Below are 243,793 nucleotides of genomic sequence, written 5' to 3'. Positions count from 1 at the left end.
GAGATGTCATTTCTCTCCATATCAACATGGCTAGATCTATTAACGCTTATATCTATACGGAAGATTAGCCGTTTCTGTATGTTTTTTGTAATACTTACAACTACTATGGTAATTGAAGTTCCACTGTTAAGAGCTGTAACCTCCGGTTCCTAGATAGATACTGCCAGTTTTACCTTGTTTCTTACAATATTGACATGACAATAGCTATTTTGACATTTTTTTTATCTACTTTAATGATTACTATCATGACGCAGCCTTGCAGGAGCAACGTCTTCCGGATGTGTTCTGCATATTTTTTTATTTTTTTTCCTTTTATTTGTCAGGTACGTATGGTGCGTGTGTGTGAATGTGCTCCTGCTAAGTCAGTTAGACTTATTACAAATCATGAAAGATATAGATAGCAACTTCTCCTGCGGTTCCTTCAACTGTAGAGGTCTTGGTAATTTAGCCAAAAGAAGAGATGTTTTCAACTTTCTGCGTTCCAAGAACTTTTGTCTTTACTTCATCCAAGACACACATTTTACCTCTCAAGAGGAAAAACTTATTAGATCCATCTGGGGTCATGATATTATTCTTAATTGTCATTCAAGCCAGTCTAGAGGTGTGGCCTTTCTCTTGAATAAAAATACTGAATATAAGATCCATCAAGTTTATAAACATGAATCCGGTAACTTTCTTTTGATCGATATCACCCTTGATGGCTGCCGAATGTCTGCAGGTAACATCTATGGTCCAAATTCTGATTCACCAGATTTTTACAAAATGATCTTAACAAAATTAAAAGAATTTGGTAATGAATCCTGCATCCTTGGAGGTGACTTTAACCTTGTTCTCAACCAAGATAAAGACACTAATAACTACAAGAATGTTAATAATCCAAAGGCTAGAGAACAACTATTAGAACTTATAGGAGAACTGAACCTTATAGATATAGGGCGTGATAGTAACCCTGAATTAAAGCAGTACACCTGGCGGCGTACAAAACCTGTAAAACAAGCCAGATTAGACTTTTTTCTTATGTCAGAAAATCTTTATAGAGATGTATCCCAAACCAAAATAGAATCAGGCTATAGAACAGACCACTCACTTCCTAGCTTCCATTTGAATATCGAAAATACAATAAAACGAAAGACATACTGGAAGTTCAACAATTCCTTGTTGCAGGACAAGGAATATATTGAGGAAATTAAAAATACTATACATTCACTAAAAAGGGACTACGCTGTTCCAATATATAATTTTGATAACCTTCAACATGTTCCTAATCTTGATCTTGAACTCTCAATCAATGACCATCTTTTCTTGGAAACACTTCTAATGACCATTAGAGGAAAATCAATCTCGTATGCTTCATTCAAAAAGAAAGAGTTAAACAAAAAAGAAGAAAAACTAAAAATAGATATTGAAAACTTAGAGAACAAATTTGGAGAAACTATTATAGAAGAACTAGAAACTAAAAAACAAGAATTGCAACTGTTACGACAAAAAAAATTAGATGGAATCTTGGTAAGATCCAAAGCCAAATGGATTGATGAAGGGGAATGCATCAGCAAATATTTTTGTAATTTAGAGACAAAAAATTTTATAAATAAAAATATGAAGCAAATAGAAACAGCTAATGGTAAAGTATTGAATAGCGGGATGAAATCATAAATGAAGCTACAAATTTCTATCAAGCCTTGTATTCATCCAGAGAACACCTAGTGAAAGATATAAACCTCAGTAATTTACTTAGGGACCAAGATGTATGTAAAATTGAGAATCCAAATAGCATCGAAGGCCCTATTACTAAGGATGAACTTTTAACAGCATTAAAAAAATCTAAAAACAATAAGAGTCCAGGCTCAGATGGTTTTACTTATGAGTTCTTCAAATTTTTTTGGCTTTACCTTGGTGACTTTCTGCTGAGATCCCAAACTATAGTCTTGAAATTGGTCATCTGTCTATAACTCAGAAACAAGGAATAATAACATGCATCCCAAAAGGAGATAAACCGAAACAATTTCTTAAAAACTGGCGTCCAGTTACCCTACTGTATTCTACTTATAAACTGCTATCGTCTGTCATTGCAGACAGATTTAAAAAAGTCCTCCCCAACATCAGTAATGAAGATCAAACAGGATTTATGTCCGAGAGATATATTGGAGATAATATTCGTATGATTTATGACCTTCTTTTACATACAGAATCGAAGCAATTACCAGGAATGCTGTTACTCGTAGACTTTGAAAAGGCATTCGATTCAGTATCTTGGTCCTTTATTTTTAAAACATTGAAATTTTTGGGTTTTGGTGATGGTATTATTAAATGGGTTTCTATACTGTATGAAGATACTAAATCAAGTTTAGTCATAAATGGTAAAATGTCTCCGTGGATACCTATTGTAGACAAGGCGACCCTTTGTCACCATATATCTTCCTACTATGTGCTGAAATACTATCAGCTCTTATTAAAAAAAATGAAAATATAGAGGGTATAGTGGTAAATAACTTAGAATACTTGATTGCTCAATATGCAGATGACACAGAATTTATCCTGGATGGCTCAAGGAAATCGTTCGAAGGGGTCATTGACACACTAGATCTGTATGCACAAATCTCTGGACTTAATATTAACTATGATAAATCAGAAGTGATTTGGATAGGAAGTTGTAGAAATAGTAATGCTAAATTCAGACCAGACCTGAACCTACGTTGGAACCAAGAAAACTTTAAGATCTTGGGGATAATTTTCTCGACTGATATTAACAAGATGATTAAGCTAAATTATGAAAGTAAGCTATATGAAATTGAAGAGATTATTAAACGATGGATGAAGAGAACTATAACCCCTCTAGGTAAAATTGCTATTATCAAGTCACTGCTCATTTCCAAATTAAATTTCCTTTTCCTTACTCTGCCCAATCCACCTAGTGTTTTCTTTAAAAAGTTAAATAGTATGTTATTTAGTTTTCTCTGGGATAACAAACCTGACAAAATTAAACGAACAGTAGTTTGTAGACCAATTGCAGACGGTGAGCTTGCTTTCTCAGTGGATTGAACAAAACTGCTCACACACAGGTATTATTAATTTCCAGGTTGATCTGATCCTTTTTGGTTGTTCATCCACTTTTCAAACTGATGATATTTTTCATCTCATTTTGCTACTTGCCAAGTATCATATATATAGATGCAAGCTGCAAAAGAAATCACCAACCCTATCCCATTTTAAGAAAGAATTAAGATACTATTATTTGATAGAAAAAGCTAGACATTGTAAAAAAACTATGCTTAATGACTTTGAAAGGAAATGGGCCATTTATCGAAACTTAATTAATGAAGAAATATCTATTCAATAATTGAGTATGTATGTTGTGGTGTGAATGTGTGAATGAATGAAGTATTATTATTAAGCTAGGCACTCTTTTATTTAGTTATTCATTACATATGTTGTTTTTTATTATTTATTTATTAATTATTATTATTTTTTATTTTATTATTTGATTTATTTAATTTTTTTAAATTAAATTATTTATTTACTTATTTTTTTCATACCTATTCATTAAAAAAATAAAAATAAAATATATAAATATATATATCATGCTACCATGGTAACCATGCAACTATCCTTGAAGGTCCTTCTTTGCTCAGTGTGTGTTCATTGAGGTGATCATGGGTATCTCGAACCCATCACAGCTTGTGTACCAATATATCTCATACTGTTGTACAGTTTTTGAGTTCATGTATTCAACAGCAAATAAAAAAAAAAAAAAAAAACCATGGGCCAACCAAACCGGTGATTATTGGCCAACTGTGGGCCAACATATCAATGCTATATGGGTGCCACTGTAGCAGTGATCTCTTCTGCGTCATAGCTAGAGGTATGAGTTAATTCGACGAACTACCACTGAATGTAACCCAAATGATCGTTCAGCCGATTTCATTTCTCATGCTATATCCAGGGAGTACATGCACGATGGGATTGTACTAACAGGTTCATTGGAAGGGTGGATGCCCAGTCGATTGTCTAACCAGCCCGACCCTGGGATACTGATGGAGCCACGAAGGTAGAAGGATCGGCGTATGGGGATCGTGGAGCTTCAGAAACGGAACCCTTCCATAGAAGTTGATTCAATGAGCCACCACCGAAAGCACTGAAGAAATGACAAAGGTGGTAGGATCTGCGCATGGATCGCTTTCTCGCTAGAACACAGTCTGGCTTGCACTTCACTGCTCTCTTCATAATTGCAAAGAATGCAGTAGCCCCTGTTGTCATAAATCCGGTGTGCAGGCATTGCATTCTTTCCAATATGTAGTTGAAACTTCACACACAACAAATTCTCATGTGATAATGCAGTGGAACAGAACAATAACAAACGTAGTCGTCTATTGAGTTCCGAAAAACGATCTATTTACTCTAGTCAACTCCCTGTATGACGTCACTGGTCTACTATCAGGTTGATCCCAATAATAAATGGATCAATGGACAGTTAACTGAGAGTGAGCGAAATAAGTTGGAAACAGCTGACTTCATGATGTCGAGAATCTACTCTAGCTGGTAGTGAAATGGAGATGTAAGAGGAATTGTAAACCAAAAGTGACAGTGTTCTTTAATCTGATTGGTTGAAAAAAGTGAATTCATTTGGAACCTGCGGTGTTAGCTGGAGGTTTCAAATGAAATATTCCTGTGCTTCAAATACTCAATAACACACCCAGAAATTGGCCAACACATGATGTTTATCTCCTAAGTGTAGACCACCCCCCAAAAATGAAAATGACAAAACATGAAGCACTCGGTCATTCAATATCTTGTGTACCCTCCTCGTACGTCCAAGACACAGGTGCACCTTGTTCTCATGCTCCTTATCAAGTTCATAAAGGAAGCTTGCAGGATTGCATTCCATTCCTCAACTAGAACTCTGCTGAGTCCTGGGACATCTGCTGGTGCTGTGTCACGTGTGTCCACACGCGGAACGAGTTCATCTCATTCTAGCACAAGCATGCAACAAGCAACACAGTACAGCTATATCATGTGGACCATATTCTCATGGAACACGGTCACACAGGAATCAGGCTGCCTCCATACCATGCAGATCTGAACCCAATCGAACTTATATGGGGCGAATGTGAATTTTTTTTAAGCTGCCAAAAATGTGAAGTGTACTATTACTGATGCTAAGAAATTCGCAGAGGAGCGGTTTCTTGAAATTGGTGTATCGAGTAATTGCTGTGCCCATGTTGAAAAATTGGAAAGAGACTACTGGGACAGAAATATTGCAGTTGAACATGACTGAAATTGAAAAAGTGATAACTGAACTGGGTGTAGAGAGTGATACCGAGAATGAATGGATTGTGAAAGTAACTGACGTCTGTACGTTGTAAAGTTGGTAGTGAGTGAGTGAGTTCAGTTTTACGCCACACTCAGCAATATTCCAGCTATATGGCAGCGGTCTGTACCATAATCGAGTCTGGAGCAGACAATCCAGTGATCAACAGCATGAGCATCGATCTGCACAATTGGGAACCAATGACATGTGTCAAACAAGTCAGCGAGTCTGACCACCCGATCCCGTTAGTTGTTACTGAAGGCACATTCTAACCCCGGACCTTCATGGGTTGTAAAGTTAGTAAACCAAATCTAGATAGCATATGACTGTATAAACAATTCAATTAAAACATGAAATGATTGTTTTTTCAGAAGTGTTGTGCTCCGGGATAAGTTCTGTAACAAATTCATGTATGCATGAAAGCAACATTATTAACATTCTCTGCTCCCATATTTAATTAAGCTAACTCGGCCTGCCGTTTGTGCCATTTGACCTCCCGGGTCATGCACATGTAGAGTAGCTCAGGTCAAGCTGAACAAGCTGTACTCAACCAAGTATTGGATTAAAAACCAACAAACAGGACAAACATATTTATTGAAAATTCAAAGATCTGATGGTGATGTATTTCATAAACAGGGAACATAAATTATCATTTTGAAGTCTTTTTCAGGGGTATCGCCTCATGTTTTTGCTTTATACACATCTAAAAACATACATGTAAGCAGTGTTGTAAAAAGTTGTAGTTATCTTGACAGCAGCAGCACTGTGAACTACTGTAATCGTATATATTTTCACGGGGTGCAATTTTCGCGGAAAGTTCACAAAAGACCTACTAGCGCAGTAGTTTTTTCGCACATTTTAAACGCCTGAGTGGTGGTGTCCATAACAAAGTTTTCACAACCCATAGACATGCAATGATCAAAGCTAGCCGCCATAATTGAATCATATTTACTAAAATAATCAGAGAGAAGTGGGATTATACTTGTGTCAACATTGTGATTTGTGACTGATGTGAGTTTCGTTCATTTTGTGATTACGAGTAATCAGCTATCAATTAACTGACAAACTGATAACAAACAGTTGCTGATTGTGATCGCTATTACACGTAGACTAGTATATGCCTCTATTCCTTTGTATATTGTTTTGATGTTGTTATCTGAGAGAATAAACAAATTGCATGTTGTTCCTACTTGAGTATTTGTCATGACCTGACCATGAATATTTTGCTTGGTATGATTATTGACGCACAATCATTTTGCGCTAAAAGCGCGAAAATTAATCCCCACGCGAAAATAACTACGATTACAGTATGTCTTAAGCACAGAAAGAGTTTACTTCATGTGGAGTCTACAGATGTTGAACACATGTCCTCATGACAACCAGCCTAAAAGAACGATTTGAGTCCTGAACCCTGATGTGGTCATACTGTTGACTCCACAATTCTCTCCTGACTTCACCAGGTTGTGAAACAATAACATGGTGAGATGCACTGAACACATCTTTGAACACTATGTTAAGCTGCATCATGGTTTGTCAGCTTCATGTAGTTCCTGGCCATGTAGACCTTCTTGATTCATTTGACCAAGTGACAGGTTGAAAACAATGTAAATAGAAGAGATTTTGGACAGATGACTGAAGAGCAGCCTGATCAATCAGCAGTCACCAACGATCATTTGTGCAGTAACTGATGCATTAATATAATTAGCACCCACAATGTATGTCTGCATGTATAACCAACTACTGTAAGCAGGATTCTTCTATGCAAAGCTAAAAAACATCAAAACAAAAAATACAGCTGTCTAGTGAGGTTAAAACAGTAGGTGCATCAGTGAAGCAATTGCGTTATTACATCACATCCTTAACAGACAAACAGCACCTCTGCTTTTAAGAAAACTCTCACATAGTGTGTTCATGGACGTGGACTTTCCTGTCAAGGATGAGAAGCTTGCATGCAAAAGAACATTGTCTGAAGTACTTACATCTTCCTTTAGAAGGAGGACCAATTTCTGGTGTTCTCAGGTTCTTGCTTAAGATTAATGAACTTGAGAGAATACACAGCCTCTCAGAAGATGAGGTCTTTGCACAACAAAACAAGGCAAGAGTGAAACTACAACAGATTCAGTTTTTGAACATCATATAGACATAACTAGCCTACTGCACCACCCACCTGGTGTTAACGCTACAGATCATTGTAGGTCAGCAGTAAACTTAACATTCATACAAGTGAGGAGATGTGGGTGACATGTGACAAATGTTGAGCAAGGCAGAAATGTTGGCACATGAGGGAATCATGGTCTTTTCCTGAAGTATCATTCTTCAATGTCTAGATCTTTCGTTCACTTGACCGACTACTATCTGATGACTCCCACAATTCACCCCAGTGTAACCCAAGTTAACCATCGGCTCTCAACTGGCAGACTAGGAGTCAAATGTCTCTGATGACTGACTGAAATGTCTTAACTGCTGAACAATATGATTACAATGGTACACACTATTTACATTTGAGTGAGTACTATTTTACACTACTTTTTGCAATATTCCTGCAATATCACGGCCTGGGAATGGGTTTTATGAACAATGCACATGAAGTGACCAAAGAGTATTTGTCCATTTGTATTTACACCCATATGTACTGAATATTATATATTAATAGACTCACCAATTAAACATGTGTCTCCGTACCAACAGTTTTCACATGAGAGAAAAAGGTACTGTCATGGCACCATATTCTAATTTCTACATGCATTTTTATTTCTCTAGATGCACTACATTATCAGTTATCAGTTTCAGTTACGTATAGATTGGCTATCCTGCTATTAAACTTTTCCATGTTGTGAAAGATTATCACGGTTATTTGGACCCAGGTAGTGGCCAAAATGGTTTTCAAACCAAGTTTATTTAAAATTAAGCTCCATTGGTCCAGTGGTATTCTGAGGAAGGTTTACAGGCAATGCCAACATCAGACATGCAGTCCAGAACGTTAAGAGCACTTGACTTTCACTCAGGTGAGCTTACAATATTTTGAAGCCTTCAAGCAAAAAATTGAATAAGTAAGATTCTTTAAAAACATACATTTCAGAACCAATCTTCTACATTTAATGTCACACGCACGCACGCACACACACCTCTGAAATTCAACATTGGACCCATATCTAATCGTTTTATTCATCACTATTACTGCTGTCAATGTTGTTGTCACTGTTGTCACCACCACCACCAGTCTTATTGCTGCTGATTTGAGGCTGCTTTTCTTTTTTCAGCACAGGCTCTGAAACTAGAAGAAGAAGAAGGGTTTATTTTTGTATAAAGGCCATATGACCGATCGTACACTGTGGTACAATAGTGGTTTTAGTTACCATTGGCACACAACAACGCTAACAGGAGCAGAATAAACATGTTCTAAGAACTCGACAAAATTATTTATGATGTTAATGTACATATGCTGTGGAGAAAATAGTAATATCCATGGTCCGTTTTTGGAATGTAACGCCTACGCATATCCTTATAGTGTTTACAAATATAAACAATATGGATTTCATCCTCTATACTTTTACAGTGTTTACATAACACAATATCATCTTTACAAAAGGCAATACCTCTTCTAATATATTTGATGCCTAGTGTATTACATCCTGATCTAAATGATGTGAACAGATGCTTGCACTTATTACTTATGTTCAATGATATTTTTCATAGGTCAACAGAGATTTATGGGTACTATAGAAAGACAATGAAGGAACATCTAGGGAAAAATGCCACTCTTGCATAGAACAGTTGTTAATTCTTTCAGTAAACATACATAAAAGCATTTCTGTTTCACCTACATCTTGTGAAACCCAAGCAGTACCAAACACAAAATAAAATAACAAATGACTGACATGCCGAGCCCATGTGGGACGTTTCCTGAATTCAACAGATAATAAAAATAGATAACATTGAAACGGGTATCTACTTTGATGCATTCTTAATAGTCTTAGCCAGTATTTAATACATTTCACATAATAAACATTACTTAAAGGTCCCCTCCCGCATTCCCCATATGTAACAGCATTAGAATATTTGTAACTAATCTGTAGCAAAAATTTGCACAATTTTCGATGAACAATTTAAATACTTTCTCTCTTTTTAAACCCCCATATCTCAGCACATGTTAGAATTGGAACAATCTTTTTATAAAAATATGAAAACCTTCAGAGAATGACATATCATATCGTCTTATAAATGACTTAATCGGCCACAGTGCCTTATTAGCTTGTTAGATAATGTTTTACATGTCCTAGTCCAAATCAGTTTGTGAGTTATCATAAGTCCTAGATATTTATAAATATTGACAGTTTCCATTCATATGCTATTATAAAACCATGTTCCGTGTTTGGACAAGGGTCCATCCATTTTAAACACAATTATCTTACTTTTATTAATATTAACCCATTCAACACCGTAGGCCGGAAAACCGGCCAAGATGTCATGAGTCCCCAGATCAAAATGATCTATAATTTTAGGAACCTAACTAACATATGATTCGTTTATCAAATCTATCACTTTTCACAATGTCTGAAAACACTTATTAAATTTCAAATGACCATATATTATCGACAGGATTAGAACTATAAACTATTTTTTGTAATGTTATTTAAAAAAAACCCCAATTCTCGGACAATGCTTCGGCAAGGGTGCACGGCAAAGTTGTCAAAGAGCAAAGTAACGATGTTTCGAGAAAAATAATAAACAACCTGAATCAACTGAAGAATAAAATCAACAACAGTACTCATAAAAGTTGTCAAAAGTACATTATACCTTACTATTTCCATCTTTTTGAGCGATCGTGTAATGTTATTCAAGTGACATCTCGGTTTTCGTCGCCTCGAACTTCATGCTCGCACACGATGTTTAATGCTAAAATATATGCATGAAGCATTTTTGTCACAGGTCATAACCTAGCACGATATGTCCACTAAGTTCCATAATATATGTATAGGTGGTGATTTATTGCATAACACGTTCAGAATGGTGTGATTTTACCCAAAAGTTTCGTCTGAATCATTAGTTTTCGTTTACGAGGACGGTATCCATTGCTGTAATATGATTGGCTGCCTTAGGTCACGTGTACGATTTTGACCAATTACGATCCTTATATCAGACTGTGGCGTAAAAGCGTCATTAGAAACCAATTTTTATCCAATAAAATCGCTTCTTACAACTGTGAAATACACTTGGCAAGGGTAAAGTGATATTGTCGATGTTCAGAGCTTTCGAATGATACCGCCATCAAATAAATCGCCTCACATGTTATTCATACAAAGCTTTGAAAACCGAGGTATTTCCCCGTTGTATCACGTTACTGAGTGGAAAGTCACTGATATCGGGAAATAGACGTTCATACATATTATTTGAGAAATCTTTTTAAAAATAATTTTCCGATTACGTAAAAATGAAAATATAGAATAAAAAGGTAAAGGGATATTATGACATGTTACAAATGGAAAAAATGCCGCATTTTTTGCTCCCTTGGAGGTTTATCTAGACATTATAAATTGTTAAGCTTGCATTTTCATTAAAAATTAAATTAATTACGTAGTAGTTGGATTATTTGAATAATATGATCAAAAATAAATTTCACATTAATAAACAGTAGGATTAGACCTTTCAAATGGTGTATGATATGTAGTAGCAATCATGTTTTACAAGTATGTAATTTTCTGAATAAAATTGATATTTTATACTTATCCTGACTCATGCTCTTTTGCTTGTCTCCTTCCTCTTGCGAACGTTATAGGAACACTTGTATCTCCTATTGAAGCTCCCTTCAATAAAGAACAGACGTAAAATCACTACTCACCACGAGTTATCTGTGCGGCCGTTTTGGCGGGAAAGCGGCGCCACCGTACTCCCATGCTTCACTCTCTCCGAATTATGAGCCTGACACTTTAATTTACAGGGAAATCCAAAGTGTCAAGCGGGGAGGTTGGGAGGGCTTACCTCATGAGTCAGGTTAAGTATAAAATATCAATTTTATTCAGAAAATTACATATTTTTCCTTATCCTGACTCATGCTCTTTTGCCTGTAGAATCTGACGGAGTTGGTGGTGGGTCAAGCTACTTTTGGATTTCATATAGTGATTTACGTCTTGCATACCCCCCTATGGGAACTTCTGTTACTGCTAGGCTCTGCTGCTGCTGTAACCCTTCACTTCCAGTTTTTCTGATGGGGGGACCACAGTTGTTAACTTTTGGTCCTTGCTTCTGTTAACATTTCATGTGGATTTTGCAACTCCATCTCTTGATGCGAGCATCAAGTGGAGAAGCGACCCTTTCCTGTACGAGTATGTCTTTACAAGTACTGGGTCATATCACTTATGCTAGTCTGTCCTAGACTTGCATATAGACTCCAAAGCTGAACTCTCCTGAGTGTAGGCTTTTGCAAGTCATGTGGTAAAAGGGCGAGACTCCGTCTCAGCGCCTTTGTGGGACTGTCAATTGTTGTGCTACAACAAGTCTGCCGAAATGGTGAATGCCAGAGCCGTCCTCATTGGCGATGTCCCTCAGGTAGTGGTTGGCAAACACCATGTCCCATTTCCAGAAGCATCCCTCCCTTATCGTGCCGATAGAGCGATTCCCATGTAGAGCGAGCGTTGACGCCAGAGCTCTAACTTCATGTGGGTTGGAGGCTCTTTGAGGATCAAATCCTGCTGCTTTGCAGGCCCGTAGTATGACAGTTCTGATCCAGCTTGATATCTTAGTGCGGAAGACCTCCGTCTGTGTCGCTGTCGATATCGAGACGAAAAGACACTTGAATTTCCGTCTCCTGGACCTGGATCTTTGTAGATAGACTTTCAATGCTCTCACTGGGCACAAGGATAGGTCCTGCGTATCCTGTGGTCCAAGGACTGATGATAGTGTTGGGACGTGGAACTGTCTGGCTGGATGACCTGGCAGTTGATTCTTTGCTATGAAGTCCCATCTCAGTCCCATATGCACGATGTTTTGATTTTCATCAAATCGTGTTCTCTCGAAGTCCAGAGCATGTATTATCGACACCCTTGCTGCTGTTGCTATGGTTATCAGGAACAGCGTCTTCTGCGTCAAGAACTCGAATGATGTTCTCTATAATGGTTCGTAGATGTCGTAGAACTACGTTGAGGTCCCACACTGGAGCTTTAAATCTCTGTTGTTGGTCCTCCAATTAAAAAGGGCGTAGTAAGGCCAGTAACTCTGGTACTTTCGTCAGTTGCACTCGTCCTCATGGCCATAACTGACCTCAATGCCGCTAGGTATGTTGAGAGTGTTGACCCTTTTAACCGCTTTGTTTGTCTAGGTGACAAAGGTAGTCTGCCACTTGATGATGTGTCGCTTTCATGGCTGTGAAGCCGGCCCTCGAAGCGTATGTCTCGAAGCGTCGCCACTTGTCATCGTACAAGTTGCGTGTAGACTTGCGTAAAGCTAGTGTGACTGCTTTCGCTGCCCTGGCAGAATATCCTCTCTTGTTCAAGCATGCCTTGATACAGTCCACATGTGTAGCCGGAACACCTCTGGGTTGCCATGCGCCTGCTTTGTGTGAGGATGTACTAGTAGATTCGTCCACTCTGGTAGTTGCAGTTGCGGCAGTCCTAGATCTTGTATGAGAATAGGGAACCATATTCTCTCTGGCCAGTAAGGCCAAGTAGTTGTAGGACTCTCGTGTGACTGGTTTTCTGCAACACCCTTGGTATTAGAGCTGGTGGTGGAAACGCGTAAGCGTTTTAGTCCTTGCCAGGAGATGCTTAGCGTGTCCGTTGCCCATGCCCGTGGATCTGGTATTGGTGAGACGAATGTTATCAGTTGACCCATGTGGCGAAGAGGTCTATTAATGGTGCTCCCATCCTTGAAGATCTCTGGATGTAGCATCCAGTCTGTTGAGAATGGCTGCGTTGGACAGGATAGTGCATCTGCTATCACATTCTTGGCTCTTGGAATGTGGCATGCTCTGATGTGGACATTCAGGTTGACTGTTATGCTGGCCAGTTGAAAGCATAGGTCCAGAAGGTTTGCCGACCTTGTTGATCCTTCTGTGGATGTAGAACGCCACTATGGAGGTGACTGTATGTACCGTCAGATGAGCATTCAACAAAATGCTGGTCCTGTGGAGTATGGCGTTTATCACTGCTTTCATTTCCAGCATGTGGAAGTGCAGATCTTCTCTGCTATGGTCCATATCCCAGCTGACACATCGATGTCGATGTGTGCTCCCCAATCTTGGAGAGATGCGGTGTCATGTCTTGTGCTGATGTGAAAAGAACCAACAGACTCTGCCACTTCGTAGTAATAACGGAGAGAGTAGTGCTTAAGATACAAGGACTTGTATCTATATCCTACGATCTTGAAACCCTTGCCGTGTCCGTAAGGGAAATGAAGCGAAGTCCGACTCTGTGACTGCCATCGTTGTGAAGTCTATATAAAGTCGTCTGGCTGCCGCCACCTAAAGTCCGGGCCAACGTATGTTGCTGCAAGTTGTCTGAAGAATCGTCTTCAATGATGACAGGGAAGGTCTCTAACCTCATGAAGGCAGCCAAATCACATAGGTCCCGTCTAACTGGACTGTAATTGAGGCCTTCCTCGCTCGCTGACATGTTGTTGTCACTTGTAACCCATTTCTTGACCTGTCAACTACGTCCGACCTCTGCGCAGGGCGTTGTCTCTCGTGGTCCAATCAAAATAAAGCATTTTGATTCCTTTGGCTTGCCGCGCTGTGACGTCACCGGTGTAGCAGGAAAAAGGTCCTTGTAGAATCTAGTGCCGCCGTTGATATCTGATCAACTGTCGGTCTTGTCCGTAGCCTTCCGAAATTACACGAGTGACCACGTGTATCGAGGGTTGAATGGTAAACGCGCGAAATATTTCGGCGCGTAATACCGATGTGGGTAGGCTGTTTTCCTGGCTGCTGTGACTGTTACTTCAGTCCTGAAGATAATGCCGTCGCCCTTTATACAGATGATCAGCTGAAATCCTCACGTCGTCAGCTTGTAGACTGCATACATCAATGAAGCGTCGTAATTGTAGAATTAATGCTGAACTTTGTTGTAAATTCTACTCAGGGAATCGTTGACGAGTATGTATTTTCCCAGCCGTAGCAAGGCTGCTGTTGAACCACGCCATTGAGAATATCTGCAGATCTGTACGGAAGTGAAGATCTCTATATGGCCATGAGTCTTCTAATGTAGATATATCAATCTATGTGAATCCCGTCCTGGATTCAGTCTGAAGATCCGCGCCGGTGATGAATTCGGACAAGAGTACCCCTCTTGAACTCTATTACATGTCCTTCAGTCTGTGTACCGACGAAGATCTTTCCCTTCTAGGGTGACGCTATCCTGGTTGAATACCCTTGAACATCTGCGTAGCGATCTGCGTGGTGGTCAGCGTGGTGTGGCTGTATGGCGCCTTGCGTGTAGGTAATCGTCTCGTAGTCCGGGATTGCCTTCCTGGCAATATATTCCGAAATGGTGATTCCCGTGATCATCTGCGAGGCGTCGTTGATGCCCTTGATGTAGGTAGTCGGCCTGAAGATCATTTATTAGGCTCATCATCTGTTGATAGTCGCTGAAGATAGCGGCGTCCTTCGCGCAAGTTGTAGACGACATGTAGCGTTCTGTTAAGAAGCTAAGTACTGCGGCGTCTCTGCGTTGTAGATGGCCTGCGCGAATGCCTTCACGCAGGCTTGTTGACGGCATGTAGCGTTCAGTTGAGAGACTAAGTACTGCGATGTCTCTGCTTCGCTGGGGATCTGTGTGGAGACCTGCATGAGGACCTGCGTGAAGACCTGCGTGAAGACCGGCGTGGAGATCGGCCTCGCGAGTGGCCCGGCGAACTGCGTCTGTAGGGTGACCGGCGCGGAGATGAGCGACTGTGGGTTCGTGAATGTCTCGGCGAATCCCTCGACGATCTGCATCATGCGGAAGATGTCTTGGATACTGTATCTGAAGTCCTTTGCGAATGCCTTCGCGAATGCTGATCATCTGATTCCGCATCTGGGGAATGGCGACTGGTCCTTCGCAAACGCTGGTCGCCGATTCTGTATCCGGGGATGGGCGATTCCTCCTTTGCGAATGCCTCGCGAATGCTGATCATCTGATTCCGCATCTGGGAATGGCGACTGGTCCTTCGCGAACACTGGTCGTCCGATTCTGTATCCGGGGATGGGTGATTCTTCCTTCGCGGATGCTGATCGTCCGAGTCCGCCACAGGGGATGGTTGAGTCGACCTTCGCGCATGCTGGTCCTGCAGTGTAGATCTGCTGCCAGATGTCACGTTGATGAAGGGTCCCTCAGAGACGACGTCTGCATTGGAGCCTTCGCGAAGGCTCGGGACCTCTTTGTGGGCTGTGACTTCTTCTCCAGGCCGTAACGCTGCTCCATCATCTCCTGCATAAAGTCCCCCGGGTTGAAGGTCTGCGGTGGTAGTAGCGCTGCTATTTCTGCGGTGATAGCGACGTGGCCCACAGGACGCTCATCTGTTGTCAGTGTAGATACCTCGGGTACCGTGGAGATCGGCGCTGAAGTCACCATAGCTGAGACTGGTCTTTCCTTGGGATGAACCTCTGGGATGATGATCGGTTGATCATCGTAGAGTCCCTGTCATCGGGACAATCTCGGCAGAAAAGTCCTTGTAGTCTGCGCAGACGTCCCCGTAGAGTTGGTCGTCATCTGAGGGGTGTGTAGCCTTCTCTGGGTAGAGGATGGCTTCTATTCATCGTCTGCGATGATTGTAGAGCTGCCCTCTCTGCGTTGATAGCAATATGGTCCAGGGATCGCTCATCTGCCGCCCTCGGACTGCGTGCTGTATCTCTGGGATGATCAGCAGCGGCTCATCATAAATTTATCTCACTGCCATCGGGACGATGTCTGTGAGGCTTCATTCTGCGTAGAGGATGGCTTCTTCTTCTACGTCTGCGTTGAGGTGTTGTCCGATGTAAAAGCCAACGTCTTCGAAGTAATGGCGGACAACATCCCACGCCCATCCTCCGAGGACACCTCCGGCAGGTCACTTGATGGTAGTAAGTCGTCTAACAGCAGTAGCCAGCTCGTGAGCGACTCAGCCAGTTTATCCATGACTTGGAAAGTCAACTGGATTTGTTGGTAGTACGTCTAAGTACAGAGACAAATTATTTATTAAATTGAATTTCTATTAATGCTGATAAAGATTACAGCTATAGCTGAAAGTACATGTTGTTGTGCAGCTAGGGCACAGTCAATGCGGGTTAGCAGCAGCGAACCTAAACCTACAACGAAAATAGGTTTTCATGAAATGTAAACAACTGAACAAACACGGACAATTCCGTGAATAAACAGTGCTAAATACGATTAAATATCAACCATATTGTTGAAGAATACTAACTAAACCTCTATAAAAGTAGAATAGAGGAGAATAACTAAGTAATTAAAGGATATAGTGCCGTATAGGAGACACAGGCGCTCTCACAACCTGCCCACAAGGCGAAGAAGGAGAGAGTGAAGCATGGGAGTACGGTGGCACCGCTTTCCTGCCAAAACGGCCACACAGATAACTCGTGGTGAGTAGGGATTTTACGTCTGATCTTTATTGAAGGGAGCTTCAATAGGTGATACAAGTGTTCCACTAACGTTCGCAAGAGGAAGGAGAAAAGCAAAAGAGCATGAGTCAGGATAAGGAAAAATTGATATTTTCCTTGATAAACATAGGCTCCATCGATGACCTCAGAGTCTCTGGGAACTCGGTGTGATGGCAGTAAAAGCTTCTGGTTGACTGGTGTTGAAAGAGTTAGTATCCATGCCCTATTTATGGGAATACATACGCAGGGCGTCAAGGTGACGCTGTAATCTCACAACAGTATCAGCTATCAAAACCAAATCATCTGCAAATAACAGAGCAATAATATTCAACATCTTTTCGGAGATAACTATACCATCGTCAAACTTATTTTCTAAGGTCAATACAAGCTCATTAATAAAAAAGGAAAATAATACCGGACTAAGGACACAGCCTTGCTGAACCCCGCAGGCGCTATCAAAATATTCAGTTAATTTCTTACCATACTCATAGGTTACAGTGGCTTTGACATTAGTATACATATTCTTAATCAACTTGAAAAAATTACCATGGATCCCATTTTGCAAAAGAACATACAGTAATTTAAACCTATTCACCATGTCAAAGGCCTTACGAAAATCTATGAATGCAACATATATTTTCCCATTTTTACGCGTTAAATACTTCTGAATAATTGTCTGGAGAATGAAAATACTGTCCACAGTCGAATGGTCTTTCTTAAATCCGCCCTGATATTCTCCAATTATCTCACGAAGTTCCAAAAAATACCCCAATCATTTGCTCAGAAGCGAAACAAAATTTTGCTCTTTACCTTCAGGAGAGAAATCCCCCTATAATTTTTTGGGTCACATCTTTCTCATGTAGTGGGATAATAATGCCAGGAGATCATGAGCTTGGCCAACAGCCGGATGAGAGTATCTTGTTGAACAGTAATAATAAATAAGGAACTATTATACGTTCAGAAACTTTGAAGTGTGAGTGAGTTTAGTTTTACGCCGCACTCAGCAATATTCCAGCTATATGGCGGCGGTCTGTAAATAATCGAGTCTGGACCAAACAATCCAGTGATCAACAGCATGAGCATCGATCTGCACAATTGGGAACTGATGACATGTGTCAACCAAGTCAGCGAGCCTGACCACCCGATCCCGTTAAGTTGCCTCTTACGACAAGCATGAGATACTGAAGGCCAATTCTAACCCGGACCATCCTGGGTCTCAGAAACTTTGAAAAACTGCGGGAATACCATCATTGCCTGGGAATTTGTTACATTTAAGATGCCTGATTGCATTTATTACATCCTGATGTGTAAAGTCACATGATAAAATATCATCGTCATTACAACAATCAACATTAACTCATTAATGCCGAGAGACGCATATATGGGGCAAATTAATCAGCTCCTCACAGCAATGACGTGTTTATGGGGCAGGTAATTGGCAGTTTCTCACAGCGAGAGCCACATATATCCGTCAACAGAAAGCACCTCTTATTCAGCGAGAGACGGACATGTGTGTCGTACTTTCAAAAATCTCACTGTACCTATTATTTCAACCAATTTAGTAGGGCTGAGCAAATATTAGCTTTTCTTACGAGATGCTACCTTTAGTGTCAATCAGAAGAAGTATTTAAAGTGTTTTGATAGCAATTGCTAATCATTATCATAGGCTCATACAGCGTTTGGCAAATGAACACATGTCGGCGAGAAAGGGGATTATGATGTTTTTACAGAGGTAAGTGTCTGGTACTCTTCATTGGGAATGGATAATAAAATACTTCTTATGCACATTGATTGAATTAGATGTAATGGTTTCGAGGTTACTGAAGATTATATTTTCTTCAACTTCTTAATAAATAGGAAACAATATACGAAATTTCAAGGACATACAAAGAATTCAAACACAATAGAATAGTTTGAATTTACTTTTTAGGTATTATTACGTTGTCATGTTTCATATAATGAAACATAATGTATAAACACAAATAATTATACATCCAAGCTCGAATAGATGAGACATAATTGAACTTACTAATTTAAAGCTTACTGAATTGTAACTAGTTATTTTCCATACTCTAAAGTTGATAATGTTACCAGCGCCTTGAGCAAGCACTAGTTGCCTGGATATGTGCGCTATAGAAATATCGTATAACATAATACCTAATCGAATTTAAGTCGCGCCTTTGCATCGAATATAATACATGTCAGTGTTATTACAACAATGAAATCTTTTACTACGTTTGTCACAAAACACAGTAAGTTTGTAATTCAAAAACTTCTTAGATATAGACAGAAGTAATATCATAAGTTATTACATGTAAACCATACAAAGGTATTTCAAGTATTTTTGTTCAAGCTGTTAAAAGTTTCATGTTGATTTGAATTTGTCAGTTTTCTGTGCAATTTACATGAGCATTGCGTAAAAATTTCTATTTGATCTCTGTAATTATCAAATCCGGTTTAATTATCACGTGTATCAATGAACTCAGTCTCTATTGATCAATCGTCAATAAAAGCTGGATAGTATATCAGTTACGGTATCGATACACATGCGTATACAGTGATAAATCTACAAATTCAACTGCCCGAGTCCCGGGACTCACTGAGCTGAATAACTATGAGTCCCTCAGAACTTTAATGAGTCCCTAACAAAAATTAATGCCACAAATATCATTTAAGCTGGTTTATTGTTACTATAGGTTGTACAGGTGAGTCTGACAAGTCTGGGATATTTCACAGAACAGAGCTGGTAGTACCTAAATCGTAACAAATGGAGACTCTTCCATTTTAACTTGTAGTTCATACCCTATCAAATCAGACACAGATGTTAACAGATCACTGGCAGTGGTTGGAGAATGAGAGTTGATTTTACCTTCCTTGAGAATTTCAATGTCTTCGTTTTCAAATTCATATAAAAAGTCAACAAACGTTTAAACTTTGTCAGTGGGAGGTTTTCACAAGCTAACCAATGAACAGATTTCATCGAGGCGACAGCTGCTTTGTCTTGTTTTTCATACATACGTGCAGTTGCAACCTGGAAATCATCACAAAGTTTTGGAGCCTGAACGGACAGTTTATTATCATTATGATGAGATGTTTGGTCAAAGTTATACTTTAAAACTTTCTGCATTTAGCATCTTGTGTCATACCATTTTCAATACATAGTTTACAAAATATTAAATCACCTTCCCTGTCATAAGTCAGCCATAACCGATGAGTATTCGGCCAACCTGACTGAAATGTCCTAACTTTGTGTTTTCTGACAGTATCTATCTGGGCGGCATGTCGACGGCTATATTATAAAAATAACAGTAGGGCTCTACATGACCTTTGACAAGCAAATGTTTTCTTTTACTAGAAAAATAAAAAAGTTACTAGCCAGACCCATGAAATTTCACTGTAATATTTTGTGAATAAAGTTCTACAATTCCAAACAAAGTTTTGTTTTATTTCTTCACTCTGTTCAGTGATTCAAAAACAAATTACCGTATATGACCGTCTATAAGACGACCCCATGGATAAGACGATAAAATCAGTGTCAAAATGGTATGTTTCGTGCATAAGTCGATCCCCCGCGATGGGGTCCTAATCGCGGCAAACACAGACCACAGACAACTGGCAGTTACCAATAATAACTTTGGTCCACATTATTCAAAGAATTCACAATCATATATATTGTGTCTACTCACGGATCGAAACGAAGTGTAGTTGACAGAAAATGCATAATATATTTTGCTTCTCTAAATATCATATTTATTGTAGCAACAAACTGGCTTGCTTATTTTACCCCATTCAACAATCACGAACTGATTACCGCTTCGTTTTCCATTGACTGCTAGTTTACAGTAACATCGGTAAAAATGTGTGAATTTAAACGGCTTCCATATTTTACCCCATTCCATGTGTGCACAACTTCTGCTTACCACATTCATGAGGGTCCGTATAACCTTAGTGTTGATTACATATATTTTACATAAAAAACTATAGTTAAAATTACTCAATGCTAGGATATATTTCTTTGGGTTAAATAATAGTATTCTGTATTATATTTTACTGACGACTGCGTCAAAATTCATCCTGTTATATTTTTGTGCATGTTTGAACTTGTTCGCCGGGAAACGTGTCCACAGCTGATTGCTATTTCCGACTCAGATACACACGGTAATCTTAATCCCTGCAAATAAAACAATGCCCAGCAAAAACAACTTATAACTTAAAAGGTAAATAATCATGTCTAGTGATGTTTAATTGCAAATTTGACGTCTCTACTGACAAAGTCGTCTTCTGTTGTTTGTTCACGCGAAGTGATACGATGTTGTTTTCTTACCCCTGGAAAAAAGTTTGACGAAAGTGTAACCCATGGATAAGACGACCCCCTTCTACAGACTGCTTTTTTTGGTCCTCAAAATTCGGCTTATAGACGGTCATATACGGTACATCAAAAGAAATATGCCAACTGGAAGCCACTTTAACAAGCATGAACACAAATAGTAACTGTCTTACTATAACTTTTAACATTGAACGAATTATATCATAAATGTCATGATAATTATAAATGAAATGATTCATTTATATGATTACTTTCCCAGGACTTGAGATTCAGAACCTTAAACAACAGAATGACATTCTTTTTAAGCAGAACCTTAACCCTGTCAAATGTCACTTTCAAATTACATGCAGATAGATATAACAGTTGTTCAGCTACTGACTAAAGCTTCCTGCTTTTCTCTAACTGGTACTGAGAGCTCAGATTTTGTCTTCACACTGTGGATTCAGCGTCACAATGTTCATTGACCAATCAGTTTGTCTTGAAAAAACCTCATTTGCATATCGCTTACCTCCCTTAGTGTGTTTGTGTCTATTAATAGAGTATAAAACTTGGTTAGTAGTTTTGCACATGCTCGAGCAATAAATCTTGGGATCTCATTTGCATACCGCTTACCTCCCTTGGTGTGACCTAGATATCTATTTTTGGAAATGCGGAAAGGAACTTATGACGAATGAAAGCTGCGATCGTTTTAAAAATAATGTGTACTTATTAGCTCACGTCAATTATTTGAGAATGGAAGTTAATCTACGAAGATTTAGCCATGTATACTTTGATATTGCCTCTCCACAAAAATAAACATTAGTGTTTCATCAAAAGCTTGTTAAAAAATTACGAGTCCTGTCAGAATTTTTTGCGTCAGAGACGCGGGACGCGGGGGTACATTTATCCCTGAGTATAATCATATTACAGTAATGAGATAATTGAAGACCTCTTTCGACCTTGAAATAACAGCCTCCGTTAGAATGCATGTGTAGTTAACGCCCTTGTTGAAAGGTTTGTCCCATGACAAGTGTAAAATAAACAGATGCGATGTCATATCATTGGATAACCTGCTTTATGTCACGGCCCTCTTTGTAATGTTTATGCATGCATGCACATCTGTAATCTTATGAACCTCGTTTACATTCAGTATAAATGTAGGCACGCCCATCTTCATAAATATTTGGGGGGATTAAACTGCAAGTTTATACATTATAATAATTCAGTATCGTGTCACTTTTTGAATTCTATAATACATGTACCTTAATTTGGATATTCGTTCATATCAAGGTGAAGATTATATTTACATGTACAGAAAACCATTATGTTTTATGTACTGGCTGTGTGCGCAAAATGTGTATGAAAAAAAATACTATCTCTACTCAATGGTTGGATTTCAATCACTTTGTTTTACTTATCGAAAAGCACTAAAATGTGTTTTCGATCTCTGAGATCTATCTACTCCTATTTGTCTTATGTGTATATTTCATAGATCGTTACGATTATGTATGTTTACAATACACAAACTGTTACATGATAGCTTGAGTGGTTAAAGCCGAAACCCAGCATATCGACTGGTCAACGGTATAGCCAATAATCAATCTCTATCCAGCTGTTGAGTGACCAAACGTGGTCTTCAGAAATTTCGCCCACGCCCCATCACCTGTCCCTTCCTCTGTGACAGGTATCTCATGATACGATTGGTCCTAGACAATAAATGATCAGCCACTATATTGAGCGATTGAAATACCGCATGTTCTATTGGGGAAATTTGATGACACCCTATCACGTGACTCTTCGTTTCATGTCTATACAAGGAATCTGTATTATACAATTTTTATATGTATGTTCGTATGATAACGTATGTTTTTGCATTAAATCGAGATGGAACAAAGTTATGAATGTGCTCTTTGTTAGTCACAGACTAGCGTAATAGTACTTTCCTTGAAATATTCAGTATACAGTAGAAATCTATTGGCAAAAACGCTAATATCGTAGAAGATTATAAAGCATGTATGTAAATTACAGTATGTCATTGTCATAGATATTTTGTAAAATTAAACCTCACACAATGATATAAGAGAAAGAATTTGTTTATGTATGTTTCATCTCTTACATACAAAGAATACATACATATGTTGATAAAACATATATGTACAAGCCGCCAAAGGGCTACAGGAGAAACTTGCAATAAAATTACATAAAACGTTGCCATACATGATATGTATTCACACCTGCTTTCTTTAACTTGTATCTTTACGACACAATTAAACAGTCAGGGCTTGTTTGTCGACTAGGCACTTTCCTGTCATCCCCCAAACCTGCCAGGGAAATCAGGTGTGAATAGCACTAATTAGTTCGCAACAGCAAGCCGGGCAATCAGCGGTTGAGTCCCAATTCGCCTACATCCCATTTCGCCTACAGTAAACATGTAGGCAAATAGGGAATAGAAAATGCACACCTATTGAGAGAATGGACTTGACTTAGTGGAATTAAGGAAGGTCAGTTTCACAGTGTATGAGTAAAAAGATAAGTATATCATTGTCTTTAAATGGAGTCAGCTTATAATCTCTGTTTATATAAGCAATTGGCTTAAGGATTACGGCTATGAAGATCAAACAGTGAAATACTTACAACAGTATGTGATTATAAACAAATATTAATCATTTTGTTGCTACACACTGGAAGTGTGTGATCCAGGGATGTAAAGGAAGATGCAGCACCATAATGGTCTGAAAAAACTTGTGGGAAAGCACCATCCGAACATTTATGAATTCATAACAGCTATCAAGAACATTGAATCCACCAACAAGATCACTCGCCTTCAGATTGACCATGGTGCAACAACTCGGCTACGCTCACGAGCTTACAGAGATCTTGACCAGTGTCTCAACCGACTGAGACAACTTGAAAGTGGAAGAAGATCACCTATTCAGCTCCAGGACGCAGCAGGTCACTTATTGAAGCTTCAATAAACTCAGACATCCATGAACTCAAGTACAGTGTACTAGTTAACAGCCAGTGTTTTTTTGATTATTGTATTATATTGTACTATGATTTGCTGTGAATAAAAAACATGAAAGAAGAACAATTTTTTTATTTTAATGCAAAAAGCCATGTTGTCTACATGTGCTATTAATCAAATAAAGGAAAACTAGGGGAGATTCCATTTATATCTGAAGGGGTAAACTTATTACTCATGCATGAAATAACAGTCACCAGACCATGAATTGTTGTTTTAAGACTGTAGGCGAAATGGGATGTAGGCGAAATGGGAACATGCCCAATCAGCGAGGGGGTTGAGTAGTGAAGTGTCTCTCGGGCTTTATGAATTAAGTCATGTTTATGAATATATGATTTGGCATCTTTTGAAAAGTTGCCGTCTTCTGGCGCTCTGAAACTAGATCACAGTCATATAATTCACACAAAAGAATGGAAAATCCAATATAAACTTCGTAAGTTCCTATGTTTTGATGAGATTTAGTCAATATGATGTTGCTAAGTTTTGCAATGAAAGACATACTCTACTCTCAGACTCTGTTAATGCTACAGGTTGAACGAAAATTCATTTATACTGAAATCCCATAGAAATGCATGATCCTACTATCATTGATCACAGAATATGCAAAAATGAAAATTGAATCCAAACTGTGCTTGAAGTAATAAGACTATGACAGACAAACATGATGCACACTGATAAGCATCCTTGTGTGATCATGTGACCTACTATTTGCTAAAATTTTCACCTGCAAATCATGAGAAAATGCATAAAAGTTCCATAACACATTGACAGCTGTACCAAAATCACATCTAATTTTGAACAGCACTAAATTGTTGACTCTACTACATAACGCCAGCTGTTGAGAGAGAAAGAGCTGTTTGGTTTCTTGAGACTGGTTTGTCTACAAGTTTTGTGGCTAGAAGGTTCAATAGTCACAATTAAAAAATTGTCAGGTCATCACAGAGCCTATGAGAAACTGGCATAACGTGTGATCGAGCACACCCAGGGCAATGACTGTCATGACTCCGGGCCTGAGATTGTCACATAATCTTCACTCATTTGAGGAACAGGTTCAAGCCAGCGTTCAGAATAGCTACTAACAGTCATGGATGAAGGTGTATCATCAGTCCCCAGATGGTACAATGGTACAGTCTGAGCCTACAGTCTGAGGCTGACTCAGAGACACCCACAACAACATGTACTGAGGTGCAGGACATATCAGAGTTGGCTCCTTAGATGGTGGGGAGGTGTTTTCTTTACCGATGAGTCCAGATTTCATCTCAGTCATCATGAGGATGGAAGGATCAGTCTGGCATCAACTTTGAGCACGTAATGCTGATTGTTGCGTTCAGCAAATGAGACGCTGTGGAACTGGCAACATTATGATTTGGGTAGGGATAAGAAGTCATTGCAGGACACCTCTACACATCTGTTGTGGTCGTGTTACAGCTCAGACATTTAATGTGTAGGTATTGAGAACAACTGTTGTTACCTACATGGTGACAGATCAACATCTTCACATTTTGCTTCAAGATAATGCACGACCTCATACATCTGGGCATAACTTGAACTTTCAGCAAAACAACATTCCAGTCCTGCAGTGGCAAAACAACATTCCTGTCAGATCTAGAGCCAATGTGTGGGATGGGATTGGGAGAGAACTCTCAGCTAGGGCTCAACCAACTAATATCCATGACTTGGAAGTCACTGTGCACTGAATATGGCTTCAGATACCTTTTGCATTCATGAAGAGAGTGTTATCGATGAGATGAAGATGTATATCTGTGTTCTACGCCAATGATGACCATACTTATTACTGACAATGACTGTGAGGCAGTTGTGAGTGCATGTGAAATTAATGTTATCATTTTATCATTAATTTATGGTTGCACTAAAAGATGAATAAATGCTTTTGCTTTTTCTTGTGTTTCATCTTGATTGACAATTTGAATGGCAGCAGGGACAAGTTGTTTTCTTCATTTACCATGGAAAAAAATCATTTTATCATGGCGATGTGTTTCTAATGGATTTCAGTTTATTTGTTGCAGTTAACATTCAGAAGCCAGTTCCAGGCTATGTTAGTTCATAAAATTTCTTCTCATGTTTTCATTTTCTGTCAAAATAATCTGACCAGAAACCAGAATCGTTAACTGTCTGTCCAACCTTTATTGCCATTGTTCATATTGGTGTACGAACAGCATATCTTTAGAATTAGAATTCTATTAGAATTAGAATTTTTCTTAGACTACTACTTTTAACACTTGTTTCTGAATCCACAGGTTTAGCTTGAACAAAAAAAACCAAAAACTTCTTTGAGAAGAAGTTGACTATACATTGAACTTGGTTTTCCTTTAAAGAAAAAATTAAAGTCATGGTCTAGTTTCTTCTTTCTTCATAGTGGTCCCGCATGTGCTATCCACACACCATCCCCAATGGAAGGGCAGGAAACCTCATACTTTGTCCTCGAGTACATTAAGGAAGATACTCTGAGATTTCTGTGGGATGACTGGTTGGGCCTTCACTTCAAGTGTTAGAGGTAGCATTCTAAGAATTATTACCTTTGTTGATAATGTTTCCAAATTCTTGCGTAAATGTTCCTCTAACACTTGACTGCCGAAATCCCACATTGGCTTCATGGACCCTTAGCATCCCTGGTATAAATTAGGAAGACAACATTGTAACTTACAAATGTAAATGTTTATTGATAAGACAAATAGATCTGTGTTTGGTTGTTGTGAATGTTTCTTGATGGGGTATTTAATCTTATGGCAGATAATGACACCATTTTCTGTAAACGATATTTCTGATGATGTCCCAATCCATTTATACCCCCATTTCACTCCTGATTCCATTTAAAAAAAAAGCCGATTAAAAAAAGTTGTAAGTTATGTGTGACTGATCGGGATAGTCACCAGTGTGTCAGGAGTTAATCGGGAATGCATCGGCAAGCATCATGAGCAATCAGCTAGGTGAAGCGTGAACGAGTCGTACCATTATTGAGAGGGAGAAACGGCCACATGTCATCCCCATAATGCCACGCTTCACATCCGATCAACCACGATTAACTCCCGACAAAGCCACGCATCAGCACGATTCCACCCAAATAAGACACGATCCACTTACGTAATGTTCACGCTTTACTCACAATTTGCACGATTCACATCAGATTGGCAGAAAAGGTATAAAAGCACTGGCGATCGTAGTCGACATCACTCAATTTCAACTGCTGTAATGGAAACATTGAAACATGGCAAGAACAAAGAGAACAGCCAACAGGAAGAGGGTTCTCCTTGTCCACCATGTTTTCTTGCAACCCAGTGTACCTCATTCGCATTATGTTATGGAGACACACGGCAGCTTCAACCATAATCATAACCACATCTGGACCCTCCGTGTTAAGAAGAAATTGCCATCAGTTTGCAAGAATACCAAAGGCATTCTCCACGACTCTCCTTGCTCTGGAGATCCTGTAGTTGGCAATCAGTTCAGCTTCTGATAGACCTCTTCTTGAGTAAGATTTCATTAGATATTGACGAAGGGCAAATGCATCATCTACAAGTATGAAGTAAAGCATATCCAGATCATCATTTGGCAATGGTTCAGGTTCGGGCAAGCATATGCTGCCATCTTCTATACACTCCTTCAGCTGTGAGGCATTGAAGATTTGTGCATCTGACATATGACCTAGGCCTCCGACGCCCACCTATAGAAATCTGTAATTAGCATCTACAAGGGCCAACAGGACAATGGAGAAGAAACCCTTGTAGTTGTGGTAGAGGCTTCCACTACCAGGTGGCTTACGAATCGCGACGTGTTTTCCATCGAGGGCACCAACAGCATGAGGGAGAAATCCATCTCTGCTTGAATTCCAGACTGATGGTCTTCCAGTCCCCTTGACTGACAGGACATGAATCATTGAATCCTTCGAGTGGTCTTGGCACTCTTGGTGTGTCTTGACACTCTAAAGTGGTAGGGGAGGGAGGAATACTTGTCTCCAGAGGCTAGATGCCTTATGGTAAATACTAACTTCAGACCAGGGTGCAGAGCTTTCCTGAAGTTGGTGTCTTTTTTGGTAAGTCTGGGAGACAGGGAATTAAGCAGTTCATCAAACATATCAGGAGGCATTCACAGATAGTTGAAGAAAGACGACGTGTCTTTGAATCTGAGTTCAGATAGGAGATTGTCATAGTTTCCAAAGTTCAATCTTCTTTCCAACCTCAACCACGGACATACCCCAAACCGTTTGTTTTCTTCTTCTTTTTGGTGCCTGGGTCCTTCCGTATTGATAGATATCTATCTCCAATCCCATATGTTGTTGCAGCAGAAGAAGTAATGTGCAGCTGTGAGCATGTTCCTGGATAATAAGAACCGACTGTCATCGTCAGCTTTTATAGCCCAGAATCAGGACCATTTTGTGGTTTGGAGGCCGATTTTACCTGTCTTACTCGGCAATTATACGTACTTTACTCAGCGTCGATCAGAAATCTGCGTGTGTAGTTGGCAATTATGGCAATGAGTCTTCGATATTGTAAGCCTTACATCACTGTGTCGGCGAGCTTCATCAGGAATTGGGAGTGAATCGTAGATATATCGCCACAGAAATGTGATGTTAACGTAGTCAATCGGCCAATACTTGGTGAAATTGTATCAACAACAGGTGCTCAATCGCAGTGTTATCGGCCATTACGTAGTTTTCTTCAGTCAGTCTCTTCATCGTCCATTACGTAGGTTTACCGTAGATACTGCGTAGAAAAGGAAAATATAAACAAAAACTGTCCGATTGAGAACGATAACATCGTAGGTGACGAATCGGGACTAGTCGGGGTAGTCTTGATTGGTCGTAGCCCAGTGAAATGGGGGTATTAATAGTGAAGACTGAATCATGTCCCTGACTGGATATAACCCGCTTCTGATTTTAGTTGTAGCCTACCATTTGGGGCGTAAGTCTCGGTAAAGGCAGCAAGAAACGTTTCCAGGTTCACAACCAACCAATCTCAGGTAGGAGTTGAATAATCAACTCATTCTCCGTTGTGATCGTTTTCCCAGTACTTGTCCGATCATTGGATGACACTCTATGTTTTAACGTCAAAATTACTGTAAACGTACTTATTTTGCGTGGTGCAATTTTCGCGGAATTGACAGTTTAGACTACTTCGAGCGGTCAATTATTCGCGCAATCAGTAATTGCCGGAACTGCCAGCTGTCTCTTTGGCCGCCACTAATAGCAGTGAAAACAAACAGAGTGGCTTAACCTGTCAGGCGGCGTTTATTGCTTACTCACAGGAAATCCCAATCTGTGCGATATACTAGTACACAGTAACCCGTTTACTCCCGGAAGAGATGAAAAACACATCAGTCTTATGTTCCGAATTCTGACGATCTGACGAATTAACTTATACTGTATATGAAGCTTTTTGTGATTTCAAACAAGCCGGGTTGTTGTGAATGAGATGATTGAGTGTTAAGTGACTATTCGCTTCATGATGATACGTTTGTATCTAAATGAATAAATAAAATACTGCTGTATTATTTCTTTCCGAGTCGTTTCATGGTAATCCCGTAGATTTCTGTCTTCATGTGTTATGGTTTATTCGCGGTGTATAAATTTTCGCGCTAAAATGTTTTGCGCGAAAAGCGCGAAAATAAAACCTGCGCGAAATATACTACGTTTACAGTAATCGTATCTCTATTGGGAAACTATACTAGCCCCCTCCCTCCCCAAGAAATATAGACTGGGCGAAAACCAGAGACCCTTGATCATGGAGTCCTTGACTAACCTGGGTGACATTCCTCAGATAAAATGATATAAAAGTGTTCTGGCAAGCTGACATTCTTTCTTGTGAGACGGTCTTCCATAATCCTAAGGACAGAGCAATTACTCTGATTTTGTATGACCCAATGATCCATAAGAAGATTCCTGATCTTGTGCCATAGCGGAAGTCAGCTTTATAGTTTTCTTAATCTATGATGCCATTGAGTTCCCAGCGATGTCTTTATCTCACTGTTCTTGACAAGATGTCCACAGTTAAATGCATGAAAGCTATGCAAGTACCATCTTAGAGATAGTGAATGCTCACTGGGACTGAGAGGTTCCATTGATGACTTTTGATTCTTTTTGAGAAACTCCAGCTGGACAGGTGAACTGTTTGAACAAATGCAACAGAAAGACAGAGTGCCAAAACCCACCAAAAGACGTTGAATGTTGAATTTCATGTGCACAAAAAATGGTACATATGATTAGTTTTCAGTTAGTTGTATGTTGTCATCAGGTATCAACATGTGCTCATTTTTTCTCCCTATATGGGAATTAAAAAAACCCTGTGATGAAGCAACTTGAACTTGTTTCAATAGTGTTGTTTTAATATATGGGGTTATATTCACCTTATTGCAGTGCTCTAATTGCCCTCAAGAATGATCTTTCAAAAATTTAGCATATGGCTAAGGCATGCACTTCTGAAGCCATAGCTAATGGCCACAGCTATAGCTATAAGGCAAGCATGCTTCCTTGATATGTGGGACAAGGACGCTTTCTCCAAATGTCCAAAAGGATGAAGTAATATTCCTGATAATACTATGGATAACTACCAATTTATAGTTGTGAGTTGCTTTGTGATATCCTCCAGTTTAACAGAGAGTAACATACTGAAAAAACTGCATTCTTCCTAATATAAATCTCTTGCTTAGTGATGACAGATGCCAAAACGAATGATACCATTTTATGGTGAGTGTAAAAGATGGAGTAGAGAGTCTGCAATATTCGGCACTGTTATGGGATCATTGACTGTTCCAGATATGACTTTTCATTGCTGGAATTGTTTCCACTTAAAAGTTATGTAAGGCACATGTTGAAATTCAAACTGACTGCGAAACAGCTGAAGACTGACTGACTGACTGAGTTTGGTTTTACGCCGCTTTTAGCAATATTCCAGCAACATCACGGCAGGGGACACCAGAAATGGACTTCACAAATTGTACCCATGTGGGGATTCGAACCCGGGGTCTTCGGCGTGCCGAGCCAACGCTTTAATCATTAGGCTACCCCACCGCCCCGAAACAGCTGAAGAAACGCCTTGTGAAAATCATGCAGATGCAAGGTGTCGCTGGATAGTTCCAGGTTGTTATGGAATCTTTCTGATTTTGATTGCCTGAGTAGAGTTGGCCAAAGGGGGGGGATTAAAAGGATGATCCATCTTAATGACATTTAGCAATATTTAGCTAAATGGTGTTATGGGCTGCGTTACCGTTTCGTTCCAATTTCTAACCTCTCCATTGTTTTGATTTAGTCCACCATCTAATTCCCGCGCTTGAATTCACTTCCGCTTACGTCACCAACTTGCCTCACGTGCAGCTAAGCTTAGAGACACGTAATATCCGCCGGCATTACGTCACGCTTTTTAATAGCACTTTACATGCTCCGGCTACCTTCTGTATAAAAAGTCCGTTTTTCACCGCTCTACTCAAGTTCGACCCTCCCGACGCTCGCTTGAGCGCGTCCCGGGATCTGCGAAGTGACAACACCCCCAGGGTGCCGCTGACGGTTAACACAGCGCCAGCTCCAGGGACCAGCCGGGAAGACACGGTGACAGGTAGGTCGCTTGCTAATGCTGCGCATAGTATAATTATTCAGCTGGGTGTGTTACTCCCTGATGTTTCACCTCCCTCCTCGCGCGCTCCATATCCCGCACATGCACGTGTTCACTCTCTTAGTCCTAACCTAGATCTACAGCCAACTGTCCAGCCCACTGGCTACCCCGATACACTCCAGCAGCGTTTCTTCTCCCCCAACGCCGGCTACCAACAGCTTCATGTGCAAACCGAGCACCTTCGCTCCCATGTTAGAGCGTCTATACGGGAAAAAATTCATAAGGGGGAATTCGTAGACCTGCGCCAATTGCTGCCACCCCAAAAAGATGTGTCACAGGAAGCCGTTAATTTTTCTATGGAGCTGGACAGCTCCGGACAGGTGGTATTTAGGCCTAAGCAGCAACCCTCACGGCCACTGACCATAGGCCAGTGGACGTCAGCTTTCAATACCTTTATAAGTATTTATATTGAAAAGCACCAGGATACGAACATTGTGCAGCATTTGCTTGCATACATGGAGACAGTGCGTGGGGCAGCGGCACGCTTCGGGGGGGATTGTTGGGCACAGTACGACATTCAGACAACGTATGAAGCGTAACCCTACACGGCCTTGGGGCACCATTGACGGTCAGCTGTGGCTTGAGTTAATGCTCCCCAACCAGCGTCAACCCCTGCAATCTGCCAACACCCCCCCTAGCAATAACCATAACCATAACCAGCGTGCCTACACTGCTGCACCCGTATGTTGGGATTTCAACAAGCAGGGTTGCAGAAGGCAGAACTGCAACTATGTGCATAAGTGCCAGTCATGCAACAGCAGGGGGCACGGGGCCAGTAGCTGCTTTCAGCATAAAGGCTTTAGGCCCAAACATGGCACATTTCCAGCGCATGTTAACAATAACCCCATCAGCAACACACGCCAATCTTGAACTAGCACCGTCACCAATCAAAGTCTGCAACCTCACCCCATGGCTAATTTCTTATCAACACATTAATTCAAATGACAGTACTATACTTCAGGAAGGTTTTAACCAAGGCTTCAGTTTACAATATACAGGCCCACCCGGTCCACGGGATGCAAGAAATTTATCATCTGCTAACGCTAATCCTCATATCATCTTGCATAAGCTGACAAAGGAAATAGAAGCAGGTCGTATTGCTGGACCATTCTCGTCACCCCCTCTACAGACCCTTATAGTTTTCCCACTTGGCCTGGTTCCCAAGAAAACACAATCCACATCAAACACAGAGGCTGCAATCCGCCTCATTCATCACCTATCTTATCCATCAGGCCAGTCAGTCAATGATTTCATTCCACAAGAATTCTGCACAGTACAGTATAACAGCTTCGACCAGGCAGTCGCCATGGTACAATCCTTAGGGAACAAGAAAAAATTGTGTCCAGGGACACGGATGCCCCCGCTGACATTCATAAGACATATAAAGATCAATAATTGAAAAAAATTCACGAACAAGTTCAATAAACATCTATGCAACTATGACATGCACACCTTTCGAGTCTCAATGAAACACATGTATAAGCTTAATCAATTCTGTTGAGCAGTTTTTGTGGAGAAGTTGATAGACAAAAACAAAATTCAACTAAGTTCAAACATCTGTAGAAGTTACAAAATTAAGAAATTGGATGAACAAGGTATGAGATGCACACCTTAAGAGTTCCAGTGAAACACACGTAGAAGCTAAATCAATTCTGTTGAGCAGCTTTTGTGGAGAAGTGGATAGACTTCACCCCCTATAACACTATATTCAGAGAGAAATTCAACAAAATTTATGCAAGTTTAAACGGCATTAAAGTTGGAAAAATAAATAAAATACAAAATCAAAATATGAGATGCACACCTTTAGAGTCCCTATAAAGCACGTGTAATCTAAATGAATTCCATAAAGTAGTTTTTGAGGAGAAGTGGATAACGTACACCCCCTGTTGTATGGGACAAACTGGATGAATAGAACAAAATTCAACTAAGTTCAAACATCTGTAGAAGTTACAAAATTAAGAAATTGGATGAACAAGGTATGAGATGCACACCTTAAGAGTTCCAGTGAAACACACGTAGAAGCTAAATCAATTCTGTTGAGCAGCTTTTGTGGAGAAGTGGATAGACTTCACCCCCTACAACACTATATTCAGAGAGAAATTCAACAAAATTGATCTAAGTTCAAACGGCATTAAAATTGGAAAAATAAATAAAATACAAAATCAAAATATGAGATGCACGCCTTTAGTGTCCCTATAAAGCACATGTGTAATCTAAAAGAATTCCATAGAGTAGTTTTTGAGGAGAAGTGGATAACGTACACCCCCTGTTGGATGGAACGAACACTGGCTGAATAGAACAAAATTCAACTAAGTTCAAACATCTGTAAAAGTGACAAAAGTAAGAAATTGCATAAAAAATTATGAAATGCACACCTTTAGAGTCCCTACAAAAGACATGTAGAAGTTCATTCAATTCTGTTGAGCAGTTTTTGTGGAGAAGTGGATAGACTTCATCCCGTATTACACTATCATCATAGAGAAAGTCAGCAAAATGTCCCTAAGTTCAAATGTCTCTAAACTTACAAAAAAAAAAACCAATTAAATAAAAAAACAAAATATGAGATGCACACCATTAGAGTCCCAAGAAAGCCCATGTATAAGTTCATTGAATTCCACAGAGCGGTTATGGTGGAGAAGTGGATAGAATACATTCCCTGTTTCGTACGGACGGACGGACGGACGGACTGACACCGAGGGTAACCCTATATGCCCCTGCCATATTTATGGCGGGGGCATAAAAATGCATACATGGCCAAATTTGACATAAAATCAGCCTTTCGGCTTCTACCTGTATCACCTAGTCAATTCTTTCTCCTTGGCATGCACTTTCAACACTAATTCTACATTGACAAATGCCTCCCTTTTGGTTGTGCAATTTCTTGTGCTCTTTTCGAAAAATTTAGTACCTTTTTTGGAATGGGCTATTAGGAAAGATACCAGCAGCAACAATGTTAGCCACTACCTTGACGATTTCATCCTGGCTGACCAAACCAGCCAAAGTTGTGAGCATTTACTCACATCATCATTGCAGCTATTCAATCACTTTTCATGCTCCAGTGGCCCCGGATCTAAACAGTTCACCCTTCAACATGCTTAACATATTTGGGCTTAACCATTGATACAGTTAAAGGCGAAATCAGGCTGCCACAGGATAAGGTAGAACAACTGACACAACAGCTCAATCACATATTGACAGCACACAACAAAAAAGTGACATTGCGCAATTTACAATCAATTGTCGGTAAACTCAACTTTGTTTGTAAGGCTATACCCATGGGACGACCATTTATTCGGCGCCTCATCGATGCTCAAAAAGGGTGTTCTCAGCCGCACCATCAGAATTACACAGGGTATCCGTGCAGACTTAAAAGTATGGCTTCAATTTCTTGCTAGTCATAATGGCACCACTTTATTCTTGCACCCTCGATGGTCAAACTCGCAGGAGGCACAACTCTTTACAGATGCAGCCAGCAGCCAGGGATTCGGTGATTACTTTCAGGGCCATTGGACTAATGGTCGCTGGCCAGCACAGTGGCATGAATAGGGATGGTTGAAGGATTTAACCATGCTTGAACTTTTCCCTATCGTTCTTGCAATCAAGTTGTGGGGCTCTGTTCTCTCAAACAGCTGGATAATGTTCTTTTGTGATAATCAGGCTGTGGTCCACATAATAAACCGTCAGACAGGAAGCCTCCACGGGTCATGTCACTTCTTAGATGCTTGGTGCTTTTATGTCTCAGACACAACATTCTGTTCAAAGCGAAATATATTGACACCCACGCTAACATTATAGCAGATTCTCTTTCGAGATTTCAGTGGGCACGATTCAGGTCAGCAGCGCCTCATGCGGACAAGCTACCAACCCCCACTCCCGACGACATGTGGGACATCTGATGTCTGAGGTTAACCGACTCATCACTTCATCATTGGCACCAAGTACATGGCGCACTTATCAGGCGGGCAAAACAGCGTTTGAACAATTCCGCGCTGCATTTGGTTTACCGTCTCTTTGGCCTATACCGCTGGACCAATGGCTACAGTTTATTGCTTATTTATCTGTGTCAGGTAGGTCGCCTGCCACAGCCAGGTCATACGTATCGGGGCTGGCAGCACTCCACAAATTGCATAATATGTGTGATGTGTCACACCACTTCCTTGTTCAGAAAGCTCTTTCAGGTATGTCTAGATTGTCTCATCGACAGGACACCCGACAAACCATAACAACTCACCTGCTTGCAGAGATCATTCGTGCCTTGCCTTTGGTCTGCAGCCAGTCCTACGAGGTAGCGCTGTTTGCTGCCGCATATTTGTTGACTTTCTTTGGATTTTTCAGAGTCGGTGAGCTGGTAGCAGCCTCAGCAAAGGACATCACTAACAGAGCTTGCCTGTTTTCAGATATAACTGTCGCAGGTGACTTATCAGCCACACAGGTACATTTGCGGAGCTCCAAAACAGATCAGGATGGTCTGGGAGCATACATCACCATTCAGGCATTGCCGAACTCCCCATTATGTCCTGTTGCAGCAGTGCAGCGTTTCCGCTGCATCAGACCTACCGGTACGGGGTATTTTTTCACTCATTTTGACAGCTCCCCACTAACAAAATTTCAGTTTCAGGCGGTGCTCAAAAAGGCATTGGCGTCAATCCCGGAGCCCATTAACCCTAGTTTGTACTCGCCACATTCATTTTCGCGATAGGGCGCCACCACAGCAGCATTACAGGGCGTCAGTTCACAACAGATCCAGGAACTGGGGCGTTGGAAGTCGGCTGCTTACCAGACATACATCCGCATACCATCCATCCTATGATCTTTACATGTGTTAGGGCCAAATGTTATGCAAATCCCAACTATCTCCATGAGTTTCAGATGCAGCCTGGTTCATCGGGTCCAGCTACTTGGCCCGGCTGCTTCATCATACGGAGACAGTTCAGCAATTTCCAATCAGCGGCAAGTGGCTGGTCAAAGGGGGGATGTGATGGGCCCAGTTCCGTACCTATATCGATAGGCTTATCGAACAGGAGGCACAACCAAAAGTCGTGGTCATCCATTCGGATCACGGGATTGTCTGGCCCAGACTCGATTGCTTACAGGCCGCCACCATATAGCTGGAATATCGCTGAGTGAGGCGTAAGACTCAACCCACTCATTATTTGCTGATAGCCGCCACATAGCTGGAAGCTGTCTGACTGTGGCGTAGAACCTGTCTCATTCCGAAATGTCATTAGCAATTGTTGGTAATGCGCATTGTCTCTCTTCCTTTGTCTCTTCCCAACACCACCCCTCCTTCCCTCTCGCCCCCTGCACACACACACTATGCATATGCTAAGCACATTACGCAGTGTGGATGGCAGCCACGCGCCTCTGCAGCCCTCACCCATCCGTGGCGCGGGGCTGTTTGGCATGGTACCGGCAGGACTCCGCACCTCTACATTACAGCTTGCTTGCTTGCTCTACCTGGATACTCGGTACCCGCTGTTACAGCGGGAGCCCAAAGCTTCCGCAGGGGGAGTGTTGAGTTTTCCCAGCAGTTGGGCTGCCATGCCACGGCGGACCAACTTGTGCACACCCGTGCGGGTCTGCAAATGCTTCGCTAGCCCGTGTGGGCTTTCCATGCTTCGGTGCGGTTTCCCGTTCTCGCTGCGCCCATTTGAATTCCACACTGGCTTTCTGTCTTCATTTATTGTGTTGGCGCTCTCAGGCTTCCTTAACAGTCAGCTCATAAAAATCTGGAGAGCAAGTTGGTGCCATGAGATACAGTGCCATCTGATGATTCCTGACCTGGGGTTGGACTTGTAGGATAAGCGCTGTCCTAGGAAATCTGTATGCTTTCATCCCTTCTCATGAAGTCATAATGGCAGCCACGGTGTAAGCTGAAAGATCTGGAACTCTTTCCGACATTATTTGTAGAGAGACTTCCCTGTTGTTGAGAGTCTGTGAGAATGTTGATCCGTTAGATCGTGAAGTTTTCTCATAAGCTCCATGAGGACTTGAGAGTGGGTTTCCCCGAGTTCTTAAGAGATCTACCCCCATCTCCAGAATGTTGATGTGGATTTGTGAGTGATGCATCTGTGAAAGGTGGTGATCTGGTTAAGGTATTCTGACTGGAGTCCGTGGATGTCATTGTCGGTAATATTCAACCAAGAGAGATCCTTGAACACTAGATCTGTGGGCACAAACACAGTCTATATATGTCCCTTGATGTTGGTTGATAAAGCAATAGAAGTGAGAGCTGCTAGTAGCAGCATCCATTGACAAGAGTGACAAGGAGATAGCTGAAACTTGGGTATTTGGAAATGACATCTTGATAATGATCTTCTGAAAGACCTGTGTCGAATATTGCTACTATGTATTTCTGCACTTTCTTGTCCAGATGTTGGAGGAAATCCCAAATTCCAGGAGAATGTCAGCAGATATTGAAAACTTTCTAAACTGGCATCCATGTTGATGTTTAGAGACAGCAAATTGTCTACTTAACAGTGAATTCTTATACATTGTAGATTTAAATACGGTAGTACTGGAGGTGTGATAATCAGGAATACCCATGGAACAACTTATATTCAGAATGGTTGTACCCTGAACTGGGAAAGCCTTCTGTTGACAGCAAAGGTAGCTATCTCTGATGGTTTGGATGGATTGGAACATATTGATATCCATCATGTAGGCCTCTGGATATCATTGAGTCTGCTATAGAGATGATCTGTTTGAGGTTCCATATAGAATCCATCTGAAACTTGGGAGGTCATTCAGGTATTCGTGGTTGAGGATCTTCAGACTGATGATGGTAGTGAGGTCTATTGAATTCTTCTTTTGGACCAGGAATACTGGCCTGGGCTATAAAGGATCCAAATCGATGACAGCCTTCTTGTCCAAAAGCCTGTATATGGCTGTGATTGCTGCTGAAAGCTTTGGTTCCTGGAGCTGATACTGCAGTCCTTCCAGGCATTTCATCTTGGCGAATTGCAATAGTCAGTCGTTTTGATTTTAATCAGGCACCCACTAGACCCTGAAATACATTTGAAGGAAATACAGGCATTTTCAAGGCATGATCATTGTTTAAAGTCAAGGCCAAGGTCTTTGTTACTAAGGTCTGAGAAATCAAAAGTAAGTTTTGTAAATTTGGGCCTGAGGTTTGCCATCATTCTTGATCTGAAACCCATTTCTGTTTCCCTTGGAATACGACTTGGGCCTGTTCTGCCTGAGATCCGGTCACAAGAACTTCTTCTTGGATAGTATCCCCAGTGATCTCCATCTTGATAGACTGCTTCACTAGTTGATTGCATCATATTTCTAATCCACACAAACAAATAATTCAGACCTTGAAAATTGTTAATCATTCGTACTCTCTCATCAAAATCCCTGATTCCCGCATGCTTAAAGGAGAAGTATACAAGAAAAAAAATCATGCTAACTCTCAGTTCAGTTAATTAATATCAATGTTTGAAAACATACTCATATTTCTTGCAATGAAAGTATAACCCTCAACATAAGTGATGAAATGGTATGCCATTATGAGGCCTTTGTTTGCCGAGCTAGGCAGGCCAGAGTTACCGCCCATTGATTATGACATAATTGGTGTCAACTGAATTAGACTGGTCTCCAGTCTACAGTCCATTTGAGTCAGAAATGGACCGATGAATTGCTAATTTTATCATTGTACAAAATTGCCACATAAACATAAATAGTACACGTTTATCATTTACTAATACCCAACAGCTTTCTTATATTTGAAACTTTTCCGGACTCCACCAAAAAAGTTCTTTAAGAAACTATCATCATTGAAAACGCAAAAGTTTTTATCTGTCGCGGCAGGGTGAAACCCCAGAAACGGAACAGCCACTATCTCGTTGTGCACGGGATACACATGCCTGATGAAAAATGAAGTTGAATGCTGACGTGAAACAGTTGATGATTAAAGTGTACGATTTTTTCCGTGCTGAAGCTGAAAGGGGCAAACCATTTTATGCCATTAATAAATTCGTAAGCGGGCAGTAAAAGCTTTAGGAGTATCAGCAAGGGTACTGACAAATGTTCTGGAACACAAACATTGTGAGGGTGATGTGAAGCAGGTAGGGTCGTGGTCAAAATCACACAAATTAAAACATTTGGACAACTTTCAAAAGAACCTTGTAAGGCAGTCTATCAACAAGCTCTATTCTGAAAACAAATACATGTCGCTGAAACTTTTAAAAAGCATTTGAAGCAAGAACACAACCTCAGAGTATCAAAGTACACACTCTGGCTTACTCTTACACTCTTTCAGGTATCGCTATAAGAAAATTTTCGGGGAGCATAGGTCAGTACTCTGTGAACGCCCTGATATCATTTGCTAGAGAAATAATTTTCTCAGGGTTATAAAGAAGAAGCGCGAGGAAGGGTTCGAGCCAGTGTACTTGGACGAGACCTGGGTCAATGCCTTGCACACTGCCAGCAGTCAGTGGGTACCCGATGGGGCTGATAAGGGGTCACGTAGAAAGCTGCCTCTAGGGAAAGGCGAGAGACTAATCATTCTCCATGCTGGTTGCTCCAGCAAAGGCTTTCTCCCAGGCTGCGACTTGGTATTCAGGGCAAAGTCCACAGATAACAGAGACTACCATTCCGAGATGAATGGTGTGGTTTTCCTCGATTGGGTTAAAAACAAGTTGGTACCAGCTCTACCAGAGAAGTCTTTTATCGTAATGGACAATGCCCCATACCACAGCGTGCAGGACCCCGACATCGAACAGTCGTAAAGGTGATATGATATCATGGCTCGACAAATTTCAGATCGCAGGGCCTTCAAAGGCAACGAAGCCTCAGCTATATGAGATCATAAAAACCCACAAAGGTGAACCTTTCTACAAAGTTGACAGACTTCCACCCTATCACTGTGACCTTGAAATGATATGGGGTATTGTCAAAGGAGATGTTGCCAGATCAAACACAACTATTCGATCACGCGATGGAGAGGTTTTGGTTAAGGAATCCCTTGACAAAATCACAACTGAAACTTTGCAAAACTGTGTCAACAAGGTAGCTAACGTCATTGAACAAGGTGACTGGTCTCGGGATGGCTTACAACAGGCAACTGTAAGTATTCTGAAACATTCTGTCAATCTGCTGTTTATTTTCTTTTTGCTTTCATTGTGACCATGGGAAATAGTCAGAAATTAGGAAGAGTACCGTCATCTTTGTGCATGAGTTTGTGTCAGTCATGGTGTCACACTTCGCTTACGGAAACTATGATATATTATGTTGAATCTAGGAAATCATTGGAATATGCCTTTTATTATTTAACTATCTCTTGTTGTGCTACTCATCCCATGCATGTTCTAAAACTTATGAGCAAGTGTATGCAACAAGTAGGCGAACAGATCTCTCACAGTATGAGAAAATGATAAACAGCGTAAAATCTGAGATGGACTTTGTTTACATTACAAACAAGTGGTCCTTTCCCAGTGCGGCATCTGATATATTCAGCTAGATTTCACAGAAACACTTGGTATTGGTGACAAAGATCATTTGTCAATTTATTTTGAACTGTATGAGGAATTCAGGGATTCATGGAAGCAAGATGGTTTTGAATTATAATTGTGATGTAATGGGCTAAACATAACCGACATATGTGTGATGTGATTTGATAAACAATCTGCAATATGGCTATCACTTTGACGTTTCAGTTTGCTAATTTTCCAAAACATTCTCAGCGATTCTCAGTTCATCAACGATGTTTCAGAATGAGCAATGGTGATTCGATCAAACAACAACAAAAATACTGGTGATCACAGTATTTTTTTTTTTTTTAAATTCAATTTTCCCAGTAAAATTTGACGTATAAATTAAGACATACCATAAATTATTCAAAACACAATGAATGGTGACTAAGTAAGGGGTACAAACTGGCGAGATTGGCCGATGGCTATATGTACATACAGTGGAAACCTGATAAGTAAAATCTCAAGAGACTCGCCAAAATTGTTTACTTATCAGGTATTTTACTTATCCAAACTTATAAAAACCTGCAAATGACAACCATATGCATGTATATGTATGCATATGTAACAATGATGAACTTATCAGGGCTGGCCTCCAGTTGTCAGTGTATTGTCAACTGCTTGACGCCAGCAAGCTGTAAGTAGGATGTTTGTTTGACTAGAGACTAACACGACTGCCCCTCATGTCGTATTATGTGGTAATCGCTAATTTAGTTATCCAGTCTCATGTGTTAAGTAATTTACCTCTAGGGACCGTGAGAAGACGTTTAGTTAAGCGGTATTGTTTACTTATACGAGTTTAGTTAACCAGACTCTAATAATGATAATTAATGAAGAAATTTGCCGGGACCAAAGAAAAGTGTTTACTTATCAGGTCTGTTTAGTTAAGCGGTCTTTACTTAGCGGTTTCCACTGTATGTATAGTGCATAGATTTTAGTTTTGGTGAAAAAAGATACTGTTGGAAAGATGACAATTTGCTTACGGGCAACACTTTTACGTACAATGTATTCATTTTTTTCAAACTGCAACATCATCACAGTGTGGATGTGATACTTTAACTTCTTTACACAGCAAAGGATGTTGAATTTCAAATATTTTAAAGAGTTACAGAATTTTCATTAGGTGTGCTCTCATCCGCATAATGTGGATTATCTTCTAACAACTCTTTGATCTTTCATTGTCCTCGTAATCCTTTATTAATTGGCAAAATGAATCTAGTCTCAGGACACCAATATTTTGTTTTCACTCATCCGTGAAGTTTGGTCGAAAGGTCAGCGTTATGAGCCTGAACCAGAATTATAGCCGAGTTACAAAAACAAACATCAATAAAGGATTGACCGATAACATGCTGATTGATTAAATACTTTTATCTTGCACAGTGGATTTGTCAAAAGCTATTGTTTATGTATGTAGATTTTCTAATCTATACTGAATACAATCTGTAGTAAAGTGTCTGTGTAAAAACAACATCCTTCTTTCAAAGGATTAACCGCCAATACATTCATTGACTGCTCATTATTGGCTAACTAAATTACTTTTTTTTAAAGAATGGCGGACATTATGCAATTAGTTGCCAGGTGTGCTATCTTGGGTGACCAATGAGACTGTACACCAATGTGAAAAACCTGAAACGACATATCACTTTTTTGCATATTAGACTGTAAAAAGACACATCACTTGGAACAACTGCACATGAATGGCATATCACTCGTTTTTGTGGATATTGATGGATACATTCCTCGAACAAGGTAATAGCCAGACATTGTTCCTATAACTTTAATCTGTTTTAATTTTAAAGTTTGCATTTTGTTTTTATTCATTTGTTGTAGCATTCAACAGAATCATTTTTTTCGCCATGAAGTGTAATGAGACAGACAACATACACTAGGTCGTGTATGAGAATTACGATTCACATTGGCATACTATAAAATGTCCGGATATTTCAGTTCTGTTATAACTTCACTATAAGTATCAGCAGATCGCCTGCTTTTTATTAAGTTTCAAAATGGATACAAGTATGATAATAAACTAATTAGGATTATATACCAAATATAAAGACGTACATTGATTAGTATCTACATACTGGTGAGTGGACGTTAACCACATGAATGTAGCAAGAAATCGATCGCACAGTATTGTCACTTCAACCCCCATCTCGCTTCTGAGGAAGAAATCGTTATGTTACAAGTTGTGTCATGCAAAATCCTTTTGGTCATGATTCAAATACATATTTAACTACGAGTAGAAAGTAGTTTTGATTTTCTATCTTTATGAAACAAACCATAATCTCATTAATTCTTAAACAGACTTCAGCCTGTGACGTCACGATTTTCAAAAATGGCGGCGCCCTGTCGCTAACATCCCCCAGTCTGAGAATAATGAAATTTTCTGAATAAAATTGATATTTTATACTTATCCTGACTCATGCTTATTGCTTGTCTCCTTCCTTTTGCGAACGTTAGTGGAACACTTGTATCTTCTATTGAAGCTCCCTTCAATAAAAACAGACGTAAAATCACTACTCACCATGAGTTATCTCTCTGGCCGTTTTGGAGGGAAAAGTGGCGCCACCGCTCCCACATGCTTCACTCTCTCCGAATTATGAGCCCGACACTTTAATTTGCAGGGAAATCCAAAGTGTCTAGTGGGGAGGTTGGGAGGGCTTACCTCATGAGTCAGGATAAGTATAAAATATCAATTTTATTCAGAAAATTACATATTTTCCCTTAACCCTTATGCTTATTGCTTGTAGAATCCGTCGGATTTGGTGGTGGGTCAAGCTACTTCTGGATTTCATTTAGGGATTTACGTCTTATATACCCCCCTATAGGAACTTCTTGTTGGCACTGCTATTTTACTGCTAGTCTCTGCTGCTGCTGTAACCCGGTACTTCCAGCTGTCTCTGACCGGGGGACCACAATTGTTAACTTTTGGTCCTGGCTTCTGTTAACATCTTATGTGGATTTTGCAACTCCATTTCTTGATGTAAGCATCAAGTGGAGAAGCGACCCTTTCTGTACGAGTATCCTTACAAGTACTGGGTCATATCACTTATGCTAGTCTGTCCTTAGACGTGCATATAGACTCTAAAGCTGAACTCTTCCGAGAGTAGGCTTTTTCAAGTCATGTGATAAAAGGGCTAGACTTCGTCTCAGCACCTTTGAGGGACTGTCAACTGTTGTGCAACAACCAGCGGGCGAAATGGTGAATGCCGGAGACGTCCTCGTTGGCGATGTCCCTCAGGTAATGGTTGGCAAACACCATGTCTGATTTCCAGAAGCAGCCCTCCATTATCGTCCTGTTAGAGCAATTCCCATGTAGAGCGAGTGTTGACGCCAGAGCTCTAACTTCGTGTGGGTTGGAGGCTCGTGGAGGATCCAGTCCTGCTGCTTTGTAGGCCAGTAGGATGACAGTTCTGATCCAGATTGATATCGTAGTGCGGGAGACCTCCATCTGTGTCGCTGTTGATATCGGGATGAAAAGACGCTGAATTTCCGTCTCCTGGTCCTGGATCTTTGAAGGGAGACTTTCAATGCTCTTACTGGGCACAAGGATAGGTCCTGCGTATCCTGTGATCCAAGGACTGATGATAGTGCTGGGACGTGGAATTGTCTGTCCAGTTGACCTGGCAGTTGATTCTTTGCGATGAAGTCCAATCGCAGTCCCATATGCACGGTGTTTTGATTTTCATCAAATCGTGTTCTCAAGTCCAGAGCATGTATTTCCGACATCCTTGCTGCTGTTGCTAAGGCGATCAGGAAGAGCGTCTTCTGTGTCAAGAACTCAAGGATGTCCTCTTTAATGGTTCGTAGACGTCACTGGTGAGATGTCGTAGAACTACGTTGATGTCCCACGCCGGAGCTTTAAATCTCTGTAGTTGGTTCTCCAATTTAAAAGAGCGTAGTAAGGCCAGTAACTCTGGTACTTTCGTCAGTTTTGCACTTGTCCTCATGGTGATGACTGAGCTCAATGCCGCTAGGTATGTTGAGAGGGTTGACCCTTTTAACCGCTTTGTTTGTCGTAGGTGACAAAGGTAGTCCGCCACTTGAGGGTGTGTCGCCTTTATGGCTGTAAAGCCGGTCCTCGCAGCGTATGTCTCGAAGCTTCGCCACTTGTCGTCGTACAAGGTGCTGGAGACTTGCGTAGAGCTAGTGTGACCGCTTTCGCTGCCCTGGCGGAATATCCTCTCTTGTTGAAGCACGCCTTGATACAGTCCACATGTGAAGCCGGAACACCTCTGGGTTGCCGTTCGCCTGCTTTGTGTGAGGATGTACTAGTAGATTCGTCCACTCTGGTAGTTGCAGTTGAGGTTGTCCTAATTCTTGTGTGAGAATGGGGAACCATATTTTCGCTGGCCAGTAAGGCGCGACCAAAATCATGTAGGTCCTTCGTCTGGCTGATTTTCAGCAACACCCTCGGTATGAGAGCTGGTGGTGGAAACGTGTAAGCGTTTAGTCCTTCCCAGGAGATGCTTAGAGCGTCCGTTGCCCATGCTCGAGGATCTGGTATTGGTGAGACGAATGTTATCAGTTGATTGTTGAATCTTGTGGCGAAGAGGTCTATTAGTGGTGCTCCCATCTCTTGTATGATCTGCTTGAAGATCTCTGGATGTAGCATCCATTCTGTTGGGGATGGCTGCGTTGGACGGGATAGTGCGTCTGCTATCACATTCTTGGCTCCTGGAATGTGGCATGCTCTTATGTGGATGTTCAGGTTGTCTGTTATGCTGAACAGTTGAAAGTTGAGGTCCAGGAGGTTCGCCGACCTTGTTGATCCTTGCCTGTTTATGTACGCCACTGTGGAGTTGTCCGTATGCACCATCAGATGAGCATTCTCCCGAATGTTTGTCCAGTGGAGTATGGCGTTTAGTACTGCTTTCATTTCCAGCATGTTGATGTGCAGATCTTTCTCCTCGTTGGTCCACGTCCCAGCTGACACTCCGTTGTCGAGATGTGCTCCCCAACCTTGGAGCGATGCGTCCACGTAGAGATGCGTCTTGCACTCCGGCTCTGCTAAGTAGGTGCCTCCGCAAACATTTGATCTCTGGGTCCACCACAGTAGATATGGGCGTAGTGCGTCCGGGAGTCCGAAGGGTTCCGGGTCGTCTAGATGAACATTGACGAAGACCTGTAGTGGGCGTAGTTGTAGTCTCCCTCTGGCTGTCATGTCTTGCGCTGACGTGAGGAGACCCAACAGACTCTGCCATTGTCGTAGTGGCCACGGAGAGAGTAGAGCTTGCGAGATCGTCTGTTGTATCTTGAGCCATCGGTCCTCTGGTACCACTATGCAGTTCTGTGTTGTGATGAACCAGATTCCTAGGAACTGCAGGTCCTGTGTAGGTTCTAGGTCCGACTTGAGGAGATTCACTAGCTACCCCAGTTGTGTAAGCAGTCTGATGGTGAAGTCCAGTTGTAGTCTGAGATGCTTGGGATCTTGATGTACTTGAATCCCGTCGTCTAGGTAGAATGCACTGCGTAGACCTCGATGATGTAGGTATGTGACTATGGGCTTCGTCACCCTTGTAAACAACCAGGGGGCCGATGATATTCCAAATGGCAGGACCTTCCATTGGTAGTGTCGTCCGTCCAGTATAAACCTCAGGTACTTCCTTGAGTCCGGATGTACAGGAATATGCAGGTAGGCGTCCTGTAGATCTATGCTGGCCATGTAGTCCATCGGACGGACGAGGTGTAGGTGTTGTGGGAGATGTATCATGCTGAACTTTGGTGGTCTGCGTAGATAATCTGTGTTGAAGGCCCTCATGTTGTAGATGAGTCGGAACTTTTCTTTGGAGTTTTTCTTTGGCACTAGGAAAACTGGGGAGTAGAATCCTGGTGAGAGCTGGTCCTGGTCCACCACTTCTATGGCTTCCTTCTCTAGTAGAGATGTGACCGCTTCTCGTAGCCTCTCTGTCCGATGGGTCTTGAAGTTGAACTTGTGAGGTTCGTCTGTCTACGGGGGAGTTGCTTGTAGTTGTATGCGATATCCGTCTCTAAGGATGCTGGATACAAATGGATCTTGAAGAATTCCCCAGTTCTCCCAGTAGTTTTGTAGACGTCCACCCACTTGTGAAGGTTGTAGAGGAACAGCTGGGGGTGGATGACTCCAGTCGTTCCGAACCCCTCCTTCATCGTCTCTGAACCTTGGCGCCTCTCGGTGCCCTGCCTCGTCCGGGGTCGTCCTCTATAGTTGCCGGCTGGGCGACGAAAAGAGTCCTTCCCTCCTCTGAAGGTGCTCATTTTCTTGTCTCTTGCTTTCTGGATGCCTGCGAACTTCGACTTGCCCGAGTAGCGCTGGGACGTCTGCCTGATGACACTGGCTAGTGTATCGATGGACTTTATCATGAGGACTTCTCTGGAGTCTTTGGCAACTTCCTTGGCGACGTCGTCAATCTCCCCTGCGAAGATGGATGATGTCGACCATGGGGCTCTGTACAGCGACTTTGTGAAGCGTTCGCTCCAGGTGCAGGATGCCAGTAGTCCTTGTCGTCAACGTCAACGCTGCTGAGATGGATGATAGATGGTCCGTCATAAACTGCTGGTCCTTCTGCATGAGTAGAGCAGAGTAGATCATCCGGTCCTCCTCTGCGGTAGAGTCCCTGAACTTGGCGATGAGCATCTCATTCACTGCCCTGGATCTGTTCAGGCCGAAGAACATCCTTCTGGACATCGTCTCTATCTGCGCCAGCTTTTTGTCGTCAATCTTATAAGACTTGGTCCGGGCGTCGTTGATGACCTTGTAGTTGTCATCGATCTCTTGTGCCTTCATGAAGGGGTCCATATTGTGTAGGGAGAACTTCTTAGCGTTGAACTGTGGTATATTCGGCGCTTGGGATCTCGTTGCCTTCCGGAAGGCTGCGTCCAAGTTCTCTGGAACTTCCGAGATGGGATCAATTGGCGGTAGAGTGATCGTGTCGACATCATCAGGTACATGAGTGCTGCATTCTCTTCCTTAGAGGGTGACGCTAACTCCAGTCCGTTGGCCATCCAATATCTTATCTCTGCGTCCGAGAAGATAATACCGCCATCGTCCTCTGTTTCAGGGGCGCTGATCTGGGATCGTTGATCCTCCTCCGCTGGGGATGTGTGTGGAGACCTGCGCGGAGACCTGCACGGAGACTTGCGTGGAGACATGTGCGGACACCTGCGTGGCGATCTGCGTGGAGATGAGCCTGTAGAGCTGCGTCTGTAGCGCGATCTGCGTGGGGAACTGCGTGTAGGCGAGCGTCTCTTGGTTCCCGACTGCCTCGGCGAATCCCTTGACGATCTGCGCGATGTTGATGACGTCCTTGAGGCTGTCTCCGAAGACCTTCGCGAAGGCTGTTCATCTGCGTTGTCAATGGAAGGCCTCTCCGATGTGTCGTCGACGGTGGGTCCTTTGTGCAGGTCCGGGTCCTCTCTGCGGGTGGTGTCCAGGGCTGGTCGATCCCCTTCCTGCGCGCAGCGCCTCTCCATCATCTCCATTATCTGCTGTGAGAACAGCTGCATGAAGGCCCCTGGGTCGAATGTCTGCGGTGATAGATGAGCTGCCCTCTCTGCGTTGGTAGCGATATGGTCCAGGGATCGCTTATCTGCGGTCAGTGTAGATACCTCGGACTGTGTAGATAACTGCGCTGAAGTTACCGTTGCTGAGGCCTGCTTCTTCTTGGGGCGATGTATCTCCGGGATGATGAGCGGCTGCTCATCATAGAGACCTCTTTCCTCCATCGGGACAATCTCGGCCGAGAAAGTCCTAGTTGTCTGCACAGACGTCCCCTTAGAGCTGCTCACCGTCTTAGGTAGTGGATTTTGCTTTCCGTAAAAACGAGGGGAGAGCTGAGCGCGATGTTAATGATCCAGTCAATTCGAGAGGGCACGAGGCCCATTTATTGTCGTCGGTGAACATGAAAGTGTATGGCGTGTTTTGAGCAAAGACCGTGGTCTTGACATCGTTCAGATCGAACTGTTTGCCGTCGAAGGCCCTGGATATCGTCCACTCGTCTTCTTCGTTGCGGACGAGGTTGTACCGCTCGTTGTTGACCGCTCCTTCGGTGTCGATGAAATCGCTAAGGGCGCTGATGCGGTTGCCGGATCCGCTGCTGCCTTTGGCAGCGGGCACTTCAGCGCGTTTGTAAATGTTGTTTTTCAGTTGCAATGCATACAGGTTGCCCTCAATTCCGGGCTCGTCGAATCCGCATGTGTCTCCAGGGTCGGAGAGCGCGATGGTATGACATTTTCTCAGTCGCATGGTTGTTCCCGGACCCGAAGCTTTGGTCATTGTCACGCTCAGGTATCCTATATTGACTGGATTATGTTTAATATCTAAAACCAATATTTTTAATTCCGTGATGGTGCCTTGCCTTAATTTCTTGTACTGCCGACGACAAAAACGAGGATGGCCTCTTCTTCTTCGTCTGCAATGAAGGGATGTCCGAAGGGGCAGCCCTCTTCTGCGAGTGGCGAACAACGTCCCACGCCCATCCTCCGAGGACATCTCCGGCAGATCACAGGGAGGAAGAGGGTCGTCTGACAGCAGCTGACACGCGAGGGACTCAGCCGGCTTATCCATAACTTGAAAAAGACGCCTGGGCTTGTCTTTAGCATGCCTAAGTACGCAGAAAATATATTTATTAAATTCAATATTGGTTAAATGCTGACAAAGGTTGCAGCGAGAGCTGAAAGTACATGGTGTTGTGCAGCTAGGGCACAATAAATGCGGGTCTGCAGCAGAGAATCGGAACCTACAACGAAAACAGGTTTTCATGAAATGTAAACACTGAACAATCACGGACGAAACCGTGAATAAACAGTGAAAAATACGAATAAATTTCAAACCATAATGTTGAAGGATACTCCCTATACCCCTATAAAGGTAATGTATAGGGTAATAACTAATAAAATAAAAGGATATAGTGCCATATAGAAGACACAGGCGCTCTCTCAACCGTCCACTAGGGCGAAGAAGGAGAGAGTGAAGCATGTGGGAGCGGTGGCGCCACTTTTCCCGCCAAAACGGCCAGAGAGATAACTCACGGTGAGAAGTGATTTTACGTCTGTTTTTATTGAAGGGAGCTTCAATAGAAGATACAAGTGTTCCACTAACGTTCGCAAAAGGAAGGAGACAAGCAATAAGCATGAGTCAGGATAAGGAAAAATAATGCTATTTAGGTTTGTTTTCACCAAGTAACAAAATCAGAACTACTTTCTACTGGCAGTAAAATATGTATTAGCCAATAGGATTTTGCATGACATAGCTCATAACATAACAATTTCTCTCTTGGAAGTGAGGTGGGTTTAAATATAATACTACTTACAATATTATTGCCACTTAATTCGACCACAACCTCGCTTCCGAGGAAGAAATCGTTTTGTTACAAGTAGTGTCATGCAAAATCTTTTTGGTCATCAAACATATACATATTTTACTACAACTAGTAAGTAGTTTTGATTCTTTAACTTCCGTGAAGTGATCTGAACATAAGTAAGATATCGTTCCAGGCACTCACAAAAATAACCCATTTAGCACGAACTACAGGGTCTGGTGGAAATCCGTGCATGGTGACACCATCACCCGACCCTTGGAGCAGTTGATGGCTACGCAATGATTCGGCATGTCTTTGTTGACGTCAAGAAATCAGCAAAATGACGAGCTTGTTACACACTTTATATACAACTAACTGTAAATCCTTCCTCACATAATGTCACTTCCGGTTCGCTGCAGTGCTCTGGCGACAAAGTTATGTAACCTCTCTGTGGTTTCGTTGGCGGGCGAGAGTGAAGCAGGCAACTTTTTGGCCATTTTTAATCGCTCTGTATTAATTAACCACAAGTTTTAAGAACAAATTTGGTGTTTCGCTTAAGACTAACCACACGTCTTTCATATGTAATGGTTAAAAGAGTGCAAAAGACAAAAGTTTATTTGTTCTTTAATGTGGAAAATAGGAATCAATATAAAGAAAAAAACATATTTGTTACTTTTGACTACTTGACAAACACTTTTTATGCTGAAAAAAGTGCAAGACAAAAAGGATAATTTTTGTGCAAACATACCCATTCATAGAGCGATGCTCAGGAACTTTAATGGCAAAACCTTGAAATCAAGAGATGGCAACTTGACAGGTAAGGTGTTACCCTGGAGTGAAGAACAGCCCAGGCGGTCTAGGTACTTGAATGATAATTCCTCCTGATCAGGTGCAGGCAGCATTGAATCCAAGAAGAGAACTTGGGTTGAAGAGAAAGATATACCGGGTTGAACTGTGCTCGGAGAAGTCTGTTGTAAAATCCACATCAGTAAAACCTGGTTTCTCTAAATTGCTGCGTATGGTTGCAAGAAGAGCACCTATTAATACCTGTATCTTGCAATGTAGGGCTTGCAGTAACTTGGCACATACAGTGTGTGGTCAGTGTAGCTCTTCTCCTGATTGTTAGTGGTCCTGCTTTGATAACCGTCTCTGTGGTCCGTGCAGCTCATGCTTGAACAGCTTCCCAAGCATGTGCTGTTAGCATCGATCCGGTTATCTCAGTTTTCTCTCCGGTATTCCTTAACAAGATCAGTGGGCCTGTCTAACTGTTGAACTCAAGCAGAACTCCCAGTGCTTGTGTAGTCCTTAACACTAGAGTCATGGTCCGTGACTTGCACATCTTGTAAACTTCAACTGAGGTGACAGTAGCTGTGTCTTTTGTGTGGAGGATTAAGATCATGCTTGCTGATATTGTCTTGAGATAATGATGAAATCAGATGTGAAAGACCCTTGATAAGATCCCCAAAAGGCCACCAATAAATCCTCCTCTGTTACAACCTTACAGCCAGTGGTGTTGACAGATGGGGTGTGTCCAGATCAGATAGAACTGGAGTGACGAGCTCTACCAAGTCCGATTGAATGTTTGATATTATCTGGGTATCTGCAGGCACCTTAGCTGGGGTTCTGGACAGCAGCTTTTTAGTCATCTTCTTTTCCAGGCCTTATTTACGACTAGGTCATAATTTTAAAAAGCTGCCATGACAGGGGTTGATATGCTTCGCAGCAGAAGAAGGTTCATGGAGTTTCAAACACACCCAACAATCAACGTGAGGATCCCAAGTGGACACCAAATTTCCAGATGCACAGCAATTCTTAATGGCCTAGGGGGAGGAAGATATCTACTTAGTGTCCTTAGATTTACATACGTTTACAAGAGAAGAGATAGCCAAAAATTAGAATCTTTTCAGAAATTGTTTCCGAGAACAAGTCAACATATATGTGCAAGTGAACCACAGGAAAAATTAAGAAGCTTCTTGGAGGAGATAACTCCTTCAGATAGTGACTCCTTTGGAAGACCACTAGGTAAACAGACAACACAAAACCTTGGATTCAACATTTTATTCAAACTAAACTTGTGGATTCAGAAATAAAATTCAGGAAAAAGGGCAATTAAGTGTTAGAGGGTCATATTCGTAAGAATTGTAATATGACAGGACAATGTTTGATTTCATTGTTACATGCCACTAGTTGTCGCAGGGCACATTGAGTTTTGAACCAGACTGAATGGAAAAGTTGAACACTCCCTTATTAAAAAGAGAGTTATTGCCTTTCGGAACAAAGAGATCACCCATTAGACCTCTAGTAGCCTGGACCTCAGACCAAGGTTGCACAAATGCAGCTGATACACTACAGGTACATAGGACTTACCTTAGGAATTACATCTGTCACATGAAACACATATATTTGCCTGCAATATTATAAAGCACTGTATGTTTTAATGGTAAAACCCTGAATCATCCCCATAATCCTGGTTAACTAAAAGAAATTTTTGCAAGAGACGAATGGCAAAAAACAAACTTTAATGATTTCATATCTGCAACAGATCTTTACACATGTAGCAAGCAAAAAAAAAAAGTTTTCAATGTGATGCCAGGTTGATTATTGAATTCAAACATCTAAGTAACATCTTTCTTAGTTAAGCCAAGCTAGACATTAATTATGATTGATTTGTCTCACGATTGTTACTGCAAAACACTTTACTTAACTAAAAAAAAATAATTGTAAAATTCTTTACGGAAAATATAGAAATTTGCCAAGTTTTGATGCTTTGTGTTTCACAATTTTTGTTTAGCTTGCATGTCAAAAATATCATGGGATGGTTTCCATGTTGGATTCAATAGTGCTTTTCACTTACCGGTAGTAGAACCCAACCCTAAACTCAACGACAAATTTTCTAACTTTACTAAGAATTGTCTCCATAGTGAATACCTAGAAGAATGTTCACCTTAACGGATGTTAACCTTAACACTAGTACTGATATCTTTTTGTTTTATCATTCCAGCTGCACAAAAAATGGACCGATCTCTTGGAGAGTTTTGTAACTTTGCAAAGTTAGTGAATGAGTATGTTTTCACACCAAATATAGCCAGGAATGGGCTTCACAAACTGTACCAATGTAGTGATTCAAACTGGGGTCCTTGGTGTGATAAGCGAATGCTTTACCCACTGGGCTAAACCACCGTCCCTTCTATTTGAAGAAGAATACCATTGCAAATTAAATTAAATGAATTCCACAAACCATCGCCTCTCCTGTCTGCTTTCCTCTTCAATGCAACCATCTCCTTCTTCTTGTTAGCATATACCACTTTGATAAGATGTCCTCCAATCTTCATACCCATTGTCTTGGCTAAGCTTGACTTTGCATCTTTTTCACTGAGAAATGTCACAAATCCGTACCTGAAACAACTTTTATACATTATTTTGAAAACTACAAGCAGTGGTATGCTGCTGACAATACTTAGAACATAACCGGGGGGGGGCAAAGGTTGGTGAGCTGTTTAAGGCGCCAGGTTAGTGATCAAGCGAGCTTGGAGGTGCAGGGATCGAGCCCACCTGTGACCGGGCGTAAAAACCTTGGAGTCAACTTTCAGCGTTGTCACAACCCCTAGTGTACAAGAATCCATGAATCCTTTCGTATATGACCAGATGGTGGCCACATGAATAGTGCAAACACCTAGATGCGGGTACAGCAACATGCAGTCAACTTGGACAAAGTGTGAATGGGTACCTCGAAAGGATTAGAAAGTTACATTAACTCGGTGCACCTAGTGGCAACAAGAGTTGTATGCTCCCCAGAGAGTTGAGATAATATGATGTGCCGCTGAGGTTGACATCAAATGATCGAGGGAAAAACAAAAAACACTTTGAGCATGCATGTGGGATGGACTATAGCGCGCTACATAAATACCCATATAATAACCAGGCACAGCAAAAATAAGTATCCAGATTTCCGGAAACCTACATGAAACTGGGTAATGTCAGAATCATGTAGGTTTCCACTCACGGAAACTATGATTGTTGGTTTCCGGCAGATTCCTGTTGCTGAAACTAACAAGGTTAGGTGAGGTGAGGTGAAATTGAGTTTAACGTCATGCTTGAGAATATTTCGCTCATATGACGACGTGCATGCTTGTGTATGTGGCTGTGCGGCTGCTTGTACTAGCACAGGCTTAAGCTGGTTTTATAGTGCTAGCCCACTGAGATACCATGCCGCAGTGAAGCATGAATACCCCACTCAGACACATTATACTGACTCCAAGCCGACCAGTCCTTGTTGTACCCATAATGACAAGCGCCAGGCAGGTACCAACAAGTACCATATTTTAACGTCTTTTGGTACGACGCGGCCGGGGATCGAACCCGCGACCTTCCGTTCTCAGGGCGGACGCTCTAACCACTACACCACAGAGGCGGTCAACAAGGTTAGGAAGGAAGGTCACATGACAGAATGTGGGCGTATTCAGTGGTGTCTTACCTGGAAATAGACATTTGTTATTACAGTGAAAATCCTTTGATGTTGGGGGGGCTGATGGTGCATGTTGTTTTAAGGGATTAACTTTCTGGGTTATACTAAATTCTGAACTACCTAACGAAATATGTGACATGAACTCACCCTTTCTTCATTTACATAATTAAAATCAATAAATTTGAACTCACTTAGTTTGTTTTGACAATCATTGATTGACATTGATTGATATGAGTAAGCACCAACTCAACAATTTGGGTACATAATATGCCCTTCCATACTTTCAAATTGATCACTTTCATTATGACAAACCAGCAGTTAGAGTAAAAGTTCATTCCGACTTCACGAGGTGGCAGATATCTATGTATCGATGGGTACACCTTAGAGAAATGTTGCATCATGGACGTCCTTGGGATATGTAGAGAATTTAGTGCTACCCGCATGCTTATCATCACAGATTATGTCCATTGTTCTCCAAGTGCGGTCAACCTGAAAATCCTTGCGTGCAGCCCTTATTGTTGTTACCAACATCACAAATGTCTACTTCACGGTAATAAACCTCTTCAGTATATGTTAGCAACTCTACAAACATATACCCTACCTTTTGACGGGACCCTTTTGAGAAATCTGTTGTGCAAGATAAAAGTAATAAATCAGTGACCATGTTAGTGGTTAATCCTTTCATCTGTGTTTCGTGTTTTTAACTCAGCTGATAATTCCTTTTGCTGCACCTCCATGCATATATTACACAACATGTAATACATAAGACCTTCATTTATAATGTTGAATATTTAGGGCAGACATGAGAAATGGTAAATGGGAATCTTTGTCGGGTAATCTGAGTGGTGTTACCACTAATCAGTAATCACTGTATTGCATGCACTTTTAATTGCCTGAAAAATCATAGGGGTCGACGCTGTTTGAGGATATGAATAGAACTTCATTGTTGCATAAGAAATACAGCATTTGTTGTGTACTAAATTTAAAAAAGTGTATATCAAATCATGTGACGTAATGTACGAAATGTGATTGGTCAATGCTTCGTCAGTCATTCTGAATAATTTGTGTGTTCTTTGTATCTCGTCCCATTATAATAATATGTAGGCTTAGGAATTGTCGCGAAAATGTACAATCGTATCAGATTGTTAAAAGCACATGGTGACTGTCAAATGTGAAAATGGCCAGTAAAAAGCAGACAATGCTTTCTACTTTCTTCGGTGGTAAAAGAAAGGTTTGTGAATCGGAAGACGATCAAAATGAACTGAGAACAGATGTACAAACCAGTAAGCGACACAAAAAAAGGGGAAAGCCTCTGTTCAAGTGGGAACTCTAAAGCTAAAACTTGCAATACTAAAATACGCAAATTTCATTCTGAGTGGCTGACAGAGTTCAAATGGCTTCGTTACGAGGATGACAGTGGAAGTGTTTTAATGTTCTGTAAAATATGCGAACATGCAGCAAAAGTGAATGGATTCACCAAAGGATGTATAAATTTGAAAAAGTCTGCATTAAAAGAACATCGTGACAGTGCATCCCATCATCAACCTGTAACAACAAGTTTTCATCAAAATGCAATGACTACGCATCTAAACGCTGCAACTGAGAAATCTGATGCAAAGTTAACAGCTATGATGAGAACTGTATTATACATGGCACAAGAAAATTTGGCGACTGTTAAATTTTCTGGATTGATCGAGTTACAGAAAAACAATGGCTGTTCAAGTTTGACTGGTGATGTCTACACACATTCCGATAGCATTGGAGAAATGGAAGATGTGTTGCTAAAAAGTATGGTGAATGGAATGAAAGACAAAATTTCTAAAAGTGAGTTCGTGGGAATCATCATTGATGAGATTGTAAATGTGACAGTTGAAAAAAAACTTATAATATTTGTGAAAATTTTGAACGCAAATGGGCCGCCAACAGAAATAACAGTGCAGCTGTTAATATTCAGAAGAAGATCCAAACGTATTCGTTCATTGGCACCACTTACATGCTCTCGGATGTCTTGTACTACATGGACAAGTTGATAAAGATATTTCAGAAAGAAAATCTCAACATTGGCATGGTTATGCCAATAGTAAATTCGACTTGCACTTCACTGATGGAGTTGATAACAACTCCAGGCGGAAGTATTTCACAGAAAATCTCCAGAAAGGATATTTCAGGGGCATGAAACTCAGGTACGCAGATGCTGGTTCTATTCGTGCATTTCAAAACATGAGAAAAGTATTTATTGAAGAACTATGCAGTAATCTACACGCTAGATATTCCGCTGGGTATTTTTTTTTACTGGCCACAGTGTCCGGTGATCATTTCATTATCCGGTCCTGTACGCAATCTGGCGGTCACAATTTATATAAGAGTTATGCAATGATACTTTAATTCAATAAAGATAATAAAACCATACCTTTTAGAGTTTTCTGTTTTTATTTCGGAAAATGACTCTTGCCTATTCGATGTTCTTTTCTCCTGCGTCCATGTTTAATGTCATGAGAGTATTCAACCGATCCTGTGATAGTCCATTTCATCAGGCATTGTGAACCAGACTTTGGAGGCTGAACCCCCCTCTCTGCAGCCACGCTGCTCACTGGGATTGTCATGGCAATCTTTGCCCACACAGCAAAGTCTGGGTAAATGTCAACAAACTCCATAATAATGGCACGACAATTTGTTTCCAGTGAAGTGGTGCCGAGACCACGGACAGTTGTTTTGTAATGGCTGAAGTCTTTCCCAGCACGGTCGCCATTGACAACGCCTGTGACATCATTTTCCTCTTGTCCATTCACAGGGCTGAACTGAGTTATCAACACATCAAGGGAATCCCGAGCGCATGCGACAATGTCGTCTTGTGATTCAGGAAAACGAATGGGGTTCAGAACCTTATCAAGGCATGTCAAATCATGTAAACTCTCCTCTGGAAATCTAGCGTGTAGATTACTGCATAGTTCTTCAATAAATACTTTTCTCATATTTTGAAATGCAAGAATAGAACCAGCATCTGCGTACTTGAGTTTCACGGCCCTGAAATCTCCTTTCTGGAGATTTTCTGTGAAATACTTCTCACTTTCGCCTGGAGTTGTTATCAACTCCATCAGTGAAGTGCAAGTCGAATTTACTATTGGCATAACCATGCCAATGTTGAGATTTTCTTTCTGAAATATCTTTATCAACTTGTCCATGTAGTACAAGACATCCGAGAGCATGTAAGTGGTGCCAATGAACGAATACGTTTGGATCTTCTTCTGAATATTAACAGCTGCACTGTTATTTCTGTTGGCGGCCTCCTCTTCAATTTCCATAACGAGGGCTGGCCAATTGTTTTTTGCACTTTTGACGGCGTTTCCCACAGACAACCATCTGACACTGTATGGTTGTTTTAAACTTGAAAAGTCTGAATCCTCCAAAACTTGCGATGATTCGCGTAACTGGTTATACCGAGTTGCTGAATATTCGTAGAGTTTATAAATGTCATTCAGTGTCCGTCGATATTCTGCTACTGTTTTAGATACTTTTGCAGCGTCTGCAGACGCCAGTGCCACCCTATGTGAAATACAATGCACGTGGATCATGTAAGGGGAACCCCCCTTCATTCATTCTAAGACCAACACCGCTTCTCTCCCCCGTCATAACGGCTGCACCGTCTGAACCCAGTCCAATAACCTTTTCAAGAGGAATATTCCATTCTGCAAGTACTTCGTGCACTTTATTTGTCACGCATTCTGCTGTACCACTGTGAACGGAGTAGTTTCCAATAAATAGTGTTTCTGGCAGCCCATTTGCGTTCAAAATTTTCACAAATATTATAAGTTTTTTTTCAACTGTCACATTTAGTCTCATCAATGATGATTCCCACGAACTCACTTTTAGAAATTTTGTCTTTCATTCCATTCACCATACTTTTTAGCAACACATCTTCCATTTCTCCAATGCTATCGGAATGTGTGTAGACATCACCAGTCAAACTTGAACAGCCATTGTTTTTCTGTAACTCGATCAATCCAGAAAATTTAACAGTCGCCAAATTTTCTTGTGCCATGTATAATACAGTTCTCATCATAGCTGTTAACTTTGCATCAGATTTCTCAGTTGCAGCGTTTAGATGCGTAGTCATTGCATTTTGATGAAAACTTATTGTTACAGGTTGATGATGGGATGCACTGTCACGATGTTCTCTTAATGCAGACTTTTTCAAATTTATACATCCTTTGGTGAATCCATTCACTTTTGCTGCATGTTCGCATATTTTACAGAACATTAAAACACTTCCACTGTCATCCTCGTAACGAAGCCATTTGAACTCTGTCAGCCACTCAGAATGAAATTTGCGTATTTTAGTATTGCAAGTTTTAGCTTTAGAGTTCCCACTTGAACAGAGGCTTTCCCCTTTTTTGTGTCACTTACTGGTTTGTACATCTGTTCTCAGTTCATTTTGATCGTCTTCCGATTCACAAACCTTTCTTTTACCACCGAAGAAAGTAGAAAGCATTGTCTGCTTTTTACTGGCCATTTTCACGTTTGACAGTCACCATGTGCTTTTAACAATCTGATACGATCATACATTTTCCCGACAATTCATAAGCCTACATATTATTATAATGGGACGAGATACAAAGAACACACAAATTATTCAGAATGACTGACGAAACATTGACCAATCACATTTCGTACATTACGTCACGTGATTTGGTTTGTTTACGAGACGAAATCGTAAGTTCTCGAAACTATATTTAGATAGAAGTTATTCTTGAACGACTTGACTTCTCGTTGACATTGATATACATGGCATGACTTGTATTATACATTTTATGATTTTATGTTTACCGGACATGAGGACTGGCAGCATTTGAATTTATCGGAATCACTATCTTATAGGTTTTCCCTTCAAACAGAATTGTTTCACTATCTTTTTTATGGGGTGTGTGTGTGTGCGAGTTCCTTACCCATTCTACCCATCTTTTGCGATTGTCGATAATGCGAATTCAAAGTTGCGAGGCGATTCCCCGATAAAATGAAATTGCCATTTTTCCGAATACTTTTTGCACGACTCTGTATCTGTGTTCTTCCTACTTCAAAGGCCATATTGACTGGCAGGGCCTTAGTTTTGCAGTGAACCATGCATTTTTTCTGATCTGTAGAAATGTGACAGGAGCATTTGTGAGGGTATTGCTGTAAGAATACATACGATGGTCTGTCCGTCTTGGAGCTGATGACATCCACATTCACTGATTTTGGGAAGGCCTCCTCTATATCAGCTCGACTCACTTTGGGTCCTAAACCAGACAAATACAGCTTCTTCATGTCCAAGTCAGGTCCTGTAAATGATCAGATTACATATTGGCAACATATTTACTAGATATTGATTACATACTGACTACATGTGTTTGTAGTTCGTTGAATCCATTATCACTGTTCCTCCGCCTTTGTCAGCTTCTTTTATTATGATGTTCGGATCATTGGCCAAAGAGTTTAAAGAATCTCTCTGTTTGCTGGTTATATTAGAGTGTTTCTTGCTTGCGTTAGGAATTATTGGATAACTGTTTATTTGAACTACAAACACATGGCAATGGACTTACTCCTGGACAAAGGTACTTATGTCCCATGCAGTGAAAAAGAGTCAGACAGTGTACTTCGGAAATTAAAGAACCTAACCAGTCAGTACTCAGAAGAGCTGACATCCAAGGAATTAAATTATATAACACATTTTGACTGCAAATCGAGCAATTTCTATGGCTTACCCAAAATTCATAAAAGTAAGGAGATCATAAGACAATGTAAAAATCCTAAAAGCAGCTATGTTGAGATGGAACACCCGGGAGATTTGAAACTCCGACCTATAATTGCAGGCCCAGCGTGTGCTACACATAGACTAAGTAATTTCATTGATATTTTATTGAAACCAATCTCATCAAATGTTAAAAGTTTTACTCGTGACACCATGCATTTCCTTTCCTCTTTACCACAAAACGTTAATGAAACAAGCAAACTTGTAACTTTTGATGTAAAAAATTTGTATTCAAATATCCCACATAGCCTAGGAATTAAAGCGTTGGATTATTGGTTAAACCGTTGTGAAGAACACATACCTGAGCAAATTTCAAAATCATTTGAATTCATCTTAAAAAACAATATTTTCCTTTTTGACGATAAGTACTATAAACAGATTAAAGGAACAGCCATGGGAACCAAAATGGCGCCGACTTATGCGACGCTTGTCTTAGGATATCTGGAGGAAAAGTTCAAGCATAAAATCAGTCAAATTCTTGGAGAGGATGTTGCCCATTATTTCATGGAAAATTGGAAAAGATTTCTAGACGACTGCTTCATAATTTGGCCATTTTCTGAGGAGAAACTAAATACATTTTACCAACTATTAAATAGCATGGACGAAAATCTTGTTTTCACTATGGAGGCAGATGAAACTAAAACAGCTTTCTTAGACACAATGGTCATCAAATCGGGCGGAAATTGGACACAGATATCTTCTACAAACCTACAGATACTGAAACAATATTTTAACTTCAAATCTTGTCATCCGAGCCACACCAAAAGAAGTCTTCCATATAACCTGGCACGAAGAATATGTACAATAGTTTCAAACCAAGACACCCGCAATCAAAGACTGAATGAACTATGACGTTTTTACTATTACGGGAATATCCAAAATCTCTTGTTGAAGACGGAATATATAAAGCTTTACAGCTTAATAGAGACGATCTTTTGACAGGAACGATGAAACAAACCAATGAGGAAAAAGTAATTGCTTTTGTATCTACTTATAATCCGTTGAACCCAAATGTGTTCCAGAACATAAAAACAAATATGTGCATCTTAGAACAAGATGAAAAACTGAAATCAATGCTGAAATCTAGAAAAATAATAAATAGCAAAAGACAAAATCAGAATCTTAAAAAGATACTAACAAAAGCCAAATTTATTTCAAAGAAACAGAATTTACCAAATCCTACTGTGTCTAGATGCAACAGAGGTAACTGTGGAACGCGGTGTCGACATATTGTTGAAGGACACTCTGTAACTTTCACGAGACACGGAGAATTCTATGTAAAACAGAATTTTGACTGCTCTTGCAAAAACATAATATATGTCATAACATGCACAGGCTGTAATGAACAGTATATTGGTCAATCAGAAAATTTAAGAGCCTGGGTTCGTGTCCACAAACAACAAATGAAGTGCCCTGAAACCCGATGTATCCCACTGAGTGAACATCTAGATGTCTGTGCGAAAGGAAACGATGTTAAATTTACAATATTTCCTTTTTATCAAGTTCAAAATTCGGACAAAGTAAAACGAATTTTAAAAGAACACTACTTCATAGACAAGTACAAACCAATGTTAAACCATTGCAAGCTGTGACCTTGTCGCTCTAGAATGTTGTCCCTATTATGACGTCACAATATATATGTAATGACGTCATACTGTAACCGCTACAATCTCCCTGAAGAGTAAAGAACGAAACATGTTGGAGAAAACGGCATTCTGTTTTTATTTATCTATGCAATATTTATGACTGAACACCTGTATTACTTTGGACATTTTGTGCGTATATATATATATATATATATATACATATATATATACACAGTCTTTGACAACAATGGACAGTCAATGACTCTACAATGGACAGATAGAGAAACAATAACACTTCTTTCACCAGTTGATGTGATGGCAGGCACGGCCAAGGTGGATGACGGATTAACACTATAAATGTCATATACAGTGATTAATTGGCTGACAAGTCAATGTACAATGCAGTAGTGACAAGGATTTACAGTAGTGATTAAGAATACAGATTAACGTGTTAAAAATTATTACAATAAAGTCTCATATGTCTTGACTACATAGTTTTTGGACTTTTTAAATATTTGGACAATGGCTGTCCTGAATTACTCTAAAACGAGAAATGTTCCCGCCTTTAAAATTTTGCGACCTTGATACCTCATCTGGTTTTGCGACGTGTTATTTTTACGAGAGGCACCCATCTATGCAAAAATAACAACTCAAACTGCCACTACGCCAGAAATCATTCGTCATCTTTGATGTTTTCGCTGAGCACCGATGCGAGTCATTCCTCAACTTGTTAAAACTATCATCAAACACCATCACTACAACAGTACTACAAAAACGAAAGAGAAGGGTAATACCTACACTCTCAGAAGAACAAATGAAAATACACAAAAGTCAGTTTATTATCAATAATAACAAACTCATGGGATACAAAACAGTCGAGCTGGCAAACCACACGTCTTGTGAGGCGTGCGAAAAGCGATAATCTGAGTCATAAGCAATAAGTGCAGGAAGTAAGTAGTGCAGGATTAGTTAAAAATTATATTTTTTAGTGGGTGACTGTTAATCATTTAAATTGTTGAAAACTGGGGAAAGCAGTAATTTTGACATGTTCATCCTTACATCCACATCAGAATTATTGTACAGTGATAATGCTGTTTTAATCTAAGAATTTACACCATTACAAACAGGTGAAGATCATATGCTGTGGACAATGACTGCTCCTAGCAATACATCTATAGCACTGTTAAGCCACCATCTGATGAATCAACATAACATAACTTGTTGTGTTTTGATGAAATCAAGGCATACATAGATGACATGATGCAGAACACCAACATGCTGATCAAAATGTTAACCATGCTTAACACTGGTTTATAATATTACATATTTAGGCTAGTCAAACTACAGTTTGACCTCAAACTAATTGCAACAGAAACAAATCCAACTGATTCGTAATCTTTATGCGTCTATTAACCATCCACAAAAAATCGGACAACCAAAAAATTCGGGAACATATTGAATTTTGTGATGAAAAATAGAAAATCCTATCGTAGATACTAGAGCAAATATGGCACACCGTAGACCAGAAGCATTACAAAGGGAGATAATACAGTTGAAGAATGTTGTTTTCATAATCTTTGTACATGCGAGTTTTCTGTTTGTTTGTGACCAAAAACACCCATTGTCCTTACATCAAAAGGTCACACTCTATTAATTTCAACATTAAGCCATCTAAAACAGGAGTACATTTATCCCAACTACAACATGCCGACTCATTCATTCACGCGAGGTAGTTTGCATTCACTTCGCTATGCACACTTATAACAAACTTATCACTACAACTCTGTAGCAATGAACTGTGTGTAGTAAATAGCAGCATATGTGATTTTGATGATAATTTTCAATAAATGATTGGAAGTTTCAGTCAACAATAACATTATTTCAACTGTAAACTTGGGTACCATCTGTCAAAATGAAAAAAGTATGGAACCCCTTTTTAGCCAAAATGTTATTGTTGCATTAGCGTAATATAGGCATATAAAAGTTCACACTGAAACTATTCTGACCTTTTTAATAAAGTTTCTGGTTAATTTTTTCATATAAATTTGTGTTTACATTTGTCTGTTTGTTTTCATTTTAATTGTTTTGAATTATATCAGTTTGGAGCTAATGTGAGGAGACATGGATTTGTGGTGAGTTTTTGTTTGTTTTGTTTTTTAAATTGAAATCTTTAGTTCAAATTAATTTCCCAATCACATTTTCTCCTTTATTTTCAGTTTCAATTATCAATTTCTTTATGGAAATTTTTAAAGTACTGAAGTTTACTAAGTTATTAAGTTACTTCCAAATGCTCAAATTGTGTTTTTTATTTCCACAGATGTCAATGGAGACCTGCACAATATGTGGAGATTCACTCAGAGATGGAAGACCTGTTACACAGTTGAGAGAGGACAATTAACAGATTTAGTCAGTTAAGGAATGACACAATTACCACTCTACCTGGCCAAAAACTACATCAATGCTTCCACCAAAATTTTGTGAATGTAAAAACTTTGCAACCAGCTGGTAAATTATCTTCTCATGAAAACATGCCAACTTTACACTCACATACTGGTGGCTTCAATTGTAAGGAAAACTGTTTGTTTTTTGGAAAGTTTGCAAAAGTTAATAAGAGGAAACGAGGAAATGATGTACATGTATATCCAGTTTCTACAACAGATTTTGAAAAATCAGTAGTTACTGTCTGCGAAAGAAGAAATGATGACTGGTCCAAACATGTTATGAACAGCCTTGAGACTCTATTGGTAGACTTACCAGCAGTTGATGCTGTGTACCATCAAAAATGCAGTGTTAATTTTCGCAAAGGAAGACAAATGCCAAATGAGACTGACACAACATGCCATGGGAAATCAACACCTGGCCGTACGAAGAAAAAGAAAGGAATTGATTCAGGGCGCCCAAAAAGTTCTAAATGTGAAGATGCCTTCTTATTAGCAATGAAACACTTGAAGATGACAACGTGGAACAAGTATACATCTCGGATCTGGTTAAAAAAGATGGAGACTCTATGTCGAGAAGACGTTTTTAGTCCAGTTCACATGAAAAACAAGGTTCTCCATCACTTTGGAGCAAATGTTACAGTCACAGATGTGAACGGCAAAAGCAGTATTCTCACTTTCGCCAGATAAGTCACAACCCTTCTACAAGAGTTTTATGAAAGACCAAGACAGAATGCTGAACAAGAAAAACTGTCTATTGTTAGAATGGCAGCCAAACTCATCAAGTTGAAATACGATCACTGCCTGTAGAAAAAACAACCTATCCAATGCCAGAGGACATCTCGCTGACAGCATCGCTGAAGTTATTTCTGAGTGAAGTGTTCAATATCGCAGATGCTGATAACAAAATTGCCGCAATAGGTCAAGCTATTGTGCAGGCAGCACGCCCACAGATCCTCATGGCGCCTCTTCAACTTGCCCTTGGTGTCCAGCTACACCATCATTTCAGGTCAAGGTTTCTTCTTGATATCCTCAACAACTTGGGCTTTTCCGCATCTTACTCAGAGGTTAAGATATTTGAGCTTAACGCTGCAGCCGTGCAAGAGAATGGGACATGTCTTCAGTTAGTAGCTGACAACGTTGACCACAACATTGGCACTATTGATGGCCATGGAACCTTTCATGTCATGGGGATCATATCAGCAACTACACCAGGGTACATCAGCAAGAGAACTGTTCTTAGGAAAAATCCAACTCCACAGGAAATAGCTGACATAGCTAAAATCAATATTGTTGATTATGTAGGGGTTCCTGGTTCCTTGGTCTTTGACATTCTGCAGGAAATGGAAATCCAAGATAAAACCTGGAAAATGGGAGTTACTTTCAGCAGATACTTGGCCTTTGAGATGTACAAGCCCAATTTGGTCGGCGTTTATGCACAAATCTATGAAAGGGTTCTATCCTGGAAAGTTGTCCACAGATTTTTTGCCAGTCTTAGATAAACATTTGAGGACATTTGTACACCATATTCAAGCTATGAACGCTACGCTACAAAGAAGCTGTGGTTGTCTTTGATGGGTACAATTCAGGACCTGACACAAAGGACGCTATGCATCTTCGGGGATCAAAGGGAATTGTTGGTACGAAAGCATCCTTTAAAGGCAACACTCCTTACCGTACCAAGAATGATGCATTTCTAGCAAACAATGAAAACAAACAAAACTTTATAACAATGCTCAGCTCCAAACTTCATGAAGATGGCACTGAAACAAAACATGCTATTTTGATTTCACGGACAGCTATTGAATCAGCCAGAATGAAAACAACCATCTTGCTTGGAGAGGATACTGACCTGTTGGTGCTTCTTTTGCATCTCTATGTACCGGAAGGCAACAAAATCTTTTTCATGTCGGACAAGCAGGGAGGCAGTAAACTCAAAGTATGGGACATATGAAAAGCCCAGAGTGTATTAGGTACAGATACCTGTCAAGTCTTGCCTGTCATCCATGCAATCATTGGATGTGACACAACCTCTCATTTGTTTGGAATTGGGAAAGGAGCCGCAATGAAATCGATCTCCAGATGTGACCACCTAATATCTTCAGCCACAGTCTTCCTTCGTGAAACAAGCACCACAGAAGATGTCACCAAGGCTGAGGAACATCTTGTTTCAGCCTTGTATGGTAGAAGTGATCAAAAGAAACTGAACACATTAAGATCAGAAAAGTTCTCAAGCCGCTGCCACCAAGTTCCATAGTTTGAGAACATATCTGCAAGTTCAGGCGTGGACCACAAAAAGTGATACCAAATTAGACCCATGTAGTTGGGGTTGGGTGCTGTCACAAGGCAGACTTATGCCAAATAAAACTGACATTGCTCCTGCTCCGGAAACACTGATGAAGATCATACGGTTCAAGTGCAAAACAAACTGTGATACCAGAAAGTGCACGTGTTGAAAACATGGTTTAGATTGTTCCATTGTGTGCAGTGAGTGCAAAGGAAACAGTTGCTCTAACTCATGTCAAGCCACTGATGATTCGAATTAAGTAATGAACAGTATTAATATCCACAAATTCAACTAACAGTTCCAAAACAATTACAAACATTAGGAAGCATCTTAATGAACAAAAACATCTATGGCCAAGTTTCTTTTAAAGATATTGAACGGTTTTAGAGTTGTACTCCAGAAATGGAGCGCAGCCCTCCCTTTTGAGGCAAAGTCCATGATAATCGAATGCCAGATATCCACAAAGAGCAAAAGGCACCACTTTGGGATCTGTCTCATATATATGCCAAGTTTTGTTGATAGATATTGATTGTTTTTTGTGTGATGCTCTGGAAACAAAATCCACACCTTTTTGAGACTAAGTCCAAACTGTTTCCATGGAGAAAAATAAAAAGCTAAATATCTGTAAATAGCAAAAGTCACCACTTCTGGTTTTGTTTGAAGTACCATATATTACCGTAGATACGCCGACCCCATAGATAAGCCGACACCAAAACTTGACCTTTAAAATCAGTGTCAAAATGGTATGTTTCATACATAAGCCGATTCCCTGTGATGGGGTCCTAATCGCTGCAAACACAGACCACAGACAACTGGCAGTTACCAATAATTATAACTTTGGTCCACATTATTCAAAGAATTCACAATCATATTGCGTCTACTCACGCATCGAAATGAAGTGTTTTTGAAAGAAAATGGATAATATATTTTGTTTCGCTAAATATCATACTTAAAGGTCACATGCAACGTAAAACACAACTTTGCAGATTCTGATACCTTTCGGTATGGACTTACCGAAACAAATCATCAAAAATGCAAATTCAACATATAAAGTTGAAAAAAAACGCAATGTAAAAAACGTGTGAAATCGGAGTTCAAACGATTCACTAATTTTCAACAGCTGGTTTCAACAGCTGGGCTGCGCTCATAGCGGTACCCTCATAGCACATGCACAGTGAAATATGTTCGCTCAGCTTGGAAGCGGGTTGTCTGGTGAATACTCGGTGAAGGTTATGACAGTAGATGACCGATTTAACAGTTTATATAATTTCATTTGTCTATTTCACCACACGTTCTTCTTACCGAGTCACTTTCTCAGTACGATACTTAAAAACAATGTCATTATTTAGCGTTGACAGAATTTCTAACTGTGATATAGATATGTTGTTGTCACAGACAAAACTCAATGTCTGTTTTATTGACACCTATGTGTCTGCCTGCCTGTCTGCTAATGACTATATTCAATACACAACTTCGATCACTGACCACATGCAATTTGAACTTAACACCTATCAGGCTATACCCCATAAACAAAACGCACTGATTTATGGCCCGAGTTCGGCCTCTGTCACATTATGTAATTACACAGACAGGCAGGTGTGATACTTGTACACATGACATGTTATGATGTCTGTTGATTGCAAAATGTTATACACATGAGCATGTATTTACAAAACCCAACACCTCTCTATATACACACACAATGAGCCATGAGGGCATCTGCAAATGAACCAGCCGTTACACTTGAGTGCACGGCTGCTTCGTTTCTTGGGAAGTAAACCCAAGTACAAAATATTGCACTTTTGATTTGCGATTGTACGCTTATAATTTTGTTTATATGTATTTTCATAATCAGCAATGTATATTATATGTCATGAATAAGTGATAATTGTGTTTTAATTATGTTAGATTTTTTGGTTGCATGTTACCTTTAATGTTGCTGGACGATCACATGTCAACAAACTGGCTTGCTTATTTTACCCCATTCAATAATCACAAACTGATTTACCGGCTCTATCAAAATTTAAGAACAACGGTGTATTTTTCTATTCAAGGATACGATGTGAAAACTACCTTATACGGTAACGGCGCATTGGATAACTCAACAAATTGTGACATTCTAAACTCATTACACCAGTTCATTTCTAAAAGTAAGCGCCCTCTACATATACATGTATATTCAATGCAAGACAAGATTTATATAACTTGATTTTTTTGCGGCAGCTCTTTTCGTTGCTAGGCACAACCAACACCATAACCAAATATTTATTATTCAATCATTTTTCTGAGTGTAATTTTGTTTCAGTAGTATTCTTTTCTTGTCGGACTATTTCAAATATGTATCCAGCTATATTGGAACCGTGTACTGGAGCGGCGTTTATATAAGCCACTTGGCTTGTTCGCCTATCCAGGTTTCTGTATTGACGGAATAAAAATATGTTTAAACCATTTACCGGCTCGTTTTCCATGGACTGCAAGTTTACAGTAACATCGGTAAAAATGTGTGAATTTAAATAGCTTGCTTATTTTACCCCATTCCATGTGCGTACAACTTCCACTTACCACATTCATGAGGTACTGTATAACCTTAGTGTTGATTATACATATTTTACATTTATAGAGCAAAAACTGTTATTAAAATCACACAATGCTAGGATATATTTCTTTGGGTTAAATAATAGTATTCTGTATTATATTTTACTGATGGCTTCGTCAGAATTCATCCTGTTATATTATTGTGCATGTTTGAACTTGATCGCCGGGGAACATGTGCACAGCTGATTGCTATTTCTGGCTCAAATACACACGGTCATCTTAATCTTAATTAATTTATAGAGCAAAAACTGTAAATCCTCTGTAATTGAAATTACACAATGCTAGGATATATTTCTTTGGGTTAAATAATAGTATTCTGTATTATATTTTACTGATGACTGTGTCAGAATTCATCCCATTTATATTATTGTGCATGTTTGAACTTGATCGCCGGGAAACGTGTGCACAGCTGATTGCTATTTCCAGCTCAAATACACACGGTAATCTTAATCCCTGCAAATAATACAATGCCCAGAAAAACAACTTAGAACTTAAGGTAAATAATCTTGTCTATAGTCCGAAATCGACACACCAACTCTGATGATTTGTCTCATAATTTTGGACACCCAAATATAAAAGTTGTTTAACAAACGATCATTATTTTGCTGTCATTTTCACTATTTTTTACAAGGGGTGACCATTTGCTGGTAGAACAGCCAGGTAATCAACAAGCGTGTGCAATGAAATTGCAATTTCACACTTACACGACGCACACCTGGCTGTTCTAACAGCAAGTGGTCCTCCCTCGTAAGAAATAGCGAAAAGTGACAACAAAATAATGATCGTTTGTTAAACAACTTTTTTTATTCGGGTGTCCAAAATTATGAAGCAAATCATCGGAGTTGGTCTGTTGATTTCATGTGACTGTGCAAACTTTGGTTGTGTTGCAATTATTAGATTTTGTGTTAGTGAGCAATTCATCGGTCTCAAATGAAGTCAAACAGACTATAGTGATGTTTAATTGTAAATTTGACGTTGTTACTGACAAAGTCATCGTCTGTTGTTTGTTCACGCGAAGTGACACAATGTTGTTTTCTTACCCCTGGAAAAGAGTTTGACGAAAGTGTAACCTATAGATAAGCCGACCCCCTTCTACAGAATGCTTTATTTGGTCCTCAAAATTCGGCTTATCTACGGTAATATACGGTATCTTCCAATTTTGGTTGAAAACATTTGAACAGTTTTTGAGTTATGCTCAGGAAATAAAATGATTACGGATAGACAGACGAATTATACGTTGACTATCCCCCCGGATAATAATACAAATACAAGAGATGTTGACAACTCAAGATTATTACATGCAATAGATACCTGATATCTCTTGTAGGTTTCTTCTCTTTTCATTTGAATCTTTCTCTTTCATCTTTGCATATGTGGCAAGAATCATCTGTTCCTTGAAAACTTTACCACTTTTGTATTTGATGAGATTCTTCTGTGTAACCTGTTCATTGTCAAATGACACAAAACCATACCTGAAATATGACAGAAATACACAAATCAGTAATTGAAGGCAGTAAGTCATCTATTTCTGTTAACTATTTTAGAGGTATGTGTCTCATCTTTTATGAAAATGAGTGCTCCAGATGATTTTTAACCCTTAGGAGTATGTACGCCTGAAATAAGTTGAAGATTGAGTACAAGGGTAGAATTCTGTTTTTGTTGGAGTACAGCATCGCTATGTCTCAAAATTAATTGCAATATCCTTGGTCTGCCAGCACAAACACTAATATCTTCATTTGTGGGTGCAGACACTGTTCAATATAGCAATTTTACCTGAAATTTGTATCAAAAGGATTAGGGGTAGTGGTGCACATTATACACTGAGGTATTGTTTCATGCATCTTTTGTCACCTTCATATTTATCTCTCTATGTCTTGCTCTAGCAGGACCAGCTACAAACTCTGAAAACAACAGTCAAACCAGATTTCTTGTAGTCATCTGGACTATTCTTAAAATATATTCTCAAATTTCTAAGGCTGTATCAGCATATTTATCCCTAAATGATTTCCCGTCAATCAAAACTACAGATGAGAGACCAACAATTCAAAGCTGTATCCTCCTTCCACTTTATGGTGGGCATAAAAACAATTGGTGAAATTTTATCAACAATGATTCAATCCTCAACATTATCATTCATATTTTTTTTAATAATACCTCTAACACTTAACTTCTTTGAGTGGCATTTTAGAAGTTGGGAAGTACAATATAGAACAAACTTTATGGATAACAACTTCTTTTTATTCGTGAGTGCGACGTTTCGATACAGATTCTTGTACCGTTGTCAAGCATAACACTTGATTGCCTTTTTCCTGAATCCACAAGTTTACCTTGAATATAATTTCTAATGGGTGATCTCTCCTAATGGAACCATGGGAACCATCATAACCTTTCCTTAACCCTTTGGTTCCCAAGGTATTTTGTCGGACACACATTTTCATAACGTCTGTAAATTCAAATGCAAATATAAAATAGTTTGAAAAATAGTCATTGCTAAGAATTGGAAATTTTAACCATAAATTGTATATGTGACAGGTTCAATTGTTCATACAATGTATTGCACAGCACCCCCTGGCACATTTCACAATTTTTGTCCCTAACAGCTTGCCATAACAGATGAGCTGGCTGCCAGCTGGAACATCCTGGGCTCTGGCACATGCTGCTCCTGCAATCTGTGCACTCAGGTGATATAAAAGCTGCATGTGCCACGTGCCCGGAACACACCATGCTGGCAGTGACAGCCCTCTATGTAATTTCCCTAATTACAGGTACGCAAGTTTGTTTGAATTGTTCATATTAAAACAATTTCTCATAATTAAGTCAGGTGTAATCCTGTATTCAAATAATTATATTTAATAATGGTTTAGTAACCATTAACTTTCATAATTATTTATATCTAATAATTATGTAAAATGTCACAATAGTTTTACTTGTCATATTAATTTATAAAGACACACCATGCTGGCAGTGGCAGACCTCTATGTAATTTCCATAATTACTGGTTTATGGCACGCTCGTGTTTGACAAACCCCAAATGGAAAAGGCAAATGGCATAATAAAGAGACTGAACACCAGCCCAGTGGTCGTGTTTTAAAACACTGCGACATATATTAATATATACTTATCCTATCTCACGGTATGCACCTCTCTCTTCTTCGACCCAAATATGGAAATGTGCTGTAGGCTAAGTTGAATCAAATCTTTTGGCCTCTGTCCCACCTGACCTCTGCCCCCACTCTAATAGCATGACCTGTCAATCATCTCTATAAGCATTGCTCAGATGATCATGTGATGTCATTCTCGTCTTGGAGCTTGCAGTACTCTGTGATGAGGGGCAGGTCGGGTGGGAATCCATTGAGGGAGATAGGATAAGTATATAAATATACAATTTATGGATAAAATTTCCAAATTTTTAAACTTATCCTATCTTACGGTGTGCATTATCCCATGGTTGGATGGTGGGCCGCAGATTACCCTGTGTCAACTCTTCAACCGTGAGGTCGCATAACACAAGGAGGCCTGGAGAAAGCACCAACTCCCGATATGCTAACTCCGAACTTGTGATGGGTTGTTTCTGATAAACCCTTTTCTTAAACAGCACAAAAACTCTAGGGTGTGGACGGTCCCGAATTAATGTGGTTTCCAGACGCAACTTTCGACAAGCAAAAGGACACAGTTTTGCAAGTAGGCAGTGCCTCTCTGCGATTTATCAGGTGACCCCAGTGAACTTAAGTCGAAGACCTTAAGCTGGACAGCCCCTGCTTCGAAACTATCTCCTCCAGACACACACTGGAAGGCGGTGAAAGGGAGAACAGTCTGGTTGCTCAACTCGTTTAACAGTTAGTACTAATCAAACTTATCAAAGGTGAGAAAGGACTTAGGAGCGGAACGCTTCGAAAACCATGTAGGGAATTGGAAATCAACTCTTCGCTGACGTGATTGCTCAGAGAGTATACAAGTGGAGTGTCGACCACTTCTGCATAAAGTACAAGACTGGCCTCACAGTCTATCGAGTCATGGGTATGACAGTACTAACACGCCCTAGTTCCAGCTAGGTGAGGTGATCTATGCCCAAATATAATCCATACCAACAAGAAATATAGGATCGATATCTTTCATTGATATAGAGAATGCAAGACTGACAAGAAGGTAGGAACTGCATCTTATCTGCGTTTGTGAGCTGACGACAACTGCTGCGGCAGAACCAACAGACCCAGTTGGTGAAGACCTTCCACATCAGTGACAGACAGATCCCGGAGGTAGTGTGAGGCGAAGACCGTGTCCAATCTCCAAAAACTACCCTCTATGATGGCGTGAAGGGAACAGTTTCTGTGTAGCGCCATCATAGAGGTCAAGGCTCTCGTCTCATAAGGGTTGGCCGTAGTAGGGGGAGGAAGGTCAGCATGGCCATAGGCACAGGATGGTGGATCGCATCCAGTGACCAAGAAAATTCCTTTAAAAATTGTGTGCATATAGATAAAACATTTAATTTTCTTAAATATCTATTGTCAGTTTTTTAGTAACATCAAATTGAATAGCTTTTCATTAACCAGGATATACGAAATTACAATACAGCATATTGGAACTGTTGCCGTTATGTTGACATTTCATCCTCTAACACTTGTGTTAAGGTTATAGATTGGTGTACTATGTTAAATGTGTCATTTTCCAATGTAAATATTGCTGTAAAAAAAACTTTCAAAGGAAAAAAAATGTACAGCCTATGTATGTTCTAAAAGATACACATAATAATATTGAAACTGTAAACAGCAGGATAGGAGGTCTACCCCCATTTGTGAGAACTCCCAATTGTGAGGCTCCCAGTTATGAGACAGTGGAGTAGGTAATTTACAAAGAAAACACACCATACTGATTTGCTATGTAACTGAATCTTGTGGAAGTCTTAATGAAACTGTATAAGATAAATTGATTAACATACACTTTGTGTAGGTAACTTTTCGTGATCATTTGAAAGAGAAATTAATTTACCTACTCAGATTTACATCAGTCTCCGAAACTACAAGATATAGTTTAAGAAATAACTCTGAAATACAAGTTTACAGTCGAACTGCCTCTTATGCCAAATCCTTTTTACGTTATAACCTGAATACCATTTTGAACAGAAACAAAGAATTTACTCCTTGTGTAAACCAGAAAATAGATGAATCTGTCCACGATTATATCAAGACACACTGCTTCAAATTGTCTCAGGAAAATACTTAAATTAACTCAACAACCTTCTCATGATTGATTTATATTCCTACAATAGCTTGTTAGACACACACAACTGTAACTCTCTAATTATGACTATTTAGAGAATAGTTGTATTTGATGTATACTTAAAAATATATTTATGCAATAGTCAATATCGATGACGTCACATCCTCCATTTCATTTTGTATTTTATGTTGCATGGGAGCGGTGTTAACATAAGCAGTAATGCTTGCTCACCAATCCCAATTCATTTTCATAAATAATAATAAAATATGTTTAAACCAAAATGACTTTCAGTAGTAGTACAATGGGGGTTCTGCATCACATGCGGCTTAGAGGCGTATTTATGGGACTCAAGCCCCTCAGCCCCCCTTAAAAACGGTGAGGGTGTAGCGCAAGGCATCCTCCGATGTGCCTCCAGCCTAGACCCAAAGTTCCGAAAATTAACTTATTGGGAGTCCTGGTGGTGTGATGGTAGAGCGTAGGACTTGTAATCCAGCGACGTGAGTTAGAGACGTGGTATTCACTTCAAAAATACGTTGGTTTCCGAAAAAACTGAAACTGAGAAGAAACGACATGGAAACCACCATTTCCAGTTGGTTTCCATGTAGTTTCCTATAGTTTCATTGTGGTTTCCATGAAAACTGAAACTGAATTTTGCACCATTTCCGGCTGGTTTCCAGTGCGATTCATTACCCACTCCTCCAAGCAGGATCCATCTGGTTTCCGTGTTCTCGTTTATTGTAGGTTTCAACCTGGTTTCCGTTTTTTCGTTTATTGTAGGTTTCAACCTGGTTTCCATGTTTCCGTTTATTGTAGGTTTCAACCTGGTTTCCGTTTATTGTAGGTTTCAACCTGGTTTTCATGTTTTAGTTTGATGTAGGTTTCAACCTGTTTACATGTTTTAGTTTGTTGTAGGTTTCAACCTGGTTTCCATGTTTTGGTTTGTTGTAGGTTTCAACCTGGTTTCCAAGTTATAACCTAGTTACCATTAAAACTGAAACTACATTTTGCACCAGCATCTGGATGGTATCCATGTCGGGACTGTACCCACTCGTCCATGGAGGCTCCTGCTGGTGCTTAGTTTATTGTTGTTTCCAACCTAGTTCCCAGCTTATAACCTGGTTTCCATGAACTGAATCTGTTGTGCCGGCCCCTTACCCGCTCCTCCGGAAAAGAGGTTATGTTTCAAGCCACACACATACCAAATCAGGTATTTTATACAATTGCACAATGGTAAAACCGTCAGGATGACAAATAACAGAATAAAACACAAAGTCATGATAGGTTTATTTACATTCAACAATTTGCTGATAAAGAAATGATATTTGTTATGGTCACATTAATAAAAACTGAATTTTCAAAATGCATAAATAATTAAAAGCAATAAGGGAATAAATAGCAGTGAGTATGGAATGTATTCCTAAACTCATCAATGTAGATGAATCCATATTATTTGGTTTTCCAATTTGAGAAATGTTAACTCTTTCCCCAAGAGAGGAAGAACTTTCTGCTTCTTCTTCTCCGGACAGTCAATCGTTGTCAGGACCTTCTTCCTGCAGCTTTCCAGCTTCTGAAAGTTAGAAAACAATAAACAATCAGTACAAACAAGCATTCGTCAACAATATAGCTAGCTTGAGAAAGGAAGACTGTCCAATGTTCCTTAAGCTTGAGGAAAAATAAACTGTAACCACTGTCCAATAAGCACGAAGTTCAATAAATCAAAACTGATCATTTGACCTGAAAAGTGATAAAAGTTTCAATCGCAGAAGAACTTAGTGAAATTTGTAAGAGTAGAGAGACAAGTGAGAGAAGGACATATTTCCTTAGCTTGGGTTGGACATTTGATGACTGACAAAAAAAGATTTTCTTTCACTAAAAAACAGTTGTGACTTATAGAAAACAATGACATTGAAATAATAACATCTCTTAGGAATGCACAATAAATTCATACTATCATTTAGGGCTGTAACGATTCACTCACATATTCGCTGAATCGAACCGTAGCCCTTCATGAATTCAATTCGTTATTCGTGGTCACCAGAACCGAATATTAACGAATATTTACGATTTTGTTAAGGGAGCATGTTTTACTTGAACCCTTATGTCCTTTCCAAAGTGAGATATGCAAAAATGGAACATGTACTAGCATTGCAGTAGTGCAAGTCATATTAGTTTGCCAAGACTGCACATGGTACTGTCGACTATAACTATTACCGTATATGACCGTCTATAAGCCGACCCCATGGATAAGCCGACCCCCAAACTTGACCCTCAAAATCAGTGTCAAAATCATATCTCTCATGGATAGGCCGCCCCCCTGCGATGGGTCGCGGCCAACAGAGACCAGAGTACCCGGTAAGTATGTTCCATCAACGACGAGACACCATTACGAGAATATTACATAATGAAGATTACCGGTGTTTGTTTACCTTTTTTTAACGATCACTGCTTGCATCAACAACGAGACGCCATTTGGAAAGTGGATATACAGCTTAAGTGTTGGTGAGAATATTACATAATAAAGATTACCGGTGTATTGTGGCAACATGTGTTTGTGTTCCTTTTTATATCCCGACGATCACTGCTTGCATCAACAACGAGACGCCATTTTGTGAAATCGGTGAGTATGGAAATGTGAACCCAAGAGAAAAAGTACCATCGGTAAATAAAAACTGAAGTCAACTTTTGTTTCAAAATATATTATTTAAGTGTCCATATTTCATCTATATATATATGACAATAAGAAAAATAGTCCACTAACAATAAACACGCGACAAACTCATCCCACAGACAACTGGCAGTTACCAATAATTATAACTTTGGTCCACATTATTCAAAGAATTCACTGTCATGTATATTGTGTCTACTCATGGATCGAAACGAAGTGTAGTTGACAGAAAATGCATAATATATTTTGCTTCTCTAAATATCATATTTATTGTAGCAACAAACTGGCTTGCTTATTTTACCCCATTCAACAATCACAAACTGATTACCGCCTCGTTCCATGTCACGTGCTTACCACGTTCATGATGGTCCGTACAACCTTAGTGTTGATTATATATTTTTTACATAAAAACTATTACATAATGCTAGGATATATTTCTTTTGGTTAAATAATAGTATTCAATCAATAGAATTCATCCCGTTATATTATTGTGCATGTTTGAACTTGTTCACGGGGAAACGTGTGCACAGCTGATTGCTATTTCCGCTTTGTGTAAACGGAGACAAATACGCACGGTAATCTTAATTAATTTATAGAGCAAAAACTGTAACTAAAATTACACAATGCTAGGATATATTTCTTTGGGTTAAATAACGGTATTCTGTATTATATTTTACTGATGACTGCGTCAGAATTCGTCCCGTTATATTATTGTGCATGTTTGAACTTGTTCGCCGGGAAACGTGTGCACAGCTGATTGCTATTTCCGGCTTTGTGTACGAGACAAATACGCACGGTAATCTTGATCCCTGCAAATAAAACAATGCCAGCAAAATGTAATTTTTAGAGTAAAATTGATATTTTATACTTATCCTGACTTATGCTCTTTTTGCTTGTCGTCTTCTTCTTCTTGCGAACATAGTGGAACACTTGTATCTCCCTAATTGAAGCTTCCTTCAATGTAAAATCACTAATTAGTACACCACGAGTTACCTCCCTTCCACAAGCGCGTGAACGAGGGCGCCACCTCCACCCATGTGCCTCACTCTCTCCTCATATACTGAGCCCAACATTTGAATTTACAGGGAAATCCAAAGTGTTATGTGGGGAGGATGGGAGGGCTTACCTCATGAGTCAGGATAAGTATAAAATATCAATTTTACTCTAAAAATTACATATTTTCCTTATCCTGACTCATGCTCTTTTGTTTGTAGAACTCTAACGGAAAAGGAGGTGGGTATATATAATATTTTGGATTTTAATAATTAGTGATTTGAACTGTGATGATTGTAATAACCCTATGGGAACTTCATAAAGGCACTGAACTGATGAATTCCTGCTGCTAACTTATCAGCTGCCATATAAAGGTTATTACAATGTACTTATTATGATAAAGTATATATAACATTAATACAATGCTTAAGACTAATAGACTTAAGCTTGTTAATATGCTAGTATAAACTCCTTAGAGTTTGTTAGCTAAAATACTTTAAGATATAACATAGTACTAAGCTTAAGATATGATTAAACTTAAGCTAATTATATAATAGCAAAACTCTTTAGAGTTTGTAAGCTAATATACTTATATGATATAGACATAGTGCTGAGCTTAAGATATGAATAAGCTTTAGCTACATATATAATAGCAAACTCTATAGAGTTTGTTAGCTAATATATTTTTACAATATGAGTATAGTAGTGTGCTTAAGATATAAGTAACTTAAGCTACATATACAATAGCCAAAACTCTGTAGAGTTTATTAGCTAATAGACTTATAATGTAACCATAGTACTAAGCTTAAGATATGATTAGACTTAAGCTAAATGTATATAGCAAAAAACTCCTTAGAGTTTATTAACTAATATACTTTTTATGTTATAAACATAGTACTGAGCTTAAGATATGATTAAACTTAAGCTATATATATAAAAGCAAAACTCCGTAGAGTTTGTTAGCTAATACATTTTATAATGTAACCATAATGCTTAAGATATGATGAACTTAAGCTAATTATATAATAGCAAAAAACCCTTTAGAGTTTGTTAGCTAGAATACTTATATGATATACACCTAGTATTGAGCTTAAAGATCACATGCAACGTAAAACACAACTTTGCAGATTCTGATACCTTTCGGTATGGACTTACCGAAACAAAGCGTCAAAATTGCAAATTCAACTTATAAAGTTGAAAAATAACGTGATGAAAAAAAACGCGCGAAATCGGAGTTCAAACGTTTCACTAATTTTCCACAGACTTTTCTGGGGAATACGGGTTTCAACAGCTGGGCTGCGCTCATAGCACGTGCGCAGTGAAATAGGTTCGGAAGCGGGCTGTCTGGTGAATACACGGTGAAGGCTTTGGTGTGAGCTATTTTCATAATGTTTTGTTGATATTTCACAGGCGCGAGCTTTTTATATGTTATGACAGTAAATAAACTGTTTATATAATTTCATTTGTCTATTTCACCACACGTTCTTCTTACCGAGTCACTTTCTCAGTTCGATACTTAAAAGCAATGTCATTATTTAGCGTTGACACAATTTCTAACTGTGATATAGATATGTCGTTGTCACAGACAAAACTCAATGTCTTGTTTTATTGACACCTGTGTGTCTGCCTGCCTGTCTGCTAATGACTATATTCAATACACAACTTCGATCACTGACCACATGCAATTTGAACTTAACACCAATCAGGCTATACACCATAAACAAAACGCATTGATTTATGGCCCGAAGTTCGGGTCTCTGTCACATTATGTAATTACACAGACAGGCAGGTGTGTGATACTTGAACACATGACATGTTATGATGTCTGTTGATTGCAAAATGTTATACACAAAAATGAGCATGTATTTACAAAACCCAACATCTCTATATATACACACACAATGAGCCGTGAAGGCGGCATCTGCTAATGAACCAGCCGTTACACTTGAGTGCACACCCACCCGCTCTGACTGGGTTCGGTATCCCGGCTGCTTCGTTTCGAGGGAGGTAAACCCAAGTACAAAATATTGCACTTTTGATTTGCGATTATACGCTTATAATTTTGTTTATTTGTTTTTTCATAATCAGCAATGCATATTATATGTCATGAAGAAGTGATAATTGTGTTTTAATTATGTTTGATTTTTTGGTTGCATGTGACCTTTAAGATATGAAGGAAAACCATAAGCTAAATATATAATAGCAAAAAACCTTTTAGAGTTTTGTTAGCTAATATACTTATATGATATAAACATAGTATTGAGCTTAAGATATGAAGGAAACCTTAAGCTACATATATAATAGCAAAAAACTCCGTAGAGTTTGTTAGCTAATACATGTTATAATGTAACCATAAAGCTTAAAATATGATGAAACTTAAGCCAAATATATAATAGCAAAACTCTTTTAGAGTTTGATAGCTAATATACCTATATGATATAAACATAGTACTGCGCTTAAGATATGAATAAGCTGAAGTTACATAAATAATAGCAAAAACTCCGTAGAATTTGGTAGCTAATACATGTTATAATGTAACCATAATGCTTAAGATATGATGAAACTTAAGCCAACTAGCAAAAAACTCTTTAGAGTTTGTTAGCTAATATACTTATATGATATAAACATAGTACTGAGCTTAAGATATGAATAAGCTTAAGCTACCTATATAATAGCAAAAACTCCGTAGAGTTTGTAAGCTAATATATTTTTACAATATGAGTATAGTACTATGCTTAAGATATAATTAACTTAAGCTACGTATATAATAGCCCCAAACTCTGTAGAGTTTTTTAGCTAATGCATTTATAATGTAACCATAGTACTACGCTTAAGATATGATTAACTTAAGGTAAATATATAATAACAAACTCTGTAGAGTTGTTAACTTATATATTGTATGATATAATAACCATAGTACTGAGCTTAAGATAATAAAAGAACTTAAGCAAATTATATATAGCATGTAGCTATTTAGTACTGTTATAAGATAAGTAGAAATCTGTAAGATTGACTTATCTTCTCCGAGGAACTGTCAACTGTTGTGCAAGGACCATGGGACCGAATTGGTGGATACCTGAGATGTCCTCGGCGGTGATATCTCTCAGATAATGGTTGGCAACCACCATATCGGATCTCCAGAATTAACCCCTCCATAATTTCAAATAACATTTGTGTAGATCAATTGTAGAAGTTAGTGCTCTAATATCATGAGTATTAGAAGCTCATGGAGGGTCGGATCGGGTCCATCAGTCTTGAAGGCACGTAGTATGACAGTTCTGATCCAAAAGGAGATGGTAGTACATGAGACTTAGTATGTCATCCAGGCGTGTTCATAAACCTCACTTGTGAGGTGTTGGAGCACTATATACAGATCCCCAAGTTGGAGCGTGAAACTTCCGTTTTAATCCTCCAATCAGAAAGCTTAAGTAGGTTTACTAACCATCTAGTTGTGTTAGTAGCTTGATGATGAAATTCAGCTGTAGTCTGAGACGCTGTGGATTTAGATCCACTTGTATCCCGTCGTCTAGGTAAATTCGCTGTGAAATCCTTGACGATGTAGGTGCACAACCAGGTGTGTCTGTCCTCGTTGAACTTTATGTAAAATCGCCTGACTGCCTTGCCCTCGTCCTAACTTGACAGGGGAGGTCTCTAACCTGAAGAAAGCAGCCCAATCATGAAGGTTCAGATTAACTGGACTGTAAGGAGGCTTGCTCGTTCACTGATATATAGTTGTCACTTGTAACGTAAGTCTTGAACTGTGAACTAAGATCGACCTCTGTGTAGGGCGTTGTCCATCGCGGTCCAATCAGAACAAGGCATTTTGATTCTGTAGAATACCCGCGCTGTGATGTCACCGGTGTAGCAGGAAAAAACCTTGTATAAAATCTTGCCGCCGCTTATATTAGCATAATCATCGGTCTTCACCGTAGCTTCCCTCGGTTAACCGAAAGTGACCACGTGTTTCGAGGGTTAATGGTAAACGCCGAAACCTCCGGCGCCAAATACCCGCTCTGTAATATTAATGCTGGGTAGGTTATTTTCCTGGCTGTCGCGGAAAGTAACTTCAGTTTTGAATATAATTCGACTTTCCTTATATAAAGGTACAATAAACTTGCAAGTTGTCAGCTTGTAGACTGTATACATGAATGTATCGTCATAATTGTAGAATTAAAAGCTGAACTTGTTGTACATATTACTTCTCAGAAAGCGTTGACGATTATGAGTTATACTCGCTGTAACAAGGCTGCTGTTCAATTTCGATATTGAATTGTCTGCAGATCTGCCTAATGGTCACGCATGTAGATAATCGTATCGTAGTGCGGGATAGCATATTCTAGCAATCTATACGGAAAGTTGATTTCTGTGAAGATCTATGAAACGCCGCTGACTAATTAATATAGCGACGCTTTGTGTTGTAAATAGCCTGTGCAAATGTCTTCACGTAGGCTTATAGATCGGCATATGGCATACAGTTGATAGACAACTTATGCGATATGTCTTGAACGGACTGAAGAGTAGCTATATATGACGAAAGTGGCTAGTATATGGAGACCTTGGAGGATACTTCCTCGGTGGTGAACGCGGAGACTTTCACGAAGCTCAAGTATCCCTTCTAGATCTTCTGGGTGAAGTAGACTTGGAGCCACTTAGCCTTCGCGACCTTTCGAAGGTATCGAAGTCAGAGCCCCGATCAGTATATATATATGTAATTTTTAGAGTAAAATTGATATTTTATACTTATCCTGACTCATGCTTGCTTCGTGGAACGACCTCTGTGTTCAACAGGATGTGGGTCGGGCGCGCTTACTCCTCCGCGGACGCCCCTTGTAACTGGTGAGGCTCTAGTTCCTTTGCGGAGGCAGCTTGGGACTTCCTTAGCGAAGTGTCTAGAGTCCGATCAATATATGAGCGTTAGCTTCATACAGGGTGTGGTTCTTGCTGGTTCTGCATAAGTAGAGCCGAGTAGATCATCCTATCATCTTCAGAAGTCGTGTTACGAAATCTGGTGATAAGAATCTCATTGATCGTTCTAGATCTATTAAGGCCAAAGAACATACGCCTCTGGCGTTGAACTTACATGGCTTAATGGTAGGCTGTGTCCACATTCTGTGGCACCGCAGCAATCGGGTCGATCGGAGGTAGGGTGACGACGTCTGCATCGTCTTCCTTCATCAGGTATGTCTGCGCTGAGTTGCCACTCTTGGATGGTGAAGATATCTAGGTTGTTTACCATCCAATATCTTATCTCAGCGTCTGAGAAGATGATGCCTCCATCATCTTCTGTACCAGCATCGGTGATGAGAGGTTGATGCTCTTCTGATGGTGACCTGTGTGCTGCTATCTCTATGTCGGGTGACGCTTGGGGAGACCTGACTATAGACTTGTGTGCCGACTTGTGTGGTGACCCGCGAGGTGATCAACGCGGGTGATGTACGTGGAGATCGGGCGTGGTGAACGGGCGTGGAGATCGCTCTAGGTGATCTACGCCTATGGGATGACCTTGAGTCCGCATCTGAGGATGAGGCCGAGGACGGTGACGATCTCTCCCGTCTTCGCTGAAGGCCTTCGCGAAGACTGTACATCTGGGTCCTTCGTCGAGGTGGTCTGTGACTTCCTTCTCGAAGGCTGCTTCGGTCGTGGCTGCTACGCTGACTGGGGTGCCTCTGGGGTGTCGCTCTGCGTTGCTCAGGCCCTGGGCTGGCTAAGCTTCTCCCGCCTGTAGTGGCCCTCCATCATGGTCATGATCTGCCTCAACAGCTCGTCTGGGATGGTCTACGACGGCGGTCGGTGCCCTCTGGCGATGACAGCAGCTGCTGAGCCCTCAGGGAAGTCGCCTGACATCAGTGTAGAGACATCAGGCTACATGGCGATCTCTGCTGATGTCACTGGTCGCTTTCTTGTATGTGACGCCGGGATGATGATCGGTTGATCATCGAGAGGCCCAGTTCAGCGGCTGGAACAATCTCGCTGAGAAAGTCCTAGTAGACTTCGCTGATTTCCCTCAGAGGTCGACGCTGCCCTGGGGGTCGCGAAGTCTGCGTTGAGTGTTGGTAGCTTAATGGACCCTCAGGAAGATCATCGAATATCAGCGTTGGTACATCAGGCTGCATGTTGATCTGCGCTGACATCACTGTTGCCGACATCGGTCATTCTTTGATGTATTATCAGGTATGATGATCGGCTGATCATCATACAGGCCCAAATCTGCGACGGAACAATCTCGCTCAGAAAGTTCTAGTAGACTTCGCTGATTTCCCTCAGAGGTCGACGCTGCCCTGGGGTGTGAAGTCTGCGCTGAGATGCAGTAGAAGCCCTCTAGTCTTCGGCTGCGACGATGGGATGTCTGGGGAAGCAGGACGCTTCTTGAAGCGGCGGACTACGCCCCACGCCTCTCCACCACTCTAGCGGAACACCAGACGGGAGGGGGGTCGACCAACAGCAGTAGACTGGCGAGGGGTTCAGGTGTATCAGTCATGGCTAGACTCTGCATACGCGACCTATCTGCTGCGCGTCTCAAACATAAAGTAATTATTTATTAAAGGCAGAATTGGATAAATTAGTACCGCAACTGCCACGTGAATAAAATGAACATGGCGCAGTACAGCTAGGGCATATTAAAATGGATCAGCAGCAGACTAAAAACGAATCTGCAACAGTACAGAATTTTCATCAACGTAATCCACAGAACAAACATGGCGTCCCGTGAATAAACAGTAGAAACACGACTAAATATCAATATATAATTGTTGAAGGATACTAGCTAAACCTCTATAGATGTCTATACAAGGTAACTAACTAAATATAATCAAAGGATATAGTGTGTCGGGAGACACAGGCGCTCTCACGTCCAGCTCACTGGGCGAAGAAGGAGAGAGTGAGGCACATGGGTGGAGGTGGCGCCATCGTTCCCGCGCTTGTGGAAGGGAGGTAACTCTTGGTGTACTAATTAGTGATTTTACATTGAAGGGAGCTTCAATTAGGGAGATACAAGTGTTCCACTATGTTCGCAAGAAGAAGAAGACAAGCAAAAAGAGCATGAGTCAGGATAAGGAAAAATAACAACTTATAACTTAAATGGTAATTAATCTTGTCTAGTGATGTTTAATTGCAAATTTGACGTCTCTACTGACAAAGTCGTTTTCTGTTGTTTGTTCACGCGAAGTGATACGACGTTGTTTTCTTAACCCTGGAAAAAAGTTTGACGAAAGTGTAACTCATGGATAAGACGACCCCCTTCTACAGACTGCTTTTTTGGGTCCTCAAAATTCGGCTTATAGACGGTCATATATGGTACATACCAAATTTGAGTGTCATGAGATCACTGGTTATTGCTGTGACAAATCAAACCTGTCAACATGGACGTTCCATAAAGTGCATCAATCACTTAACTACAATATTATATTCGTGAATAATCATTCGTATTCGTTACCCAAAATTCATGATACGTATCATATTCACCACATAGTGTATTGGTTGCAGCCCTACTATCATTGCCTATTTTTCCGAGAAATTCTCATGTGAAAGCTATAACTTATTTTCTGAATGTTACATACATTATGCTTTGATATTATATGTATAGAACTACGAATTATCCATTATTTTGAAAATAAAATGAAAAGATATTTTTGGGTTTAAAAAATAATGTGGGGTCATTCTGGCACACAAGAAATTGAATGGGGTCATAGTCGGACCTCCATAACTAATATCTCATACTGCTATTGACAATGTGTTTGCAGCTATTATTTAGTGGGGTGTTGTTAATAAATTGGTAATTGATGTGTGCAAGGTGAAATATGTCCAGACCAAAACATAATGTACATTGGCGCTTTACTATGTACTATTTAAAACTCTTTCAGCTGCATATTTCTAATTATACATTGCACGTATTAAATAGTGTTTATTTTGAAAGTTCTTTGGAATATCAGTGTTCATTTTCAAGAAATTACATTAACTTGATTTTTTCTCAAATAAGGTTTTCCTTAAATTTAACCTGTGTAACATTAGAATTGAGACAATTAGAATTTACTTACACATCTGAATCTTTTGTTGTTCTTTACGGACAAAGGCCTCTGCTTTCCCACTTCTTTGTCTTCTAGGTGAACGAACCCTCTTGTTCGTCCAAAACCGCCAAACTGCTTCTGAAAGGAGATGTGTATAAGTGGAAAATATTTCCAGTTGGAAGTTACGAAAATAGTGGTTGTGTAATTTTTATGTATTTTTCTGATTCATAGGATTTACATTATTTGGATAATTTTATGTACATCATTTACTGAAGGGTTTGGATTACACATACCTGTTACAGGTCAAGATCAGTTAGTCATCTTCAGTTTTTCCAACACTGCCCCAATGGAATGCTGGAAATGTAGAAATTAAGGGAAAAACAGGAACTTTCTAAGTGATATTGTATTCTTGATAACAATAAGGCATGGCAATAGAAGAATAAATATAAATTTGCAAGGTGTAGATATGCTAATATCAAAAGAATCAAAATTAACAAGTTCATATAATTTTAGGTTGGCAATGTACATCAATGTTTAGTCTCAATCAATCAATCTTTATTCAGAACTGAAGGCCACAGGCCCATAGTACAGGTATATACAAAGTTCAAAATTATGGTACTAGTATGTCTAAAATAAACACGGTCTCCATTCAAAAATGGATAAAACATTAAAAAGTATTTTTGAAAATGTTAAAGCCGGTGTCCGCACAAATAACAATGTTCTTACAGACGTATTTGACTGTCCTGTTGGTGTTAGGCAAGGTTGTGTCCTAAGCCCTTTCCTATTTTCGTTTTTTATCAACGATCTAGTGTCTGAGATTAACCATTCATGTTCCACTGGCATCCAATTATATCCAGATCTTATTGAAATATTTATTTTGATGTTTGCCGATGATGTGGTGTTTTTATCAGAGTCAGTAATTGGTCTACAGAGGCAAATTAATGCTTTAGAAACCTACTGTGATAAAACTAAAATTATGATTTTTAAAAAAGGACCTAAACTATCAAAATCAGAAAAATGGACATATAAATCAGCTATGCTTGAAGTTGTTACATCGTACCAGTACCTTGGAGTATCATTTAATAGAACTCTAAATTGGTCCCTCTCTGCCAAAAACATTTCACTGAAAGAACCAATAAACTTTGTTTTTTGTTACTCTTTTAACCATTACATATGAAAGATTTGTGGTTAGTCTTATGCGGAACACCAAATTTATTCTTTAAAAACTTGTGGTTAATTAATACCGAGCGATTAAAAGTGGCCAAAAAGTCGCCTGCTTCCCTCTCGCCCGCCAACGAAACCACAGACAGGTTACGTAACTCTGTCGCCAGAGCACTGCAGTGACGTCATATGAGGAACGATTTTCAGTTAGTTGTATAGAAAGTGTGTAGCACGCTCATCATTTTGATGATTTCGACATGAAACATTTATGACATGCCGAATCGCTGCTTTGTCGCCAATTGCTCCTAGGGTCGGGCGATGGTGTCACCATGCACAGATTTCCACAGGACCCTGTAGTTCGGTGCTAAATGGGTTATGTTTGTGAGTGCGGTTTAGCGTTGTGGAAGCCTGAAGCGATATCTTACTTGTGTTCAGATCGCCGCTGAAGTTAAAGAATCAAAACTACTTACTAGTTGTAGTAAAATATGTATATGATTGATGACCATAAAGATTTTCCATGACACAACTTGTAACATAACGATTTCTTCCTTGGAAGTGAGGTTGTGGTCGAAGTAACAATAATATTGTAAGTAGTATTATATTGATTCCACACCTGGCTGCCAGGAGAGAAATTGTTATGTTATACGCTATGTCATGCAAAATCCTATTATTATCAATAAAATACATATTTTACTATACAAGTAGAAAGTAGTTTTGATTTTGTAACTTCGGTGAAAACAAACCTAAATAGCATTTATCCTCAGACTGGCGGATGTTACCGACACAGGCCGCCATTTTGAAAATCGTAAAGTCTGTTAGAATTAATGAGATTATAGTTTGTTTTCATCAAGTTAGAAAATCAAAACTACTTTCTACTCAGTAGTTAAATATGTATTGGAATCATAACCAAACGGATTTTGCATGACACAACTTATAACATAACGATTTCTTCCACGGAAGCGAGGTGGGGGTCACAATACTGCGCGATAAATTTCTTGCTACATTCACATGGTTAATGTCCACTCACCAGTATGTAGATACTAGTCAATGTGTGTCTTTATATTTGGTCTTATAATCCTAATTAGTTTATTATCATACTTGTATGCATTTTGAAACTAAATAAAAAGCAGACGATCTGCTGATACTTATAGTGAATTTATAACAGAACTGTAATATCTAGACATTTTATAGTTTGCCAATGTGAATCATAATTTGCACACACACACTAGTGTATGTTGTCTGTCTCATTACACTTCACGGCGAAAACAATGATTCTGTTGAATGCTACGACAAATGAATAAAAACAAAAAGCAAATATTAAAATTATAACAGATTAAAGTTATAGGAACAAATCAGGCCATTACCTTGTTTGAGGAATGTATCCATCAATATCCACAAAACTGTTCCAAATGATGTGTCTTTTAACAGTTTAATATACGAAAAAGTGATAAATCTTTTCAGGTATTGGTGTATAGTCTCACTGGTCACCCAAGATAGCACACCTGGCAACTAATTGCATAATGTCCGCTTTTCTTTAAAAAACAGTAATTTAGTTAGCCAATAATGGGCAATCAATCAATGTATTGCCGGTTAATCCTTTGAAAGAAGGACGTTGTTTTTACGCAGACACCGACACGACAGAGTGTATTCAGTATAGATTAGTAAATCTACATACATAAACACTAGCTTTTGACAATTCCGCTGTGTAAGATAAAAGTAATTAATCAATCAGCGTGTTATCGGTTAATCCTTTGATCGATGTTTATAATGTTGAATATTTACTCCAGACACAAGAAATGCCAAATGGGAACCTTTGTCGGGTAATCTAAGTGTGTTACCACTAATTATACCTGTTATAAATTCATTAACTGACCATCAAGTGAATGATGACAAATAACATCTGTAGGTTTATACCACCTAACACGGGTTACAACAAGGGAGTATTAATTGCTGTATTGCATGTGAAAACTTATGGGCCGACACTGTTTTGAGAATACAAACAGATTTTTACATCACATGATTAAATATCGAGGTAAAAAACACAGAAATGGGATCAATTTGGATCAGTCATTATACAAATAGGGCCTAACGACACCAATCGATTTTGACAGAATCGTCTATGAAAACAAGTTGTAACTCGGAAACTAGGCAAAGCAGGAGACAAAATTAAATGACGGTAGATTGTGGGAACATATAGCTTTCATTTTCCACAACAATTGTCACGATTTCAGGTTTATACAAGCCTGTAAACAAGATAATTTACCTCCTAAAATGTAGATGAATTCTGCATCGGCCCTCAAAGCTATTCCTCATATGACGTCACAGAGACGCCCCGCTCTCATTGGTTGAAATTTCGTTCGCGGGTGAGAATTGTGCACTGTTGTCAAAAAGGTCGATTTAAGTCAATTAAAGGTCGAAATGAGTAGTTTGAATGACGGGGTTTCATTTATAACGATGCCAGTTAGTGATTTATGTATTTGTACCCCCTAGGGTATATGCGATCTTTAAGGCAAAGAAAGCTTTAGTGTCTATTACAAAATGCCTTCGTAGCTTTAAAGACTTGTCATATGATGTCTATTTCAAAATATTCGACTGTAAGATACTACCCATATTATTGTATGGGTCAGAATTATGGGGCTTTCACAAACATGACTGTCTGGAAAGGGTATTGCTTTATGCATGTAAACGATTCCTTGGTGTGCGAATGTCCACACCGAATACAATTGTCCTTGGAGAAACTGGTAGATATCCTATTCATGTGTACACTCTAAAACGCTGTATTGCTTGCTGGCTAAAGCTCCTCTCCATGCCCTCTTCACGTACCCATTTAAAGCTTACAAAATTTTATGTAATCTAGAATTAAACGCAAGCGCCGAGCGTAATAGGTTTAATTGGATTACACATGTAAAAACAGTTTTATTTAGATTTGGACTAGGTTATGCGTGGATATCGCAGGGAGTTGGAAATAAGCACCAATTCTTAAATTTACTTGTAAGAAGAAGCAAAGATTGCTTTATACAGGAGTGGCATGCAAAACTCCAAAATAGTCCCTGTACATTTACTTATTCCCTGTTAAAAGAAGACTTCTTGTGTGAACCATATGTACGTTGTATCAATATCAAGAAAGTAAGACTAGCCTTATCACAGTTTTGTTCCGTTTATTATGATTTAAGTTGTTATAAGGGAAAATTTCATAAGAAATCTACTGTGTGCAGATACTGTAAAATGAATGTCTTGGAAGATGAAAACCATGTTCTGCTAATTTGTGATTATTATAGAAACATTAGAAGCAAATATATACCCAGTTACTTTACGAAACAACCGTCAAAACATAAATTTATCCAACTGTTGTCAACTTCTAATCGTAGATTGATTGAAAATATTGCTTTGTTCATATACCATGCGATATTGAAGAGAAACCCACTCTGCTTTTGAACTTTGTATATACCTGTACTATGGGCCTGTGGCCTTCAGTTCTGAATAAAGATTGATTGATTGAGTACATCAATGTATCCCCAACATATCCTATTAAACGTTCTATATATCCAACTTTCTTTACAAACTTCTTTTGTGGATCTAACAAAATCCACATCTCTTCATTCAGAGTTAAATATCTTGACATTCTAAGTGCAAAATTGTTTACATCAGATGATTAACTTAAATTACCTCATACATCAGTAATCTATCCTATACTGACTTGAAAACCTTTTAAAAAACAGTTTCCCAAAATATTGTGTTGACAATTTATCCACTCAACAGCATTATAGTATCATGATAAATATCGTCCTAAAAGTTGGCTGAAAAATATTGTCGATTGTTTTTGGGCATAGGTCTTGTAACTCTAATAACTAGACAAAGAATTTTGAAACTTCACTCTAACCATGCACCAAATCTGGTCAGAGAATTCCTATAAATGCAAAATGACTCACTATCCCCCACTGTATTGTTTTCAGTGGTACAAATATCAAAAGCAATTTTCAATAACAAACTTTAATATAGAACTTCCAATCATTGGATTTCTTGCAATAATATTCGAATACTTCTAAATACGTTTGGAAGTTATCTTGAGTCGTGACATTGCTGGATATATTTGTGGTTCATATTGTTCTTGCAAAGATAATATTTCATACATTACGATAATGAACCATTTAGTCGTATGTGACCTGGTCCAAATCACAATTGAGTTCTTGAGTTGACTAAGTAAAGGAAGCCATATGTCTTGCCAGCATTTCGACACGCAGTTGCTTATCGAGTTCCATCAAGTCTAAAATTTTAATTTCATATTTACTGTCCTAGCTACTTATGTACATTAAACGTTACACATAACATGAGCTATTGCTTAATTCAAGAAATTTACACTGTACCTGACATGGTCGTGGAATGTTCCCGTTCTCCCTCCGCGATCGACGACTTCTCCTGTCGTCAAGTTTTCACGTACCCGAGCCTCCAAAGCTTCTAGTGTAACTCGCATTGCCATTTTCTTGATTCAGATAACATGGACAAGCGAAGGAATAATCCATTGTGCTGGGTTCCTTGTTGTGTTAATAACGGGAGACACTTTGACCCACTTTCAAAACAACTTCTCATGAGATCAAGTGACAAAATGGCGGCAATTGTGTGTAGGGGCATTGTGTGTAATAACAAATACCTAATCCCTTTTCGATTGGCAGGTATGAAAACATTATCTGACCCAATTTGGTTGTGATTTCAAGACATAAAAGACGAAAATGACCACTTCAGTACATAAAACCATTGCTTTTATAAAATGTCACAAGTTCGCGCGTGCCCACTGATTACCGACTCATTACTTCTACAGCAATTTAATTTTGATAATAGGTGCCTGTTAAGACGAGACAACCCCAAAGAAGCTGACACACATACCCCGACATACATATGACATGACACTGATCGTTTGTCAAATACTTGAACTCACTGTCAAAGCATACTAACTTTAAATGCTTTTAATGGTAAACATTACTCACAAACTCTATTCATAGTGCAATTCCCTGATATTCTAGTTATTGAGAAATCCGTAATGTATGTACCGGATTGACAATTGTTTGAATTACATTATACTAAACTTCCTAAATGCTTATGCTCTTTCACATTCTAAAGCAAACATAATTAAACCGATTTTTCCCTCAAATTTCACGTTTTGACGTTTAAGATTTTTCATTACTACAGTGAAAATTGTTACTCATCGTAGAATATCATCCATCTATTTAGATTGTCAAAATTCCCCATCATATGAAAGGCCAGGATGGTCAACTTCATGCCAAATACTTGCAAATTTTAAGTTACTCAGTTCAAAACAGTGCACAGGAAACCAACATGAAACTACATACTAGTATTCTGGTTTTATGTTGGTTTCCATTTAATGAAACTTCAATTGCAAATTCCAGGAATGGAAACCAACAAGAAACCTCTAACCTTAGTTTCTTGTTGGTTTCCATTTACAGAAATGCAAAAATCAAAGAATCCAAAATGGAATCTAGTTGGAAACTCAGTTACTCAGTTTCAGTGAATGGAAACCAACTGGATTCCCAAATTACCCAGTATACGGATGGTTTCCAGGTTTCAGGAAACCAAGTCATTTTTGTAGTGATTGGCAGAAACTTTTGCAAGCCAAGCTGACACTGGAAGGTGTTGCTAGGTGAAACAAAGATGGTGGAGGAGCTTAGAAACGGCGGCCCTGCATGACCGTCGTCGCTATGTCAACAATATGGCGACAGTGCATATTAACGCGGCCCTGCATGACCGTCGTTGCTAAGCCAAACCAAGATGGCGACCGTGCATATTAACGCCGCCCCTGCATGACCGTCATCGCTAAGCCAAACAAGATGGCGACCGTGCATAGTAACGGCGGCCCTACATGACCATCGTTGCTAAGCCAAACGAAGATGGCGGCCGAGCATAGCAACACTGTCTAGAGCTGACGTCAGAGTATTGAATACAAAGCAAGGCACACAGCTGTATTTGAAACCAGTTTATAGCTGAAAACAATTGTTTAGAAGCCACAATAAGTTATTTTAAAATCGGGTTACATCAGCTTGGAAAGCAAACGGGGTTTGGAAACAGGATTTAAATGAAGCCATAATCTTCGGCGACGACTTTATGGAGTGGGTCTGCCATGAATTCCTCGAAGTGGATTAAGGAGTACGAGACATCGCATTCTCGGGTCTCGAAGCTATAATCGATTAACGTATCCATGAGGCGTCGTAACCGTTCGGTTCCCATGAGACCTAAACTATCGTACAGGCTGGTGAATTTCCCTCGACTTATGACTCGACGCAGGGCGGCGTAAATATCGAGGCCATGGACTTCCACCCCGATGCGTCTGAACAACCATTTCTCGATCAATCTCCACATGTATGAGAAACATAAGACGAATCTTTAATAAGGGGGCAATACCGTGTCATGAGGCACGATTTGTAATTCCTCTTGGACGAATCCCCTACCCGGTCCGTCTTGCAAGTAGTACAAATTCGGTTCGTCGTCTTTGATGTCCACTCGGTCGATGTGGTATGTTTTCATGGACCATACGGGGTCTGTGGCTCGACGTTTGTCCCCTCCGTTTTTCTCTTGGCCGTGACGCGATGGCACAGCCGTTTCGGTCATCACGGATTTCATTCGAATGGCTTCGATGGGTCTTTTATCGAGGAGTCGAGTGACCTCGCTGTTGATCGCCGACACCACTCGCGGTAGCGTACCACCCATTCCGTCAATTGTTTTCTGGGTTGACCATCTCTCGGGCATACTGATGCTCGGCTAAAGTCCTGTTGCTAGGTTAATGCCACCATCTTGTTTAACTTAGCAACAAATTCAAGTCCCAGTCAAAACCAATCCCCTACCTACATGCATACATACATCAAGAATACTTTTAAAATAAAGGTAACAGGTCTAGGCTGGAGGCACATCGGAGGATGCCTCGTGCTACACCCTCACCGTTTTTAAGGGGGGCTGGGGTGCTTAAGTCCCATAAATAAGCCTCTAAGCCGCATGTGATGCAGAACCCCCATTGTACTACTACTCTTTCAAACTTCATAATAGTCTATTTCTTCTGTGTAAATAGAATCTTTGATAATCTATTTCATTAATCTACTCATCAATGACTCCTTCGGGGTACTCAACTGGGTTGATCCCACTTTCATTGTAGGGATGTGGAAACACCACCTATGTGCACTGAACCATTAACTAATGTGTCTCACAACTGGGACTTCTCACAAATGGGAGGACACCGGATAGGGTGATTGTGTTGATTCTTGTTCAGCATACCTTCACCTCAAAGAAGTTGCCAAACATGTACCACAATGTTGGTGACATCATTACTAATGATTGATTTTTCACAAACGGCCTGTTCGCTGACAATGGAATGCAAGTTTTGATGAGGGACATTCCCTTGATTCAGGGATCGGTTGTACATAAATATGTGATGCAAGTATTAGGGCTGTGTATTGGCACTTAGATTGAATTGACATATACCGAGAATAAAAAGTTAAGCGCCAGCCTATTTCAAAACGAAGATGTGAAGCTGTGGAAATGTTTGGCTAAAATAATTGGGAAGACCAATCCATAGTTAGAGAAGGTTCATCTGGTAACTGATTTAGAGATATCAGAATCATTTGTATTTACAATTAAAGGAAATATTGTTTAAGATATGATGGCACTGATTTTTAAAGCAAAATAACTATTCCTATTCTGCTTATACAACACTATTAAACTTAAGTTTCACTTGTCAAAAATGACAATCATGTGACTATATAAAAGTCATTTCTGATTTTCACTTTCAAAAGAAGGTAATCTTTTTGAGGAAAACAAAATGCATGTTTTCCAAAAGCGCATATATCCTGTTTAAAGTAAAGATAATTTCCCTAATGGTTTGGTCTTTAAACTAAAAGTACTAAACCAAATTATGATAGGAAATCTTTCAGCAAAAAACAACTATGAGACAATCTATATTGGCAAAATATACTGGGTGGCGTTTAACTTTTCATTCACAGTATATATTGCGATTCTGGTACCCGTATACTGATAAGTATTGGGCGCCTAAGTGTTTGACAGTATGTGGCATCGATTGTACATGCAGAGCCTATTTTCTACCTTATAAAGCCATAAAAATAAACTTAGTAATTGTGATAACAGAAATTTAAAATTTAGAATTGATTTTGAGGGATTGCTTTTCTTTTGTTTTATAATGTATTGTATGTAAAGTATGCTGTTTTGTCAATTAAATACAATGGAAAACTTCAGTGTGAATGAAAGTCTGCAACTATGTACAAAAATATATTAAGAAATTATGCTTAAAAACTGTGGGTGGGAGTTCAATGATTTTGTACATGACATGCATGTGTGCGTGGGGGTGGGGTGTTTGTTCACTTACTTCGTACATAAATTTTAGGGGAAGGGGAGAGACGGGCGAGGGGCGTCATTCACATTGTACATGCTTCTCTCTATGATTATTAATTATGAATGGTCACTTAGCAATCAGAAATGTCCTGACTATCTGTGTATTGTTATTTGTTTCTACTTTTTTCAGTGCAACCATGCGAAGCTGTCACAAATGTCGATAACTCTGTTGTCAGGACATATCCCACAAATTCAAAACTGTGAAGTGGATGACATATTTTGAATTCACTTCAAAGTGAGTGGAGGAGGAGGGACAAAAAGGTCCTCCTGGCATCCACGGTGTTAAAGAAGGTCCTCCGGAATTTCTAGGGGAAGAACGCATTGGGCTTTCATCTCAAGTGGTAGAGGAAGTGTTCTAAGAATTATTGTCATTGTCAATAATGCTAAAAATTCTTACAAATATGTCCCTTTAACACTTAATTGCTGAATCCAACATAGGTCAGGAAGACAACTATAAAACTTTCAAATCAAAATGTTTACTAATCAGAGAAATAGACCTGCATTTGGTTGTTGTGACAATACTTGAGAACATTTATTTCTGCTGTATTTAATATAATTGTGAAATAGTGACATCACTTCTGGTTTATAACCCATACATCTAAATGTGTAGACTAAGTCATATCCCTGAGTGGATATAACCTGCTTCCAATTTTAGTCATAGTCTACCATTTGAGAGTGTGACTCGGTAAAGGCAGCAAGAAATGTTTCCAGGTTCACAACAATTAACCGTAGGTCTGAGTTAAATGAGTTATCCTCAGTTATGACTGTATTCCCAGTACTTCCAATTTTAGTTTCAAAAGCAGCGAGAAATGGTTCCAGGTTCACAACAATCAACCGTAGGTCTGAGTTAAATGAGTTATCCTGAGTTATGACTGTATTCCCAGTACTTGTCCAATCTTGGTACAAAGGGTGTCAAACATGAACACAAGTCTTTGTATTAATGCTTAAATGTTTAAAACTATTACAAACAGGTAGTTATTCAATAAATACATGCTAATACTTAAAATATTAAAATAAAATTGCATTGAAACGTTCAAAATAGTAAACCATAAATATACTGTCACATAAATCAAAACATTCAAAGGCTACTTCTATTGAAACAATCTAAATGTCATGTAAGCTTTGACTTAATTTGTGATGTCTAAGTATCACTGGAAACAAATCTTAATCCTATAATCCAACTTCTAAAAACATTAGAATCATAGAATAACATTTCTGACACTACTGAATTACCCCTGTATTCAATGAGGATAGAACGCAGCCTTTTTACCTAATTAACTAAAACAAGAGATGTCATCCACCACCTAAGTTAGTGTCAAAAATTTTCACATCTTAAATTTCTAAATGTACTAAAAAAGTAACTTTGCATAACATAAAAATTGCATAAAATAAAAGTTACTTGAAAAGTTATAAAAATAACTCTCAACAAGCATTGTCACTAAGGTGACATAATCCCCCGCTGCAAATTATCAAATTAAACATAACAAGTAATGAAAGTGAAGGTTGTAGTTTAAGATGAAGTTAAATATCAACAAAAGCATGACCAGTCAACCTGCACCTTCCCAATATGATGCTTTGTGTCAAATATGAAGAAAATACAGTAAATTGTTTGTGAGATGTCTCGCTGACAAGGTGAACATGTAGGTTAACATGCTGAAATCTTCAAGTGTCGCTGTGACCTTGAAAAACATGTGAAGGTCACCAACATCAACTGGGCCCTGCATCTTCCCTAGATGAAGTTTGGTGTCAAATATAAAGAAAATGGCTTATATCCCATCAGTTCCAGGACTGTACGGAACCGATTCAGGGAGCACAACACCTGGCCCCGCCGTCCTACAATAGGTCCAATTTTGCTCCACCGTCACAGACAGACACATCTTGGCTCTTGGAGACAGCATCTTGGGTACAGGAGCTAAGATTGGGTTGATGTTTGTTCACTGATGAGTCGAGATTTCCGGTGGACAGCTCAGATGGCAGGGCAAGGGTGTACAGACTGAGAGATGAACGGTATGCTGATGCATTCAACATCAACAGTTTGGTGGCAGAAATGTTATGGCATGGGGAAGCATCACATCTCATGGTCAGACACAACTTGTCATTGTCATTGGCCATCTGACAAGTCTGCGATACAGGAATGAGATCATTTGGCCTCATGTGCAGCCGTTCATTCAAGGACAGAGACAAAACTTCACACTTCATCAAGATAACGCCTGTCTACATGTTGCTCATGTTGTGACAGATTTCATGAGACAGAACATTCTGGTACTCCCCTGGCCAGCTGTTTCTCAGAACCTGTCCCCTATCTGAGCAATGTTAATGTCAAGCCCAGAATCAGCCATTGCCTTCAGCTGAATTGGAACAAATGTTCGTTCAGACATGGAGTGAGTGAGTGAGTTTGGTTTTACGCCACTTTTAGCAATATTCCAGCAACATCACGGCAGGGGACACCAGAAATGGGCTTCACACAATGTACCCATGTGAGGATTCGAACCCGGGTCCTCGGCGTGACGAGCCAACGCTTTAACCACTAGGCTACCCCACCGCCCCTTCAGACATGGAACAAAATCCCCCAAGCTCTCTTCAATGGCTTAGTGTCATCTATGCATCATTGTTGTCAAGCCTGCATCAGCACTAATGTTAGACACACACAATACTGAGTTTGTGAACCGACTTTTGACACCACATCTCTTCAAGGGCATGTCACATTTATATCTACAATTTATGTAGTTAACATTATGAGACTACAGTCTCGGTAGTCAAAAAAGGACTTTACTGGGGAGAGATTAGTGCAGAAATTAGCAATGCGGTTTTTTTCTAAGTCCAAAGCGACTTATTTGGGACAGACCATGCCTTAATGCAAATTAATGTGCGATGATATTGTATTATAAAGGCCATTTTTTTAAATGCCCATTTTGCAGTTAGACTAAGCTTCATTATAAACGTTAGCTGACGTAAAAAATAGTAACTTTACTACTGAAATTATTAAGGATGTAGCTACCAAGGAGTCTCACTATCACTATAAGAACACACAGGTAGGAGGGGTCGTCTCAAAAGCAAAACCAGGATGGGTGTGGCAGGCGGTGGATGGGGTCGGGCAGGGGTATAGAGATATCAGCCAAGATAAGAAAATCCTTTAGAGGGGATTAAACTGGGGAAGCAAACGGTATGTCATACAATTTACAAATAATATCCAGTCTTGTATATCTTCAGGTGGTCATGCCACCTACACATTTTTGAGACATTTAATACGATGGCTGATTTAAGCTTAGCTATGGGTATCATACTCTTTTACATATCTCAACATAAACTTTATGAAAGAAAGACACATAATCAAACAATAGATGAAACATATTCAACACATATGAAAAAGCATAAAATATCTTTGAGATGACCCCTGAAGGCAGCACATGCATTTCATGCCAGGTGAGTCGATGGTCCATCGTCATACCTGGCTGAGCGACCTAATTGCCATCTATAGTCTGATCTATTGTTTTCAGCACTTATTTCTTAATTTACGAGTAAACATGCTTTTCTGGATATCCTATTACACATCCCACTGAACACCAAGTTAGGCCGAAGTGGGTTATTTCGACATATGTTATTTGCAATTGCGTAAATTTTAGGGATACAGAGTAATAGCCTAAAAACAGGTGTTTTTTTCTATTTCTGACAGTACTTTAATGTCAAATCATGCAGATTTTGATATTATCCTGTCAACATTTAAACACTGACTAAGGAAAACACCACAAATCATATCATTATTTGTTTGTATAAAAAGATGGCATAACATCAAATAATGCACAGTTACTCTATTTCAGTAGCATAATTGAAAAAAACAACCTAATAAAACTAAAACAACCTACCCAAACCAATGGAATAATGTAGGTTAGCATAAAGTTTGGTCCGAGTCCACTGTTCCAGTCTACTGAGGGAGTTTCTCTAACCACAGATACATGTATGTGGACGAGTTGTGCCACACATGGCTACGTTACTGTAACAGGTCACTATCTGACAAGTGATTGGCAGCTGAAATCTTGTGTTATTGCCAAAAGACTTGAACAATAGCGTGACACTGGGGAAAACATAGCTGAAATTCTGAAAGGAATTAAATCAGGATTCAAAATCCAAATGGATTCAGGTTTAACAACAGACAACTCTAGCAACATGACAGTTGCAACCAGAATGGCTGAATACCCACACCCACATGCAATGTTTCACTCATACACAAGAAGACTTGTCTCCTCAAAATAACTTGTGGCCACACAGCAACTGGAGGAGGTGAAGAAAAACTGGCATGGAAACCCATCAAACACGTCATTAGTGATGTCTGCACCACATGGAACTCCATCTACTTCATGTTTGAGCGGTTGGTTGAAGTACACGCTGATGATGTTACAGTGCTTCATGATGACAAGAAAAAATAACTCCCTGATCCTCAAAGATGCTCACTGGGCCCTGATGGAGCACCTTGTTCACTGTCTGAAACACACTGAAATACGAGGGAGGAGTGCAGAGAAAGGGAGAGCCAGGTGTGCAAGAAAGGATGGAGACGGCACAGCACAGGTTAATGAATCAATAACTTTGTCGGCACTTGTGCATGTGCTTCTCGAACACCTGGCTGTCCCTTTCTCTGAACTCCTCCCTCCTAACAAATAGTAAACTGTGTCAAAATGATAGTTTGTTAAACAACTGTTATATTTTTAAGACATAAATTCTGCAAAAACCTCAGAGTTAGTCTGATGTTTTGATTATGATCAGCATTTCATTGAGTATTTTATGTTTATTAGTTTTCTAGTTAGATTGCAATTCATCAGTCCGCTTTTGAGTCCAGCATACTGTAGTAGGAAGGACATGGCCTTCTGACTTTCAGAGAACTTCACCTTCTTCTTAGATGACGGCAAGATCTCCTCCTCTTGTTTGACCTGCACTTCACCGACTCCAGGAACACTGTCATCGCAGATTTGGTCTGATGTTTTGATTATGATCAGCGTTTCATTGTTTATTTTATGTTTATTAGTTTTTAAGTTGGACTGCAATTCATCGGTCCGCTTTTGATCCAAATGGACTGTAGGGGACACAATTGGAATCTCTGATGATGTCGCAGACAAGACCGCCAAGCAGGAATATAGTGACTTTCAAATGCCTCCAACAAGTTGTCAGCCTCTCTCCTCAGAGGCAGTTCTTTCTTCTTGAACTCGTGGTGGGAAAATACAGTCGTCTTCCTGAGGTTAGCTGTTCTCGCTCAACGATATATGAGTATTCCAGGGACCAGCCTTCCCTCATAACGGGCCTTCTCCACTGCCTGTCTGACCATTACACCCCAGAGGGGATCACTTGATCCGAAGACAGCCGATGCAATAACACTCCTTATTAAGAATATGCCTAATCTTCTGCCACTGTCTCTGCTGCTGCTGTAGCATCCACGACACTGTCAACGTCTTCTGCCCTGCCTCTCGTCGTTAAAGCCAAGCCAAAGGATAACACTCCCACCTTCCCCAATGGATTCAGATTGAATCAGTGAGATATGATCCACACTCGAATTCATCACTAGTGAGATAAACGTGTTCATTACATTGTGTAACTGTGTTCACTGCTTATTAAGTTAGTTCATTAAAGGCTTTTAAGATTACATTGAATTCTGTCTTTAGTTTCTATATTATTTCAATTGTATGAGACAGAGCTTTTACTCTTGCGTCAAAGCTGAATACACTTTGCACCTAAATGATTGTATGTATTGGAAATGGGAATATCAACTAAAACTAATGAATTAACATTAAAACAAAAGTTTATTGAAAGAGCACATTCTGATTTCTAAATACAATATTCAACTGGTTATCATTACAATAAAAACAAGCATTGCCACTACGGTGACATAATCCCCCGCCGCCAAATGATCAAATCAAACTTATAAAGTAATGAAAGTTTAAGCTGAAGTTAAATGTCAACAAAAACATGACCAGTCAACCTCTCTTGATATCTTGCTCTTTAGTTGTTCAAACACACACATATTTTAACACTGACTTTGACCTTGACATGAATGTCATAGTGTATGAAATATGCAAAACTAGTACTAAAGAAATTGTTTATTGAAAAACATTCGAGGGAGGTCCTGAAAGTCTATGAAGAAAATCCAGTGTACCGTTCTTAAAATATCTTGCTGACAATTCAGGTTAACATGCTGAAATCTTCAAAGTGTCGTCGTGACCCTAAAAATTATGTGAAGGTCACCAAAATTGACTGGGCCCTGGGCCTTCCCTAGATGAAGCTTGGTGACAAATATGAAGAAAATCCAGAGACTATTTTTTGAGATATCTTGATGACTATCTTAACATGCGATTTAAGATGCTGAAATCTTCAAAGTGTCTCTGTGACCTTGAAAATTAAGTAAAGGTCACCACAATCGACTGGGCCCTGCGCCTTCCCTGGATGAAGCTTGGTGTCAAATAAGAAGAAACTCCAGTCAATGGCTTTTGAGGTATCGAGCTGACAAGCATAACATGTAGGTTAATATGCTGAAATCTTCAAAGTGTCTGTGACCTTGAAAATTAAGTGAAGGTCACCAAAATTGACTGGGCCTTGCGCCTTCCCTAGATAAAGCTTGGTATTAAACATGAACAAAATCCAGTGAAGGGTTCTTGAGATAGCTTAACATGCAGGTTTACATACTGAAATCTTCAAAGTGTCGCAATGACCTTGAAAATTAAGTGAAGGTCACCAAAATCAACTGGGCCCTGTGCCTTCCTTAGATAAAGCTTGGGGTTAAATATGAAGAAAATCCAGTAAATGGTTCTTGAGATAGCTTAACGTGCAGGTAAAACGTTAAAGTCCCCTTGTGACCTTGAAATGAAGGTCAAGGTCACCAAACCTGACTGGCACCTTCCTTGTACTGTGATGAACCTAGCTCCCAAATATGAAAAGAATCCAGTCAACGGTTCTTAAGATATTCCAATTCGTACGTATGGACGTACATACGTACGTACGTACGGATGGAGCCTAATACTATATCCCCCGCTTTCGCGAAAACCAAACGCTTCCAACCAATCCATCAACTTTCTCTCATCTCTACACAACTCATACAAACCATCATACATCATTCTCCTTACAGCCATAGCTAAGCAAGTCAAATAAACAAGATTGAAATCAAGCGACAAGCAAAATACAACTCACCTACCTTATTTGGAACATTCGACACATGCGTCCACAATTGACCAATCAGAGAAAAGGAACGTCATCGGGATTTCCCCTTGATTACTAACGATTGGATTAATGTTTTGGAGCATTACTAAAATTCGTGTTTAAAACAATCGTCTTTCAGACGAATTTTTAAACTAAACTTTTGCCAGTAAACACGAAAATGACATCTAATTTCGTCTCAAATGTCTCCTAATGGAGATCAGCCCGCTCTCGCGTGCTTCCCTATATGTAAGACACGCTGTTTGCGTCACTTACTGCCGAAGAAGGCGCGTGCTCGTGCAAAGCGCGAGTTAAACAGAATACATTTCTACTTCCCGGTCTGGGGACCCATAAACTGCAGGTGTCCCGAGGGACCTATTTGCATAAATTTAATGTGATACATTGTAACATTGCTCTGAAACTGAGACATTGCTGTGGACGTTCACAACCTTAAAGGTAATTATAATGCAATTGTTACCCTAAGGAGTTCCCATTCCGGCGGCGAATAACCACAGTTTCATTTGCATCAGGGAAGAGCTGATTAAGATCACTGTCTGTAAAGGTCTTCCCTAAGCCTGTGACAAATAGACGCTTCAAGTCCTGAACTTCACCTACAAATTGATGAAATAAAATTTATGAGGCAATGCAGATCTCCTTGAAATCTTACTGAAATACAGATGTGGTTAAGCAATGTTGTTCCTTACTCTGTCATGACTGGAAGCTTATCAAAGGTGCAACAGACGAAGCAACAGTCTTGTAAAATAATAATGCACTGAACATTTAGTCAAAATGTTGCAAATTGATTCATATCAATGAGAGATTAATCAGTTTTCAGGTTGAGAATAAGATTGGATATAATGTGAAACACCCTTTGATTGCAAGCAAAACAAAAATGTTCATGGTTACACAAATTGTCAGAAGTGAAAAACTAGCTAAGGAAGAAAATAGCAAAATTTAATTACACCTGGATATTTTTGATAACAGACAAATATATGTGCCAAAAGTAGGAACGATTACATGTATTGTTAGTAATTGTTAGTAAACTTACCTCTGGACTATGGTAGCCTTATTCCTGTGGTTACACAGATACATACAGAAAATGAAATGAAAGTTTATACACTAAGTCATAGCTATTCCTAGTGGTATGCGTAATCTGTCTACTGAATTATCTCCCCTGACCCTGACGTCACAGCATAGTTGTTTGAAAACCCTTCACAATTTTTCTGGGGAGAAACGGGAGGGTAGTAGATCCCATAATCCAGATGTAAGTTTACTCACAATTACTAACAATACATGTAATTGTTCCTAATCATAACGTAAACATTCCCTCAGGATTATGGTAGCCTGAATCCCACATAAGGATGGAGGGTCCCCTTGAAGATGTTCCCGTACATACCACCAGATGAACCTTAATCCACTAGAAATAACTATGACTTAGTTAGAGATATCCTTAGATTATCTCCATACTGGTCAGTAGTAGCAAGGGATGAAAACCGGTTCCCGAGCAACCCCTGACTTCTATTTCCTTATTTATGGTGACAATATTGGGCTTAATTCAACTTATTCTTGGTTTATGACAACACTTTCAGTTCTATAACGTCACTTCCGGTTTTGTGGCATCACTCCTGGTGTTATAACCTCACTTCCGGTTCTATCACGTCACTTCCGGTTCTTGATAAATTCCTATTGCCCAGTATATTGAAAACCCTAAGGGGGGGGGGAGAAATTAGTGGCTTCCCTTACCCTTTCAATGGTGCGCAGATGTTAGGTTTAAGGACACATAAGATCCAAACCTTATCCTTTTCGGCAATCTGTGATTTCATTCCACCAGTAATCCCTCTATGTCTCTACTCTGATCCAAACTACTGCTGACAATTGGTATTTACATGTCATGTGTTTATATCCCTCTGCAAAACTAATGGACTTACGGCATGTAATTCTGAAACCCTACAGTCTGTAGCAAAAGCGAGGAGGAAAGCCGTTTTAAACGATATGAACTTTAGTGATGTATCCTGCATCGGTTCATATTGGGCCCTCTGGAGCGATTGGAGTACCAAAGTCAGGTCCCATTTGGGAAAAATAGTGGGTGACACAATGTCCTTAATTTGGAACGATCTGATGATTTTATGAAGAGTGAGATCTGATCCCGCTGATAGTCCTTGAACATCCATGACTGATGCGATCACCGAACGATACCCCTCAATCGTGTTATGTTTCAGATGTCTCTGGTTCCTAAGATACAGAATGAAATCAGCTATAACTGGTATGGTGACCGGGGCGTCAATGATTCCTTGCTCTTGTCTCCATTGGTTGAGTCATCGCCACTTAGCATTATACATGGCAGCTGTTGATGATCTAATGGACTCTGTGATAGCCTTGGTAGCTCCCGTAGTGAAACCTTGTTCTCTGAGTGAACTGAAGAGAGCTTCCACAAGTGTAAGTCGAGTTGGTGAACATTCTCGTAAACTCTGCAGGACTTTGGTTGACTTATCAGATTGTGCCACAAGGAAAGGCGGAGCGGTTTGTCTGTTAGTAGTTGCAGAAGTGATGGATAATATGGTCTGGCCAGCCAGTTCAGAGCTACTAGATAAACAATGCAATCGTGCTGGTGTATCTTTGCTAGTACCGTATATGACCGACTATAAGTCGGAAATTTGATACCAGAAAATGGAGCTAAAAAAACAGACCGACTTATAATTGAGTTCATTAATCTACCCAAAAAATTCCAGAGGTCAGGTGAGTGAATCTGCCAGCCCAGCGAACTCAACTGGTGATATATACACCGGAAGCAGGAAGCATATACGTACTGACGTTTCCAAAGGTAAATGACATCGTGGGGCGGTCTGTAAATAAACCAGTCTGGACCAGACAATCCAGAGATCAACAGCATAAGCATCGATCTGCGCAATTGGGAACCAATGACATGAGTCAACCAAGTCAGCGAGCCTGACCACCCGATCCCGTTAGTCGCCTCTTACGACAAGCATAGTCGCCTTTTGTGGCAAGCATGGGTTGCTGAAGACCTATTCTACCCCGGATCTTCACGGGTCCATGAATAAAAGAATGTTGTAAACACTTTTGGAGATATTAACTAATTCTTGAATGCAGTGAAATCGATTACTTACAATGGTGTGATTTCCTAAATAAAATGCTTTTGAAAATAATATCATTAAATTTACTTTTGTTAAAACATTTATTGTGCTTTATCAAGAACCAGTCAACCATAGCGACATACACGGGGGACATACACCTGCAAGCTCACCAGTTTGTTTTTACGCCCCTTCAAAAGTTGAACTTGCTGGATCTAACTAGGGATACATTTACGTAATTGGGAATGGTATTCGCTTTGTTGTGTTTATTAACATTTAGTTAATGTTTATCAACACGCAACAGTAATGAGACTGTATATATCCTTCTCAGCAGATACAGATTATGGATGTATAAGCGTTCAACAAGCATTAAATTCCATTAAATCAGATGACTTAATTTGCTCATTGTTATATATTCAGTTCACTACAGCAGGTGTTGCTAGTTCAATAATTTCCGCTGGAATAACTTGAAAGTATAAAACATACGTTTAGATTCAAAATCATCATTCGTCATGGATATCAAATGGAAACGACACGCTTACGAAGCCTCCTTCAAGTTGCAAGTGATCGACTTCGCATAGAAGAACAGCAACTGTTTGGTTGCAAGGGAGTTCTCAGACAATGAGAAGCACGTACATGACTGGAGGAAGATGAAGGACGCTCTTCTTCAGATGCCGAAAACGAAGAAGGCCAGACGAGGACTGAAAACCCTGTTCGTCGAGTTAGAAATGGAAGTAGAAGAGTGGGTGATGTCGCAGAGCGGGTTTATCGTCACACGTATGATGATACGTCATCACGCTCTCCAGACGTACAGGAAGAATAGGAAAGAGCTGAACATTCCTGAGAATTTCAAGGCATCCTCTACATGGAGTACTCGATTCTTAGGAAGACACAACGTTGCTCTCACACAAGACACACATCGCACAGAAACTACCCCAGGAGGTGGACACGAAGGTGGACCTTTTCCACACGTTCGTTTTGAAAGAGAGGAAGGCCATTGATTATGAACTGTCACAAATAGGTAACATGGACGAGACTCCCCTCACATTCTACATGCCAGGGAACAGGACCATTCACACCAAGGGGTCGTCAACCGTCACTGTGAAGACGACTGGAGCAGAGAAATCCCACTTCACCGTCGTACTGTCTGCACCGCCGATGGAAAGAAGTTGACGCCGATGGTGATATTCAAGAGGAAGACGATGCCTAAAGAGAAGTTTCCTCTGGGTGTCATCATCAATGTACATCCCAAGGGGTAGATGGACGAGACGGTGGTGCTGTGCTGGCTGTCAGACGTATGGATGGCTAAACTGGGAGGTGCCCGAGGTTGTCAGTCTCTCCTTGTCTGGGACATGTTTCGAGCGCATCTGTGTGACGGCATGAAGAAGAAACTAAAGGTAAACAAGACAAGACAAGTGGTCATCCCCGGTGGGTGCATGTCACTCCTCCAGCCCCTGGATATCTCCCTCAACAAGCCGGTCAAACAGAGAGTGCAACAACAGTGGTCCGAGTAGATGGTGAATGGTGAACACACGTTCACTAAGAACAACGCCATGAGACATGCGCCCCTCCCTATAGTCGCTACGTGGGTGCGTGACTCGTGGGATGCTATTCCGCGGGGGATATGGTCCGACGAAGCTTCCTAAAGTGTGGTATTTCAAATGTCATGGACGGCAGTTAAGACGATGAACTCTTCTCAGACCTCATCAAGTCAACCTCCCATGATGACATCGAAAGTGAAGAAAACGACGACTCACACACATTGATGACTATTACGACGACAAATTAGATGAGCAAGCCTGGCAGGGGAGGAGTTGGACACAGAGTTCGATGGGTTCACAAAAGCCGACTTGTGAAAGAATCCATCAAATCACAATGAACATTAGCTGCTGACTAGTACTAATACTTGTATTTGTATGGAGATATCCCTACCCTCAACATCAATACATATATGCAAGTTTCAACATGAATAATGATGGATATTTTACTTGTATGCATCCCTCCACTCAATGGTGATATGTGTATGCAATTGTTATTTTATATTTGTTTCTTCAATGTTTTTTTCTTTCTTATCATGAAGAGTGAACAGTCTGATATAAATGATAGAAAGCAACGTCATTGTTTGTCTTTTTTCATTGGGAATTATTAAACTGTTCACCGGTTATATCAGGCTTCTGTTGATTGGCCCTTCATTTTATCATTAGCCAATCAGAAATCTGCTCTCAAAATAAACAAGTTTCAGGTATCTTGAAGTTTCGGTTCACCAAGCTGGGAAAAGAACATGCTTTTACAAAAGATAACAAACACATTAAGTCAACAATTTTTTGGATGTTTTATTATGCCATATACAAAGTGTTCCGTTAGTATGAAACAGTAAATATCAAAACAAAACAAACATTTGTTTACAACTTTAACACTTACCATCGAATTCCAACGTGTTTACGTTCGTCATGTTACAGTGTTGAACAGTCACGACGTTGATCTACCCAATACCGATACATACGGGGAAAGGGGACGACTTATATTTGAGTTACATGGTTTTGGCAAGAATTTAGAGGGTTGAGAAAGGGCCTGACTTATAGTCGGTCATATACGGTACATCAGGAATTAGCTTAAATGGAGGGAAGGCGTAGGTTACCACCTTGTCCAGAGATATGGAGCCATGACTGCCCAAGCCTTCGGATCCGGTACTGGACTGACAAAGATTGGAAGTCGGTTGTTCCTGGAAGTGGCGAACAGATCTATCGATGGTGTTTCCCAAGCCTGGCTTATGAGTTTCAAGGCTTCCCAATTGAGTGTCCATTCCGTGGAAATCACCTTGTCTTGACGAGAGAGAGAGTTGGCTAAGACGTTTATCCGTCCCGGAATGTGATGAAGCTCTGATGTAAGTCCTCATGGCATCAGCTACTTGGAATATATTCTGAGTGATGCTGAGGAGTTATCGTGATTTTGTCCGCCCTGCTTGTTGAGGTAGGCTACAACTGTCGAATTGTCCGATACCAACATTACACTTTCCTGTGTAGATGGGAAGCCGAATTGCTTTTAAGAGTGCCAACATTTCCAAGTAATTGATGTGTAGACTGCACTCCTCGGTGTTCCACTGACCCTGAGTCTGCAAATGATTCATGTGGGCACCCCACCCCGATCTCAAGGCATCTGAATACAAGGTTAGGTACGGCGGCTGATGGCGAAAAGTGACTCCCGGAAAATACATTGCTGTCTACCGTCCACCAAAGTATCTCTCGTCGGACTTGATCCGGAGGTACAATGAGAGAGTCTAAGTCTCGAGCACGAAACTGGTTGAGCCAGATCTGAGGTATCCTCAAACGTAACCTTCCCCTTAGAGTGTAATCCTGTATGGAGGTGAGGGAGCCCAGAATGGACATCCATGAACGAATTGAGACTGCTGGAGGGTCCAGAGTACTTGAAATTCTTGCACAGATCTCTACTCTTGAGGAGTGTAAATCCAGCATGACTGAGTCCAGAATGGCTCCCAAAAACTTGATCCGGAGTGGTGGGGTTCAATTCTGACTTTACTGGAAGTACTATCAGACCCAGGTGTGTGAAGACGTGAAGAATGAACTTTGTCTGTCTGATAAGTACATTCGTCATCACATGTCTCGCTAAAAATTGTCAAGATATCCGTGTATTGATATATGAAGACGATGTAGGAAGGCTTAGCAAACCTTACGTATATCTGGGAACGAGGATGTATAGGTAAGAGAGCCCGTACACCTACAGCATACCAATTTGTATACGAGAGAGTGTAAATTGAAGTACGAGCTGCCCTGTCAAATTCCCTAAAGTCCTTGGCCGAACATGGAAGTGGCTGATCACGTAATCCCCTGGAATCCTGATGCTGATTAAAATCCTTATTCAGGATAGGCTGGCTGGCTGGAAAAAGTCGATTGTGGATTGCATACACCGGTTTATGATTAATCCTAGGCAGGTTCAGTAATGATGTGCACCTTAGAGAGACACTTATTGTAAGCATCCAAGGCAGTCTTAAGAGACGATGAATGAGGTAGCAATAATTTAGGCATCCGCTCCAGAGGCAGGCAACCTGATAATCCCAGCTCCACAGGGATGTCCACTTCATGAACCTCAGTAGGAAGTGGCAGGGTACTAGGATAAAGTCCATGTAAGAGCTCAAGCTTCTCCTTAAATGACCATCCTGGAGCAAAGTCATCCCCTGAGGTATCCAAAGGTTGCACTGTTAACAACCCGTCCTTCATGGAAAACTCTGGCTGAGAGAAGGGATAAACTGATGAGCCATCCGGTTCCGGTAGATCAGATACTAACGGAATGATCGGTGGGTTTTCCGTGTCAATAAAAGCCGGGGTGTCTGTAGGCATGTCTTCGGAACCGCTTGGCAAATGGGTCTCGGGTTGTTGAGCCGTTAAACCGGTTTCTATAGCCCCTGACCCAGACGTATGGCACGAGCCAGGCTGGGGTTCCCGTGCACGGGTTAATGTGTCAATCCCGTGTGTATCCAGTCCATCCGTGGGGAAAGGTGGCAGGCTGTGGGCGACTGGGAGCCATCACGCAAGACTTGCTCCTGGGGACCATGGTCATGGCATGCGTAGCCTTAGCCACAGACAAGCCAATACCGGTGTTGACACTGCCGACACCATCCCTGTCGCCTGAAGCCCTAAGCTTCTCCCCTACGTACGTCAGAGCATGATGACTGGCTCTCCCGGTCAGAGCACCCGAGATCAGTAGGAAATGACTTTGACTCCCAGCTCGTGCCATCGGTCAAATCATTGCGGCTATTGTCTGCCGTCTTGCCAGAGTATCGTTCCTCAAATTGTTTGTGCAGCTTGTTAATTTGATTTCATTACGCATTTCCATGTCTCACACGGACTTATCCATTGACCCCTGGATGTCAGATTTAAAGGAAGATAGCAATTCCGATATATAGCTGATAAATCAAGCTGACTTGAGGAAATTTATTTCAGCCTGGATCGAGATTTAGGTTCTGATTTAATTGAGGGAGAGGGAGAAGCCGAATTACTTTTCTTTGGCTTAGAACATTCCGAAGACGATGAATTTTTGCCTTTTCTGGATAATGATCAGGATTCATCCACAATGAGCCAATCTCACTCAGACATCCCTTGACACAAAAGGCAACGATTCAAAAGAGTACAGGGAATGTCTTTATAACAACCAGCACATAGGGAATGGGGATCAATATCCGCCATGACTTTCTGGCATTGGACACACTTATTTTTTTACATGTTGCTCCGATCTGGAAAATGGCGGGAAAAATTAAAAGTTCTATACAAGTAAATAATTGATATGCAAAAGGAATGCGATTGTCATAATGATTAATGCGATTTCCTCTGACCAATTTTCTGTAGATTTAATGAAGAAAGTAGAGTTGTAGATGAAAAAATGTTCACTTCACTTCTATACGTCTGTAGTGTAGACCATACAGAAAAATTATGAAGGGTTTTCAAACAATGCCGTGACGTCAGGGTCAGGGGAGATAATTCAGTAGACAGATTACGCATACAACTAGGAATAGATATGACTTAGTGTTTAAATTTTCATCTCAAGGGCTTCACACATTGTACCCATGTGGGGAATCGAACTCGGGTCTTCGGCGTGACGAGCAAACGCTTTAACCACTAGGCTACCCCCACTGCCCCTGTGTGGCAGATAGCAAATAGACAAGTATGACTAAAAGTCACTAACATCAACATTTACTGCAGTGAAATCACCACTATGTCTCAAAAATGTTAAAAAACAATACACAAATCAGATTTTGTTGAATGAGACTTTGATGATGACATATAACAGATATATAAATTAAACAAATTAACACAATGCAGTAGTCATAAGACAGTTACAGTCGGTGTGACTGATCATTGTTCTAAATCATTGTCTATCTCTCGTTTCGGTCTTTTAAACATTTAGAGACTTTCCGCAGTCCTTGGGAAGTACTGATACACAATCTTGGCACCTTCCAGAATTTTCTTTTATTCAGTTTTCAGATTTATTCAAAATATCTTTCAAAGTTCACTCTGACATGTAATTCTCCTTTTTGAAACAAATATGTTTTAGCTTGAGAAGGCTGCTGTCTCTTTTTATTGGCCGTTAAATGTTCATTGTTCTGATATAGCTTGAAATGAGATGAGCTCAGATCTTTGTGTAGTGGTAGCAACAACAAACAAACATAAGATATAAGAACTTTGATGGGAAAGCCACGAGATCCATACACATAATTGCAGTCATCCATCACAGTCAAAACGATATCGTCTTGTCGAATACTTAAATGACAATAGATATGTATATGGGAAACTTGCAATCAAACATCACTAGACATGATAATTCAATTGCCGTTCCTGTTATGCTACCTGTTATTAAACTGAAGAAGAAATAACAATCCGCTCCAATCTACGGTGATTCAGTTAAAAACAATCCGAAAATATAACATCAAAGAATTTCTATCCCAGAATATTTTACATCTCAAAGAGTTATTTTAACAGAGATGATATATATTGCTATTGTATTAGTATAATGCATGTTTTCAACGAACATATTTAACATAATAATTATCATAAGCTCAGTACTTTTGGTTATGTGGATACACTTTACGTACGAGACGGTCACCGTTGACATCCCACGGTACGTGCGGCTTTGATTGTGAAAACAAAATGTTGGCAATTAATTGTGAAATTTAGTAAAATCTAAATATTTTTTATATTTGTATACTTATCCTGCACTACTTACTTCCTGCACTTATTGCTTACGACTCGAAACGTGGCTGTGCCAGACGATTGATGTTGAAAAGTGTAGACTGCAATCACTTCCTGGTCTCGGGTAAACATCCGTCTGCACACGCATCACCGGGAAGGTGACGTCAGCCACCTCTGATTATTGCCGTAAATCCCACAGATGAATACCAAGAGGGGAGGTAGCTGAAAGCGCAGGGTGGGCCCTTATCATAAGTAGTGCAGGATAAGTATACAAACATAAAAAATATTTAGCTTTTACTAAATTTTTAACTAATCCTGCACTACTTACTTCCTGCACATTTATCGGACAGGCAGGATGGAGGGCGTGTCATCTGCGGGGATCGCCCCGCAAGGTAAACAAAGACAGCTCGGTCAATGTCATCAAGCGCGCTGCGGTGGTGGTAAAAACCGGCGTGGCACCTAAAGCGGACAGCGAGTGACGATCAGGCAGTGGTAGTACGAATATATAAGAAACGTAGTCTTAAATGGTATATACCACACGATTTTTAAAGCGTTATAAGCTTTAGGGAAATGCAGTAAAAAGCTGTGACTGGAGTTAACCCAAGTGTTACTCCTTAACTGACACACCCAGTTGTTCCAGAACAACTTTCTTCCCACACGGCGTCGGCGTGCTTCATGGGAAGAAAACGCATGGTGGAAGGTATCTTACCATCTTGAGAGACAGTGTTAATAGCCGAAGCTAAGTTGAGACAGGAAGGAGCATTCCAAATCAAAGGCCGTCATACCTTGAGTCTAGTGCCTTGTAAGAAGAAACACTGTCACGCGCTTAATTTCCTCATCCACCTGGGCTGCCCTATTGATGAATTCAAGACAAGGGAGTGCGTAAATGCCACGCCCGGTATAGGTACCATATTAGTTGAAGTCTTCGAGGGCAAGATGTGTCCGTCTGCCGACGTAGAGGTCCGCGGAGACAGTGGCGCAACCAACAGCTGCCGAACTCTTGAAGATGTGGAGGCGCTGACGCAGTACGTAACTTCATATAGATGCTCAATCTGGTATAGGCGCTGGAGTGAGGGAGTGAATGAGTATGATTTTATAGGCCACTCACTATGATGTTATAGGCGCTAGATCCAGTAGAGCCGCCGTACAGGCGCTGGATCTGGTAGAACGCTGTATCTGGTAGAAAAACCGGACAGGCGTTTGAGTGAGTGAGGATGGTTTGATAGGCGCCGTACAGGCGCTGGATCTGGTAGAAATGCTGGACAGACGCTAGCGTGAGTGAGTGTGTATGGAGTTGTAGGCGCCATACAAGCGCTGGATCTGGTAGAAACGCCCGACAGGCGCTGGAGGGAGTATCGTTTATAGGCGTCATACAAGCGCTGGATCTGGTAGAAACACTATAGTGGCTGGAGGGAGTAAGTATGGCTTTACAAGCTCCGTACAGGCGCTGGATCAGGTAGATGCATCTTACATTCCCTGTAGACAGGAACGTCGGCGTGCTTCATGGGAAGAAAACGCATGGTGGAAGGTATCTTCGTTGCACCTGGAAGAATAGTCAACAAAAACAATGACTATCTCTCAGTGGTAATTCGCATTTAAGACAGGCAGACTTAAATGAAAAGACCATGCAATTTTTAAAGCGAGATTAGCTTTAGGGAAATGCAGTAAAAAGTACTGACTTGAGTTTTTCCAAGTGTTACTCCTTAACTGACATACCCAGTTGTTTCCCTCGGAACAACTCTTTTCCCACACAGTGTCATCGTACTTCGTGGGAAAAAATATCATGAAGGAAGGCACCTTCGTGGAATCTGGAAGAATGGTCAGCAGAGAGGGATTATATCGCAGTGGCAATTCGCATATAAGCCATGTACGCTTAAATGGAAAAAGACCACACGGTTTAAAGCGTTATTAGCTTTAGGGAATGCAGTAAAAAGCATGGACTTGAATCTATTCAAGTGTGACTCCTTAACTGACACACCCAGTTGTTTTTCTCAAAACAACTCATTCCCCACACGACATCGTCAATCTTCGTGGCGAACAACAATGAGGTGATATCTGTCGGGGATTGGTGAGGTGCTGGTCTGGCACCAATGGTCTGAGGCGTTGGACACATGTGGTGTGGATACTGATTGGTGAAGACTGTGTCCGACGTCTAGAAACACTCATGCATCATCAATGCCACTGTACAGTTACTGTGAAGTGCCATAGTCCAGGCAAGTATACGAAGTACATGAGGATGGCGTAGATGTAGGGGGAACCAGACCAGCCACATTATACGCATGAATAATGGTAGTCTGTATCCACAAAACACTCGTGGTTTTGCTTACATGTCTCCAACGGCTTGGGAGCGCTTAATGTACAAACTGAGTACATCAGCTGAACACAAAAGTAACACAGGAACGTCGTCAACGCCGACAACAGACGATAAAGGCGAAAGAGAGAACTATCGATCATTTCGCGCTGGCAACTGGGTTATAGTGATGAAATCCCAATCAAATATCCAGAGGCACAGAACCATGACGGTGTCGTTCAAACTTGACACAATTAACACCAAGCGCATGACCCTTGTCGCTATCGCTGTGCAAGTCTGCAAGGGAAGTGTTTGTGAGTGGCTTGCAAGACACAACGCGTAGGCGTTCCAATAATTGAGATTCCTGGCGGGTGGTCAAAACTGCAGCCTGGGTACTCAAGAGCTAAACAAGCGAAGCATGGACGGTAGCTCCTGTCAATGGGGACTGCCAAAACGAAGGGAATTGCCACTAACAGAAGTGGCAACCATGCCCTTCTTGAAACGCCTTCCCTGTAAAAATACAGCAGGGAGACTGCTAAAAGAGGGGGGATACATTCAGCGGATCCTGCTCGAACGACTGCCTCTTGTTATACATGTGCCTAATGGAAGTCCAATGTTCATTTGCAAAGCAGTAACAATGCTCTGGCTGAAAAGCAATTGGCGCAGAATGCCGCCCGAAGATGCAGTGTGTTAATTGAACCGTTCTGGCGTGGGTTGAGGATGCACTAGGATGTTTCCACATCTGGCTAGTTGAAGAGGAGCTCTTGAAGCTTGAAACCAACCTCTGGTTGGTCATCTGGGACCAACTAAATTTAGTCGAAGTCAAGTTGTTAATTCTTTATTGTGACTAAAACATTTCGAAGCAAGACCGGAGGAAACGTATTTTGCGTGTAGTGCCCCCAGGAAAGACTTAAGCCATCCACTGCCCAGGCTGACCATTCGGAGACGGAGACACATAAACCAGTATCTCTTTGTGTAGCATTCATTCTGTGAAAGCAACTCTGTCAGATCCCAATATAGGGTCCGCTAAGATGTACCCGCACCCAGGAATATGCTGAGTGCTCAGATGGATATGGGTGTCAGCTATTACTGGAAACAGACGGAATGTCTGGAAACAGTAACCCGGTCAAACTCTCGTTAAACCCCACAACAATCATGTTGCCCGTTAGCTATTGCGCCCAGTGACGGATGGTGAGGAACACTGCCTTGAGCTCCAAACTGCTTATTGATCTAACGGCCGAAAACCTGAGGTTATCAGATCTAGTTAGTGCATGGGCGCCTCAATTCTGTATGGAGGCACCAATGCATGGAGGCGCCGACAAAAACGTATGTTGTTCGGAACTCGCTCAATCAAGGTGACTCCACCTATGACATCTAAGGGCGAGTCCACAAAAAACCCTGAGGTAACTGAGGCAGGAGGCCGACACGTTGACGAACGCCCGCCTATCATTCCCGGGTGGACGCATGCAAATTACGCAATATGGCGGAGAGCCCACATGAAATCACCAAATTATCACTGATGCTGCGCTAAGCAGGTACTCCCGGTCGAAGGTAAACCTTGGAACCCGGCACATCGTAGAGGCAGAACTATGAAGAGCCGGAACCCATGTGTCCATATGTTGTGACGTATGGACACCCAAGAAATAACCAATTACGTCAGAACGCACTCGTCACCAATGTACGGGTGTTTGGATAATACAAGGGCCTAGTGGATGAGGGAGTGCCCAGTCATGTGGATCTTGAACTTTGATTTTTTTGTTGCCCCTGCTTCCGTCACCCTTGAAGGGTCGCAGCTACGTTTATATCCTCTCTTGTTGATGTGAGACTTGTCACCACGTCTCCTACCACGCACCGGCGCCTGATTCCAAGCCCACCTAACAGTGTGGCGTCAAGGCTATAGTAAGTACTGGATTCATGTGATGTGGGATGTTTGACTTGCTGGAAGGCCATCAACGCTATCTCCCTGTGAGTAAAGTCACACACTGCTCAATAGACGTCCTTGAACTCGTTATTAAAGATGGCAGTCGAGGACTAGGATTGGTGAAATAGCTTTGAATCCTAACCGGAAAATCCTTGACCTCAAATAACACCTGCACTGGCAAGAACTGCCTGTAAGTGTTCGCCAAGGACCGTGAGGACCATCCACTACCAAGCCATCATGCATATAGAAGAGAGGTGACGATCCTGTACGGATTCATCTCTGTCAGGTCTTGAGAGACAGTGTTAATAGCCGAAGCTAAGTTGAGACAGGAAGGAGCATCTGTGTGGATTCCAAATCAAGGGCCGTATCCCTTGAGTCTCGTGCCTTGTAAGAAGAAACACTGTCACGCGCTTAATTTCCTCATCCACGCCCAGTAAATGCCACGCCCGGTATAGGTACCATATTAGTTGAAGTCTTCGAGGGCAAGATGTGTCCGTCTGCCGACGTAGAGGTCCGCGGAGACAGTGGCGCAACCAACAGCTGCCGAACACTTAAAGATGTGGAGGCGCTGACGCAGTACGTAACTTCATATAGATGCTAAATCTGGTATAGGCGCTGGAGTGAGGGAGTGAATGAGTATGATTTTATAGGCGCTAGATCCAGTAGAGCCGCCGTACAGGCGCTGGATCTGGTAGAATGCTGTATCTGGTAGAAAAACCGGACAGGCGTTTGAGTGAGTAAGGATGGTTTGATAGGCGCCGTACAGGAGCTGGATCTGGTAGAAACGCCGGACAGGCGCTGGAGTGAGCGAGTAAGTATGGTGTTGTAAGTGCCATACAAGCGCTGAATCTGGTAGTAACGCCGTACAGGCGCTGGAGGGAGTATCGTTTATAGGCGTCATACAAGCGCTGGATCTGGTAGAAACGCCATAGAGGAGCTGGAGGGAGTAAGTATGGCTTTACAAGCTCCGTACAGGAGCTGGATCAGGTAGATGCATCATACATTCCCTGTAGACAGGAACGACGCTGGAACAGGTTGGTGTTGCGACAGAGGCGCTAACACCGACTGCAGAATGCCGAGGTCGTAGTCGATGTGGTAGAAGCGCCGTATAGGCGCTGTTGTACCAGACTGCCCTGCTAACTAGGTCAAGTCAAATGGGAGTTGAAACATTCAGTGACTGCTGAGCACGCGGCGCATGCATCTGAGGCGTCAGGAGTAAGACGTCTGCCAAGGACACGCTGGAAACAGCAACCTGGAGACGGATCGCCAGACGCCCTAGAGCTAGAGGACATCAGTGTTGTGGCAAGTATCTGGATGCTTGTCACAGGCGAAGTCGGTGTTGGACCTGGCGCTTCAAAAAAAAAGGTGCTATATTAATTAAGTAAGAGCAACTAGCACATTACTTGTGTGAAAAAAACGCGGGAAAACACGGAAAAGTGCAATTCACAGAGTGTGAATGAGGGCACTTATGAGATACCCCGCCTTACAAACTATACAGCGTGTGCCGTATAGAAACTGCAACATAGCAGAAAACCCCAGCAAACACACGGTGAAAAACATTACAATAGTAATGGGGAACACACAGTAAAACAATATAATAGTAACGGGGTAGAACAGCATAAATGAGAACAATGTCTCACAAAATACTGACATAAACTGGAGACCAGAATTAAGGCTTAATAATAATATACGATGATAGTATAACATATAAGCATGAGCCAAGAACAAGCCACTACAAATACATCGAAGCCACGTGTTCTGAATGGTGAAGTGACCGATAATAGTGATGAAACTACCGCTTTTATCACAAACACCATCACTACAACAGTACTACGAAAAACGAAACAGAAAGGTAATACCTACACTCTCTGAAGAACAAAGGGAAGTACCCAAAAGACAAATTCATAGGACACAAAACAGTCGAGCTGGCAAACCACATGTCTTGCGAGGCGTGTCAAAAGCAATAATCTGAGGTGGCTGACGTCACCTTCCGGTGATGCGTGCGCAGACGGATGTTTACCCGAGACCAGGTAGTGATCGCAGTCTACGCTTTTCAACATCAATCGTCTGGCACAGCCACTTTTCGAGTCGTAAGCAATAAGTGCAGGAAGTAAGTAGTGCAGGATTAGTTAAAAATATGACTTTAATGAGTCAAGGGTCAAGGGGTCCCTGGATGATGAGGTGGTAATCAATTTGTGATTGAATAATGTGAAATTGATGCCATCACAGTAGGCTCGAAATGCAGACCCTCAGGAACATGGTAAGCAGAAGTGGTACGCGTATAGAATGAGGTGATGCCATTTCACGTTTACTCCGATGTTACTGTAAACTAATAATGAATGAAAATGGGATTAACGTTAATCAAATAAATTGAAATCGAGGAAGATCGTTTTATTGTGTGTTTTCTGACATCATACGTTTTCGGATGGCAGTGTTTATCCACACTATAACGCGGTGTGTTGCACACCGCAAACATCATAAGTACTTCGGCTAATGATGGCGTGTTTTTATGAAAAATTTGTATTTTATAAGTTGTTCTGCTGTTCGCCTGATTTGAAATAACTGAAAACGGAACCCAGCTACTGATCTTGTATCTGCAGTTGCTGTCTTGCTGATTCTACGTAGACGACTTGAGGCGATCTCAAACTTACTTCTGGGAAAATTGCGACCATCCAGCAAAGAAATGCATAGATTTTAACAAAATGATTCGGTTTCTAGACATTTTAGAAATGGTTTAAGAAGCTTAATGATATGACAGCATGAAAACCGAAAACACTGAATTTTGGGATTACATTACAGTATACCGAACCGAAGGAAAAATACTGCGGTTCTACAAATACCGCGGTATACCCTTTCACCCCTATTAACTCATTCACCAAATAACTGGTAAATGTTTTTATAACATTACAGAAGACTGTCAAAATCAAACATATATTTGCCACATGTGAATTTAACAACATGCAGACAAATATATACTACTCAAAAGAATCCAAGCAACACCTAGGTTTTTTATTATACAGAAAACACACATGATACGATGAAAACAAATTTTATTGGTGGTTATGGTCAGAAACAGATTCACATGAATTCAAATCAAACACAAGTGTTTGCCACTGATATGGCAATGTCTGCCGTCGTTAAAGAATGGAATATCTATATTTACTACTTTATATTTTTGGGTCACATAAAAGATGCCTGAAATGACTGGTGTCTGCATAATCACCCAATGTAGACTGTCAACATACTTGAAAACATTGGGTGCAATGTTTTATGAGATATCACCTTTTAAAAGCGGTCAAAGTGTCGTGGTGACCTTGAAGATAAGGTCAAGGTCACCCAAATAAACTGGTGTCTGTGTAATACCCCAATGTAAACTGTCACCAAATTTGAAGACATTGGATACAACAGTCCATGAGATATCGTGTTAACAAGAGTTAAAAGAGTTGAAGATAAGGTCAAGGTCACCCAAATCAACTGGTGTCTGTGAAATCCCCCAATGTAGGCTGTCACCAAATTTGAAGACATTGGGTACAACAGTCCATGAAATATCGCGTTAACAAGAGTTAACAGCGTGCAAAGTGTCGTGGTGACCTTGAAGTTAAGGTCAGGGTCACCCAAATAAACTGGTGTCTGCGTAATCCCCTAATGTAGGCTGTCACCAAATTTGAAGATATTGGATATTACAGTGCATGAGATATCACGTTAACAACAGTTTGAAAAGGGGTCAAAGTGTCGTGGTGACCTTGAAAAAAAGGTCAAGGTCACCCAAATGGACTGGTGTCTGCGTAATCCCCTAATGCAGGCTCTCACCAAATTTCATGACATTGGATATTACAGTGCATGAGATATCACGAATCGGGACGTATGTACAGACGCCGCTGAATACATAGTCACCCGTTCCGCGTTACGGCGGGGGACAACAAGCAGTGTGTGGGCACAATGCACCTTTTACCATGATAGGGTCACTTGCAAAAGTCACAGGAACTAGAGTTCTCTAGTACCGCGTGTGTCCCCCTCTGCTCTCAATCCAGGCGAGGCACCGTCGTCTCGTCGATGCAATATGATTCCTCAGAGAGTCTTGGGGAATAGCTAACCACTCTTGTTGCAGGAATTGTAACAACTGTGCAGCGTTTACAGGGGGTGGATGATTGATCCTTACACGTTGCCCTAACACGTACCACAGGTGTTCAATGGGCGCTAGATCGGGTGAATAGGCCGGCCACTGCATGGTGTTGACATTGTTTTGTTGCAGGAAGTCAATGACAACTCTCCCACGGTATTGTCGTGCGTTAACATCCTGCAAAATAGCTGCTTGACCAATGGCGTTTAAGGCTGGAATAAAGACGGGTTGCAAAATCTCATCCCGATACCTTACGGCAGTCAGATTCCCTTGGATGTGATAGAGGAGTGCGGTGACCATTGCTGAAGCCCCCCACACCATAACTGACCACCCCAAACATGTTTCGTTCCCTAACGTTGACGTCAGAAACCCTCTCGCACGGACGTCTGTACACATGAATACGGCCATCATTGTACTGCAAACAAAATCTAGACTTGTCAGTGAAGAGCACATTGTTCCACTGGCGTCTGTTCCAACGCAAATGGTATCTGGCTCATGATAAATGGTTGACTAGGTGATGTGGAAGCAGTACTGGACGTACAGCTTGACGTCATGACCATAAAATTGCTCTCACGCAGACGGTTCCTGATGTTTTGATCTGAGACATTGATGTTGTCTGCATTTCGGATGATAAGGGCATTTCCAGTGACAGTTCTTTGCCATAACGCTGTGATGACGATGAATCTGTCCTGTCGACGAGTTGTTATTCGTGGACGACCAGGGCGGCATTGTTCACGGACTGCTCCAGTAGTTTGGAAACGAACCCATAGTCTGTGAATAACTGAGGGTGAAACATTAAGTCTTCTCGCCACCTCACGTATGCAGGCCTCCTGGATCCACCCAATAGCTCTCCCCCCTGTCGGTAATGCTTAGACGGCGACGTTGAGGCATGGTTTTCAACATGTGACTGAACTGTGTTCCAGACGTTGCTTATATGGGAAAATTGTGCATGATTTTAAAGGAGATTTGCACTATCACATGCACTGGCAGGTTTGGGTATATTCGGGAGAATAAGACCTATTGAAGCCTCAGCTTGCAACTCAAAAATGCAGAAAAATGTCTAATTTCCAACTTCAAACCTTTCAAAATTGGCTTATCGTCCTAGCATAACATGACCTTTAAACCATAAACAGTTGACGATCAAATGAAATCACTATTTTGCACCCAATCTCTGTAAATTTCCCAGCATATTAACTAAAAGATTCTAACCCAACATTACCACTGTTCCTTGGCTACTTTTGAGTAGTATATAAGCTTGGATAATTATCAGTCTATGTCCACAGTTATGAGAAATAAACTTATATTTCAGAGACACAACATAAAAACTATGCTTCAGAAAGTGTGCGAGGCTGAGGAAATTAAGGGTAATCAGTAGATTTCCATGCTACTTGGGTATGATCAGCACTGCAACTGATTACACAAACATGAAACATAATAAAAAAAAATGAATCACAAAACTTAATGCCTTTTAGGAATGGTTTTGTTGAGGAAGTCTGTAATTCTGAATAGAAAACAAGCCCTTAACAAGCCTAATAAACAAAACTTATTCTTGTGGACAGAATCCATGTGGAGGAGATCAAATTCTGACAAAACCTTTAAAATTCGTGGGGAAGCTATGCTCACAAATTCTATACAGTACCTGATTGCTTTGGTGAAGACATCTTCTTGTAGACCTTACTTTTCTTGCCCACAAAGTCAACTATGAAACTTTTGCCATTCAAAGTCTTGTGCTGAAGTAACTTGTAGTGCTTCTCTGCAATGGCCTCTGATGGAAATACTAAGTAGGCATACCTAAACAAAGTTCAATTGTAAACTTAAAATGGAGACTTATCCAGATTTTCTGATGAAGGTCAGACAATCATTTCCAAAACAATAAAATTTTTTAGATTGATTTCTATTGCCTTTTTCCAATTGTGAATGGCAATATTGAAAATGATTCTCTTGAACAAATAAGGGTCTTGTCAATGATGGGAGTATGTACAAGTATGTGCAGTTATTATCTGTTGAAGTATTTCCGAGGAGATTTCACAAAGTAAAACTGAAAAACTGATACCATATAAAGAGTGAGTGAGTGAGTGAGTGAGTTTGGTTTTACGCTGCTTTTAGCAATATTCCAGCAATATCACGGCAGGGGACACCAGAAATGGGCTTCACACAGTGTACCCATGTGGGGGAATCGAGCATGGGTCTTCGGCGTGACGAGCAAGATACCATATAAAGAGCCACCAGGCTCTGTACTGAACAGTTGAGAATAGCAACAAAGCCAGCCTCTAATGAAAAAATTTATTTCAACCTTTATATCTAGACATTGCCTGCATAAATAGTGAAGACAAACTACTTGGTCATAAATTGCTTTCACAATATGTCTGATGAGGTGGCAATTTTGAAATCAGATTAAAATCTTTTGAAGAATTGGAAATACCTTTATTGTCATGTGATTAGTGACTGTGTGTACCAAATTTGATCACTTTCAGTACACAAGCATTTTTTATGCCTTGTTCATACTCAGTGACCTTGAACTTCAATATCATCCAATCATTCAAACATCTGTAGAAACAGATGTAGAAATTAGGCATATGTGTAAAGCAGAAATTCTATGGATGGAAAAAGCTTCACGTGGATGTATTTAGCTGCTGCAGCCAACTTTGCAAATTTTAATATTATGGAGATGTAAGTCGCTTTTAAGGTAAGAGCTGGTCACACAAGCATTTTTCATGTGTAAGTGAAGAAATTTACAGTGAATCATGTCAGTGTGTTGCTGAACATTTCAGTGACAAAAAGCCAAGAAAAAGTGGTTCTGATGTTTTATACAACGTCTTTTAGGCAAATTAGCAAATATATTAGCAAATTGTTTGTGTAAGTAAACATATACAGGCCACATAAAGAAACTGTGTGCACAGAAAATATAAAGATAGGCAGACAGCGTCTTTATGCATAAATAAAGGTGTGAACATAGCGTATTGGAGGCAATCAAACGCTCATGCAGGTGCCAGGCAACATGACGTCATTGATGGTGGCCTATGGACTTGCAATGTGTAACTGCACGTGCAGCCTGTGCAGCTGCACACAACAGGTGAAACTCAGAAATTGATGTCACTGTCGAAAGCTTGATCTTTGGTCATTCAAACGTTCACAAATTCACATGAGAAGTCACATGCACATCATGCCAAGATTAACATGTGCTCAATGTCATGAAGCCATTGGAATGGTTCGAGCAGGCATGAGCCAACAACAGGTGGCAGCACATTTCCAATGCCATCGTAACACGATATCTGCATGGGTCAGGCGTTTCCGAAACAGTAATGACGTTGCCGACCACCAACGTTCTGAGTAACCCGAGTAACGACGCCAAGACAGGACAGATGGATTCGGGTGACTCATATCAAACAGAGGTTCCAGACGGCAGCGACGGCAGCGACCTCTATGCGGCGTCGTCGATGCACTGCTGTGCTTCACGCGCATGATAGTCATACCCGTTATTGACTTTGTGACTTCGACGTGTGACCTCCGACTAAATTTTGAACTTCTGGCGTCATCGCTACGGATATTGTTCATGTCCTTTTGACATGTTGTTGAGGCCCGATACTTCAGCTTATAAAGTGTCTACATCATGTCGTCTTTTCTGTGTTGTATTCCAATTCTGAAGGCATTTTCTGTGTGCACAGTTTCTTTACGTGGCTAGTATACAAGCACACAGAATATCAACTTTATACACTTACGAACGTCTCCCAGAGAGAGCAATCCTGAGCCTGATTTCAATGATGTCCTTTGAGAGTTTTTTCAAATCCTTCTCTGTTGTATCTGCTGGAAGGTTCTTTACAAATATTGTCTGCTCATCTATTAAAGAAACCAATGCATTATACAAAGCTACCTTAGCAGTCATGCTTTCACAAACCACTCTCAGAAAGTTCTTGGCTAAAATAAGCACATAAAGCTCAAGATAATGAGGCGACTTGATTCAAGCTTATACATATCAAATCATAACCATAACTTTTAATTCAAACAATTCGCATAGTGGGCTGTATTTTAGCTGTCATCACACTATAAAATCTTTAGATTTTAACAGAAGTCTATTGGCTATGCATAACAAGGTGAGGCACAAATAGTATCTCTTCCAAAACCTCTGAGCATACAGGAAGTTTCACTTTTTCTCAACATCTACATCACTGATGCTGTACATTGGGGAGGAGTGTGGAATTACTCCTGATGACCTTCTTTCAGAATTCAGCATAACAAACTTGACAATTACATCAGAATACCCTTTGACGTAAGTTGAAAAGCTTTGTTGCACAAACAACAATGCCTCGTGAGTCCGTGACATCAGACTGTTGCTGAGGTCATCAAGCGTGCAATACCGTCTTGTCACCCATGCTTATCAGTTCATTCCACACATAGTATCTTGTAGAAGGGATGAGAGTGCAAAATGGCATCAAGCTCAGTTGTAAGTGTCTGAAGATTAAAGTAATGGGACACCATGTTTATTTGTAACCTTTGGAATTGTCTGTGATAAATTCAACTCTTTCTGGGTTTTTTTCCATAGCAGCATTGGTATGGCTAGATACATTTACACTTAATGTGACAGTGTGGGCGTAGCTCAGTTGGTTAGGTATTGGGCTAATAATCTGAAGGTCGCAGGTCCGTGTCCGATGGATTCTCACAAAACTGACCGAGGGTTCTCCATGCAAGAAGTTGCAATTGTGTTTCTGAATTCTGTAATGGTTCCCTTTGAAAATGATAATCAAATTCCTCGCCTATGCATAATGTGTCTACTTGCAGAGCTTGTGGATCTGGAAATGTGTTGACCTATACAGGGAGTTTCAAGTTAAGGCAAGTCTCAAAAGTGACAGATATGTTGTTCCTCTCAAAAGAGAGTCTGCCAGTATGTTGAGATTTCTAAGTATATATCAAGCCCTCAATCCTGCAGCTAAACCAGTCTGCCAAGGGAAATAAAAGTGCAGCATCATTCATCAAACCTGCTGGTCTTGGTTTTTCTTAAATGACACCCATAGCAATCCAGGACAGGATTGTCTCCACTGATGATTCCATGTGACAAGTACATCGAAGGTTGTTCTGGAGACAAATTATCTGAAGTTTCTTTTTATGGGACAGGCAAGCTCCTTGTACTTGCAACCCCTCCTGAGCTGAAGGCATGTGTATAATATGGGATTTTAACAGAATTTCTCTCAAAACAATATGACGTCAATTCAACAAATTTATCTCCTTCATCAGCAGTAACTGCACCAAGATGTCCAGATTTCTCGCCTTTACAAGGAAGTTCATCCATGATCATACATGACCAAAAAAGTCTTCCTAGTATGTGTGTTAGTGCAGTGTTATCAAGTTCCCCAATCATGATCATTCACCAACACAGTGATCTGTCTGAATGATTCTATGCTCATGTGATCATGATCCTGGTCTTTAGATATCAGTCTTCAATCCAAGGATGCCTTTTGTAGCTGGAATGTGGCTCCCATATACATCTTGAACTAAGAATCCAACATGTTACAACCTATGATGGCAGGAAGTTGTTAATATACTAGTGAAGAGTGACCAAATTGTGCAAAGCTTGACAATCAGGGCGGTGATTTTAGTGAACAGCCAAGGAGTTATCAATATGCCAAATTCAAGTTCATGTAATTGAAATGTATTCTGTTTACTGCAACCCAAAGGTACAAGGCCAAATCCGTGCTGGAACAGACGGTCAGAGGTCACATGACACCACAATGCAAGACCCCAATAACCATCTATTGATGGGAATTCTTCCATGCCATCCATGACAGTAGTCCTCAAATCTGACCAACCTCTTCTTGTATCTTGGATGGAGATGCCTCTGAGCCAGGACATGTTGTAGTTATTTATATAGCTTCCATCTCATCAATACTATGGACAGTCACTTGTTGAGATTTGATTACCTGCTGAAAATCACTAAAGGAAACTGCTGGGTTGGATGTAGAATTTCTATTACCGTGGTCTAGGAAGAAACTTCCCCATGAAACACATTTCTGAGTGATGACAGCCAAAATACAAGACAAGTGGCTAAACTATATGCAGGAATTAATCTTGTTTGGGGAGTGTGGTGTTTGTTTTGATTTTCTTAAGTTATTTGGGGCAATGTGGCAGCCTTTATGATGATGCAACAGTGCTTGAGTTTAAACTGATTGACCAGATTACAGTTTCTAATACTTTGTGTTGACTGACCTGTATACTGAGGCATATTACTTGTCTTCATCATGGTCAGTAGCTGTTCTTTCTGTTTCTCCACTTTGCTCCCTACTTGTTCCAAAGTAGAGCTGTTTCTTTTGATTTCCTTTTTGATGTTCACATTGACAACATTCCCGACATCTGCCAGAAAAACAAACAACCTATAGTTAACCCTGCTGTTGAAGCAGAATCAGTTCTTCCATTTCATGAATGCCCCCAAACTTTCTCACAAGAAACTGAATTTTAACTATTATTTTTCTATTAATCAAACTGATACTATCTAATGTTATGCACTTTCTCTTGTTCTTTCAAATATGGAGTGGAAATGAAGTTTTCAGCCTCGCTGAACAGCTCACTCCAACTACTGATATGGGGTGAGTGAGAGAGTGGGTTTAGTTCTACGCCGCACTCAGCAATATTCCAGCTATATGGCGACGGTCTGTAAATAATCGAGTCTGGACCAAACAATCCAGTGATCAACAGCATGAGCATCAGATCTATGCAATTGGGATACGATGACATGTGGCAATCAAGTCAGTGACCCTGACCACCCATTCCCGTTTGTTGCCTCTTAAGACAAGCATGGAATGCTGAAGATCAATTCTAACCCGCATCTTACTGGAAGCTCATGCAGACCATGTGACCTGCCCAGATTGATCATGTAAATGCCAGCTATATAGTCATTTCCTGGTTTTGGGAAGTTCAGGACTTATATTGAAGTTCAGAAACGGCAGACATTTTGGTACCAGTCACTGTGGTCACAATAGTGTAAATTGAAACAAAGTAAAAGATCACATATACTCTAGGTGGGTACAAATGCATAAATCACTAACTGGCATTGCTATAAATGAAACCCCGTCATTCAAACTACTCACTTCGATCTTTAATCAACTTAAATCAACCTTTTTGACAACAGTGCACAATTCTCACCCGCGAACGAAATTTCAACCAATGAGAGCGGGGCGTCTCTGTGATGTCATATGAGGAATAGATATGAGGGCCGATGCAGAATTCATCTACATTTCAGGGGGTAAATTATCTTGTTTACAGGTTTGTATAAACCTGAAATTGTGACAACTGTTGTGGAAAATGAAAGCTATATGTTCTCACAATCTACTGTCATATAATTTTGTCTCCTGCTTTGCCTAGTTTCCGAGTTACAACTTGTTTTCATAGACGATTCTGTCAAAATCGATTGGTGTCGCTAGGCCTTATTTGTATAATGACTGATCCAAATTGATCCCATTTCTGTGTTTTTTACCTCGATATTTAATCATGTCAAGTAAAACTATGACATCTATTACGTATGATATTAAAAATTGACATTTGATTTATTTGAAACGGTAAACTAAACAACCCTATTTTGCCATTGCTTGAAGAATCTGAAATATTACTTAGGTAAATAGGTACATACAGTTTTAGCACACAGCAAATGCTTATACGTATTTCTTATGCAACAATGAAGTCCTGTTTGTATTCTCAAAACAGTGTCGGCCCATAAGTTTTCACATGCAATTAAAATTGCATGCAATACAGCAATTAATACTCCCTCGTTGTAACACATGTTAGGTGGTATAAACCTACACGTTATTTGTCATCATTCACTTGGTGGTCAGTTAATGAATTTATAACAGGTATAATTAGTCGTAACATCACTTAGATTACCCGACAAAGGTTCCCATTTGGCATTTCTTGTGTCTGGAGTAAATATTCAACATTATAAACATCGATCAAAGAATTAACCGATAACACGCTGATTGATTAATTACTTTTATCTTACACAGCGGAATTGTCAAAAGGTAGTGTTTATGTATGTAGATTTACTAATCTATACTGAATACACTCTGTCGTGTCTGTGCCTGCGTAAAAACAACGTCCTTCCTTCAAAAGATTAACCGCCAATACAGTGATTGATTACTCATTATTGGCTAACTAAATTACCGTTTTTAAAGAATGGCGGACATTATGCAATCAGTTGCCAGGTGTGCTATCTTGGGTGACCAATGAGACTATACACCAATGTGACATACCTGAAACAATATATCACTTTTTCGTATACTAGACTGTTAAAAGACACATTACTTGAAACAGCTGCAGATGAATGACATATCACTCGTTTTTGTGGATATTGATGGATACATTCCTCGAACAAGGTAATAGCCTGACATTGTTCCTATAAATTTAATCTGTTTTAATTTTAATATTTGCATTTTGTTTTTATTCATTTGTCGTAGCATTGAACAGAATCATTTTTTTCGCCGTGAAGTGTAATGAGACATACACTAGGGCATGTGTGCGAATTATGATTCACATTGGCAAACTTTAAATGTCTAGATGTTAGTCCTGTTATAACTTCACTATAAGTATCAGCAGATCGTCTGCTTTTTATTTAGTTTCAAAATGCATACAAGTATGATAATAAACTAATTAGGATTATAAGACCAAATATAAAGACGTACATTGACTAGTATCTACATACTTGTGAGTGCACGTTAACCACGTGAATGTAGCAAGAAATTTATCGTGCAGTATTGTCACTTCGACCCCCCACCTCGCTTCGGTGGAAGAAATCGTTATGTTATAAGTTCTTGATGAAAACAAACCATAATCTCATTCATTCTAACAGACTTTAGCCCGTGACTTCACGATTTTCAAAAATGGCGGCGCCCTGTCGCGAACATCCGCCAGTCTGAGGATAAATGCTATTTAGGTTTGCTTTTCACCGAGTTACAAAATCAAAACTACTTTCTACTGGTAGTAAAATATGTATTTGATTGATGGCCAATAGGATTTTGCATGACATAGCGTATAACATAACAATTTCTCTCGTGGAAGCGAGGTGGGTGTCAATATAATACTACTTACAGTATTATTGTTACTTCAACCACAACCTTGCTTCTGAGGCAGAAATCGTTATGTTACAAGTTGTGTCATGGAAAATCTTTATGGTCATCAATCATATACATATTTTACTACGACTAGTAAGTAGGTTTGATTCTTTAACTTCCGTGAAGCGATCTGAACACAAGTAAGATATCGTTTCAGGCTTCCACAACGCTCGCTTCGCACTCACAAACATAACCCATTTTGCACGAACTGCGGGGTCCTGCATGGCGACACCATTGCCCGACCTCTAGGAGCAATTGACGACAACGCAACGATTTGGCATGTCTTCGTTGATGTCGAGAAATCATCAAAATGACGAGCTTGCTACACACTTTCTATACAACTAATTGAAAATCCTTCCTCATATGACGTCACTGCAGTGCTCTGGCGACAAAGTTACGTAACCTGTCTGTGGTTTCGTTGGCGGGCGAGAGTGAAGCAGGCGACTTTTTGGCAACTTTTAATCACTCGGTATTAATTAACCATAAGTTTTTTAATAATGAATTTGGTGTTCTGCATAAGACTAACCACAAATCTTTCATATGTAATAGTTAAAAGAGTAAAATAAACCAAAGTTTATTTGTTCTTTAAGTGGACAATGAGGATCTCTTGAGTTTCATCAAAACACAGAGTACCTGAAGATACTTGGCGATGGTCTGAGGTGACGCCTTGGTTGGAAACAGAATACCCTGCACTTTGCAATATTCCTCAATACTTTTCCTTGTATCATCATAAAGGGAACATGTAGAGTTGTCTGAGTCATGAGGTAGGTTGATCGTAGATCTTCAGCTCAATCAGAGAATAATCATAATAATATGTGGGAGTGCGGGGCACACCAGAAATGGGCTTCACACATTGTATCCATGTGGGGAATTGAACCCGGGTCTTCAGCGTGACAAGCCAACGCTTTAACCACTAGGCTACCCCACCGCCCTCCTTCACCTGGATGGAGTCGGCTGGTCTTAAAAGTGAAACAGTGGGCTTCCTTTCGGCTGCCCAAGACCAGTCATTTCAGACTCGCTATTGCCAAACTGAAATTCTTTTAGAAAATATTAATATGAAATGTTGATTGTGCAATAAATTCACAGAGACTCTCCAATACCATGTCAGTAGACGCCCCTTGTCATAATCATCATATCTTAAATGACATGATGGCATGGCTCATTTATTGTCTTCTATTTTCAGCTTCGCCTTGCCTGTGGCTTGACTCCAAGGTCCATCCATGGTATGACCCTGAACATGTCTAGGGCATCATGGAAAATGATGCTTTAACCTTCTTGTAACAGGCCCATTTACTGCCTTAGAAAGATTCCTGCCAACAAACCTGATCTTGTCCTTTATGATAAAGCCAACGAATTTATTTATATCACTGAATTTTCTTACTCTTTTGACAGCAAACTGATTAACAAGATCCAGGAAATATACGGCACCTTTGAAATGTCTTGCTTAACATCCCAAGTACACTGTCGTCAGGCTCCCCTATGTTCTTGATGCCCTTGGTTTGGTACCTCCTGATCTCTTGGCGCAGATCAGGAGAGTGCCTGGGTTCTCCACCAGGAGCACAGCCCTTCTGACACTCTGGGTAATGCAGAAGGCTGCACTGTTGGGGAGTCTCAATATTCTCTGGAAAGTTCTTGTTGGATTCCTCTAGTCAGCGCTTCATGGGAGAAGTCCCATTCGCTGTCTGGGCAGCATGGAGAGGAGGCAAGGGCCCCTGAGCTGATGATGAGCTTACCAGCCTGCCTGTCAGGATCACCCGAACCTTCTTTGCTGCATTTTTCATCTTAATCTGTAAACAATAATAATAATAATGGCTATTTATAAAGCAACTGTTTCCACACACTTCTGCATGCTCAAGCTGTTTACACATTATTACCCTGGATAACCCAAACTGCCTGTGAGGTGTTAGAGGGTTAACAGTCATATGGCTTATTGCACCGGGTACCTATTGCCCCAAATCCTTGATGTGCAGGGTTCAATCAACTAACTACTAGAGCCCTGCAACTTGTTAATTGTGAAGATGTGCTCCCCAAACAGATTGAATGCACGGACGCAGAAAATGTTAGTGGTGTTGATAATTCAGTTTAAGGAACCAGTTGGTGGTGAACCGTAGATGCTGCTGAAAAATCTGACGATCCGCCTGCATCTGTATGCAATTATCATTCAATGCCTCAAAGATGATTCCTCAGTGATATGGAAACTGCGTGATGGGCTTTGTGACGTGGGTAAACAGAAATGGGGCCTTGGAAATACCTAATAGGCGAACCTTCCATTGGTAATGGATTCCATGAAAGATGAACCGAAGATACTTGCAATTGTATAGAAAGATTGAAACATGATGGTACGCATCTTGTAAATCGAGTTGATCATGAAATCTCCCTGTTTGAGGATCTGTGAAGATGTGCCATAGAGACAATCCTGAAGAGTCAGACTCGAGGTATCTCAAGTTGAATATCTTCATGCTGAGCATGATGTAGAGCTGTCTTAATCCAGATCGGCTGGTATATTGTGACAGCTTGTTTTCAACACAAAAGGGCTTGGACCAGCATCTTCTGTCTTCTGGAGTTTTGAATTTTCCACTGAGACTTCAAATTGTGTCTCCTGTTCCACTTTCAGAGATACTCCTTGTATGACTTCATTGAAAAGTCACAGACCATGGCAGTCTGTACAATTCCACAATGTATTGTTCATCCAAGTCAGAGAAGTTCCCTGCTGCCAAACACATGTCATTTATTTGAAAGAAGTCGCATTCAGGTCTAATACAGGTCTCATGTATGAGCAAAATCACCGTATGAAGATAACTAGATCTTGATCTTCTCCCAATAGTGGTGAATGGTTGAGCTTTGGACACAAAGTGTGGATATCATTATCGATCAGAGGCAATGCATCAAAAGTAGCAAAGCCAAGGACATGTGCGTTTTCCAAAGAGAACTTCAGAAAATTTGCCATCCTGAACTCCCAAGATGGAAGACAGCCGACCAATGACCGAATAAGAGGGCAGCCTAATAGTGGATGTATCCTCATCCTTGATCCATGGATTATGCTTTTTTGATAGTTCCAGTTCATCAGCTATCCATGCTCTTTGATAGTTCCAGTTCATCAGCTATCCATGGCAGCATGGTCAACATGTAAACACTCTTGATACTGGGGTAGATTCATTACTACAGGATGGTGAAAGCAACTCCAAATGATATCAAGGAGAAGGGAGACAGAAACAAACTCATGGAAATTGACCAGTTGTACAAGGATTGGGTTGTTGAAAGAAAACATAAAGTAGACAAACGAGGACAGAGGAGGCTTCATCAGTGATCCAGAAGTGGTTGTCTGCTGCAGGAAGACAAAGGAGGAGGAATCAAAAAAAAGGGAAGCATTTCAACAATTGAGGTCAGAGGATCTTTAAAAGAGATAGCGACGTGAGACAGGAGCTGAGGAGACAATCTAGCAAAAATCGGAGCAGAAGATAGGCTTATGGGCACGCTGATGGAGGAGGGATGCCCTATCAAGTCATCTCCAAGTCATCAAAGGCTTAAACAAACCTCTCATAAGGCAGAGGATCCATGATGTAGCATTGCCAAACTGTCAGGGCTGGTAAATGGTCTGACTATCACCACCAGTATCATGATCGGCAGTTCTGTTGAGACATCAAAGTGTAAGAACATACAGCATAGTGTGAGTGAGTTTAGTTTTACACTGCTTTTAGCAATATTCCTGCAATATTAATGCCCGGGACACCAGAAATGGTCTTCACACATTGTACCCATGTGGGGAATCAAACCCGGGTCTTCGGGCGTGATGAGTGAATGCTTTAACCACTATGCTTTCCCACCGCCCCAGATACAGCATAAATTACTTCTGATATCAGAATCAGAAGGAGCATCCAAAAAATCATCCTCTGCCAGGGTTTGAGAGCATTTTTCGTTGATTGCTTCTATTTCTTATAGGCTGAGGGACTGAACTCTTCTGACCTATGCTTAGAGTCTCTATCTTTGGTTCTCCCAGAACCAACTTTTCTGTATACAGCAAACTTTGTCCAGATTGCTCACAAGCGGGACAATGCATTCCAGCCGCAAATGCGGCTAAGTCAATGCACAATGAGAAGAAAAGGTTTTCTTGCAAACTTTACCCTTCCTTGAACCAGCATCATCCTTGCTTCACAATCAAGTACCAAGTAACATAGTTGTAGATTAGGCCAGAAGGAATGCAGTTTTATAGGCAAGTTGGGATATCAATGCTCTATGCATCCAGTCAAACGGCTGATGCTGAATAAATCTCATTTTGTAGAGATACATTGCTTGGGGATATTCTCAATTTCAAACGAATGAACAGTGCCATGTAAGACGTGCTCAATCCTTCCTGAGATCAGAAGAAAATCAGCCACCATATTGAACAGTTACAGGATCATTGGTAATTCTAGAATCAGTTCTATCTAAAGTAATACAAAGCAGATGTTGAAGGTCAAACGGACTGCATAACAGCTGGGGTAACTTCCTATGAAAATCCAGCCTCTGGGTGTGTATTGGAGCTGCTAGAGATTGTGGTGGAATCTGTCTGACCTCAGCTGTGACATGAGATTCAGAAACCACTGGAGTGTGGGCCATTCCGGTGCCACTATGTAAAGAGTCATCCGATGATTCTTCAGCCAGGACTTGTGGAATCACTGTAGCTATAAAAGCTTAGGCCATCATGGAGGGTGACAAGGTGTCCACTGGATCCAGAACTGGGCCAACGTGTGCTGGCAGTTGAGGGTTGAGTGTCGTCGTGAATAGAGGTCTATGTGAGGCTGTTACCATGTGACAGCTATCTAACTGAATTTTTGCTGATGAAACCACCACTCTGTAGATAGTATCTTGTCCGGACATGATAGTGCATCGGCAAGGACATAGATTTTTCCAGGAATATGTTTGGCTGCAATGTAGCTCCTGAGACTGTCCATAAGATTCCTCTTGAGGTCCATGAGAGCACGTTTACCTGAACCCATTGATATAAGCCACAACTATGGAGTTATCCATGGCGATACGGATGGAGGCATAGAGACAAGGGCTGGATCTCAAGAATGGCAGAATGTTTGTTTGTATAGGAGTATACAATATCCAGATTCTTGAAGAGGTCATATCCTCCAGATGAGTACCCTATCCTGTCAGAGATGCAGATGTGAAGACGATGTGAATGTGGCATTTGGATTGGCATCCTGTAATAGACAGTGATGACAGTGTACTACTGTCTGCCCTTATGGTGGCCCAATTCTGAATATACATGAGATGCAGTGACATCCAGTCCCTGAGGGTATGAGGAATGCACTGATTATCCACAAGCCAAGACCATACCTCATGATAACGGTTCTTCAGTGGGATACATCAAGTATGGCCCGATATATTTCTGATTGCTGCTTTGTTTTATTATGTACTAGAAATCCCATATTTTCAAAGAAAGCTGGAAGATAGGGTGAGTCTTAAAAATTGCCTTCTTTGTCAGCATTGTTGGAAAGGAAGTCATCCTGGTATTTGAATGTGTTGCAAATGTAGATACACCAAGACTCGGGTTGTGATGACTGTGATTAGATGTCTAACATGACCATAAAGCATAGATATCTCTGAGATGCTGGATGGATGGGAAGGTGCAGGTGAATTTATACCCTTTAGATTTACCCATGTCAGAAATTGAATAAAACACTCAAACAACAGAATTTACAATAACAAAAATTACTGAGAACAAGTTCACACATGGTCTCATGTGAGAGAAATAAAGGGGCTTCTGCACATCTGCTCGGTGTAACTTGCTTGGTGTAACATGTGAAAGAATGACAACACAAGTCCTTGGAAATGAAATTCCAATGCAAAACCTGTTGATTCAGAAACAAGTTTCAGGATAAAATCATGCAAGTGTATAACGCAATACCGGTATGGAAACCGTATGTTCAATGCCTTGTGTGACTTTGACCTTCAGCACCATCTAAAGACATGAAACTTATTGCAACAATAGGGGGGTCTTACCAATATGACAATACATTATGAATGAAACTACATCCAAGCCAAAATGTAATACTCAGGTTATAGCTCACTTAAGATGCTAGTAATGCAACAAACAGATGTTTACCAAAACTGAAAGAGCATGCATATCGCACTGACGAACCCAGAAACTTAACTGGGACAAACAAGGATTCAAACCCCCAGCCCAAAGGGTGTAGGCTCAGGAAGTCAACCTTCGGATTTTATAGAAGGCTCAGGACGTCGACAAGCGGTACGCTTTGAAGTTTGGGTGTTATTTTAGGACACAGAAGCCGACTGAGTCAAAACGTGATCAAAACAATCATAACTAGAAAGTGTTTTTACTCATAGAAACAGATGTCTCCCCCTTCCCCCAATTCAACGTTGAGACCTCAAACATTCATTTGATTCCTTCAATTCAAAATCTCGGAAGTATGAAAATGCATATTATTGATAGTATGTTATTATGTTTGTAAAGTCTTCATTTAATATTTTTATATTCAAATGAACTAAATTGCTTATAAAAAAATCAACAACTCCTCAGTTGTGTGAAGATGGGTGAAGTGGTTTTAGAGTTATGCTCCGAACACAAACCCTATCCTTTAAAAAAACAAAGTCCAAATTTGTTCCCATTGAAACAGAAAAAAATAAAATTGAAAGAAAAGTTCAAACCCCCAAAAGGCACATCTACATGATATGGAGAGGCAGTGTAGCAAATTTGGTGAAGATTGGTCAGTTAGTTTCAGAATTTTGCTACGGGAACGAACTTCACCATTTAAAAAGACAAAGTCCAAATTGTTGCCATGAAAACAGTAAAAATAAAATTGAAAAAAAAGACCCCACTCAAACCCCTAAAAGGCACATCTACATGATATGGAGGGGCAGTATAACAAATTTGGTGAAGATTGTTAAAGTAGTTTTATAGTTATGTTCCGGAAACAATGGGAACGTTGACGCCAACACCGACAGAAACTCAACAGAAAACAATGTCTCCCAATCCTTCACGGGGAGACATAATGATGAACACATTTAACTACATGGGGATATATACTGAACAGCAAAAGAAACAAAGTTTTCGAAAAAATGAATTCTCATGATGGTAAGCGTTCATGTTTATGGAACGTTCATGGTAAAGTGACGCAATGATCTCAGATGAGATGATTTCATGCAATTTGACACCCATACGAACTATTCGCACAAACACACCAGCAGTGCAGCAAAACCATAATTTTACCATGTGCATCGACAGTTCTGGATGCAAAGCATGCATTTCACCCTGAGGTATCCTTTATAAAGGTTTGTGTCAAAAAAACAGTTCAGTATTGACGCAAGGAGGTATACACGCCACACAAACGATGCCTAAACTAACAAGTGAGCAAAGGGGAATGGCCATTGGAAAGTTGCACGCAGGTAGCTCTGCAACCGCTGTAGCTAGACAATTGGGCTGTCATCTTACCACCATTACACGACTTGCTCAACGTCATCAGCAAACCGGGGTTGCTGTTGATCATCCTCGTACCGGACGGCAATGAATGCGCAAGATCGGTTCATCCGGTTACTCATCTAAGGAACCGAACTGAAGCAGCAACAGCAACAGCAGCCTTAGTTCTTGGGTCAAGGGGAGCAGTGTCAAGCGATACGACTAGGCATCGTCTTCGGGATGCTGGAATCCACTGCTTAAGGCCATATGTGGGGCCAAATTTGGCACTTCAACAACTCCAGCGTTGTTTACAGCCCTCACACAGCAAGGGTGTCGATGGATTATCTGGCTCAGAACAACATTAACGTTTTTCCATTGCCGTCTCTTTCCCTGGTACCTGTGAAGAATAGGGGTAGAATAGGTCTTCAGCAACCCATGCTTGCCACAAAAGGCGACTATGCCGATAACGGGATCGGGTGGTCAGGCTTGCTGACTTGGTTGACAAATGTCATTGGTTCCCAATAGACCGATCCAGTCTGTCAATCAAAACTGGCGCATGCGTCAATTTTGGTCAATCAGCAGGCCGGGCGCGCTGTGTGGATTTGTCAGACTTATTTCCGGGGTCAAACGATGCCTCCGAAGTGATGTGCTTCGAATTATGCCATTTACACTCACTATATTTATTACATATTGCTGCGATTTGATGTGTACCTTTAACAAATCATTACGGTCAAGACAACAAAAACGATAGTTAAATGTCTGCACCATCGTTCAGGAAACCTACGTCTGCCTGCTGATGAGAATTTGCACGAATTTCCACACTTTTGCACATGTGCAAAATCATTACCAATTGATGACAACAAATAGCAGTTTAAGACTGTGCAAGTGTTATAAACAATGACAATTCTTGTAACTACAACATTGTTTTTGCTTAACGTTTTTAGTCACTACTAGGCATTGAGTTGGTACGCCATAAAGCTCAAATGAGACAGGCGAGAAAGCCGTGACACAATGTAAACAAATCTCTATTTCGGTTAGGGTCAACCGAAATAGCAAAACTTGTTACATGAAAGAACAATGTGGCGGATATTGTCCCCTTCGCTCTTAGATATTCTTCAATTTGTCACACATTTTAGGACGTTTTAAGTTTCATAAGCACAATCTGAAGACCTACAGTATCTTGTTAACAAAGCAAAATATTCGAGGAGTAATATTTTTTATTCAAACGGAAATATTGTCAGTGTCAGCAGTTGCCTATCATGCAATATCCAAGTATCAAAATTAGTTCATATGAGTGCCTATAAAACCATGCTTTAAATATTTCAGATTTTTTATAAAGAGTTGCATGGGACGTTGAATTGAATTACCTTCCTCCATGTTGATCGAATACGAAAACTATGTGAGAAGAATAGTGACTTTCTGGAGTATTGGACGGAGTATATCTTAAAGGTCACATGCAACCAAAAAATCAAACATAATTAAAACACAATTATCACTTATTCATGACATATAATATACATAGCTGGTTGAAAAAATATATAAACAAAATTATAAGCGTACAATCGCAAATCAAAAGTAAATTGTGTACTTGGATTTACTTCCCAAGAATCGAAGCAGCCGGGATACCGAACCCAGTCAGAGCGGGTGGGTGTGCACTCAAGTGTAACGGCTGGTTCATTTGCAGATGCCTTCACGGCTAATTGTGTGTATATATACATGTATATAGAGAGATGTTGGGTTTTGTAAATACATGCTCATTTTTTTGTGTATAACATTTTGCAATCAACAGACATCATAACATGTCATGTGTTCAAGTATCACACCTGCCTGTCTGTGTAATTACATAATGTGACAGAGACCGAACTTGGGCCATAAATCAATGCATTTTGTTTATGGTGTATAGCCTGATAGGTGTTAAGTTCAAATTGCATGTGGTCAGTGATAGCAGCTGTGTATTGAATATTGTCATTAGCAGACAGGCAGGCAGACACACAGGTGTCAATAAAACAAGACACTGAGTTTTGTCTGTGACAACGACATATCTATATCACAGTTAGAAATTCTGTCAACGCTAAATAATGACATTGCTTTTAAGTATCGAACTGAGAAAGTGTCTCGGTAAGAAGAACGTGTGGTGAAATATACAAATGAAATAATATAAACAGTTAATTTACTGTCATAACATATAAAAAGCTCGCGCCTGTGAGATATCAACAAAACATTAGAAAAATAGCTCACACCAAAGCCTTCACCGAGTATTCACCAGACAACCCGCTTCCAAGCTGCGCGAACCTATTTACTTGCGCACGTGCTATGAGCGCAGCCCAGGTGTTGAAACCCGTTTTCCCCAGAAAAGTCTGGGGAAAATTAGTGAATCGTTTGAACTCTGATTTCGCGCGTTTTTTTTCATCGCGTTATTTTTCAACTTTATAAGTTGAATTTGCATTTTTGACGATTTGTTTCGAAAGGTATCAGAATCTGCAAAGTTGTGTTTTACGTTGCATGTGACCTTTAATTATGAGAACATTATTTGAAGTTTTTTTACCACATAAATTATTCACATATATTGGTACATTTTAGGAGTAATATTACAACTGTAATTTTGATTAATTCACTGGAAATGATAGCAAGGTATCTTTTAAGAATCTTGCTTTTTTTCAGTAATCGTGAAAAGATAATAAAATTAATAATAATCTAATCAATAATAAATAATTATTTAATTGATTGACATATCAGATTCTTATGATTTTAAGGCAGAACTAGGCAAACAAACACCATACATATCATGGCAGAACAATCACTTGGAATTAACTTAGTTTCTTGGCTCCTGCTTTTAGATGTTTTTTAAAATACTACATTTACTAATAAGATAATTCTGAAAGTGATTGCTAGTATCATAACTCATTAAAGTTATTTCAACATCCAGAGAATTTGAAAAAGCAAAGGCTACGTTTTGGTCAAACCCTGGTCAGGCATTATCCAGTCCTGGAACAGAATAACTTACAAAAATCTCAGTTGACTTTTCATGTAACGGAATAAATATTGAAACATATATTTAACCAATATTTGATGTAATTCTTCTGATAAATCATCAGTTTTTTAGGAGGTTACTAATATTTGAAGACTGAGCCAAAGCAAGTGTTTATTAAGATGATGGATTTGGACAAATTGTTCAAGGTTTGTTGATGGTTATTTGGAAAATGAGCTTCATATTAAATTGCACACTGGTTTGTAGGAGGTGAATGCTTCAGGACATTTTCATGTCTGTTTTCCTAAACCTTATTTATGACTTTTACCAAATTTTGAATCAACTTCACTATAATTTTTATGACACCAGTAAGTATCTCAGAAAAGGAAATAGATCAAAATCAGTGTTGTGTCCTCTAGGGATATGGTCTCAGATCTAATAAAACAAAGATTATCATTGTTTCATTAAGAAGCAATAATGTCAATAGGTAATTGTATTGACAAAAAGCATTGAACATAGGATATATTCTTTGCACCTTATTTACACTAGTAGTTAGCAGTCAAACATCTCTGATGAAAAAACAATAGATCTACATTTGTATTTTGTGCAACATTCTATTTCAATGCTAGTTAATTGTTCAGATAACTGTGGATCCTCTGTTCCAAGATTTTGCATCACATGTTTCCTATTTCTGGAAGATGGGTCAGCTAGTGTACAGGTGCAGACTGCATCTTGGATCTTCTTTGTGTTCTGGTGCTGTGACATACCTGTACATAAACGCTGGCAGTTCATGAAGTCCAGTATTGTGGAAGTTTGTATGTAAATTAGGATTCCACAACAAAGTACATATAGAAAAATAAAATGGAAATGATGATTAAAACAATGATTTCCTTATATTCAGTGTCATTTTATCATGGTGTACAGTTTTTGAAGAGAGAAACTTTACTGAGAATTGCTGCAGATCAGCTGTTGAATATTTGCTTCTGGGTATGTCCAGATACGTCCATGGAAACATACTGTTTACAAGCCCAATTACCTTTTCCAGATTTCCAAATAAGATCAAATAGGTTATGCTGTGATTGATTTGTTTACATTAATTATATACAGACAAATAAGGTGCATGAAGTAGTAGACGGGAAATATTTTCTGCTTTTTATTTACCATTCTCTTAATTCATAAAAAGATAGAAACCCATGTTTTCAGATTATTGAACTAAATTTGAACAACGCCAACAGATAAGTAAAGTGTTGATAATCTATTTATAAATACCAAAACGATCTGCAACATGAACATGTGGTTGTGTTCACGAGTTTTATAAAATTATAAACCCAAACAACAAAATTCAGTTACCCTTCCCCTGCTAATATCTGTGACGGAGGTGAATTGCCAGATACATTAATCGATTCGAAAAAAATTACGCTTCCTACAGTCTCAGCAGCTAGTCGAGACGATTTTTCATCGGGCATGTAACTCATTTTCACTCGCCAGTTGTAATCTGCCAGCTAAAATATATTTAAAATCACATACCTATAGCTTGCCTCTTTAAATAACATTCACAAACGACGGATACCAAAGTATCACAAGTAAAATTCATCAACAACGTTTGCAATCACGTAACGTTTCGCCGGTGGTGACGCCATTGTGATTTGTCAGTGGTTGTCCCCCCTTACGTCAAAAACGAAGTGGGCGGGGCTTATCGGCCGGGACTGGATCGGTCTATTGCGCAGATCGATGCTCATGCTGTTGATCACTGGATTGTCTGGTCCAGACTTGATTATTTACAAACCGCCACCATATAGCTGGAATATTGCTGAGTGCGGCGTAAAACTAAACTCACTCACCCACTCTTTCCCCGGATATGGCTCCCATTGAACATTCTGGGACGAAATTGGACGGAGGATTGCTGCAGGTAGACAGCCACTCACACTTGCACAATTGGAATAGAGATTGGTGTTTGAGCTGAACCAATTGCCTCAGGCATTCTTTCAGACTCTGGTGACTGACTGACTGAGTTTAGTTTTACGCCGCTTTTAGCAATATTCCAGCAATATCACGGCGGGGGACACCAGAAATGGGCTTAACACATTGTGCCCATGTGGGGAATCGAACCCAGGTCTTCGGCGTGACGAGCCAACGCTTTAACCGCTAGGCTACCCCACCGCCCCCAGACTCTGGTGAACTTAATGAGGCGAAGTTGCATGGCCTGGGTGCAAGCTCCAGGCAGCTATACACGCTACTAAAGAGACTGTCACTTTTCGCGTTCAGGGGTATCTCCATTTGACGGACTGTGATCAATTTGAACTTATTGCAATTTAATGTCAACAGCAACTTTTAGCTGTTAAATTGATAGTGTTTTCTATAGAATAAATGATTAGACATAATTTTGGTTGTCTTCTATTAAAACAATTGACAAAAATCCAGAATTGCGTTTCTTTTGCTGTTCAGTATATAATGAAAAGAAGCATGAAAGTGTACATTCGATTTCGAAATAGCTAATGCTCAACTTGAACATAAGTTTATTCCTACATCTCGTGGTGGGCGTTATTTATGCATATCTATTTTGTAATATTTTGTAATATAACTATTTATAATTCCTGTAAAGTGTAGCATGTTGGAAAGATCTACGCACCGGCAGCAATATTCAGGCAAAAAAATATACAACAAAAGGAAAAAGCGACAACTACAGTCGATAATAGCTAACAGTAACCCATTGAAGGTGTTTAATAAGTACATTCTACTATAAATTCTGGATTTTACGGGGAATTTGATTCAATGTAGAAAATGTATCAATGGTCGTTTTCCAACTCGTGCATATTTTACCTCCATGGGTGCCATGCCGTAAGTGCTTCCGGTTTCATCAAGGGAGGGTACAATTACAAATTTTGCGATTATTTTTCATGATCTGTATTATTTAGGTATTGAATAGTTTTCTTAGAATGTATGAGTTCAGATTCTGATTATGAACTTGTATTTTCTAACATCCTTCGTGTCTTGTCACCTAAAAAACCCCGCGAGTTTGGCCACGCCCTTACACGTCACCCACGGCTGTCAACAATGTCAGTGTCGGAAGGTTTATCAAACAAAATCATTATAAACTCGATAAATATGATAATTTTTTTACAAAGACAATAACAGATACCGAATCAGACCATGTAATTAATTCCAGAGAAAATAATTGGATCTATCAAAAGGATGGCACAATTTTTATGGTATCACGATGCATGTGGAGTTGTTTGTTTACCGCCGTTGCCATGATCGTTCCTACTTCATCCAATCGGTGATGTAACATTGAGATTGTTTTTGTTTATAACTAATTAAACCGAAAGTTACTAATTTTTAGGAAATATGAAACTTCAGTGTTTTTTCTTCACCAAAGAATAAAAATATTGATCAAATTATGAAAATATTTCATTATGAAGAAAATATTAGACTGGGTACCACTCGACGTGATGTGCATGAAGTCAACAATGGCCGTTATTTGTGGCTATGTGCGAAGAAATTTGGCGAGGAAATGTTTAATTCGCAGGCGTTTCGCTTTAAGGTACATAAACTTATTGAAGATTATATATTTAGAAAGCTGAGAATTAATGCATTCCATACATAATTCAAATGACCCGTAAATCAGACTTGTTGAATAATTATTGCAAGTTTTATTTGGGGATGTCATTGTGCTGCTGTCCTGTCGAATGGGTTCGACAATAGCATTGAGAGGATTAAATAAAATCTGTCTATATGGTCTCATTACCACTCGTGGCTTACACCTTCTTTGCATTATATTTTATGTCTTTTAGAATTTAATGTATACATACTAAGTGAACTGAGACTGAAATTAAACACTATCTTTATACATATATTTGCCTCGTTTTCTCATTAGGGGGTGTTCCTCTTTGGCCAGTCGTTATTGTTATAGGATTATAATCACCGAACCATATTAATTAGGAAGACAATTTGTGTGTGTGTGTGTGTGTGTGTCTCTCTGTGTGTGTGTGTCTCTCTCTCTCTCTCTCTGTGTGTGTGTCTCTGTGTGTGTGTGGGGGGGAGGGAAGGGGAATTACCACCAAGGATGATCAAGCCAAGAGAGAGACACAACTGATTTGGACTATCGTTTGTATTTTTTATGTTCAGCACTACGTAACTGCTTACATATATAAATTTCTAAATTACTTATCACAATCATCATATATGTATACCAGTAACATACATTAATGTACACAGTGATGGTTCATACACAATGGAGCATACACAGGATGAGAAATTGCATTCCCATACTGTATCATAGTCTTCCTTCCTGCTTTCTGTTTTGTAATGATTCCATATCTGGCGACTCACACAAATTGCTCAGTCATATAGTCTGCAAATGGTCGGACACCTGACACGTTCATGTCCACAGATTCCAAAGCATTCCATCAGAAGTCTCTGATTGCTTATATCCGTGATATTGTAAACTTCTACCACCTTGACCATTTTGAATAAACCAAACATTTCATTTACCAAAGCGTTTGCCATCATGGGGTAAAGTGAAGACCTGCCATAACATGGCACCTAATATACCTTACATTAAAACAACATTGTTAAAGGTCACATGCAACGTAAAACACAACTTTGCAGATTCTGATACCTTTCGGTATGGACTTATAGTAACAAATCATCAAAAATGCAAATTCAACTTATAAAGTTGAAAAATAATGCCATTGAAAATCTGAGTTCAAACAATTCACTCCAGCTGGGGTGAAAAGTGGTTTCACAGTGAATAGGTTCACACAGCTCGGAAGCGGGATGTCCGGTTTTTTGTTGATATTACACTGTCGCGAGCCCTTTATATGTTATGACATGAGATTACCGATTTAACTGTTTATATAATTTCATTTGACTATTTCACCACATGTTCTTCTTACCGAGTCACTTTCTCAGTTCGATACTTAACATCAATGTCATAATTTAGCACTGTCAGAATTTCTAACTGTGATACAGGCTGGTGTGATACTTGTACACATGACATGTGATGGTGTCTGTGCATGTAAATGAGCATGCATTTACGAAACCCAACATCTCTATACACACACAAAGAGTGTATCGGCAAACGAACCAGCTAATGAAAGTCTTTGTTACACTTAAGTGCATGCCCACCCTCTCTGTCTGTTCAGTATCCCGAGTGATTTGTTTCGAGGGAAGTAAACGCAAGTACAAACTATTGCACTTTTGATTTGCGATTGCATGCTTATAATTTTGTTTATTTGTTTTTTCATAATTAGCAATGTATATTATATGTCATAAATAAGTGATAATTGTGTTTTAATTATGTTTGTTTTTTTGGTTGCATGTGACCTTTAATTATTGGTGTTCTCCATACCTGTATGTAATAACTGAACAAAAATCATCCCTTCTACTTATTTACTGCTGGTGAACACTGTTAACAAACGGGCACCTACTAGGCCATGTGGGATTAGTTAAACAAACAAATCCCACCGACCATACCTCATTATCCTCTTAATCCCTAAATAAACAATTTGCCTCACTGGCAAAAGAGGATGGTGTCATCTCAGGACGCCGACCTTTCGATTTTCCACTAGTCTCAGGACTTCGAGCTGTGGTTTCCTTTGAAGGTTAGGTTCTGATTAGGCATAATTAGGGTTGCGGATAATCTACTCTAGATGTTTTGATAAGGTGAACTGGTCACACAAGGTGAACATATCGCAGCAGAACGCAATGGAATAAATAATAAATAATAATAATGAGAAGTCTTATAATGCGCTAATCTCCACGCAACAAAGCATGCTCAAAGCGCCAACACCCTGATTCTTATTACCCCGGATAACCCAAGCTGCCTGTTAGGTGCTAGAAGGTTATAGTCACATTTCCAACCGAGTACCCATTTTCTGCTGGGTGAACAGAGGCAATTTTGAACAAACTCACTTGCCTAAGGTGAGACCACATGTGCTTTGCACCACAAGTCAGATGGGCCAAGAACCAACAACCACCTGGAAGGGTGGCATTCACGTCTGAAGAGATACGTTGCCAAGGCTCACCCAAACATCTTCGAGATCGTGCCGTTCCTGTCACGAGAACAGACCATCACGTAAAACAAGCTGGTCCAGTACGCTGCTGGCCAGAAGCGTCCGTCAAAGAAGAAGAAATATAGTGACTTGGAGCGACGACTAGATGACATCCGTCACCAGCTCAGACAAGGAACACTGTCTGTGAGACAGTTTGCTGATTCAGCATTCCACCTGTTGCATCGGATATGCGATGTATTTATTAAAAATGTCATGTACTTACTTATATGAATCATTAAAAGTTAAAACCTGTCAACTGAGTTTGTTGATGAGTGCTTTTAGTATGGAAATAAACTGATAAATACATAAACTAATGTCGTCTTCTTATTAGGTGTGCTCTCATCCTCATAATCCAGATTATCATCTTCTAACAACTTGTTGATCCTTCATTGTCCTCATAATCCTTTACTAATTGGCAAAATGAAACTAGTTTCAGGATGCTGATATTTTGTTTCCACTCAACCGTGAAGTTTGGTCGAAAGGTCAGCGTTATGAGCCTGAACCAAGAGGATACCACCCTCATTAGGTGTGCTCTCATCCTCATAATCCAGATTATCCTCTTCTAACAACACGTAGACCTGTCAATGTCTCTATAATCCAATGTTAATTGCTAAATTATCGAAATGGACAGGACGTCGGCCTTTTTTTCTTCACTCATCCATGAGGTTTGGACCAAAGGTCGACATCCTGAGCCCTAACCAGCCCTGCACAGCAAATTAAAGCAACTGGGCAACCCTCGAAAGTTTAAGGCCATGGTAAAAATATAATGAAAAAATCAAGTTAAAAATTCATAATATCAAAAACAGAACATGATTGCTGAGCTTAAATAGTTTCTAAACACTTTGCAAAATCCATTTAATTTGAAAATAATGGCTGAGTAATGGCTCACTAGAAAAAAAAATCCACATTTACAAGCTTGGAAATGTCTTGGAAAGATGATGTTTCCAAGACATTTCCAATTTTGGAAAGATGATGTTTCCAAGACATTTCCAATTTTGGAAAGATGATGTTTCCAAGACATTTTCAATTTTGGAAAGATGATGTTTCCAAGACATTTCCAATTTTGGAAATATGAGATTTCCAATTTTGGAAATATCCGCAAGGGGAGATAACTGGTGGGTGATGGTAAATGATTGTTCTGCTTGGGCTAATTGCTATAGTGGCATGGGGGCGGCATGAGTGTTTCATGGGGGCGTTAAGGCGACTGGCGGTAGTCTTTGATGTTTGGTGTTGTTTTAGTAATGATTGTTTAAGGGTTAATGAAAGGATTATCGACTTGACTAGTCGAAATTGCAGTGGTGAACACATTTTAAATGTTCAATGTTTTGGGTGAAAAGTGAATTTTGTCACGTTTAGTTTAAGTATGTGTCATCGTAAGCTTATATCTAGTGAGTGAGAGTTAATTTCGTACAAGGGCCACCGACCCGTTATACAATTATAAAGATGACAATACAATCCAGCGCCATATATAATATTAAGCTGTATGCTAACATGTACAATGTCTCAGTTAATCTTATACTCTATATTCAAAAACTTTGCTCTTTATATATATAAACTTAGCAAGACTGTTAACAGTTGTAGAATTGCAAGACAATAATAAGTTGATAAATTTAGTTTCACATGGATTATATATGTAGTATTGTGGGAGCAGGCTGTTTCCCAGATCACAGTAAAATGACCATTCAATATTCAATAAAGAATTGGTACTCTGATTCAATGGTAAGTACAATATAGAGGGCAGAATCGCTCATGTTGTTTTATATTTACTTTTCGCCCATATTCCAACATTGAAGGATGGTCTGAACAACGAAACTTACTTAAAGCAAAACGAATCGTTGCGTTGTCGTCAATCGTTGTGTTGCCCCCCTAGGGGGTCGAGTGATGGTGTCACCATGCACTAATTTCCACCGGACCCTGTAGTTCGGTGCTAAATGGGTTATGTTTGTGAGTCTTGGCTTGGCGTTGTGGAAGCTTGGAGCGATATCTTAAATGTGTTCAGATCGGCCCGCTGAAGTTAAAGAATCAAAACTACTTACTAGTTGTAGTACAATATATATATGATTGATGACCAAAATGATTTTCCATGACACAACTTGAAGCATAACGATTTCTTTCGCGGAAGCGGGGTTGTGGTGGAAGTGACAATAATATTGTAAGTAGTGTTATATTGACACCCACCTCGCTTCCTCGAGAGGAATTGTTATGTTATAAGATATGTCATGCAAAATCCTATTGGACATCAATCAAATACATATTTTACTACCAGTAGAAAGTAGTTTTGATTTTTTAACTCGGTGAAAAGAAACCTAAATAGCATTTATTCTCAGACTTGCGAATGTTCGTGACAGGGCGCTGCCATTTTTAATAATCGTAACATCACGGGCTAAAGTCTGTTAAAGAATTAATGAGATTATGGTTTGTTTTCATCAAGTTACAAAATCAAAACTACTTTCTACTCGTAGTTAAATATGTATTTGAATCATGGCCAACAGGATTTGGCATGACACAACTTGTAACATAACGATTTCTTCCTCGGAAGCGAGGTGGGGGTCGAAGTGACAATACTGCGCAATAAATTTCTTGCTACATTCATGTGGTTAGCGTCCACCAGTATGTAGATACTAGTCAACGTGCGTCTATATATTTGGTCTTATAATCCTTATAATTACTTTATTATCATACTTGTATGCATTTTGAAACTAAATAAAAATCAGGCGATCTGCCTATACTTATAACTTGAATATCTAGACATTTTATAGTTTGCCAATGTAAATCATAATTCACACACACGCCCTAGTGTATGATGTCTGTCTCATTACTTCACGACAAAAACAATAATTCTGTTGAATGCTACGACAAATGAATAAAAACAAAATGCAATTATTAAAATTAAAACAGATTAGAGTTATAAGAACAATGTCAGGCTATTACTTCGTCCGAGGAATGTATCCATCAATATCCACAAAAACGAGTGATATGCCATTCACCTGCAGCTGTTCCAAATGATGTGTCTTTTAACAGTCTAATACATGTTTACGAAAAGTGATTGTTTCAGGTATTTCACATTGGTATATAGTCTCATTGGTCACCCAAGATAGCATACCTGGGAACTAACTGCACAATGTCCGCCATTCTTTACAAAAAAAGTAATTTAGTTAGCCAATAATGAGCAATCAATCAATGTCTTGGCGGTTAATCCTTTGACAGAAGGAAGTTGTTTTACACAGACACAGACACAGACACAGACACAGACACGACAGAGTGTATTCAGTATAGATTAGTAAATCTACATACATAAACATTACCTTTTGACAAATCCGCTGTGTAAGATAAAAGTAATTAATCAATCAGCGTGTTATCGGTTAATCCTTTGATCGATGTTTATAATGTTGAGTATTTACTCCAGACACAAGAAATGCCAAATGGGAACCTTTGTCGGGTTATTTAAGTGGTGTTACCACTAATTATACCTGTTTTAAATTCATTAAATGACCATCAAGTGAATGATGACAAATAACATGTGTAGGTTTATACCACCTAACACGGGTTACAACAAGGGAGTATTAATTGCTGTATTGCATGTGAAAACCTATGGGCCGACACTATTTGGAGAATACGGACAGAACTTCATTGTTGCATAAGAAATACATATAAGCATTTGCTGTGTGCTAAAACTGTATGTACCTATTTACCTAAGTAAATTTTCAGAGTCTTCTAGCAATGGCAAAGTGGGGTTGTTCAGTTTACAGATTCAAATAGATCAAATATCATTTTTTAATATTATACGTCATATTTTTACATGACGTGAATAAATATCGAGGCAAAAAAACCCACAGTAATGGGATCAATTATGATCAGTCATTATACCATCCAGGCATTAGAAAACCTGCAAAAGCCCACACTGCTTTGATACTTTAATACAATCAGACAAGAACTACCGGGGAAATTTTAAAATAACGGCATCTGATGGGCATCCACCCTTCCTAATGTCGCACTGTTTAGGTTGAAGAAATTAACTGTAACCGAGATGAGCGAGGCTGATCATAGTTTGCACTATCACTAGCGGCTGGCTCGAACAAATAAGGCCCAGCGACACCAGGCAATTACGACAGAATCGTCTACGAAAACAAGTTGTAACTCGGAAGGGGAGCAGGACAAATGCCACCCGGACAAATGCCACCCAGTTATTTTACCATTACAGAGAGGACAATTACCACCCATATTGATTTTAATGTTGATTTTGTTGTAAAATTATGTAGACTTTGATGAATAATTTGGTTTCTTAAAAAAATATATTCACTTTGATAAAAAAGTTGATTTTCATGTAAAACTTTGATTTCATAGTAATGTTGACGTTTTAAAAATGTTATTGTGTTGGTGGTTTTTATTTTTATTTGGTGGCATTTGTCCTAGGTGGCATTTGTCCTAGGTGGCATTTGTCCAGGTGGCATTTGTCCTAGGCCCACTCAGAGGCTAGGTAAAGCAGGTGACAAAATTAAATGACAGCAGATTGTGAGAACATATAGCTTTCATTTTTCAAAACAATTGTCAAGATTTCTGTTCCTGCTGACCTGTAGGCTCGTTCGATATCTCGCGATGTCATTATCGCAATAATGCACCGAGGAGATCATCAAAGGAGTGGATTGCTTAAAGGTCACATGCAACCAAAAAATCAAACATAATTAAAACACGGTTATCACTTATTTATGACATATAATATACATTCTGATTATGAAAAAACATATAAACAAAATTAAAACCGTACAATCGCAAATCAAAAGTGCAATATTTTGTACTTGGGTTTACTTCCCTAGAAACGAAGCAGCCGGGATGCCGAACCCAGTCAGAGCGGGTGGGTGTGCACTCAAGTGTAACGGCTGGTTCATTTGCCGATGTACCCCACAATATACTTATAGAGATGTTAGGTTTTGTAAATACGGTGTCGTACCGGGAAGGCTAAAATTTATTTTTCAGATGTCCCGGGAAGGCTAAAATGTATACATTGTATTTCGGAATTTCCCGGGAGAGCTAATTAGGGGAGTATCGTCAAAGCTAAAGATACGGTGCCGGGAAGCATAATCCATGCCGGGAGTAGATACATTTCTTTTCAAAACATTGTTATAATAGAGTATTTATCAGAACAGAATAGAACATAGACTTTATTAAGACTTGAACCAGACTTCTATTCGATTAAGATTTAAAGATAAACAATGGACGCATATTATTTCTTCCCTAGGTACATTATGGTATCTTCCAACTTCAATATGGAGCAGGCATCTTTATCTTCTTCGCTTGTTTAGACCTGTATTTAAGTGGCGTTTTTATTTCAGATGTATTTAATTCGAAAAACATTGCTATAATATTTAAGTTGCAAACTGACACCGAACTATCATACACATGTCCGTGATGGCAGGTGCGCAGGTTAGAGTTAACTTAATCCTGAAGGGCCCTTTGAACAACATCACCGGGGACATCGCCTACACAGACCACGTGTCAGAATGTCTCAAATTGTCTTAAGCTTGACGTAGATTGACAGAAATGTGATTTACTATGGATAATGACAATTTAATGTCGAATTCAAGAAAATGAATACTGAAAATGAAAACGTATAGCTGTATTAATATTTTTGTATGTGCCCAAATTAAAGAGCGTCCACGTTAATCCTGTTTTCTTTGTAATTTGTCAGAGCCTCCGAGTGAGGCGCCCCATGTTCATTCAACCATAACATTGCATTGTAAGTACCGCGAAGGCTACGCTCATTGAACCGAGAAGCGTGACGATTTTAGCCTTCCCGGCAATGAACCGTAAATACATGCTCATTTTCTTGTGTACAACAATTTGCAATCAACAGACATCATAACATGTCATGTGTACAAGTATCACACCTGCCTGTCCTTGTAATTACATAATGTGACAGAGACCGAACTCGGGCCATAAATCAATGCGTTTTGTTTATGGTGTATAGCCTGATAGGTGTTAAGTTCAAATTGCATGTGGTCAGTGATCGAAGTTGTGTATTGAATATTGTCATTAGCAGACAGGCAGGCAGACACGTAGGTGTCAATAAAACAGACACTGAGTTTTGTCTGTGACAACGACATATCTGTGTCACAGTTAGATATTCTGTCAACGCTAAATAATGACATTGCTTTTAAGTATCAAACTGAGAAAGTGACTCGGTAAGAAGAACGTGTGGTGAAATAGACAAATGAAATTATATAAACAGTTAAATCGGTAATCTACTGGTATAACATATAAAAATCTCGCGCCTGTGAAATATCAACAAAACATTAAAAAAAAATAGCTCACACCAAAGCCTTCACCGAGTATTCACCAGACAACCCGCTGCGCGAACCTGTTTCACTGCGCATGTGCTATGAGCGCAGCCCAGCTGTTGAAACCACTTTTCCCCCAGGCACTGGGGTGAGGTGAGGTGAGGTGAAATTGGGTTTTACGTCGTGCTTGAGAATATTTCGCTCATATGACGACGTGCATGCGTGTGTATGTATGTGTATGTGCGGCTGCTTGTACTAGCCCAGACTTAAGCTGGTTTTATAGTGCTAGCCCACTGAGATACCATGCCGCAGTGAAGCATGAATACCCCACTCAGACACATTATACTGACTCCGAGCCGAACAGTCCTTGTTGTACCCATTAATGCCGAGCGCCAGGCAGGGACCAACAAGTACCATATGTTAACGTCTTTAGGTATGACGCGGTCGGGGATCGAACCCGCAACCTTCCGTTCTCCGGGCGGACGCTCTAACCACTACACCACGGAGGCGGTCCAAGCACTGGGGAAAATTAGTGAATTGTTTGAACTCCGATTTCGTGTGGTTTTTTTCATCGCGTTATTTTTCAAATTTATAAGTTGAATTTGCATTTTTGATGATTTGTTTCGGTAAGTCCATAACGAAAGGTATCAGAATCTGCAAAGTTGTGTTTTACGTTGCATGTGACCTTTAACATAACGTTAGGAATACTTCTTACCTTTTTTTAAAAAAAAATATTCGTTATTTTTGTTACAATCTGTTTGAGATTTGATTTTCCTTGACTTCGTTGTGTACTGGTCCGTGGTTGTGGTCTCCAGGAATTTTAGACATTATGTCGTTCAATGTTGAGACTGTTGCTCTGCAGTCTTTCTGACTGCATCTCCATGAGATCCATTCTCTCCTTTTCCTCTTGTTCAGAATGAACATTTACCGGTACTACCATTTACACATAGATATCTTCAACCACGAAAATTAGGAAGAAACTTCTAGTCTAACTGTGCATTTACCATAACTGAATTTGTGGAAATAATGGTGAAAACTGTCATTTCCAAAATTCTTATAGCAAGTTTTTGCAAGAAAATGAATAACTCACAACTTATGAATTGAGTGAACTAATTTATAAATCAAAGTGACTGTGTGAACTCACTAACATGGATTCAATCTCATACTGGTAGTCTGGTATACATGTCTTATTTCTTTCCTTGAGTGAACACGTTTTTTTCATCTTGTAGAATCCATTAAAACAACACTGTTGTCAAAACATCAAACATCAAACGATTTTTACCTTGACCCAAATGTCTAACCTACCCTTTATTTCGATAATGATACAAGAATGAATATGGGAACCCTTCTCTATGCATCGACAAGAATACCTATCAAACAAGCATGGAGTTGCTATTGGCATGGCGTTGTGTTCTCATTGCTGGTTTTAACACATGTATATAATTGTCACCACAGCGACAAACCTAGTTTACAGTTTAGTAGAAAACTTAACAGAAGCATCCAACCTGACCTTACAATGAGCTGTGTGATAATTCAAGACATAGATAATCACAAGCATCTAGACTTGACCCTTCAAAATAACTGTAACTGGGATATTAACATAAAGTCTATTGGCTGGCTTATTATGAAATTAATGTCTTGTCTAAACTGGAATCTTTCAAATGTATATTTGTCTCTGGAATCATCTGTGAGCTTGTGGGCTGATTTCTCTTGATTTCTTGTAAATGATCACATTAATCTAGATACACTTATGATTCAGTAAAAAGGGAAATCATTTGAGTATTTGCTTCTATCCGTACATGTTTGGACAACACAACCAATTTTCTATTGACAAGTTCATGAGATTTTCGTGAATACGCCAATTGCATAACACCGTTATTGAGCACAAACTCAAATGGCCTCTCCCTTGTGACAGGTGTTAATTGGAGAATGTATTCTACTACGGTTAGTTCCCATGAAGCAGAATTGTAAAAACATAGGGTGATTACCTCCAAGACCTGGTGATCTCGAACAAAGGCCAGTTAATGTTTTAACAGGCACAAGGTTTATACGAAAAGTTGAAGGGGTAAAGAAATGAAATAAGCCTAAAGTGATATCTGACATTTTCATGACATGATAATATATTTGGTGTTGCCACAATTAATCATCACAAGATGAAACATCATGTGAAATATATCTCAACTATCATTTGGAGGGCCTTTTCAACGATCTTCTTAAATCTGCCATGCCAACACCCCAAGTAATAATAAGATACATAATTTTTAAATCATGTATGACTATTTCAACTTATTACTGACCCTACGAAGGTCACCCAAAACTCTAGCACTTTGTTAGATATTAGTAGATTAATCAATAACTTTGGCGAGACGTAGAACGTATCATCCCCGTAGACGTTGAGTGAACACATGAATCAGTATCATTATAATCTCAGTGAGCTAAACTCAGTAAATTAACTCAGTAAATTCGATCATATTTCAAAACAAGTTCAGAATTTTATAGCACCCAGTGTCTTAATCCCGTATAACAACACCGACGCAACATGAATGAGATCATACTGTAATAACAAAATCCTACTTCACGGGAATACCCTATTACGCCATGGCACGGGTTCACTTTTATGGCATGTAATACACTCAGTCAGTATATCTGGTACACTGTTATATAGTCCATATAGCGTAGGTGTATGGAATTTCTATTCATACGAACATTGAGAGGGGGAAAAAATTAAACATATTTGCGCTTTTGTGGATAACAACTAAAACATACACTTGAAACTGACTTTTGAAAATGCTCGCCATACTAGCGGTAAATAGAACAGTCAATGTCAATTTTTGACACATAGAACAAGAAGAATGCAGATGAGTGAAGTTAAACTAATATATAGAATTGGTTCCTAGTTGGTCGCATAGGACGGCGAATAGTAAACACATACTCTAAACATAATCCCAACTTTAAAAAATGTATCACTTCAGGCGTGAGAGGCAGTTGCATTGATATCAAGCACAAAGGGATAATATGAAAATATGGCTTATTCCTGCAGTTTTCATGAATAAATATGTCACATGCAAGATACATTATATATATCAACAATAAGAACTCTAACAGATCAAAAGATTCGTGAAATAGTTCAGTCTATACACTCATGGTCCGGGGATCCTTGGGAAAAAGGAGAAATTGAAAGAAGTAGTGGTAAAATCCTTCCTAAATTTCCAAAAATTTCCAAACCTTGGAAACATCATCTTTCCAATTTTGGAAATATGATATTTCCAAATTGGAAATTTTTGGAAATCACCATTTTTTTTCTTGTGATAGCTTAGTATAATGCCAGAAAAAGGCTTCAAACATTTTTTTATTGAGGAATTAGGTTCCAAGTATTAACTGTGAAGTCAATTTTTTAAGCACTAGGCAACCACCACTTCCCATGTACAGAGGGTTAACTTCTGTATGTGCCAGGTGAATTCATGACTTTGACAATGAAAGAATGATGTTTTGGGACCTTGTGAAAAGAATTATAAAGGGTTTCTTTGGATTATATCCTCCAAAGCATCATAAACCACAAACCAGTGCAATTAAATCTTTCATTACCTTCATCACTAATGTCGTCATCATCATCATCATCATCTTCATCATCATCATTACTGACATCTTCATCACTGCCATTGTTGTCTTTGTCATCATCATCATCATCATCATCATCATCATCATCATCGCTGCTATCATCAGCTAAATCTTTTAATATGTCATCACTGTCCAGATCGTCTTCATTAATGTCAACACTACTTTCATCATCTTCATCTTCATCTTCATCATCATCATCAGTGTCATCTTGTGGAGGAGACAGAAAATGTTTGAATTTTGACATTTGTCCGTTTTTACCCATAGTCTCTATTGCGGTCTTTTTTGCGGAACTTCCATTCTTTCTTTTCTGTATAAATGAAAACAATCAAAGCAGTGTTACATGAATTGAAAATGTCGCTTTAATCCTTACAATGCTGCTGTCGAATGCATTTGACGGGAGATTATCATAATCACATACCCAAATAAAACTTACAATAACGATTTACCAAATAGGAATAATGTGTCATTTGACTTTAAGTAGTTTATGTACCTTAAAACGAAAAGCCCACAAAACAAAAATGTATTTGCCAAATATCTCGGCACACAGTCTGATATTTTCTTCATAATATAATCATTTTTCATAATTTGATCAATATTTTTGTTCTCTGGTTCAGTTTTCAGTTTGATTAATCATTAAAAAAAACAATCTAACTTACATCACCGATTAGATGGATAGGAACAATCATGGCAAAGGTGGTGAATCAAACAACATGTATCGTGATACTGAAAATCTATTGAAATCTGTTTCATATATTTAACTATTTTTGCTAAGATCGATTAGTGACATGTGAGAGTGTGGCGATTTTTAGGTGACAAGACCAGATGAATATTTGAAAAAAGGCCAAAAGAAAAAAATTGTTGTGGTTCCGAATACACCCTTTAAAATTTAGGGTAGGTAGGTAGGAATTTTTTAATTTTGCATATTTGTTTTAGAAGGAATGTACAAACTAATAACACATGTATCGATGTGTAATTATTTATTCAAGCAAGCTTGCGGCCATCATGTCGACTTTCTCTATGAGAATGACCGATATCTATCGCAGCTGGGAAAAAACAATTTTTATCTGAAAGATTTTTTTTATTCAGTCCGCTTAAAAAAAAAGGGTCGGCACCAGAATTCAAGGGTCGGTCGGCTAATCAGAACCACAACATTTTTTCTTTAAGGCCAAACAGGTTCGTAAGCAGAATCTGAACTTATACGCATCCTAACAAAATGATTCAATTGCCAAATGATTCAATTGCAGATCATGAAAAATATTCACAATATTTATAACTGTAACCATCCTTAAAGAAACTGGAAGCACGTACCGAGGCAAAATATGCAAGAGTTGGCAAACAAGAAGACAAAGTCATCAATATCCCCTGCAGTCTCCAAATACTCTTCATGAATATGTCAACTAGTTATGACCATGTCAAATGTTTTGGCATGTATATAGCAGTGAGTGAGTTTAGTTTTACGCCACACTCAGCAATATTCCAGCTATATGGCGGTGGTCTGCAAATAATCAATCTGGACAAGACAATCCAGTGATCTACAGCATGAGCATCTATCTATGCAATTGGGATACAATGACATGTGTCAACCAAGTCAACAACTATAGAGCAAAGAGGAAGGAGAAGACTTAAAAGGTTTTCAAGTTCTGCAAACTTGCACGGATGGACGGACGCACACACAGACGGACGCACGGACAGAGTCCAAAATAATATGAACATACACACAATCACTGGTGTAACCTTAAACTGCCAAATGGAACCTCATATTTAAGGACCGCCTCCGTGGTGTAGTGGTTAGAGCGTCCGCCCGCAGACCGGAAGGTCGCGGGTTCGATCCCCCGACCGCGTCATACCAAAAGACGTTAAAATATGGTACTTGTTGGTTCCTGCCTGGGGCTCGGCATTTATGGGTACAACAAGGACTGGTCGGCTCGGAGTCAGTATAATGTGTCTGAGTGGGGTATTCATGCTTCACTGCGGCATGGTATCTCAGTGGGCTAGCACTATAAAACCAGCTTAAGTCTGGGCTAGTACAAGCAGCCTCACATACACATACATACACACGCATGCACGTCGTCATATGAGCGAAATATTCTCAAGCACGACGTTAAACCCAATTTCACCTCACCTCACCTCATATTTAATACTACTTGCCCCCTGTCCATGTTCATATTTTGCTGTTCAAGGAACACAGATTTTAGACAGGAAACATAATGATGAGGAACTGGCATGGAGCAGTGACTGATGAACGCACAGACAGTGATTGAAAGTGTGACCTTTATTGTTCATGTCATGCAACTTGATGAAGTAATGTAAAATCATCATATCAGACCCTGAATAATATTGTTGTAATGATGTTTAAAAAATCAATACCAAAAACCCAAATTATACATAATTATATATTGAGTAGGAGGTGTAACCTGTTTTTGACTGGGGCATCAAGGTCATCATTACTAAGATAGCACCTGTTCTGTAGCCTAAGTACAATGTCATTGCTTAGAAACCCAGGAAAAGAGCATTTCCATTTACTTTAACAGAAAATATAACGCATCTGCTCTGTTGATTTTAATCAAATGATAACATTTTCTGATAAATATATTGTTACCTCAACAGCATAACTAACCCCAGATATTTGTGACTGAAAATAATTCACAAAACCAAAATCTACTGTTGAGAAATAAAATAGTTAATCCAAATTGTATTTTATGAATATTTTAGCAAGACAATGTGAAACATCTATCCATATATTTTCATATTTGTATTAAATCATTATGTCAGATACATAGTTTTCCATATGACTGATTATAAGTCTTTACCCATTACCATTTGGGAGAATAAATAGACAAAAGATATCATTAACAACAATTAACATATCTGAAAATGTTGAAAGCTGTCAACAGCTGTAAAACATTAACCATTGACAAATCTATCATCAATATTCACCAAGGATTTTGATTTATTGCATAAATTTACATATTTAATTCAAACTGTTCAGAGAAGTCAGATGTATAATTATGCCATACATGTACTAAGAAAGCACTATTTATTAAATCATACCAAATTTCATTTGAAACTATAATTGATAATGCATTTTAAGTATTTTATGAAGTTATGCATCAAGCAGCTGCTAATACCTCATTGAAAAGCATGAATGTTATTTTGAAACACCAACTTTGAAATAACAGACAGAGAGGTGAAAGATATGGTTACACGTGTAGTGTTCTATGTCGATCATTTAGTGGCACCAACGTTATGGTATGGAGGGCAGGACACATTACATGATCAGACACAACTTGTCATTGTCAATGGCTATCTGAAAGATCAGTGATACAGAGATGAGATCATTGGGCCTCATATGCAGCCATTCGTTCAAGGACAGAGATTTAACTTCACACTTCAGCAAGATAATGCCCACCCACATGTTGCTCGTGTTGTGACAGATTTCCTGAGACAGCAGAACATTCTGGTACTCCCCTGGCCAGCTGCTTCTCCAGAACTGTCCCCTATCAAGCACTCTTGGGATGAAATGGAGCGACATTTACGTCAAGCCCTGAATCAGCCATTGATGTTAGCTGAATTGGGACAAGTGTTGGTTCAGACATGGAACAACAAGTTTTTATCAATTACTTAGTGTCGTCTATGCATCTTCATTGTCAAACCTGCATTAATGCCAATGGGGTACACGAACAATACTGAAATTGTGAACTGACTTTTGATACCACATCTCTTCAAGTGGGTGTCAATATGCCTCGTGCCAAATCGTATAGATTTTGTTATTACTCTGTCAACAGTTAAACAGCGATTAAGGAAAACACCACAAATCATGTTATTATTATATTTTTGCATTAAAAAAATGGCACATCAAATGATGCACAGTTACTTTATTCCAGTGGTATACAGGTAAGTGTCTCAGATAGGATCTGTCTTAGGTTGTACCTATCTGAGAAGTGTAGAAGACATGTTAGAGCAAATAACATTTTAAAGTAGCAATTGATGATTGAGTATAATAAATGCAAACATTATAGGTATTACAAATCAAATCAAATATCGAAAGTTTGGATTCTTGAACATTTTCTTCTGTTTTTTTCTTTACAAATCATGATAGTTTTACAACACCATATTATACATCCAGATTATAAATGTACAAAGCATGCAACATCAGAATACAATATGGAATCATTTATACATGAGGACACTAGTACGTCTGAGTTCACGTAAGTTTATAAAATGAATTAGATTATTCAAAGTCACATCAGCTTTTAAAATGAAACTTGAAAGTCATCACAAAGTTCTCCTGTCTTGATGGAACTGAAGGTTAAATTAACTTTATGTCTTGTTTGTGTTACTGTTCAACAAGGTGGTGGAGCAGAAAGACTACCTAACTCATGAATAAGTATTGGATATTGTTCACTTCCATATATCAGTGGAAACGAAAATGAATAAAATTATGAGTACAAATAAGCATCCATATGTGAGATATGAAGTTCTTGATATCCATTGCATGTCCCCAATCAGAGTGCAGCTATTCATTAAGATAGAGTCAGTTGGGTATATGTAAATTATCTTATTCTCCTTTACTAACTTTATGGCTCTTGAAGACACTCTTTTGAATGACTTTTCTTGATAAAGTTGAGTGTTTCTGCCATTGGACGTTACTGGTAACATCATAGAGACATAGTAGTAGTGTAATGTCTGTACCTTAAAAGCTGTGTAGTATTTGAGTATTTCTATCCTTTGGAAGTCTATTTTATTACCAATGTATGATACTGTGTCTGTTCATACGTCAAGATTTCTCCCTTCTAATGACTAAAGGTACTACCCCAAAGAAACCCATAGGTATCTAAAACACATATCGTCAGTGGTATTGAGTTCCACCTCGTCAGTAGTGTCATCATCACCTTAAGTGTGAAGATGAATGGTCCTTTTGAACATCAACAATCAAATACGCTCCTCATTTCAAATACTCTGTTCCTGCTCCTTATCATAAGGAGTCAATATCTCTCCCTAGTGAAGGAATATCCAACAATCCCAATTGGTCGTCACCAATGTACCATACAACATATCACTCTCCCACAAGGAATGTTTACCACATCAAATAGACTGAAGAACAGTGCACATTGCTCATACAGTCTCTGTTCATGAGAAAATAACATGCAGTACTCGTGGGTCAGTCAAATATTTCATATTAAAGGCCTTGTTAAACTGTTTCAATCATTTACTCTGTTGAGTCCCAGTCATAGGTAGTCATTCCTATGTTAATCTCTCACTTTGGTCTATCAACCAATTCTATTCATATTCAGCTGAATCCTCTGTACGTCTTGTACTCAAAAAACGCCTCTGACCAGGAAAAATTTTTTGTCTCCCATTGATGTAATTGGCCTCCGCTTACACTCCACGACCGATTTATAGGTCTTCACCCAGGCTACGAGACAGATCGACACTCCGTCCTTCGTCCCGAATGAATTCATCGTTAGTCTTTCGACTGTCCTCATATTTCAGCAACCTGAGGTAGATGCCTATCTACCCCACACTAGAGAGTGTCAGTCATCTCTAGACTCTTTTGAGCTTTTCCGTTCACTAATGCAGTCCCTCTGCTTCATATAAAGGCGGTCTCTCTCCGCTACAAATTCATCAAGTCTCACTGGTGCGGTCTCTCTCCGCTAAAATGCTCTATGGCCATAGGCAGCTTATATCTCCGCTTTATATACATCAATTCTCATAGTGCAGGCATGTCCCTCTGCTTCATATTCATCAATTCTCACAAATGCGGTCTCTCCGCTTCATATACATCAATTCTCATAGGCGCGGGCATGTCCTCCGCGACTTTTCCATAACAATTCTCATAACTTTTTGGGTACCCATATAAATTGACACGTGTCATGATAAAGTGGGACTTAGATATGTCTTACTATCTTATACTCAGAGATTCAGGAACATTTAGATCAGGAGTCTTATCGTTTGGTCTTGTACTTCCGTTTCGCTTTTCCTTTCATTGTTTTTCTGATGTGGAAGTCTTCCACTATTTCTGCTGGGTGAAATTCCCATAGGACCTATTCACTTTCTGTGACACCTACATACCGGACCTCGTACAATTTACCCCTGTTATCCAACATACATTCTCTATTGCTTCAATTTGTCTGTCCTCTGTTGCAGGACTGGTTCCAAAGAATGGACCCTGCCAAGATTTATTGTGTTTCCTACTTAACCCTTTTCATCCCTAAAACAACTATTTGGTTTGTCTGTCATGTCACTTACAGCAGACATTAAATTGTCAAAATCAGATTGAGGTAAGGTATCTGGAAACATAGGTGTAACTACACCTGTGGTACCACCTTTGATTTCCTAATCTAAATTATGTCACATATTGATTCACCTGGAACACCTAATGGTGTACCTGTGGACATACCTGAACACTCACCTATAGTCATGCCAGTTTCACCCGATAACTCACCTGTAGTCATATCAGTGACACCCGATGACCTACCTGTGTCATCACCAACAGGTACAGTGTGTATGTGTACATCATTAAACAATCTGACGTTGTCACCAGCCCAATTGTCAGGGTACACAGATCGATGGGCAATGAATAGGTGAGCCAACCTGTAATGACAGGTCACTTTGTTTATCCGACATGGAGGCAAGTTACCATGTGTACCTGAGTGCATGTCCAAAACCATATCAGGATTTGTCATATAGTCTTCAACACTATCAGTCAAAAACTGTCACCTAACATCTGAGTCCTACTGTCAGAGTCAACTTGGTAAAAAAACGTCACTTGTGTTGACTTGTATAATGTGTGTGCTGTTTCCAGTATTGGTCTCGCTATACATATCATCAAAGACAACTTTCTCTATTACCCATATTCCTACCAAAGCAGGTATTTTAATTTCTCAACTGGTAGTATTTATCAATCTAAACGATGCTATTTGATATATAGGAGAAGTGATACCTCTAGCACCTAACACATGTAAACATTTTGTAACAGACTCAATTGGTTCAATGACTCCCAATTCAGTGTCTGGGTTATTCACTTAACATGTAATAGTGTCTCTATACTGGACACTGGAATTAGCAAAAGAAGCAATAAACTTTGTCTCTGCAAGTCCTTAAGTGTAAGTTACTGAGTCAATCCATTGCGACTTAAATCAATGGTAGTTTTCTGTCTCTGTAACAAAAAATGTAAACCTAACAATGCATCAACAGATATGTTGAATGTACATGAAATGCTTGATCAATGCTTGAGATATACCTAAAACATTTAACTGATTCCAATCTGCTCCAACCAATGTCCTTGCACCTTGTTTTGTAATAGGAAAATAGCTCTCATTCTTGTTAAATGAGAAAATATCTGATTTCATGCAGCTCAAACTGGCACCTGAGTCACATAGCACATTGCATGATTTCCCTAAATCTTAACCCTAATACCGCTATGGGATAATCTCACACTACATGTCAAAATAACAACATCACTCAAATCAATATTCTTACTGTGATTTGGCTCTTGATCATCTTCAATTGTAAATGTGTGCCTACCGCTCTTAATAGCATTATCATGAATGTGTGCTAATTCATCACCAGGTTCACACCCTCATTTAGCATCACACTGTGACTTTGGCAAAAGTTTGGCTCAGAAAAACAGAATCAGCTAATGTGGCAATCCTACCACATCAATAACATTGTAATATTCTAGCAAAGTACTCAGACATACTAAAATGTGTCCTACCGCAACCTCTGCACATCCTCTTAGGATGTGGCATCTGTGTACCATCCATATGGTTGATAGGGTCCATATAGTTCATATGGTCCATAGTACCCAGGTCTGTCTATGGACCTAGACCTCTGATACAGAGATCCTGGTTTCTGTCCCTGAGAGCTATGAAAGTTCTGTGTCCAACTAGGCTCTTGAGGCTGAAATCCTGAATTGTCCCGAATGTCACTCTGGAATGTCACTCGGCAAGGAGAAGCACTTTGCCGTCTTCCATATGAATTGTCTCTATAGTCCTGTGCATCCTCCCTTGATGTCAAGGATAGTATGTGTCCCTTAAGATCCTCTATAACAGCCACAAGATTGTCTGAGGAGAGTGACATGCTACCAAATGCAGCATCCGCCATCCTTGCACTCTGGAGTACCTGGTGCTTTGTATCGTGAGGCCTAGTTAGGATAAACTGCTTTATCTGAGGCTTGGAATTCCTGATTACAACTACCTTAACAAAGTTGTCGTTAAAACGATCAAGACTCCTTGCCTCATGTTCAAGGTCTTGTAGGAAGTCCTCAAAGTTCTCAGAGTCTTTCTGCTTCCTACTGTACAACATATCTAACCTATTATAAATTTTCACAGAATTTTGCTTGTACCTAGCAAGAAAAGCAGCTTTTACTTCCTCCCAAGAATCATCCTCAAAGTCTTTTGCCTCAAATCATTTAAAAGCTTTGCCATCTAACCACTAACTGAAAGCTATTTTCTTGCCCTCATCAGTATAATTGTTCAGAGAGGTAAACTTTTCATAACGTTTCAACCAAGCACTGGCCTTAGCTGATTCACTTCCATCAAATTTCTCAAGATTGATGTGACTAAGAGCAAATGTATTAGCCAATGCACAAACACTTCTGTTTAGTCTGTCTGGGTTATCCCCACGATATTGAGAAAAGGAACTAGACTGACCCTCTTTCTTAACTTGTGCTGCCGTACCCTCTTCTCTATCATACAGCATTTTGATAGTAACAGTTGTATCTACAGTAGACTCGGCAAAACGATCTAACTCTCTCTGAGAAGTTGGTGAAATGAAGGATGTACCTCTGTCTCTAATAGGAGATCTAACAACTGGATTAGTTACAGTAGCAAATGTTGGTGAGAATGCTGGCAAATCAAGAGAGGCATTAGCGCGGTTAATGGGAGTAGAAAACCTTACTACTGTAACCTCATCATCAGATGACATGACGCAATATAACACATAATTGGTACAAACAATAGTCACAAGATAGATAAAAATCAGAGTATCACAGTACACAAGCTAAAAAGTCAATGCACACTGAAGAAAGTTACTAATCACACAAGTAGGCTGCTGGGGGGTCTGTCCTGCTGAAACTATCCAACACCAGGAAATCAATAACACTGTAGTGGTAGTGACCACACTGTCCAGAAAATCAATAAGTCCCGGGGCCCACAGAATTAATGGTCACTGTCAGGCTTGGGAGAGGTCCTCACTCGGTTGAAAGGCAAAATGCACTCTTTTCAGTAAATCAGGACATAACCTACCATGAATGGCAACAGTCTCTTCCAGGTCCACATAGCACATACCCATAGCAGGAGATGGAAACAGTTCACGTACCTCTCCTCATTAGTTGCAAGTCCAACAGAATCATAACTTTTCACACACCATGAAAAATTTGAGCACGGTACAGAGAACTTAAAGCAACTCCACCATTTATTACCTTAGGTTTTCCGGGGTGTTGTACCCTTATTCCCTAGGCAATCTGTCTCCACTTTGGTTCTGGGGATGATGTAGCTAGATGGATAATCAGTGATAAGTCCAGTATGGTGTTCAAGTCCTGTTTATTTTAACATGAATTCTTTCACAAAGGTCCTCAAATATTTCCTAGATTTCCTGGTTTACATGCAACACAGATTCACACATCTCCTGGAAGAACTTGTTGGTTTCTTTCACAACTCCTAAGGTTACAATTTCATCTGAGCCAATCTCTCAATATGCAGAGAGAACCTCTTAAGTCAACGGCAGGGCCCAGTCTCTCCCGCTCTCTCTCAGTCAGCTAAGTTTTGGTTCTCTTCACAATTTTTGGGCTCCTCCCCCCGAAATGATGTCCTACCTCCTACAGAAATGACTCATATCCAATCTTAATAATTAGTTACTTTCATTAGTCCCTTCCGGAGACTTTATTTGGTACCATCAATTTCTTCCAGTGATAAAATGACATTGCTAATTATCCTTAAGCCATACATCAACCCAACGTTGGCATATCTAACTAATATCTCAGACTGGTAGACGCTACTAGATACTTAATCAAATCATTTCAGATCCTATGCATGCCCCTGTATTGACAAACTGACCAAACTGACCATCTGTATCCCAAATGTCCATCCACCCAATTTGTGTAGAACCACCAGTTTGAACGTTTCACCCTCATTTATGTCAGTTCAGAGAAATTGTTATTCCCCAAGAAAAGTGAATCAATAAGAGTTCAGTTAGCTTGGTCAATGCACTTTCCCAGTACATTCACCCTTCTTAACTTGACTTCAAATTTTCCTTAAATATTTATAAAATGTATATAATGTTTTCAACTCTAAATACCCGGTTATAATACAGTGAAGCCCCGTTAGTCCGGACTCCAATAATCCGGATGTCTCGCCTCCCGGACGATTTTAGCTTGTTACCAATCTATGCCTATTTAATTTGGCTTGATAATCCGGAAATTTGGTTTCCGGAACCGGACGGTAAGTAGCTGTAACCAATCAGTAAAATAAACAGTAAATTGCTTCACAGTCCGGACACTGTAAGTCGTGTTCATGAACCATAACAACACCCCACGGCAATGTTTACTTAACTGGCCATAAACAATAAAAAACTTGGTGTCATAGAGTTGACAAGATGAGGTCTTGTTAACTTTTGAGAATTGTCGATTAAGGGTTGTTGTTTTAATTAGACATTAAAATCTCCAGACTGAAGATGCTGTACATTTACACTTTGATTGACACCACAATACAAAGGCGTGGATGAAAAGTGAGCTATCTTGTGATTGGTTAATGTACTTTGACAGACAGATGTGGTCACATGGACTTAAAGTGATTTTGCTTCTCAACAACGCTGCAAGTCACAAGTGAGCTTCGCTAACTTCGCGAAATGTGACCAAATTCCACCGATGGATGCAGGAATAATTTGGACATTCAAGGCATACTACAATATATCGCTTGTTAGACATTATCTCACCTGTGCTGAGGAAGGACATGATCAGACACGTCGGATCAACATGCGGATGTCACTCGGTAAAATTATTCATGTGATGAATTCAATGAGGAAGGTTAAACGAACACAAACAACAATGAAAGACTTTTTTGCTATGACTATAGATTATTGTTGTGCTTGCTATTCATTGTTTTATAAGCTTTACATTAAATGCTTATTTGTTTTATCCAGATTCGTGTCATTTTTGTAATAGTAAGGGAAGCAACTCTTACTTGAACTTGGGTCTTGATTCAGTAGTCCGGACTATTCGCAATCCGGACGAATTTGCTGAGAAACGCAACCGTTCCAGTTTCATGATGAGAGTTCCAGTTTGGAAAAAAAAATATGCCATGTTTCTTTGAAATGGAAAAGTTACACTACCATCAGCTACCCAGTTAACGGGCACTTCCGGGTTAATAAATTTTGGGAAAACATGTCTAATACAAGCAGAAAGTCAGTTGCCTCTAGCTACAACAATGTTGAATGAAATCTAATGTTCAAAGGCACAATGTTACTCATTTTTGACAACATTTTGCTCTATTTTATATATATTGGGGGATATGCACTCACCTTAGCTTCCTATTGATGCAATAAACAGTAGAGGATGTAACGTGAGTACGCGAGACGGTCCCCCGTTACGTGTACAAGTGACTACCTGAGAGGGGGGCACTCATTTCGCGTGACTGCCTGATCACAGACAAGGAAATTCTGCATGTCACACAAAAACGTGTCTAAAAGTGTTATTTATGAAAATAATGAAACAAAATTTGCTACAGTCATTGATAGGTGTTCAAGTTATTGATTGACATGAATGAAAAGGTAATAAAGAAAACATTAAATAGTCAAATTTTGACAAAAATGTGCAAAATTTAAGCAAAATTTGACAATATTGAACAGCGACTTTCACCTATGTGCATATTTTTCTGAAAGCTCATTCATCACAGATTCCAAATATATATGCAGCTTTCGAGGCACACCAACGCTCACCTGTTTGTTATTGTGTTGAAACATGTTTACTTTCTTAAAAACTGCGCGAATCGTCACGCGTAGAAGTGACTGGGTGAAGCGAGTCATTAAGGGAAGGTAACTGATGCCTGACTAACTTGTTCAGTCAAAACATTCGTCTTGTGACTTGGACTGTCAGAAGCGTACGTACTATATATGGGGATATTTTTCTTGCGTTACAACAAAGAGGATATAATAAATTAATACAAAATTACGAAAAACATTTTTTTTATACGGACTATATTATTTGGTGGAAGTATTATCACTGGAAAAAAGGACTAAGAGAGGTGGTCACTTCTACCGGTGTAAAAACAATGCGCCTTCGTAAGTTTTCAGTTTGCTGTCATATTGGTCAGTTTTTGACGACAATTTTGACCTATGTGCCAATTTCACAGAAACAGGATTTTAATATTTTCTGAAAGCTTATTCAATGGAGATTTATCCCATGTAAGTACTTTTTCATGTACACGAACGCACATAGGTGTGCCATCGAGTTGAAACATGTTTACTTTCCTCCCACTGCTCGTCATAGACAAACCATGGAAATGCAACAAGACATCCTCATAGTCACAGCCTATGTCATGTTTCCATGGATACCACAACAAAATAAAATCCATATCTTGGTCTAACCCCCAAAGGCACATCTAGGGATTGTGCTTGATTTGTGTACCAAGTTTGATGAAACTAGCATGTATAGTTTAGGAAATCTGCTCCGGACAAGATGCCATCCTCATAGCCACAGCAAAAAATAAAATTCACATCTGGGTCTAACCCCCAAAAGGCACATCTAGGGATCATGGTTGACATGTGTACCAAGTTTGGTTAAGTTATCACCAATAGTTTAGGAGATATGCTTCGGACAAAGTGTGACGGAGGCACGGACAGACAGAACTTGTTTCCATATCCCCGCAACTTCGTTGTTGTGGGGGATAATAACTGTTCCGTACATCGAAAACCGTCACACGTTGTGTTAACTTATTTCAATCACACGTTGGGCGTAGGATATTCGTAAAGAGCGCTCCAAAGAGCGCTTGAAATAATCTTCGTCCGGCAGAGGGCAAGAGAGTTGATTTAATGCAACGTTGAGAAAATTAAGAAATTAAGAAATTTACTTCAGCCACCCTGTAACAGTCGTCCACAGCTGACATCACATCAACATTACTAGGAAAATGATGACAGGTGGAAGTTTGACGGAGCAGAATCAGGTGATTAAGGTGGGTGTGGTCAATGAGTTCAAAGCCACAATCATGGATCGCTGACATGGTCACCACTGATTTGTGAACAGGAGCGTTGTCTTGGTGGAAAAGGACGCCTTTAGTGAGCATTGCGCGCGCATAGCTTTGATAGCCTCACGCAACTGTCTCGGTAGGTCAGCATAATATCTTCCATTGACTATCTTAAAAAAGGCCAGACTATCAATCAGCAACATACCCATTGAATTCCAAAAGACTGAAGCCATCACCTTTCCAGCAGAAGGAACTGACTTGGCTTTCTTTGGGGCTGGAAACTCCAGATGCTTCCATTGTTTAGACTGAGTTTTAGTTTCTGGTTGAAAGTGGTGAATCCAGGTCTCATCCATGGTTACAAATTTGGCCAAAAAATTATCAGATCTGCTTCAAAACGGTGCAAGTTGTCATGGGACATCAGGAATCCGACATGTTTCTGATCAGCAGTCAAGAGCTTTGGCACCCATCTTGCAGAAACCTTTGTCATTTTTATCGCGTTGGAGATAATGTGCCCAACCCTCTCATGAGAGATCCCACAACACTGGCAACATGTCGAGTGGTCAATCTTTGATCTGCCATAACCATGTCATGCATTCGGTTAATGTTTTCTGGAATAGTTGCTGTTGATGGCCTTCCAGGATGCATCAAGGCTCTCTCTGCCACTCTTAAGTTCTGCAGCCCACTTTTTTACTGTGGAAAAGGAAGGGGCATCAAAGTGGTGACCATGTCGGCATGTATCTTGTTGACTGCCCTATAGCCAGTTTTGTCCATTTCTGGTGATTTCAAAGGGTTGGGTCACAAGATGGTCTGGTACAAAGACAAACATAACACTACAGTTGAAATTCTTATGTCTATGATTCATTAAATTATTGCACTTGTTGTTTGATTCAACCAGACTGATCTATCCTATTTAGGCTTAGAACTTTTCAGCCAGCCCTCTTATGTCTTTATTTGACATGTTTTAGTCCATATTTGACATGTTTTAGTCCTTATTTGACCATCAAAACCCTTATGTGGTTTCACTTAAGTCCTTATTTGACTTCATACATTTTGGGCAATTGTGCCCTGATTTGGCACTGTTGGAGACAGCCACCAACAGTGTGGTCATACGATTATTAGCGATACAGCTTCTCGGTGCAGAATTTGGCAGCGGGTAATATTTTTTCCTGTTGTCACACTCCTTGGAGAGGTCACATGGAAACTTGTTAAAGTGTCATTGACCACTTAAATTTAGGTATTTTACATGTAGGTAAGATTTAAAGTTTTGTTCAAGAGTGTTTTGGTGTTGTGTCAATTCTTCTGTCCACACAGTAACCTTTTGAATCAACAATCTTAAGAGTAAATTCAACTTTTAACAGTTACAAGTATTTCAAGAATATTTCCTTGAGCTTTCCAGCCAACTATAATGTCCCTTTGTGGCATTCAACTTAAAAAAGCACAAAATAGACTGTCTCAACTAAAATAGACAGACATCTTCGTCATTTTTTGTCACAATCTAATATCTTCAGGTTGTCATCATCTTTTATGCATACGTCTTTCAATATCAAAACCAGCGCATCCATTGATTATGCCACAACATCCATAAAACTGCACACAAAACAGGCATACTTTACAAATAACTTACACATGGGTCACTTACAAACCTTTCGAATTTAGGTCCTATCAAACACTTGTTATCATTGTATATAATTCCACAAATGCTAACTCTATTTTATCATAATCAGAATTTGCCCATTTTGGCAATCACATAATAAAAAAAGTTTAAAAAATTGTGTCTGGTATTCTGTATAGAAACTGCTCATTAATGGGACAAATATGTTTTAGATGATGTCAAATTATCAACGAATCAACACCTAAAAGCAACTAGATTTTAGCTCAATTTAACATTCTGTTGAGCTGAACAAATGATTGTTATATTATATGAAATATTAGCAACATTAACAAAACATAAAATACTTACAATTTCTTGATTCCTAAATAGGGCTCCTTTCAACTCCAAAACTTTAGGCATCTGTAATAAAGAAATATTTATAGATTTAAAACCACACAGTACAAAATGTTATAATCACAGTAGGAATTGTCAAGAACAAGTAACAAACAAACACCAACATCAAATAGTTGTCATTATCCACAAATCTAAGAATACTACCTCTATTACATCATAGCCATTATTTCTGTGTAATGCTTGTCCAAGCTACAAAATATTCATATTTTCAAAAGACATTAATCTTCACTGATAAATATCAACCAATCCAAATGCAGATAATATACTAGCCACATAAAGAAACTGTGCACACAGAAAATGCCTTCATAATTGGAATACAACACAGCAAAGACGAAATGATGTTGACACTTTATAAGCTGAAGTATCGGACCACGAGAAAATGTCGAAAGAACATGAACAATATCCGTAACGATAACGTCAGAGGTTCAAAATCGAGTAGGGGGTCACACGACGAAGTCACAAAATCAATAACGGGTATGACCACCATGTGCGTGAAGCACAGCAGTGCAATGACGATGCATTGAGGCTACCAAATGAGCATTGGAGGCCTGGGAAATGGTCTGGGGCGTGGTCACTGCTGTCTGGAACCTGTATCTGAGATGAGTCACCCGAATCCACCTGTCCTGTCGTGTCATCGTTACTCGGGGACGACCAGAACGTGTGTGGTCGGCGACGCCATTACTGTTTCGATAACGCCTGACCAATGCAGATATCGTGTTACAATGGCATTGGAAATGTGCTGCCACCTGTTGTTGGCTCATTCCTGCTCGAACCATTCCAATGGCTTCATGACGTTGAGCAGATGTTAATCTTGGCATGATGTGCATGTGACTTCTCATGTGAATTTGTGAACGTTTGAATGACCAAAGATCAAGCTTTTGACAGTGACAGCAATTTCAGAGTTTCACATGTTGTGTGCAGCTGTACGGGCTGCACGTGCAGTAAAACATTGCAAGTCCATAGGCCACCGTCAATGACGTCACGTCGCCTTGCACGTGCATGAGCGTTTGATTGTCTCCAATACTTGCTATGTTCACAAATGTATTTATGTATAAATACGCTGTGTGCCTATATTTATATTTTCTGTGCGCACAGTTTCTTTATGTGGCCAGTATATATTCCTGCAAAATCATGATAATATATTCCTGCTCTATTCTGTGACACGACATGGTTGGACAGATATTTTCTTCTGCCAACCAAGAAACTATGTGATCCAAAAGGAGATTTCCAGACATGGGCAGTGACATTCAAAATGTGTTTAGCTGTAAAATCGAGAGTGACACAGATAAATAGTTTGATGAGGTGCAAAAATAGGTTTTGAATCAATTGAGTTCATCAACTCAGAGACCATATAATATATTATATGGTAGTCTCTGGTCAACTCAATCGCATTTTCAATTTTATGAAGCATGGTGAGTATTATTTGTACAATTTTACACCTGCCACCAGAGCACTGACAAAATATTTCAGTATCTACTGTGCCATGCAAATTAAGCACTATTTCAATCATTGGAATCTACAGATTGATTAACCCTTCGTAGTCAAATGGTATGTAAAGTATTGTCGGAAATAGAAAAAAACTGTTTTTAGGCTGTTGCTCTGTATCCCTAAAATCTACCCAATTGCAAATAGCATATGTCGAAATAACCCACATTGGCCTAACTGAGCATAGGATGCGTAAAAGGATATCCAGAAAATCATGTTTATTCGTAAAATCGGGCAAAACTTAAAGAAAATACGAATGGCTGTTGAAAACAATAGATCAGACTATAGATGGCAATTTGGTCACTCAGCCAGGTATGACGACGGACCGTCAACTCACCTGGCATGAAATGCATGTGCTGCACACAGGCACAAGGGGTCATCTCAAAGATATTTTATGCTTTTTCATGTGCGTTGTATATGTCTCATCTTACGTGTCTTTCTTTCATAAAGTTTATGTTGAGATATGTAAAAGAGCATGATACCCATAGAAAAGCTTAAATTAGCCATCGTATTAAATGTCTAAAAATATATAGGTGACATGACCACTGAAGATCGACAGGACTGCATATTATTTGTAAATTGTTATGACATGCCGTTTACTTCCCTAGTTTAATTCCCCTAAAGGATTATCTCATCTTAGCAGATATCTCTATCCCCTAGCCCACCCCCATCCACCCTCTGCGACACCCGTCCTGGTTTTGCTCTTGAGACGACCCCTCCTACCTGTTTCTTTTTTTAGTGATAGCGAGACTCCTTGGTGGCTGCATCCTTAATAGTTTCACTCTTGAAGTTATTATTTTTTACGTCAGCTATAGTTTATAATGAAGCTTATTTTAATTTCAAAATGGGCATTTAAAAATTTTCCTTTGTAATACAATATCATCACACACTAATTTGCATAAAGCCATGGTCTGTTCAAAATAAGTTGCTTTCAACTTAGAAAAAAACTGCATTGCTCATTTCTGCACTAATCTCTCCTCAGTAAAGTCCTTTTTCTGTTTCCTATCTCCCTACCACTGAGACTGTAGTTAGGCCGAACTTAGTTTAACAGATATTTCACATTTTCACATATTAACTACATAAATTGTAGATATAAATGTGAAAAAAAAAGTTTTTTTTCTATTTCCGACATTACTTTAGTATTCTTTGTCTCTGTTGATAAAATGTTTACAGCAGTAGATTTCGCATTTATGCAGTTTTATGCATGTTGCATCATAATATAATAAAAAAGTTGTCATCCATAAAGTATCCAACCTTTCTTATTACTCATCAACTTATATAACGCCAATGAAACAGATTAACTGCAGGTGATATGGATACAGTGGCTGTCAGTGTAAGTGTTCAGGGAACTGCCTTTGGGACATAAGTTCTTGTCACCAATGACCAATTGCATGTGTAAAGCTGTGTTAAACCACTTGATTTTGATCCATCAAACCTGTGGCAACAGTAATAGAGTTTGAATTGTTTCGAATCATCCCCCAACGAACTTGATATTTGATCAGTGTTACGTCAAATATGTCTGCAGTCACAACACATGTCAAGTGCTGAATCCCTTATCTGGCAAAGTTAATATGTTAAAGTAACAATAATGGTTTGGGTTTAAAAAGAAGGCCTGGCTGATGCCATAGTTTGGGAAATGGCCTTGGGGCCATAGAAATTGATTGTGAAAACTTCTTTGGAAAGTGCCATCTTATGATGGTGAACCATAGGCTTCATGATGAAACAGGACATGCATGAAAGCATGCATCCTGTCATTCCCTTGGAGAGACAGAGAGAACAGAATTGTGGCACTGGCTCATGCTAAGAGTTTGTGGAAAACCTGAAGACTGAGAATAATCCTCAGCTTGGTTGAATTTTTTCTTGGAATGCTACTTTAGTTACAACATAGCCATAAATTCCTGTTTTGATTGTCATTACAATACAAAATCTTAGATTTCTCAACACACATTCTCTTTACAGAATTCACATCTGTTAACAGCAAATTAATGGGTCTACACATAAATCAGGACACATGATGGATCCGATAATAGTCAAGGATGAATGCACAATGCTGGATTCTGTGAACATACAAGACCATTTTGATATTGCTTGCTCAGTCAACCTTTCTAAGCCAAGGCTGGCTTAGTCTCCATTCGCCTTCAACCCATATCGCATACAAAAACAATGTAGGCTAAATGGGATTAGAAAATGCACCCCATACTCTCATAATGAGCCTGACTCACTGGTCAGGGCCATAGTAATCTTGATTGACTGTTGTTATTAGGATATGTGAGTTTAGTGAGTTTAGTTTTATACAGCACTCAGCAATATTCCAGCTCTATGGCGGCGGTCTGTAAATAATCGAGCCTGGGCCAGACAATCCAGTGTACACCAGCATGAGCATCGATCTGCACCGATGGGGAACCGATGACATGTGTCAACCAAGTCAGCGAGTCTGACCACCCGATCCCGTTAGTCACCTCTTACGACAAGCATGGGTTACTGAAAGCACATTCTAACCCGGACCTTCACGGGTCTTAGGATATGTAGTTGAGTAGGGAGGATTAGTGCATCCACTAAGAAGTTACGGTGGTATCCTCTTTTGCCAGTCGGGGATTCGAACCCGGGTCTTCGGCGTGACGAGCGGACGCTTTAACCACCAGGCTACCCCATCGCCCCGCAAGCAATTGGAGACTTCTGATGGAAGGCTTTGGAATTATTGGACATGAATGTGCAAGGTGTCCGACCATTTGCAGACTATATGACTGAGCAATGGGTAGAGGGTGTCAGTCGCCAGATATAGAATCATTTCGATACAGCTGGCCTGAGAACAACAAACCACGTAGAGAGCTTTCATTCCAGATTGTCGAAAGTAGCTCCAGCCCATCCTAACATCTTTGCTTTCATCAACATCATCAAGTCAAGTTTCAACTGACAGCAGGTGGCCATCTTCGATCCAGAAAACGAAAGTACCAAGAACTAAACGAAAGACTACAAAGTCAGAAAGACCATCTTCAAGCAGGAAAGAAGACTATGATGCAGTGTGGGGATGCAGGTTCTCATCTTGTTGGACTTTGAATACATGTATGTAGTTCCATTGTATATAAAACATCACTGTGTGTGCTGGCGATTAGGTGCCTGACTTTGAGGGTGCGGGTTCGAATCCCGGATGGGACTCGATCCCAAAAGTGCTAGAATCTGTACTTTACTAAGAAAGTGTAATCCCAAATATAACATATGTTACATCATTGTGTACATTTATGTATGCTATTGGAGTAGTAGATACAATGATAGTCTGGGACCAAGTCCAACAAAAGCCTCTGCAAAGCCTTATTTCACAAATAAAGCTTTTGTTAGGCCCTTAGATCTCACCAACCATTGTCTACTACTTTTGAACCCCCAGTTAACTTCCCGACCCCACGTGGCACTACTGTGCCGCTATGACGCGTTGACCTCGATGAAACAGTTTAACGTGAATCGCCTATGATCTCTTTGGTGTTCGTAATAAAGGCTTGCTGGGCTTTTTGTATCCCCTGTTCTATGTACTTTTTTTTCTCGTCTTCGCTGATAGCAGACTTACGAGACTTGGATCGGATTTCTTGTTTCATCTTACGGTACTTGTCGAGTTCAGAGAGGATTGAACGAAATTCCTCCTCTGAGATCTTACTGTCGGTGAGTGCTGCCGAAATACGCTCACTTACCGTGTTCAGCTTTGCTTCGGCTAGAACCCTGATCTCGTCGTGTTTCAATGCCTTACGATGCAGTCTGTGGGATACAAACTTAAACACCAACCCTGCCACCCCTACCACCCCAGCTGTTATTTCAATACCTAGCACTATAGGTGCGGCCACGATGGTGGCTAACAACCCAACACCTGCCGCCCCATGTCCCATGCTGGTTGCCATAAGGGCAGTATCAGTCCCGTCCATGATATTGAAAGCTCTATGGTACTTCTTATATAGTGCTTTCCGAGTGTCACGGTCTTGTTCTAGTTGGCGTTTTACATCACATAACTGTCTCAAGCGGAACCCGTCTACGGTTTCCAGGGTCTTCGCGACTTCCTCTACGACTGGGTACAGTCCCATCCTATAATATATATTACAATAGATATTTCAATTGGGTTTCACTTAACCTTCGATTAATGAACTTAAAGCTGATAATACTTAGATTAACTTGCGTGTAAAAAATCGTGGACTCAGCTCTACTTCCATTTAGGACACAAACTCCATCAAGGCTTGCTAAAGGTTTGTTCCCCGATACCTTAATAATACGACAACGTTGGTTATTACACCTGTCTTCCCAACCTAACAGAAGACCATCTAAAAGGCGAATAAAATTACGAGTCAAACGTATATCTCCCAGATAGACGTCTATGATGAATGTGAAGTCTCTCGAGTAATCTCTAAAATCCTCTTGGTAATCGAGTAATTTGATCTCTATCTTTACCTTCCCACTGGAAGCTAACATGTTGCCCGAGTGGCCTGGTATTCGTATGATTTGTACACTAGAATCCGGAATGAACGACCCTAGAATGATGCCGTTGTTCCTAATCTCGGAGATTGTATTATTTTGTTTCAAGGAGATATAAGGTGAGGTGAGGGTTAAGTTGATCAACCATGCAGGCTCTTTAAAATCTGATAACGACACCCGCCTATACACGTTGTCTTTCAAGTGCAGGATGTATAAGGTGTCTTCCTCACCAGGCTGATCGAATCCCTCCGTGTCCCCTAGATCATTAAGCGTGGCGTTGGGCCGATGATTGGCCATTGCTATAATACTATTACGAGATAGTTTCCAATTGTTTTTCTGATAATTTCTCAGGGGTGCACTTTACCCCCATGAAGTGTATGTTGTCGGGTAGGAAGATCTTGGTTAATGATACCGTGGCTTCCACGGTCACGGTGACCCCCTGAAGACTGGTGTGGGAGTCGACACCCACCCGCACGTAAACAGTGCAAACGGCATACTGGTGTTGTTTCCCCCACCGGAGTTTGACCCTCTTCACGATTTCGACTTCATCCGTCGATGGTTCCCCTAGGTAGACTTTGATGATCAGCGTGGAGTTCACCGGTAGGCTCGCCAGGATGTTGGCCACGCCAGCGAATTCAGACACCAACTGCAATGCCCCGTCTTGCACTCCCGGTTTACTCGATAGCATGTGGGCTGCCATACTGGCGACTGGGCTGATGACTACGCTACGTCTCTGAGCCGGGACATAAGCCACGAGCAGGGTTCCGTTGTTCACGACTTTGTTTAGTTAGTTGTCTTTGTTCTCCGTGAACACGTAGGGGGAGCCGAGCCTAATATTGAGAAACCAGTCGCCTTTAGCGGGTAACAACACCCACTTGTCATCGTCGGTGAAGACGAGCGTATATGGCTTGTTTCGGGCGACGGCCGTTCTCTCAACATCTTCTAAGTCGAACAGTTTGCCTCCGAACGATGGGTATATCATCCATTTATCATCACCGGTGCGGACTAGGGTGTACTGAGTGTTGACGGTCGCTCCTGAGGTATCTACTATATCACTTAGGTTTCTAGTACCACCAATGATGGGGACTTCAACGCGTTTGTAAATGTTGTTTTTCAGTTGCAAGGCGTACAATTTACCATCTACTCCGGGGTCGTCGAATCCGCGTATGTCCCCGAGGTCGGATATCCCCGCATTGATGCATTTTTTCAACCTCATTCCGGGGCCTTGTGCGCTAGTCATTTTATGTGCAGCGTTATGCTGAGGTATCCTATATTCACAGGATTATGATTTATATCTAACACCGATATTATCAGCTCAGGGATGTTGCCCCGAGTTAACCTCTTGTACTGCCGCGGTGAAAACGACTCGGTTCTACCGTCGTTGTATTTCTCCGTTTTCACCGGTACGCCTCTCAGTAATCGTGGAAGGGTGACCCCCTTGAATGTTGTCCGTTGTGCTCAGCTGACCGAGATGAACGCACAGCTCTCGGTACGGTACTAGGTCGGGTAACTTCGTGCCTGTGACGGTAGTTGTTGGTTTTATCTCGTCCGGCGGCATACCGAGTGTCCTGGCCAATGGTCGGCCGAGCCTCAAGGGGTTTCTTCCGTTTGAAGACCTCGTCGCTTAGCGAGCACACGCTGTAGTAGCCGTCAGTTATCTTGTTGCGGGCGCCACTGACGAACAGCTTGTTGTTGTTGTTGACATTGATGTTAGTCCATCGCAGTAGGTAGGTGATATCGCAGAGTGCGACTTCGAGTTGACCCGATGTGTTATCGATCGCGTGCATCAGCTGAACGGACTCGCCGCTCGTTATTCCTAGAAGTGTTATGTACATGTTAGAGTATATATACTCATTATATAATACTTTAAAAATGTACTCCCCAGGAGTGTTTTACCCTAAACTGGACATAGATTTCCCACACAAGATTGTGGTCGCTGCTGGGTTGTATTTCGGCGCCCAGTTTATAGATGTATTTGCTAGGTATAGGTTTTCGGTGACTAACGTTCAGGTAGTTCATGCTTGGTTCAACAACCCGATGCAGTTCTGGCAGAATCAACTCAACTTCGCTGTGTGGTGCGCTACAACGGGGTGTGGTGTGACATTGACCGACACTTGGCGGGGGCCGCTGAGTAAGTCTGTGTTCACGTTCCACGTGTACTACCAGGTCAGGCGTATCCTCAAAGAGATCAGCGCCCCGCTCCCACAGGACAAGGCGTGGGACGCAGTAAACAACCAGTACGATAGACGGGCCTACGAACGCGTTTGCAACGAATTCGAACTAAACCCGAAGACGGATTGGTGTTTGCCGGGGTCGAACCACGGGTTGGGTATCCCCATCGCTCACAATATGCCTATCGCGGATGCCAGCAAACAGCTGGTGAAAGAATGGGGTTACAAGTCGTATCATCACCTCACAACAAACGAGTAGGATGACCGTTACATGGCTTTCAACAACAGCAAGGATTACCGAGTCTGGAGGGGGCAGCAGATGACTGGAAAATGTTCATGCTGGACACGTCGAAAGGGTTTACTCGTGCCGGCACCGAACGCTTGAACGACTCGATTCGAACGTACGTGTGGGCGCTGTTAGGTCCGCAGGCGCAAACGCGATCCAGTATTATCGGTAAGGGGACTGCTTCCGACGCGCAGAAACAGTTCGTTGTTAACGTTGAGGATGCTATCAATGCTCCAGTTGATCTACCGAGTGCCATCAAACGCTACCAAGACGTGTTGGAATACGCCCGGTCGAAAGTCGACTACGTGTTCGACTTGGGACTGTACATGGCTCCGAGCGATATGCAACTGAGAGTAAAAAAAGTGGTGGGTTACAACAACTAAAGTCATAGCCACAGCAGACCAAAAGTTGGGCGTCAACCCCGATGTTAACACCCCCCACGTCCCGCCACCCTGGACCGGTGAAACGGGTATAGTCGTACCACCCCCGGACTCCAGGGTTCAACCCACACACCCACAGCCCCAACAGCAGGTGTCCAATCAGCAGCACATCGACCATAAAACAGCCCTGGTGGTTGGCAGGGTCGCGGCCGGTTTGGGACTCATTTGGTTAAAAATTCCTTAGCCGCTACGTACACCAGACCCGCAACGGCGACGATGGCTGCCCACAGGTTTTGACTGAGCCACGTGGCAGTTTTAGCCAGAGCGCTCAGCAACCACGAGACGATGCTACCCAGGATGCGGGGAAGGGTTTCGGCGGCCTTACCAGCCAGTTTAGCTAGGGCCTTCCCGAGGGATTTCAGGTGTTTTTTTTATCCAGTCTCTGACGCCCCCACTACTTGGTGGTGTTGGTGTTGGTGTACCACTGCCGCCGGCAGGCGTCAATGACACGACCAGGGTTGATATGATGAAGCCCAATGCATTCAGAAGGCTGGCGATAGTAATCCCTTGCTCTCGGAAGAGGATTCGGATCCTGTCAGCTAGCGTGGTGTCCTCATTTAGGACTCGATCGATGGTTTCCCGTACACGACTGATCTGGGATCGGAGGGCTGTCTCTCGTCTCTCGTCTTCCAAGTTTTTTATTCTCTCCTCGATACGACGTTTCATATCATCGTCCTCCGTTTAGGTGAGTTTTATTTTCTCGCGAGCGATGTGCTTGTCGACTTCGTTCAGTTTCCCCATGTTGTTCACCAGTTCTCCGCGTACATGTTTCAAGGCTTCGTCTAGGCCTCACAATTCGAGGCCCGGCAAGGGGTTGGCATGGTACGTGGCCAATATTTTTTCGATGCTGTCCGACGTTTCTTTAGCACGTTGGGGTATATCACCTTCACCGCTGAGTTCGGCCCTGGCTGCTTGCAGATCTTTGACGACCTTCGGGGGAAGCTTAGGCCGTGCGCCACCGTAATCTATGAAGCCTAGTTCATCACGGATCAGTTGACTCCCACCAGGGCGACTGGTGAGTGTTGACAAAGCATACGGTCCTTTCCCGTCTTTTTTCATGATATTGACACCCGGGTGAGCCTTCAATCGCAGCGTGCCCTTCTTATCGATGGTAAACTTGGCATAGTATCGCTCCAAAGGCTTGATGTTGTCTCTCTTTTCAACTGCGTCGTAATAATCATCGACGGCCGGCTGTACAAGTTCAGCGCTCAAGGGGTTGCTCCCAAACAAGGTCTCCTGCTCGTCGAATGCCTGGGCACTATCATCCCACATATCATCGGTCGGGATGTCCTCACGACCGCCGTCAGCCATTATTTATATTAAACTTTTATATTTTATCTATATAACAATGTATGGCAGGAAACTAGATCCTTTCCGAAGATCAAGAGAGCCTCTAGGCATCAGAGCCGTGCGTCAGTCGGTGACCATCACCAACAATCCCAGCATGATAGACCAGAATCAAACGCTGCTGGTTAGATTCCCAAACCTGGGCGAGAATGACCTTATCGTACCAGGCACGGTTCGACTGACGTTCAACCTCACTTTGACCTCCGACAACGACAAATGCAAGCTAGTGCGGAACGTAGGTCGAGCCATCATCAAGAAAAACACCATGAAGATAGGCGGTAATGAGGTGCTGAGCATCGACGACAGCGATGTCTTTCACTGCTAAGGGGACCTCTGGAAAAGTGATGGAGAACGCATCAATGTCGTGTACCAAGGTATCAGCAAATCGACTCGGTTGCGCGTGGGGTACGGCTTTACGGCAGAACAGCTAGACAAGATTTTCGGTGAAAAGGCCATCGCCCATCAAGCGTACGTGAACAGGTACTGCGTGCCGCTCGACTTCGAGTTGCTCACGGGGCACGCGCCGTTTTACCAGGCCGCGCTGGGTGATAGGCTTGAATACGAGCTCACGTTTAACAACTACAGCAAAGTAGTGCGTACGCCGAACGGTGATGAGGCCAGTTACACCATCGACAACATCTCTCTGGAGTTCGACATGGTCTATAGCCCGGAGCTGGCCAGGCAGGATCAAACCCAGTACTCGGGGAAGGTGGCCATCCTGTACGATCATAGATCGGTCGTGCGGGATAAGAGCGACACGCTGTGGAATATCAACCTAAACGTGTCGGCGCGATCCATGAAAGGCATCCTGATAGTCCCAGTGGAGGATTACGAGCCGTTCCGAAGGGACAGCGAGAAGTTTTTCAACCCCGCAATTGAAAAGGTGGAAGTGACCATCTAGGGCGTGCCCAACCAGCTGTTCAGCGTCGGTATGAGGGCACACCAGCAGTGGGACGAGATAATGAAACTACCGACCCGGCACCAACACGTCATCAAGGACCTGGACCTATCCCCCGTGCAGATCGGTGAATACCTGACCACCAAGTACGCGCTGTGGTTGGACATGCGATCCACGGATGACGATAAATTGCACGGCAGCAGTCGCCGCATAAACAACGGCAGCGAGGGGATAACCATCCAGATTACCAGGAAGGCTCAACCCGCGGGCAAGTTGAAATTATATCTGTACGTTATTATGGACGCGCAACTTAATATAGACAATGGGATATTCGTGCAAGCCATCTACTGATGTGCCTGCCGGCAAGCCATCTATTGATTTGCCCCGCGACCCGGACTGCGCTATAGTGTGCGGGCAGACGGGCTGTGGGAAGACCGTTTTCGTGCTGGATATGTTGGAGGGGTACTACCGGGATGTGTTCGACAATATCGTTATCATGTGCCCTACTCTGCACATAAATAGAACGTACACGGAAAGACCTTGGGTGATTACGGACCCGGACGTACACAAAGTCGACCCGGGAACACGTCTGCAGGACTGGTTGAAAGCTTATCACAACAAATTTAAAGGGGAGTCGACGCTGTTCATACTGGACGACTGCAGCGCTAATTGTGAGATAACAAAAAAGAGAGACATGCTATCGTACCTGGCCTTCTCCGGCCGGCACGCAAAGCACAGCGTCTGGGTGCTAACGCAGAAGTTCAACTCGGTGTTGAAAGACCTCATGGAGCAGACGCGATGGGTGGCCTTATTCCACTGCAAGGACAGGGATTCGTTCGAGGAGTGTTTGAGAGAAAATGATGTGATGAGCAAACTAGAAGGGGAACGGGTGAAGAAACAGCTCGCTGAAACTAAGCATGCTAAGCTCGTGCTCAAGACCGACCAACCCGTGGCCTATAGGGTGTTTTAGCTTAGCAATGCTTAGCAAAGCTTAGCAAGTGCTTAGCAAATGCTTAGCAATGCTTAGCGTTTAGCACTTATCAGTTATAGTTATAGTTATGGTTGTTTTTGAAGTGCTAGCCGTGTGCAACTTAACCTTCATTTCGCTGTGTTTCACCTGCATCGGGTATTATATTATTAAAACTAAAACTTACTTATTACATTATAAGATGGAGTGTGATGAATTGCTAGAACAACTGTTGGAAGGGGATAAGCGAGGGGACGATGATAAGCGAGGGGACGATGATAATCGAGGGGACGATGATAAGCGAGAGAGACTGGTAGCGTTGACTGTTGGTGGCAAAGCCAAACATTACTTTGGGACTACACTCCCGATAAAATTCACAAAATGTCAGCCGAAGAAATCGATAAGCTGTACGCTAGATACGAGGCCGAGATGACAAAGACTATAGGATCGGCTATGACCCAGATATACACTGGTATAGCGTCGTACTTCCTTCCCGTTCCCCAGGAACGTCGACTTTACCTATGGGAAGACCTTGAGAAAGACCCTTTTATTGAACACGCCTTGAGCTCTATCAGCTGCGTGCTGTACCACAAATACGGTATGTTTTTAGCCCCGGTGACGGCGGCGATTATCACGGCAAAGCATTGCTAACTTAAGGAGGGGAAAAATAATAATAATAGTATACAAGATGGATGCTGCCCAAGAAATGAGTCCCCAAATGGAGGAGACCCCACCCCAAATGGAGGAGACCCCACGTTGGGGGAACCCCAACTGGAGGTGACCCCTTCAGAGGAAACCCCACCCGAGGTGACCCCTACAGTCACCAGGCAGAAGAACCCTAAGAGAGTAGCTGCCGGTGAAAAAAGGTGGTCTAAGAGTAGCTCCGCTCCACTGTGGAGCCGGGCTCCACTCTTGTTGACTGCAGGCGTAACTGCTGCCGTGGCTATCTCATGGTTACATAATAAACAACCCCCCAGGGAGGGTATCCCTTCCCCACAATTAGAGGTCAACCCACATATCATGCTATAAATATATATTTTTATATCATATACATAATGTCTGAGCGGAAAACGTTCGTCAACGATGCATACCACGCCACCGTGGTCGCCAGTCTAGCTGTAGGGTACGCTCGGTTGACCAAAATGGTGCTTAAACAACCGACTATCAAGCTAGATTTCAACCTGCAGGATATGGGTATGCTCATAATGAACCTGGGTATGGCGATGGCCACCAAGGACATCCTAGTAAAACAAGGGATCCTACCAGAAAAATATTTTGAAGTAAATGTAACTATATATAGGATGGCTACGATCGCCATGATGATGTATGGGGCGGGCGTTAGTAAACGCCCTGGCATTTTTCGGGAGTAATTTCCTCTTCTCGAAACTACGGGAGTCACACGCGGCTGAGATACAGGCTGAACGGAAACGGCACAACATAGCTGTAGAGAAATTACAAGCAGCGCAATCTGAGTACGCGAAGAGACGTGTACAGAGGATCGATTACATTAACGAACAACTCAGGCGTGAGAACCATGCCGTTAAAACATTCCATGATGTCGACGACGCAGCGAGAGAATACTACCTACTAACCGGTAAAGAGCTAGAACCACTCCATAAGCCCACACTCGCTCAGTACTACACACCATCCCTGGGGCAAATGGACCGGGAATTGATCTTTATCGCGCTGGGTCTAGCAGCGACTGCTTTGGTTGCGAAACAATTAGACTAAGTGCTCATATAAGTATACCAAAGATGAGACCCGCCCCGTACCAATGCGAATACATACTTATGGGGAAGACCGAGGCCTGTGGTAGAAACTGCAGGACTGAGGGGTACTGTTGTTTTCATATAAATAGTATCAACTACACGTGTTGTGTGTGTGGTGTTGGGGTGAAAGGTCACTACTGCCTATGCAAAGCTCACGGAGCAAACGTAGTCAGACATCATCTTATCTACGAGAAGAAAAAAGACTTCAGAAAAGAACGTAGGCGCCTCCTCAGGATAGCAGTGTAAGGCTGGTCCCTTTGCCAGTGGCCGAATTAGAAACTGTGCACACCTAGGTATAACAATGTTCGTGAAAGTCGTTGCCTGAGAAGCTGGCAGATGGATGTGGGGGGAAAGTATAGATATCAGTGTCCTCAAACCCATGATTGTCAGCGAACTATATAAGGGGTGCTCATTTACAATCATGGTGAAAGTAGGGTTTGATCTGCCGTGGGCTGCTGAGCACACTTGGAATTACTTTGATGGTGGACAAGTAGATGTGCATGGGGAGATAGATATACTTGTTGACAACTCGTTGCAAATAATACAAAACACCCTACTATGCTGCGCATGTGTACACAATGTCTACTACTCGGGACCTCAAGCAGATCGCGAGACAGCGGGGTGTAATTGGTTATTCTCGAATGACCAAACCAGCATTGTTGAGATTACTTAACATACAAGCCCCTCCCACGGTAAAACAACTAAAACTCCAAACAAAAGAGCTAGGGTTGACGGGTTATTCCCACCTGGGGAGAGCCGGGTTAGTCGCATTATTATTACACGACCCCGTAGCCGCTGAACGGTCGCCTTCAGCTCCCCACTGTAAAACAATTGAAACAAGAGGCACGCAATTTGGGTTTAGTAGGTTATTCCCGTATGAGGAAACCACAGCTTGTAGAACTATTACGGCAGAATAGAGCTATTGACCTAGAGTTCATGCGCACTGAGCGCGCTGTAGGTAACTATTTGAGAGGCTGGCGCATGCATGTTGATAGGAACATAGACATCGCCGATATCAAGCCTCTAATCGCTAAAAAGTCAATGAGGAACTCAACGATTTGGGAAGTATAAAGTTTCAAATCACAGTGAAAATGTCACTCGATAAACAGCAGGGGGGAACCTCCGCTGGGGTCATTGAGTACGTTCAGCCTTACTTCCGGGGTAAACAAGTAGTCGTGACTCATACAGAGACTATAGATGAGTCAATCGATATCAGTTTTCAGCAGATACGAGAATACCTAGAATGCTACACACACATGGGGTCCGGGTGGGTCGTGGATAAAAACAGGCCATGCTCAACGTCAAGAATAGAGGAGACGATTGCCTGAGGTTAGCTATCAGGTCAGCCTTGTTTCCAGCTGACACTCATTCGGACAGGCTTTCCAGCTATCCCCAAGATGATGGGCTCAACTGGGATGGTATAGATGAACCCACCCCCATATCCCAGATCACTAAAGTAGAAAAACAGAATAATATAGCCACAAACGTCTTAGGGCACGAAGGTAACACAACAATAGTGCACAGGGTCAGTCCAATGTTGGGGGAACAGGGGGGGAGCCCCACTCGCCGCGTGATCAATATATTCATGACCCAGCAAGGCGATAAGTATCACTACACGTGGATAAAACACCTTAGCAGGCTGTTGCACGACCAGTCGAAACACGTTGGGAAAAACCACTTTTGCATACGATGCCTACACGGTTTCACACGAGCTGATTTATTAGAATACCACCGGGAGGATTGCCAAGGTGTGGGGCAGACTGCCATACGAGTCGACATGCCTAAGGAAGGTGACAATATCCTAAAATTCGACAACCACAAGAACCAAATGTCCGTGCCTTATGTCATCTACGGCGTCTTTGAAGCCTTGGTCAAACCCGTTGATGTTGGGGGTACCCCAGCCACACAAAAAACACAGGAGCATGAGGCCTGTGGGTTTGGATACGTGGTCGTGCGATGTGATGGGGAAACGAAAGCTCCCGTGGTGTATAGGGGTTCTGACGCGGATGAAAAGTTTCTAAAGTGTTTGCTGGAGGAAGAGAAAAGTATTAGGAATGCACTGTATACAGTCGCTCCCATGTGTATGACTCAAGCCGACCGGCTAGCTCACGCCTGCAGCACTCACTGCCATGTGTGTGACTCACCACTGAACGGTGATTCCGTGAGAGATCACTGCCACGTCACCGGTAAGTATAGAGGCGCCGCTCACAACGCGTGCAACCTCAAACTTAGAATCACCCCCAAGACAATAAACATCCCCGTGGTCTTCCACAACTTGAGACGGTACGACTCTCACTTGATCATGCAGGCCATCGCGAAAGTCGACGGCAACCTGACGTGCATCCCCAACAACATGGAGAGATACATCTCCTTCAGCTTGAATGGCCTGAGGTTAATTGACACGGTTCAGTTCCTCCTGTCGTCACTCGACGTTTGGTCAAGGCCAACGATACCTTCCCCATCACTGATCGATACACCGACGCCGAGACTCGACCCCTGCTGATGAGGAAGGTGTGTACCCCTACGAGTACATGGATGGCTGGGCCAAGTTCGCGAGACCCACTACCCCCATCAGAGAATTTTACAGCAACCTGACCGACTCGACAATATCCCAAGACGATTACGCGACGGGATTAACGATGGAATAAACTGGGCTGTAAGAATCTGGGTGACTACCACGACCTGTACTTGAGGACAGATGTACTGCTGCTAGCCGACGTGTTTGAGACGTTTAGGCGGACGTGTTTCAAGCAGTATCAACTCGACCCCGCATGGTACTACACCAGCCCAGGTCTGTCGTGGGATGCATTGTTGAAAAAGACCGGAATTAAGTTGGAATTGCTCACCGATCACGACATGCACCTATTCATTGAGAAAGGCGTGCGAGGTGGGATTTCAATGGCTACCAAACGATACGCGAAAGCAAATAATCAATATGTGAAGGGCTACGACCCGAGCAAGCCAACCAATCATATTCTCTCCCTCGACGCCAACAACCTGTACGGCTGGGCCATGAGCCAGTATCTACCCACAGGGGGGATTCGAATGGGCATCGCACAGGATCGATGTTATGAGCATCGCGCCAGATTCGAACAAAGGCTATATCCTCGAGGTGGACTTAGAATACCCCAAGGCATTACACACACCACACAACAGCTACAACCTGGCCCCCGAACGTATGAGGGTTAACCCAGACTGGATGTCTGAGTAACAACATAACTTGTTAGGTGGGCGGGTGGCAGACGTTGAAAAACTAGTGCCCAACTTAATGAATAAGACCAAGTACATCGTTCACTATCGCAACCTACAGCTGTACCTGTCGTTGGGTATGAGGCTGACCAAAATACACAGGGTGCTCGTGTTCAACCAGAGCCCCTGGATGGAGCCATACATCAGAATGAACACAGACCTGCGAAAGCTGGCCACCAGTGACTTTGAGAAAAATCTCTACAAGCTCATGAACAACTCGGTGTTTGGTAAGACTATGGAAAACCTGAGGAGACGCGTGACCGTGAAGCTGGTTCGGTCGAATGAGGAAGACAAGTTCAGGAGACTGATAGCCAGCCCGGCATTCAACCGGAGCAAGATATTCGCCGACGACCTGGTTGCCCTACACATGAAGAAAAGCCACATCAAATTCAACCGACCTGTTTATGTGGGGATGAGCATCCTCGATTTATCCAAACATCTGATGTACGACTTTTACTACAACGAACTGAAGAAACAGTACTGCGACAGGTGTGAAGTGCTGTACACTGACACGGATTCCCTGCTGATGGAGATTCGAACCGAGGACGTGAAAAAACGCCTCGATTTGTACGACACCAGCGACTACCCCAAGGACCATGCCATACACAACACGGTAAATAAAAAGGTCCTCGGTAAGATGAAGGACGAGTGTTCTGGCACGCCCATAGCCGAGTACATAGGCTTGAGACCCAAGATGTACTCCATCCTGAAGGCCGACAATGGTGAGATCCGAAAGGCGAAGGGTGTTAAGAAGTATGTGGTGAAACAACACATCAAACACGCCAGATTCAAGGAAGCCCTGTTCAAGACCCGTACCTTTAGACATAAAATGAACACACTTATAAGTGATGGGCATAGGATATACGGACTGACGATAAACAAGACGTCCCTGTCGCCGATGGACACGAAGCGTTGAATAGCTATTGATGGGATAAACACGTACGCGTACGGGCATGAGAAAATTGAACCAAGAACATAGGTGTATATATATCGGGGTGACATGTCACGGAACCAGAGAAAGTTTGAGGCTATTTACTACAGCCCGCGTGGGTACTGGAAAGGAGCTAGCGCCGTACATAAGCGGGCTAAAATGGCGCGAGTACCGCCAAACGAGGCCAAAGCTTGGCTTGAAAAACAAGCCCTGTGGCAGATCTATTTACCGGGCACCACGCTACGTGCCTAGAAGGAAGTTCGGTATTAACATACCCAATAGCGTTCACCAGGCCGACCTCCTATTCCTACCCCACGACAAGAGGTACAAGTATGCCTTAACCGTCGTGGACGTGGCCAGTCGCTACAAGGAAGCCGAACCCTTAACCGCGAAAGACAGGTAGCCCGCGGATTCGAACGCATGTACAAACGCAGTCCACTGATGTGGCCAACAGAGCTGCAGGTTGACCCTGGGCGGGAGTTCATGGGTGTCATGTCACACCTGCCAGACAAACACGATACCAAGGTCAGGCATGGCACGGCCGGAGCCCATCGCAGCCAAGCCATAGTTGAGAGATTCAATAGGACTTTGGCCGAGCGCTTATTTGGGCATCGGTATGCAAGAGAGATAGCCAACCCGGGGAAACGATCAACTGAATGGGTAGCGCGGTTACCTCAGGTGGTGTTGGCCATAAACCACGAAACCACCCGTCTCACCGGCAAGAAACCAGCCGACGCTATCAAACTAAAATCAATAGTGGCAGAGTCGGCTGCACCATTGCGTGGGAAGGAGAAACAGATACCAGATAGGGCCCTCGTGAGGTACCTATACCAGCCGGGGGAACACGAGGGTGATAGTCGTAAGCGAGCCACTGATCCGATATGGTCAGTCAAAACTTATAAAGTGGACATCAAAGCCGACGAGCCGAACTTGTACTACTTGAGAGATGGGCCAGGGAGAGGGTTCGTTAGACAGGAATTATTGATCATACCGTACGGCACAATGTTACCTCCTGTCAACACGTAATAGCGGCACAGTAGTGCCACATGGAGCCGGGAAGTTAACTGGGGGTTCAAAAGTAGTGGACAATGGTTGGTGAGATCTAAGGCCCTAACAAAAGCTTTATTTGTGAAATAAGGCTTTGCAGAGGCTTTTGTTGGACTTGGTCTCGGACTATCATTGTATCTACTACTTATTGGTGATCAATTTTCATATGTAGTGTTGCATCAGGGGTGGAAATAACCCATTGCCCGACGCCCGAGTCCAGTGTTTTTTTCTGTCGGGCAAGCATATTTGTATATCACACTGAACCGGTGTCCAGTTCACTTTCCAATGTTAACAAGAAGACAAAGTCATCAATATCCCCCGCAATGGCAAAATACTCTTCATGATTATGTCTACGAGTTATGATTATGTCAAATATTTATGTGTGTATATAGAAAAGTGGAAGGAGAGTATTGAAAGGTTTTGAAAGTTCTGCTCCAGAAAAGAGCACAACCACCAATTTCAGTCAAACTTGTTGCCATGGAAACGCCAAAAATATTTAATTCAGAATTCCAAAACTACCAAAAGGCACAAGTACACCACCAGATCTATCTATGTGCCAAGTTTTGTGAAGAAATAGTGAACAGTTTTAGAGTTCAGCTCCGGAAAAGAGCACTACCACAATTTCAGGCTAAGTGAAAATTGTTGCCATGGAAACGCCAAAAATATTTTATTCAGAATTCCAAAACTACCAAAAGGCACAAGTACACCACCAGATCCATGTATGTGCCAAGTTTGGTGAAGAAATATTGAACGGTTTTAGAGTTCTGCTCGAAAAGACAAATTTGCACGCACGTACCACCAATTCCAGGCTAAGTGAAACTTGTTGCCATGGAAATGCCAAAAATAGTTCATTCAGAATTCCAAAACAACCAAAGGCACCACTACACCACCAGATCTATCTATGTGCCAAGTTTGGTGATGAAATAGTGAATGGTTTTAGAGTTCTGCTCCGGAAAAGAGCACTACCACCAATTTCAGTCAAAGTCGACCTTTTTGCCATGGAAACGCCAAAAATATTTAATTCAGAATTCCAAAACTACCAAAAGGCACCAGTACACCACCAGATCCATGTATGTGCCAAGTTTGGTGAAGAAATATTGAACGGTTTTAGAGTTCTGCTCCGGAAAAGACAAATGTGCACGGACGGAGTCCATTTTAATTATGTTTATTTAAAAAATCAACAAGAAAATCGGCCAGTATAGTGGAAAAATTATCAGGGCAAGTGATTTTACTTGTGCCACTGTACCGGAGTACACTAACAATTTTAAAGTTATTTCCAGCCCTGTGAACATAAGTGTAATCCCAAATACAGACAGACAGACAGACACAGACATTTTATTCAGTAATAGGCCACTGGCCCAAAATACATTTGTATATCACACTGAACCGGTGTCCAGTTCACTTTCCAATGTTAACAAGAAGACAAAGTCATCAATATCCCCCGCAATGGCAAAATACTCTTCATGATTATGTCTACGAGTTATGATTATGTCAAATATTTATGTGTGTATATAGAAAAGTGGAAGGAGAGTATTGAAAGGTTTTGAAAGTTCTGCTCCAGAAAAGAGCACAACCACCAATTTCAGTCAAACTTGTTGCCATGGAAACGCCAAAAATATTTAATTCAGAATTCCAAAACTACCAAAAGGCACAAGTACACCACCAGATCTATCTATGTGCCAAGTTTTGTGAAGAAATAGTGAACAGTTTTAGAGTTCAGCTCCGGAAAAGAGCACTACCACAATTTCAGGCTAAGTGAAAATTGTTGCCATGGAAACGCCAAAAATATTTTATTCAGAATTCCAAAACTACCAAAAGGCACAAGTACACCACCAGATCCATGTATGTGCCAAGTTTGGTGAAGAAATATTGAACGGTTTTAGAGTTCTGCTCCGGAAAAGACAAATTTGCACGTACCACCAATTCCAGGCTAAGTGAAACTTGTTGCCATGGAAATGCCAAAAATAGTTCATTCAGAATTCCAAAACAACCAAAAGGCACCACTACACCACCAGATCTATCTATGTGCCAAGTTTGGTGATGAAATAGTGAATGGTTTTAGAGTTCTGCTCCGGAAAAGAGCACTACCACCAATTTCAGTCAAAGTCGACCTTTTTGCCATGGAAACGCCAAAAATATTTAATTCAGAATTCCAAAACTACCAAAAGGCACCAGTACACCACCAGATCCATGTATGTGCCAAGTTTGGTGAAGAAATATTGAACGGTTTTAGAGTTCTGCTCCGGAAAAGACAAATGTGCACGGACGGAGTCCATTTTAATTATGTTGTTTATTTAAAAAATCAACAAGAAAATCGGCCAGTATAGTGGAAAAATTATCAGGGCAAGTGATTTTACTTGTGCCACTGTACCGGAGTACACTAACAATTTTAAAGTTATTTCCAGCCCTGTGAACATAAGTGTAATCCCAAATACAGACAGACAGACAGACACAGACATTTTATTCAGTAATAGGCCACTGGCCCAAAATACATTCATAAATATGATAAGAAGTTACATGCGTTTTACCAGGGAGACTATATAACATTGTATATTATCCCTGGTTTTACATAAAAAACATCAAAATCTCTTATTTTCCCAACATTATATAAAAATAGGCACAAATTATTTATAACATTTATGTTTGTTGAAGTCATTATGTTTATAAAACTGTGTTGTGAAATAGGATGCTTCAAATATTTACCCAGAAACTTATTCCTTATATCTAAGTAGGCTAAACAATAAAGTAAAACATGTATTTCATCTTCAATTAAATTAAGATTATTTTTGGAGCAAAAAGGACAGAATCTTGAATAATAAGGGACATTGTTATATCTACTGGTCTCAGAACTAAGTTTAAATTTACCGCATCTAAATTTTGTTAAACAATTTCTTAAATATGGGGCAATTTCTAAACTGAGAAAGGGTTTCAACATTCAGGACGGACTTGAAAAGTATATAATTAGAACACTAATCCCAAATATAACACATGTTACATCATTGTGTACATTTATGTATGCTATTGATGATCAATTTTTATATGCAGTGCTGAACATAAGTGTAATCCCAAATATAACATGTTACATCATTGTGTACATTTATGTATGTCATTGATGATCAATGGGGAACATTCCTGGGATTGCGCCCCCTTGCCCGCTTGGAGCGCTGCGGTAGTTACGGTCCAAAAGCAGCTGTCACACTGATACTGGCATATAGGCCTGCCTATCGGCCAAGCCTAAACTTAAATCGACATTAAGCCTACTTTTAACTTTGTGGTTCTTATATTAAGAATTACGAATCTGGCAGTTGTCCCGACTGACGACTGTTGTCAAAGCACGAAGAACTAGTGTGTCTGGAGGAAAAATAATGCTAATAGAACGGTACTGCAGTTATTGTAATATTGCCGTTTCTCGGAATTTCTTATTGAGTAGTTGCTTTGTAAATTCGTCAAACCATTTACTCCCCATTATGTCATATTACACAGAGCATTAATTGCGTCGTAATAGTTGTTAGAACATAGGATTAGTGTACACTGAAATTAGCGTTACACAAATAACGTTAGCACTGACCTGATTACGCGCACAACATAAGTGCTTCAGTTTTCGTTCACGTAAACAACCTATTCTCATAGCCTATAACGTTTTGGGATGCAATGGAAAGAGGAAATGCTATGGCAACGGATCGTTTTCGAAAGGAATTGAATCATAAATCATTTTCATCGAATTAACGACTCGCTGACAGTGTGTTCAACAAAATATATTACACCCATTCACACGATAAATAAGCTCACAACTTCCGGTTTATAGTTTCTACATACATATTTAAGGACCGTTCATAATTAATGGGGTGGGTGTTGGTGATGGTTTTTATGGAGAAGCATGTACAATGTGAATGACCTCCCTACAATTCTTGTACAAAGTAAGTGACACCCCCTTTGCACATGTCATATTCAAAATCAATTAAACCCACCCCCACCCCATAATTTTAAGCATAATCTTTTTTATGTACAAATTTGGGGGGAAAGCAATACTATAAAGTTGAATTTGCATTTTTGATAATTTGTTACTATAAGTCCATACCGAAAGGTATCAGAATCTGCAAAGTTGTGTTTTACGTTGCATGTGACCTCTAACAATGTTGTTTTAATGTAAGGTATATTAGGTGCCATGTTATGGCAGGTCTTCACTTTACCCCATGATGGCAAACGCTTGGTAAATGAAATGTTTGGTTTATTCCAAATGGTCAAGGTGGTAGAAGTTTACAATATCACGGATATAAGCAATCAGAGACTTCTGGTGGAATGCTTTGGAATCTGTGGACATGAACGTGACAGGTGTCCGACCATTTGCAGACTATATGACTGAGCAATTTGTGTCAGTTGCCAGATATGCCTGGTGTTATTTCTGACATGGATGTTAGACAGTATCAAAACGACTTGATCTTAACCTAAAATGAAGAAGAAGATTCAAACGAAATGGAGGCACCACTTGATGTCAAAATTATTTTTAAAATAGACCATATCAGGAATATTATTTGTCAGCAAATTGTGATACAGTTTCAACCAGCACACCCACCAGTCCCTAAGAACATATTTTTTATTAAATGTGATTTCAGTTCCTTTCGTATCAAATGGGTGACTGCAGGAAATGGGTGACTGCGATTGTCTGGGATTTTATAAAAAAATAATCATGCTTCAGATGGGGGAAAAATAGAAATTCTCAGCTACAAAAATTACACTGTTGCAAGGAATTATTTGTTGAAAAAAATTAGGATCCTAGTTCTCATTAATAAAGTATCAAGTCTCCATACAAGATCCAGCCTGGTCGAGCAGACAAAATATAAGTGACGCAGATAATTTGTCCCATGAAAACTGGTGAATAATTTCCCTAGTTTTAGCTTATAGAACCACTAAACTTTGTTTTTTGTTACTCTTTTAACCATTACATATGAAAGATTTGTGGTTAGTCTTATGCGGAACACCAAATTTATTCTTTAAAAACTTGTGGTTAATTAATACCGAGTGATTAAAAGTGGCCAAAAAGTCGCCTGCTTCCCTCTCGCCCGCCAACGAAACCACAGACAGGTTACGTAACTCTGTCGCCAGAGCACTGCAGTGACGTCATATGAGGAACGATTTTCAGTTAGTTGTATAGAAAGTGTGTAGCACGCTCATCATTTTGATGATTTCTCGACATGAACGACGACATGCCGAATCGTTGCTTTGTCGTCAATTGCTCCTAGGGTCGGGTGATGGTGTCACCATGCACAGATTTCCACAGGATCCGCAGTTCGTGCTAAATGGGTTATGTTTGTGAGTCGCGAAGCTGGCGTTGTGGAAGCCTGAAGCGATATCTTACTTGTGTTCAGATCGCTTCACGGAAGTTAAAGAATCAAAACTACTTACTAGTTATAGTAAAATATGTATATGATTGATGACCATAAAGATTTTCCATAACACAACTTGTAACATAACGATTTCTTCCTCGGAAGTGAGGTTGTGGTCGAAGTAACAATAATATTGTAAGTAGTATTATATTGACACCCACCTCGCTGCCAGGAGAGAAATTGTCATGTTATACGCTATGTCATGCAAAATCCTATTGGCCATCAATAAAATACATATTTTACTACCAGTAGAAAGTAGTTTTGATTTTGTAACTTCGGTGAAAACAAACCTAAATAGCATTTATCCACAGACTGGCGGATGTTGCCGACAGGGCTACGCCATTTTGAAAATCGTAAAAGTCTGTTAGAATTAATGAGATAATAGTTTGCTTTCATCAAGTTAGAAAATCAAAACTACTTTCTACTAAGTAGTTAAATATGTATTGGAATCATAACCAAAAGGGTTTTGCATGACACAACTTATAACATAACGATTTCTTCCACGAGGCGACTGGTGGGGGTCGAAGTCACAATACTGCTGCACTGCGATAAATTTCTTGCTACATTCACATGGTTAATGTCCACTCACCAGTATGTAGATACTAGTCAATGTAACTCGGTGAAAACAAACCTAAATAGCATTTATCCACAGACTGGCGGATGTTCCCGACAGGGCGCCGCCATTTTTGAAAATCGTAAAGTCTGTTAGAATTAATGAGATTATAGTTTGCTTTCATCAAGTTAGAAAATCAAAACTACTTTCTACTCGTAGTTAAATATGTATTGGAATCATAACCAAAAGGGTTTTGCATGACACAACTTATAACATAACGATTTCTTCCACGGAAGCGAGGTGGGGGTCGAAGTCACAATACTGCGCGATAAATTTCTTGCTACATTCACATGGTTAATGTCCACTCACCAGTATGTAGATACTAGTCAATGTAACTCGGTGAAAACAAACCTAAATAGCATTTATCCACAGACTGGCGGATGTTCCCGACAGGGCGCCGCCATTTTTGAAAATCGTAAAGTCTGTTAGAATTAATGAGATTATAGTTTGCTTTCATCAAGTTAGAAAATCAAAACTACTTTCTACTCGTAGTTAAATATGTATTGGAATCATAACCAAAAGGGTTTTGCATGACACAACTTATAACATAACGATTTCTTCCACGGAAGCGAGGTGGGGTCGAAGTCACAATACTCTTGCCGATAAATTTCTTGCTACATTAACATGGTTAATGTCCACTCACCAGTATGTAGATACTAGTCAATGTGCGTCTTTATATTTGGTCTTATAATCCTAATTAGTTTATTATCATACTTTTATGCATTTTGAAACTAAATAAAAAGCTGACGATCTGCTGATACTTATAGTGAATTTATAACAGAACTGTAATATCTAGACATTTTATAGTTTGCCAATGTAAATCATAATTAGCACACACCCTAGTGTATGTTGTCTGTCTCATTACACTTCCATGGCGAAAACAATGATTCTGTTGAATGCTACGACAAATGATTAAAAAACAAAATGCAAATATTAAAATTAAAACAGATTAAAGTTATAGGAACAATATCAGGCCATACCTTGTTTGAGGAATGTATCCATCAATATCCACAAAACTGTTCCAAATGATGTGTCTTTTAACAGTTAAATATCTTGAAAAAGTGATAAATCTTTTCAGGTATTGGTGTATAGTCTCATTGGTCACCCAAGATAGCACACCTGGCAACTAATTGCATAATGTCCGCCTTTCATTAAAAACAGTAATTTAGTTAGCCAATAATGGGCAATCAATCAATGTATTGCCGGTTAATCCTTTGAAAGAAGGGCGTTGTTTTTCACGCAGTCACCGACCACGGCAGAGTGTATTCAGTATAGATTAGTAAATCTACATACATAAACACTACCTTTTGACAATTCCGCTGTGTAAGATAAAAGTAATTAATCAATCAGCGTGTTATCGGTTAATCCTTTGATCGATGTTCATAATGTTGAATATTTACTCCAGACACAAGAAATGCCAAATGGGAACCTTTGTCGGGTAATCTAAGTGTGTTACCACTAATTATACCTGTTATAAATTCATTAACTGACCATCAAGTGAATGATGACAAATAACATGTGTAGGTTTATACCACCTAACACGGGTTACAACAAGGGAGTATTAATTGCTGTATTGCATGTGAAAACTTATGGGCCGACACTGTTTTGAGAATACAAACAGATTTTTACATGACATGATTAAATATCGAGGTAAAAAACACAGAAATGGGATCAATTTGGATCAGTCATTATACAAATAGGGCCTAACGACACCAATCAATTGTGACAGAAGCGTCTATGAAAACAAGTTGTAACTCGGAAACTAGGCAAAGCAGGAGACAAAATTAAATGACAGTAGATTGTGAGAACATATAGCTTTCATTTTCCACAACAATTGTCACGATTTCAGGTTTATACAAGCCTGTAAACAAGATAATTTACCCCCTAAAATGTAGATGAATTCTGCATCGGCCCTCAAAGCTATTCCTCATATGACGTCACAGAGTCGCGCCGCTCTGATTGGTTGAAATTTCGTTCGCGGGTGAGAATTGTGCACTGTTGTCAAAAAGGTCGATTTAAGTCAATTAAAGGTCGAAATGAGTAGTTTTAATGACGGGGTTTCATTTATAACGATGCCAGTTAGTGATTTATGTATTTTTAACCCCTAGGGTTTATGTGACCTTTAAGGAAATAGTTACGGTGCTCAGTCATAACCTTAGAATGACATTATGTCAGCCAATGAGAATACAGAACTTTCATGGCACACACTATTGACAAACAGTGAGTCTGATGCTGACGCTCGTAATTCAACAAAATCGAAAACAATGAATGAAACAGGTATTTCATCATTTGCCATTGTATTTATAGATAACATCTTTTTCATGTAGACTGCAGTAACTAAGTATATATTTCATCACAGTCAGCCTTGACTTAATCAATGTTAAAAAATACCATTGACAGTAAGTTGTAACATTGAAAGATGTAGTATGAATGAATCTCGTGGGTACTCCTTCCTTCTTCAGCCAAGCTTTTGGATTTTCATACCCCATGTGTGCAATGCGAAATGGGTCTCTTTCATATTCATCCGACTCAAAACGAACAGAACACAGGACTGCATTCTTTTGGGCTTCCAGTTTTTCTCCCCACATTGATACCTATGAATGCAAACCTTTCTCCTGCCTGAACCTGTCTTTTCACTCGGAAAACAGAAGACATGTTCGATGATGCTATTCATCCCCAGGCAACACAATATACCATCGTACCATTTATAAAAAGAACAGAAAAAAATCTGATTTGTATTACCGTAGAGCTTGGTCTAAGGCAATACAGCCCGACCTTAGTCACAAGTTTTGCTGAAAGATATTATGAAGTTTTCGAGTTGTGCTCGGAAACAAAGCCCATCCCTCCCTTTTGAAACTAAGTCCAAACCGTTTCCATGGAAACCGAGAAAAATAAAAATGCCAAAAATCTGCAAATAGCAAAAGGCACCACTTTAGGTTCTGTATGATATATAATATATGCATATTCAGGTAATATGGGTGGTGGTGGTGGGTGGGAATTGGGCGGAAGACTTTCCAAATGATTGGCAACGGGTTCACTTAAAAATTGTCAAAAAGCAAAGTATGGAGTTTGGAGGAAATCATTGACATTGAATAAACAAATGAATAAAATTAACAGTTTTCATAAAAGTTGTCAAACGTACATGTAAGTTACTATTTTCATCTTTTCGTGCGATCATATTATGTAAGTCAAGTGACATCTCGGCTTTCGTCACCTCGATCTTCATTCTCCGACACGATGTTTAATGAGAAAACATTTGCATAAAGAATATTTGTCACAGGTCGCCACCTAGCAACCTAGATAGGTACATTAAGTTCCATAATTTACGTATATATGGTGACTAGTTGCTTAACACGTTCAGAATAGCATTATTGTACCCAAAACTTTTGTCTAAAAGTTTTCGTTAATGAGGACGGTAGCCATTGCTGTAATATGATTGGCTTACGGGCATGATTTTTACCAATCACGAACCTTATAGCAGACTGTGGCGAAAAAGCGTCATTAGAAACCAATCTTTATCCAATAAAATCGCTTCATACAACTGCAAAAATACTCCTGGCAAGGTTACTGTAATATTATTAATGATTAGAGCTTTGGAACAATAACCGCCATCAAATGAATCTTCTAGAGTGTTGTTCATACGGAGCTTCGAAAACGGAGGCATTTCCCAATGTTGTGTCATGCTACCCGGGTGAAAAGCCATGGTTATCGGCAACCATACATATTATTTAATTAATCTTTATATAATAATTTTCTGACTACATAAAATGAAAATATAAAAGAAATAGGTAAGAGGATACTATGGCATCTTACAAATGGATTAAAATACCGGGAGTTTACCTCTCCTTCATGATTAATATAAACATTTTAAGTGTGAAAATTTGTATTACTATTAGAAATAAATTTATTTAAGTTGAAGTTTTAAGTTTGGTATTTATCAACAGTTGGATTAGACCTAAAAAGTTTAAATGGTGTATGACATAGCGATAATCATGATAATGTTTCACGAGAATGATATTTTCCTTGATAAACGTAGACTTCTATCTTATCATAAGGTTATGTTTCCCATGTTTCTTTCTTCTTTTTTTTCATTATTCTATTTAGTCTAAAGAAAGGGTACTTTACCTGATTCAGAGTGACTTTTGCCCATTGTGAGTGTTTTGTTAAATCATTTCTTTATGTGAATGTGTACCAAATGTCATTCATGAAATAGGTAATGTTAAAGGAGAATACGAGTGAATTGCAATAATTTGCTGGGTGAAAGATAAAGTCATTAGAAACATATTCCCAAATTTTCCAATTAAAAAATTATGTATAATTATGTTTTAATCGCGAAAACAGTTTCTGTAAATCTCAGCTTCGGCCATTATGCATATTTCACTGGAACCCACGTGACCTTTCCGCTCGTGACGTCAAATGTGCCTGGAGTCCGCCATATTGCCAAAGACCAAGAGCTACAGTAGTACAAATCGTGTTGTTTCTGTCGTTCTTTTAAATGTTACGATGGTGTATTGCGTTGCCTGGAGATGCACGGCATCATCGAATATGGGAAAGAACCACCATATCTTCCGTTTTCCAAGTGAAATGACAGATTTCGGCAGGAGAAATGCGCCGATCATTTTTCGAAGTCGACGATGTGAAAGAAACATGCACGTACGGTGTATGGAAATCCCCAAGCTAGGCTGAAGAAGGAAAAAGTATCTACGAGATTCATTTATACTCCATCATTCCCAGTAACAACTTACTGTCAGTGGTATTTTTAACATAAATTAAATCAAGTCCGGTTGCCAGTCGAATTGCCCCAGTGGGGGTAGTCAAAATGCCCCAATTTATTTAAAATGAATAAATATAGGCCATAAATGCATAGTTTTGTCAACTTTTTATGAGTTTACTAATGAAACATTTATCAGAAATATTACTTCCTAATAACTTTTATATAAAGAACATAATATCATAATAAGTTGACAAAAACTATGCATTTATGGCATATATTCAATCATTATAAATAAATTTGAACAAATTAGAATGAATGACCAAATTTTCTGGGGCATTTTGTAGCTGGGGCAGTTCGACTGGTACACATGAGATTTAGTAAAATCTAAATATTTTTTATATTTGTATACTTATCCGGCACTATTTACTTCCTGCACTTATTGCTTACGGCTCGAAAAAGCGTGGCTTGCCAGACGATGTCAAAAAGACGTAGGACTGCAATCACTTCCTGGTCTCGGCTGCTACTCGTCTGCGCATGCGTCACCGGAAGGTGACGTCAGCCACCTCAGATTATTGCCAGAAATCCCACAGATGGCAAAAGTAAGCGGGGAGGTTTGCTGATATCACAGGGCCCTTATCATAAGTAGTGCAGGATAAGTACCGTATTTTTTGCACCATTACCCGCTCCTGAATATTACCCGCACCCCGGTTTTGGACTTAATCTCCACGACACAGTCCACACATAACCCGCACCTTACTATTACCCGCAACCTTTGGTGCGATTCAGTGTAAAAATAAAAAGTAAGACGCGGAATATATTTCAGTCGCCAGGATCTAGCGTACCTTTATTGGGAGTAGCCTTCAAGAAGTTTTCAAAATCGTTGTAATTTGTTATCCTTCTTCTTTGTTATATCCTTTTTTCCATATTATTTGAAGTAATAAATTGTCACTATTAGTGTCGTTGACCGATTGAACATCGTGTGGCTGACGGATGCGTAGCGTCGCCATTTTAGAAGTAGACCGCACCGAATGGACAATATTGTAGTAAATTCACGTTTCAGACAACTTTAATGATCTTTCGGGATAAATCATCATGTTTTCTGAATAATAAAAATAATCCATCGTTGTTATTACAAAATAAATGATTAAAACTGATGTGTCGTTTTAATTTCTTTGTCTGGCTGCACTGCGACAACTCTCTTACCCAGAGTTCCTTGCGGCCAGACTCTGCCACAGGCCAGAAAGATGTGACGTTTTTAACACAGTCCATTCAATATAATGTACATATTTCCTAACTTTTGTTATATTTGATGAGTCTACACATCTAATTAAACATCGTTGCTAAAATGGTTTAGTTTCACTGAGAAAATATCCTGAAACGTGTACCACTATTTCGATTTGCGCAGCGATCCTTTGTTTACATGGGTTGTACTGCCCCACGTGCTGTCATCGAAGCTTTATGGAGAGCAAACGATGCAGCCTGTTTGAAATATAAATATGTATTGTCATAATAGTTACGTAACAGTGTAAAACTGATATTAGATGTTATGCTAAGTCATCGCTGAGCCGTAGTGTGTACTGCGACCTACCACGTGCCAATCAGTCGGGGTTTCCCGGCATGAATTTAGTGATTGGCTGAAAATACCACACCCACACAAATTAAGCCAGTAGAAACACTTCAATTCATATCGCAATAGCAATATACTCATATGGTTAAAAATAACGTGAAACACATAAGAATATAAATAAATAACATGCAGCAACCGAAGAGCTAGAATCATTTATTTTGACAAATGATTATTTTGATTAAATACGTATTCTGCCAAAGCATTCTGAAAGCATTTCAGTTCATTTTGTCTTCACTGATGGACATTTCACAGTAGCACGTTACTCGTTTAAGTCGTCACTTTGAAAGCCATCAAAGTCCTCGTCTTCAGTGTCCGAATGGAAGATCTGGGCAATTTCTGGAGGTATAATTGAATCTGCAGTGTCCATTTCTTCATCTTCTGAGTCCGACTCAACAAGTACCGGTACGTCGGCTGCGTCCTGAATGATCTCAGCTTTTCGAAATCCGTTAACGATTGTTGATACACTGATCTTGTCCCATGCCTCGACAATCCATTTGCAAACTTCAGCATAAGTTGCCCTACGTTGCCTTCCAGTCTTGGTGAAGGTGTGCTCTCCACTACACATCCATGTTTCCCAAGAAGCTCTCAGGAGTGTCTTGAAACATCTGTTAACACTAATATCCAGTGGCTGGAGCAGCTTGGTCATTCCACCAGGAATCACAAGAGGGATTGTGTTCACTGTCTTTAATTTTTGCTTAATCCCATCGGTGATGTGAGCCCTCATAGAATCCATAATGAGACCGGCTTTCTTAAGATGGAAAAAGCCTCCTGGTCGTTTTACAAAACACTGAGAGAGCCAGATAGCCATCTGCTCCTCGTCCATCCACCCCTTCTTGTTACACTGGATCACAATGCCACTTGGAAATTTCTCTTTTGGCTTCGTAATTCTCTTGAATATCACCATGGGTGGAAGCTTCTTTCCAGATGCTGTAACAGCCAGAACAACCGTAAACGACGGCTTCTCATGGCCTGTCGTCCGGATTGTGACGGTGTCTGCGCCTTGGGTTTCGACTGTCCGGCTCATCGGTATGTCGAATGTCAGAGGCACCTCGTCCATGTTGACAATTTGATCAGTATCGATCCCATGTTCTTTGACTACTGAACTAACATAATCCTTAAAGGTCTCCAGTTTCTCTTGGAAGTCAGCTGGTAATTTCTGTGCCATGGTAGTACGGGCCCTTATGGAAAGCTGCTGGCGCTTCATGAACCTGAAGCACCAAGATGGTCCTCCCATAAATTCGGAAATCCCCATCTCCTTTGCAAGAACACAGGCCTTCAGACGAATTTGAACAGTGCTCACACCCCGACAGGCAGCTCTCTGTTCAAGGATCCAGTCATGGATACTCTTCTCCAGCGCAGGCCATCTTGCTTTGTTCCCTCGGAAAGACTTTGTTGTTTTCTTGGTTTTTCGGAGTTGGTCCTTCTGTTTTCGCCAATATCTTATCAAAGATTCATCAACTCCGAATTTCTGTGCTGACTGACGATTCCCGTTTTCTTCGGCAAACTTGATCGCCTCAAGTTTGAAGGCAGCTGTATAGCTCTTCCGTTTTCGTACTGGCGGCATTACGTAAATTATCAAAGAATGTGTATCGCAGTGAAAGATGAATAAAATGTGTGATAAATAAATTCTGTCTGAGGGTATAAATAAGGGCAAACGAACCAAGACCCGATTGGTAAAAAAACCAAAAAGAAATATTGTAAAACTATCCAATGACAGCTCAGACCTTTGAGTCTCAATACATACAACTAAATTGTTCAAATATTTATTTTACCTAAAATGACTGTGAACACATACGCAGGTGGGAGGACAGCAACTAAACTGTTCAAATATATATTTTACCTAAAATGACTGTGAACACATACGCAGGTGGGAGGACAGCAACTAACAATATTGATTTTCTTAATTGTTGTGACAACACTACATCGAGCGAAATCTCTTTGTAATCCAACGAATTGCATTAGGATTGTGTTGACAGTATTGTATTCTTAATTTTGTTTCTTTATATACAATATATTATCTTGTAGCAAAATACATGAACAACCCTTTTAACTAATCACGTGGCCCTCCCCCATTAATTATCAACGACACTAAATTACGAAAAACATCAATGTAAATACCTGCCACGCCCACCCACATGTCGCGACAAGTTCATGAATATTCATACAAGAACCCGACACCTCCATGGCTAAATGTCGATTGCTATTTTTATACGTTTTAGAAATGAAATAATCACGGAAGTAAATTCACAGTACCATTTATAAACTTTTGCTGTCAATAAAGTATGTATTAGCATTGCTGATTCCCGTAATTAACGACAAAAAGTTTTTGCTTTTGCACACGTCCCGACATTTTGGCGAGCGTTCCGGACAGCCAGGGTTGCGATCGATCTGCTGAGGCTGAATTACCGGACGGCATTGTATGCTCTTTGAACATTTTCATAACAGTTACAAGCAGGGTTGTTTTATTCATAAATCAAATCTACTGTCATATTATTGATATACCGCTCGATTTGAAATTGAAAGTCACGTTTTAAATAGCTCATACGACGACTACATTCTCAGGGTATTTTATAACACTTCCTTAAAAAACTCTTGTTTTCTCCGTGTAAAATCCACACATAACCCGCTCTGGATTATAACCCGCACTGCCACATAGCCCGCAGTTTTAGAGGGAAAAAGATGCGGGTAATAGTGCAAAAAATACGGTATACAAATATAAAAAATATTTAGATTTTACTAAATTTTTAACTAATCCTGCACTACTTCCTTCCTGCACTTTATCCGACAGGCTGGAAGGTGGGCGTGTCATCTGAGGGATCGCCTCGCTTACGTAATAGCAGCCAGCTCAATCCGTAAATCCCGTGCTCGGGAAGCATTGGTAACGCGCCTGTAACACAGAGCGAATTAGCGAATGACGATCAGGTAGTGGTAATTCGCAAATAAGACCGCGTCTTAAATGAAAAGAAACCACTAATTTTAAAGCTGGCGAAGCTTAAAGATCACATAAACCCTAAGGGGTAAAAATACATAAATCACTAACTGGCATCGTTATAAATGAAACCCCGTCATTAAAACTACTCATTTCGACCTTTAATTGACTTAAATTGACCTTTTTGACAACAGTGCACAATTCTCACCCGCGAACGAAATTTCAACCAATCAGAGCCGCGCGACTCTGTGACGTCATATGAGGAATAGCTTTGAGGGCCGATGCAGAATTCATCTACATTTTAGGGGGTAAATTATCTTGTTTACAGGCTTGTATAAACCTGAAATCGTGACAATTGTTGTGGAAAATGAAAGCTATATGTTCTCACAATCTACTGTCATTTAATTTTGTCTCCAGCTTTGCCTAGTTTCGAGTTACAACTTGTTTTCATAGACGCTTCTGTCACAATTGATTGGTGTCGTTAGGCCCTATTTGTATAATGACTGATCCAAATTGATCCCATTTCTGTGTTTTTTACCTCGATATTTAATCATGTCATGTAAAAATCTGTTTGTATTCTCAAAACAGTGTCGGCCCATAAGTTTTCACATGCAATACAGCAATTAATACTCCCTTGTTGTAACCCATGTTAGGTGGTATAAACCTACACATGTTATTTGTCATCATTCACTTGATGGTCAGTTAATGAATTTATAACAGGTATAATTAGTGGTAACACACTTAGATTACCCGACAAAGGTTCCCATTTGGCATTTCTTGTGTCTGGAGTAAATATTCAACATTATAAACATCGATCAAAGGATTAACCGATAACACGTTGATTGATTAATTACTTTTATCTTACACAGCGGAATTGTCAAAGGTAGTGTTTATGTATGTAGATTTACTAATCTATACTGAATACACTCTGTCGTGTCGGTGTCTCGCGTAAAAACAACGTCCTTCTTCAAAGGATTAACCGGCAATACATTGATTGATTGCCCATTATTGGCTAACTAAATTACTGTTTTTAATGAAAGGCGGACATTATGCAATTAGTTGCCAGGTGTGCTATCTTGGGTGACCAATGAGACTATACACCAATACCTGAAAAGATTTATCACTTTTAGCATATTAAACTGTTAAAAGACACATCATTTGGAACAGTTTTGTGGATATTGATGGATACATTCCTCAAACAAGGTAATGCCCTGATATTGTTCCTATAACTTTAATCTGTTTTAATTTTAATATTTGCATTTTGTTTTTATTCATTTTGTCGTAGCATTCAACAGAATCATTGTTTTCGCCGTGAAGTGTAATGAGACAGACAACATACACTACTAGGGTGTGTGCGAATTATGATTTACATTGGCAAACTATAAAATGTCTAGATATTACAGTTCTGTTATAAATTCACTATAAGTATCAGCAGATCGTCAGCTTTTATTTAGTTTCAAAATGCATAAAAGTATGATAATAAACTAATTAGGATTATAAGACCAAATATAAAGACGCACATTGACTAGTATCTACATACTGGTGAGTGGACATTAACCATGTGAATGTAGCAAGAAATTCATCAGCGCAGTATTGTGACTTCGACCCCCACCTCGCTTCCGTGGAAGAAATCGTTATGTTATAAGTTGTGTCATGCAAAACCCTTTTGGTTATGATTCCAATACATATTTAACTTCTACGAGTAGAAAGTAGTTTTGATATTCTAACTTGATGAAAACAAACTATAATCTCATTAATTCTAACAGACTTTACGATTTTCAAAATGGCGGCCCTGTCGGGAACATCCGCCAGTCTGTGGATAAATGCTATTTAGGTTTGTTTTCACCGAGTTCTAAAATCAAAACTACTTCTACTATTAGTAAAATATGTATTTTATTGATGGCCAATAGGATTTTGCATGACATAGCAATAATATAACATAACATTTTCTCTCCTGGCAGCGAGGTGGGTGTCAATATAATACTACTTACAATATTATTGTTACTTCGACCACAACCTCACTTCGAGGAAGAAATCGTTATGTTACAAGTTGTGTTATGGAAAATCTTTATGGTCATCAATCATATACATATTTTACTATAACTAGTAAGTAGTTTTGATTCTTTAACTTCCGTGAAGCGATCTGAACACAAGTAAGATATCGTTTCAGGCTTCCACAACGCCGCTTCGCACTCACAAACATAACCCATTTAGCACGAACTGCGGGGTCCTGTGGAAATCTGTGCATGGTGACACCATCACCCGACCCCTTGGAGCAATTGACGACAAAGCAACGATTCGGCATGTCGCCGTTCATGTCGAGAAATCATCAAAATGATGAGCGTGCTACACACTTTCTATACAACTAACTGAAAATCGTTCCTCATATGACGTCACTGCAGTGCTCTGGCGACAGAGTTACGTAACCTGTCTGTGGTTTCGTTGGCTGGCGAGAGGGAAGCAGGCGACTTTTTGGCCACTTTTAATCACTCGGTATTAATTAACCACAAGTTTCTAAAGAATAAATTTGGTGTTCCGCATAAGACTAACCACAAATCTTTCATATGTAATGGTTAAAAGAGTAACAAAAAACAAAGTTTAGTGGTTCTTTAAGGAATGCAGTAAAAAGCATGGACTTGAAAACAAGGATAACTCATTAACTGACATACCTAGTTGTTTCTGAAGAAAAACAACTCATTCCCCACATGGTGGTCCGTGGGAAGAAAAACACAAGGCAGGAGGGTCACTTTCTTCGGGGAATAGCGAGTTGCTGAGCAACCACCAATGGTCCGAAGCTGTGGACATCGTTAACGTCCTTGACAGCCATGTCACGCAAATAATGACTGGCAAAAACTGTGTCCGACCGCCAAAAACAACCTTGCATAATGGATGACACAGTGCAATTACTGTGAAGTGCCATAGTCGAAGCAAGTGCTCGAATCTCGTGGGGATGAGAGTACGTAGGAGGGTCCAGCCCAGCCGCTTTATATGCCTGAAGAATGGTTGTTCTTAACCATAAGGCAATTGTGTTTTTGCTGACATCTGACTGTGACGCCCGGGACAGGGGAAGAAATAACCGTTTCCTTGTACCACGGACGCCTTTGGTGCGATCAATGTAAGTTTTGAACGCACGAATCAGACATAAAAGTAATTCAGCATCGTCTTCAGAGCCAGCAATAGATGATAATGGCGGGATGGAAAACTGTCGATCAGGTTGACCTGGTAGTTGGTTTTTAGCGATGAAATCCCAACACAGACCTAAGTGCTCAGAACCATGACGACGACGTTCAAACTTGACCCTAGTCACGTCAAGGGCGTGAACCTCACTCACTCTAGCTGCAGTCGCTAGCGACAACAGAAAAGCCGTCTTCCTGGATAAATCAGCGAGGGAAGCGTTATCAAGAGGTTCATAAGGTGCACCATGGAGATGGTCTAAAACAGTGTTGAGATTCCATGCCGGCGGACAAAACTTCAACTTCTGGTCCTCAAGTCTGAATGATCGAAGCATGGCCTGTAATTCTGGGATTTTGGAAATCCTTCTGTCAGTGGGAACTGCTAAAATGGAGTTAATTGCCGCCAAATACGTGGCAATGGTGCCTCCCTTCAGACGCCTGGACGTTCGGAGATAAAGGAAGAAGTCTGCTATGAACTGAGGAGACACTTTCAGCGGATCCTGCTTCCTGGTAACACAAAAGCGTTCAAACGACTGCCACTTGTCGTCATATAAAATGTCTAGTAGAAGTTCTGTGCGCCTTCGCAATGGATTTGGCTGCTCTGGACGAAAACCCCTTAGCACTCAGTGCTTTCTGCAAATGGTCCATGCATGCAGATTGAACCGATCTGGAGCAGGATGCGGAAGACGGCTGTGAGGGTGCACGAGAACGTTCCTCCACGTGGGTAGAGGGAAGGGATCTCCTACCACTAGACTTTTTAGAACGGGAAACCAGTTCCTGGCCGGCCACCAAGGCGCGACCAAAATCAGTCGTAGGCAAGTTGTCTCCTTGACTTTTGCGAGAACTTTGGGTAATAGAACTGGTGAAGCCCCTCCCACGATAGGCTGAGAGCATCCACCGCCCAAGCCGCTGGATCCGGGACTGGGGATACATACACTGGCAGTTGATGGTTTTGGCTGGTGGCAAACAGATCTATGTTTGGAGAACCCAGTGCGTGACTTAGATGAGTGAAGGCCTCCTTGTGTAGCATCCACTCCGTGGGAGCAACTCTGTCGGGTCTCAAGAGAGCGTCTGCTAGTATATTGCGGCACCCCGGAATATGCCGAACTCTCAACAGAATGTGGAGATCGTCGACCAGTTGAAAGAGCCGAAAAGTCTGATCGAGAAGAAACTGTGAGCGTGTCGACCCTTGCTTCTGGATGTACCATACCACCGTGGTGTTGTCCGTGGCCACTAGGAGACAAGATCCTCGTAGTCGATGTGCCCAGTGATGAATAGCGAGGATCATGGCCTCCAACTCCAGACTGTTTATATGCCAGTTTATGTGTTGACCCGACCACAGGCCGGAGGCTATCTGGTCGTGTAAGTGAGTGCCCCAACCCTGCAGGGAGGCGTCCACGAACAGTTGGCAATCCGGGGGCCGCTCTGTCAAAGAGACTCCTCCTATGACGTTCAATGGGCGAGGCCACCAAAGAAGATAGCGATGTAACTGAGGTGGAAGGCAAAACCGTTGATGAACGTCTGCCCGACAAATGTATGGTTGAAGAAAGCGCTGCAGAGACAAAGTTGAAGACGCCCTCTGCTGGTAAGATCCTGCGCCGACGTCAACAATCCCAGAAGTGCCTGCCACTCTCGGAGAGACAGAGGTTGGGAGAGCGCACATGGAATCAGAGACTGAATCTTGTCCCAACTGTCCAGAGGAATCTGAACTAGGTTCTTGTCCGTCTGGAAATGGCCTCCGATGAATGTCAGAGTGTGAGTCGGGACAAGCTCCGATTTGTCCAAGTTGACCAGCCAACCTAGTTGGCGCAACAGCCGAAGGGTGAAATCCCGTTGTTGTATAAGAAGCAGACGGTCTAACAGGTGCATAAGGCAATCGTCCAGGTACGGGTCGAAATTGATGCCCCTCAAATGAAGATACCGGGAAATAGGAGTTGTGATACACATGAACAACCACGGGGCCATTGAAATTCCAAATGGGAGGACAGCCCATTGGAAATGTTGATTGTTGAAAATAAAGCGCAGGTACTTCCTGTCGCTGGGGCATACTGGAACATGGAGGTATGCATCATGTAGGTCCAGGCTGATGAGGAAGTCGTTGACGCATACCACAGATTTGAGGTATTCGAGGGACATCATTCGGAAGTGCGGAGGACGTTCCAGGAAAGTCTCGTTGAAATAGGACAGATTGTGAATCATCCTCATTTTCGTGGACCCATTCTTCGGCACTAAGAATATTGGGGAATAAAACCCTGGTGACGGGATACGGGAGTAATTCGATGGCTCTTTTCTCCAACAAAATCGCTATGTTCTCCCCTAAGAGGTCGTGTTGAAACTGAGAGTGATTGTGCTGGAGCGGGAACAGTGTCAGAGGTGGATAGGAGAGGAGGGACCGAAACCCCTGCCTCAATATATCGGTGACGTATGGATCCTCTAGGATGGACCGATTTTCCCAAAAGATCCCTATTCTCCCACCTACCGGTGTAGGATAAACTGGGACGACTAGAGGTGGGAGTGTCCAGTCGTGCGTGTCCCTCACTTCACTTGCCGTCGCCCTCTGGGCGGGAGCACGGCGACGTTGATATCCTCCCCTGTCTGATCTAGGCTTGGCACCACGTCCCCTGCCACGAGACGGCGCTGAGTTTCTGGCACACCAAACAGATTGTTGCCGAGGCTGGTAGGTGTTGGATGGCGTGGAGGAAGGACGTTGTCCCTTTTGAAACGCTTTCACTTCATGAATGGCATTGTTAAACAGTGACGACGATGACCAGGGTTGGTGGAATAATCCCCGCTGAAACCCCCGAATCCCATGAAGAAAAGGAGAGGAAGCCTTGCCGACAAATTACGCACGCGTTGGCAAGCGCCGACCTAAGGTGCTCACGCAGGTCAGTGAGCACTTTGCCCTGCCATAGCATCATAGTTGTGAGATGATCAAGTCGATCCAGATTTATTTCCTTAAGATCCTGAGTGATGGCATCAGTTGCTGACGCCAAATGCCGATATAGGGCGGAGCATACGCTTAAGTTCTAAGTCCAAAGCCGCGACCCTTGTATCCTGAACTTTATAGGAGGAGACAGAGGAAGAGCCTGTCACACATTTCATTTCCTGATCCACCTTAGTCACTGTCTGGGCAAAGTCCAAGCCATGAATAGGATAGTCATCACGCCGGACTCTAGGCGCTTTAATAGTTGGGTTGAGAGACATACCCGCGAAATATTCATCAAGTGTAGAGAGAATCTCTCTGACCGCTTCATGTGTTGGCAACATTAAGGAAGGCGAGTCCCAAATAGTAAGCGACTTTGCAACATCAGGTCCTGGTGAAGGGACTGAGGCTATTAAATGATCAGCAATCCAGTCAAACACGTGATCAAAGCCAAGGTGATTAGAGCCCATGTCTTCCTCATAGTCTGGGGCAAAGTCTCTCTCTGAGGACGGTGAACCAAACGGCAAGGGGGAACGGCTACGTGCAGACGACGCCTTAGCAGAAGACGCCTTGCTCCGAGGTCTCGACCTATGGTCGCCTGCCGAAGACGTGGAAGCAACGGGAGACGGTGGTGTAGGCACAGGAGCAGACACAGTAGACAGGATAGGCACCGATGCTGGAGGAGGCAGAGGTGCCGTAATCGTCGGAGGTGGCAAAAGTGGCAAAGGCGCTGGAGGCGCCGTAGGGGGGAGAGGCGCCGATGTTGCTGGTGGCATAAACGGCATTGGCGCTGATGTACCGGCTTGACCTGATAGTAAAGTTTAGAGAGTGCTGAGCGTGGACACATCAAACTGCTGGTGGCCGTATGGCGTCTGCATCATAGATGCCTGAGGCATTGGAAACCCTGTAGGTGGTTGATACGCATAAGGCGCCTGCCCCGGGAACACTGGAAAGGACTGCGACACAGGAGCCTGGTGCATCTGACACGACGCAAACTGCTGACCCATCGGTCGTTGCGGAGACATCAGCAACAGCGTAGGAGGTGAGGGAGCCCCAAGCGCCGACGGTCCAAGCGACGACGAAGTTCCAAGCACCAAAGCGCCAAATGCTGTAATGCACGGTGACATAAGAGGCGAAGTCATCATCTGAATGCTGGTGACAGGTGCACTCGGTGACTCTTGGCTCTCGGTGACAGAAACTCTTGGGTGAAAGAACAGCGCAGCTGGCACATTTATGGCCAAGGGTACATTGAGTGGTACAATTCAAACATCGGGGATGAGGGTCTTTACGAGACTTCCCACCCCTACAATGTATACAACTTGCGCTGTACATGGATCTGCAATAAAGCAGAAAACCCAGTAAACGCACATAAAAAAACATTACATACAATAGTAATGAATATAACAGCATAATTGAGAACAAAGTCGCAAAACAACTGAAAGTTAAAGAGACCATAATACATGCACAATAAATATACCACTATTATATGGTATAGTATATAAGCCTGAACCAAATGAAACACAACGACTTATCAAATACGGCGAAGTGTTGGAATGGCGAAGTGAAAGTGTGATGATGGGACCGTGTATAAACGAACGACATCACTACACAGAACTACTGAATAAACAAGAGAAAGTGAAAGATAATACCTACACTTCTCGTAGAGGTACAAAAACAAAAATACACACCAAGTCAGTCTTTATTAAGCTTCACAAAAATAATCCTGTAGGATACAAGTAGAGCTGGCAAACAACACGTCTAACGAGGCGTGCGAAAAACAATAATCTGAGGTGGCTGACGTCACCTTCCGGTGATGCATGCGCAGACGAGTAGCAGCCGAGACCAGGAAGTGATTGCAGTTCTATGTCTTTTTGACATCGTCTGGCAAGCCACGCTTTTCGAGCCGTAAGCAATAAGTGCAGGAAGTAAGTAGTGCCGGATTAGTTAAAAATATATATTATCAAAATCAGTAAGTGATTTCACATGAGCTTGAAAATGTTTCGCTATAACGTTCTTTTCGGTTTGGAGCCCTAAATGATGCAGTCAACTCGAAACATTGCCGAATACAAGGGCAAATCATGAAGTACTTGTTGCTTTCATATTTTTCTATTTTGTCCAATTACGCACGTCGGCATCAGACTTGCTATTTGTCAGTAGTGTGTGCCGTGAAAGTTGTTCTGTATTCTCATTGGCTGACAAGATGCCATTCTAAGGCTATGACCGAGTACCATAACTATTTCCATAACCAACAATGGGGAAACATACGACGTCCTGACTAGTATTTTATTATTCACCAGTTTTTGGGGAATTATCTGCGTCGCAAATATTATCTCTGCTCGACCAGGCTGGGATCTTGTATCGAGACTTGATGCGTTATTAATGAGAACTAGGATCCTAATTTTTTTTCAACAAAATAATTCCAGTGTAATTTTTGAAGCAGATAATTTTTATTTTCCCTCGTCTGCAGCATAATTATTTTGTTTTTAAATCCCAGACACCCTACAGTCACCCATTTGACACCAAATGAACTGTAATCACATTTTTTTTTAAATAATTCTTAGTGACTGGTCATATATTTATAGGGGTGAGTTTGCTGGCTGGAACTGTATGACATTTTGCTGACAGATAGTAATCTTGTTAAATGATATGGTCTATTTGTAAATTCATTTGACCTCAAGCGGGGGCCTCCGTTTCGCTTGATTCTTCTTCTTCATCTTCAGAGGAAGATTGTTTTGCAAGATGTAAAATCGGATCGTATTGATACGGTCTAACTTCCATTTCAGAAATGACACCATGAACAGCTTTTACTGCTTCAGAATCCACGGACACTATTAAGTTGTGAGGTAAAATCAAAGAGAAAGCCATCAGCAACAGGCACTTGTGACGTCATGTCATGTGATACCCCCCTCTGCTCATTAACTGTCGGGTGTTTCCGTAATAGGCGGAAATACGAGTAAGTTTTTGTGTTTTTATTGCTATTTTACAAACTTTTTGTTCAATTTTAATCACGGAATGTGACTTTTAGAATATACTTACAATATATCAAAAGTTTTGTTTTCGTTCGTATTCTCCTTTAATAATACTTTTATTCAAAGACAAAGGTGCATAAATCATCGTTTTGATTAGAATGTGCACTTCAAGATCATGTCACATGATTGTGACTTCAATTAAATTCTTCTTGAGCAATACAGATGTGTACAGTAAATTCTATAACTCTTTAAATTATTTGAAATTCAACATTACATGCCGGGGGGATAATAAATACAAATTCTTTTGCATTAAAAATTGGGGCACGTTTCTGATGACATTACCTTTTCGCCCAGTCAGTTATTGCAATTTTCTAGTATTCTCCTTAAGTAATAAGAAATTCAGTATGATGCGATACATGCTCCTGAAGTTTGAGGCTCATGCCCTAACCCTAAGATTTCAAAGTTTATATACAATAGACTGAAGGTAGATGGACAAATGAAGATGATGACTGAGACTATGATTCTTGGTGAGCTAAAAATATATTCCTGCTAGTCATTTAGTGTATGATCTTGCTTTAAAAATGAATTATTCGTCTTAATATTTTGAGCGAAATGCTTTTGTGTGTGATATCCATACCTTGTCATTTTCTGTGGTAGAAGATGGCTTTCTCTTTGAAGGTGGAGCCGATTTAGGGGCTGCTTTCAAAACACCTCCTTTTGGTCTGTGAGGCTGAGGTGTCTACAATGATAGAAATAGTTGGAAGAGTAACAGTGTGTCATTGAGAGCTGTACAAAGAAGATGGAAACAGAGCTTCAGGGAAAATCATCAAAAACGTCAAAGTTAATACCAAGCCAGCTGCTATCCATGATCTGAAGTCAATTTAAAATATCAATGAATAAACATATCTAAAATATAGCATATGCTTACTACAAAACCACTTCTAGAACATAGCTGTGTGTTTGTTTGTGTTTGATGATTTTTAATAAAATCCCAAACTATCAAAACATACCATTTCACTAATAGATCTATAAACGTGGCCAATGTGGTGAATAGAATGATGGATGGACAAACCATTTTCACATTCCCCCTCCAAACTGAAAAGACAAGATTGAAATTGTTTTGATTGTCACAAAAGGTAAAAATTCTCAATTCCGTCCCACAGCCCTACGAAAAATGGTCAAATTCAATGGAACATTGAATGATGTTCCCCAATTTATTTGATGTTCTGTAGAAAATTCTCTCCAAACAAACTTTCAATTTTTTTTAATTTGGTGGAATCAAATCTTTCAACTTGTTTTTATAGCAATTGAAACAATAGATCAAAAAGATTTGCTTTCAATTTTTCTCGCGATAGGGAATATCCAATATGCAGAATTTGATCCCGATTTTTTTATGTATATAGTAAGTATATAAATTGTTTCTAAATCTTTTTCCCAGGGAAAATTTTGTTCGAGTATATTGATATGGTTTTTCTCTGCATTCTGAGTTGCAATAAATATTCCATTGCTTTGCACATAGAGAGACATTTGTCTAAATGCAACCAAAATATCCTACACAGACCACTGGTGGGAGTGCACTCTAATTAGAGATATGTTGGTGTATAGATATAGAACACTACAAGGGCAGGAATCAAGCTATTGCGATAAGCCTATGCCAAGATCCGATTTGGCAATATATCCCTTTGGGAGGCTAAGAAGAAGTACCACATATGGCAAGCCAGATATATGCAAATCCGAGGCAGTATAGACTCCAAGATACAAACACAACAGACCCAGAGAGGCGGGGCCACGCTGGACAGAGGTCTTGAGATCCTGCTGGAGAAGTGTCCCCATCTATTCCTTTACGACAGAGAAAACCAAATCCTTAGGCGATAGGGACACACCTTCTACGAGCGGTACCAAATCCCTCGACAGTTTCGCGAACTCTATTTGCTGTGCTTTCGACGATTTGTAGAAGATGGCAAAATAGTCGATGTGGTCTGCCTCTACCCGCCCAACCAATTTCAACCTGGAGCTGGCAAACTCCGACTTGTTCTCGCCGACGGTATGGAAACCAAGGACAGACACCACCGATACACTGACTGCCTCGCCACTCTACCACCAGTGCCTATCCTGTTCGAGCACGACAACTCAACTTGCAAGTGTGGCACAGCAAGAAATGAGTTCTTAGGAAAAACATAAAGATGCCCTATACACCCCCGGAGCGACTCCCACTCGAGGTGCCGAACCAAATTGAGATCCCCGACTGTTTCGACAACATAGAGAACCTCTATGACAACGACTGCATACGCTACAAACTCCTCGACCATTTCGTAGAGAACTGCAAGCGCGGGAAAGAGTCTTGTTTCTTCTGAAAGCTCACCAGAGAAATGAAGCCCACAGATAGGAACTACACTACATCCGCCTTGCCCAACTACAGCGGGCCCAAGGATATGGAAGTGGCAGCCCCTCTATCCAACTAACACCGAAAAGCGGCACACGTTCCGGAGGGAATCTATACCTGCAAAAAGTTTGCTGGAGCGAAATACAAAGGGGAGAGCAGACTGTTGCTGCCACTCGATTCATCGACTGGAGAAACTATTCCAGTATACACTACAAGATATGAGAAACGATTCGAGACGCCAACGGAATAGAATGCCTACAGTTGGTGGGTGGACCCTTTTCTGTGTGGCAAAGTTTGCTACTTGCCATTTCGGAAAGGAAAGATAATCGAGAAGTCAAGTTGGTGCTCCCCAGAGAGTCGAAGTACCTGTACAGACCAAGCAGGTATAGCTTCTATCTAGTCTAAAAAAGAAAGAAAAAGAAAAAATAGCGAAAAAAAACAACATACAGACTTACACGCAAACATACAAATGATAACACACACATATTTTTTTCTAGTCCATGTAGAAGGGGTACCTGAGGTGGATGGACCGTGCAAGCTGGTTTGGTAGTTTCTGTCTTCTCGCTGCCTGTCTGTCGACCGGCGTGTTGGTCAGTATGCAGTGTTTCCAGCTCATCTACACGACCTTCCAGAAAAACATGGTGGCTAGGGAAATCCATGTCCACTTTTGGGCCGATTCTATGACATGCTGCACCTTCTGGATATCCAGACAGGTCTTTTCTTGTTCCTCGTCTACGCTTTCTATTTCCTCGCGCTGTTCGTTGAGAAGGGAATCGTCGCCGTCGTTGTTGTCGTTCAGCCTAGACAAGATGTTGACCAACATAGTCATGGTTTGCACCGCACGAGACACCAACATACTTGTGGTTTGCTCCGCACGGGTCTCGATCCTCCCCAAGTAGTCGTAGAAGTCATGGATTATGGGCGACGGTGGGTTTGGAGCTATCTCCCCAGTGGGCAAGAGGGTGTTGGTCGACAATTCTGCAGAGGGCTCTCGCAATATACTTGGAGAGCCTTTTGGACCAAATACTGAAGCGCTTTTTAGCCTCGGCTGATGGGAGCACACCGCGAAGGGCACGGATTTCTTGGATCTGGTCTGGAGACAAATCTCTTTTTGGTGGCATGATGCTTTTTCATGATGTTACACGTTCGGCTTCAAATGAAATTTAGAGACTATCAATTTGGTCGAACATTCATCTAATTTCCCAACACAGTATGTTTATCTCCATTCTACTATAACCAATTTAAAATCGAACTTCTTCGCTCCACGGAAGACACTGCATAATCCGCCATGGGACGAGAGGCGAATTGAACTCGTCTGTGAAGGGACTGGTAGGTGCCGTTCATATTGTTTTAAACATTGTAACATAAAAAATATTCTGTCCAAAGAAAACAAACTACTGTTCATTCAATGCAATAATGTAAAACCTAATAGCTTGGTTTTTATAAGCCCACCTTCACATGACCGAAACCAGCCTATTGTTTTGTGTCCCGTGTTACTGTAACCCCCCTGGCAACACTATAATGAAATCGTCTGACCTACTTATTTTCTTGGAAGTAGCTTGTACGCAACAGTTTGAAATGGCGGACGAGCCAGTGTTCACATTTTGCGAAAGGTTGAAATCTGAAGTGACAGTGGAGAAAATACTTCACTGACTGTCGAATCTGAACCCTACAGAATAGAAGAATAGATCCTTTTTTTGATCGACCTACGAATCAGTGTTGTAACTCATCAAAGACTGTTGATTTTTATGACCGGCGAGTTTCAATCATGCCTCCACCCCGGCATGCGACGAAAGAGTTACAGTGCTGACCTAACGCAATGATTTGTGTACATGCGACCAACTTGTGATTACTTGGAAATTGTATTCATCATTTGGGACTGGATTGTAGCCAAGCTATGTTCAAAGTGTACGAACATAGGTCACCAGCAGTGACAGCCTTGCAGGAAGCTGACAGAGAGCAGAATTCTGGTGGTTCAATGTTTGGCATGTATTTTTTTAAAGATGCAACGGGACATGAGTGGCATAAATTTGGTGTTTCGCCTGACCGTTATCTTGCGAATTTCCCATTCTAAACGGAAACAAATATACTATTTACCAGGTAGGCATTTGTTTACTAACGTTTTGCTGCAAATTTTGTATAAATAGGGATGTATTTTGACAAGGCTTTCTGATTTATAAGTTAGAAATTGTTCGTTTATGTTTGTGGCTGTGCATTGTAATTGAGTTTTAATATTTTCATAATACAAGGTAATGTGGTAGTGAGTGAGTGAGTGTATATGGTTTTACGCCGCTTTTAGCAATATTCCAGCAATATCACGGTGAGGGACACCAGAAATGGGCTTCACACATTGTACCCATGTGGGGAATCGAACCCGGGTCCTCGGCATGACGAGCGAATGCATTAACCACCAGGCTATCCCACTGCCCCTAATGTGGTAGTGAAGTTCCCTAATAATTGTGGAGGAAAAATCATATAATTGCATTTTTCGAGTTTAATAAATCTTATAGAAGCATTTCCATCACACCTGTTGTGTTGATATTAGCCATGTTGGTGGCCAAGCTGAAGTAGTGCGGCAGTGTTGTATACATGCGCAGTGAAGCGGTCATGAAATCAGACGCACTGTCAATCCAGGATTGATGGTGTCTACTTTTATTGATTGTCCAATCAAATTCGAGTATTTCACGTAGTCATGGGAGAATATATAATTGTCACGCAGTTGTTGACCTGCTAATTTAATCACTCTCAAGTACTTGAATAGCATGCAGCTTTACACAGCTGTGAGAAGCTTAAAGGTGTCTGGATATCACATTGATTCTCCGCTAAACGCACATTTCCCGTATTCCATTGTCCCTGTTGTCTATTTTGTCATTAAAATGTATTTTCACAATCCATGTCACTTCAGTGTTTGTGTCAGTAATTTTGTTATTCACCGTATCATGATATAGACCTTTGTTACATATTTCCTTTGTCCCTCCTGCAAGCACCTGATAACAATTCCACGTATTGCAACCATTTGTGTACATATGCTATCTCATTGGACTTGAAAATATATCCAAGTACTTGCAAAATCATAAAGGAAACACTAGGTAGTCATAAGAAAACTTTGTTTCCCAAAAAACTGCATTATTTGTGAGTTCCCGATATTGCCGTCAGATACATTAAACAGTTTATACTTATAGGTGAGGTGAAATTGGGTTTTACGTCGTGCTTGAGAATATTTCGCCCATATGACGACATGCATGCATGTGTATGTGTATGTGCGGCTGCTTGTACTAGCCCAGACTTAAGCTGGTTTTATAGTGCTAGCCCACTGAGATACCATGCCGCAGTGAAGCATGAATACCCCACTCAGACACATCATACTGACTCCGAGCTGACCAGTCCTTGTTGTACCCATTAATGCTGAGCGCCAGGCAGGGACCAACAAGTACCATATTTTAACGTCTTTTGGTATGACGCGGTCGGGGATCGAACCCGCGACCTTCCGCTCTCCGGGCGGACGCTCTAACCACTACATCACGGAGGCGGTTTGATACTTATAGTAATCCAGTAATACTTATTCAAAATCATACAATGAGTTGTACGAGTGCTTTCGTTCCCAGTTATCCCAATCTGTAAACAGTTATGTGCTTTTTCTTTCTACAGTTAACTTGAAAAGATACATGTGGTCGTACCTGAAATAGAAGGTTTGTTACTTCCATTTTTCATCAGATACGTGAACTCGACATCTGTAACTGAAGGGATTCTGTACAGCGCAGTAGTTCTAAATCAATTGTTTTTAAATCACCAATGACAGCAGTATCACAAATGTGTGTGAAACTAAGCGAGATAAATTTCACTCGAACTGTAGGCCGATTTTTACTTTTGTAGCACCAGATTCCATGAGATACGTGTAATAGCATGTGAACATTCAGAGTTTGTGTTCCAGTGCATTCTTATCTCAGTTTAATATAATTATGACGCTGATGCAAGAGCACGCTACTTCCGCCCATTGTTTTTGGCAGGACAGATCGCAATTTGACGACGATCGCTGAGGATTTTTTAGCCGACACTGGTAAGTGAAGTTCGAAATCATATATATTCTTCAACAATTGTAGGTAATTAATAGCTTTGTATGAATTGTATTCAATAAATGTGCATCTATGGACCCACATATATCAGAAATACAAAAACTTCAACAAACTTGTGACATTTGTTGAGTAATGTATTTAACGTATCTTACTTCGTGTTAACATATTTGATATGATTATATGATTGGTTTAAAGAATTTTTGTGCATTGAATCACACAAGCAATAAGTATGATGCATGTTTTAGTGATACCTACAAAAATAATTTATGGTCTGGTTTCTAGCTGTAACATATAGACTGATAATGTATTTAACATAACTATTTAACTAAAGATAATACAAAGTCAATCAACTACCGAGAGCTTTATGAAGCTCATGAATAGAAAACATTACATTATTATCTTCCCCATTTTCTGAATTAAAATTAATACTTTTCTTTTCTTGCTGCTTTAGATACTTTTTAAATATAGGTATGACGATAGACGAGGAAGAATGTTTAGCCAATGTTTCACCTAGTTTATTGTATTTGTTAATATTTCATTTCCATTTTTAAGGTGGTTGATACTAGTTTTAGAGCCTTTACCTTGGATTCTTTGTACCTTATTCCACACCTTGGACATTGGCGTACAAGAATATATTCTTGACTCTTAATTTTGCCAAGATTGACGTTTACTTTGTTTAAATGTATGCCTTGCTTTTGCATTCAAGATTTTGTATCTATTTAGATTATGGACCATAGGATGTCTACAGAAATAGGGTTCAGCCTTTATCCATACCTTCCTCGCTTGTTTGCAGTTGTCGTTAAACCATGGTTTTCGTATGTGAGGAACAGCAGAGGACTTCAGGACATATTCATCAGGTACAATATTTAGTTCATCAGAAAACATTTTATGGGATCAAGAATGCCCATGAAATGTTCAGGTTTCAATTTGTTAATACACATAGTTTCATATAAAAGCCAGTTTGGTTGTATTCCATGTAAGCTTTGAAATGAAAAGAGTCAGTTTTAAGATTTAAGAGGTTGATCTCCCCCCCACCTAAGCCTAATATATTACCTAATTTAAGTTCACTCATCTGCATATTGTCCCATTTTGGGAACGGTATCTTGGAGAAAAATTGAGGATGGAAAAAATGCAAACCATTTTTATTTTTCTATTTGAGTAACAACAGTTTTAAACACATTCTAATGAACTGTACTAGTTAAAATAGGGACCAAGAAAAAAATCATCTCACCTCACACTTCGCTGAATTGAAGGTGGCCATGCTTAAGAACTTAATCTCTACAAGTAATGTGAATGGTTCAACCACTAAACAAGTTACTCAGCTTCATTCACTTCTATACTGCAACTTCCATCTTCAAAAATATGAGAGAAATGCTTTTTTGAAGTACTCATGCCCAAAAAAGAGACGATATGCATAAATTGGTTAAATTTGAGCAAAATATGTCGGCTTGCTGATGGGGTTTACCTGTTTGGTCATGTTGACAAGGTGTCCGACTTCGGATCAGAAGGTCTGTGGTTCGAACCCCTAGCATGGGACTCGGACATTTTATGGCTGCTACAATTCTACAATAACCAAATACAGCACTGAACAGCTCAAATTCAGGGCACTTCCTACACAGGCTGATGGAATATTGCCTAACAGTGATGATGATGATTTGGAGATTTTATGTGTGCTTGCCGACATGATGCGTATTCCACACACATGGCTCCCTAGGCCATTCCGTGTTTGATCAAAAGAGGGGTAATTATGACTGAAAGAAGGGTCAACCTGAAGGTGGTGTTTGGGTTCGAAATATACCTAAGGCTTAAATGTTTCAGTTGTTATTACATGGGTGTAAAAGTGTCTGTAGGGTTATGAATACACAATGCCATTCAGAAAGTGGTCAAATGTAAGATAGGTTATATTTGGGATTACACTTTCTCAGTAAAGAACAAATTCTAGTACTTTTTCTTGGTTTGAGTCCTATCCGGGATTCGAACCCACACCCTCAGAGTCTGAGAAAGTGCAATCCCAAATATAACATATGTTACATTTGACCACTTTCTAAATGGCACTGTGTATTCATAGCTTTCAGACATGGGAGCCATGTCGGGTGTTTGACAAACCTCGTGTCATCCTACTGTTCTTCCAATGATATAATTTACAGAGAGCAGAAGGGAGCGAGAAAGGGATGTTGGGGGTGCAAGGATCAACTTCTTGTACAGAAAATGATTTTGGAAGAGGCTAAAACATATCACCGCAACCTCTTCATGTGCTGGATTGACTACAAAAAAGCATACGACTCTGTCCCTCACGACTGGATTCTAAAGTCTCTTCGTTTGGCCTCCCTGAGCGACTACTTGATTTACTCAAGTCTTTAATGAGTTGCTGGTCGACTCAACTTGAGATGTACTCGCAAGGGCAGGTGCAGACTTCAGAATCTATTCCAATCAGAAGGGGAATATTTCAGGGGGACTCCTTCAGTCCTTTGCCTTCTTGTTTCTCTCTAAATCCTTTGAGTTTTCTGCTCAATAAAGAGGAGGGTTACCATTCAGGACCTCCTCAGCACAGATCCCCAACACCACTTACTCATCTCCTTTACATGGATGATATCGAGCTTCTTGCCAAAGGAGATACCAATTTGAAAGGGCAGGTTCTCCTTATCAAGTCCTTTTCTAATGATATTGGCATGACATTTGGACTCGACAAATGTAATACTCTTCATTTGAAATGTGGCAAGGTAATTAATGATGGATCGGTCAAGTTACATGGGGAGGAGTTATTGAGCATCTTGTAGAAGATTAAGCCTACACCTATCTTGGAACGCAAGTTCAAGAAAAGCTCCAGAATGCCCAAATTCAAGACAAACTTCGGGCCGAGTATAAAGCTTGCTTAAAGAAAATCTGGAGCTCAGAACTTAATGCTCGAAACAAGGTCAAAGCCATCAATACTTTTGCTGTGCCAGTCCTTTCCTATTCCTTTGGAGTAGTTGATTGGACAAAACAAGACATCCAGAGTCTTTACTGCCTGACCAGAAGGATCATGTCTGATAACAGAGTTCACCACCCTCATTTCTCTCTGAATTGTTTATATATGCCAATCAATTCTGGAGGTCGGGGTTTGATTAATGTGGAGGCTCTTCATGATAGAATTTGATTGTGTACTTTTGCACATATTTATTTGTTGGATGATCCTCTGGTGATGCATGTCAAGACTAATGATGAAAGCAAGGAATTCCACAGCTATTTTAGGCGTGCCAAGGTTGTTGGACACAATCTGAAATTTGAGGTTGATTCGATGGGAGTAAACCAGGCGAAGTCCTTCACCAAGTCTGCCCACAGAGTCGGTAATTGTGGAGAAGCTTTCTTAGAAACTACTGCATCGTGTATATATGCATTGTGTGGAACAGAATAGCAATCCAACAGACTATTTCGCCTGGATGAAGTCGGTTGGTCTAAAATGTGAAACTAAGGGCTTCCTTTTTGCTGCTCAGGACCAGTCACTTCCCACTCGCAATCGCCAAAATGTGATCCTTAAAGAAAATATTTAAATGAAATGCAGACTGTGTGATGAATTTACAGAGACTGTCCAACACCTTGTCAGTGGATGCCCTTCCTTGGCACAAACAGCATATCTTAAATGACATGATGGCATGGCTCGCTGCTTTTATTATTGTCTTCGCCATGCCTGTGGCTTTGACTCTGAGGTCCATCCATGGTACGACCCTGAATATGGAAAATGATGCTTTCAAACTTCTGTGGAATAGGCCCATATACAGCCTCAGAAGAATTCCAGCCAACAAACCTGATCTTGTTCTTTTTTGATAAAGCCAATGAATTTATTTATATCATTGAATTTTCTGTCCCTTTTGGCAGCAACGTGATTGGCAAGATTCATGAAAAGCATGCTAACTATGCGGACCTCGCCTTTGAAAGGTCTCGTTTGCATCCCAAGTACACTGTCGCCAGACTCCCCACTGTTCTCGGTGCCCTTGGTTTGGTAGCTCCTGATCTCTTGCGGAGATCAGGAGAGTGTCCGGGTTCTCCACCGGAGCACAGCCCTTCTGACACTCTGGATAATGTAGAAGGCTGCGGTGTTACTAACAGTGTTAGGGAGTCTACATATTTTCCGGAAAGTTTTTGGTGGGTTCGACTAGGCAGCGTTTCCTGGGAGAAGTCCCATTCGCTGTTTGGGCTGCGTGTTGAGGGGGGCAAGGGCCCTGAGCTGATGATGAGCCTTACCAGGCTGACTGTGCCAGGATCACCTGAACCCTCTCTGCTGCATATCATGTTTAATCTGTAAAACATAATAATAATAATTCATTTATTATCTATCCATCTGACTAACTGCTCACTGGACGCTGTAATCAGAATCTGATTATTATTACCCCAGATAACTCAAGCTCAAATGGCATTATCCAACCGGGTACCTATTTTCTGCTGGGTGAACAGAGGCAATCTTTAACAAACTCACTTGCCTAAGGTGAGACCACATGTATCACATGTGCTTCGTTGTGGGGCAGGACTGAAGTCCTAGAAAAGCTCAGGAGTCAAGATGCCAAACACAGAACAGAGGGATACACACAGTCTGCGGTTAAGACTACCAGCTGTCCAACTTCCATTGTTGTGGAAGTCACGGTGGCTGAGCGGGATAGGCAGCTGACTTCATGTGCTGGCGATTAGGTGCCTGACTGTGAGGGTGTGGGTTCGAATCCCGGATGGGACTTGAGTACCATTCTGTGTTGTTTTTGTAGTGTGTTCAGTGTAGTAGTGTTGGGAATTGGTTAAAATCTCATAATTGATGATTGGTCCATTACAACCGATCAATCATCGAAAATAATTGGTTAGCGCCATTTATCAAATTGTCCTGGTTATGTTTGTTAATGCACAAAAAATAATGAAAAAAACATGCGGTTCTTTCGGGGGGTTTTTTTGTGCAATTTCACCTCTTTAAAGGATGACTAGTATGTTAGGAACATAAATTTCCTGGAGTCTTCAAGATAAATTTAATCACGACTTGGAACGAGCTTGTAGTGCTTATGAAACGTAACATTCAAAACCAACCTTGTGATAAATATTGTTAATTCAAACAAGTGTTACAAACTTGTTTGTGTTCGATTATGACAAAATGTGATCGATTGCTTGGTCGTTTAGTCATTGCGACCAATCTTCGATTATTTCAATTAATTGGACCACCACTACAGTGTAGTAGGACTTGTTTGAGTGTTTCTGTTTTTTGCCATATGTGCAGTTGCTTGTTTGATGTTTTAGTTTTTTATGTATGTGGTAATTTGGTTATAGCTCTGCCAATGTCTTTTTTTATTTATTTCATTTGAGTTATTTTAGGATTTTTTAGTTTAGGTGTGCACATCTCGGATGGATTAGTGTTTTGTTTTAGCTTATCTAGGTTGTGTTCAGTTATGAGGTTTATTATGAGTTGTGATATTGGGGTTAAAAGTTGGGTTTAGCAAGTAAGCATTTTTGTTTGGTGTTGAACGCCACACTCGGCAATACTGCAGCTATATGGCAGCAGTCTGTAAATAATCGAGTCTGGACCAGACAATCCAGTGATCTACAGCATGAGCATCAATCTATTCAACTGAGATACCACCTAAGACCAAGCTTTCCAAGTTGTCTCAAGACAAACTGCACATTAACCAGACAACCATTGATATGTGTCCTGTTGTGAAGAATGTAGGCATCCTAATTGATGCTAGATTATCAATGGAACAGCATGTGAACAACACATATATAAGTTGTTACTTTCAACTGAGAAGCCTGGGGAAAACCTGTCATCTCATAACTGAGGATTAAGCTGCAAAAATCGCTCGATGCCTGCAATAGTCTGCTTGCGAACATGCCGACACACTCCTCAGTTAGCTTCAAAGAGCGCAAAATCAAGTGGCGAGGATAGTCACCAGATCTCCTTCAACAATGCACGTAACACTGGTGCTTAAGGCTCCCAGATTATGTATGTATGTATGTGTATGTATGTATGTATGTATGTATGTATGTATGTATGTATGTATGTATGTATGTATGTATGTATGTATGTATGTATGTATGTATGTATGTATGTATGTATGGATGGATGGATGGATGGATGGATGGATGGATGTATGGATGCATGCATATTCCATCACGTTCCCTCAGGTCTGAGAATCAACAGACTCATAGTGCAACCATGGAAGAAAAGTCCTTTGGTTACAAGTCCTTTAGTGTTACACTGACTGACTGAGTTTGGTTTTACACCGCTTTTAGCAATATTCCAGCAACATCACGGCGGGGGACACCAGAAATGGGCTTCACACATTGTACCCATGTGGGGATTCGAACCCGGGTCTTCGGCGTGACGAGCCAACGTTTTAACCATTAGGCTACCCCACCGGCCCTTTTAGTGTTACAGCTGCCACTAAATGGAGCTCACTGCCAGACTGTCTCAAAGAAGCCCAGTCGTTAAAATGTCTCTTAAAGACTCATCTGTTCCATTTGTACTTTTAAAGTGACCTTGTACTGGCTTCAAGTTTTCACTTTTCCTTGACTCTTGTATGCGCTATGAGTACACCCCCGTGGAATTTAGCACCATACAAATGGACATTATTATTATGACATGTGTCAACCAAGTCAGCGAGCTTGACCATCCGACCCATTTAGTTGTCTCTTACGTATCATTATTTAAAGGACACTTGTCCATTACTGTTTGGTGTAAACCCACAGTTATTTAGCAGTTTGAAAGGCAATCCTGGATATTATTACTTATTTGGCCAGAGAAGATGGTAGAACTTCATGTTTCAGCAAGATAATAAGTGATAAATATGTTGATCTAAGGGACCGTTCATAATTTATGGCTAGGGGGTGATGATGATTTTTATGGAGAAGCTTGTACAATGTGAATCACCCCACCAGCCCCACCAGTGGTGGTCTGATTAATTAAAACAAATCAAAGATTGGTCGCAATGACTACACGACCAAGCAATTGATCATGTTTTGTCAACCACTCTCCACAATACCTTGCATAAGACTTTTAACGAAGCTAAATCATAGCTAAAAAACAAACTTCCAGCTATTCCATATGTTGCTCTTACCACAGACATGTGAACAAGCATAGCAGCAGAGGGCTGTATTACAGTTACAGCTCACTTTCTTAACAATTGGGTACTTGAGTCGTGTGTGCTTACGTTCTTAATAATTGGGTACTTGAGTCGTGTGTGCTTACTTTCTTAACAATTGGGTACTTGAGTCATGTGTGCTTACTTTCTTAAAATTGGGTACTTGAGTCGTGTGTGCTTACTTTCTTAATAATTGGGTACTTGAGTCGTGTGTGCTTACGTTCTTGACAATTGGGTACTTGAGTCATGTGTGCTTACTTTCTTAACAATTGGGTACTTGAGTCGTGTGTGCTTACTTTCTTAACAATTGGGTACTTGAGTCGGGTGTACTTACTTTCTTAACAATTGGGTACTTGAGTCGTGTGTGCTTACTTTCTTAACAATTGGGTACTTGAGTCATGTGTGCTTACTTTCTTAACAATTGGGTACTTGAGTCGGTGTGCTTACTTTTTTGACAATTGGGTACTTGAGTTGTGTGTACTTACTTTCTTGACAATTGGGTACTTGAGTCATGTGTGCTTACTTTCTTAACAATTGGGTACTTGAGTCGTGTGTGCTTACTTTCTTAACAATCATTGTCATTAAGGTGGCATAATCCCCCGCTGCAAATTATCAAATCAAACTTATAAAGTAATGAAAGTTTAAGATGAAGTTAAATGTCAACAAAAACATTATCTTGCTCTTTAGTTGTTCAAACACACACATATTTTCAAGACTGACTTTGACCTTGACATGAATGTCATAGTGTATGAAAAATGCAAAACTAGTACTAGAGAAATTGCTTATTGAAAAACATTCAAGGGAGGTCTTGAAAGTCTATGAAGAAAATCCAGTGAACCGTTCTTAAAATAGCTTGCTGACAATTCAGGTTAACATTCTGAAATCTTCATAGTGTCGTCGTGACCCTAAAAATTATGTGAAGGTCACCAAAATTGACTGGGCCCTGGGCCTTCCCTGGAGGAAGCTTGGTGTCAAATGTGAAGAAATTCCACTGAATATTTTTTGCGATATCTTGATGACTATCTTAACAAGCAATTTAACATGCTGAAATCTTCAAAGTGTCTCTGTGACCTTGAAAATTAAGTGAAGGTCACCCAAACCGACTGAGCTCTGCGCCTTCCCTGGATGAAGCTAGGTTTAAAATATGAAGAAACTCCAGTGAATGGTTCTTGAGGTATCTTGCTGACAAGCATTACATGTAGGTTAATATGCTGAAATCTTCAAAGTGTCTCTGTGACCTTGAACATTAAGTGAAGGTCACCAAAATTGACTGGGCCCTGCGCCTTCCCTGGATAAAGCTTGGTGTTAAATATGAAGAAAATCCAGAAAACCGTTCTTGAAATAGCTTGCTGACAATTCAGGTTAACATGCTGAAATCTTCAAAGTGTCTCTGTGACCTTGAACATTAAGTGAAGGTCACCAAAATTGACTGGGCCCTGCGCCTTTCCTGGATTAAGCTTGGTGTTAAATATGAAGAAAATCCAGTGAACCGTTCTTGAAATAGCTTGCTGACAATTCAGGTTAACATGCTGAAATCTTCAAAGTGTCGCCATGACCGTGACAATTAAGTGAAGGTCGCCAAAATCGACTGGGACCTGCGCCTTCCCTAGATAAAGCTTGGTATTGAATATGAAGACAATCCAGCGAATAGTTCTTGAGATAGCTTAACATGCAGGTAAAACGTGAAAGTCTCCTTGTGACCTTGAAATGAAGGTCAAGGTCACCAAACCTGACTTGGACCTTTCTTATAGTGTGATGAACCTAGATACCAAATATGAAAAGAATCTAGTGGACGGTTCTTAAGATATTCCAATTTGGACGGACGGAGCCTAATACAATATTACGCGTGGTGGGGGATAATAATTGGGTACTTGAGTCGTGTGTGCTTCCTTTTTTAACAATTGGGTACTTGAGTCGTGTGCTTACTTTCTTAACAATTGGGTACTTGAGTCGTGTGTGCTCGCCACACGGAGTGTGGAGAACCGCCATACCGGTGAGAATATTGGACAGATTTTAAATTCTGTCCAAGAGGAATTTGGGATTGCTAAAGTGGCCGACCTAACTACTGACAATGCGAGCAACATGTCTCTGGTGGCAAAGACAGCAGGTTATCCTCATGCGAGATGTTTTGCCCACACTCTTCAACTAGCAGTCCATGATGGTTTGAAACTTCCTTTTATTGAGAAAATGCTGATGTTTGCACGTAAGCTGGTAGCGTTTTTCTCAAAGTCAACTTGGGCAACTCAAGAACTGAGAGAACATCAAGCAAAGCTTGGTAAAGCTCCCAAAAATGTCATTACCGACGTGGTGACTCATTGGAATTCTGCCTGTTTCATGTTAGAGCGTCTGGCCTAACTCCACACAGACATCGTGGCTGTGCTCCATGACCCGCTGCTGAAGAAACACAAGGGATTGAATCTAAAAGATACACACTGGAGTTTGCTGGAATACCTTGTGGTGGCACTGAAGCCACTAGTATCTGCCACAGAAGTCCTTTGCAGCGAAGAGTTTCCAAAATCTTCAGGTGTGTATCCCCTTATGTTTGCGCTAGTCATCAAGCACCTGAAAGTGTCAGACTTGGACATGAATATCATTGCAGACATGAAGACAACCATCGCAAAGATCGTCTTCTCAAAGACGAGTTTTGGGAGAGAACTCAAATGATTGCAACGGCCCTGGACCCTTGTTACAAAAATCTGCGGTTCCTGACAGATGATAAAAAAAAGTGACATCTAACACCATATTATCGAGTTGACTGAATGCAACCACACACGTCAACCAACAGAAGAAACTCCTGTTTTTCATGTGAAGGAAAAAACAGAAGAAGAGCCAGATTTGCCAGCAACAACACCCAAACAACCAAGCAAAAAATTCATATTTTGTGAGAATGACAATGCTGTCATTCCTCTTGGATGACATAATCTAAATCGATGATGACGAGAACCTTCATTAAGATGCCAGAGCTGAGTATCATGACTATCTGTGTGCCCCTAACAAGCTGCCTGGGTCATCAACGCTAAAATCATTAACCTTTAGCTGGTTGCGGGAAAATGCCAACTTATTTCCATGAATTGCAACATTGGCTCAAGAACACCTTTGCATACCCGGTACAAGTGTATCATCCGAAAAAGCTTTCTCTACCGCCGGTCTCACGATCACCAAACAGCAGGCATCACTTGATTCAAAAACAGCAGATGCAATCATCTTTCTGAATAAAAACCTGAGAAATACTCTACAAACCTCGTCCGAGTCAACGTCGTCTTGTCCACCAGTGCCAGCAGTCTCTATGAAAGTGGAGCCGGTTGATCCAATTCCTCAGACACTGAGACAGAGTCGAGTGAGTCTTGTGAAACTAACATCACTCAACCGCCACTTCCCGGTCTCCCACATATGTGTTGAAGTGTTCAAATTCAGAAGCTATTTGCTTATTGCCCCTCGAGTTTATGTGTTTCAAAGTTTATAGTGACATTTTTTATACAGCAAGTTAGAGGATGCTACACTTCCAAGATATATTTGACAATCTACCAGTTACACCGGCTGTCAAATTTTGTCAGTGAACAACATTACAAGGCTCTACTCTCGAGTTTAATTGGCATTTCTCACGTTCTTTCTTTGACATTTGTAAAAACGTTAGAGACGTGAATGATTTATTTGTTTATCTGTTTAAACTTAATGTTAACTTACGTTGATATATTTGAGAAAATATGGAAACTTGCATTCGATCAGTTAAAGTGTGTCTGAGATTGTACTGAGTGCGGCATAAAAACTAAACTCACTCTGAGATTGTTTAAGATTACCAATACTCACAGCACTACACCGCCTAAGGATTAAGGCATTTCTAATATGTGGTTTGTTTGTTAACAACTGAACACACAGGCAAACAAAGGCAACTGTGTTGTGCAACAAAGCAAAATTACCAGTCTTACCCAATGCGAACGAAATTATTATGTTCTGTTGCACAACTCAGTTGCGTTTGTTTGCCTGTGTGTTCAGTTGTTAATGTGGTTAACATGAGATAAGTGATTCATTTGTTTGTCAGTATCCTCTGATGTTCAGGAAAGTGAAGATGTGAAGAAAACCTTTGCGGGCGTAACTTCTTGAATCTTGATACTGTTATTAAACATCTTCAAATGTAACGAACGTGTTGATCTTTTTGTTTCATATGTTTCATTATCAACATTAGACAATTGCGGGTAAATAATTTTGAAAAGAATTGTTAAAGTCCATCAATATCAATCAAACTTCTTCCTTTTAACCGTCTCGTATCCAATGGATTGAGCTGATTGAAAGTGTTCATTTCATTGGTTTTCCATAATTTACTAACAACCAATGGCTGATTATGTCTTCGCCACGTGCTACTCTTCATGTACAGCAAAATGAACCCAAGGCGGCAAAGTCGCCCCATTGTCCTGTAGTGCTAGTAAGTAAGTAAATTAGTAATACATGAAATTCCCATGAAACTAAACCAATCAATATCATATTTTATTATTTTGTGGTCTTTGATTTTACATTATCATAACAATGGAAAATGTAAATCTAATGACAATATCAAGTCAGAAAGCTGTAAGTGATAGCTTGCATGATAGGAACACATTTCATGCCTTAAACTGTAATGTTTAACAACATGTGTGTATTACTAAGATACCTAATTCACCCTTGATCAAACAATCATCGTATTGCGTAATGTCATGCCAGTTATGCTATGGTTTGCTGGAAAGGTATGAATTTCGAGTACTCAGGCAGAGGCATAGATAAGCTGCGTATCCGGGTAAAATACGCATAGAATTATGCATTGAAAGATAATTGTTGCGTACCAATTACGCATTTAAAATGTTAGATACGCAGAAAGTTTAAAACAAATGCGTACGGAATATATTTATAAAAATCGCTTGCGTAATGAAAAAGACATTGATTGCTATCAAGTTGGACTGTTAGTATTGGACAAGTGTTGTACTGTCAGTATAGGATGAGGGATTTTTTATGAAATCATTTCCATTATATTTAAGTTGGTTTTGATTACCGCCTCGTTTTCCATTGACTTCTAGTTTACAATAACATCGGTAAAAATGTGTGAATTTAAATGGCTTCCATATTTTACCCCAATCCATGTGCGTACAACTTCTGCTTACCCAGTTCATTAGGGTCCGTATAACCTTAGTGTTGATTATATATATTTTACATAAAAACTGTAATTAAAATTACACAATGCTAGGTTATATTTCTTTGGGTTAAATAATAGTACTCTGTATTATATTTTACTGATGACTGCGTCAGAATTCGTCCCGTTATATTATTGTGCATGTTTGAACTTGATCGCCGGGAAACATGTGCACAGCTGATTGCTATTTCCGGCTCAGATACACACGGTAATCTTAATCCCTGCAAATAATACAATGCCTAGAGATGTTTAATAGCAAATTTGACGTCTCTACTGACAAATTCGTCTTCTGTTGTTTGTTCACGCTAAGTGATACGATGTTGTTTTCTTACCCCTGGAAAAAAGTTTGACAAAAGCGTAACCCATGGATAAGATGACCCCCTTCTACAGACTGCTTTTTTTGGTCCTCAAAATTCGGCTTATAGACGGTAATATACGGTAGGTATGACATAAGGCAGAACATACCTGCTTAGTAAACTTACTCAATGGCATATACTTAGGTGAGTAAAATGACTGAAATACGCACATATTTGAAAGCAGTGGGTAACAGAAAAAGAAATACCCACTCAAGATTCATAATACCCACTCCAAAAAAATACAGAGGGTACAGTACTCACATGAATTAAATCTTATCTGGAGTTTTGCTCAGGTCCGAGTCGAGTCTGACCCCGGGAGTACTTGAGTCCAAGAAAATGGACTCCTTGAAGCCCTACACCCCACACTAAAATTTATCATGTACAAAGTAAGTGATCCCCCCTAGCTGCTTGTCATATACAAAATCAAGGACCCCTCCCCATAATTTTTAAGCATAACTTTTTAATATTTATACATGTACAAAATTGCTGGGACACCACCACCCCCACCCCCGTTCTTGTGTACAAAATTGATTACACCCCTCACCTCCCCAGAACAAAATGGGTGAACACCCCCCACACACACCCATCCCCCATTAAAATCATCACCACCCACACTAGCCATAAATTATGAACGGTTCCTAATGACACTCTTTTGTTCTTCGGTCTCATGGAAAACAAGTCAGATGGTCATAATAGCCACATGCGCTCCTAAAGTTAAATTGAACAATGTTGCCAAAGAGTCATTTTCAGTTCAAATATATCGTTGCACAAGATGGCAATTGTCTGGTCAAGAAAAAATACATTTTACTCACCTTTGATTTAGCAAGAATACCTACTTTGCCCCTCGCCATGATAATTGTCTGTATCAGCGATCGTCGCTAGTGTCACACACTGTTACAATCACACGTGTTAGACAACTTCCGGCCTGGGTTCGCGCGAATGATTTCAACGCTGTGCGAAAACATTAAGCTGGGCCCCGTCTCATATATCACTCTACACAAGCTTTGGCGCAAGTTGGCGCGCGCGAAGGGAGCCAGAAACCAGCTTACTAAAACATTTGGTATCTCAACCTGACATGTTAGACTAACAACTAGTATCTCTGAAATGAACATATTTTACTGAAAAAAAGTTCATAGTAAAAAAAAAATATAATGAAAAGGAGCCCTGAGACTTTCTACATTATCAGCGACTAAACAAATCTGCAGAGGGATAATATTTCTTGGAATTTCACAACATGTACACAGGTTCTTATCACCTATTAACTGCTTTATAATTGTGTGTGACAGGAATATTTACTGCCCCACCGCCTCCTCATCCTACTGCCAGTGGCTTGGGCCGATTTGGGGTAATGAGTATCAAGTGTCGCCAAATCTATTTTGAGAGCAAGCAGGGATACCAGCTAAGGGTAGCATCTCTTGTATTCCTATGGCTGGACAACTGGATCTCACAAAAACAATTCAAAAGTTATTTATATTCTCCAAAATCCAAAGGTTGTGTCTGCACTATATGTGGAAGTTTAATTGATGTCGCATATATATAATGTAACAAGCAGAAAAAGTCATCAATATCCCCCGCAATGGCAAAAATACTCTTCATGTATAATCAGTCATTCTCAGTTAAGTTGTACAAATGCTGTCGGACTGGTTACAGGCCCCGCTATCCATACCGTGAAACCGTTTTTCCTATGAAATCGACAGTATTCAATAGTCAAATGTAATAGAATTTTTTGGTAAACTACAATAGTCACAAACACTTGAGAAAATATTTGAAACTGACTGTTTCTTTACAGTTGGTTATGATTTTCTTGCTGTCGGCAAAGCATATTGCCGTCAATGATTCTCTTCTAGATAATACTAATTACTTACAAGTCAACTTAATAAACCAGAATAATGAAATTTCAAAGTGTGCTTTATATTTAAGAACAAAAAAATCAAGAATGAGAAAGAAACAAAAAGACAATTTTTTGTTTTAATTTTCTCGGTAGAAGTAACGTAATTTACGTTATGGTAACTGATGTACATAACATTTACTACATATAAACAAGTTTAGCAAGTAAAATGGGTTGTATTCTATGCCGAACACAATATTGCTTTCAAACAAATGTCAACTGATTAACAAGGAAACTTATTAGAACGAACTCATCCATTTTATCTTCAGTTATTGGAACGATTTTTTAAGGATGAAATCATACGTGACGGTCACAGTAAAATAAGTCTCATAGGAATCGATGCTGGCCCTAATCCATTTACATGGATAAATAAATCACCAAAACGGAGTAATGTGGCCCTCATCCTGGACATTTAATATAAGGATGTAATTTACGTTTTGTAATTTACGTTTAGTAGATGTTCAGAAATTCCTTGTAAGTGCAAAAGTGCACCACAAATACCCTATGCAATCACACGTTGGAAGCAGTGGTCATTTCAGCACGTCATTCGAATGTGAACCTTTATGAACCGGAGTTTCCTGATTCATCCTGAAGTAGAATAAGTGTTTTTCAATGATAAGGATGACTGTACTGTTTTGACACATGCTGTATAATGATTCCGAGTTACATTTTTGCAACATTACGATAATATTTTGATTAATCAGTTTAAATACTTTCATAATTCAGACATGATTTATGAAAACCATTCTTTGCCTTCCATGCATGGCCCTGTAACGTAAATTACAGGGATTGTGACGTAAATTACTTTTCATTGCCTCTACATTAATCTTTTCTGTATAAAGCACAGGTGTATAAAGTAAGCTGAATATTGAAACATATGGTTTCCTATCAAGTGATAAAGCAGTAAACCTGTGATTGGATCGTGGGGATTTAAATTTAAAGATGTAAACAGAACTAATTTCAGTGTTTGATTATTTGTTGATGTAGTTCTTTATATGATACTTGTGAAACTGCACACAATGATGATAATACTTAAAAACATGCATGTTTTATCCTTAAACAAATGGCTATAGAGATACTCTTCAAAGTAGTGATGTTATTGCATGCGATTCATCATAAAGCATTTATGAAGTCTAATATTAACTGTTAACGTAAATTACATTACTTTATTTGGGATTGTTTGGAAAGTGGCATTATGTTAAATGATGGAATCTATACATTATTGCTTGAATTGTGGTCATCTATTACAGATAATACAGTTAATTCTCAAGCAGAGAAAGAAAGAGAATACAGAGAACGGAAAATCAGCATTGGGAAACAAATAGAATAGGAAAGAATTGGAACGTATTAAAAGTATTATAAGCAGACCAGTTCACTGTTTAGGGCTGAAAAAGAAAAAGTAACCGCAGAGAAAGAAACAAAAAGAAATGTCAGAAAATATGGAGAAAATGTAAAAGGCATTCTAGCTACTATGACCCAGAATGAAGCGACTGCAGAAGTTGTTTTACGGGAGCCTGTAGTGACTAAAAAGTCTGATGAGAATGGTGTGTCCAGGACAACACACGAACCAGTAATTTTAAGCTACCTGCTTTTATTCATGTACAAGTTTCTGTGTTTTATACGTTCATATACGTCAAATGTTCTTGGAAACATCTGCTTTGGTCCTTGCTTATGATAATATCACCAATGACCATTTATATTTAAAGTTGCAATTGTTGACTGGTAATTTACGTGACAGTGGTATTTTGATCAGGGTTTATGTGTCTAATGTTCAAGGTCAGGTTAACCAAAAGTTGTTGGTTTCATTAATTAGTTGTCAATTTGGAAAAAAACAACTTCTAAATATAGGCATTTAAGAGTTGAATCTTTTGTCATTTGGTATTGTTTATTTGTATCAAAATTAATGAAACATTGTAATTTACGTCACTCAAAAAAAGAATGCGTTGTTATCCAGATGACTGTTAAGATCGTTGGGACCAGCATGTAAGATTATTGCCTGACAATACAGTATCACAGTGACAGGTGATAATCAAATATGAAACGCAGCAATTCTGTTTTAGCATTATCGATGATAAAGCGTATCAGTTTTAACAATGTCATTTCCTTTCATACCCAGTATAAAAAATCTGAAATAATAAAGTACATGCCCGGATGTTCATATTGCTTTTCCACATAGATGACATGTGAAACTGTCTATCTTATTCTGCTGTTTTTGAAAATATCAATGTATTGCTATTTGAAAGGCAGCTGGTCATTGTGGCTTGGGTGTCGTCACGTAGATTTCATTGTAACATCAGGGTACAGTAGTATAAAGAGCTGTTGCAGGGTAATTGTCTGTGCCTGAGTGTTGAATATTTAGTAACAGGCTCTCTAATGCTTGTACTTCATGAAAAGTAATGCAATTTACCGAACATGAAACATTTTTTTCCCGGGAGTTTCCACTGGCAATTGTACATTTTAACTGAGAATGGCTGCTTACATATGTCAGTTAGTTACGACTATTTCAAATGTTTTGGTGTGTATGTAATAGGCGCCTCCGCTGAGGGAGGTCACCCAGTGACAGTAAGGTTCATATATCAAGGTTCGATGTTGTTATTTAACGTTCTCCGTTGTGGACTTTGCGTTGTGTATTTTAATTAGATGTTAATCTTGTACCTGGAGAACGGAACCTTTCATGGACCTTATTTCAGGTTCTATGGTAGTTCAAGTCATTGTTAAAGATTCTGCACAAAATAAGAACAAAGTTCAGATTTCACCAAATACATACAGTTTATTAATTAATAAAAACAAACTAAGCCAAACTCAACAAAATAAACAGAAGCCAGCATCACACATACTCACAACTATCAGTCTATGAAACCCAAAGAAAAAGAAAGTCCTAACTAATTAATTCCTACATACAAAGCCTACTCTAATCCTATCGTTTCCCCCAACCCACTAAATATTCTCCTACTCTACATGCAAAATAATCCTACACAAAACCTAAGGAAAGGAGGAAGACCTTCCGACTTACTATACGGTCAGGATGTCCTGAAGCAAGCGACTTCTCTGAGCGTTACAGGCCCTTAAATACCCTGCGCGCTAACCTTTGACCCGGGAAAAGTAGCCTAACTCCCATTGGCCCGCAATGGAGTCAGCCGACAATCACGACAGCTCTACCATACCGCACTCGGAATGCAAACAGAAAACACACCGGGCCACGGCAATCCGAGCACGGCATGGCAGCGCATGCCGTGACTGTAAACTGTCCGGGAAAGGAATAATTCCAATGGAATTTTACAGCCAAACGAAGGTAAAAAGCGGAATTTTATACACTACAAGCAACCTCTGAAGAAATCACTTACTCCCGGAAACTGCTACGTAAAACTTCCCACTAAATATATATATTACAACCCCAATAATGTGAAAAGAAAATAACTTCTATTTCCAACAAAAACCCCATTTTCCTACATTCCTCCCCCCTTAAGAGTAAAATTCCCAATTTTATTCCCATATTTCTTTTCACACACACATTCACACTTACAATAAGTTACAACAAAAAATGCTACAAATACAATAGAAATAATGCGACGTTTATAAATTCAATCACTGTTCAGTGCAGACATGGCCTCCAGCTCTTCTTCCTCTCTTTCTTCCCCTGGACCTTCTTCGGGAAGGGAGGCGATGACGCCTCGAGGCTTCCTCCTGCCAAAGTCGTAGCCTTCGTGGGGAGAGCGTCTTCTCTTGTGGCTTCGCCATCCTTGGAAGTAACGTTGCTCCGGGATCCATGTATTGCCAATTGGGAGCTTGAACCCTGGAAACAGTCACGTCTCCATCGTGTGTCTTTGTATGCCACCTCCCAGATGACAACTTAGCGAAATCCTTCCCACATACGGAGCAACAAAAACGTGTCACATGAGGCTTGTGCTTGATCAGCCAATGATCTAGAAGTTTTCCATATTTATGGAAAACATGTTCTCCACACTCGGAGACCGGGCACGGCATCCCTGCATTTGTCCAAAGGGGTCTTTCTCCATCCAAGAATGCCTTCGATTCTTCCTCCGAAACCATAATCTCGAGCGTTTCCATCGCTGAAAGCGAGAAAAGGAAGGAAACTTCCCAATAAGCAGATTAACAACAAGCAAAAACGAAGCAAAGCAAAGAAAACAAGCATCAACAACTAAAACAACTCAAACACGTTTAAGGATTTATTTGTCAAAAACAACCAAACATACTGTAGCAGCTATATATATATATATATATATATATATATATGTCTTGCATATACATATGCATACCTCGAGGTTCTCCTCCTTTCCCATACCTAACTTGGTGAATATACAACCTTCGGCTTTACTGCCCTGCCTACTCTGGTATGTACTGGTGATTTCATTTCAGATACCTTGTCAAGAGTGATTGCACCCTCATCCTCCTCATCCTCCTCATCCCTGGAAAACGACACAACTGGATTTGTGTAGTCCAGTGCCTTAGACAGAGATAACTCTGTATCCCTTAGCCAGTTCCAAGGAACAGGTTGACCTTCAAAAGGCTTCAAATGATCAACGTGGACATTTGATACAGGTGAATTTTGTCTCTTCTGTATTCCATACGTTATTTCAGAGATTTTCCTGACAACCAGGTATGGACCATCCCAACCAAGACCTAGCTTTCGATTGGCCTTGGGTGGATACCATCTCCAAACAAAATCTCCAGTCTGAAATGTATGAACTTTCAATCCATGGTCATAATTTCGCTTCTGTGTTGCAGCAGCAACACCCAACTTGTCAGAAGCAAATTGAAAAATCTTCTGAAAAACATCTTGTAACCATTGAACATATGCAACAGGACACAGTGGATACTGAACACCTGGAGGATGACCCACCATCACGTCAATAGGCAACTGAATTTCCCTACCTAACATCATCAAGTTAGGAGTACAATTGGTGCTCTTGTGTTCACTAGCCCTATAAGCCATAAGGAGATATGGTAAGTGGTCATCCCAGTTTAACGGTTCCTGATGGACATAAATTGAAAGCATCTGCTTCAAAGTACGGTTGAAACGTTCTACCAATCCATCAGACTGTGGTCGGTAAGGAGTCGTACCTGTTTTCTCCACACCTAACAAATCACAGATACCTGCGAACAAGTGTGACTCAAATTCCCTACCTTGATCGGTATGAATCTGTTCTGGACAACCAAATCTACACAATATCTCGGTGACTAGCTTATCAGCAACAGTAAGGGCTGTATGATCTCTAATAGCAAATGCCTCTTTCCATTTAGTGAAATAGTCCTCTACAACCATGATGTATTCATTACCATTCCGGGTAACCGGTAAAGGACCCACAATATCAATTGCCAAACATTGCCATAGATGTCGGACCTGAGACTGCCTCAACTTGGACTTGCCTTTACCTGGGCCAGGTTTGCAGCGAGCACAGAACAAACATGACTTGCACCACAACACAATGTCTTTTGACATATTTGGCCAATAAAATCTTGACTTGATAGCAGATAATGTTTTGTCTCGACCAAAATGACCAGCACGTTTCACGTGTAACTGTTCAAAAATGCTATTTCGAACAAGTGATGGAGCAATCAGTGTCAACTGTTTATAAAAAATATCAGACTCTGATATTCGATACAACAGTCCATTCTTCACAACCAAACTATCCCACTGACCCCACAGAGTCTTTGCCTCTGTTGACCACTCAGTAATATCCTCCCTAACTGGACACTGCAATCCTTCCGTCATCAGTTTCAAGACAGGGGCAATACCTGGATCTGCTAATTGACCTTCTAACAGCTCGTCCCTAGTCCAAACCGGTCTCCAGTTAGGCGTACTAGTAGAACCAACTCCAGAATCAGACAGGATGTTCCCATCAGTTGACACATCTAAACCTGCTGCACTGTCATGTGTAAGAGGTGATACTCTAACTAATTCTGTATTCATGGCCAAACACCCTGAACAAACTGGCTTGACACTATCTCTCCTGTCACCATTGCAGTCTGGACACTCTTCAAAACTACACTTCCGTAACGGCTTCCTAGATAAACCATCAGCATTAAGATTTTTTGTGCCAGGACGATACTGAATCTGGAAGTTATAAGTCTCAATGATGCTTAACCATCGAGCTAGAATTCCTTCTGGATCTTTGAAATTTTTCAACCAGAACAACGGAGCATGATCAGTCCTTAGCAAAAACTTTCTACCTGACAAGTAGTGTCGAAAAGATTTCAAAAATGTGACAACTGCCAACAACTCCCTTTTTGTGGTACAATAATTTCTCTGTGCTGGACCTAGAGTTTTACTGGCATAAGCAAGTATTTTTTCTTCACCATCCTGAATCTGTGAAAGAAAAGCTCCCATACCAAAAGCACTAGCATCAGTATCCAAAATAAACATATCCTCATCTTTTGGAAATGCTAATACTGGAGAAGTCACAATCGCATTGCTCTGTCCATACAAAAGGAACACCTTTTCGTGTTAGTCTAACCAAGGGAAATGCAATGTGAGAGAAATCTGACACAAAATGCCTGTAATATCCCACCAGACCTAAAAAACTTCGAACTTCAGTACGACTTCCAGGAATTGGCCAGGTTTCGATAGAACTGTTCTTATCAGGATTACATCTGATCCCTTCTTCTGACACAATATGACCTAGAAAAGCAACTTCTGTTTTAAAGAGTGTACACTTCTTAGGCTTCAACTTAAGGTTTGCATGACGTAACTGTGAAAACCAACCTCAGATTTAGTAAAGCATCACTGAAATCTGACCAAAAAACAATAACGTCATCAAGGTAACACAGGCATTTCTTCCACCTAAGTTTTCCAAGGACTTTGTCCATCAACCTCTCAAATGTAGCTGGTGCATTAGTTAAACCAAACGGCATGACATTGAAATGGTACAACCCCATATGCGTGGCAAATGCAGTTTTGTGCTTATCCCTTGGATCCATCTTTACTTGCCAGTATCCACTAGCCAGGTCCAGCGTGCTGAACCACTTGGAACCTCCCAGAGTCTCAAGAGTCTCATCAATACGAGGTAAAGGATATGCGTCCTTTGTACTGACAGAGTTCAACTTTCTAAAGTCCACACAAAACCTACAACTGCCGTCCTTCTTAGTCACTAAGCAAACTGGAGCTGACTACGGACTATCACTAGGCTCTATGACACCATGTTCCAATATTTTGTCTACTTCATCCTCTATCACCTGTTTCCTACTCAAAGGCACTCTTCTAGCAGGAAGCTTAATGGGAACCGCTCCAGGAGTGTCTATCCTATGAGTTTCCACACTGGTTTGTCCTAATCTCCCGTCCTCACCAACAAAAATATCCTCAAACTCAGAAACTAAGTGAGTCAAAGCCTGTCTCTCTTCAACCAAAAGGGTTTCTGAACTTTTATCAATCAAAGGCTGCAAGTGAGAAGGAACTTCCT

General features: G+C 40.4%; 1 protein-coding gene across 1 annotated transcript; it reads right to left on the bottom strand.

Annotated features, from left to right (window-relative positions):
* Positions 1–5,880: 5,880 nt before the first annotated feature.
* LOC124282566 (nucleolin-like) lies at positions 5,881–235,417 on the bottom strand. Its single transcript, XM_046718576.1, has 12 exons — positions 235,300–235,417; positions 216,067–216,168; positions 172,014–172,064; positions 156,840–157,179; positions 127,666–127,809; positions 125,187–125,304; positions 123,107–123,258; positions 103,825–103,957; positions 71,040–71,200; positions 60,223–60,352; positions 53,811–53,968; positions 5,881–8,579 (listed from the first exon to the last, which is right to left on the bottom strand). The coding sequence occupies exons 1-12, from the start codon at positions 235,336–235,338 to the stop codon at positions 8,467–8,469; spliced, it is 1,641 nt and encodes a 546-aa protein (XP_046574532.1). The 5' UTR covers positions 235,339–235,417; the 3' UTR covers positions 5,881–8,466.
* Between the last annotated feature and the right edge of the window lie 8,376 nt (positions 235,418–243,793).

The sequence above is a fragment of the Haliotis rubra genome, unplaced genomic scaffold, assembly GCF_003918875.1.
Source record: "Haliotis rubra isolate DU_JTF1 unplaced genomic scaffold, ASM391887v1 Scf30, whole genome shotgun sequence".
Classification (NCBI taxonomy): Eukaryota; Metazoa; Mollusca; class Gastropoda; order Lepetellida; family Haliotidae; genus Haliotis; species Haliotis rubra.
Note: the sequence above shows the minus strand (reverse complement) of the source record. Positions and strands in the feature narration are given on the sequence as shown.

What these genes read in the sequence shown, in the direction of transcription:
- LOC124282566 (XM_046718576.1), bottom strand. Translation starts at nt 235,338, where the DNA reads ATGGCGAGGGGCAAAGTAGGTATTCTTGCTAAATCAAAG. An exon ending in TAATATGCCTCAGTATACAG is followed by an intron (nt 125,305 to 127,665) that starts GTCAGTCAACAC and finishes TTTCTTTAATAG; the next exon opens with ATGAGCAGACAATATTTGTA. An exon ending in AAACCTACAAGAGATATCAG is followed by an intron (nt 60,353 to 71,039) that starts GTATCTATTGCA and finishes GATCATTTACAG; the next exon opens with GACCTGACTTGGACATGAAG.